Source organism: Ranitomeya imitator, chromosome 2 (assembly GCF_032444005.1).
Source record: "Ranitomeya imitator isolate aRanImi1 chromosome 2, aRanImi1.pri, whole genome shotgun sequence".
In the NCBI taxonomy this organism is placed as follows: Eukaryota; Metazoa; Chordata; class Amphibia; order Anura; family Dendrobatidae; genus Ranitomeya; species Ranitomeya imitator.
This window is the reverse complement of record NC_091283.1, coordinates 277,726,023-278,014,380: the sequence shown is the minus strand read 5'-3', so window position 1 is coordinate 278,014,380 and position 288,358 is coordinate 277,726,023. Positions and strand designations below refer to the sequence as shown.

Genomic DNA, 288,358 nt, shown 5'->3' with positions numbered 1-288,358 from the left:
AAGATGTAAATAACAGGGTATTTGGTTGATACGTTTTTTGCAAAAAATGTATACTAAGCTGCTCTACCAATCTTCACGGTATACCCATATCAGAGCAGTCCTAACTAATGTATGCAATCCCTATCTGATGTATTTAAAAACCTGATCATCTGTATATTACCTGTGTGAACAGGGTTCAGAGAGGAAAAATCCATGTGTGCATACAGGGCAGAACAGCTTTTGTGCAGCTAGCCCAAGAGGAGTGGTGGAACTCCCCAGTCTTGTAGACACAAGAGAACAATCATGGAAACAGGAACACATGGGCTACTTGCACAGTGAACAAGTCTGTAAGAACATGTTCACACACCACCAAGAAACCTGAAGACACAAAAGAGAATGGTAAAACCAAAAACACTCAGTTTGAAAAAATGTTTGCAGTAATCCGCAAGTGCTAGTAAAAGATGTAAATAACAGGGTATTTGGTTGATACGTTTTTTGCAAAAAATGTATACTAAGCTGCTCTACCAATCTTCACGGTATACCCATATCAGAGCAGTCCTAACTAATGTATGCAATCCCTATCTGATGTATTTAAAAACCTGATCATCTGTATATTACCTGTGTGAACAGGGTTCAGAGAGGAAAAATCCATGTGTGCATACAGGGCAGAACAGCTTTTGTGCAGCTAGCCCAAGAGGAGTGGTGGAACTCCCCAGTCTTGTAGACACAAGAGAACAATCATGGAAACAGGAACACATGGGCTACTTGCACAGTGAACAAGTCTGTAAGAACATGTTCACACACCACCAAGAAACCTGAAGACACAAAAGAGAATGGTAAAACCAAAAACACTCAGTTTGAAAAAATGTTTGCAGTAATCCGCAAGTGCTAGTAAAAGATGTAAATAACAGGGTATTTGGTTGATACGTTTTTTGCAAAAAATGTATACTAAGCTGCTCTACCAATCTTCACGGTATACCCATATCAGAGCAGTCCTAACTAATGTATGCAATCCCTATCTGATGTATTTAAAAACCTGATCATCTGTATATTACCTGTGTGAACAGGGTTCAGAGAGGAAAAATCCATGTGTGCATACAGGGCAGAACAGCTTTTGTGCAGCTAGCCCAAGAGGAGTGGTGGAACTCCCCAGTCTTGTAGACACAAGAGAACAATCATGGAAACAGGAACACATGGGCTACTTGCACAGTGAACAAGTCTGTAAGAACATGTTCACACACCACCAAGAAACCTGAAGACACAAAAGAGAATGGTAAAACCAAAAACACTCAGTTTGAAAAAATGTTTGCAGTAATCCGCAAGTGCTAGTAAAAGATGTAAATAACAGGGTATTTGGTTGATACGTTTTTTGCAAAAAATGTATACTAAGCTGCTCTACCAATCTTCACGGTATACCCATATCAGAGCAGTCCTAACTAATGTATGCAATCCCTATCTGATGTATTTAAAAACCTGATCATCTGTATATTACCTGTGTGAACAGGGTTCAGAGAGGAAAAATCCATGTGTGCATACAGGGCAGAACAGCTTTTGTGCAGCTAGCCCAAGAGGAGTGGTGGAACTCCCCAGTCTTGTAGACACAAGAGAACAATCATGGAAACAGGAACACATGGGCTACTTGCACAGTGAACAAGTCTGTAAGAACATGTTCACACACCACCAAGAAACCTGAAGACACAAAAGAGAATGGTAAAACCAAAAACACTCAGTTTGAAAAAATGTTTGCAGTAATCCGCAAGTGCTAGTAAAAGATGTAAATAACAGGGTATTTGGTTGATACGTTTTTTGCAAAAAATGTATACTAAGCTGCTCTACCAATCTTCACGGTATACCCATATCAGAGCAGTCCTAACTAATGTATGCAATCCCTATCTGATGTATTTAAAAACCTGATCATCTGTATATTACCTGTGTGAACAGGGTTCAGAGAGGAAAAATCCATGTGTGCATACAGGGCAGAACAGCTTTTGTGCAGCTAGCCCAAGAGGAGTGGTGGAACTCCCCAGTCTTGTAGACACAAGAGAACAATCATGGAAACAGGAACACATGGGCTACTTGCACAGTGAACAAGTCTGTAAGAACATGTTCACACACCACCAAGAAACCTGAAGACACAAAAGAGAATGGTAAAACCAAAAACACTCAGTTTGAAAAAATGTTTGCAGTAATCCGCAAGTGCTAGTAAAAGATGTAAATAACAGGGTATTTGGTTGATACGTTTAAGCTGTTCTGACTAACACTAACTGAGTGTTTTTGGTTTTACCATTCTCTTTTGTGTCTTCATGGCTAGGAAGGTAATAGCTCGAAATTGGATTAGGGAAGAACCGCCGTCAAGAGGAGAGTTCCTCCAGTATGTGAAGCAGGGCCTGACACTGGAAAAGGGGTTTTATAAAAAGAGGGAAAATCGAAATGTTCAATAAAATGTGGTCTCCGTGGATTGCTATGGGATAGGGGTATTATAGAGGGAGAGTTAATTAAGGTTCCTAATTAATGGTAATGTTAAATGTGGCTTATATTATTGGCCGAGGGATTAGATAGTATATTGGTCTAATGATGGAAGTGCTAAGCAAGGTGAGCCGCTTTGTTGGGTGGGGTTGGGGGGTGGTGGGATTGAAGGGGAATGTTTGAAGGGGGGGAAAAAAAGATTTGTATTGAAAATGAGAATGTAACATGTCATTTATCTTGATATTCTTAATAAAAATTTATTTGAATAAAAAAAAAAAATTCTTCTTATTATTACTTATTTTAGCGCCATTTATTCCATGGCGCTTTACATGTGAGGTGGGGTATACATAATAAAAACAAGTACAATAATCTTAAACAATACAAGTCACAACTGATACAGGAGGAGAGAGGACCCTGCACGCAGAAGGCTCACAATCTACAAGGGATGGGTGAGAATACCGTAGGCGAGGGTAGAGCTGATCGTGCAGCAGTTTGGTCGATCGGTGTTTACTGCAGGTTGTAGGCTTGTCAGAAGAGGTGGGTCTTCAGGCTCTTTTTGAAGGTTTCGATGGTTAGCGAGAGTCTCATATTTTGTGGTAGAGGGTTCCAGAGTAGGGGTGATGTGCGGGAGCAATCTTGTATACGATTATGGGAAGAGGGGAGTAGAGAAGGAGATCTTGTGAGGATCGGAGGTTGCATGCAGGTAAGTACCGGGACACGAGGTCACAAATTTAAGGGAGGAGACAGGTTGTGGATGGCTTTGTACATCATGGTTAGGGTTTTGTACTGAAGTCTCTGGGCAATGGGGAGCCAGTGAAGGGATTGTCAGAGGGGAGAGGCCGGGGAATAGCGGGAGGACAGGTGGATTAGTCGGGCAGCAGAGTTTAGAATAGATTGTAGGGGTGCGAGAGTGTTCGAGAGGAGGCCACAGAGCAGGAGGTTGCAGTAGTCAAGGCAAGAGATGATGAGGGCATGGACTAGGGTTTTTCCAGATTCTTGGTTTAGGAATGTACAGATCCGTGAAATATTTTTGAGTTGAAGGCGGCAGGAAGTGGAAAGGGCTTGGATATGTGGTTTGAAGGAGAGATCAATGTCAAGGATTACCCCAAGGCAGCGAACTTGTGGGACTGGGGAGAGTGGGCAGCCGTTTACTGTAATGGATAGGTTCGTTGGGGGGGGGGTCACGTGAGATGGGGGAAAGATGATGAATTCTGTTTTGTCCATGTAAAGTTTCAGAAATCTAGCGGAGAAGGATGACATAGCAGACAGACATTGAGGGCTTCTGGTTAGTAGGGTGGTGATCTCTGGTCCAGAGATGTAGATCTGTGTGTCGTCGGCATAGATGTGATCCTGAAAGCCGTGATATTCTGTAAGCTGTCCCAGGCCAAAGGTGTAAATGGAGAAGAGCAGGGGCCCAAGGACTGAACCTTGCGGGACATTTGTTGTTTTATTCTATAAACTACTGAAAACATGTCTCTGAAATTCAAAGCTAAAAGTTTTGTATTTATTTGCAGCAAATGATAAATTGTCAAAATAATAAAAAAGAAACAGTGATTTCAGACCTCAAATGATACAAAGAAAACAAGTTCTTATTCATTTAGAAACAACATTACTAATTTTTTACCTCGGGAAGAGTTCAGAAATCAATATTTGGTGGAATAACCATGATTCAATCACAGCTTTCATGCATCTTGGCATGCTTTTCACCAGTCTTTCACACTGCTATTGGATGACCTAATGCCACTCCTGGCACAAAAATGTAAGCAGTTCTAATTGGTTTGATGGCTTGTGACTATCCATCTTCCTCTTGATTACATTCCAGAGGTTCTAAATGGGGTTCAGGTCTGGGGAGCGGGCTGGCCATGACAAGGTCTTGATGTGGTGCTCCTTCATCCACACATTAATTGACCTTGCTGTGTGGCAAGGGGCATTGTCTTGCTGGAAAAAACAGTCCTCAGAGTTGGGAAACATTGCCTGATCTGAAGGAAGCAAGTGTTTTTCAAGGATAACTTTGTATGTGGCTTGAATCATACGTCCTTCGCAAAGATTAACCTGCCTAATTCCAGCCTTGCAGAAGCATCCCCAGATCATCACCGATCCTCCACCAAATGTCACAGAGGGTGCAAGACTCCGTGGCTTGTATGCCTCTCCAGGTCTCCGTCTAACCATTAGACGACCAGGTGTTGGGCAAAGCTGAAAATTAGAATCATCAGAGAAGATTACCTTACTCCAGTCCTCTATGGTCCAATACTTAGGGTCTTTGGCAAACTTCAGCCTGGCTCTCCTTTGCTTCTCATTGATGAAAGGCTTTTTTCTAGCTTTACATGACTCGAGGCCTGCCTTTAGAAGCCTGTTACGAAATTACTTTAGGGCTATTCCAAGCACTTGTTTTGCAGTTCAACTTGTCCTATTGCAAGAGGATTGTGAAGACCACAGCAGGGTTTTTTTTATACTTTCCCTCATTAAATAAGATTTGGTTCAGGTGATCACCTAAACAGAAGCACATTAAGTAGAATGAGATGTACTCTGGTTGGAATTCAACTGACACTGGAATGGAATGGCTGTCAGACATGTAGAGATGGTAATTTTTGGAAAACTGTGCAGTGGTCTCTTAATTTTAGCAGAGCTGTAAAAAATGGAATTAAGGCTAGGGATGAAGAGAGAGTTGCAGGAGCAGGGAGAGTGGCTGAATGCAGTCTGTAGGCAGTGTTTAGGGCTTTGTAGTCAGTTGCTCAGTATATATCTGTGGTAGTTGATTTTTTTTTTTGTTAGAAAAATTGTTATATATGGTGATCCATAGCGTATTACGTGCTTTGTGGTACATTTCTCCTTCGCCTCATTTGGGGACACAGACCGTGGGTGTATGCTGCTGCCACTAGGAGGCTGACACTAAGTGATACAAAGAAAGTTAGCTCCTCCCCTGCAGTATACACCCTCCTGCTGGCTCTCAGCTAACCAGTTCTTGCTTAGTGTCTGTAGGAGGCACGCAGGGTCTGGTTCAGACCCCAACGTTTTTATTTTATTTTTAACTTTTCTGTAAATTTTTATTTTTTAATTTTATGGAGTGAAGGGAGCGACGGTTCCTTTCAAGGTTCCGATCTCCCCCGAATCATCAACAGGCGAGCATGGCGCGTATACCTCCTCGAACCCTCTCCTGCGAAGTGGGAAGCCATGCCTGAGCTATCTTTGGGGCGACTGTTCCCTTCAGGGCGCCGATCTCCCCACACCAGCAACAGACGGAAACACGGAGTGTCGCCTCCATGTACCCCCTTCTGAGCCAGGCTGCAGCCGGACACAGCCCTGTGAAATCCTACGGGAGCGAACCCTTAGGATACACAGAGGTCCCTATGGCGTCCGTGCTGCTCTCGCTGCACCACCACTGATTAAACCGCGGTGCTGCAAGAAGCTGGACGGTCCCTCTCCTCCTCCCTTCTAAAAGGGGATGGTGGATGGAGTGTTCCTGCACCGTCTACAACCCTCACCTGCAAGCAGAGTGCTGGCTCTGCCTTCTCTCCAGCTTCGGGGGTAAGTTTGGGATCCCGGGGGGCTGCTGCAGCGCGATCCTCTGGACTTTCCGGACTGCATCCCTTCCCTGCTGCCATGCTTCTAATTTAATCCCCGGCTTCGGCCCGCGCTAGGCCGCAAGCCGATAACCCCAAAAATTTAGTCCCCAGCCTGCGCTAGGCCGCAAGCCGGTTACTGTTCCGGAAGGGGAACCGCGGTCGCACGCTGGCAATTTTAGCTTGCGGCCTGCGCCAGGCCGCAAGCCGGTATCTCTGCCTGTGTTCCGGCGGCAAAAAACTTTAGCCCCGGGCTTTTGGCCTGCGCTAGGCCCCAAGCCAGTAACTGTTCAAGCAGGCATCGAAAAATTTAGTCCCCGGCTTGTGGCTGTTTAGGCTTCAACCCGGAGGCGCCGCTTACGCTATGGCGCATTCTGGCGGCCCCTTCCACGAGTCTGGCGCTTCTCGTGCAAAACGAGAGGCGCCTTTTGTGTTCTCGGGGGCCATCTTCCTACACCCCCCCCCCCTCTCATTTCCTCCACAAATGGATCCTGTATTTGGGCACTGAGATCAGCAACAGGAACCAATTCAGCTTTGGCCACAGGAGCAGGATCTGGGACATATCTGCTCAGGGTAAGGGACGCAACCCCCCTTCCCTAAGCGGTATCCCCTTCTACCATTTTCTGTAATTAGCCCTGTAAAAGGGCTCAAGAAAGCGTACTTTAGGACTTATAGTATGCAGGCTTCTAAACGGAGAGCTTTAAGTTCAAATCTCAGCAAAGCCTTACAACAACTCTAATATGACTTTTTCAGTCTCTTCTATTTCACCGCATGTAAGTCCTGCCAGCCTGCTTTTATCCCAAAGCTCAGAACTCGACACTCTGCAAGCCGGCGATCTCTAATATGCTCAGGAGCCCCCCACTGTCACAGAGTCCAGGGTACTTAGTCCCTGTTGGACTCTCCAAAGCCATTGGATCCCTCCATGGATCGCTGATCCCATCACTGAGGTGGATGGATCCTCTCATACCAGGGGGCCGTCAGCTAGCAGGGGCCGCATGCATTCCAGATACCTGCAGGCATCTGGAAAGCGGACATGTAGTACGTCTATTAAGCTATCATGTGTCTTGGCATCCGCGACCACCACTCCTCGCTCTAGCGATCAGGATTTACTTATTGAACCCATCTCCCGCACTCCGTAGGTTGACGAGGACTCCGGTTCTGCTCACACTGTTCTTCAAAGGATGCTCTACATAGGTATGCCTGGGCTGATTTTTAGAGGTGACGGGTCCCTAAACGAGCACCGATCTCGCCTCACCACCAATATTCAAGATCATGGAGTTGTGCCCCTGTATCCTCTCCTGCGATGTAGGATGCAATTCCTGGACTATTTTTTAAAGGCAACAGGTCCCTTTAAAGGGCACCGATCTCCTCATACTGGCAACAGACGAGCACATGGAGTGTCACCTCCATGTAGTCTCTTCTGCAGCCAAGCCTAACACAACGAGCCCTGTCCACCCAGAGACCTGAACTCTGTGGATGTACAGAGGAACCCTTTTTGGCATCCGAGCACTCCCCTCTGCATCACCACTATTTATAGCAGAAGGCGGACGATCCCTTTCCACTCCCCTGGATGGATGGTGGATCAGGGGTTCATCATTTCAACTCTGCATGACTTGTCAGTCACCCGCACAGGGGTGTCCGGATAAGTGACCGTCAAAGAGAGCGGCGCTAGCAAGAGACGGCTTTTTTCCTGACCTGCTGGATTCAGCCGTGCATTCTGCCACTTAGCAGATTAACCTGGGTAGAATCTCCTGTGGTTATACCTACCTGTATCCCTGCTCGATGGGTCATCCATTAAAAAGACAACGGACTGTCAGATAGCAATCTGGTTCATTTCCGCCTTGCGGCCTCCGGTTCAGCTCTCTACCCTTCCTTAGCCGCCGCGTGTCTTGCCAGGGCAATGGTTTCCTGATCAGAGGCCTTCAATATTTTCTTTTCCAACAGTAACCTTTTCCCAAAGACGGTACAGCTGGTCAATTGGGCAAGCAGACTAACTGCTTCGCGCCTCTTGGATGCTTCTACTTGCGCAGCGCTGTCAGTAGCAAATGCCATTACACTCAGAAGGACATTAAAGCTCAGAGAATGGAAACGTACGCTGCGTTCAAAAGGCCTCTGACATCACTCCCTTGCCAGAGTGATCGGTTATTCGGTGAGACGTTGGGAGTGTTCCTCATGCAGGAACAAAAGTTTGCATGTTTCCTATAGACCAATCAGCAGTGGATCAGTTGTCCAGGACGGTCTAGATCTAAGGGATCTTGGTTCCAAAAAGGGGACCAATAAGTAAAACCGACCCTGAACCTCAAACTTCTACCAAGCTTGACAAGGTCCTCCTTCTTCGAATGAAGTTCCTCCGCTCAGCCATTACTTCAACGGAAAAATGTGGAGTTACTCACATCCACCGACATTTGGGATGGTTACATTCACATTCCTATGTCTTCCCCTTTTCAAAAATTCCTTCGCTTTCCCTTTCGCGAACAGCATTTTCAAATCCCGTCCTTGTCCTTCGGCCTTGCTACCACACCCAGAGTGTTCGCAAGGGTTATGGTGGCCGTTATGTTCCTCTTGCACCCTAGAGGCGTGGTTGTCCTGCCCTATCTGGTCGACTTTCTAGCCGCTCTTCCAGCCCTGAGTCGTCTATATCCCTTGCAATACCCTCTCTCTCCTGGGCTGGCAGCTAAACATAGACAAGTTTTTCCCTCATTTCCAGCCCAGCAAATATCCTTTTCGAGGATGATCCTGGATCCGGGGCAGCACGGTGGCGCAGTGGTTAGCACAGCAGCCTTGCAGCGCTGGGGTCCTGGGTTCTAATCCCACCCAGGACAACATCTGCAAAGAGTTTGTATGTTCTCTCCGTGTTTGCGTGGGTTTCCTCCGGGCACTCCGGTTTCCTCCCACATTCCAAAGACATACTGATAGGGAATTTAGATTGTGAGCCCCATCGGGGACAGTGATAATAATGTGTGCAAAATGTAAAGCGCTGCGGAATATGTTAGCGCTATATAAAAAAAAAAAATAAAGAAAAGAAAGATCTTCCAGAAGATCGGTGATTCTCCCTTGAGTCAAGGCCGTTGCCCTTCAATAGGGACTCGTACATTTGTCTTCTCTCCCCTCATTCCATTCGCCTTGCTAGGTGGGTTCTGAGGGAAATTGGTGACGACAATCGAAGCGGTTTCCTTTGCTCCTCTCATTTCCTGCAGGTCAATCAGGCTTTCAGGTGGTAGCCTCTGAGCTCCTTCCTCATCCAGGGGAGATACTTTCTCCCGGGTTCAGCGGTTATTAGTGACTACTCATTGTTCTAGGGATCCGAATGATACGGCTAATTCTACAGCAGGTCCACTGCCTTTTGGTGGGTCACCCTATCCGATTCACCCCACTATCCCACGTCTGTGCCATACGTCAATCATCTAGCACATGCCCACGGTTGGGCGTTATGGCTGAGGTACCTCACATTCTCTGTCAGGCCACAATCTATCATTCGGTGATCTCGGCACCAAATATCTCAAGAGTAGAACTCTGGGCAGCAGACTCCGTCAGGGTCCCGCTTCATGTGATTGGGAACTTCACTCGGAAGTCTTCCATCAGATCTGTCTTCTCTAGAGCACTCCAGATGTAGGTCGGATGGTGTCCAGACTGAACGCCAATGTGATCTACGTTCATGGTTCGGCCTCCAGATCTAAAAGCCATCGCAGTACATGCTCTTGTTCTTCCATGGTTCCATTTTCCATAGCCCCTCTTCCACTACTTCCGAGATCTTCTCGGAAGCAGGAAGGGCCCCAGTGATCCTGGGAGATCCTCACTGACCATGTTAGGTTTTCTCGATTGCAGAACTAGCATTTTTCCGTCTTATTGCAACAAACTGCAAATATGGACTTCCTCGCAGGGAGTCTTCACCTGTGGTTCTCCCCTATCACATACCACTAGACCTTTGGGACCTTAATGTTCCTAGGAGTCTTACAGTAGACTACTTTTTAGATCCGAACAGATTTTACTATCAGGAAAGTCGCCCCCTTCTTTTTCTCTGATCTCCTCATCCTGACGAGTATTCGGAGCTAGCCTCTCTGTCCTTTCAGAATTTTTTTCCCTTATTACCTTCAAGGCAAGGTTGCCCTCAGGCTTTCCCCGTCCCTTGTTACCTAGGTGGTATGGTATTCCCACAGTTATGAGGGTATCGTTTTTCCCTCATCTCTTTCCACAGTAGTCCACAAAACGGAATGGGTTCCCCATATCTGGACGTGGTGCGTGCTCTATGTAGGTTTCTTGGTTTCTAGGCACCAGGCGTCAGCAGGGCACGCCCTGCAACCTTGCCGGTTCGTCCTCTCTGCACACATTCCTTAAGCACTATAATTTCCAACCCTCCACATATGTGAGTCTGGGCAGTCGGACTCTGCAAGCCGCGGTGGCGCACTTGTAAGTAGCAGTTTCACAAGGCCTGATCTGATGTTGTTCCCACCCAGGGACTGCCTTGGGACGTCCCACGGTCTGTGTCCCCCAATGAGGCGAAGGAGAAATTGGGATTTTTGTGTACTCACTGTAAAAATCCTTTTCTCCGAGGCATTTATTGGGGGACACAGCTCTCACCCTATTATTAGCTTGTGCTTGTTTTTTTATAATTTGTCATGCTGTACTCTCATATACTCTCATATATAATGTGACATGCGATAAGCTCATGTATTCTTATTGTTATTGATCTCCTACTGCTTTTGCACCGAACTGGTTAGCTAAGAGCCAGCAGGATGGTGTATAGTATAGAAGCGGAGCTAACCTTCTTTGTATCACTTAGTGTCAGCCTCCTAGTGGCAGCAGCATACACCCACGGTCTGTGTCCCCCAATGAATGGCTCGGAGAAAAGGATTTTACAGTGAGTACACAAAATCCCTATTTTGTTGTTATATAACATTCTAAAAAAGTATTGAAATTTTTTTTTGTATTCCCTTACTCATCCATTGAGAATTCCGTGCTCTTGGGCATGTTGCTGTGCTATATAACACTCCAAAAATTGTTCACAAATTTTCCAGATTCAATTAGTCATGAGGGAGTGACCGGAGGAATGTTGGAGCCAGAGAAACTTGCACAACAGCAGTAGTGGCAGGAGACGAATTCTTTCCTGAAATCACCAAGGACTAACCCAGGCTGCACCCTTTACTGGTGAGGTTCTTGTGGACTGAAGTTGGGAGAGTCAGGATCCAGGAAGTGGTGAGCAGACTGTGGGACCTAGGGTGGTCAGAAGAGACAAGGAGGCAAGCCAGGACCAGGGCTGGAGAACTGCTATCGGCCCACTAGCCACAAGGTGCCTACAGTTGGCATGTCGGGTGAGGTCGCTGCGTACAACTGGCAGCGGAGATGGGAGTCCATAGAAGAGTTTAGGAACCATCATCACATCTAATTCAACCAGTGGGCAGTAGAGGAGGAACACTTGCCTTGAAGGCTGCAATCATTTGTCTTGATTCTCAAAATGGAGGGGCAACATCGCTGGTATGCAGTGGGTATGATCTGAGAAGGAAGGGAACAGGATCAACCCTTCTTAAAGAATGAACAAGCCTGGAAAGTCAACATCGCTGGTATGCGGTGGGTGTGATCCCAGAAGGAAAGGAGCATGATGAACCCTTCTTGAGGAATGAACGGGCCTGGGAGAAGCTCCTTGTTGCTGCTCGAGATCACTCCGAAGAGATCATACTGTCCTTGGGGTTCTCCACCTCTTATGCGGGAGCTGGTGCAGGTGACGCAGTTCTGTTGCTTTTTTTCTATATGTCAGGAGCTCCGCCACTGCCCATAAGCAGGTTACTTACAGCCAAGGCACCTGGGAATAGGGCTCAAGGAAATGGGTGGAGGCAATTCCTCAAGCTTCCGGAGGAAGGAGAAGAAGCTCACAGCTGAAGAGGATTACTGCATTACCCTCCTTACAATTTTTTCCTGGCTTTGCACATTTTGCTAAGCCTTTTTTGAGTGTAAGAGTACCACAATACATTTTAAAAATATTTGAATGAGGCTCGCCACTTGTCTTTCAGTGGTCTATGGATTACCTTCCATATGTTTCCTTGCTTTGCACTTTCTGCAAAGCCTTTATGACTGTAGAAGTACATCAACTACACTATCAAAATATTTACTTAAAAAAATAAAAAATAAATTCTGGATTCAATTATTAAAATACATTTGAACGCGGCTTTTATTACATTATGGTGATATATAACTACAGAAAGCGTCGAAAAATATTTCTGAGCAAAAAAAGGGGAGAAGCCAGCGCAGCCTAAGGCTGGGTTCACATTGCGCTAGGTGTGTCCGTCTAACGGACTCGTTTTTAAGTAGTAAAAACGCAATGTAACGCACATACTAACGCGCCCATAGACTTGCATTGTCTGACGCATCGTGACGCATCCCTAAATTGGTATGCGTTTGTCACATAACGTTTTTTTTCTGACGGACCTTCAACGTGGCTTGCAGCGTTTTCGGGTCCGGCCAAGCTAACGCACTACTAACAGAAGCGTTCATTCTGCCATAGAAGGCTATGGCAAACGCAGTCAGACGCAAATCATGAAAAATTTCCAAATAGGACCACACGTTTTAATAGCGTTTGAAGGTGGTCACATGTGGTCATGTGACAGGAAATGTGATTTCGGCCATTAAAATATCCCACTCACACAAAGTCTCCTGCACGTGACAGAGTGTTTTGCCGTAGCTCTTATAAAATGTAAGTACATTTCTATATATTATATATCTCTGTATACATCATGGGAGTCTGTAATGTCCGTCGGATGTGTGTGTACTAAAAATGTATTGTTTTGTTGCACACAGATGTCGGATACAGATGTCCGCAGCAGCAGCAGCGTGTCTGCGATTTTTTCTTCTGAGTCGGTAGGCTTGCACTTTAAAAAACCATGTTGTGTGAAACTCCATTGTATTGAGCTAGGCATAACAATCCTGTTTATTGTTTTATTGTGAATAGGAGTCTTCTGAGCCCGAGGCTGCTAGACCTCCCCCCAAAAAACACGCAAAAACAACAAAGGTACATAGCACACATGTTGAATTTTTCAGGCATAAATTTATTGATCCAATGAATGTTAACATTATTTAATGTTAAAATAATTTTTTTTACATTTTACATACACAATAGGTTGTGGCACAATGAGGACAAAAAAGAAAAAAGGTCCCTAGACGTCTGTCGTCGCCACAACTGCCAGTGGTAAATATAAAACTAGAAATATTCTATCCAATATTTACCAACAATCTATCTATTCACTTTCTATCTACTATATCTATAAACTATCTATCAACTATCTATCGCTCCATCTATTTGTCTATCTATATCTATGTATCTATCTATCAATATCTATGTATCTATCTATCTATCTATCTATATCTATCTATCTATATCTATGTATCTATCTATATATCTATCTATCAATATCTATGTATCTATCTATCTATCTATATATCTATATATCTATCTATCAATATCTATGTATCTATATATCTATCTATCTATCTATATATCTATCTATCAATATCTATGTATCTATCTATCTATCAATCTATATCTATCTATCTACATCTATCTATCTATCTATATATCAATATATTGCTATATCTATGTATCTATCTATCTCTGTATATATGAATATGGCCATCCAGTGAAATTGACACTATCAACATAACGTTTTGTGTTTACATAGTCCAAGTCAGCGACAAAAAAAAAAAGGATTGTCGTTGACGAAGAGCCATTGACTATCCACAATGAGACACTTATTAACCTTGTGGAAGCCAACCCCTCCATATGGGACCAGAGCGACAGCTCCCACCATGACATCGTGAAGAACCGGAAGTTGTGGGATCAAATAATCTGTCACTTTGATCCCCGATACATGGAGAAGTCGACAACCTCAAAGAAAAAAATTGGTAAATATTGGTAACGTAACATCGGAAAATGTTTAAAAAAAAAAAAAAAAAATTTTCTATCCTATCAACCTATCCACTTGTTGTCTGCTATCTATCTCTCAATTATCAATTATCTGTACACTTTATATCTATCTATACACTATTTCTACACTATTTCTTATCTAACAACTATCTATCTACTATTTATATATCAACTATCGTAGCAAACTATGAACAATTTTTCCTATATCTTAACACAATCTACTATTTTTATATATTTTTTTTTTTTAATTTAAAGCCGATGCTGTCCATACTCGTTGGAAGTCCATCCGCGATCGCTTTGTCCGTGACTACCGAAACAGTCAGAATGCACCAAGCGGATCAAGTGGCAAACGGGTGACACCGTATGTGCATTATGACCAACTGCTCTTTCTTCAGAAAACAGTGTCTCAGCAATCGTAAGTACAAGAAGGTCTGTGTGCGAGACTAAATTGTTTAAAGGAAAATAAGTAATTTTTGTTTTTGGGTTACAGCACGATATGCAGTACCGCTGCTCCTAGACCAGCAGAGGAACTTGAGCCTTCTTCAGTGGAACCAACGCAACCTGAAGATGTGTCTGGCATCAGCGAGCCACGATCTGCGGATAGAAGCACTGTTGCTGCAGGTGTGAGTGCCCGGTTGCAATCACAGCGTGGACGCAAGCGAGCATCTCAAAAAGATGAAGCAGATGCAATTATCGTGGATGGACTCCAACGGGTAGAGGACATGTGTCGCAGTGAGCTCAAAGACCTGAGACGAGAAATTACCGAGCTGCAAGCACGCGAGTCTGTCTACTCTGCTAATGAGTGGAAGCTACTTTTATTATCCTATGTGCCTGTAGTACAAAATATCCCGGCACATAGAAACCTTATGTTTCGACAAAGACTTAACGAGCTTGTAGAGGAATTTGTGGGCACCGAGGAACCCGCTCCATCGGGAAGAAGAAGACTGGACATGCCGCCCTACAACCCTCAATATAGAGGCCGGGGTGAAACGAGCGTGGAACCTCAAAGACAATGTAGCAGTCCATCATATAGTTGGGCAGACAATACTCCCGTGCAGTACCAAAGTCTTTAGTACAGTTCACTGTCCACAGCCAGGTGCAATTACCGCGTTGCAATTTTTTTTTGGAGGGGGGGGTTTTGTTGTTAATTTCTATTTTCCTTTTTTTTTTCATCCCTATGGGATATCATATGTTACACCTGTGTACCAACAGTTTGTTGGGAAAATACAAAAACATTTAGTAAACTGTTTCAAATTTCAGATGCTTGTATGACTTTAACTTTAACTTTTTACACGACATAAGGTAACTTTTTACACGACATCAGGTTAAACAACATAACTTTTTACACTACGTAACTTTTTACACGACATCAGGTTAAACAACATAACTTTTTACACTACGTAACTTTTTACACGACATCAGGAAGACTTTAAATTATTTTCACACGTGTCTGTCTTGCCATGGAACCTGGCCTTCATGTGTGAAGTAGTGTGCAAATTGATCACGAATCCTCATTATTTGTGATGCAGAACGAACTGTAGTCGATTCAATGCTACTGAGGTTCAACTCACAATCATTGGGGTCTACCAACTGGGGTTCATGTCTCGCCACAAAATTGTGCAGACAGATGCATGCCTTCACAACACGGTCCACATTGTCTGGTTGCAGTTGCATGCAGGTTAGTAAAATCCGCCATTTTAACGTCAAAATCCCAAAGGCACACTCCACATAACGTCTAGCCCGGCTCAAGCGATAATTAAAAATGCGCCTGCTGGAGTCTAGACTACGGCTTGAGTAGGGCTTGAGGAGATTTTGTCCTAGTTGGAAGGCCTCATCACCAACTAAAACATAGGGCAAACTTGGGCCTTCGGTCCCCGGAAGAGGTCGTGATGACGATATGTTTAAACTTTGGCTGTACAAACATTGGCCCATGTTGGAGTCTCTGAATACTCTGGAATCGTTAGTCCGGCCATAAGCTCCAATATCCACAGCAACAAAACGGTACCTGGCATCCGCAATCGCCATCAATACTATAGAAAAATATTTCTTATAGTTATAGTAGAGGGAACCACTATGTGCAGGTTTCTGAATCCGAATGTGCTTTCCATCCACGGCACCAATACAATTGGGGAAATTAGCCACATCCTCGAACTGTTGGGAAATTGCTAGCCACATTTCTGATGTTGGTGTTGGTAGCACAAGTGGTTGCAAGTTGTTCCAAATGGCATCACAAGTTTCCCGAACCAGTTGACAAATTGTTGACTTCCCAAGTCGAAACTGGTAATGCAGTGACGCAAAAGTTTCTCCGGTAGCCAGATATCTGTTGACATTCAAAAACAAAAAAAAAAAAAAATTAGGATTTTAATGATCATCTAAAGGCTAGTTTACAATATAATATACAATTGCAAAATGAACATTAGGCCACACGATACCGAGATCTAGTCTTTGTCAATAGAATGATAAAAAAAATGTACAATTACCTCACAGTCACTACTAAACGTTGCTCTGCACTGATGCTTTCACGAAAAGTGCTGCGATGATGATGTATCTCATCCTTCACATGTGAGAGCAGAACATCAAAGGTCTCAATGGACATCCGTAGATAGCGTTGGAATTTGAAGGGATGATCCCGAAGCTGCACACACAGGGTGTGAAATGCACCATATGTACTCCGCAAGAAATTCACTTCGTGGATCCAATATCTCCTTTGCGAACTACGCTTTCTCTGCCGAAGTCGCAACCGCATCAAGCGAAATCTGACGAGCTCAGACACAAACATCTTGCTAGCAGAAGTTCACTCAATGCTTTCAAAATGGAGAATGAGTCTGTGCCCACACCCGACAATGACAAAAGGGAGAAAAAAAAAAAAAGAACAACTTTATTGACAGTGACAAACGCAGACAAACGGATACTTCGTAAACGGACATCAAAATGAAAAAACGCGATCACATGCGTTAACGCTAGCGTTACCGTGACGACGAATTTCACATATTTTTGCTCCGTTTCTGTACATGCGTTTAACGCATCCGTTTAACGCCATGTACTTGACGCAATGTGAACCTAGCCTTAGGTTAAGACGCAATACATAAAGTGCAAATGCACATATTAATTTCTAACTGTATTTTCAAAATGAGACATTTAGCAAACAATTGATCAATTCTTTGAGCCACCCCGCCTCTTCACGGCAATCTCATATGGGGGCAGTCCTACACTACGTTTTTTATATTCGCTGTGCCATAAAGGCCTCCTAAATGAACTAAATGCAAGACCACATTAAAAACATGCTGTACCTGGAGCATATACTGAGTCACCCCCATGGCGCCAGAGTAGGCAAGCGAGGACAAAGGTTGACCAGGTCCACACAGACAAAGCCTCAGGCTTTGTTTAATTATGCACCTGTGCCTCAGCCTGTTTCACTCTTCATCTGTGGCTCTGGATGGGCAGTGTGGAGGTTGGATCTGAAATGTCTGTCAGGACCTGGTCAACCTTTATCCTCGCTTGCCTACTCTGGCGCCATGGGGGTGACTCAGTATATCCTCCAGGTACAGCATGTTTTTAATGTGGTCTTGCATTTAGTTCATTTAGGAGGCCTTTATGGCACAGCGAATATAAAAAACGTAGTGTAGGACTGCCCCAATATGAGATTGCCGTGAAGAGGCGGGGTGGCTCAAAGAATTGATCAATTGTTTGCTAAATGTCTCATTTTGAAAATACAGTTAGAAATTAATATGTGCATATGCACTTTATGTATTGCGTCTTAACCTTAGGCTGCGCTGGCTTCTCCCCTTTTTTGCTCTGAAAAATATTTCTATCCATATAGTATTTGGTGACATTTTGGTGATATATACAACTAAAAACGCTCTTTATAATTTGTCCGGATTCAATTAGTCATCCATAAAGCATTAGGTGTTTTCTGTTAAATTTCTATGGTATATAAGACTGCAAAGAAAGTTCCAAAACTTTTTATGGATTCAATGATTCATTTATAAACTGTAAAACGAGGGTCTTGTAACATTATGTTGGTATGTAACGCTCTAATAAAGTGTTCAAAAAAATTTGAGGATTCAGTTAGTCCTCCATACAGTTTAACGTGCTTTGTGTAATATTACCGTGTTTTTAAAATAAAAATAAAGAAAAAAACACTTGGACTGGTGCAATTCCCCAAATATGTTTGCTCCAAAACAGGATTACAAATTTGGTTGTTCCAAAACTGACTATTGTGATATATACTGTAGAATTAGGTTTGTATGAAATTTCCATAGTGATTTGCACTATGTATAACTTTGGTTTCACTCTGCCCTTCAAGTGGCCAGCTTTCAAGATAAGATGAGACCAGGATATCAGTCATACATCAGACAATGGGCCATAAATAATAATAATCTTTATTTATATAGCGCCAACATATTCCGCACCGCTCTACAGTTTAACAGTTTCAAACACAACAGTCATAAGTAACAACGTTAACAATACAAAAAAGTAAAATAAGACGGCCCTGCTCGTGAGAGCTTACAATCTACAATTAGGTGGGGGAGATACAAAGTACAGGTGTGTATTTACAATGATGTATTAACAATGATGGTCCAACCATCTTCAGGGGGTGGGGGGTAGATGGAGATAGTGAATGGGCTACACACACAAACATGAAATTACTTTGATTAGTTAACATGGTAGGCCGCTCTGAACAAATGTGTTTTGAGCGAGCGCCTAAAACTATGGAAGTTGTGGATGGTCCTAATATCTTGGGGTAGAGCATTCCAGAGGATTGGCGCAGCGCGGGAGAAGTCTTGGAGTTGGGAGTGGGAGGTACGGATTAGTGCAGAGGTTAGCCGAAAGTCATTTGCAGAGCGCAGCGGTCGGCTGAGCCGATAGACCGAAATGAGGGAGGAGTCTGGGAGGCTTTTTATAGCCTCACTATGAGGCCAATCTTTGTCGTTTATACTCTGAACCTTGGCTGAGTGCATCTGACTCTGGTGTGTCTCTGCTTTGTGCATGTACTACTGTCTATTTGTTTGGTTTCTGATCTGGTTCTGTCCCTGTTGTGATTCTTGCCTGCCGTTTCTGTACCATCTATTGCCCATTCTGGTTTACTGATCTCTTGCTACATCCTGACTATTCTTCTGACTGCCCCTGTATACTGCGCCGACCTCTCTGTATTTGACTTTGGCTTGTGTGACTACGTGTTTTCCTGTCACCCCTTTTTACATCCCTGGGGTGTCTTCTCCCTTTTGCACTTTTCCCCCGCTGCCACTGCAGCCCCGCGCTGTGGGCTCAAACAGCAGTGCTAGGCTCCGCCCACCCCTCTAACTCACGGTCACGTTACCGCAGGTCCTGTTTGTCTTCTCTTGAGAGTGCCCAGCTCCTACAAGCACCACTGGTACCGCTCTCATGGCTCACCAGGGTCACAGGCTGTCCCCAGCACCAGCTATCCAGGCCAACCGCCTGTTCAGCTGCCAGTGAGTGCCCGTCGGGTCGCTAGTTCTGACAAAGGTCTTGACCACAGGTATCGGCATCAGAATATCGGCATTTTAGGCATGAGAATAATTTTGATAAGATTAACTCGACCCACAACAGACAAATGCAGCTTGGACCAAGCCCCTACCTTAGCCTTAAGAGTTTCCAGTACCGGTGTCAGATTCTTATGCAAATAATTTGTAATTGGCAAAGAGATTAATATCCCCAGATACTTGAATTGGTCTGCTATCTTAAGTCTACCCCCTTCCGTAGAATCACCCAGCTCACCTCCCACATCATCCACCATGAATAAAATTGATTTATTCCAGTTTATTTTTAATCCTGATAGAGAGCGAAATCCCTCGATGAGCCGCATAGCATCGCTCAATGAGTCTTGCGGGTCTCCCAGAAATAGCAGTATATCGTCAGCGTAGAGCGCTATCTTGTCTTCTATCGACCTATATTTAAACCCTAAAACCTCGGTGGACTTGCTGCTGCAACACTGACAGAGCGGTGGTAGCTGTAGGTGCTCTAAGCCTACAGAACTACAGGGAAAGAAGGACTTAAACTCTCAGAGGCAGGAGGTGATGGAATTCGGGTGCATTGCTTGTGCTGGAATTGCTAGTGCTAGCAGAGTTCGCGAGAGAGATGCTCTGCCCATACTGAGAACTAGGGCTAAGGTCAATACCTGGGAGCGCTGAACAGACTGGATGAACTTTTTTTTCTGAACTCCCTTCTGAGATGGAGAGGTATACTAAAATGGTGCTATACCAGAAGTCCAGAAAGAAAAGATGTTGACAAAATTCCCATCAGACGTTAGCAGCAGGGGGCAGCTTGCCCAACCAAGGAGGAAAGGCGAAGGAGACGCACACCAGGTACAGCAGATGCAGGGGCACACTGTCAAAGGCCTGGTCTAATTTCATGACACCCTCCCAGCATCCCAGCATCCAGGCCCTGATGTCTGGGTATTTTTGACAAGGATGAAAAGTTTTCAAATATGGTCACCCCAAAAGTTGTTGCACAATATGTCCTGAGTATGCCGATACCCCATATGTGGGGGTAAAACAATGTTTGGGCGCATGACAGAGCTCGGAAGCGAAGGAGGGCAATTTGACTTTTCAATGCAAAATTGACAGGAATTGAGATGGGACGCCATGTTGCGTTTGGAGAGCCAATGATGTGCCTTAATATTGAAACCCCCCACAAGTGACACCATTTTGGAAAGTAGACCCCCTAAGGAACTTATCTGGATGTGTGGTGAGCACTTTGACCCACCAAGTGCTTCACAGAAGTTTATAATGCAGAACCGTAAAAATAAAAAATCATATTTTTTCACAAAAATTCTTTTCGCCCCAAATTTTTATTTTCCGAAGGGTAAGAGAAGAAATTGGACCCCAAAAGTTGTTGTACAATTTGTCCTGAGTACGCTGATACCCCATATGTGGGGGTAAACCACTGTTTGGGCACATGGTAGAGCTCAGAAGGGAAGGAGCGCCGTTTGACTTTTCAATGCAAAATTGACAGGAATTGAGATGGGACGCCATGTTGCATTTGGAGAGCCACTGATGTGCCTAAACATTGAAACCCCCACAAGTGACACCATTTTGGAAAGTAGACCCCCTAAGGAACTTATCTGGATGTGTGGTAAGCACTTTGACCCACCAAGGGCTTCACAGAGGTTTATAATGCAGAGCCATAAAAATAAAACAAAATTTTTTTCTCACAAAAAATTTTTAGCCCCCAGTTTTGTATTTTCCCTAGGGTAACAGGAGAAATCGGACCCCAAAAGTTGTTGTCCAATTTGTCCTAAGTATGCTGATACCCGATATGTGGGGGGGAACCACCGTTTGGGCGCATGGGAGGGCTCGGAAGGGAAGGAGCATCATTTGGAATGCAGACTTAGATGGATTGGTCTGCAGGCGTCACATTGTGTTTGCAGAGCTCCTAATGTACCTAAACAGTAGAAACCCCCCACAAGTGACCCTGTTGTGAATTCTGTGGCAGAGCTCCCTCCTGTGGTCACAAGTGGTACTTCGGCTGATTCTCTCTGTGAGCTTCCGTTGGTGGAGGGAAGTGGTACTGCGGCTTCGGAGTATCCTCCCTCAGGTGATGTGGTGAGGTCGTTAGGTGCTGCTCTACTTAACTCCACCTAGTGCTTTGATCCTGGCTTCCTGTCAATGTTCCAGTATTGGACTTGTTTTCCTCCTGGATCGTTCCTGTGGCCTGCTGCTCTGCATAGCTAAGTTTTCCTTTGCTATTTTGTTTGCTTTTCTTCTGTCCAGCTTATCTATTTGTTTGCTGGAAGCTCTGGGACGCAGAGGGTGTACCTCCGTGCCGTTAGTTCGGTACGGAGGGTCTTTTTGCCCCCTTTGCGTGGTTTTTAGGGTTTTGTGTTGACCGCAAAGTTACCTTTCCTATCCTCGCTCTGTTCAGAAAGTCGGGCCTCACTTTGCTAAATCTATTTCATCTCTACGTTTGTCTTTTCATCTTAACTCACAGTCACTATATGTGGGGGGCTGCCTTTTCCTTTGGGGTATTTCTCTGAGGCAAGGTAGGCTTATTTTCTATCTTCAGGCTAGCTAGTTTCTCAGGCTGTGCCGAGTTGCATAGGCAGCGTTAGGCGCAATCCACGGCTGCCTCTAGTGTTGTTGGAGAGGATCAGGGATTGCGGTAAACAGAGTTCCCACGTCTCAGAGCTCGTTCTATGTTTTTGGATTATTGTCAGATCACTGTGTGTGCTCTGACCTCTATGTTCACTGTGGTACTGAATTGCCTAATCATAACATGACCCCATATTGGAAAGTAGACCCCTCAAGGAACTTATCTAGATGTGTTGTGAGAACTTTGAACCCCCAAGTATTTCACTACAGTTTATAACGCAGAGCAGTGAAAATAAAAAATCCTTTTTTTTCCCACAAAAATTATTTTTTAGCCCCCAGTTTTCCCAAGGGTAACAGGAGAAATTGGACCCCAAAATTTGTTGTCTAATTTGTACTGAGTACGCTGATACCCGATATGTTGGGGTAAACCTCTGTTTGGGTACACGGGAGAGCTCGGAAGGGAAGGAGCACTGTTTTACTTTTTCAATGCAGAATTGGCTGGAATTGAGATCGGACGCCATGTCGCGTTTGGAGAGCCCCTGATGTGCCTAAACAGTGGAAACCCCCCAATTATAACTGAAACCCTAATGCAAACACACCCCTCAGCCTAATCCCAACGGTAACCCTAACCACACCTCTAACCAAGACACACCCCTAACCCTAATCCCAACCCTATTCCCAACCGTAAATGTAATCCAAACCCTAACTTTAGCCCCAACCCTACCTGTAGCCTTAACCCTAACCCTAGCCCTAGCCCTAACCCTAGCCCTAACCCTAGCCCTAACCCTAGCCCTAATGGGAAAATGGAAATAAATACATTTTTTTAATTTTTCCCTAACTAAGGGGGTGATGAAGGGGGGTTTGATTTACTTTTATAGCGGGTTTTTTAGCGGATTTTTATGATTGGCAGCCGTCACACACTGAAAGACGCTTCTTATTGCAAAAAATTTTTTTGCGTTACCACATTTTGAGAGCTATAATTTTTCCATATTTGTGTCCACAGAGTCATGTGAGGTCTTGTTTTTTGCGGGACGAGTTGACGTTTTTATTGGTAACATTTTCGGGCACGTGACATTTTTTGATCGCTTTTTATTCCGATTTTTGTGAGGCAGAATGGCCGAAAACCAGCTATTCATCAATTTCTTTTGAGGGAGGCGTATATACCGTTCCGCGTTTGGTAAAATGGATAAAGCAGTTTTATTCTTCGGGTCAGTACGATTACAGCGATAACTCATTTATATTATTTTTTTATGTTTTGGCGCTTTTATACGATAAAAACTATTTTATAGAAAAAATAATTATTTTGGCATCGCTTTATTCTGAGGACTATAACTTTTTTATTTTTTTGGTGATCATGCTGTATGGTGGCTCGTTTTTTGCGGGACAAGATGACGTTTTCAGCGGTACCATGGTTATTTATATCTGTCTTTTTGATCGCGTGTTATTCCAATTTTTGTTCGGCGGTATGATAATAAAGCGTTGTTTTTTGCCTCGTTTTTTTTTTCTTTCTTACGGTGTTTACTGAAGGGGTTAAGTGGGCCAGTTTATAGGTTGTGTTCATTCCCCTCCTATAAAGCTCAGGGAATATAATATCCACCTGTTTACATGGGATATGTGTTTATTCCTCTATTATCTACATATATTTCATGTTCATTCCCCACCTATAAAGCTCAGGGAATATAATATTCACCTGTTTATATGGGATATGTGTTCATTCTCCTATTATCTACATATATTTCATGTTCATTCCCCACCTATAAAGCTCAGGAAATATAATATCCACCTGTTTATACGGGATATGTGTTCATTCTCCTATTATCTACATATATTTCATGTTCATTCCCCACCTATAAAGCTCAGGAAATATAATATCCACCTGTTTATATGGGATATGTGTTCATTCTCCTATTATTTACATATATTTAATGTTCATTCCCCACCTATAGAGCTCAGGGATTATAATATCCACCTGTTTATATGGGATATGTGTTCATTCCTCTATTATCTACATATATTCCATGTTCATTCCCCACCTATAAAGCTCAGGGAATATAATATACACCTGTTTATATGGGATATGTGTTCATTCCTCTATTATCTACATATATTCCATGTTCATTCCCCACCTATAAAGCTCAGGGAATATAATATACACCTGTTTATATGGGATATGTGTTCATTCCTCTATTATCTACATATATTCCATCTTCATTCCGCTCCTATTAAGCTCAGGGAATATAATATACACCTGTTTATATGGGATATGTGTTCATTCCTTTATTATCTACATATATTCCATGTTCATTCCCCCCATATAAAGCTCAGTGAATATAATATACACCTGTTTATATGGGATATGTGTTCATTCCTCTATTATCTACATATATTCCATGTTCATTCCCCACCTATAAAGCTCAGCGAATATAATATCCACCTGTTTATATGGGATATGTGTTCATTCCTCTATTATCTACATATATTCCATGTTCATTCCCCCCCTATAAAGCTCAGGGAATATAATATCCACCTGTTTATATGGGATATGTGTTCATTCCTCTATTATCTACATATATTCCATGTTCATTCCCCCCCTATAAAGCTCAGGGAATATAATATACACTTGTTTATATGGTATATGTGTTCATTACTCTATTATCTACATATATTATGTTTATTCCCCCCCTATAAAGCTCAGGGAATATAATATACACCTGTTTATATGGGATATGTGTTCATTCCTCTATTATCTACATATATTCCATGTTCATTCCCCACCTATAAAGCTCAGGGAATATAATATACACCTGTTTATATGGGATATGTGTTCATTCCTCTATTATCTACATATATTCCATGTTCATTCCCCCCCTATAAAGCTCAGGGAATATAATATACACTTGTTTATATGGGATACGTGTTCATTCCTCTATTATCTACATATATTATGTTTATTCCCCCCCTATAAAGCTCCGGGAATATAATATCCACCTGTTTATATGGGATATGTGTTCATTCCTCTATTATCTACATATATTCCATGTTCATTCCCCACCTATAAAGCTCAGGGAATATAATATCCACCTGTTTATATGGGATATGTGTTCATTCCTCTATTATCTACATATATTCCATGTTCATTCCGCTCCTATAAAGCTCGGAATATAATATACACCTGTTTATATTTGATATGTGTTCATTCTCCTATTCTCTACATATATTTCATGTTCATTCCCCCCCTATAAAGCTCAGGGAATATAATATCCACCTGTTTATATGGGATATGTGTTCATTCCTCTATTATCTACATATATTCCATGTTCATTCCCCCCTATAAAGCTCAGGGAATATAATATCCACCTGTTTATATGGGATATGTGTTCATTCTCCTATTATCTACATATATTCCATGTTCATTCCCCCCTATAAAGCTCAGGGAATATAATATCCACCAGTTTATATGGGATATGTGTTCATTCCTCTATTATCTACATATATTCCATGTTCATTCCCCACCTATAAAGCTCAGGGAATATAATATCCACCTGTTTATATGGGATATGTGTTCATTCCCCTATTATCTACATATATTCCATGTTCATTCCCCACCTATAAAGCTCAGGGAATATAATATACACCTGTTTATATGGGATATGTGTTCATTCCTCTATTATCTACATATATTTCATGTTCATTCCCCACCTATAAAGCTCAGGGAATATAATATCCACCTGTTTATATGGGATATGTGTTCATTCCTCTATTATCTACATATATTCCATGTTCATTCCCCACCTATAAAGCTCAGGGAATATAATATACACCTGTTTATATGGGATATGTGTTCATTCCTCTATTATCTACATATATTTCATGTTCATTCCCCACCTATAAAGCTCAGGGAATATAATATCCACCTGTTTATATGGGATATGTGTTCATTCCTCTATTATCTACATATATTTCATGTTTATTCCCCCCCTATAAAGCTCCGGGAATATAATATCCACCTGTTTATATGGGATATGTGTTCATTCCTCTATTATCTACATATATTCCATGTTCATTCCCCACCTATAAAGCTCAGGGAATATAATATCCACCTGTTTATATGGGATATGTGTTCATTCCTCTATTATCTACATATATTCCATGTTCATTCCGCTCCTATAAAGCTCGGAATATAATATACACCTGTTTATATTTGATATGTGTTCATTCTCCTATTCTCTACATATATTTCATGTTCATTCCCCCCCTATAAAGCTCAGGGAATATAATATCCACCTGTTTATATGGGATATGTGTTCATTCCTCTATTATCTACATATATTCCATGTTCATTCCCCCCTATAAAGCTCAGGGAATATAATATCCACCTGTTTATATGGGATATGTGTTCATTCTCCTATTATCTACATATATTCCATGTTCATTCCCCCCTATAAAGCTCAGGGAATATAATATCCACCAGTTTATATGGGATATGTGTTCATTCCTCTATTATCTACATATATTCCATGTTCATTCCCCACCTATAAAGCTCAGGGAATATAATATCCACCTGTTTATATGGGATATGTGTTCATTCCCCTATTATCTACATATATTCCATGTTCATTCCCCACCTATAAAGCTCAGGGAATATGATATACACCTGTTTATATGGGATATGTGTTCATTCCTCTATTATCTACATATATTCAATGTTCATTCCCCACCTATAAAGCTCAGGGAATATAATATACACCTGTTTATATGGAATATGTGTTCATTCCTCTATTATTCACATATGTTTTATGTTCATTCCCCCCTATAAAGCTCAGGGAATATAATATACACCTGTTTATATGGAATATGTGTTCATTCCTCTATTATTCACATATGTTTTATGTTCATTCCCCCCTATAAAGCTCAGGGAATATAATATACACCTGTTTATATTGGATGTGTTCATTCTCCTATTATCTACATATAGTCCATGTTCATTCCCCACCTATAAAGCTCAGGGAATATAATATACACCTGTTTATATGGGATATGTGTTCATTCCTCTATTATCTACATATATTCCATGTTCATTCCCCACCTGTAAAGCTCATGGAATATAATATACACCTGTTTATATGGTATATGTGTTCATTACTCTATTATCTACATATATTCCATGTTCATTCCGCTCCTATAAAGCTCAGGGAATATAATATACACCTGTTTATATGGGATATGTGTTCGTTCCCCTATTATCTACATATATTCCATGTTCTTTCCCCACCTATAAAGCTCAGGGAATATAATATACACCTGTTTATATGGGACATGTGTTCATTCCTCTATTATCTACATATATTCCATGTTCATTCCCCCCCTATAAAGCTCAGGGAATATAATATACACCTGTTTATATGGGATATGTTTTAATTCCCCTATTATCTACATATATTCCATGTTCATTCCCCCCTATAAAGCTCAGGTAATATAATATACACCTGTTTATATGGAACATGTGTTCATTCCTCTATTATCTACATATATTCCATGTTCATTCCCCACCTATAAAGCTCAGGGAATATAATATCCACCTGTTTATATGGGATATGTGTTCATTCCCCTATTATCTACATATATTCCATGTTCTTTCCCCTCCTATAAAGCTCAGGGAATATAATATACACCTGTTTATATGGGACATGTGTTCATTCCTCTATTATCTACATATATTCCATGTTCATTCCCCACCTATAAAGCTCAGGGAATATAATATCCACCTGTTTATATGGGATATGTGTTCATTCCCCTATTATCTACATATATTCCATGTTCTTTCCCCTCCTATAAAGCTCAGGGAATATAATATCCACCTGTTTATATGGGATATGTGTTTATTCCCCTATTATCTACATATATTCCATGCTCATTCCCCTCCTATAAAGCTCAGGGAATATAATATCCACCTGTTTATATGGGATATGTGTTCATTCCTCTATTATCTACATATATTCCATGTTCATTCGCCCCCTATAAAGCTCAGGGAATATAATATACACCTGTTTATATGGGATATGTGGTCATTCCCCTATTATCTACATATATTCCATGTTCATTCCCCTCCTATAAAGCTCCGGGAATATAATATCCACCTGTTTATATGGGATATGTGTTCATTCCTCTAATATCTACATATATTCCATGTTCATTCCCCTCCTATAAAGCTCCGGGAATATAATATCCACCTGTTTATATGGGATATGTGTTCATTCCTCTAATATCTACATATATTCCATGTTCATTCCCTACTATAAAGCTCAGGGAATATAATATACACCTGTTTATATGGGATATGTGTTCATTCCCCTATTTTCAACATATATTCCATGTTCATTCCCCCCCTATAAAGCTCAGGGAATATAATATCCACCTGTTTATATGGGATATGTGATCATTCCTCTATTATCTACATATATTCCATGTTCATTCCCCTCCTATTGAGCTCAGGGAATATAATATCCACCTGTTTATATGGGATATGTGATCATTCCTCTATTATCTACATATATTCCATGTTCATTCCCCTCCTATTGAGCTCAGGGAATATAATATCCACCTGTTTATATGGGACATGTGATCATTCTCCTATTATCTACATATATTTCATGTTCATTCCCCACCTATAAAGCTCAGGGAATATAATATCCACCTGTTTATATGGGATATGTGTTCATTCCTCTATTATCTACATATATTCCATATTCATTCCCCCCTATAAAGCTCAGGGAATATAATATACACCTGTTTATATGGGATATGTGTTGTGAATTCTGTGGTCAAGCTCCCTCCTGTGGTCATGAGTGGTACTTCGGCTGGTTCTGTCCATGAGCTTCCTTTGGTGGATGTGAGTGGGGCTGCGGCTTCTGAGTTTCCTTCCTCAGGTGACGAGGTTAAGTCGTTAGGTGCTGCTCTATTTAACTCCACCTAGTTCTTTGTTCCTGGCCTCCAGTCAATGTTCCAGTATTGGTCTTGCTCTCTCCTGGATCGTTCTTGTGGCCTGTCTGCCCTGCATAAGCTAATTTCTGCTTGTGTTACTTTTGTTTGCTATTTTTTCTGTCCAGCTTGCTATATTGGTTTGTTTTGCTTGCTGGAAGCTCTGGGACGTAGAGGAAGCACCTCCGTACCGTTAGTCGGTGCGGAGGGTCTTTTTGCGCCCTCTGCGTGGTTGTTTGTAGGTTTTTGTGCTGACCGCAAAGCTATCTTTCCTATCCTCGGTCTATTCAGTAAGTCGGGCCTCACTTTGCTAAAATCTATTTCATCTCTGTGTTTGTATTTTCATCTTGACTCACAGTCATTATATGTGGGGGGCTGCCTTTTCCTTTGGGGAATTTCTCTGAGGCAAGGTAGGCTTATTTTTCTACCTTCAGGGCTAGCTAGTTTCTCAGGCTGTGCCCGAGGCGCCTAGGTCTGGTCAGGAGCGCTCCACGGCTACCTTTTAGTGTGGTGTGATAGGATTAGGGATTGCGGTCAGCAGAGTTCCCACGTCTCAGAGCTTGTCCTATGTGATTAGCAACTATCAGGTCATTTTCTGTGCTCGTATTCACCAGGTCCATTGTGGTTCTGAATCACCAGTTCATAACAGATATGTGTTTATTCCTCTATTATCTACATATATTCCATGTTCATTCCCCACCTATAAAGCTCAGGGAATATAATATCCACCTGTTTATATGGGATATGTGTTCATTCCTCTATTATCTACATATATTCCATGCTCATTCCCCCCCTATAAAGCTCAGGGAATATAATATACACTTCTTTATATGGGATATGTGTTCATTCCTCTATTATCTACATATATTATGTTTATTCCCCCCCTATAAAGCTCAGGGAATATAATATCCACCTGTTTATATGGGATATGTGATCATTCCTCTATTTTCTACATATATTTCATGTTCATTCCCCCCTATAAAGCTCAGGGAATATAATATCCACCTGTTTATATGGGATATGTGTTAATTCCTCTGTTATCTACATATATTTCATCTTCATTCCTCCCTATAAAGCTCAGGGAATATAATATACACCTGTTTATAAGGGACATGTGGTCATTCCTCTATTCTCTACATACTTTCCATGTTCATTCGCCCCCTATAAAGCTCATGGAATATAATATCCACCTGTTTATATGGGATATATGTTCATTCCTCTATTATCTACATATATTTCATGTTCATCCCCCCCTATAAAGCTCAGGGAATATAATATCCACCTGTTTATATGGGATATGTGATCATTCCTCTATTTATCTACATATATTCCATGTTCATTCCCCCCCTATAAAGCTCAGGGAATATAATATCCACCTGTTTATATGGGATATGTGTTTATTCCTCTATTATCTACATATATTCCATGTTCATTTTCCCCTATAAAGCTCAGGGAATATAATATACACCTGTTTGTATGGGACATGTGTTCATTCCTCTATTATCTACATATATTCCATGTTCATTCCCCACCTATAAAGCTCAGGGAATATAATATCCACCTGTTTATATGGGATATGTGTTCATTCCCCTATTATCTACATATATTCCATGCTCATTCCCCTCCTATAAAGCTCAGGGAATATAATATCCACCTGTTTATATGGGATATGTGTTCATTCTTTTTTTATTAACTACATATATTCCATGTTCATTCTCCCCCTATAAAGCTCAGGGAATATAATATACACCTGTTTATATGGGATATGTGGTCATTCCCCTATTATCTACATATATTTCATGTTCATTCCCCTCCTATAAAGCTCCGGGAATATAATATACACCTGTTTATATGGGATATGTGTTCATTCCTCTAATATCTACATATATTCCATGTTCATTCCCCCCCTATATAGCTCAGGGAATATAATATCCACCTGTTTATATGGGATATGTGTTCATTCCTCTATTATCTACATATATTCTATGTTCATTCCCCACCGATAAAGCTCAGGGAATATAATATCCACCTGTTTATATGGAATATGTGTTCATTCCTCTATTATCTACATATATTCCATGTTCATTCCCCCCAATAAAGCTCAGGGAATATAATATTCACCTGTTTATATGGGATATGTGTTCATTCCTCTATTATCTACATATATTCCATGTTCATTCCCCACCTATAAAGCTCAGGGAATATAATATACGCCTGTTTATATGGAATATGTGTTCATTCCTCTATTATCTACATATATTTCATGTTCATTCCCCCCTATAAAGCTCAGGGAATATAATATACACCTGTTTATATGGGATATGTGTTCATTCCCCTATTTTCAACATATATTCCATGTTCATTCCCCCCCTATAAAGCTCAGGGAATATAATATCCACCTGTTTATATGGGATATGTGATCATTCCTCTATTATCTACATATATTCCATGTTCATTCCCCTCCTATTGAGCTCAGGGAATATAATATCCACCTGTTTATATGGGATATGTGATCATTCCTCTATTATCTACATATATTCCATGTTCATTCCCCTCCTATTGAGCTCAGGGAATATAATATCCACCTGTTTATATGGGACATGTGATCATTCTCCTATTATCTACATATATTTCATGTTCATTCCCCACCTATAAAGCTCAGGGAATATAATATACACCTGTTTATATGGGATATATGTTCATTCCTCTATTATCTACATATATTCCATGTTCATTCCCCCCTATAAAGCTCAGGGAACATATAATATCCACCTGTTTATATGGGATATGTGTTCATTCCTCTATTATCTACATATATTCCATGTTCATTCGCCCCCTATAAAGCTCCGGGAATATAATATCCACCTGTTTATATGGGATATGTGTTCATTCCTCTATTATCTACATATATTCCATGTTCATTCCCCCCCTATAAAGCTCAGGGAATATAATATCCACCTGTTTATATGGGATATGTGTTCATTCCTCTATTATCTACATATATTCCATGTTCATTCGCCCCCTATAAAGCTCCGGGAATATAATATACACCTGTTTATATGGGATATGTGTTCATTCCTCTATTATCTACATATATTCCATGTTCATTCGCCCCCTATAAAGCTCCGGGAATATAATATCCACCTGTTTATATGGGATATGTGTTCATTCCTCTATTATCTACATATATTCCATGTTCATTCCCCCCCTATAAAGCTCAGGGAATATAATATCCACCTGTTTATATGGGACATGTGATCATTCTCCTATTATCTACATATATTTCATGTTCATTCCCCACCTATAAAGCTCAGGGAATATAATATCCACCTGTTTATATGGGATATGTGTTCATTCCTCTATTATCTACATATATTCCATGTTCATTCGCCCCCTATAAAGCTCCGGGAATATAATATCCACCTGTTTATATGGGATATGTGTTCATTCCTCTATTATCTACATATATTCCATGTTCATTCCCCCCCTATAAAGCTCAGGGAATATAATATACACCTGTTTATATGGGACATGTGATCATTCTCCTATTATCTACATATATTCCATGTTCATTCCCCTCCTATAAAGCTCAGGAAATATAATATACACCTGTTTATATGGGATATGTGTTCATTCCTCTATTATCTACATATATTCCATGTTCATTCGCCCCCTATAAAGCTCCGGGAATATAATATCCACCTGTTTATATGGGATATGTGTTCATTCCTCTATTATCTACATATATTCCATGTTCATTCCCCCCCTATAAAGCTCAGGGAATATAATATCCACCTGTTTATATGGGATATGTGTTCATTCCTCTATTATCTACATATATTCCATGTTCATTCGCCCCCTATAAAGCTCCGGGAATATAATATCCACCTGTTTATATGGGATATGTGTTTATTCCTCTATTATCTACATATATTCCATGTTCATTCCCCACCTATAAAGCTCAGGGAATATAATATACACCTGTTTATATGGGATATGTGTTCATTCCTCTATTATCTACATAGATTCCATGTTCATTCCCCCCCAATAAAGCTCAGGGAATATAATATTCACCTGTTTATATGGGGTATGTGTTCATTCCTCTATTATCTACATATATTCCATGTTCATTCCCCACCTATAAAACTCAGGGAATATAATATATGCCTGTTTATATGGGATATGTGTTCATTCCTCTATTATCTACATATATTTCATGTTCATTCCCCCTTATAAAGCTCAGGGAATATAATATACACCTGTTTATATGGGATATGTGTTCATTTCCCTATTATCTACATATATTCCATGTTCATTCCCCCCCTATAAAACTCAGGGAATATAATATCCACCTGTTTATATGGGATATGTGATCATTCCTCTATTATCTACATATATTCCATGTTCATTCCCCTCCTATTAAGCTCAGGGAATATAATATCCACCTGTTTATATGGGATATGTGTTCATTCCTCTATTATCTACATATATTCCATGTTCATTCCCCACCTATAAAGCTCAGGGAATATAATATACACCTGTTTATATGGGATATGTGTTCATTCCTCTATCATCTACATATATTCCATGTTCATTCCCCCCCCCAATAAAGCTCAGGGAATATAATATCCACCTGTTTATATGGGATATGTGTTCATTTCTCTATTATCTACATATATTCCATGTTCATTCCCTACCTATAAAGCTCAGGGAATATAATATACACTTGTTTATATGGGATATGTGTTCATTCCTCTATTATCTACATATATTCCATGTTCATTCCGCTCCTATAAAGCTCAGGGAATATAATATACACCTGTTTATATGGGATATGTGTTCATTCCTTTATTATCTACATATATTCCATATTCATTCCCCCCTATAAAGCTCAGGGAATATAATATACACCTGTTTATATGGGATATGTGTTGTGAATTCTGTGGTCAAGCTCCCTCCTGTGGTCATGAGTGGTACTTCGGCTGGTTCTGTCCATGAGCTTCCTTTGGTGGATGTGAGTGGGGCTGCGGCTTCTGAGTTTCCTTCCTCAGGTGACGAGGTTAAGTCGTTAGGTGCTGCTCTATTTAACTCCACCTAGTTCTTTGTTCCTGGCCTCCAGTCAATGTTCCAGTATTGGTCTTGCTCTCTCCTGGATCGTTCTTGTGGCCTGTCTGCCCTGCATAAGCTAAGTTCTGCTTGTGTTACTTTTGTTTGCTATTTTTTCTGTCCAGCTTGCTATATTGGTTTGTCTTGCTTGCTGGAAGCTCTGGGACGTAGAGGAAGCACCTCCGTACCGTTAGTCGGTGCGGAGGGTCTTTTTGCGCCCTCTGCGTGGTTGTTTGTAGGTTTTTGTGCTGACCGCAAAGCTATCTTTCCTATCCTCGGTCTATTCAGTAAGTCGGGCCTCACTTTGCTAAAATCTATTTAATCTCTGTGTTTGTATTTTCATCTTTACTCGCAGTCATTATATGTGGGGGGCTGCCTTTTCCTTTGGGGAATTTCTCTGAGGCAAGGTAGGCTTATTTTTCTATCTTCAGGGCTAGCTAGTTTCTCAAGCTGTGCCCGAGGCGCCTAGGTCTGGTCAGGAGCACTCCACGGCTACCTTTTAGTGTGGTGTGATAGGATTAGGGATTGCGGTCAGCAGAGTTCCCACGTCTCAGAGCTTGTCCTATGTGATTAGCAACTATCAGGTCATTTTCTGTGCTCGTATTCACCAGGTCCATTGTGGTTCTGAATCACCAGTTCATAACAGATATGTGTTCATTCCTCTATTATCTACATATATTCCATGTTCATTCCCCACCTATAAAGCTCAGGGAATATAATATCCACCTGTTTATATGGGATATGTGTTCATTCCTCTATTATCTACATATATTCCATGTTCATTCCCCCCCTATAAAGCTCAGGGAATATAATATACACTTCTTTATATGGGATATGTGTTCATTCCTCTATTATCTACATATATTATGTTTATTCCCCCCCTATAAAGCTCAGGGAATATAATATCCACCTTTTTATATAGGGTATGTGATCATTCCTCTATTTTCTACATATATTTCATGTTCATTCCCCCCTATAAAGCTCAGGGAATATAATATCCACCTGTTTATATGGGATATGTGTTCATTCCTCTATTATCTACATATATTTCATGTTCATCCCCCCCCTATAAAGCTCAGGGAATATAATATCCACCTGTTTATATGGGATATGTGATCATTCCTCTATTTATCTACATATATTCCATGTTCATTCCCCCCTATAAAGCTCAGGGAATATAATATACACCTGTTTGTATGGGACATGTGTTCATTCCTCTATTATCTACATATATTCCATGTTCATTCCCCACGTATAAAGCTCAGGGAATATAATATCCACCTGTTTATATGGGATATGTGTTCATTCCCCTATTATCTACATATATTCCATGCTCATTCCCCTCCTATAAAGCTCAGGGAATATAATATCCACCTGTTTGTATGGGATATGTGTTCATTCCTTTTTTATTAACTACATATATTCCATGTTCATTCGCCCCCTATAAAGCTCAGGGAATATAATATACACCTGTTTATATGGGATATGTGGTCATTCCCCTATTATCTACATATATTCCATGTTCATTCCCCTCCTATAAAGCTCCCGGAATATAATATCCACCTGTTTATATGGGATATGTGTTCATTCCTCTAATATCTACATATATTCCATGCTCATTCCCCTCCTATAAAGCTCAGGGAATATAATATCCACCTGTTTATATGGGATATGTGTTCATTCCTTTTTTTATTAACTACATATATTCCATGTTCATTCCCCCCCTATAAAGCTCAGGGAATATAATATCCACCTGTTTATATGGGATATGTGTTCATTCCTCTATTATCTACATATATTCCATGTTTATTCCCCACCGATAAAGCTCAGGGAATATAATATACACCTGTTTATATGGGATATGTGTTCATTCCTCTATTATCTACATATATTCCATGTTCATTCCCCCCAATAAAGCTCAGGGAATATAATATTCACCTGTTTATATGGGATATGTGTTCATTCCTCTATTATCTACATATATTCCATGTTCATTCCCCACCTATAAAGCTCAGGGAATATAATATACGCCTGTTTATATGGAATATGTGTTCATTCCTCTATTATCTACATATATTTCATGTTCATTCCCCCTATAAAGCTCAGGGAATATAATATACACCTGTTTATATGGGATATGTGTTCATTCCCCTATTTTCAACATATATTCCATGTTCATTCCCCCCCTATAAAGCTCAGGGAATATAATATCCACCTGTTTATATGGGATATGTGATCATTCCTCTATTATCTACATATATTCCATGTTCATTCCCCTCCTATTGAGCTCAGGGAATATAATATCCACCTGTTTATATGGGACATTTGATCATTCTCCTATTATCTACATATATTTCATGTTCATTCCCCACCTATAAAGCTCAGGGAATATAATATCCACCTGTTTATATGGGATATGTGTTCATTCCTTTATTATCTACATATATTCCATGTTCATTCCCCCCCTATAAAGCTCAGGGAATATAATATACACCTGTTTATATGGGATATGAGTTCATTACTCTATTATCTACATATATTCCATGTTTATTCCCCACCTATAAAGCTCAGGGAATATAATATCCACCTGTTTATATTGGATGTGTTCATTCTCCTATTATCTACATATAGTCCATGTTCATTCCCCCTCTATAAAGCTCAGGGAATATAATATCCACCTGTTTATATGGGATATGTGTTCATTCCTCTATTATCTACATATATTTCATCTTCATTCCCCCCTATAAAGCTCAGGAAATATAATATACACCTGTTTATATGGGATATGTGTTCATTCCTCTATTATCTACATATATTCCATGTTCATTCCCCCCCTATAAAGCTCAGGGAATATAATATATACCTGTTTATATAGGATATGTGTTTATTCCTCTATTATCTACATATATTCCATGTTCATTCCCCCCTATAAAGCTCAGGGAATATAATATACACCTGTTTATATGGGACATGTGTTCATTCCTCTATTCTCTACATATATTCCATGTTCATTCTCCCCCTATAAAGCTCAGGGAATATAATATACACCTGTTTATATGGGATATGTGATCATTCCTCTATTATCTACATATATTCCATGTTCATTCCGCTCCTATAAAGCTCAGGGAATATAATATCCACCTGTTTATATGGGATATGTGTTCATTCCTCTATTATCTACATATATTCCATGTTCATTCCCCCCTATAAAGCTCAGGGAATATAATATACACCTGTTTTTATGGGATATGTGGACATTCCTCTATTATCTACATATATTCCATGTTCATTCTCCCCCTATAAAGCTCAGGGAATATAATATACACCTGTTTTTATGGGATATGTGGACATTCCTCTATTATCTACATATATTCCATGTTCATTCCCCATCTATAAAGCTCAGGGAATATAATATCCACCTGTTTATATGGGATATGTGTTCATTCCTCTATTATCTACATATATTCCATGTTCATTCCCCCCTATAAAGCTCAGGGAATATAATATACACCTGTTTTTATGGGATATGTGGACATTCCTCTATTATCTACATATATTCCATGTTCATTCTCCCCCTATAAAGCTCAGGGAATATAATATACACCTGTTTTTATGGGATATGTGGACATTCCTCTATTATCTACATATATTCCATGTTCATTCCCCATCTATAAAGCTCAGGGAATATAATATACACCTGTTTATGTGGGATATGTGTTCATTACTCTATTATCTACATATATTCCATGTTCATTCCGCTCCTATAAAGCTCAGGGAATATAATATCCACCTGTTTATATGGGATATGTGTTCATTCCTTTATTATCTACATATATTCCATGTTCATTCCCCCCCTATAAAGCTCAGGGAATATAATATACACCTGTTTATATGGGATATGTTTTAATTCCCCTATTATCTACATATATTCCATGTTCATTCCCCCCCTATAAAGCTCAGGGAATATAATATCCACCTGTTTATATGGGATATGTGTTTATTCCTCTATTATCTACATATATTCCATGTTCATTTTCCCCTATAAAGCTCAGGGAATATAATATACACCTGTTTATATGAGATATGTGTTCATTCCTCTATTATCTACATATATTCCATGTTCATTCCCCACCTATAAAGCTCAGGGAATATAATATCCACCTGTTTATATGGGATATGTGTTCATTCCTCTATTATCTACATATATTCCATGTTCATTCCCCTCCTATAAAGCTCAGGGAATATAATATCCACCTGTTTATATGGGATATGTGTTCATTCCCCTATTATCTACATATATTCCATGTTCATTCCCCTCCTATAAAGCTCAGGGAATATAATATCCACCTGTTTATATGGGATATGTGTTCATTCCTCTATTATCTACATATATTCCATGTTCATTCCCCTCCTATAAAGCTCAGGGAATATAATATACACCTGTTTATAAGGGATATGTGGTCATTCCCCTATTATCTACATATATTTCATGTTCATTCCCCTCCTATAAAGCTCAGGAAATATAATATCCACCTGTTTATATGGGATATGTGTTCATTCCTCTATTATCTACATATATTCCATGTTCATTCCCCACCTATCAGGCTCAGGGAATATAATAAACACCTTTTTATGGGATCTATGTTGATTTCCTAATTTTTTACATATAATTCATGTTCAGTTCATATCCAAGATGCATAAGAAATCTATAATACCTCTCCATCTCTTTGGACCTATAAGTTAATATGTTCATTCTTTTTATTTATTCCTGTTCTTCATTCTTTTTAGTACGTCCCTGCAGCATGGAGCCAGTATGAGGAGACGACCGAGGGGCTGCAGTGTGGAGCCGTGTGAGGAGAGGACTGAGGGGCCGCACTATGGAGCTGTGTGAGGAGAGGACTCGGGTGGCACCATGGAGCCTTGTACAAGGGAATCAGGATGCAGGAATCAGTGTGAGTGCTTCGAGGTTGTAATTTGCTGTGAGAAAGCATGGGGTATGTAGAGGGGCATCCAGGGGGTTGGTGTGATGGGTCTTGTAGAGGGGCATCCAGGGGGCTGTTGTGAGGAGGCATGGGGTATGTAGAGGGGGCATGGGGCATGCAGGGTGCTGTGTGGATGGTGTGAGGGGGCATAGGGTATGTAGAGGGGCATCCAGGGGGCTGGTGTGAGGGGGCATGGGGTATGTAGAGGGGCATCGAGGGGGGCCTTGTGGCTGTTGTTGTGAGGGGGCATGGGATATGTAGAGGGGCATCCAGGGGGCTGGTGTGAGGGGGCATGGGGTATGTAGAGGGGCATCCAGGGTGCCTTGTGGCTGTTGTGAGGAGGCATGGGATATGTAGAGGGGCATCCAGGGGGCTGGTGTGAGGGGGGGGGAATGTAGAGGAGGCATGGGGTATGTAGAGGGGCATCGAGGGGGGCCTTGTGGCTGTTGTTGTGAGGGGGCATGGGATATGTAGAGGGGCATCCAGGGGGCTGGTGTGAGGGGGCATGGGGTATGTAGAGGGGCATCCAGGGTGCCTTGTGGCTGTTGTGAGGAGGCATGGGATATGTAGAGGGGCATCCAGGGGGCTGGTGTGAGGGGGCGGAATGTAGAGGAGGCATGGGGTATGTAGAGGGGCATCGAGGGGGGCCTTGTGGCTGTTGTTGTGAGGGGGCATGGGATATGTAGAGGGGCATCCAGGGGGCTGGTGTGAGGGGGCGTGGGGTATGTAGAGGGGCATCCAGGTTGCCTTGTGGCTGGTGTGAGGGGGCATGGGGCATGTAGAGGAGCATCTAGGGGGATGGTGTGAGGGGGCATGCATCACTGCTCCACCACTGCAACCCCCCTCAGTAATTTTTTTTTTTTTTTTTTAGGTTCAGATTATAAGATGCACCCTGTTTTTTGCACCAATTTTTTTTTTTTTTTTTGGAGAGTGTGCGTTAGGGTATGTGCACACGTTGCAGATCTGCCTGTGGAATTTTCTGTGCAGGTTTTGCATCTCTTGGCAGAAAAATCTGCAGATTTTATGCTAATTTTCATGCGGCTTTGTGTGCGTTTTTGTAAGCTAAATAAAGGTCTATTCTTTAACAAAAAAGAATTCTGATGTCATTTCTTGTTCAACCTTTTCCTTTATATACTCCATTGAAGAATAATGTTTACACACACATAGATAATAGATAAATCTATAGATAGATATATAGATAATACCAAGCCCGGTGTTTAGTAATGAACATAATAAAATGGTACATAGAGAAGTTAATCCGACTTGTGCCAATCCGGCCTGTGACGCCTATGTGGCGTCATGGCAGGATCGCATTCCTGCAGATCGGGTGAAAGGGTTAACTGAAAATTGGTGAAATATTACAATTCAGCCATGGCCGATGCTGCAATATCATCGGCCACGGTTGGAGACCCCGATCTGCCTCCTCCACCGTCTGACGGCGGCGATCTGCCGCCATCAGACTTCTCTCCGCCCGCGCCCTCCCGCTGTCCGATCCCACCCCCCCCCCATACTTGCCAAGTCCCAGTGTCCCTGCGGGTGTCCGTCCGTCTTCTCCATGGGCACCACCATCTTCCAAAAGGGCAGGCACATGTGCAGTGCGCCCACCGAATCGGCCGGCAGATTAATTCCAGGTACATTTTGATCACTGTGATACAACCTATCACAGTGATCAAAATAAAAAAAAATTGTAAATAACCCCACCTTTATCACCCCCATAGGTAGGCAAAATGATAACATAAAGAAAATATATTTTTATTTTTCCACTAGGGTTAGAATTAGGGTTAGGGTCAGAATTGGGCTCTGTGCACACGGTGCGGATTGGCCGCTGCGGATTCGTAGCAGTTTTCCATCACGTTTACAGTACCTTGTAAACCTATGGAAAACCAAATCCACTGTGCCCATGGTGCGGAAAATACAGCGCAGAAACACTGCGTTGTATGTTCCGCAGCATGTCAATTCTTTGTGCGGATTCCGCAGCGTTTTACACCTGTTCCTCAATAGGAATCTGCAGGTGAAAGGCGCACAGAAAACATTGTAAATCCACTAGTAAAATGCAGTGCGTTTTGTCTGCGGATTTTTCAAAAACTGCTGATTTGCAACGTGGGCACTTAGTGTTAGGGTTGGAACTAGAGTTAGGGTTGGAGTTAGGGTTAGGGGTGTGTTGGGGTTAGGGTTATGGTTGGTATTAGGGTTAGGGGTGTGTTAGGTTTGGGATTAGGGTTGGGTGAGTTAGGCTTGTGGTTAGGGTTATAGTTGGTATTAGGGTTAGGGGTGTGTTAGGTTTGGGATTAGGGTTACGTGTGTGTTGGGGTTAGTGTTGGAGTTAGAATTGACGGGTTTCCACTGTTTAGGCACATCAGGGGCTCTCCAGACGTGACATGGCGCCACCATTGATTCCAGCCAATCTTGCATTCAAAAAGTCAAATGGTGCTCCCGCCCTTCCGAGCTCCGATGTGCGCCCAAACAGTGGTTTACCCAAACATGGGGCATAAGTGTACTCAGGAAGAATTGCACAGCAACTTTGGGGGTCTAATTTCTCCTGTTACCCTTGTGAAAAAAAAAAAAGTGGACTAAAATTATTTTTGTGGGGAAAAAATTTATTTTCTATTTTTATGGCTCTGCGTTATAAACTGTAGTGAAACACTTTGGGCTTCATAGTGCTCTCCACACATCTAAATAAGCTCTTTGGGGGTCTACTTTCCAAAATGGGGTCACTTGTGGGGGGTTTCTACTGTTTAGGTACATCAGGAGCTCTGCAATTCTGCATTGAAAAAGTCAAACGGCGCTCCTCTTCCAAGCGATGCCGTGCGCCCAAACAGCGGTTTACCCCCACATATAGGGTATCGACGTACTCAGGAAAAATTGCACAACCACTTTCGTGGTCTAATTTCTCCTGTTACCCTTGTAAAAATAAGAATTTGAGGGAGAAAAGATCATTTTTGTGTAAAAAATACGATTTTTTTATTTTCACGCCTCTGCGTTATAAACTTCTGTGAAGCACTTGGGGGCTCAAAGTGCTCACCACACATCAAGATAAGTTCCATAAGGGGTCTAGTTTCCAAAATGGTGTCACTTGGGGGTTTCCACTAGAGTTGAGCGACTTTTACTTTTTTAGGATCGAGTCGGGTTTTGCGAAACCTTACTTTGTCAAAAGTCGGGTCGGGTGAAATCGGCCGATTATTTCGAAAAGTCGGGGGCCGATCGAAACACGAAACCCAATGCAAGTCAATGGGGAATCAAAGTCGGCAGTGAGTGGAGGACAGGAAAACACCTACAGTGCCCATTTTAATGCCAAAAACATCAATTCTTATTACTGAAGCTTGTCAATCTTAATTTACTTTATAATAATAATTAGGCATTGAAAACGGGGTCATTTGGCTAAAGTTGTGGGGGTAGGGCTGGCTCAAGATTTTCGTGGGCCCAGGAAGCGCGGAATATGTCACGGCGGTGGAGCAGGGAGAGGTAAGTATTTAAACTTTGCAAGTGCTGTAATCCAGAGCAAGCAGGGGGGCCCACTAGTTGGCACTGGCACAGGGCCCCTCATAGTACGGCGGTGTGTTTGATGGTGGGCGGCGCCTCTCACTGCCAGAGACACTTTTGCGTACTATGAGGGGCCAGTGCCAACAAGTATGCCCCCCCACCTGATGAAGGAATCTGCACTTTCATCTGCACCTTCCTCTTTGTCCCCGTGTATGGTGGTATAGTATGCGGGAAGGGGAACCTGACTTTCAGCAGGGTCAGATTCTGGCTGTGTAGAGTGCAAGGGGAATGTTGTGGTCTTTGTCAATGTACCAGCAGACTCATCTAGCAGTGGCTGGCCAATGGGCAGGACGAGGAGGAAACACAGATATAGGCCCAAATAAGAAAGTAGGCTATCCAGTTCAAAATTGGCAACAGGACTAAACAGGCGGCATTGCTTTGCTCAGCGGAGGACAACTGTAATGAGGGCCAGACACAGTTAGGCCCAAAAAAGTAAGTAGGCTAAATGCAGTTCAAAATATGTAACAGGACTAAACAGGCGGCATTGCTTTGTTCAGCGGAGGACAACTGTAATGAGAGGCTGACACAGTTAGTAGGCCAAAATAAGTAAGTAGGCTAAATATAGTTCAAAATAGCTAAAAGGAGTAAATAGGCGACATTGCTTTGTTCAGTGGAGGACAACTGTAATGAGGGCCAGACAGTAGGCCCAAAAAAGTAAGTAGGCTAAATGCAGTTCAAAATTGGTTACAGGAGTACACAGGCGGCATAGCTTAGTTCAGTGGAGGACAACTGTAAGGAGTGGCGCAGACAGACTTAGTAGGCCTTAAATAAAAAAAGGCTAAATGCATTTCAAAATTGGTTACAGGAGTACACAGGCGGCATAGCTTAGTTCAGTGGAGGACAACTGTAAGGAGTGGCGCAGACAGACTTAGTAGGCCTTAAATAAAAAAAGGCTAAATGCAGTTCAAACATGGTAACAGGAGTACACAGGCGGCCTACCTATGTTCAGTGGAGGACAGCTGTATTGAGTGGCGCAGACAGACTTAGTAGGCCTAAAATAAAAAAGGCTAAATGCAGTTCAAAATTGGTTACAGGAGTGCACAGGCAGCATTGGTTTGTTCGGTGGGGGACAACTGTAAGGCTAGGTTCAGATTGCGTTAGAGCAATCCGTTTAGCGCCTAGCACTAGCGGATTGTGCTAACGCAATGTGTTTTAAGGGGTCGCGTTAAACATCCCCGCTAGCGCAAATCTCTGATCGGCAAGAGCGGGGAACGGACCTCGGGCGCGCCTCGGATGCTGCAAGCCGCGTCTGCGGCACGCCACAATACCGGCACATCGCTAGCGCGTGCCGAAAATGGCACGCGCTAGTGATGCACGTTCCCATTGCTGTTAATGGGCGCACTAACGGACGCGTTGCACGGCATTAATTTCACCGTGCAACGCTATCCGTTAGCGCTGTCCCATTAACGCAGTGGGAACTTAGCCTAAGGAGTGGCACAGACAGACACAGGTAGTAGGCCTAAAATAAAAAAGTAGGCAAAATGCAGTTCAAAAATGGTAACAGGAGTACACAGGCGGCATAGCTTTGTTCTGTGGAGGATTGAGTGGCGCAGAAAAAGTAGGCCCAAAATAAAAAAGTAGGCTAAATGCAGTTCAAAATTGGTAACAGGACTAAACAGGCGGCATAGCTAGGTACGGGGGTGGGCTCCTCTGCTGAGTAGCAGACAGTGGTAGTAGGCGCAAAGTATTAACTGGTCTAAATGGAGGCCAGAGCCCCTTTATATTTTAACTATCATCTATCATTTCAACACATTTGTATTGGCAGTGCCATTGAAGGATTTAACAGCACAGACTACACAGTAGTAGAGCAGGGAGAGGTAAGTATTGCAAGTGGTAGAGCACTGTTCGAGCTGGGGGGAACACTCTCTCGTGGGCGGCGGTACTGGCACAGGGCCCCTCATATTACGACGGTGTGTCTGATGTTGGTTGTGCACCACCACCGTCAGAGACACTTCATTGTACTACTATATAGTATTGAGGGACCCTATGCCAGTGCCGTCGCCCAAGAGTGGGCGCACCCACCTGTCCAGGTAAACGGCACTCGCACGGGTGCTTGCGCCAGGTGGTGACCACGGCTCTGTGGGGGGAGTCAGCCCATTTAGGGAGGTATAAAAATGGCTTATGGTGGACTTTCAGCAGCTGCAAATGGAGGAATTGGAGCAGTCAGTAAGAGGAGGCCAAAAGCAAGACATTTTTCAGGCAAGCTACGTGTCAGCAGGAGAAGGTGGGGCAAAATAATTTGAAATCCATGATTGGTTCATTTTTATGAAGGTTAGATTATCAACATTCTGGGTAGCCAGACAAGTCCTTTTTTCGGTCAGTATTGAACCAGCAGCACTGAAGACTCTTTCTGATGGCACACTAGCAGCTGGGCAAGCGAGTTCCTGTAATGCATATTCTGCCAATTCAGGCCAGGTGTCTATTTTAGATGCCCAGTAATCAAAGGGGAAAGACCTGTGAGGGAGAACATCGATAACGGAGGAAAAGTAGTTCGTAACCATACTGGACAAATGCTGTCTCCTGTCACTTTGACTCGATGCAGCGGTACCTGTCGTGTCTGCGGTCATTGCGAAATCACTCCACAACCTGGTCATAAAACCCCTCTGTCCAACGCCACTTCTGATTTGTGCACCTCTAACACCTCTGCCATGTTGCCCCCTACAGCTCGTGTGAGAACCATCACCGCCGCTGTGTGCTGGGAATGCCTGAACTACAAGAGTTGCTTATTTGGTAGCCAATATTTGCTCAAGGTTCACATGTGGCATAATATTTTGTAATTTCCCTTTATAGCGGGGATCCAGGAGGCAGGCCAACCAGTAATTGTCATCGGTCATCATTTTGATAATGCGGGGGTCCCTTTTTAGGATATGCAAGGCATAGTCAGCCATGTGGGCGAATGTTCCAGGTGTCAATTCACTGCTTGTGCTGGGTTGAGGAGCACTTTGGCTACGTTCACATTTGCGTTGTTGGGCGTAGTGTCGACGACACAACCAACAACGCATGTACACAACGCAGCGTTTTGTGACGCATGCATTGTCATAAGATCCTACAGATCAGGAATTTCGGCGCAGGGAAAACGCTACAAGTAGCGTCCTCTGCGCCCTGTCTTGTGCATCTATATGACGCATGCGTCGTAAAATGCAGTACAACGCATACCGGTGCATGTCCATGCGCCCCCCATGTTAAAGATAGGGGCGCATGACGCATGCGTCGGTATGTATCGACGACGCTGCGCCCAACAATGCAAATGTGAGAGAACAAAAACAGAAGGGAGGGCACCATCAACACTAGTAACAAAGACGATAAAGGGGATCTACCCAGAGATATGTCAAATAAGGGTATACAAAGCACAAAAAGAAAAGAGACATACCAAAACCTGGGGACCACCCTAAATATAAATATATGTATAAATTTTATTTATATGAATCCGAACAACACATACCACATAGACAGTAGAAAGAATATAAAACCAAAAGGATTAAAAACACCAATACTAGAGACCATCCCAAAGAGAGAAGGTGAAAATAAGACCCCCTGGACCCCAAACAATGGGTCTAGTATGCACTTGACAAAGAATACATCATATATGAGTAGCTATACAATAAATAGTTGTAGGACATGGGACAAGAAAAAAGGGGGTACTGGTAATGTCAGTATGGACAGAGTATTATGCCCATAAACCTAATGAAAACCAATACAACAAAGTGGTTGGTTGATCAAAGTGCTACAATAACATTTATATGCACATATATGAAAAGCCCACCCAAAAAAAAATAAATAAATGGTAGACCTTATATAACCAGCCAAACTGTACAAAAACATCCAGTACCCAGGTATTGACAACTGAATAAATTGATTCAACTGCTAGAGGACACATACATATATATCCAGCATATAGCTGTAATGCATGAAGAGTGGGGAACTAACCCCATCAGTACAAATAAATGCCAAATATATCTACCACAGTCGGATGCATAGTGTCAAACCACAAAAGACAAAAGGTGTAGTACCCACACAAAACTATCCATGAGGAAAATGCGCTGTAAGGCCAGAATATGTATAACAATAAATAAATAACAGAGTAGATTGCTGTCATCCACAGCGCATATACACATGGAGAGAGAGTGGATACATAACCTATTGAAGCGTGGCAGGGGAGCCCGAGAAGACCAATAACGGCTGCTGATCTAAAAAATCATGCTCCAAGTCCCATGTCCGAACAAAAAGGAAGTGCGAGACCCGAAGGAGGGGTCCGGGGGGGGTTAAACACCCGACGCGTGTCGCCACATCTGTGGCTTCATCAGGGGTAGGAAGTGGTATGAGCCATTGGATTCCGATACAGGTATAAGTACTTTACCCGATACTGAGGGATCCTGAACAGCTGTGAGAAAAGGCGCTAGTCTTATTTATGTGGGCATGTTGGTATCCTTCACTTGTCATAGTGGGGAAGATTCGTACTGCTGTACATGTGTCTTCTGCTAATTGGTACTGATGTAGCATGCATATTTGGACTTAATGCGGTCATCTACTGATTCATGGAGCAGATACCTCCACTATGACAGGAGTTATGGTCTAGATCCATCTGCACAGGTGTGGTACTAGACTAGTGTAGTTTCTCGCATCCAGCTCTGGTCACTCTATATTTGGGTGCCTTGGTGCTGGATGCGAGATTTCTTGTATATATGATTAGGTTGTTTCTATTGTGGGACTCCTTACTGTAATAAGCGCCGCTATCTCCGGTCTGTTCTGGCTCTGTGTATTACGTTACTGCAGGTGGGCGGGCTCCATCTAAGCTGACTGTGATGTTTGCGCACGCGCCCTGTGTCTGCCTATTCGCCATCTTTGTACACCAGTATTATAGCCGCTACACCTGCGTTTATTTCCGGCTTGACATCACTGCGATCTTTGCGCACGCGCATTGTGTCTGCTCGTCCGCCATCTTTGTACACCTGTTTTGTAGCCGCTACACCAGTGTTTATTTCCGGCTTTACATCACTTCCGGCTGTATGCTGCGCCTTTTCTCACAGCTGTTCAGGATCCCTCAGTATCGGGTAAAGTACTTATACCTGTATCGGAATCCAATGGCTCATACCACTTCCTACCCCTGATGAAGCCACAGATGTGGCGACACGCGTCGGGTGTTTAACCCCCCCCGGACCCCTCCTTCGGGTCTCGCACTTCCTTTTTGTTCGGACATGGGACTTGGAGCATGATTTTTTAGATCAGCAGCCGTTATTGGTCTTCTCGGGCTCCCCTGCCACGCTTCAATAGGTTATGTATCCACTCTCTCTCCATGTGTATATGCGCTGTGGATGACAGCAATCTACTCTGTTATTTATTTATTGTTATACATATTCTGGCCTTACAGCGCATTTTCCTCATGGATAGTTTTGTGTGGGTACTACACCTTTTGTCTTTTGTGGTTTGACACTATGCATCCGACTGTGGTAGATATATTTGGCATTTATTTGTACTGATGGGGTTAGTTCCCCACTCTTCATGCATTACAGCTATATGCTGGATATATATGTATGTGTCCTCTAGCAGTTGAATCAATTTATTCAGTTGTCAATACCTGGGTACTGGATGTTTTTGTACAGTTTGGCTGGTTATATAAGGTCTACCATTTATTTATTTTTTTTTGGGTGGGCTTTTCATATATGTGCATATAAATGTTATTGTAGCACTTTGATCAACCAACCACTTTGTTGTATTGGTTTTCATTAGGTTTATGGGCATAATACTCTGTCCATACTGACATTACCAGTACCCCCTTTTTTCTTGTCCCATGTCCTACAACTATTTATTGTATAGCTACTCATATATGATGTATTCTTTGTCAAGTGCATACTAGACCCATTGTTTGGGGTCCAGGGGGTCTTATTTTCACCTTCTCTCTTTGGGATGGTCTCTAGTATTGGTGTTTTTAATCCTTTTGGTTTTATATTCTTTCTACTGTCTATGTGGTATGTGTTGTTCGGATTCATATAAATAAAATTTATACATATATTTATATTTAGGGTGGTCCCCAGGTTTTGGTATGTCTCTTTTCTTTTTGTGCTTTGTACAACAATGCAAATGTGAACGTAGCCTTTCTTGCAAATCAACATCACTTGTCTCCCGCAAAAACCCTGTACCTGACCTTGCAACGCCACCAGTTTCTATTGCCCCCTGAGAAGCATCCTCCTCACATAAATATTCATCCCCATCATCTCCTCCTCCTATTCGTCCGCCACCTCGTCCAGGAGAGTTCCCTGAGCAGACAATGGCTGACATCAAGGCTTCCTTCCTCCTCGGCCGCAGACGCCTGCTCCTTAATGTGCATCAAACTTTGCATCAGCAGACGCATTAGTGGAATTCTCATGCTTATGATGGCGTCGTCTGCACTTACCAGCCATGTGCATTCCTCAAAACACTGAAGGACTTGACAGAGGTCTTGTAGCTTTGACCACTGCACACCAGACAACTCCATGTCTGCCATCCAACTGCCTGCCCGTGTATGTGTATCCTCCCACAAATAAATGACAGCACGCCTCTGTTCGCACAGCCTCTGAAGCATGTGCAGTGTGGAGTTCCACCTTGTTGCAACGTCGATTATTAGGCGGTGCTGGGGAAGATTCAGCGATCGCTGATGGTTGAGCATACGGCTGGAGTGTACGGGCGACTGGCGGATGTGCGAGCAAAGGCTTCGCACCTTCAGGAGCAGGGCTGGTAACTCCGGATAATTTTTCAGGAAGCACTGCACCACGAGGTTCAAGGTGTGAGCCAGGCAAGGTATGTGTTTCAGTTCTGAAATGGCTATGGCAGCCATAAAATTCCTTCCGTTATCACTGACTACCTTGCCTGCCTCAAGATGTACACTGCCCAGCCATGAATGAGTTTCTTGCTGCAAGTACTCGGCCAGTACTTCCGCGGTGTGTCTGTTGTTGCCCAAACACTTCATTTCAAACACAGCCTGCTGACGCTTACCACTAGCTGTTCCATAATGGGACACCTCGTGTGCAACACTGGCAGCTGTGGATGGAGTGGTCGTGTGACTGCGCTCTGTGGAGGTGCTTTCGCTTCTGGAGGAGGAGGAGGGGTGGCGAACGCCTACAACCAACTGTCTCCTAGACCGTGGGCTAGGCCCACTATGGCTGTCCCCTGTAGACCCTTCATCCACCACATTAACCCAGTGTGCCGTGATGGACACGTAACATCCCTGGCCATGCCTACTGGTCCATGCATCTGCTCTGAGGTGCACCTTTCTACTGACTGATTGCCTGAGTGCATGGACAATGTGGTCTTTGACATGCTGGTGGAGGGCTGGGATGGCTTTTCTCGCAAAGAAGTGCCGACTGGGTAGGTCATAGCGTGGTACTGCGTAGGCCATCAGGGCTTTGAAAGCTTCGCTTTCAACCAACCGGTAGGGCATAGTCTCTTAACGAGATTAGTCTAGCAATGTGGGTGTTCAAACCCTGTGTACGCGGATGAGAGGATGAGTACTTCCTTTTCCTAACGAGAGTCTCTTGTAGGGTGAGCTGGACTGGAGAGTTGCATATGGTGGAACTAGCGGGGGTGGTGGTGGACATGGCAGATTGAGAGAGGGTTGGTGATGGTATTCTTGATGTTGGCCTACATACAGTGTTTCCTACTAAGAACCTTGTGATTCCCTGACTGCTTTGGCCTTGCGACGATACCTCCACATTTGCTGCTGCTGGTGGTGTCCTAAGCGGTGGGCTTACAGTGAGGGAAGCAATGTAGCGTTGCTGATTACCTTCATTCTGAGCTGGTGCACCAACGGTACGGGACGTTTGGTAGTTAGTCCAGGCTTGCAAGTACATGCTGGTTAAATGTCTACGCATGCACGTTGTATTTAAATTTTGGATATTCTTCCCTCTGCTAAAGGTCTTTGAGCATTTCTTACAGATGACTTTGCACTGATCATTCGGATCTTGGTTAAAAAATTCCCACACTGCACTCTTCCTAATATCGAATACCTGTTCAGGCATTGCACACTGTGCTACTTTCACCGGATGGCCACGCTGCCCTAAAGTTTTTGGTTTTGTCAAATGTTTTGGGCCAGATACGGGCCTGCCAGATGAAAGCTGTTGCGTTGTAGATGGCTGCTGCGGATCATCCTCCTCTGCTTCAGAGCTACTGCCAGCGGCACCCTGTTCCCCCAATGGCTGCCAATCTGGGTCAACAACTGGGTCATCTATCACCTCCTCTTCAATGTCATGTGCACCTTCCTCTGTGTAAGGTGCTATAGCGTTCGGGACGGGGAACTATAGTCTCATCAGGGTCAGATTCTGGCTCAGTATACTGCGAGGGCAATGTAGTGATCTGAGTCAATGGAACAGCATAATAATCTAGCTGTGGCTGTGCATCTGTGCACTCCACGTCCGATTCATCTTGTAATGGGCTGTTAACAATTTCCCTTTCTAACCCAGGCACGGTATGTGTAAATAGCTCCATGGAGTAAACTGTAGTGTCGCCTGACGCATCCTTCACTTTTGCTTTTGGTGAAGGACACAAGGAAGCGACTTGTTCCTGACCGGGAGCATCCACTGTCGGCTGCTTTTATATTTCGAACTTTCTGAAGAGGAGGCGAAAGAGCTAGAGGCTGAGTCAGCAAGGAAAGCCAAAACTTTTTCCTGCTGCTCCGGTTTTAAAAGCGGTTTTCCTACTCCCAAATAAGGGAGCCTTCGAGGGCTTGTGTAGCCAGACGATGATGCTGGCTCAACACCTCGAGCCTTAGGTGCTATTTTGCTTTTCCTGCTACCACCAGATGATGCTCCACCACCACCATCATTACCAGCTGGCAACGACCGCCCACCGCCTCTTCCACCAGACTTCCTAATTTTTTGGAAAATGTAAGCAAAATAACAACCATTATATGGTACTGTAAAACAAGGTAGAAGGTGTATATAAACTTGTTGAGAATTTAAATCTCCCTTTTTTGAGGGGGAGACTGCACCAAAATTCAGGCCCAGTGTATTACACTACACAATGTAAGTGGCAGAACGTGGCTGGAAGATATACGACAAACAGAACTGACATAGATCCACTTAGTGGCAATGTAAATCTCCCTTTTTTTGGGGGGGAGACTGCACCCAAAACTCAGGCCCAGTGTTTTACACTACACAATGTAAGTGGCAGAACGTGGCTAATGTAAGTGGCAGAACGTGGCTGGAAGATATATAAAAAAATACAAGGACTGTAGTACAGGGTGGAGCGCGGTAATTTGCTTTTTTGCACTGCATGCTGTGGCGGCACTGTCGGTCGAAGAGAGGGGAGAGTGGGTGTGGCTTACAGTGGCTGATGGGAGATTTGTATTCCTCTGCCTTTCAGTTGCCATCATGCAGTGGACACGTGAGGAGAGGTCATTTTGTGTTGAAGCGTATTTTTCAAATGCCCACTCGATCATTGCAGTGCAGCGTGCTTTTCGTTTACAATTCGCTGTTCCTCCACGCGGACGTGTTCCTGGACGGCAATCAATTGTAAATTGGGTGAATGCATTCAGAACAGCAGGGAATGTGTCATGTGTACGAAGGGGACCTGAGAGAAGGATTACAACACCACAAAACATCGAGAGAGTTAGAGCAGCAGTACTGCAATCTCCGAAACGCTCTGCTCGGAAGCAATTATTTGCTCTTGGCATTTCAAGACGTTCTCTCCACCGGATTCTTCATGATGAACTGAATTTTCACCCGTATAAAATGTGCGTGGTCCAACATTTGTCAGCATGGGACTATTTGACACGGCGGACCTCTTGTGAAGACATGTTAGCAACGATACCCCGTGACGCAATTGTGTTTTTTTCTGATGAGGCACATTTTCACCTCAGTGGGTGTGTAAACAAACAAAATATGCGTTACTGGAGTGAAACAAACCCCAGAGAAGTTCACGAGAGACCTCTGCATTCGGACCGCGTCACTGTGTGGTGCGCCATATCACGAGTAGGCATCATTGGTCCTTACTTTTTTCAGGATAATGGTCGTGCCATAACTGTGAACTCCGAACGGTACTTGTCTATGATACAGGATTATTTTCAGCCGGCTCTTGAGGCAATGGAACTAGAGGATACATGGTTCCAACAGGATGGTGCCACTGCACACACAGCGAGGGTTACCATGAATTGTTTGAGGCAAATGTTTCCTGGACGGCTTATCTCTTTGAGGGGAGATGTGAACTGGCCAGCACGCTCACCAGATTTAGCCCCATGCGATTTTTTCCTTTGGGGTTACCTGAAGTCTAAGGTGTATATCAACCGTCCCAACACCTTGGAAGACCTAAGGAACAATATTGAAGCTGAAATTGGCAGAATACGAGTGGACATGCTTGTTAGAGTTCATGAAAACTTCAGAAAACGTATGCAGCAGTGTGTGGATAGCGAAGGTCGACATTTGCCAGATACACTATTTAAAACCATGTAATTTAAAAATTCCATTACTGTTCAGTATAATTAAAATATAAAATAAATTTTTCTAATGATCATAATTTTTTTATTTCATTCCCAAATCAGCAAATTACCGCGCTCCACCCTGTACAATTTCAATCTCCCTACAATGATCTCAGAGTCAGGACAAGTATGGCAGCAATAAAAAGGACTGCTGCACACAAAAGTGTGGACAAAGAAACAAGATACCTGTGCAGAAAGGAGCAACAGGATTTTTGCTTTTAAAAAAGCAGTTGGTTTGCACAGCAGCGTACAAACAGCAATGCAGCTATCAGTGAGCCTTATAAGGCAGCCTAAAAAGCTACAGAGCTGATGCGCAAAAATATAGCCTCCACTGTCCCTGCAAAGAAAAGCTGGTGTTGGACAGTGGAAATCGCTACAGCACAAGCGGTTTGGGGGTTAATCTTCCCTCCCTAACTATATCCCTTCTGATGAAGCTGCAGCAACCTCTCCCTATGCTAAGATCGGCAGAAGTAAGATGGCGGTCGGCGTGCACGCCCCTTTATAGCCCCTGTGACGCCACAGAAAGCAAGCCAATCACTGTTGATATATAGAAGGGTTAATAGTTTGCCTTTAAGTGCCTTTTGCCTTTAATTGTTAGAATTGCTAGAATCTGTTGACGCAGTAGTCTGATGGTCTCCTTTCAAGGAGACTATACTTATCAATGTATGTTCTTAATAGTCACAACATGTTCTGGGTTATGGTAAATAAAGTATGACCCTGGGTGATGGTGGGGGCTACATGACTTACATTGAAATGCATTTGTTGTAAATGGTATAAAATATTGCCTCTTGCTGCATTACATCAGATAAAAGTGACTTGCTCACAGAAATATGTGTGAGGTGTCCTTTGTCTCCAAGCGCGCTTGTAAAATTACAGGCGTAATTCCACAATTTGGTCTCACTGGTGATCTGTCAGCTGATATTTGGGTCAGAACGAAAACAGCTACGACACTGTCATACCCTTCTCTAAGATGGTGGGGACCGAGACCTATGTCATCATGCTGCCCACACTCTGCGTCCTCCTTCATTGTCTGAAAAATGGCGCTGAAAGTGTCATACAAAACGCGACTTTGGCGCGACGATCGCCGACCTCATGGCCGATCAAACACTAGGACTTTATCGAAAGTCGGCGATTTTTGAATTTGACTGATCCGTTTTGCTCAACCCTAGTTTCCACTGTTTAGGCACACCAGGGGCTCTCCAAACGAGACATGGCGTCCAATCTCAATTCCAGCCAATTCTACATTGAAAAAGTCAAATGGTGCTCCTCTTCCAAGCCCTGCCGTGCGCCCAAACAGTGGTTTACCCCCACATATGGGGTATCGGCGTATTCAGGAGAAATTGCACAACAAATTTTGTGGTTCATTTTCTCTTTTTACACTTGTGAAAATAAAAAAAAAATTGGTTCTGAAGTAAAATGTTTGCAAAAAAAAGTTAAATGTTCAATTTTTCCTTCCACATTGTTTCAGTTCCTGTGAGGCACGTAAAGGGTTAATAAACTTCTTGAATGTGGTTTTGAGCACCTTGAGGGGTGTAGTTTTTAGAATGGTGTTAAGTTTGGGTATTTTCTGTCATGTACACCCCTCAAAGTGACTTTAAATGTGAGATGGTTCCTAAAATTTTTTTTAATTTATTAACTATTTTGTGTGACATATCTTTCCGACTTAAGGGCATAAAAATTCAAAGTTTGAAAATTGCAAAATTTTAAAAATTTTATCCATATTTTCATTTTTTTAATTAATAATCGCAAGTAATATCGAAGAAATGTTACCACTATCATGAAGTACAATATGTCACCAAAAAACAGTCTCAGAATCAGCGGGATCCGTTAAAGTGTTCCAGAGTTATAACCTCATAAAGTGACAATGATCAGAATTGTAAAAACTGGCCCGTCATTAAGTACCAAATTGGCTCTGTCACTAAGGCTACTTTCACACTAGCGTTAACTGCAATCCGTCACAATGCGTCGTTTTGCAGAAAAAACGCATCTGCAAAAGTGCTTGCAGGATGCGTTTTTTCCCCATAGACTTGTATTGACGACGCATTGCGACGGATTGCCAAATGTCGCATCCGTCGTGCGACGGATGCGTCGTGCTTTGGTGGACCGTCGGGAGCAAAAAAATGCTACATGTAACGTTTTTTGCTGCCGACGGAACGCTTTTTCCGACGGCGCATGTGCGGCCGGAACTCCAACCCCACCTCCCCGCACCTCACAATGGGGCAGCGGATGCGATGAAAATCTGCATCCGCTGCACCCGTTGTGCGGCGCAAACAACGCTAGCGTCGGTAACCTTGGCCTTAGGGGTTAATTAAACAGTTTGAGAAAAGCTTGTTGGGGCATTAATGACAGGTTACTGGCTGTTTGATCTCTATCAAGGTGTGTTTTCTTGCAAAATCTTTTTTTCAAAATCCAGAAGTATTTACACAAATAGCCACAATAATAGGTCTGCAATAATGTAGATCTTTTTCATCCTGTATGTATGTCATCCTACAGACTATTTTATTAGGTCACAGCTGTGTTTCTATGGCAATCTTGGGGCATCCTACATCATTCCCTGTAGCCCAAATAGCTAATAAAGAATTTCTATTAACCCCCGCTCTTTCATATCCCAACAATGTTGATTACAGTAGCACTATAACACCCTCCTCTGGATGCCTCTCCACATCCTCATCAGAAAGGTCCGACGCGTTGCAAAGTCCCGATTGGCAAAATCAGGCACACAAAAAAATGGCAAAAGTCGCATGCTCCTTCAGAGGTTATCAGCCGGTCTAGCTCCACCCACTCCAGAAATGTCGGAGGTGGGACAGGTTGGAATACAGTAAAGGCCCCTTCACATTAAGCGACGCTGCAGCGATACCGACAACGATCCGGATCGCTGCAGCGTCGCTGTTTGGTCGCTGGAGAGCTGTCACACAGACCGCTCTCCAGCGACCAACGATCCTGAAGTCCCCGGGTAACCAAGGTAAACATCGGGTAACAAAGCGCAGGGCCGCGCTTAGTAACCCGATGTTTACCATGGTTACCAGCGTGAAAGTAAAAAAAACAAACACTACATACTTACCTACCGCTGTCTGTCCTCGGCGCTGTGCTTCTCTGCACTCCTCCTGTTCTGGCTGGGAGCACAGCGGCCGGAAAGCAGAGCGGTTTCCGGCTGACCGACGCTCACAGCCAGTACAGGAGGAGTGCAGAGCACAGCGCCGGGGACAGACAGCGGTAGGTAAGTATGTACTGTTTGTTTTTTTTACTTTTACGCTGGTAACCAGGGTAAACATCGGGTTACTAAGCGCGGCCCTGCGCTTAGTTACCCGATGTTTACCCTGGTTACCAGTGAAGACATCGCTGGATCGGTGTCACACACGCCGATCCAGCAATGTCCACGGGAGATCCAGCGACGAAATAAAGTTCTGGACTTTGTTCAGCGACCAACGATCTCCCAGCAGGGGCCTGATCGTTGGTCGCTGTCACACATAACGATTTCCTTAACGATATTGTTGCAACGTCACAAAAAGCAACGATATCGTTAACGATATCGTTATGTGTGAAGGTACCTTAAAAGTCAAATTCGGCAAAACTGAACAATCAGTGCTGTGTGTAATTATTTTTTTTACAAAAAGTGACAATACATACATGCATACATTTATAATTCCTATGCCACAAGATTGGAATCTAGAAGGAGCTCCTGGAATTGACTCCATTCTGGAAGTTTCAGTCATGAGCTGTCTAGATTAGATTTGATTCTATGAGGACATCACTCCAGCAACTCCATTCTAGTCATGTCAGCAATGAACTGTACAGAATAGAGGCTACAAGGAAAAACTCCGCTCACAGTTTGAAAAACTCAAATCCAGTCGCCTTAGCACCAAACTACAGAATAGAGGCCAGTCTAGACAGTTCATCATGTCCTATCCTGCTCCCACCTTCTAATGCTCGTTCTGCTACTCCTCGTTGCTGGCGACGTATCCCCAAATCCTGGCCCTCCTCAACACATCCCCACACTCATTTTGAACACCCTACCACGATCCTCTACATGTTTTCTCAATGATGATAACCTCATACCCACTCATCCAGACCCCAGTCCTTCGGTCCCCTTAGCTGGCGCTCTATGGAGTGCACGCTCTGTCTGCAACAAACTGCCGTTTATCCATGACCTCTTTATCACCAGCAAACTCTCCTTCATTGCCATCACTGAAACCTGGCTCACTACCTCTAACTCAGCCTCTCCAGCTGCACTTTCCAATGGCGGATTCCACCTCTCACACCCCTCGCCCCAGCAACAAACGCGGTGGAGGACTTGGCTTGCTCCTGTCAGATACCTGCTCCTTTACCCCAATTCCACTACCACCCTCCGCTACTCTTCCCTCATTTGAAGTGCACTCCGTCTGCATCTACTTCCCCTCCAACCTCCAGCTGGCCTTCATATGTCACCCCCCAGAACTAGCCATCTCCACCTTTCTCGACCACTTCACCACCTGGCTATTTCATTTCCTTTCTGCTGACATCCTCACTATCATCATGGTCTACTTCAACATCCCCATTGATGCTTCCACCCCAGCTGCCTCTAAACGTCTATCACTCACTGCCTCCTTTGTCCTCACTCAATGGTCCTCCGCGGCCACTTACAAAGATGCTGGACCTTATCTCCACCCGCCTCTGTTCCCTTACTAATCTCAATCTCACTAACTCACCCCTCCCCCTGTCTGTCCACAACCTACTGACATTCTCTCCTAGTGTGCAACCCCTACTCCACAAACTCACTCACCCTCGCAGAAATCTAACCCCTCAATTTACAATCACTCTGAGTCCCTTCTCCCTCTAACAGACAGCTTCCCTTCATGATACAGATACTGCTATCACTTTTTATAACACCATAATGACATCAACACTTGACTCGGCTGCCCCCTCACACATAGCAAAACTCTTACAATCAACAGGCAGCCCTGGCTGACCAGCCTGACCACAGAACTGAGGCGGGCTTCCAGGGTCACTGAGCAGAAATGGAAACGATCCCCCTCTGCCGAGCACTTCATCGCATACAAGCAGTCCCTTGCCAGCTTTAAGTCCACGCTCACACAAACTTCTCATCTCTCATATTCTCCCTGTCACACAACCTTAAACAGCTCTTCAACACTTTCAATTCTCTACTACGTCCCCCAGCACCTCCCCCCTCTCCTATCATTTCTGCTGAAGACTTTGCCTCTTTAAGCAGAAGATTGATACGATCAGAGAAAGCTTTGGCCCGCAGCCCCCAATACCCCTCTTAGCTGCTCAACACTGTTCCTCCAAAACCAGCTTCTCCATGACAGAAGATGTGCTCTCCACCCTCCTGTCAAGATCGCATCTCAACACTTGCTCGCTTGACCCGCTCCCATCCCACCTCATCCCTAACCTCGCCACAGTCTTCATCCCAATCCTAACACACCTCTTCAATCTCTCAATCAAATTCCCCTCATCCTTCAAGCATGCCTCCATCACACCCATCCTCAAAAAGCCCTCCCTTGACCCATCCTCTGTGTTTAGCTATCACCCAATATCTCTTCTCCCTTATGCCTCAAAAATACTTGAACTGCATCTCCATCTTGAACTGTCCTCCTTCCTCTCCTCCTGCTCCCTCTTTGTCCGGTTACAATCTGGCTTTCAACCGCATCACTCATCTGATACTGCCCTAACTAAAGTCACCAACGACCTACTAACTGCCAAGAGCAAGCGACACTACTCTGTCCTCCTTCTCCTGGACCAGTGTTCTGCCTTCGATACTGTCGACCCTCCTGCTACAGATTCTTTCATCTCTTGGCATTACAGACTTGGCTCTGTCCTGGATCTCGTCATATCTAACAGACCGAACATTCAGTTTCTCCCTCTCCCACACCACCTCCTCACCTCGCCCCCTGTCTGTCAGTGTTCCCCAAGGCTCAGTCCTAGGGCCCCTGCTCTTCTCCATCTACACCTTCGGCCTGGGACAGCTCATAGAATCCCACAGTTTGCAGTATCATCTCTACGCCGATGACACGCAGATCTACCGATCTGGACCCGACCTCACATCGTTACCAAAATCCCACAATGTCTGCTATTTCAGCTTTCTTTTCTTCTTGCTTTCAAAAACTGAACATGGACAAAACAGAATTCATCATCCTTCCCCATCTCAATCTGCCCCTCCTCCTGACCTATCCATCAATGTCAATGGCTGCTCACTTTCCCCAGTCCCGCATGCTCGGTGCCTCGGGGTGATCCTCGACTCTGCCCTCTCTTTCAAGCCTCATATCCAAGCCCTTGCCTCCTCTTTTTGACTTAAACTCAGTAATATTTCCCGAATCCGTGCATTTCTTGACCATGAAATCACAAAAACGCTACTGCACGCCCTTATCATCTCCCGCCTTGATTACTGCAACCTCCTACTCTCTGGCCTCCCCTCTAGGACTCTGGCACCTTTCCAATCCATCCTACACTTTGCTGCCCGACTAATCCACCTGTCTCCCCGTTATTCCCCTGCCTCTCCTGTCTGCCAAGCCCTTCACTGGCTTCCTATTGTCCAGAGGCTTCAATTCAAAACCCTAACTATGACATACAAAGCCATCCACAACCTGTCTCCTCCATACATCTGTGACATGGTCTCCCGGTACTTATCCACACACAACCTTCGATCCTCTCAAGATCTCCTTCTCTACTCCCCTATTATCTGTTCTTCCCACAACTGCATACAAGACTTCTCCTATGACTCCCCATACTCTGGAACTCTCTACCCCAACACATCAGACTCTCGCCTACCACGGAAACCTTCAAAAAGAACCTGAAGACCCACCTCTTCTGACAAGCCTACAACCTGCAGTGATCCTTAGTCTGCTGAACCGCCGCATGACCAGCTCTACCCTCTCCTACTGTATCCTCACTCATCCCCTGTGGACTGTGAGCCCTCGTGGGCAGGGTCCTCCTTCTGTACTTGTGTGTGCCTTGTTTTGCTCATTGTGCTTGTCTATATCTGCCCCTTTCACATGTAAAGCACCGTGGAATAAATGGCGTTATAAAAATGTATTATAATCTACTATATAATTGTCTATGGGTCACTTCCGTCTTTCTGTCTGTCTGTCATGGAGAACCCAAGTCGCTGATTGGTCGCGGCCAAACAGCCACGACCAATCAGCGACGGGCACAGTCCGGCAGCGAAATGGCCGCTCCTTACTCCCCTGCAGTCAGTGCCCCCTCCATACTCCCCTCCAGTCAGCGCTCACACGGAGCGCTTAACGGAGTACATTCCACCGCGGCATAACGCGGTCCGTTAACGCTGCCATTAACCCTTTGCGACAAACTTTTTACTATTGATGCTGCCTATGCAGCATCAATAGTAAAAAGATGTAATGTTAAAAATAATAAAAAAAAAAAATCATTATATTCTCACCTTCCGGTGCCTTTCCCGCTCCTTGCAACGCTCCGGTCCATGCATTGTGGTCTCGTGAGATGATGACGTAGCGGTCTCGAGACCGCTATGTCATCATCTCGCAAGACCGCAGTGCATTCTTGGGACTGGAGCGTCGCGAGGAGCATCGCTGAATGCCTAGGCTGTATCCGGGGGCCGTCGGAGGGTGAGTATATAATGATTTTTTATATTAATTCTTTTTTTAACAGTGATATGGTGCCCACATTGCTATATACTACGTGGGCTGTTATATACTACGTCGGCTGTGCAATATACTGCGTGGCTGTGCAATATACTACGGTGGGCTGTGCAATATACCTACGTGGCTGTGCAACATACTACGTGGCTGTGCAACAAACTACGTGGGCTGTGTTATATACGACGTGGCTGTGGCGGTCCTCAAAATATCCACTACGATCAAATGTTGTAAATAACAAGGACTCTGTTGCTTTGCTCTGTTATGTTTCTCCCTGCGAAGCTCCGTTCACTTTTTGAAAAACTCGATTCCAGTCACCTCAGCACCAAACTGTCACGACTGTAGGCTACAGGGAGGTCCTCAAAAAATCCACTCCGATCTAGACGCTTCATTAATGAATCAGCTAGAATGGAGTTGACAAAATGAGGTCCTCAAAAAATCCACTCCGATCTAGATGGCTCAATGGTAAATCAGCTAGAATGGAGTTGCTAAAATGAGGTCCTCAAAAAATCCACTAGGATCCAATGTTATAAATTATGAGGACTCTGTTGCTGTGCTATGTTATGTTTCTCCCTGTGAAGCTCCGCTCACTCTTTGAAAAACTCGATTCCAGTCACCTCAGCATCAAACTGTACAGATTGGAAGCTACAGGGAGGTCCTCAAAAAATCCACTCCGATCTAGACGGCTTACTAATGAATCAGCTAGAATGGAGTTGCTAAAATGAGGTCCTCAAAAAATCCACTCCGATCTAGACGGCTCAATGGTGAATCAGCTAGAATGGAGTTGCTATAGTGAGGTCCTCAAAAAATCCACTAGGATCCAATGTTATAAAGTATGAGGACTCGGGTGCTGTGCTATGTTATGTTTCTCCCTGTGAAGCTCTGCTCACTCTTTGAAAAACTCGATTCCAGTCACCGCAGCATCAAACTGTACAGATTGGAAGCTACAGGGAGGTCCTCAAAAAATCCACTCCGATTTAGACGGCTTACTAATGAATCAGCTAGAATGGAGTTGCTAAAATGAGGTCCTCAAAAAATCCACTCCGATCTAGACAGTTCACTAATGAATCAGCTAGAATGGAGTTGCTAAAATGAGGTCCTCGAAAAATCCACTCCGATCCAATAATGTAAATTATGAGGACTCTGTTGCTGCGCTATGTTAGGTTTCTCCCTGCGAAGCTCCACTCACTCTTTGAAAAACTCAATTCCAGTCAACTCAGCACCAAACTGTCACGATTGTAGGCTACAGGGAGGTCCTCAAAAAATCCACTCCGATCTAGACGGTTCACTAATGAATCAGCTAGAATGGAGCTGCTAAAATGAGGTCCTCAAAAAATCCACTCCGATCTAGACGGCTCAATGGTGAATCAGCTAGAATGGAGTTGCTAAAATGAGGTCCTCAAAAAATCCACTAGGATCCAATGTTATAAATTATGAGGACTCTGTTGCTGTGCTATGGTATGTTTCTCCCTGTGAAGCTCCGTTCACTCTTTGAAAAACTCGATTCCAGTCACCTCAGCATCAAACTGTACAGATTGGAAGCTACAGGGAGGTCCTCAAAAAAAAACACTCCAATCTAGATGGCTCAGTAACGAATCAGCTAGAATGGAGTTCCTAAAATGAGGTCCTCAAAAAATCCACGGCTCAATGGTGAATCAGCTAGAATGGAGTTGCTAAAATGAGGTCCTCAAAAAATCCACGGCTCAATGGTGAATCAGCTAGAATGGAGTTGCTATAGTGAGGTCCTCAAAAAATCCACTAGGATCCAATGCTATAAATTATGAGGACTCTGGTGCTGCGCTATGTTATGTTTCTCCCTGTGAAGCTCCGTTCACTCTTTGAAAAACTCGATTCCAGTCACCTCAGCATCAAACTGTACAGATTGGAGGCTACAGGGAGGTCCTCACAAAATCCACTCCGATCTAGACGGCTTACTAATGAATCAGCTAGACTGGAGTTGCTAAAATGAGGTCCTCAAAAATATCCACTAGGATCCAATGTTGTAAATTATCAGGACTCTGTTGCTGCGCTCTGTTACATTTTTCCCGGTGAGGCTCCGTCCACTCTTCCAATGTCGATGCTGCGGCCAGGACTGGCAATACAGGAAAAGTAAAATTCAGGCAAAAATCAACAAACCGCGCTATGTGCAATTATTTATAGTATAAAAAGAAATAATAAAATGCAAGTTTGATTAATCATGAAAAAAAAAATTTGCCCTTTGGAAATACATAACAAATATAATAGTTTAAGCAAGTATCTAAAAAATAAAAGTATTATAGTATTACAATTATAAAGCTGACATTTATACACACACACACACACACACACACACACACACACACACACACACACACACACACACACACACACACACACACACACACACACACACACACACACACACACACACACACACAACTATACATTCCAATTCCACTACGTTGCAGTCTATGAGGCTCCTGGAATCAGCTCCATTCTGAACATTGGAGTTGATTTTTTGAGGGACGTCACTGTAGAAACTGAACGGTCTAGAATGGAGAAGCTGCAGAGAGATCATCAAAAAATCCACTCCGATCCAGTGAATTATCTAGAGTGGAGTTGATTTTTTGAGAACCACAAAAAATCAACTCCGAACTAGATGCAACCATACACTGAGGCCCCTCATCATGTGACCCCTGACTCCTCCCCTCCTGTGACCTCATCACAGGTCCTGTGCACACAAAACAGCCATAGTGGAGTGCGACTCTGCGGGTGGAGGTCGGTGCTGGAGGCTCCATTATTCTCTATGTGGAGTGCGACTCTGCGGGTGGAGGTCGGTGCTGGAGGCTCCATTATTCTCTATGTGGAGTGCGGCTCTGCGGGTGGAGGTCGGTGCTGGAGGCTCCATTATTCTCTATGTGGAGTGCGGCTCTGCGGGTGGAGGTCGGTGCTGGAGGCTACATTATTCTCTATGTGGAGTGCGGCTCTGCGGGTGGAGGTCGGTGCTGGAGGCTACATTATTCTCTATGTGGAGTGTGGCTCTGCGGGTGGAGGTCGGTGCTGGATGCTCCATTATTCTCTATGTGGAGTGCGGCTCTGCGGGTGGAGGTCGGTGCTGGAGGCTCCATTATTCTCTATGTGAAGTGCGGCTCTGCTGGTGGAGGTCGGTGCTGGAGGCTCTATTATTCTCTATGTGGAGTGCGGCTCTGCAGGTGGAGGTCGGTGCTGGAGGCCCCATTATTCTCTATGTGAAGTGCGGCTCTGCAGGTGGAGGTCGGTGCTGGAGGCTCCATTATTCTCTATGTGGAGGTCGGTGCTGGAGGCCCCATTATTCTCTATGTGAAGTGCGGCTCTGCAGGTGGAGGTCGGTGCTGGAGGCTCCATTATTCTCTATGTGGAGGTCGGTGCTGGAGGCTCCATTATTCTCTATGTAGAGTGCGGCTCTGCAGGTGGAGGTCGGTGCTGGAGGCTTCATTATTCTCTATGTGGAGTGCGGCTCTGCGGGTGGAGGTAGGTGCTGGAGGCTCCATTATTCTCTATGTGGAGTGCCGCTCTGCGGTGGAGGTCGGTGCTGGAGGCTCCATTATTCTCTATGTGGAGTGCGGCTCTGCGGGTGGAGGTAGGTGCTGGAGGCTCCATTATTCTCTATGTGGAGTGCCGCTCTGCGGTGGAGGTCGGTGCTGGAGGCTCCATTATTCTCTATGTGAAGTGCGGCTCTGCAGGTGGAGGTCGGTGCTGGAGGCTCCATTATTCTCTATGTGGAGGTCGGTGCTGGAGGCTCCATTATTCTCTATGTAGAGTGCGGCTCTGCAGGTGGAGGTCGGTGCTGGAGGCTTCATTATTCTCTATGTGGAGTGCGGCTCTGCGGGTGGAGGTAGGTGCTGGAGGCTCCATTATTCTCTATGTGGAGTGCCGCTCTGCGGTGGAGGTCGGTGCTGGAGGCTCCATTATTCTCTATGTGGAGTGCGGCTCTGCGGGTGGAGGTCGGTGCTGGAGGCTTCATTATTCTCTATGTGGAGTGCGGCTCTGCGGGTGGAGGTAGGTGCTGGAGGCTCCATTATTCTCTATGTGGAGTGCCGCTCTGCGGTGGAGGTCGGTGCTGGAGGCTCCATTATTCTCTATGTGGAGTGCGGCTCTGCGGGTGGAGGTCGGTGCTGGAGGCTCCATTATTCTCTATGTGGAGTGCGGCTCTGCAGGTGGAGGTCGGTGCTGGAGGCCCCATTATTCTCTATGTGGAGTGCGGCTCTGCGGGTGGAGGTCGGTGCTGGAGGCTCTATTATTCTCTATGTGGAGTGCGGCTCTGCGGGTGGAGGTCGGTGCTGGAGGCTCCATTATTCTCTATGTGGAGTGCGACTCTGCGGGTGGAGGTCGGTGCTGGAGGCTCCATTATTCTCTATGTGGAGTGCGACTCTGCGGGTGGAGGTCGGTGCTGGAGGCTCCATTATTCTCTATGTGGAGTGCGGCTCTGCGGGTGGAGGTCGGTGCTGGAGGCTCCATTATTCTCTATGTGGAGTGCGGCTCTGCGGGTGGAGGTCGGTGCTGGAGGCTACATTATTCTCTATGTGGAGTGTGGCTCTGCGGGTGGAGGTCGGTGCTGGATGCTCCATTATTCTCTATGTGGAGTGCGGCTCTGCGGGTGGAGGTCGGTGCTGGAGGCTCCATTATTCTCTATGTGAAGTGCGGCTCTGCTGGTGGAGGTCGGTGCTGGAGGCTCTATTATTCTCTATGTGGAGTGCGGCTCTGCAGGTGGAGGTCGGTGCTGGAGGCCCCATTATTCTCTATGTGAAGTGCGGCTCTGCAGGTGGAGGTCGGTGCTGGAGGCTCCATTATTCTCTATGTGGAGGTCGGTGCTGGAGGCTCCATTATTCTCTATGTGAAGTGCGGCTCTGCAGGTGGAGGTCGGTGCTGGAGGCTCCATTATTCTCTATGTGGAGGTCGGTGCTGGAGGCTCCATTATTCTCTATGTGAAGTGCGGCTCTGCAGGTGGAGGTCGGTGCTGGAGGCTCCATTATTCTCTATGTGGAGGTCGGTGCTGGAGGCTCCATTATTCTCTATGTAGAGTGCGGCTCTGCAGGTGGAGGTCGGTGCTGGAGGCTTCATTATTCTCTATGTGGAGTGCGGCTCTGCGGGTGGAGGTAGGTGCTGGAGGCTCCATTATTCTCTATGTGGAGTGCCGCTCTGCGGTGGAGGTCGGTGCTGGAGGCTCCATTATTCTCTATGTGGAGTGCGGCTCTGCGGGTGGAGGTAGGTGCTGGAGGCTCCATTATTCTCTATGTGGAGTGCCGCTCTGCGGTGGAGGTCGGTGCTGGAGGCTCCATTATTCTCTATGTGAAGTGCGGCTCTGCAGGTGGAGGTCGGTGCTGGAGGCTCCATTATTCTCTATGTGGAGGTCGGTGCTGGAGGCTCCATTATTCTCTATGTAGAGTGCGGCTCTGCAGGTGGAGGTCGGTGCTGGAGGCTTCATTATTCTCTATGTGGAGTGCGGCTCTGCGGGTGGAGGTAGGTGCTGGAGGCTCCATTATTCTCTATGTGGAGTGCCGCTCTGCGGTGGAGGTCGGTGCTGGAGGCTCCATTATTCTCTATGTGGAGTGCGGCTCTGCGGGTGGAGGTCGGTGCTGGAGGCTTCATTATTCTCTATGTGGAGTGCGGCTCTGCGGGTGGAGGTAGGTGCTGGAGGCTCCATTATTCTCTATGTGGAGTGCCGCTCTGCGGTGGAGGTCGGTGCTGGAGGCTCCATTATTCTCTATGTGGAGTGCGGCTCTGCGGGTGGAGGTCGGTGCTGGAGGCTCCATTATTCTCTATGTGGAGTGCGGCTCTGCAGGTGGAGGTCGGTGCTGGAGGCCCCATTATTCTCTATGTGGAGTGCGGCTCTGCGGGTGGAGGTCGGTGCTGGAGGCTCTATTATTCTCTATGTGGAGTGCGGCTCTGCGGGTGGAGGTCGGTGCTGGAGGCTCCATTATTCTCTATGTGGAGTGCGGCTCTGCGGGTGGAGGTTGGTGCTGGAGGCTCCATTATTCTCTATGTGGAGTGCGGCTCTGCGGGTGGAGGTAGGTGCTGGAGGCTCCATTATTTTCTATGTGGAGTGCGACTCTGCGGGTGGAGGTCGGTGCTGGAGGCTCCATTATTTTCTATGTGGAGTGCGACTCTGCGGGTGGAGGTAGGTGCTGGAGGCTCCATTATTTTCTATGTGGAGTGCGACTCTGCGGGTGGAGGTCGGTGCTGGAGGCTCCATTATTCTCTATGTGGAGTGCGGCTCTGCGGGTGGAGGTAGGTGCTGGAGGCTCCATTATTCTCTATGTGAAGTGCGGCTCTGCGGGTGGAGGTCGGTGCTGGAGGCTCTATTATTCTCTATGTGGAGTGCGGCTCTGCAGGTGGAGGTCGGTGCTGGAGGTTCCATTATTCTCTATGTGGAGTGCGGCTCTGCGGGTGGAGGTCGGTGCTGGAGGCTCTATTATTCTCTATGTGGAGTGCGGCTCTGCAGGTGGAGGTCGGTGCTGGAGTCTCCGTTATTCTCTATGTGGAGTGCGGGTGGAGGTCTGTGCTGGAGGCTCCATTATTCTCTATGTGGAGTGTGGCTCTGCGGGTGGAGGTCGGTGCTGGAGGCTCCATTATTCTCTATGTGGAGTGCGGCTCTGCGGGTGGAGGTCGGTGCTGGAGGCTCCATTATTCTCTATGTGGAGTGCGGCTCTGCGGGTGGAGGTCGGTGCTGGAGGCTCCATTATTCTCTATGTGGAGTGCGGCTCTGCGGGTGGAGGTCGGTGCTGGAGGCTCCATTATTCTCTATGTGGAGTGCGGCTCTGCGGGTGGAGGTTGGTGCTGGAGGCTCCATTATTCTCTGTGGAGTGCGGCTCTGCGGGTGGAGGTCGGTGCTGGAGGCTCCATTATTCTCTATGTGGAGTGCGGCTCTGCGGGTGGAGGTCGGTGCTGGAGGCTCCATTATTCTCTATGTGGAGTGCGGCTCTGCGGGTGGAGGTAGGTGCTGGAGGCTCCATTATTCTCTATGTGGAGTGTGGCTCTGCGGGTGGAGGTCAGTGCTGGAGGCTCCATTATTCTCTATGTGGAGTGCGCTCTGCGGGTGGAGGTAGGTGCTGGAGGCTCCATTATTCTCTATGTGGAGTGTGGCTCTGCGGGTGGAGGTCAGTGCTGGAGGCTCCATTATTCTCTATGTGGAGTGCGGCTCTGTGGGTGGAGGTCGGTGTTGGAGGCTCCATTATTCTCTATGTGGAGTGCGACTCTGCAGGTGGAGGTCGGTGCTGGAGTCTCCGTTATTCTCTATGTGGAGTGCGGGTGGAGGTCTGTGCTGGAGGCTCCATTATTCTCTATGTGGAGTGTGGCTCTGCGGGTGGAGGTCGGTGCTGGAGGCTCCATTATTCTCTATGTGGAGTGTGGCTCTGCGGGTGGAGATTGGTGCTGGAGGCTCCATTATTCTCTATGTAGAGTGCGGGTGGAAGTCGGTGCTGGAGGCCCCATTATTCTCTATGTGGAGTGCGGCTCTGCGGATGGAGGTCGGTGCTGAAGGCTCCATTATTCTCTGTGGAGGGCGGCTCTGCGGGTGGAGGTCTGTGCTGGTGGCTCCATTATTCTCTATGTGGAGTGTGGCTCTGCGGGTGGAGGTCGGTGCTGGAGGCTCCATTATTCTCTATGTGGAGTGTGGCTCTGTGGGTGGAGGTTGGTGCTGGAGGCTCCATTATTCTCTATGTGGAGTGCGGCTCTGCGGGTGGAGGTTGGTGCTGGAGGCTCCATTATTCTCTATGTGGAGTGCGGCTCTGCGGGTGGAGGTCGGTGCTGGAGGCTCCATTAATCTCTATGTGGAGTGCGGCTCTGCGGGTGGAGGTCGGTGCTGGAGGCTCCATTATTCTCTATGTGGAGTGCGGCTCTGCGGGTGGAGGTCGGTGCTGGAGGCTCCATTATTCTCTATGTGGAGTGCGGCTCTGCGGGTGGAGGTCGGTGCTGGAGGCTCCATTATTCTCTATGTGGAGTATTGCTCTGCGGGTGGAGGTCGGTGCTGTAGGCTCCATTATTCTCTATGTGAAGTGCGGCTCTGTGGGTGGAGGTCGGTGCTGGAGGCTCCATTATTCTCTATGTGGAGTGCGGCTCTGTGGGTGGAGGTCGGTGCTGGAGGCTCCATTATTCTCTATGTGGAGTGCGGCTCTGTGGGTGGAGGTCGGTGCTGGAGGCTCCATTATTCTCTATGTGGAGTGTGGCTCTGTGGGTGGAGGTCGGTGCTGGAGGCTCCATTATTCTCTATGTGGAGTGCGGCTCTGTGGGTGGAGGTCGGTGCTGGAGGCTCCATTATTCTCTATGTGGAGTGCGGCTCTGTGGGTGGAGGTCGGTGCTGGAGGCTCTATTATTCTCTATGTGGAGTGCGGCTCTGCAGGTGGAGGTCGGTGCTGGAGGCTCCATTATTCTCTATGTGGAGTGCGGCTCTGCGGGTGGAGGTCGGTGCTGGAGGCTCTATTATTCTCTATGTGGAGTGCGGCTCTGCAGGTGGAGGTCGGTGCTGGAGGTTCCATTATTCTCTATGTGGAGTGCGGCTCTGCGGGTGGAGGTCGGTGCTGGAGGCTCTATTATTCTCTATGTGGAGTGCGGCTCTGCAGGTGGTCGGTGCTGGAGGTTCCATTATTCTCTATGTGGAGTGCGGCTCTGCGGGTGGAGGTCGGTGCTGGAGGCTCCATTATTCTCTATGTGGAGTGCGGCTCTGCGGGTGGAGGTCGGTGCTGGATGCTCCATTATTCTCTATGTGGAGTGTGGCTCTGCGGGTGGAGGTCGGTGCTGGAGGCTCCATTATTCTCTATGTGGAGTGCGGCTCTGTGGGTGGAGGTCGGTGCTGGAGGTTCCATTATTCTCTATGTGGAGTGCGGCTCTGCGGGTGGAGGTCGGTGCTGGAGGCTCCATTATTCTCTATGTGGAGTGCGGCTCTGTGGGTGGAGGTCGGTGCTGGAGGTTCCATTATTCTCTATGTGGAGTGCGGCTCTGCGGGTGGAGGTCGGTGCTGGAGGCTCCATTATTCTCTATGTGGAGTGCGGCTCTGCGGGTGGAGGTCGGTGCTGGAGGCTCCATTATTCTCTATGTGGAGTGCGGCTCTGCGGGTGGAGGTCGGTGCTGGAGGCTCCATTATTCTCTATGTGGAGTGCGGCTCTGCGGGTGGAGGTCGGTGCTGGAGGCTCCATTATTCTCTATGTGGAGTGCGGCTCTGCGGGTGGAGGTCGGTGCTGGAGGCTCCATTATTCTCTATGTGGAGTGCGACTCTGCAGGTGGAGGTCGGTGCTGGAGTCTCCGTTATTCTCTATGTGGAGTGCGGGTGGAGGTCTGTGCTGGAGGCTCCATTATTCTCTATGTGGAGTGTGGCTCTGCGGGTGGAGGTCGGTGCTGGAGGCTCCATTATTCTCTATGTGGAGTGTGGCTCTGCGGGTGGAGATTGGTGCTGGAGGCTCCATTATTCTCTATGTAGAGTGCGGGTGGAAGTCGGTGCTGGAGGCCCCATTATTCTCTATGTGGAGTGCGGCTCTGCGGATGGAGGTCGGTGCTGAAGGCTCCATTATTCTCTGTGGAGGGCGGCTCTGCGGGTGGAGGTCTGTGCTGGTGGCTCCATTATTCTCTATGTGGAGTGTGGCTCTGCGGGTGGAGGTCGGTGCTGGAGGCTCCATTATTCTCTATGTGGAGTGTGGCTCTGTGGGTGGAGGTTGGTGCTGGAGGCTCCATTATTCTCTATGTGGAGTGCGGCTCTGCGGGTGGAGGTTGGTGCTGGAGGCTCCATTATTCTCTATGTGGAGTGCGGCTCTGCGGGTGGAGGTCGGTGCTGGAGGCTCCATTAATCTCTATGTGGAGTGCGGCTCTGCGGGTGGAGGTCGGTGCTGGAGGCTCCATTATTCTCTATGTGGAGTGCGGCTCTGCGGGTGGAGGTCGGTGCTGGAGGCTCCATTATTCTCTATGTGGAGTGCGGCTCTGCGGGTGGAGGTCGGTGCTGGAGGCTCCATTATTCTCTATGTGGAGTATTGCTCTGCGGGTGGAGGTCGGTGCTGTAGGCTCCATTATTCTCTATGTGGAGTGCGGCTCTGTGGGTGGAGGTCGGTGCTGGAGGCTCCATTATTCTCTATGTGAAGTGCGGCTCTGTGGGTGGAGGTCGGTGCTGGAGGCTCCATTATTCTCTATGTGGAGTGCGGCTCTGTGGGTGGAGGTCGGTGCTGGAGGCTCCATTATTCTCTATGTGGAGTGCGGCTCTGTGGGTGGAGGTCGGTGCTGGAGGCTCCATTATTCTCTATGTGGAGTGTGGCTCTGTGGGTGGAGGTCGGTGCTGGAGGCTCCATTATTCTCTATGTGGAGTGCGGCTCTGTGGGTGGAGGTCGGTGCTGGAGGCTCCATTATTCTCTATGTGGAGTGCGGCTCTGTGGGTGGAGGTCGGTGCTGGAGGCTCTATTATTCTCTATGTGGAGTGCGGCTCTGCAGGTGGAGGTCGGTGCTGGAGGCTCCATTATTCTCTATGTGGAGTGCGGCTCTGCGGGTGGAGGTCGGTGCTGGAGGCTCTATTATTCTCTATGTGGAGTGCGGCTCTGCAGGTGGAGGTCGGTGCTGGAGGTTCCATTATTCTCTATGTGGAGTGCGGCTCTGCGGGTGGAGGTCGGTGCTGGAGGCTCTATTATTCTCTATGTGGAGTGCGGCTCTGCAGGTGGTCGGTGCTGGAGGTTCCATTATTCTCTATGTGGAGTGCGGCTCTGCGGGTGGAGGTCGGTGCTGGAGGCTCCATTATTCTCTATGTGGAGTGCGGCTCTGCGGGTGGAGGTCGGTGCTGGATGCTCCATTATTCTCTATGTGGAGTGTGGCTCTGCGGGTGGAGGTCGGTGCTGGAGGCTCCATTATTCTCTATGTGGAGTGCGGCTCTGTGGGTGGAGGTCGGTGCTGGAGGTTCCATTATTCTCTATGTGGAGTGCGGCTCTGCGGGTGGAGGTCGGTGCTGGAGGCTCCATTATTCTCTATGTGGAGTGCGGCTCTGTGGGTGGAGGTCGGTGCTGGAGGTTCCATTATTCTCTATGTGGAGTGCGGCTCTGCGGGTGGAGGTCGGTGCTGGAGGCTCCATTATTCTCTATGTGGAGTGCGGCTCTGCGGGTGGAGGTCGGTGCTGGAGGCTCCATTATTCTCTATGTGGAGTGCGGCTCTGCGGGTGGAGGTCGGTGCTGGAGGCTCCATTATTCTCTATGTGGAGTGCGGCTCTGCGGGTGGAGGTCGGTGCTGGAGGCTCCATTATTCTCTATGTGGAGTGCGGCTCTGCGGGTGGAGGTCGGTGCTGGAGGCTCCATTATTCTCTATGTGGAGTGCGGCTCTGCGGGTGGAGGTCGGTGCTGGAGGCTCCATTATTCTCTATGTGGAGTGCGGCTCTGCGGGTGGAGGTCGGTGCTGGATGCTCCATTATTCTCTATGTGGAGGGCGGCTCTGCGGGTGGTGGTCGGTGCTCGAGGCTCCATTATTCTCTATGTGGAGTGCGGCTCTGTGGGTGGAGGTCTGTGCTGGAGGCTCCATTATTCTCTATGTGGAGTGCGGCTCTGCGGGTGGAGGTCGGTGCTGGAGGCTCCATTATTCTCTATGTGGAGTGCGGCTTTGTGGGTGGAGGTCGGTGCTGGAGGCTCCATTATTCTCTATGTGGAGTGCGACTCTGCGGGTGGAGGTCGGTGCTGGAGGCTCCATTATTCTCTATGTGGAGTGCGCTCTGCGGGTGGAGGTAGGTGCTGGAGGCTCCATTATTCTCTATGTGGAGTGTGGCTCTGCGGGTGGAGGTAAGTGCTGGAGGCTCCATTATTCTCTATGTGGAGTGCGGCTCTGCGGGTGGAGGTCGGTGTTGGAGGCTCCATTATTCTCTATGTGGAGTGCGACTCTGCGGGTGGAGGTCGGTGCTGGAGGCTCCATTATTCTCTATGTGGAGTGCGGCTCTGCGGGTGGAGGTCGGTGCTGGAGGCTCCATTATTCTCTATGTGGAGTGCGGCTCTGCGGGTGGAGGTCGGTGCTGGAGGCTCCATTATTCTCTATGTGGAGTGCGGCTCTGCGGGTGGAGGTCGGTGCTGGAGGCTCCATTATTCTCTATGTGGAGTGCGGCTCTGCGGGTGGAGGTCGGTGCTGGATGCTCCATTATTCTCTATGTGGAGGGCGGCTCTGCGGGTGGTGGTCGGTGCTCGAGGCTCCATTATTCTCTATGTGGAGTGCGGCTCTGTGGGTGGAGCTCGGTGCTGGAGGCCCCATTATTCTCTATGTGGAGTGCGGCTCTGCGGGTGGAGGTCGGTGCTGGAGGCTCCATTATTCTCTATGTGGAGTGTGACTCTGCGGGTGGAGGTCGGTGCTGGAGGCTCCATTATTCTCTATGTGGAGTGCGGCTCTGCGGGTGGAGGTCGGTGCTGGATGCTCCATTATTCTCTATGTGGAGGGCGGCTCTGCGGGTGGAGGTCGGTGCTGGAGGCCCCATTATTCTCTATGTGGAGTGCGGCTCTGCGGGTGGAGGTCGGTGCTGGAGGCTCCATTATTCTCTATGTGGAGTGCGGCTCTGCGGGTGGAGGTCGGTGCTGGATGCTCCATTATTCTCTATGTGGAGGGCGGCTCTGCGGGTGGAGGTCGGTGCTGGAGGCTCCATTTTTCTCTATGTGGAGTGCGGCTCTGTGGGTGGAGGTCGGTGCTGGAGGCTCCATTATTCTCTATGTGGAGTGCGACTCTGCGGGTGGAGGTCGGTGCTGGAGGCTCCATTATTTTCTATGTGGAGTGCGACTCTGCGGGTGGAGGTAGGTGCTGGAGGCTCCATTATTTTCTATGTGGAGTGCGACTCTGCGGGTGGAGGTAGGTGCTGGAGGCTCCATTATTCTCTATGTGAAGTGCGGCTCTGCGGGTGGAGGTCGGTGCTGGAGGCTCTATTATTCTCTATGTGGAGTGCGGCTCTGCAGGTGGAGGTCGGTGCTGGAGGTTCCATTATTCTCTATGTGGAGTGCGGCTCTGCGGGTGGAGGTCGGTGCTGGAGGCTCTATTATTCTCTATGTGGAGTGCGGCTCTGCAGGTGGAGGTCGGTGCTGGAGTCTCCGTTATTCTCTATGTGGAGTGCGGGTGGAGGTCTGTGCTGGAGGCTCCATTATTCTCTATGTGGAGTGTGGCTCTGCGGGTGGAGGTCGGTGCTGGAGGCTCCATTATTCTCTATGTGGAGTGTGGCTCTGCGGGTGGAGGTCAGTGCTGGAGGCTCCATTATTCTCTATGTGGAGTGCGGCTCTGTGGGTGGAGGTCGGTGTTGGAGGCTCCATTATTCTCTATGTGGAGTGCGACTCTGCAGGTGGAGGTCGGTGCTGGAGTCTCCGTTATTCTCTATGTGGAGTGCGGGTGGAGGTCTGTGCTGGAGGCTCCATTATTCTCTATGTGGAGTGTGGCTCTGTGGGTGGAGGTCGGTGCTGGAGGCTCCATTATTCTCTATGTGGAGTGCGGCTCTGTGGGTGGAGGTCGGTGCTGGAGGCTCCATTATTCTCTATGTGGAGTGCGGCTCTGTGGGTGGAGGTCGGTGCTGGAGGCTCTATTATTCTCTATGTGGAGTGCGGCTCTGCAGGTGGAGGTCGGTGCTGGAGGCTCCATTATTCTCTATGTGGAGTGCGGCTCTGCGGGTGGAGGTCGGTGCTGGAGGCTCTATTATTCTCTATGTGGAGTGCGGCTCTGCAGGTGGAGGTCGGTGCTGGAGGTTCCATTATTCTCTATGTGGAGTGCGGCTCTGCGGGTGGAGGTCGGTGCTGGAGGCTCTATTATTCTCTATGTGGAGTGCGGCTCTGCAGGTGGTCGGTGCTGGAGGTTCCATTATTCTCTATGTGGAGTGCGGCTCTGCGGGTGGAGGTCGGTGCTGGAGGCTCCATTATTCTCTATGTGGAGTGCGGCTCTGCGGGTGGAGGTCGGTGCTGGATGCTCCATTATTCTCTATGTGGAGTGTGGCTCTGCGGGTGGAGGTCGGTGCTGGAGGCTCCATTATTCTCTATGTGGAGTGCGGCTCTGTGGGTGGAGGTCGGTGCTGGAGGTTCCATTATTCTCTATGTGGAGTGCGGCTCTGCGGGTGGAGGTCGGTGCTGGAGGCTCCATTATTCTCTATGTGGAGTGCGGCTCTGTGGGTGGAGGTCGGTGCTGGAGGTTCCATTATTCTCTATGTGGAGTGCGGCTCTGCGGGTGGAGGTCGGTGCTGGAGGCTCCATTATTCTCTATGTGGAGTGCGGCTCTGCGGGTGGAGGTCGGTGCTGGAGGCTCCATTATTCTCTATGTGGAGTGCGGCTCTGCGGGTGGAGGTCGGTGCTGGAGGCTCCATTATTCTCTATGTGGAGTGCGGCTCTGCGGGTGGAGGTCGGTGCTGGAGGCTCCATTATTCTCTATGTGGAGTGCGGCTCTGCGGGTGGAGGTCGGTGCTGGAGGCTCCATTATTCTCTATGTGGAGTGCGACTCTGCAGGTGGAGGTCGGTGCTGGAGTCTCCGTTATTCTCTATGTGGAGTGCGGGTGGAGGTCTGTGCTGGAGGCTCCATTATTCTCTATGTGGAGTGTGGCTCTGCGGGTGGAGGTCGGTGCTGGAGGCTCCATTATTCTCTATGTGGAGTGTGGCTCTGCGGGTGGAGATTGGTGCTGGAGGCTCCATTATTCTCTATGTAGAGTGCGGGTGGAAGTCGGTGCTGGAGGCCCCATTATTCTCTATGTGGAGTGCGGCTCTGCGGATGGAGGTCGGTGCTGAAGGCTCCATTATTCTCTGTGGAGGGCGGCTCTGCGGGTGGAGGTCTGTGCTGGTGGCTCCATTATTCTCTATGTGGAGTGTGGCTCTGCGGGTGGAGGTCGGTGCTGGAGGCTCCATTATTCTCTATGTGGAGTGTGGCTCTGTGGGTGGAGGTTGGTGCTGGAGGCTCCATTATTCTCTATGTGGAGTGCGGCTCTGCGGGTGGAGGTTGGTGCTGGAGGCTCCATTATTCTCTATGTGGAGTGCGGCTCTGCGGGTGGAGGTCGGTGCTGGAGGCTCCATTAATCTCTATGTGGAGTGCGGCTCTGCGGGTGGAGGTCGGTGCTGGAGGCTCCATTATTCTCTATGTGGAGTGCGGCTCTGCGGGTGGAGGTCGGTGCTGGAGGCTCCATTATTCTCTATGTGGAGTGCGGCTCTGCGGGTGGAGGTCGGTGCTGGAGGCTCCATTATTCTCTATGTGGAGTATTGCTCTGCGGGTGGAGGTCGGTGCTGTAGGCTCCATTATTCTCTATGTGAAGTGCGGCTCTGTGGGTGGAGGTCGGTGCTGGAGGCTCCATTATTCTCTATGTGGAGTGCGGCTCTGTGGGTGGAGGTCGGTGCTGGAGGCTCCATTATTCTCTATGTGGAGTGCGGCTCTGTGGGTGGAGGTCGGTGCTGGAGGCTCCATTATTCTCTATGTGGAGTGTGGCTCTGTGGGTGGAGGTCGGTGCTGGAGGCTCCATTATTCTCTATGTGGAGTGCGGCTCTGTGGGTGGAGGTCGGTGCTGGAGGCTCCATTATTCTCTATGTGGAGTGCGGCTCTGTGGGTGGAGGTCGGTGCTGGAGGCTCTATTATTCTCTATGTGGAGTGCGGCTCTGCAGGTGGAGGTCGGTGCTGGAGGCTCCATTATTCTCTATGTGGAGTGCGGCTCTGCGGGTGGAGGTCGGTGCTGGAGGCTCTATTATTCTCTATGTGGAGTGCGGCTCTGCAGGTGGAGGTCGGTGCTGGAGGTTCCATTATTCTCTATGTGGAGTGCGGCTCTGCGGGTGGAGGTCGGTGCTGGAGGCTCTATTATTCTCTATGTGGAGTGCGGCTCTGCAGGTGGTCGGTGCTGGAGGTTCCATTATTCTCTATGTGGAGTGCGGCTCTGCGGGTGGAGGTCGGTGCTGGAGGCTCCATTATTCTCTATGTGGAGTGCGGCTCTGCGGGTGGAGGTCGGTGCTGGATGCTCCATTATTCTCTATGTGGAGTGTGGCTCTGCGGGTGGAGGTCGGTGCTGGAGGCTCCATTATTCTCTATGTGGAGTGCGGCTCTGTGGGTGGAGGTCGGTGCTGGAGGTTCCATTATTCTCTATGTGGAGTGCGGCTCTGCGGGTGGAGGTCGGTGCTGGAGGCTCCATTATTCTCTATGTGGAGTGCGGCTCTGTGGGTGGAGGTCGGTGCTGGAGGTTCCATTATTCTCTATGTGGAGTGCGGCTCTGCGGGTGGAGGTCGGTGCTGGAGGCTCCATTATTCTCTATGTGGAGTGCGGCTCTGCGGGTGGAGGTCGGTGCTGGAGGCTCCATTATTCTCTATGTGGAGTGCGGCTCTGCGGGTGGAGGTCGGTGCTGGAGGCTCCATTATTCTCTATGTGGAGTGCGGCTCTGCGGGTGGAGGTCGGTGCTGGAGGCTCCATTATTCTCTATGTGGAGTGCGGCTCTGCGGGTGGAGGTCGGTGCTGGAGGCTCCATTATTCTCTATGTGGAGTGCGGCTCTGCGGGTGGAGGTCGGTGCTGGAGGCTCCATTATTCTCTATGTGGAGTGCGGCTCTGCGGGTGGAGGTCGGTGCTGGATGCTCCATTATTCTCTATGTGGAGGGCGGCTCTGCGGGTGGTGGTCGGTGCTCGAGGCTCCATTATTCTCTATGTGGAGTGCGGCTCTGTGGGTGGAGGTCTGTGCTGGAGGCTCCATTATTCTCTATGTGGAGTGCGGCTCTGCGGGTGGAGGTCGGTGCTGGAGGCTCCATTATTCTCTATGTGGAGTGCGGCTTTGTGGGTGGAGGTCGGTGCTGGAGGCTCCATTATTCTCTATGTGGAGTGCGACTCTGCGGGTGGAGGTCGGTGCTGGAGGCTCCATTATTCTCTATGTGGAGTGCGCTCTGCGGGTGGAGGTAGGTGCTGGAGGCTCCATTATTCTCTATGTGGAGTGTGGCTCTGCGGGTGGAGGTCAGTGCTGGAGGCTCCATTATTCTCTATGTGGAGTGCGGCTCTGCGGGTGGAGGTCGGTGTTGGAGGCTCCATTATTCTCTATGTGGAGTGCGACTCTGCGGGTGGAGGTCGGTGCTGGAGGCTCCATTATTCTCTATGTGGAGTGCGGCTCTGCGGGTGGAGGTCGGTGCTGGAGGCTCCATTATTCTCTATGTGGAGTGCGGCTCTGCGGGTGGAGGTCGGTGCTGGAGGCTCCATTATTCTCTATGTGGAGTGCGGCTCTGCGGGTGGAGGTCGGTGCTGGAGGCTCCATTATTCTCTATGTGGAGTGCGGCTCTGCGGGTGGAGGTCGGTGCTGGATGCTCCATTATTCTCTATGTGGAGGGCGGCTCTGCGGGTGGTGGTCGGTGCTCGAGGCTCCATTATTCTCTATGTGGAGTGCGGCTCTGTGGGTGGAGCTCGGTGCTGGAGGCCCCATTATTCTCTATGTGGAGTGCGGCTCTGCGGGTGGAGGTCGGTGCTGGAGGCTCCATTATTCTCTATGTGGAGTGTGACTCTGCGGGTGGAGGTCGGTGCTGGAGGCTCCATTATTCTCTATGTGGAGTGCGGCTCTGCGGGTGGAGGTCGGTGCTGGATGCTCCATTATTCTCTATGTGGAGGGCGGCTCTGCGGGTGGAGGTCGGTGCTGGAGGCCCCATTATTCTCTATGTGGAGTGCGGCTCTGCGGGTGGAGGTCGGTGCTGGAGGCTCCATTATTCTCTATGTGGAGTGCGGCTCTGCGGGTGGAGGTCGGTGCTGGATGCTCCATTATTCTCTATGTGGAGGGCGGCTCTGCGGGTGGAGGTCGGTGCTGGAGGCTCCATTTTTCTCTATGTGGAGTGCGGCTCTGTGGGTGGAGGTCGGTGCTGGAGGCTCCATTATTCTCTATGTGGAGTGCGACTCTGCGGGTGGAGGTCGGTGCTGGAGGCTCCATTATTTTCTATGTGGAGTGCGACTCTGCGGGTGGAGGTAGGTGCTGGAGGCTCCATTATTTTCTATGTGGAGTGCGACTCTGCGGGTGGAGGTAGGTGCTGGAGGCTCCATTATTCTCTATGTGAAGTGCGGCTCTGCGGGTGGAGGTCGGTGCTGGAGGCTCTATTATTCTCTATGTGGAGTGCGGCTCTGCAGGTGGAGGTCGGTGCTGGAGGTTCCATTATTCTCTATGTGGAGTGCGGCTCTGCGGGTGGAGGTCGGTGCTGGAGGCTCTATTATTCTCTATGTGGAGTGCGGCTCTGCAGGTGGAGGTCGGTGCTGGAGTCTCCGTTATTCTCTATGTGGAGTGCGGGTGGAGGTCTGTGCTGGAGGCTCCATTATTCTCTATGTGGAGTGTGGCTCTGCGGGTGGAGGTCGGTGCTGGAGGCTCCATTATTCTCTATGTGGAGTGTGGCTCTGCGGGTGGAGGTCAGTGCTGGAGGCTCCATTATTCTCTATGTGGAGTGCGGCTCTGTGGGTGGAGGTCGGTGTTGGAGGCTCCATTATTCTCTATGTGGAGTGCGACTCTGCAGGTGGAGGTCGGTGCTGGAGTCTCCGTTATTCTCTATGTGGAGTGCGGGTGGAGGTCAGTGCTGGAGGCTCCATTATTCTCTATGTGGAGTGCGACTCTGCAGGTGGAGGTCGGTGCTGGAGTCTCCGTTATTCTCTATGTGGAGTGCGGGTGGAGGTCGGTGCTGGAGGCTCCATTATTCTCTATGTGGAGTGTGGCTCTGCGGGTGGAGGTCGGTGCTGGAGGCTCCATTATTCTCTATGTGGAGTGTGGCTCTGCGGGTGGAGATTGGTGCTGGAGGCTCCATTATTCTCTATGTAGAGTGCGGGTGGAAGTCGGTGCTGGAGGCCCCATTATTCTCTATGTGGAGTGCGGCTCTGCGGATGGAGGTCGGTGCTGAAGGCTCCATTATTCTCTGTGGAGGGCGGCTCTGCGGGTGGAGGTCTGTGCTGGTGGCTCCATTATTCTCTATGTGGAGTGTGGCTCTGCGGGTGGAGGTCGGTGCTGGAGGCTCCATTATTCTCTATGTGGAGTGTGGCTCTGTGGGTGGAGGTTGGTGCTGGAGGCTCCATTATTCTCTATGTGGAGTGCGGCTCTGCGGGTGGAGGTTGGTGCTGGAGGCTCCATTATTCTCTATGTGGAGTGCGGCTCTGCGGGTGGAGGTCGGTGCTGGAGGCTCCATTAATCTCTATGTGGAGTGCGGCTCTGCGGGTGGAGGTCGGTGCTGGAGGCTCCATTATTCTCTATGTGGAGTGCGGCTCTGCGGGTGGAGGTCGGTGCTGGAGGCTCCATTATTCTCTATGTGGAGTGCGGCTCTGCGGGTGGAGGTCGGTGCTGGAGGCTCCATTATTCTCTATGTGGAGTATTGCTCTGCGGGTGGAGGTCGGTGCTGTAGGCTCCATTATTCTCTATGTGAAGTGCGGCTCTGTGGGTGGAGGTCGGTGCTGGAGGCTCCATTATTCTCTATGTGGAGTGCGGCTCTGTGGGTGGAGGTCGGTGCTGGAGGCTCCATTATTCTCTATGTGGAGTGCGGCTCTGTGGGTGGAGGTCGGTGCTGGAGGCTCCATTATTCTCTATGTGGAGTGTGGCTCTGTGGGTGGAGGTCGGTGCTGGAGGCTCCATTATTCTCTATGTGGAGTGCGGCTCTGTGGGTGGAGGTCGGTGCTGGAGGCTCCATTATTCTCTATGTGGAGTGCGGCTCTGTGGGTGGAGGTCGGTGCTGGAGGCTCTATTATTCTCTATGTGGAGTGCGGCTCTGCAGGTGGAGGTCGGTGCTGGAGGCTCCATTATTCTCTATGTGGAGTGCGGCTCTGCGGGTGGAGGTCGGTGCTGGAGGCTCTATTATTCTCTATGTGGAGTGCGGCTCTGCAGGTGGAGGTCGGTGCTGGAGGTTCCATTATTCTCTATGTGGAGTGCGGCTCTGCTGGTGGAGGTCGGTGCTGGAGGCTCTATTATTCTCTATGTGGAGTGCGGCTCTGCAGGTGGTCGGTGCTGGAGGTTCCATTATTCTCTATGTGGAGTGCGGCTCTGCGGGTGGAGGTCGGTGCTGGAGGCTCCATTATTCTCTATGTGGAGTGCGGCTCTGCGGGTGGAGGTCGGTGCTGGATGCTCCATTATTCTCTATGTGGAGTGTGGCTCTGCGGGTGGAGGTCGGTGCTGGAGGCTCCATTATTCTCTATGTGGAGTGCGGCTCTGTGGGTGGAGGTCGGTGCTGGAGGTTCCATTATTCTCTATGTGGAGTGCGGCTCTGCGGGTGGAGGTCGGTGCTGGAGGCTCCATTATTCTCTATGTGGAGTGCGGCTCTGTGGGTGGAGGTCGGTGCTGGAGGTTCCATTATTCTCTATGTGGAGTGCGGCTCTGCGGGTGGAGGTCGGTGCTGGAGGCTCCATTATTCTCTATGTGGAGTGCGGCTCTGCGGGTGGAGGTCGGTGCTGGAGGCTCCATTATTCTCTATGTGGAGTGCGGCTCTGCGGGTGGAGGTCGGTGCTGGAGGCTCCATTATTCTCTATGTGGAGTGCGGCTCTGCGGGTGGAGGTCGGTGCTGGAGGCTCCATTATTCTCTATGTGGAGTGCGGCTCTGCGGGTGGAGGTCGGTGCTGGAGGCTCCATTATTCTCTATGTGGAGTGCGGCTCTGCGGGTGGAGGTCGGTGCTGGAGGCTCCATTATTCTCTATGTGGAGTGCGGCTCTGCGGGTGGAGGTCGGTGCTGGAGGCTCCATTATTCTCTATGTGGAGTGCGGCTCTGTGGGTGGAGGTCGGTGCTGGAGGCTCCATTATTCTCTATGTGGAGTGCGGCTCTGCGGGTGGAGGTCGGTGCTGGATGCTCCATTATTCTCTATGTGGAGGGCGGCTCTGCGGGTGGTGGTCGGTGCTCGAGGCTCCATTATTCTCTATGTGGAGTGCGGCTCTGTGGGTGGAGGTCGGTGCTGGAGGCTCCATTATTCTCTATGTGGAGTGCGGCTCTGCGGGTGGAGGTCGGTGCTGGAGGCTCCATTATTCTCTATGTGGAGTGCGGCTTTGTGGGTGGAGGTCGGTGCTGGAGGCTCCATTATTCTCTATGTGGAGTGCGACTCTGCGGGTGGAGGTCGGTGCTGGAGGCTCCATTATTCTCTATGTGGAGTGCGGGTGGAGGTCGGTGCTGGAGGCTCCATTATTCTCTATGTGGAGTGCGGCTTTGTGGGTGGAGGTCGGTGCTGGAGGCTCCATTATTCTCTATGTGGAGTGCGACTCTGCGGGTGGAGGTCGGTGCTGGAAGCTCCATTATTCTCTATGTGGAGTGCGGCTCTGCGGGTGGAGGTCGGTGCTGGAGGCTCCATTATTCTCTATGTGGAGTGCGGCTCTGCGGGTGGAGGTCGGTGCTGGAGGCTCCATTATTCTCTATGTGGAGTGCGCTCTGCGGGTGGAGGTAGGTGCTGGAGGCTCCATTATTCTCTATGTGGAGTGTGGCTCTGCGGGTGGAGGTCAGTGCTGGAGGCTCCATTATTCTCTATGTGGAGTGCGGCTCTGCGGGTGGAGGTCGGTGTTGGAGGCTCCATTATTCTCTATGTGGAGTGCGACTCTGCGGGTGGAGGTCGGTGCTGGAGGCTCCATTATTCTCTATGTGGAGTGCGGCTCTGCGGGTGGAGGTCGGTGCTGGAGGCTCCATTATTCTCTATGTGGAGTGCGGCTCTGCGGGTGGAGGTCGGTGCTGGAGGCTCCATTATTCTCTATGTGGAGTGCGGCTCTGCGGGTGGAGGTCGGTGCTGGAGGCTCCATTATTCTCTATGTGGAGTGCGGCTCTGCGGGTGGAGGTCGGTGCTGGATGCTCCATTATTCTCTATGTGGAGGGCGGCTCTGCGGGTGGTGGTCGGTGCTCGAGGCTCCATTATTCTCTATGTGGAGTGCGGCTCTGTGGGTGGAGCTCGGTGCTGGAGGCCCCATTATTCTCTATGTGGAGTGCGGCTCTGCGGGTGGAGGTCGGTGCTGGAGGCTCCATTATTCTCTATGTGGAGTGTGACTCTGCGGGTGGAGGTCGGTGCTGGAGGCTCCATTATTCTCTATGTGGAGTGCGGCTCTGCGGGTGGAGGTCGGTGCTGGAGGCTCCATTATTCTCTATGTGGAGGGCGGCTCTGCGGGTGGAGGTCGGTGCTGGATGCTCCATTATTCTCTATGTGGAGGGCGGCTCTGCGGGTGGAGGTCGGTGCTGGAGGCTCCATTATTCTCTATGTTGAGTGCGGCTCTGCGGGTGGAGGTCGGTGCTGGAGGCTCCATTATTCTCTATGTGGAGTGCGGCTCTGCGGGTGGAGGTCGGTGCTGGATGCTCCATTATTCTCTATGTGGAGGGCGGCTCTGCGGGTGGAGGTCGGTGCTGGAGGCCCCATTATTCTCTATGTGGAGTGCGGCTCTGCGGGTGGAGGTCGGTGCTGGAGGCTCCATTATTCTCTATGTGGAGTGCGGCTCTGCGGGTGGAGGTCGGTGCTGGATGCTCCATTATTCTCTATGTGGAGGGCGGCTCTGCGGGTGGAGGTCGGTGCTGGAGGCTCCATTATTCTCTATGTGGAGTGCGGCTCTGTGGGTGGAGGTCGGTGCTGGAGGCTCCATTATTCTCTATGTGGAGTGCGGCTCTGCGGGTGGAGGTCGGTGATGGAGGCTCCATTATTCTCTATGTGGAGTGCGGCTCTGCGGGTGGAGGTCGGTGCTGGAGGCTCCATTATTCTCTATGTGGAGTGCGGCTCTGCGGGTGGAGGTCGGTGCTGGAGGCTCCATTATTCTCTATGTGGAGTGCGGCTCTGCGGGTGGAGGTCGGTGATGGAGGCTCCATTATTCTCTATGTGGAGTGCGGCTCTGCGGGTGGAGGTCGGTGCTGGAGGCTCCATTATTCTCTATGTGGAGTGCGGCTCTGCGGGTGGAGGTCGGTGCTGGAGGCTCCATTATTCTCTATGTGGAGTGTGGCTCTGCGGGTGGAGGTCGGTGCTGGAGGCTCCATTATTCTCTATGTGGAGTGCGGCTCTGCGGGTGGAGGTCGGTGCTGGAGGCTCCATTATTCTCTATGTGGAGTGCGGCTCTGCGGGTGGAGGTCGGTGCTGGATGCTCCATTATTCTCTATGTGGAGGGCGGCTCTGCGGGTGGTGGTCGGTGCTCGAGGCTCCATTATTCTCTATGTGGAGTGCGGCTCTGTGGGTGGAGGTCGGTGCTGGAGGCCCCATTATTCTCTATGTGGAGTGCGGCTCTGCGGGTGGAGGTCGGTGCTGGAGGCTCCATTATTCTCTATGTGGAGTGTGACTCTGCGGGTGGAGGTCGGTGCTGGAGGCTCCATTATTCTCTATGTGGAGTGCGGCTCTGCGGGTGGAGGTCGGTGCTGGATGCTCCATTATTCTCTATGTGGAGGGCGGCTCTGCGGGTGGAGGTCGGTGCTGGAGGCTCCATTATTCTCTATGTGGAGTGCGGCTCTGTGGGTGGAGGTCGGTGCTGGAGGCTCCATTATTCTCTATGTGGAGTGTGGCTCTGTGGGTGGAGGTTGGTGCTGGAGGCTCCATTATTCTCTATGTGGAGTGCGGCTCTGTGGGTGGAGGTTGGTGCTGGAGGCTCCATTATTCTCTATGTGGAGTGCGGCTCTGCGGGTGGAGGTCGGTGCTGGAGGCTCCATTATTCTCTATGTGGAGTGCGGCTCTGCGGGTGGAGGTCGGTGCTGGAGGCTCCATTATTCTCTATGTGGAGTATTGCTCTGCGGGTGGAGGTCGGTGCTGTAGGCTCCATTATTCTCTATGTGAAGTGCGGCTCTGTGGGTGGAGGTCGGTGCTGGAGGCTCCATTATTCTCTATGTGGAGTGCGGCTCTGTGGGTGGAGGTCGGTGCTGGAGGCTCCATTATTCTCTATGTGGAGTGCGGCTCTGTGGGTGGAGGTCGGTGCTGGAGGCTCCATTATTCTCTATGTGGAGTGTGGCTCTGTGGGTGGAGGTCGGTGCTGGAGGCTCCATTATTCTCTATGTGGAGTGCGGCTCTGTGGGTGGAGGTCGGTGCTGGAGGCTCCATTATTCTCTATGTGGAGTGCGGCTCTGCGGGTGGAGTTCGGTGATGGAGGCTCCATTATTCTCTATGTGGAGTGCGGCTCTGCGGGTGGAGGTCGGTGCTGGAGGCTCCATTATTCTCTATGTGGAGTGCGGCTCTGCGGGTGGAGGTCTGTGATGGAGGCTCCATTATTCTCTATGTGGAGTGCGGCTCTGCGGGTGGAGGTCGGTGCTGGAGGCTCCATTATTCTCTATGTGGAGTGCGGCTCTGCGGGTGGAGGTCGGTGCTGGAGGCTCCATTATTCTCTATGTGGAGTGCGGCTCTGCGGGTGGAGGTCGGTGCTGGATGCTCCATTATTCTCTATGTGGAGGGCGGCTCTGCGGGTGGTGGTCGGTGCTCGAGGCTCCATTATTCTCTATGTGGAGTGCGGCTCTGTGGGTGGAGGTCGGTGCTGGAGGCCCCATTATTCTCTATGTGGAGTGCGGCTCTGCGGGTGGAGGTCGGTGCTGGAGGCTCCATTATTCTCTATGTGGAGTGTGGCTCTGCGGGTGGAGGGCGGTGCTGGAGGCTCCATTATTCTCTATGAGGAGTGTGGCTCTGCAGGTGGAGGTCGGTGCTGGAGGCTCCATTATTCTCTATGTGGAGTGCGGCTCTGTGGGTGGAAATATGTGGTAATTCTCCATTACTAGGTGTGGGGGGCATTAACCCCTTCAATACTTAGACTCTTTTGGGGTCTCTGTGATGTGAACAGTGATATAACAGCTGTGGACAGAATGCGGCTTCGCTGGTTCCCAAGTTTACATTAGATCCACTCAGACAACTGCAGGATGAGAGGACAGAAGCCCAAACAAGTTCTCACAGAATGCCATTATTTTTCTCCTTGTTTATTAACCTGCCAAGTTAAATCCGACAGCTGGGGGCTGATATCAGGCTGGCAAGTTCCCTGGATATTGGCCCCTTCCCATCCTACAAATATCAGCTTTCATCCCCCCTAGAAGTGGTGCATTACATTAGATGTGCCAATTCTGCCACTTTGCCTGGCTCTTCTCGGTTGCATTGGTGCGTTGGCAATCGGGGTAATATTTTGGGGAATTTAGGTCAGCTGGCATCAATCCTAGGGGTTAGTGTTGGAGAGACATCTGTCAGACACCCCATTACTAATCCAGTAAGCTGAAAGACAAAAACACTCAGAAAAATATTTCCTTTTTTAAAAAACAACTCCCCCTGCCCCTTAGTTCACCAAATTATTGAAAAAATTTTTTTAAAAATCCATGCTGGTTTTCAGGAGTCCACGAAATCCAACATAGTCTAAAAATGGCAAGCTGAAAAACCTGTAAAGAGAGAATTAAATGAATATAGACAGGAGACAATCTTTCGTTCACCATCATAGTACAACCTATGGAGCCTTGTTCTGAGATCAAAGCATCATGGGTCACAATGGTTCTCACAGTACAGCCATTCCCCCACACACTATAATGTTCCAACAATACCGCCATCCCCCCCCCATACACTGTATATGTGTGACGCTAGTCACTCCTCATGGACAACCTCCAAGGCTGGGTGATCAAAAGGTCCAAGGTCAGGAGAGTACGTCATAGACAGATGATTAAAAAAAATCGTCAGTTCAGTGTCCAGTGGTCAAAATACCAGTAAGATAGCGGATGAAGCAAAGGGTGAAAACGCACAGATTCAGGGCACGGTCATAGGTCAGGCAGCAGTAGAATAGTTACATAGTTATTAAGGTTGAAGGAAGACTTTAAGTCCAACTAGTTCAACCCATAGCCTAACCTAACATGCCCTAACATGTTGATCCAGAGGAAGGCAAAAAAAACCCATGTGGCAAAGAGTAAGCTCCACATTGGGGAAAAAAATTCCTTCCCGACTCCACATACAGCAATCAGACTAGTTCCCTGGATTAACGCCCTATCAAGGAATCTAGTGTATATAGCCTGTAACAATATACTTTTCTAGAAAGGTATCCAGTCCCCTCTTAAATTTAAGTAACGAATCACTCATTACATCATCATACGGCAGAGAGTTCCATAGATAGAATAGAGCACAGTGAAACAAGGCAAACATACACCTGTGAGCAAGAAGCTACAATTTGCACTAGTCTGAGGCAGGGAGCTGGCTAAATATTGGGGTAATTATCTGAGCCACCATCAGTACATGAATACATGAACGGACCCACCATCAGTACTTGACTACACCACTAGAACCATCATCATTAAATTGATACATCACCAGAACCTGAATCAGTACTTGACTACGTCACCAGAACCACCACAGGTTTATGAATACATGACCAGAACCAAGAGTACTTGAATACAAGAACCAAGCTTAGTACAATAATTGTAATATCAATTCAGCCCCATAAACCATTGTATCGCATGAATTTACAGCCCTGAAACTCCCAGTATGTCCTTAAAAATGGTAAGAAGATACATGGAGTTATTAACAGCCATCATCACACTGTGGACCATACAATGATCATTTACAGGTATCTTATGGATTACATCTTCTCTGGTCGTCTTTCTTTCGATCTCCATCTTGTCTAGATGACATGATGACTTTTCACAGCCACAGCTGGTCTCAGCAGACCTCCATCTTCTCCGCTCTTTTGCAGCACATCCTGGTCAGTCCCAACAAACTTATGATTCCTACAGCCAATAAGTTGCTGATGCAATGGCCAACTTACCCAATGATTGGGAGCATGGAGGAGATGTCTTAGTCAGCAATTCAACTTGTGTTCCAGTCCGTATAAGACTAGAGAATACAACATCTACACGTTCTATCTCCTGATATGTTTCACATTGTTGTCATCCTTTATTATGTTACATTGGCTCACTTTCTTCTTATTCATTTCCCTGCAATATCAGATCCTCTCAGTGGACATCTTGTATATTAGGAGAATTTTTCTGAAATAATCATCAAGGATGGATATGGACAGGGACCAGATGGCGGAGAGAATATTACACCTCACCCTAGAGATCCTCTTCCGGCTTACTGGAGAGGTGAGAGATTCTGATGACCTCACATTACATCATTCTTATCTATGGGAATAACGGACAGAACTGGAGAGGTGAGGACTCTGGAAATGTCTGTAGTGAGATTTATTCATGTGTCTCTCCATAACCAGGATTACACAGTAGTGAAGAAGACCTCTAGTGAGCGTTGTCAGGACACTGTGTCTGAGGGATGGGGAAGACCCCTGAGCCCAATCACAGGGCCTCCACCTCACCTGATACATGAGGACATCAATGACCAGAAGATCCTAGAACTCACCTACAAGATGATTGAGCTTCTGACTGGAGAGGTGACACTGCTGGGAATGCTGGGACATTATACAGTAATGCTATGAAGGGATCGGGGGATGACGATATCATTGTATGTGTCAGGTTCCTATAAGGTGTCAGGATGTCTCCATCTATTTCTCCATGGAGGAGTGGGAGTATTTAGAAGGACACAAAGATCTGTACAAGGACGTCATGATGGAGGTTCCCCAGCCCCTCACATCACCAGGTAATAGACAGGACTAAATACACACGGCCTATAATTATCTGTATGTAAAGAATGAATTCACTCCCTGTATGTGTTTCCTCCAGATCTATCCAGTAAGAGGACAACACCAGAGAGATGTCCCCGTCCTCTTCTTCCAGAGGACTGTAAACAGGAAGATCCCAATGTTCCTCAGGATCATCAGGTAGATGGAGAGAAGGTGTCATGAGATCTCCCCTATGATGTGTAGACGGCTGTGAAGGTCTTGTGCTCAGTGTTGTTTTATCCACCAGTATTATATGTTTTATATTTGTGCAATGAGAACGGTGGAGATGGCAGGATTAGAGCTGATCATAGATGTGACTTCTCCATCTGTTTGTGACTTTTACAATATTTGTTTCAGGGTGAAGATCTGACCCATATTAATACTACAGAGACATATGTGAGGGGTGATGAGCGGTGTAAAGAGGAGATTCCTACATATGACTACCCAGGTGAGTAGTGACCACCAAATGCAGAGAAGTCACAGATTCCTCTCAGTCACCGGCTGTGGCTACTTCATCAGTCGTGTAGTTCTTTTAAATCACATTTTCATTTTATAAAAACGGGACCCTTACCCCATAGCCAGCCCCCCCCTCCCCCAATCACTTGCCCGTTATCCAATAAAACCGTCTGACATCACCTCATGAAAAGTGAGACTAAGCTTTACAAAAGCCCACCTATACATGTAGAAGTCCCTCCAGAAGCAACTAAACGACCCCATTCTACTCTGCAATAACTCAGCACACAACACGCCTGGGTAATCCATCCATCCGCCCCACACATTTTCACATTTTGTATTCTGACCTCTCTTGATGTAGATATTCTTTTCCATAAGGACAATAAAATTTATTTTGTTAATAAATTCCTTTTTACCTGGTGGTTTTATCCAACGAAATAAGCTTCCCTGCAGCAAACAACAATCTTGCAATAATCAACCTTCCACATTCATCCGTAGCAACGTCATCCATAGAGCCCAGAAGGCAAGTCAGCGGGTTACGCACCACATCTACCCCTGTCACCTCCTGGATCAAATTAAGCACCTTCACCCAAAAGGGTTGGAGGCGAGAACACGACCACATCATATGTAGCAGATCGGCAGTTTCCTCACTGCACCTTGGGCATTTTGAGTCACCTCTCAGTCCTGCCTTCCTCATCCATACCGGGGTCCTGTACACCAGGTATAACTGCGACACCCTCTTAGCCTCACTCAGGGAAACCCTGGGGATGTACTGTAGTATGGACTCCCACTGGGACTCCGACAAGGAGCCCACGTCCACCACCCATTTTTCCTTTATCCTTAACGGGTGCTTTAATAAAAAGGTATCCATCAAACCCCTGTACATTAAAGTAATAAACCCCCTCGTACTCCTCCGAGGCCCAATAAGATTCAACAAGCTATCGGACTGCATGATCACGCGCAACCCCTTGTTTTGACAATTTAGGGCTTGTCTCACCTGCAGATACTGAAAGAACGACTTCTGAGTTACTTAGTCCTAAGTGTCTCGAATGTTTTAATAACAACTCCATCAAGCAACTGAGACACGAACCAAATGCCAATGCCCCTCCACTGAACCCCCGCAATCTCATGAGCTCTGCCAGCCTAGGATCAAACCAAATTGGCGCATATCTCGTAGATTCCATTACTCCCCTCCGTTGCTTAACTTTCTGCCAGACTTTCCCCATCATAACTATTGTTGGGAATTTTTTTATCTTAATTCGGAATCTGCCCGCTTCCAGACTGGCTAAAAATAGGCCTTCCCCACCGCGTGTTCAATGATTGTCCCTCTGAAGAGCTCTGTTCCAGTTCTCCCCAACCGACCATATGTTGGCATTGAGAGGCTATATAGTAAATCCATGGATTGGGGACCGCCAGACCACCCTCATCCTTCGCAGATGTTCCATTATGATGCGCGCCCGTCCACCCTTCCAAATTAAGTCCCTAAATAGAGTATTGATCCTATAAAATTTACTCTGAGGCAGCCACACTGGAGCATTATGCAATATGTAGAGGAGCTGAGGCATAAGTATCATTTTGATCCGATTTACTCTTCCTTCAACCGACAGAAATAGCTTCTTCCAGGCCCCAATCTTCTGCTAAAACTTCCCAAGCAAAGGAGTCAGGTTGAGCCACACATAGTCCTCTATTTTGTCCGAAACCACGATGCCCAGGTATTTTAAGTCCTGTACCACCCTCAAGGGAACCCCAGGGTCTAGTGTCAGAGGAGCTGCAGCGTCCATGGGCAACAACACAGACTTATCTCAGTTAATAGACCGGAAAGAGACCCAAATTTAGTAATGCTATTCATAACGGCACCCAGAGACTCCTGCTCATCTTCCAAGAACAGTAACACGTCGTCCATATACAGGGCAATCTTTTCTTCATAGTTCCTCTATCGAAATCCCTTTATGTCCCTATCCCTCCGTATCACCGCCACCAAGGGCTCAACAAAAACTGAACTCGGAAACTATAGGCCAGTAAGCTTAACCTCTAATGTGGGAAAAATCCTGGAGGGCATTCTAAGGAATGATATACTGGAGTATCTGAAGAGGAATAACCTCATGACCCAGTATCAGCACGGGTTTACTAGGGACCGTTCATGTCAGACTAATTTAATCAGTTTCTTTGAAGAGGTAAGTTCCGGACTGGACCAAAGGAACCCAGTAGATGTAGTGTATATGGACTTTTCAAAAGCTTTTGATACGGTGCCACACAAAAGGTTGATACATAAAATGAGAATAATGGGGATAAGGGAAAATATGTGTAAGTGGGTTGAGAGCTGGCTCAGGGATAGGAAACAAAGGGTGGTTATTAATGGAGCACACTCGGACTGGGTAGCGGTTAGCAGTGGGGTACCACAGGGGTCAGTATTGGGCCCTCTTTTTAACATATTTATTAATGACCTTGTAGGGGGCATTCAGAGTAGAATTTCAATATTTGCAGATGACACTAAACTCTGCAGGGTAATCAATACAGAGGAGGACAATTTTATATTACAGGATGATTTATGTAAACTAGAAGCTTGGGCTGATAAATGGCAAATGAGCTTTAATGGGGATAAATGTAAGGTCATGCACTTGGGTAGAAGTAATAAGATGTATAATTATGTGCTTAATTCTAAAACTCTGGGCAAAACCGTCAATGAAAAAGACCTGGGTGTATGGGTGGATGACAAACTCATATTTAGTGGCCAGTGTCAGGCAGCTGCTACAAAGGCAAATAAAATAATGGGATGCATTAAAAGAGACTTAGATGCTCATGAGGAGAACATAATTTTACCTCTATACAAGTCACTTGTTCGACCACACTTAGAATACTGTGCACAGTTCTGGTCTCCGGTGTATAAGAAAGACATAGCTGAACTGGAGCGGGTGCAGAGAAGAGCGACCAAGGTTATTAGAGGACTGGGGGATCTGCAATACCGAGATAGGTTATTACACTTGGGGCTATTTAGTTTGGAAAAACGAAGACTAAGGGGTGATCTTATGTTAATGTATAAATATATGAGGGGACAGTACAAAGACCTTTCTGATGATCTTTTTAATCATAGACCTGAAACAGGGACAAGGGGGCATCCTCTACATTTGGAGGAAAAAAGGTTTAAGCATAATAACAGATGCGGATTCTTTACTGTAAGAGCAGTGAGACTATGGAACTCTCTGCCGTATGATGTTGTAATGAGTGATTCATTACTTAAATTTAAGAGGGGACTGGATACATTTCTGGAAAAGTATAATGTTACAGGGTATATACACTAGATTCCTTGATAGGGCGTTGATCCAGGGAACTAGTCTGATTGCCGTATGTGGAGTCGGGAAGGAATTTTTTTCCCCAAGGTGGAGCTTACTCTTTGCCACATGTTTTTTTTTTGCCTTCCTCTGGATCAACATGTTAGGGCAAGTTAGGTTAGGCTATGGGTTGAACTAGATGGACTTAAAGCCTTCCTTCAACCTTAATAACTATGTAACAATAATTGCAAACAGCAGAGGAGACAAAGGGCACCCCTGCCGGGTTCCCCTATATAAATGGAAATCACTTGACAAGAGCCCATTTACCCTTATCCTGGCTCTTGGAGACGCATATAACAATTGCACCCATCTTATAAATGTCTCGCCAAAACCCATAGCCTTCATGACCGCCCACAAATACCGCTACTCCTCACTATCAAATACCTTAGCGGCATCTAAAGACCCCGCCACCCTCTGACCCATATTGTCCGCCTTAACCTGCATATTAAGAAATAATCATCTAAGATTACATGCGGTAGAACTATTGGGCATAAATCCGGATTGGTCCTGGTGTATTAGTGTCGTGTCGTTATCACCTTTTTAAGATGATTAGCCAATATCTTGGCCAAGATTTTAATATCTGTCATTAATAACGAAATTGGGCGGTAAGAAGCCGGATCCGTACCCTGTTTCGGCAACACTACAATTATTGCCTTACGCATGGACCGTGGCAACTCTCCCTCCACCAGACCAGCACCATACACCTCCAACAAGGCGTGAAGCAATACCTCTTTATATTTTATATACACCTCCCCCGGATCCCACCCCTGGGGCTTTATCATTGGGCATAGAGGCCAGTGCGGCGTCAAGCTCCTCACGAAGACCCCGATCTACCTCTGAGAGTCTGGGGAGCTGTACCTCTGCCAAGAAACCATCCACCTCCTCCATTGTTGGCTGTACCCGCGATTTATAAAGATCCGAGTAATACTCCATCGTCATCTCCAAAATTGCTTTGCAACCAGTATGGTCCTTCCCATACCTTCCTTCAAAGCAACTATATGTGTGGAGTCTCTCTGTGCCGCCACTATTCTAGAAAGGAGATGACCTGCCCTGTCCCCCTCCTCAAAATATTTAGCAGTTTGAAATATTCTCCTACGTTTCGACTTTTTTATTGCCATCTGACATACTCTATTCTGCGCTACCTTCAACCTTTACTATGCTTCTGGGGACTGATCGTTGATTAATGCCTCCTCCATCTCCTCCAACTCTCATCATCATCTGATCCTTCCTGCCCGTTTCTACCATGACTCGGGATATCTCTTTAATGCAGAGCCCTCTGAAATAAGCCTTCATAGCCTCCCATACCGTCAATACCGAAAACGTCCCAGTATTAATTTTAAAATATTCCTTAATGTCTCCCACTATATGTCCATCCTAGTCAATAAGATGTAGCCAAAACAGATTCAGCCTTCACATGCAACCCCTAGCAGGCAAGGTTCCCACACCCTCAAGTACTATACTCATGGGGGAATGATCCGATATTGTTCTAGCCATATATGTTACCTCCCCAACAAGGCCCAACATCGGTGTATTGCCCAAGGCCAGACCTATTCTTGACAAAGAAGAGCGGTCTCCCTCAAGACGGCACCGAATGGTGTACAGTTACCACCCGACTTCAGCGTCTCTCGTCTCCCCCTATCCCAGTGTCTGGAATATTGTTAAAGTCTCCTGTTATCAAAAATGGTATCTCCGGTGTTTCCTCCATTATCCCCAGAACTGTCGATCAGCTTTCCACAATATGGTGGTGGAACATAAATTGAAACCAGCCACATCAGAAATCCATACAATTTACAAAGTAAACATATGAATCTACCCGACTGATCTATAATAATTTTGTGATACACAAAAGGAACCCCAGCACAGATGAGGATGCTGACCCCCCTAGAGTATGCAGATTGTTTTTTTGATATCCCACCTGTACCCATCTTTTAGTCAGAAAATGCGTTCTCTCCTTCACCTTGTGAGTCTCCTACAGACAGATCACTGACGTCATTCAGAAATGTAAACACATCTTCCCGCTTCACTCCAGACGCCAAACCCCTAACGTTCCAACTCACAATTCTCATTCTTCCAGACATTTTCCCTCCACAGAACATTTTATGCCGCATTCTTTCATCAAGTTGCAGCTGAAGTCACAACCACAGCCACCATGGTGATGTACATTATTAAAAAATTCCCCACACCCCTCCCTCCCAAACAGCAGAAAAACACCCCCAACAAATCCCGATCCCATCCTTCCATCCCCTCCTAACACGGAGGAGAGCGCACTTTATCCAGAACAGTCTCTTAACCCCTTCAGCAGGCCTGCAACTTTTCCCAAACTATTGGGACTCTCCCATGACTTGTGGATTGCGGCCTATTTAAATTTTCAAAAATTAGTCGTGTAGTTCGGTCGTATCACGATCGTGTGATCACCATTTTGCCTCTAGAGTAGAACCTTCTCCTCTGTCTGAAATGTTGAAATGATTTTGTGAATTTGTGAAAGCCCTTTCCTCTTGAACTTACAACCTGGAGGATCCACCTAGTTCCTGGGATTAGGAGACGTTGACCGTTACCTGCCCAGATCTGTAAACTACAAAGCCAAATAACACTGTACATAGAACGTGCTTACAAGTTAGAAAATCACTTGAAGAAAAATACTATGATGGTCCTCTAAGAGAAAGCGGAGGGTAACGATGCTGTTGGTTTCCTAGAATCCCGATTAGGTATGAGCGAATGTGCTCTATGATACTCAGATATCACTTGATTATCTGGGTGCCCGGATGTGCTCGTTACTCGGCAAACATTAGCCGGTGCTCGATTTCAAACTCTATTCCCCACCCCGCGTGTGTGGCGCCTGTTACACAGCCAAAAAGCATGCGGGGATTGCCTGCGGGTCACTGTAATGCTGTAGCCATCTTGGTAGTGGCATTACTCTCATTCCTTGCTGTGTGACATCATCAGGGGGTTGTTAAAATGGTAGGCGGCGTTAGTTTCGGCACAGTGACGCCATTGCAGAGCTCTGTGACAGTTGTTATTGGAGGGAGAGAGTGCTTGTCCAGGCGTCTGTGTGTGCAGTACAACGTCTGAGTCCTGTAGTGTAGATACTGGTGCTGAAGCTGAACCATCATACTAACAGCCATTCTAATATTGTGCTTTGAAGTTTGTATCAGATACAACTCTGGCAAAAATTAAGAGACCACTTCAAAATTTTCAGCTTGTCTGATTTTTCTCTTTATATGTAAATTTTTGCGTAAAATGTACATTGTTGTTTTATTCTACAAAACAACTGACAACGTGTCTCTGAAATTCAAAGCTAGAAATTTTGTATTTTTTTGCAGCAAATGAGAAATGGTCAAAATAATAAAAGAAAAACCGTGCTTTCAGGCCTCAAATGATACAAAGAAAACAAATTCTTATTCATTTAGAAACAACAATACTCATGTTTTAACTCTGCAAGAGTTCAGAAATCATTATTTGGTGGAATAACCATGATTTTTAATCACAGCTTTCTTGAGTCTTGGCATGCTTTCCACCAGTCTTTCACACTGCTTTTGGATGACCTTATACCACTCCTGGCACAAAAATTTAAGTAGTTGATGGCTTGTGACTATCCATCTTCCTCTTGATTACATTCCAGAGGTTTTCAATGGGGTTCAGGTCTGGAGAGTGGGCTGGCCATGACAGTGTCTTGATGTGATGCTCCTTCATCCACACATTAATTGACCTTGCTGTGTGGCAAGGGGCATTGTTTTGCTGGAAAAAAAGTCCTCAGAGTTGGGAAACATTGCCTGAGCTGAAGAAGGCAAGTGTTTTTCAAGGATAACCTTGTATGCGGCTTGAATCATACGTCCTCTGCAAAGATTAACCTGCCCAATTCCAGTCTTGCAGAAGCATCCCCAGATCATCACCGATCCTCCACCAAATTTCACAGTGGGTGCAAGACTTTGTGGCTTGTACTCCTCTCCAGCTCTCCGTCTAACCATTAGACGACCAGGTGCTGGGCAAAGCTGAAAATTAGACTCATCAGAGAAGATTACCTTACTCCAGTCCTCTATGGTCCAATACTTATGGTCTTTGGCAAACTTCAGCTTGGCTCTCCTTTGCTTCTCATTGATGAAAGGCTTTTTTCTAGATTAACATGACTTGAGGCCTGGCTTTAGGAGCCTGTTACGAAATTACTTTAGGCCATTCCTAGCACTTGTTTTGCAGTTCAACTTGTCCTATTGCAAGAGGATTGTGAAGACCACAGTAGTGTTTTTTTTATACTTTACCTCATTAAATAAGATTTGGTACAGGTGATCACCTAAACAGAAGCACATTAAGTAGAATGAGGTGTACTTTGGTTGGAATTCAACTGACACTGGAATGGAATGGCTGTCAGACATGTAGAGATGCTGGTTTTTAGAAAACTGTGCAGTGGTCTCTTAATTTTTGCATATCTATGGACACAATATATTGTGATCCATAGTGTATTACGTGTTTTGTGGTACATTTTGTTGTTATATAACATTCCAAAACAGTGTTGAAAATTTTTTTTTTTATTCAATTACTCATTCATGGAGAATTCTGTGCTCTTGGGCACTTTGCTCCAAAACACTCCAAAAAAGCATTCAAAAATTTTTCCAGATTCAATTAGTCATGAGGGAGTGACCGGAGGAATGTTGGAGCCAGAGAAAGCTTGCACAACAGTAGTAGTGGCAGGAGCTGAATACTTTCCTGAAACCACCAAGGACTAACCCAGGCTGCACCCTTTACTGGTGAGGTTCTGGTGAGGTTCTTGTGGACTGCGGTCGGGAGAGTCAGGATCGAGGAAGTGGTGAGCGGACTGCGGGACCTAGGGTGGCCAGAAGAGACAATAAGGCGAACTAGGACCAGGGCTGGAGAAATGCTATCTGGCCTACTAGCCACAAGGTACCGATAGTTGGCATCTCGGGTTAGGTCGCTGCTTACAACTGGCAGTGGAGATGGGAGTTCTTAGAAGAGTTTAGGAACCATCATCACATCTAATTCAACCAGTGGGCAGTAGAAGAGGAACACTTGCCTTGAAGGCTGCAACCAGTTGTATTGTTTCTCAAAATGGAGGGGCATCATCTCTGTATACAGTGGGTATGATGTGAGAAGGAAGGGAGCAGGATCAACCTTTCTTAACCCCTTCATGACCCAGCCTATTTTGACCTTAAAGACCTTGCCGTTTTTTGCAATTCTGACCAGTGTCCCTTTATGAGGTAATAACTCAGGAACGCTTCAACGGATCCTAGCGGTTCTGAGATTGTTTTTTCGTGACATATTGGGCTTCATGTTAGTGGTAAATTTAGGTCAATAAATTCTGCGTTTATTTGTGATAAAAGCGGAAATTTGGCGAAAATTTTTAAAATTTCACAATTTTCACATTTTGAATTTTTATTCTGTTAAACCAGAGAGTTATGTGACACAAAATAGTTAATAAATAACATTTCCCACATGTATACTTTACATCAGCACAATTTTGGAAACAAAATTTTTTTTTGCTAGGAAGTTATAAGGGTTAAAATTTGACCAGCGATTTCTCATTTTTACAACGAAATTTACAAAACCATTTTTTTTAGGGACCACCTCACATTTGAAGTCAGTTTGAGGGGTCTATATGGCTGAAAATACCCAAAAGTGACACCATTCTAAAAACTGCACCCCTCAAGGTACTCAAAACCACATTCAAGAAGTTTATTAACCCTTCAGGTGCTTCACAGCAGCAGAAGCAACATGGAAGGAAAAAATGAACATTTAACTTTTTAGTCACAAAAATTATATTTTAGCAACAATTTTTGTATTTTTCCAATGGTAAAAGGAGAAACTGAACCACGGAAGTTGTTGTCCAATTTGTCCTGAGTACGCTGATACCTCATATGTGGGGGTAAACCACTGTTTGGGCGCACGGCAGGGCTTGGAAGGGAAGGAGCGCCATTTGACTTTTTGAATGAAAAATTGGCTCCACTCTTTAGCGGACACCATGTCACGTTTGGAGAGCCCCCGTGTGCCTAAAAATTGGAGCTCCCCCACAAGTGACCCCATTTTGGAAACTAGATCCCCCAAGGAACTTATCTAGATGCATATTGAGCACTGTAAACCCTCAGGTGCTTCACACATTGATCTGTAAAAATGAAAAAGTACTTTTTTTTTCACAAAAAAATTATTTTCGCCTCAATTTTTTCATTTTCACATGGGCAATAGGATAAAATGAATCATAAAATTTGTTGGGCAATTTCTCCCGAGTACGCCGATACCTCATATGTGGGGGTAAACCACTGTTTGGGCACACGGCAGGGCTCGGAAGGGAAGGCGCGCCATTTGACTTTTTGAATGGAAAATTAGCTCCAATTGTTAGCGGACACCATGTCGCGTTTGGAGAGCCCCCTGTGTGCCTAAACATTGGAGCTACCCCACAAGTGACCCCATTTTGGAAACTAGATCCCCCAATGAACTTATCTAGATGCATATTGAGCACTTTAAACCCCCAGGTGCTTCACAGAAGTTTATAACGCAGAGCCATGAAAATAAAAAATAATTTTTCTTTCCTCAAAAATAATTATTTAGCCCAGAATTTTTTATTTTCCCAAGGGTTACAGGAGAAATTGGACCCCAAAAGTTGTTGTCCAGTTTCTCCTGAGTACGCTGATACCCCATGTGTGGGGGTAAACCACTGTTTGGGCACACGTCGGGGCTCAGAAGGGAAGTAGTGACTTTTGAAATGCAGACTTTGATGGAATGGTCTGCGGGCGTCACGTTGCGTTTGCAGAGCCCCTGGTGTGCCTAAACAGTAGAAACCCCCCACAAGTGACCCCATTTTAGAAACTAGACCCCCCAAGGAACTTATCTAGATATGTGGTGAGCACTTTGATCCCCCAAGTGCTTCACAGACGTTTACAACGCAGAGCCGTGAAAATAAAAAATCATTTTTCTTTCCTCAAAAATGATGTTTTAGCAAGCATTTTTTTTATTTTCACAAGGGTAACAGGAGAAATTGGACCCCAGTAATTGTTGCGCAGTTTATCCTGAGTATGCTGGTACCCCATATGTGGGGGTAAACCACTGTTTTGGCACACGTCGGGGCTCGGAAGTGAGGGAGCACCATTTGACTTTTTGAATACGAGATTGGCTGGAATCAATGGTGGTGCCATGTTGCGTTTGGAGACCCCTGATGTGCCTAAACAGTGGAAACCCCTCAATTCTACCTCCAACACTAACCCCAACACACCCCTAACCCTAATCCCAACTGTAGCCATAACCCTAATCACAACCCTAACCACAACCCTAATTCCAACCCTAACCCTAAGGCTATGTGCCCACGTTGCGGATTCGTGTGAGATTTTTCAGCAACATTTTTGAAAAATCCGCGGGTAAAAGGCACTGCGTTTTACCTGCGGATTTTCCGCGGATTTCCAGTGTTTTTTGTGCGGATTTCACCTGCGGATTCCTATTGAGGAACAGGTGTAAAACGCTGCAGAATCCGCACAAAGAATTGACATGCTGCGGAAAATACAATGCAGCGTTTCCGCGCGGTATTTTCCGCACCATGGGCACAGCGGATTTGGTTTTCCATAGGTTTACACGGTACTGTAAACCTGATGGAACACTGCTGCGAATCCGCAGCGGCCAATCCGCACCGTGCGCACATGGCCTAATTCTAAAGGTATGTGCACATGCTGCGGAAAAACTGCACGGAAACGCAGCGGTTTACATTCTGCAGCATGTCACTTCTTTGTGCGGATTCCGCAGCGGTTTACAACTGCTCAAATAGAAAATCGCAGTTGTAAAACCGCAGTGAAATGCGCAGAAAAAACGCGGTAAATCCGCAGCGGTTTAGCACTGCGGATTTATCAAATCCGCAGCGGAAAAATCCAGAGGACCAGAATACGTGTGCACATACCGAAACCCTAACCCTAGCCCTACCCCTACCCCTACCCCTAACCCTACCCATAACCCTAACCCTACCCCTAACCCTATTCTAACATTAGTGGAAAAAAAAAATTCTTTTATTTTTTTTATTGTCCCTACCTATGGAGGTGACAAAGGGGGGGGTCGTCATTTATTATTTTTTTTATTTTGATCACTGAGATGATTATATCTCAGTGATCAAAATGCACTTTGGAACGAATCTGCGCATGCGCCCGCCATTTTGGAAGATGGCGGCGCCCAAGGAGAAGACGGACGGACCCCGGCAGGATCGGTAAGTATGATGGGGTGGGGGGGAGCACGGGGTGGGGGGGAGCACGGGGGGGGGGGATCGGAGCACGGGGGGGTGGAACGGAGCACGGGGGGGTGGAACGGAGCACGGGGGGGTGGATCGGAGTGCAGGGGGGGTGGATCGGAGTGCAGGGGGGGTGATTGGAGCACGGGGGGGTGATTGGAGCACGGGGGTGAGCGGACAAGAGCACGGGGGGTAGCGGAGCACAGGACGGAGGGGAGCCGGAGCAGTGTACCGGACAGATCGGGGGGCTGGGGGGGGCGATCGGTGGGGTGGGGGCACATTAGTGTTTCCAGCCATGGCCGATGATATTGCAGCATCGGCCATGGCTGAATTGTAATATTTCACCAGTTATAATAGGTGAAATATTACAAATCGCTCTGATTGGCAGTTTCACTTTCAACAGCCAATCAGAGCGATCGTAGCCACGGGGGGGTGAAGCCACCCCCCCTGGGCTAAACTACCACTCCCCCTGTCCCTGCAGATCGGGTGAAATGGGAGTTAACCTTTTCACCCGATCTGCAGGGACGCGATCTTTCCATGACGCCACATAGGCGTCATGGGTCGGATTGGCACCGACTTTCATGACGCCTACGTGGCGTCATGGGTCGGGAAGGGGTTAAAGAATGAACGAGCCTAGAAAGTCAACATCACTGGTATGCGGTGGGTGTGATCCCAGAAGGAAGGGAGCATGATGAACCCTTCTTGAGGAATGAACGGGCCTGGGAGAAGCTCCTTGATGCCGCTCGAGATCACTCCCAAGAGATCGTACTGTCCTTGGGGTTCTCCACCTCTTATGCGGGAGCAGGCGCTGGTGCAGGTAACAGAGTTCTGTCGCCCTTTTCTAAATGTCGGGCTCCACCACCAGGTCACTTACAGCCAAGGCACCTGGGAATAGGGCTCCAGGAAATGGGTGGAGGCAGTTCTTCAAGCTTCCTGAGGAAGGAGAAGAAGAAGCTCACACCTGAAGAGGATTACTGCATTACCCTAATTACAATTTTTTCCTGGCTTTGCACATTTTGCCAAGCCTTTTATTGAGTGTAGGAGTACAGCAATACATTTTAAAAAATATTTGAATGAGGCTCGCCACTTGTTGTCTTTCAGTGGTTTATGGATTACCTTCCTTTGTTTTCCTTGCTTTGCACTTTCTGAAAAGCCTTTATGACTGTAGAAGTACATCAACTACTACTAATATAAAATATTTACTTAAAAAAATAAAATTCTGGATTCAATTATTCAAATACAGTGGAACGCGGCTTTTGTTACATTACGGTGGTATATAACTACAAAAAGCGTTGAAAAATATTTCTGGATTTAATTAGTCATCCATATAGTATTTGGTGCATTTTGTGACCTTTTAGTGATATATACAACTCTAAAAACGCTCTTCATAATTTGTCTGGATTCAATTAGTCATCCATAAAGCATTAGGTGTTTTCTGTTAAATTTCTATGGTATATAAGACTGCAAAGAAAGTTCCAAAACTTTCTATGGATTCAATGATTCATTCATAACCTGTAAAACGAGGTTCTTGAAACATTTAGTTGGTATGTAACGCTCTAAAAAATTAATTTGAGGATTCAATTAGTCATCTATACAGTTTATTTATATTTTGAAACACCGTAATATTACAAAAAGCACGTTAAACACTTGGACTGGTACAATTACCCAAATATGTTTGCTCCAAAACAGGTTTACAAATTTGGTTGTTCCAAAACTGACTATTGTCATACTGTATATACTGTAGAACTTGGTTTGTGTGAAATTTCCCTAGTTTGAAATACATTTTTTAAATAATGGCTACTATAGGTGTACACATTTGGTCCTTCGCTGCTCACTCCCCAGCCGCCACTATTTGTACCCCTATTTGGAGTCCGTGTTATACCAGCACGTGTCCACTGTTCTCACCCGTGACCTTATTAACATGGTTACTGTGATTGTCCACTTAGTGACCAACACATGGGCAATTGATTGTGCTCAGGGATGCTACATTTGCCTGACGGCACGCTGAGTGAATATTTTGGAGGCGGAGCCCCAGTCTCACCCTGGCATGGTACATGTGCTACCGATACAGAGGATTGCTGGCCCTACTTCTATCAGGGTTTTGTCCACTTTCTACTTCAGTTCCTGAAGCCCCTACTGCTCATCTATCATCTTTGATTTGCTATCTCAGAGTACGTTCTCCACATCAGCCAGAAGCTGGAAGCTCTGCAGCACTGCCTTAGCAAAGCTGAAACCGACTCCGGTGAAGCTAATTTGTCTAGGAGACAAACCGCACACCGCAGCAGAATTATTGAAAAGAAAAACAGTCCAGACAGATCTGTGGCTTTATCCGCAAACCCTACAACCTGCTATGGTGGTGTATGATAATGGGTGTAACCTGGTGGAGATTCTGAAGGTTGGCAAGCTCACACATGTACCATGCTTGTGTAAGGTGACTGAGTGAGGTAGTTGTGGACAAGTTGCTGCCTATGCACACTCTGGCACCTTACAGACAAACGTGTCCCGGTCCCGGAGTGCTGCTGTGTGTGGGGTGCATCACACTTACAGGTCCTTCTCAAAAAATTAGCATATAGTGTTAAATTTCATTATTTACCATAATGTAATGATTACAATTAAACTTTCATATATTATAGATTCATTATCCACCAACTGAAATCTGTCAGGTCTTTTATTGTTTTAATACTGATGATTTTGGCATACAACTCCTGATAACCCAAAAAACCTGTCTCAATAAATTAGCATATTTCACCCATCCAATCAAATAAGTGTTTTTTTAATAACAAACAAAAAAACCATCAAATAATAATGTTCAGTTATGCACTCAATACTTGGTCGGGAATCCTTTGGCAGAAATGACTGCTTCAATGCGGCGTGGCATGGAGGCAATCAGCCTGTGACACTGCTGAGATGTTATGGAGGCCCAGGATGCTTCAATAGCGGCCTTAAGCTCATCCAGAGTGTTGGGTCTTGCGTCTCTCAACTTTCTCTTCACAATATCCCACAGATTCTCTATGGGGTTCAGGTCAGGAGAGTTGGCAGGCCAATTGAGCACAGTAATACCATGGTCAGTAAACCATTTACCAGTGGTTTTGGCACTGTGAGCAGGTGCCAGGTCGTGCTAAAAAATGAAATCTTCATCTCCATAAAGCATTTCAGCCGATGGAAGCATGAAGTGCTCCAAAATCTCCTGATAGCTAGCTGCATTGACCCTGCCCTTGATGAAACACAGTGGACCAACACCAGCAGCTGACATGGCACCCCACACCATCACTGACTGTGGGTACTTGACACTGGACTTCAGGCATTTTGGCATTTCCTTCTCCCCAGTCTTCCTCCAGACTCTGGCACCTTGATTTCCGAATGACATGCAAAATTTGCTTTCATCAGAAAAAAGTACTTGGGACCACTTAGCAATAGTCCAGTGCTGCTTCTCTGTAGCTCAAAAGTGGCTTTACCTGGGGAATGCGGCACCTGTAGCCCATTTCCTGCACACGCCTGTGAACGGTGGCTCTGGATGTTTCCACACCAGACTCAGTCCACTGCTTTCTCAGGTTCCCCAAGGTCTGGAATCGGTCCTTCTCCACAATCTTCCTCAGGGTCCGGTCTCCTCTTCTCGTTGTACAGCGTTTTCTGCCACATTGTTTCCTTCCAACAGACTTACCATTGAGGTGCCTTGATACAGCACTCTGGGAACAGCCTATTTGTTGAGAAATTTCTTTCTGGGTCTTACCCTCTTGCTTGAGGGTGTCAATGATGGCCTTCTTGACATCTGTCAGGTCGCTAGTCTTACCCATGATGGGGGTTTTGAGTAATGAACCAGGCAGGGAGTTTATAAAAGCCTCAGGTATCTTTTGCATGTGTTTAGAGTTAATTAGTTGATTCAGAAGATTAGGGTAATAGGTCGTTTAGAGAACCTTTTCTTGATATGCTAATTTATTGAGACAGGTTTTTTGGGTTATCAGGAGTTGTATGCCAAAATCATCAGTATTAAAACAATAAAAGACCTGACAAATTTCAGTTGGTGGATAATGAATCTATAATATATGAAAGTTTAATTGTAATCATTACATTATGGTAAATAATGAAATTTAACACTATATGCTAATTTTTTGAGAAGGACCTGTACTTGTGGTCCACAGGCCTCCACTGGCTATATGTTCCTATCTTCCGGAACTTCCGCAGCAAACAATCTAGGGGACACTGAATTTGTTAAATCAGTCAGACTTTTACTTGACATCTTTCGGTCATTACAATTAGGCATACAGGAATGGGCCCAATGGGTTAAGGTTGTCATGGTTTACTGGGTTCTCGTGTCAGGTAGTTGCAGGGTTAACTCGGATGGCATCTTTCTGGGTCTGGTAGGCTTTTTATAGCCTCACTATGAGGACAATCTTTGTCGTTTATACTCTGACCCTTGGCTGACCCTGGGCAGAAAATAATATTCTCAGACATGGGAGGAGAGAGGCTGCACCACCCAGGGGTGGGAGCAGACGTGTGAGGTAGCAGCCTAGGAGATATAATGCAGCCCCTCATTTTGGACAGGGTTTCATGATGGCCGGAGGTTACGTTTGCTGACACAGCCCGGAAAGCCTGTAACTAAGATTTGGACCTATGATCTATCAGCGCCTCCCTGTAGTCACATGCTACATAACACGGTAATAGCAACCTATCTATACCCTATCCTTGTACTACACTCCTGACTGTAAATATTTGCTCTTGTATGTATAGCTGTATTTTCTAGTGCGTCTCTTCGGCGATTTAAATATAAAATTTATCTTGTGCTGCTCTTATCTCGATCCACGAATCCCCACGTCCGCACGCTCCCAGGGTTGGTTCCTGACCCGATCTAAGCCTGCTGTCGGACGGGGCTTATTTTAAATGAGGAACTGGTGGCAGAATACCATATCGTTTTAGTGAGGAACTCTGGCAGTGACGGCCGGGAGGTTTAGATGTATATCCCCAGCCTGAACTGGTGACATATATATTCCCCCTCATTGGGAGCGCCTCACTAACTCGTACCTATAAGGAAAGCCTTTCCCGCGATTATTTTCCCTCGGTGCAGTTCCCTGACTGACCTGAGGCAAGTGGTGGCGCCAGAGAGCCGACCCCTGCTGGGCTCTTCTCTCCTCTCCCTCGAGGTTAGCGAAGGCGACGTCCACTTCCCCTGTGAGATCCCTTACAGTCATCATGTTGGAGACAGGGAAGTGTTGGCTGTAGGGAACTTGGCACATATGGCAGACTTTATGTACCGCTGCCTTTCTGGTGACCCTCATGTTATATTCATTTTGGCCAAAAAAAAGAGTACTGGTTGTACATCCTGCTAGACCCACGCTACAAGGAGAACTTTGCATCTCTCCCTTCTGAGGTGGATAGGTATACTAAAATGGTGCTTTACCAGAAGTCCAGAAGGAAATGATGTTGACAAAATTCCCATCAGACAACGTTAGCAGCAGGGGGCAGCTTGCCCAACCAAGGAGGAAAGGCTAGGGAGACACACACCAGGTACAGCAGATGCAGGGATACACTGTCAAAGGCCTGGTCTAAGCTCATGACACCCTGCCGGCATCCAGGCCCTGATATCTGGGTATTTTTTACAAGAATGGAAAAGTTCTTAAATATGAACAAGCCATAGTTGGCTGACAAAACCAGCATACTCGATAATTCCTCTGTGACCCTCTGATGTCCAGTTTTTTAAATTAAAAAAATCTATTTCGGTTTACTTTAAATTCTAATTTTTTAATAAATACTTTTTACATTTTGCCTTATATACAAGTTATTATACAGTAAATAGTTTCTTTACATTTGTTTCCTTGTCAACTATAATTTTTCTATTCTCGAATGACCTGTTTCAGTCCCTGCGGCCGCATGTTTTGCGACTGTTAGACAGCCACAAAACAGGCGGGAATTACCAAGTCACATACTGTAATTACTCCAGAGAAGTTTCACCATTAATTACTCATGTTTTACTGATGAATACATTTGAGTTTGATAATTTAAGTAGATATTATTGTCTAAACTCCGTTTTTGACTACAGTAGTTATTTCCCCAAATACTCTAAATTTAACCACTTTCAGCAGCCAGTTTTATCTTCCTCATCCGGTCCCATATTTCAAATTTGACGTGTCATTTTATGTAGTGATAACATTGGAATTCAGCAAAAAGTGTAAAAAGAAACAAATAGACCTTGCAAATTATTTTCCCACTTCTCTTGAAACCAACAATACCTATATACGGTTGTATTCCACTGTCTGGGCACATGGCGGGGTTAAAAAGAGAAGGAGCGCCATTTAGCTATTTGAATCTAAATCTTGCTGGAATAATTTGGAGACAAAAAATATATTGGGGTGCTGTTCATGGTCACCTGGCAGCTCGAAAGATGGCTACTACAAACAGGATTGGCGCTATCTACTCCGTTTTCCATATCCCAGGGATTCCCTTGCTCATCATATCCCAGGAATTGCCTTGCTCATCATCCTTTAACCCCTTAACGACCGCCGATACGCCTTTTAACGGCGGCCGCTAAGGGTACTTAAACCACAGCGCCGTTAATTAACGGCGCTGTGGAAAAAGTAAATAGCACCCCCCAGAGTCGGATTTTCTCTGGGGTCTCGGATGCCGGGGGTAGCCGAGACCCCAGAGAACATGATTCGGGGGGTTTTTACCGACCCCGCATTTGCGATCACCGGTAATTAACCGTTTACCGGCGATCGCAAAAAAAAAAAAGCGATTTCTCTTTTAATTTCTCTGTCCTCAGATGTGATCGCACATCAGAGGACAGAGAAATGGGGTCCCCAATAGCCCCCCGATACTTACCTGTCTCCCCCGGTGCTCCTCGTGGCTCCCGATGGGCGCCGCCATGTTTTTCCGGCAAAAAAATGGCGGGCGCATGCGCAGTGCGCCCGCCGGCCGGCACCGGGAGGATCTTTGGGGTCTCGGCTGCCGGGGTTAGCCAAGACCCCAAAGAACATGATCGGGGTCGGTTTTACCGACCCCTGTTTTGCGATCGCCGGTAATTAACTGTTTACCGGCGACCGCAAAAAAAATAAAAAAATCAAAGTGTAATAGGGGGATTCGGGGACCCTGTTATACTTACCGGTGTCCCTGGGTCCTCCTGCTGCTCCTCCTGGCCGCCGGCGTCTTCATGGGAACAGAAAATGGCGGGCGCATGAACAGTGCGCCCGCCATCTGTCGCCATCTGCCGGCCGGCAGGAGAAGAGCAGTTGGGGCTAAAATTAGGGCTAGGGTTGGGGCTAAATTTAGGGTTAGGGCTAGGGTTAGGGTTGGGGCTAAATTTAGGGTTAGGGTTGGGGTTAAATTTAGGGTTTGGGTTCTTTTACACTTACGTCGGTACCGGGCTGTCGCAATGCATCGGCCCGACATACCGACGCAGGTTGTGAAAATTGTGCACAACGTGGGCAGCGGATGTAGTTTTTCAACGAATCCGCTGTCCAATCTATGTCCTGGGGAGGAGGGGGCGGAGTTTCGGCCACAGATGCGTGGTCAGAAATGGCAGACGCGACGTACAAAAAAAGTTACATTGAACGTTTTTTTGTGCCGACGGTCCGCCAAAACACAACTGATCCAGTGCACGACGGACGCAACGTGTGGCCATCCATCGCAATCCGTCGACAATACAAGTCTATGGGCAAAAAACGCATCCTGCGGGCCCATTTGCAGGATCTGTTTTTTGTCCAAAATGACGGATTGCGACGGATGCCAAACGCAAGTGTGAAAGTAGCCTTAGGGTTGGGGCTAAAGTTAGGGCTAGGGTTGCGGCTAAAGTTTAGGGTTAGAGTTGGGATTAGGGTTGGTGTTAGGGTTGGCATTAGGGTTACGCTTGGGATTAGGGTTAGGTTTGGGATTAGGGTTAGGGTTGTGATTAGGGGTGTATTGTGATTAGGGTTAGGTTTGAGGTTAGGGTTGAGATTAGGGTTGTTTTGGGGTAAGGGTTGTGATTATCGTTAGGGTTAGTGATTAGGATTATGGATCGGGTTGGGATTAGGGTTAGGGGTGTTTTGGGGTTTGGGTTGGAGCTAGAATTGGGGGGTTTCCACTGTTTAGGTACATCAGGGGGTCTCCAAACACGACAGCCAATTTTGCGCTCAAAAAGTCAAATGGTGCTCCCTCCCTTCTGAGCTCTGCCGTGCGCCCAAACAGTGGGTTACCCTCACATATGGGCATCAGCGTACTCGGGATAAATTGGACAACAACTTCTGGGGTCCAATTTCTCCTGTTACCCTTGTGAAAATAAAAACTTGGGGGCTACAATATCTTTTTTGTGGAAAAAAAAATATTTTTTATTTTCACGACTCTGCATTCTAAACTTCTGCGAAGCACTTGGGCATTCAAAGTTCTCACCACACATCTAGATAAGTTCCTTTGGGGGTCTAGTTTCCAAAATGGAGTCACTTGTGGAGGGTTTCTACTGTTTAAGTACATCAGGGGCTCTGCAAACGCAACATAACGCCCGCAGACCATTCTATCAAAGTCTGCATTCCAAAATGGTGCTCCTTCCTTCCGAGCTCTGCCGTGCGCCCAAACAGTGGTTTACCCTCACATATGGGGTATCGACGTATTCAGGAGAAATAGCACAACAACTTTTGTGGTCTAATTTCTCCTGTTACCCTTGTGAAAATAAGAATTTGTGGGCGAAAAGATCATTTTTGTGTAAACAAATGCGATTTTTTATTTTCACAGCTCTACTTTATAAACTTCTGTGAAGCTCTTGGGGGTTCAAAGTGCTCACCACACATCTAGATAAGTTCCTTAAGGGGTCTAGTTTACAAAATGGTGTCACTTGTGGGGGGTTTCCACTGTTTAGGCACATCAGGGGCTCTCTAAACGTGACATGGCGTCCGATCTCAATTCCAGCCAATTCTGCATTGAAAAAGTAAAACTGCACTCCTTCACTTCCAAGTTCTGCGGTGCGCCCAAAAAGTGGTTTACCCCCAAATATGGGGTATTGGCGTATTCAGGAGAAATTGCATAACACAATTTATGGTTACATTTCTGTTTTTACACTTGTGAAAATAAAAAAAATGGTTCTGAATAAAAATGTTTGCAAAAAAAAGTTAAATATTCATTTTTTCCTTCCACATTGTTTCAGTTCCTGTGAAGCACGTAAAGGGTTAATAAACCTCTTGAATGTGGTTTTGAGAACCTTGAGGGGTGTAGTTTTTAGAATGGTGTTACACTTCATTATTTTCTATCATATAGACCCCTCAAAATTACTTCAAATGTGATGTGGTGTTGTAAAAAAATGAGAAATTGCTGGTCAACTTTTAACCCTTATAACTCCCTAACAAAAAAAAATTTTGTTTCCAAAATTGTGCTGATGTAAAGTAGACATGTGGGAAATGTTATTTATTAACTATTTTTTGTGACATATCTTTCCGATTTAATGGCATAAAAATACAAAGTTTGAAAATTGCAAAATTTTAAAAAATTTTCGCCATATTTCCATTTTTTTCATAAATAATCGCAAGTAATATCGAAGAAATGTTACCACTTACATGAAGTACAATATGTCACGAAAAAACAATCTCAGAATCAGCGGGATCCGTTGAAGCGTTCCAGAGTTATAACCTCATAAAGTGACAGTGGTCAGAATTGTAAAAATTGGCTCTGTCACTAAGGGGTTAAAGGATATACATGGATTTGGACTTACACAGAGACCCCTAGGCTTGTGCCACGTTGTTACCTGCTGTTCTGTTGCATGAGATGGGAAGAAGAATATTCAGGTTCAGAACCAGGAAGGCAGAGAAAATACCTAATCAGAAGATGCAAGAGTAGTCCGTAAACTGGTCAGGGTTGCAACAAGTAATTAAAACAGAAGCCAGGAGCTGAGCACAGAGGACTGAACCAGAGGAGAACAAGCTTGTATCTGGCACCTTCCAGCAGCGCTAATATTGCTGGATTGGTTTATTGAAGCCATGTTGCTTTTCAAAAGACTTTGAGCCACTAATAATGTGGAAACCTGTTTTTCCACTGACCGATGATGGACCTCAGTGAGGACTTTATTTCAGATGACTAGAGTTTTTATTGGTATTATTTTTGCCTGCAATACAGTTTGGTGACTTTTCATTCGATATTTGGGAAGCAGAGTGAACAAACAATGGAGCACCACGATCTACTCATGCATCTTATGAGGTTTTCTATTAGCCTGTGAGCTGTCATTGTCTTGGTAAATCAATATTTTACATAACTTGCTATTTTACAGACAGTTTAAGTAGAAATGTTCAAAAATATAAGTCAAGGATATTTTATTCCAAATTTGTGTGATTTTATTTTTGGCAGGTTACTGTACCAGGACACCAGAGGGACAGCTGACATCTTCAATTTTTAAATCAGATGATCTAGAGATTCCACAGGATACAATTAAAGTAAATGCCAGAACTCCAGATACACCAACATCCCTTCACAGCGATGATCTCTCATCTGATCCTTTCAAACAGGTCCTGTCTTCTGATTCATTACAGACTACTAAGGAAAATCAAAGTCACAAAATAAGCATTCAAAAACCAACTGGTCGCAAAGCAAAAAAATCATTTTCATGTTTAGAATATGGAGAGAGTTTTCCTTTCAAAAAATCCTTTGTTAAACCTCAAAACATTCACACAGTAGAGAATAACTATTCTTGTTCCACATGTGGGAAATGTTTTAATTGGAAATCCCATCTGGTTCGTCACCAGAGAATTCACACAGGGGAGAAGCCATTTTCATGTTCAGAATGTGGAAAATGTTTTAAGATGAAATCAGATCTTCTCAAACATCATATAATTCACACAGGGGAGAAGCCATTTTCATGTTCAGAATGTGGGAAATTTTTTAACCGTAAATCGATTCTTGATACACACCAAAAAATTCACACTGGGGAGAAGCCATTTTCATGTTCAGAATGTGGAAAATGTTTTATGACGAATTCAGAACTTCTCAAACATCATAGAATTCACACAGGGGAGAAGCCATTTTCATGTTCAGAATGTGGGAAATGTTTTAACCGTAAATCGATTCTTGTTAAACACCAAAAAATTCACACTGGGGAGAAGCCATTTTCATGTTCAGAATGTGGGAAGTGTTTTACAGTGAAATCAGATCTTCGCAGACATCAGAGAATTCACACAGGGGAGAAGCCATTTTCATGTTCAGAATGTGGGACATGTTTTAAAGAGAAATCAGATCTTCGCAAACATCAGAGAATTCACACAGGGGAGAAGCCATTTTCATGTTCAGAATGTGGGACATGTTTTCCAGAGAAATGGCTTCTTCTCAAACATCAGAAAACTCACATAGGGAAGTCTTTTTCATGTTCAGAATGTGGGAAATGATTTTTATAGAAATCATTTCTTCTTGGTCACCAAAGCACCCACACAGGGGAGAAGACTTTTTATGTTCAGAATGTGGGAAATGTTTCTCTCCTTAGTCACAATAAGTCTCTTAAGGGAGAATTCTTTTTTATATTTTTAGGGTATGTTTCCACTGTCAGGAATGGCTCCGTATTTGGTCAGGATTTGAGGCAGGTAAAATATGCACCTGAGGTCACTGGCAGGTCATCTGCGTTTTTACTCGCTTTTTTACATGTGTTTTTGATGCGGTTTTTCATTTGAAATAAAGCTAATTGAAAGTTGGCTTCTGGCAAGGAAAAAAAAGTGATTTCCTGTTTGCAGATATATTGGGATATGTTCCCATGGTCAGTATACGCTGCGGGTTGGACGCTGCATTCATCCGCAATGTCCAACCTGCAGCATCCAGCTGTTACATCATAGTGGATGGGATTTTTAGAAATCCCATGTCCACTATGCGTGCACAGATGCCCACGGCTCACCCGCAGAAATGGACATGCGGCACGTCTTTCCAGACTGCAGCATGTCAATTTATGTAATGGAGACACTCCGTCTCCGCTGGTTAAATTACCCATTCACTATCATTAGATGCGGTAAAACCACAACATCTTCCTAGTCACATGAGTATTAAGTGCGGGAACGCAGTTTACTACACATGTGTACTAATTTACATAATGGTGAATCTTATGACACATCCAGACGTACATGACACAGGAAGTGAAGCAAAGCACAGAGAGGTCCTTGCCTTTTTAAAAAATAATTTTTAAAAAAATTGCCCGGGGTCCCCAAATATTTAACCAGCCAGAGTAAGCAGACTACTAAAAAACTGGTATTTCAGGTTGTCAAGGATCCAATATCCATGAACCTTACCAGCCTGATATTACCAGGCCGCAGCAGTCTGCTTACCTTGGATGGTTAGCACAAATTGTGGGATCCCCTCAAAAAAAACAGCGTGCAGTCCCCCTATTTTTGTTAACCAGCCAAGGAAGAAGCAGACAGCTGTGGCCTGGTATTCTCAGGCTGGCGAGACCCATGGATTTTGACCAAGGCCGGTGTCAGCATCCGGACAAATGCCGGGGCCCTGGCGAGACCGGAGGGCCCATTTAGGGCCGGCGTTAGGGGCAGGCAGCTGCCTTGGGCCCCCACTCCCCCAGGGGCCCTCGGCTAGCGGCACATCACGCTGTCACGCTCACGCTCTGACTGGTGGGCGTGAGCTCGGGGGGTTTGTGGCCCCACTGAGCCACAAAACCAGACTACCCTGGAAGGGGCGTGACTATGACAGCTGCCTGGGTTTTCACTGGAGCCTCTGATGGTAAGGTCAGGCTTGTGCAGCTGCCAGGTGCTACTCCAGGGTGGTGTCTGGCTGTGGCTGCTTATCCCACTTGGGAGACAGGAACACTAGGATTGGTGCGAGCATCAGGCAGGACTAGCAGATGAGCGCAGATGAGATTCAGACGAGTAGGCTGGCACGGCTGAGACACAGAGCTGGCAGACACGGCAGAGAATACAGGGCTGGCAGGCATGGCAAAAAACACGGGGCTGGCAGGAACACGGCAGAGAACACAGGAATGGTGGGGACGGTGTATGAAGGTGTGGTGTATGAAGGAACAGGTAGGAACCTGTTCACACAGGAAAAGAACCGCAAGGCTGCGGACAGGAGCGGTATAGCAGCAAGAGATAGCGCAGCAGTAAAAGCTAAGCAGAGCAGAACCACAAGGAATATGGAGAGGAGCTGCAGCAAGAGATTTCTGCAGCAGCAGAGCAGAGCCACAAGGAATGTGGAGAGGAGCTGCAGCGAGAGATTACTGCAGTCGCAGGAGCTAAGCAGAGCAGAGCCACAAAGAATGTGGAGAGGAGCTGCAGCAAGAGATTTCTGCAGGAGCTAAGCAGAGCAGAGCCACAAGGAATGTGGAGACGAGCTGCAGCAAGAGATTACTGCAGCCGCAGGAGCTAAGCAGAGCCACAAGGAATGTGGAGAGGAGCTGCAGCAAGAGATTACTGCAGCAGCAGAGCGGAACGGAGCAGAACTGCAGGAGTGCGGAGCAGAGGTAAAGCTACAGAGCAGGCAGAGCCGCAAGAGTGCAGAGCAAAAGCAGACTGAGAACACAAGGAAAGACACAGCAGGGAAGGAAGCCACAGACAAGGAGACCGAGATAAGACTAAGTACAGACAAGGCAATGGAACAAGACACAAGGACAAAGACACAGGGACCAGGATATTCATCCTCCTGGAGGGCGGACAACAAGATCAAGGCAAGGCAAGGAGAAAAGCTTCCAGAGATGGAGTAACACAGAGCAAGGCCTGGCAAACTAAAAGCTAAACACAAACTGAACTAACACATTGCAAAGGCCCAGTCCACTGGGTGGAGCTGCACTAAATACTGGAGGCCTCTTGGTAATTGGTCAGGAACAGATTAGACAGATGCACCTGATTCCTATAAGAACCAGAGCGTTCAGGCGCCGTCCCCTTATACACACAGCCAGGAAGCATGCAGAGAGCAGAGACACAGAATATGGAGCTGGCATGAAACAGAAACCACATCATGGCCTGGAGCAGTGGGTAAGATAGTGTGAGAGATGAGAGACCATGCCGTGATGCCAGCAGAGTTGTTACACATGCAGCCGCTATAGGGCCTCTGTGAGGCAGGGGGGCCCGCCTGTCGCCAGCGCCATATCCCCTGCCGCCGCACTGAACTATACTGGCGTCTGCTGGTAAAGTTCAAAGCAAATGATGGAGGAGAGAGCGTCACCTGACGCTCCCTCTCCCATCATTCCCCACTCTGCCTCTGACACTGCTGGTGCGCGATGACATCATCGCACACGCTGTATGTCAGGCAGTGCAGTGGCAGCCGCCGAGACCGGAGCAGCGTGGGCACGTTGAGAGGTGAGGAGTTTTTTTTTTTTTTGTAACTATAACAGTGAGTACTGGACTATGGGTCCATTCTTGGGGTAGGTGGGCCGTGCTGTATACTACATGTCTGTGATATATACTACATGGCTGTGTAATATACTGCATGGGCTGTGCTATATACTATATGGGCTGGTATATGTTGCGTGGGCTGTGCTCTATACTACATGGCTGTTATATATACTATGTGGGCCGTGTTATATACTATTTGGCTGTGCTATATACTATATGGGCTGTTATATGTTACGTGGGTTGTGCTATATACTATATTGGCTGTTATATGCTACGTGGGCTGTGCTATATACTATGTGGCTGTGTTATATGCTATGTGGGCTGTTATATACTACATTGCTGTGTTATATGCTACGTGGCTGTGTTACATACTACGTGGCTGTGTTATATGCGATCATTAATGGTATGTGTTAAAGGGGGGGCCCACTGAGACTCTTTTGCCCGGGGCCCTCAAAAACCTGGAGCCAGCCCTGATTTTGGCCCTCACCAGCCTAAAAATAGCAGCCCGCAGCCGCCCCACAACTGGCACTTTATTCGGCTCTTCCAACTTGTTCTGTAGCAGTAGCAAGTGAGGTAATATTTGTGGGGTTTATGTCACCTTTGTATTCAACCAAATAAACAACTATATGTGTGGTCGTGTATCTGTATAAATATATAACACCTATAGATATGAAACAACAACCAATGATATGAGATTAAAATATAAAATTTATATTTTAATCTCATATCATTGGTTGTTGTTTCATATCTATAGGTGTTATATATCACCTTTGTATTGTCAAGTGACATCATGCCCATGGATTAGTAGTGGAGAAGTGTCTATAAGACACCTATCCATTACTAATCCTATAGTTACATGGGAAATAAAGACACAGCCAGAATAAAATCCTTAATTAATCTTAATTAACCATACTTACTGCATCACCTAATCCCTGAATCCTTCTATCTCCTGCAACAAAAATAAAATACCGTATATACTCGAATATAAGCCGAGATTTTCAGCCCATATTTTTTAGGCTGAAAGTGTCCCTCTCGGCTTATACTCGAGTCATTATCCCTGGGGGGTCGGCTGGGGAGAGGGAGTGGTGGCTGTGACATACTCACCTGCTCCTGGCTTGGTCCCTGCATCTCCGGTCTCCGGGCGCTGACAGCTTCTTCCAGTGTTGAGCGGTCAAATGGTACCACTCATTACAGTAATGAATATGGACCCGACTCCACTCCGATAGCAGTGGAGCCACATATTCATTACGGTAATGAGCGGTAACAGTGACCGCTCAATGCTGGAAGAAGCTGTCAGCGACCGGAGATACAGGGACCGTGCCAGGAGCAGGTGAGTATAATGGGGAGGGGGAGCACTGTGCGATATTCACCACTTTCTCCTTCCACCGCCGGGCTCCGTCTTCCACGTCCTCTGCAGTGACGCCCAGGTCAGAGGGCGCGATGACGTGGTTAGTCCGCGCCCTCTGCCTGAATGTTAGTGCAGAGGATGCGGAAGACACAGCGGCGCCGGAATGAGGACCGGTGAGTATTACAAGTGCCGGGGGCCTGAGCGACGAGAGGTGAGTATGTCATTTTTTTTTTTTTATCGCAGCAACAGCATATGGGGCAAATATCTCTATGGAGCCTCTTATGGGGCCATATTCAACATCTATGCAGTACTGTATGGGGCAAATGTGTCTATGGAGCATCTTATGGGGCCAGTATTAACCTTTGTGCAGCATTATATGGGACATATTTTAATATGGAGCATCTTATGGGGCCCACCAGTAACTGTATGGAGCATTATATGGGGCTCCTGATTCGATATGTATATCCAAAAGCACTTAACCTACTGATGTCTCAATTAATTTTACTTTTATTGGTATCTATTTTTATTTTTGAAATTTACTGGTAGCTGCTGCATTTTCCACCCTAGGCTCATACTCGAGTCATTAAGTTTTCCCAGTTTTTTGTGGCAAAATTAGGGGGGTCGACTTATACTCGGGTCGGCTTATACTCAAGTATATACGATAATAAACTAACACAAATACTTCCTGTCCGCCGTAGTCCATTACCGAGTGTCTCACGATGAGTCCAGCTCAGCTACATCTGGATGCCTGAATGGTGAATGGTGACATTATGCCACCATCCAGCCTGACATCCAGACACAGCGGAGCTTGTAGATGACCACCGGGGATAACTCGGTCTACGGCGGTAACCTGCAAGGCATTTCTCGCGGTCAGCTGAGCTCATCGCGAGAACTGCAGTGGATGCGATCTTCCGGCTGAAGCAAGGTAAGACATTATTTATATTAGTACACATGCGTAGTAAGCTGCGTTTCCACACTTACTACGCATGTGACTATAAAGATAATGCAGTATTACCGCATGTAATGATAGTCTATGGGAAATTTATGCTGCGGAGACTGAGCATCTCTGCAACATAAATGGACATGCTGCGGTTTGGAAAGACCCTCCGCATGTTCGCTTACACAGGGCTGCTGCAGGTGTCTCTGAACGCATAGTGGAGATGGGATTTCTTGAAATCCCACCCATTATGCTGTAACATCTGGACGCTGCGGATGAACGCATCGTCAAACCCGCAGCGTTTACTGACCGTGGAAACATACCCTCAATGTTGTACATATTTTGCTTGAAAATCAACTCTTAACCCCTTCATGACCTTGGGATTTTTCGTTTTTCCGTGTTCGTTTTTCACTCCCCTCCTTCCCAGAGCCATAACTTTTTTATTTTTCCGTCAATTTAGCCATGTGAGGGCTTATTTTTTGCGGGACGAGTTGTCCTTTTGAACGACATCATTGGTTTTAGCATATCGTGTACTAGAAAAAGGGAAAAAAATTCCAAGTGCGGTGAAATTGCAAAAAAAGTGCAATCCCACACTTGTTTTTTGTTTGGCTTTTTTGCTAGGTTCACTAAATGCTAAAACTGACCTGACATTATGATTCTCCAGGTCAGTACGAGTTCATAGACGCCTAACATGTCTAGGTTATTTTTTACATAAGTGGTGAAAAAAAATTCCAAACTTTGCTAAAAAAATAAATAAAATTGCGCCATTTTCCGATACTCTTAGCGTCTCCATTTTTCATGATCTGGGGTCGGTTGAGCGCTTATTTTTTGCGTGCCGAGATGACGTTTTTAATGATAGCATTTTGGTGCAGATACGTTATTTTGATTACCCGTTAAATGTCGCGGCGACCAAAAAAACGTAATTCTGGCATTAAGCATTATTTTCTCGCTATGCCGTTTAGTGATGAGGTTAATGCTTTTTTTTAATTGATAGATCGGGCCATTCTGAGCGCGGCGATACCAAATATGTGTAGATTTGATTTTTTTTTTTAATTCATTTATTTTGTGCGGGGCGAAAGGGGGGTCATTTAAACTTTTATTTTTTTTAATTTTTTTCACTTTTTTTTTTTAACTTTTTCCATGCTTCAATAGCCTCCATGGGAGGCTAGAAGCAGGCACAGCACGATCGCCTCTGCTACATAGCAGCGATCTGCTGTTCGCTGCTATGTAGCTGAAAATCAGGTGTGCTGTGAGCGCCGACCACAGGGTGGCGCTCACAGCTGCCGGGGATCAGTAACCATAGAGGTCTCAAGGACCTCTATGGTTACTATTCTGAAGCATCGCCGACCTCCGATCATGTGACGGGGGTCGGCGATGCGATCATTTCCGGCCGCCCGGGCGGAAGTGGTAGTTAAATGCCGCTGTCTGCGTTTGACAGCGGCATTTAACTAGTTAATAGGCACGGGCAGATCGCGATTCTGCCCGCGCCTATTACGGGCACATGTCAGCTGTTCAAAACAGCTGACATGTCCCGGCTTTGATGCGGGCTCACCACGGAGCCCTGCATCAAAGCAGGGGATCTGACCTTGGACGTACTATCCCGTCCAAGGTCAGAAAGGGGTAAACTTCAGAGCAGTCACAGAAGGGAGAAGCTTTTTTTATGTTCAGATGTTGGAAGTGATTTAACTGACAACAACCCCTTGTCATTTCTCATGTTTGGCCTCATTAAAAACACTCATCTCTTCTGTGCCGGCGCCGTTCCAGCGGTGTCAGGACCCACATTCCCGAGGCTCACTGAGGGTGTTACATCACACGAGCCCTGCTCCCAATCACTGCCGGCTGTACTGTCCCCGCCTTTGGATGTATTGAATATCAACCGGCAGCCAGGGCGGCGGCTGCTCTCTGACTTCCTCCTGATGTTTGATTTGTCCGAAGGTGGGGGATGGTGACGCCAGTGCTGATTGGGGGCAGGTTTCACATGATGTAACAACCTCACATGAACCCCGGGAACGCAAGCGCCGACACTGCTGGAAAATGCCACACAGAGAGAATCCATTACCATACCTGGAGTGTGAAAAATGAATTACTGGAAAATCATATTATATGTTATTGACAAATTGTACAAAAGATATAACAGACAGTCGTATAATTGAATGAGAATGGGAGATTACTTTACAACTTACCATAGGTTTTTGACTATAAGACTCTGTTATAGAAAACATTAAACTCCATACAGTAATACCTGCCTATAAGCCCCAAATCCGTAGTGATCAGATCGCTGACTCCAGCCATGTCATGATCACTATCTATATGGGAAGGTAAAATCGCGATAAAAAACATAGCGGCGATCTTGATCTTCTGTGGTCTGCAGGAGTGAAGCTTTTATTAATGTTGGTAATTTTATAAAATCCTGAAGGGCTGAGAACATCCCACCACCCGGCCCACGTGAGGCCATCAAGGAGGGGTGTCTGGGTGTAACTTACGTGCTGATAAAAGGTCAAGGCTAATTATGATCTGGGTTCATGCAGAAAGATATATATCAGTGTATGTACGATCCCGTTCACTGGACGTTCCCAATCGCAGTGCTCTCCTTCGCTAAGCCAAATCATCGCTGTGATCACCATAGTAAGTCTCCTGTGTTAATCTTGTTTATTTCATGCTCTGCATATGATGTATTGTTTAACCTCTTTGTAAAATCTTTTTTTATAAATCAGATAAATTTTTCTTGAATTTTTCTACATACAACAAAAGACAACACCCATCCAAACCCCTCCCCCTCCTTGTTCCGGACCACATAGCAATTAGCAAGTATCTTATTATATTAATCAACATATTTAATCTGAATACGGCAATCTGTGCACTCATGTGAAAATAAACATTATGAAAGATAAGTCCCAAGTCTCCAAGTTCTTTAGTTTTCACCTGAAACAGGAAGGACATTATGGGAACAGATTTTATATTCTTCACTCCAAAGACGTTAATCGGACATATCTCTCTCGATACAAGTAATAATATTACCCAGCTATCGCCAAATAAGGACATAATACACCTTGGTGAATTTTCCAATCCTCCCAAATTTTACAGAATTCATGCAGGGCTCTCCTCTTTTTATATACTCCTTCCAGACGTAGCAGTGAATTCATTTTTTTCCATAAATCCCGTAAACGTAGGTGGCGCCCTGTCCTAGTGTGCTGCTATAATTTTCTGGCTTGATAGAACGTTTTTTAAGTGCCAACTTTGTTTGCATCTTCAGCAACCACATCCACAAAAACCAAGACACAAACCAGAGGATGTGTAGGAATCACAACCCTTAAAGGGACACTGTCACCTGAATTTGGAGGGAACAATCTTCAGCCATGGAGGCGGGGTTTTGGGGTGTTTGATTCACCCTTTCCTTACCCGCTGGCTGCAATATTGGCTTGAAGTTCATTCTCTGTCCTCCGTAGTACATGCAATCTTGCCTTGCGCGGGCGTGTACTATGGAGGACAGAGAATGAACTTCAATCCAATATTGCAGCCAGTATGCAGCCAGCGGGTAAGGAAAGGGTGACTCAAACACCCAAAAACCCCGCCTCTATGGCTGAAGATTGTTCCCTCCAAATTCAGGTGACAGTGTCCCTTTAATACCGAGTATGTCGTCTATGACTTGGGTCCAGAAATTCCAGATGGCAAACCAGCAGGGCCCGAACCGCATCTCATGCAAAAGTCATCTTTTCTTACCCCAATTTTATGCAGGAATTTGGGAATCCTGTGTACCCGATGCAGCACGTACATCTGTGACAGCCTTTGTGCCTCACTTGTGGACAGCTGGGGAATCGAGGATAATATGTCATCCCACTGCTCATTGTCAATTACCCCTTAACGACTGCCGATACGCCTTTTCACGGTGGCAATTAAGGGTACTTAGACCACAGCGCTGCTTTTTAACGGCACCTAGGAAAAAGTATATAGTGCCCCCCACAGTCGGAATTTTTCCAGGGTCTTGGTTGCCGAGAGTACCCGAGACCCCAGAGAATATGATTAGGGTCGGTTTTTACAGACCCCGGGGTTGCGATTGCCATTATTTACCATATAATGGCAACCGCAAAAAAAGTCAGATTTGCCATTTAATTTCTCTCTCCTCTGATGTGATCAGCTCAGATCGCTCCTATTTAGCTGAATCACAGCAATCTGGCATCAACAACCATAGAGGTCTAAAGGAGACCTCTGATTCTCATGCTGACGCATCTCCGACCCCTGATCACGTGATGGGGCACAGCGATGCACGCATTTCCATCCCGATGGCTGAAAGGGCTAGTTAAATGCCACTGTCAAGAGTTTGACAGCGACATTTAACTAGTTAATAGGCGCGTGCGGATCACGATTCCGCCCGCTCCTACTGCGGGCACATGTCAGCTGTTCAAAACAGCTGACATGTCCCAGCTTTGATGTGGGCTCACCACCGGAGCCCGCATCAAAGCGGGGGTTCTGTCCTCCGATGTACTATTCCATCTGATGAGAGAAAGGGGTTAAGGGCATAAAAATTAAAATTTTGAAAATTGTGAAATTTAAAACATTTTCACCATATTTCCATTTTTTTAATGAATAAACGCAAGTTATATCGAAGAAATTTTACCACTAACATGAAGTACAATATGTTATGAAAAAACATTCTCAGAATCATCAGGATCAGTTAGTGTTCCGTAGTTAGGCCTCTTTCACACTTCCGTTGTTACAATCTGCATAGGATCCGTCAAAATGTTGAAAAGACGGATCCTGTGCTAATTGTAAAAAACTGATGCACTGGAGTCAGTTTTTTGACGGTTCCAGTGCATCCTAGAAGGCTATGTGCACACGTTGTGTATGCGTCTTCGCCGCGGTTTTTCGCGGTGAAAACGCATACACAACAACCCATGATAAAAATAATTTAAAAAAATGAAAAAAATCGTGATATTCTTACCTTCCGGCGTCTCGCGTAGCCTTCCCGATGCTCGCAATGCTCCGTTCTCCGTGATGCATAGTGAGAAAATGACCTGTGATGACGTCACGTCATCGGGTCATTTCGCTATGCATCACTGGGAACCGGAGATGCCGGCAGCTTAGCGAGCATCGGGAGGCCGCAGGAAGGCTGTGGGTGCCGCGCGGGACGCCGGAAGGTAAGAATATCACGATTTTTTATTTTTTTTAATTATTTTTAACATATCATTTTACTATTGATGCTGCCTATGAGAGAGAGAATTTCCCTGATGGGAAATTCTTCCGTGCATGCTCAGTTTGAAAAGACGGCATCCGTCGCTGGATTCCTGCTTTTCACAGTCAGCGACGGATCCTGCGCCCATAGGCTTCCATTATAGCCAACGACGGGCAGCACAGGATCGATTTTCCGACGTGCAGTAAAAACGTTCCTCTGTGCGTTGTCTCTGCCCGACAGACAGTAATTTTACGACGGATCCAGTGCACGATGGATGAAATGGAAGGCCATCCGTCACAATCCGTCGCTAATACAAGTCTATGAGAAAAAAACGCATCCTGCGGGCAAAATCGCAGGATCTGTTTTTTTTCACAAAACAATGCATTATGACGGGAGATGAAAGAAGGAAGTGTGAAAGAGGCCTTATTACCTAATAAATAAGTGCTCAACGCAGCGTGCAGGATAAATGTGCTCCAACCCTTACTGTGATCTTTGGGAGGCAGAATGAAAAAATCAACAGCATGTGAAGGATTGGTTTTATTTATTTTTAAGCCGTTCCTCGTGCAGTATAAGTGATTTGGTGACTTTATTCTTCGGGTCGGTGCTTATTACAGCGATACTAGGTTTATATCAGGTTTTTATGTTTGGCTGCTGTCACACAGTAAAAGACGCATTTCATTGTGAAAACTAGATTTTGCATCACCATATTTAGAGATCTATAATTTTCCATATTTTGGCCCACAGAGTCATGTGAGGTCTTGTTTTGTGCAGGACGAGCTGATGTTTTTATTGGTACCATTTTTGGGAACATGACATTTTTGATCGCTTTCTATTCAGATTTTTGGGAGACAGAATGAACAAAAACCAGCAATTAATGAATTCCTTTTTTTTCTTCCGCATGTGGGAAAATTGATAAGAACAGTTAATTCTTTGGGTCAGTACGATTACAGCAATACCTCATTTATATTTTTTTTTATGTTTTGGCACTTTTACACAGTAAAAACTATTTTTATAGAAAACATAATTATTTTTGCATTGCTTTATTCTGAGAGCTATAACTTTTTTATTTTTTTGCTGATGGAGCTGTATGGTGGCTTGTTTTTTGCAGGATAAGATGATGTTTTCAGCAGTACAATTTTTATTTACATCTGTCTTTTTGATTGTGTTTTATTCCACTTTTTGTACGGCGGTATGATGACAAAGCATTGTTTTTTGCCTCGTTTTTTTATTTTTTTTACGTTGTTTACTACAGGGGTTAACTAATGGGACAGTTTTATAGGTCAGGTCCTTACGGCGATACCAAATATGTACTTTTATTGTTTTGGGTTTTTTCATTTACATAATTTTATTAATTGTAAAAATGTTTGTTTTCTTTATTTAGGAATTAAAAAAAAATACTTTTACACTTTCTAATATTTTTTTAAACTTTTTTTTACATTGTCCCAGGATGGAACATCACTATATAATGTTAGATCGCTGATCTGATACTCTGCACTGCAGAGTATCAGATCAGCGATCTGACAGGCAGAGAAGGAGGTATGACAGCACCTGTTCTCAGCAGGCGCTCACAAGCCACCTCCCTGCAGGATCCGGAAGGACCCCGCGGCCATCTTGGGTCTCCATGGAGAACATCAGGCCAACGTGATCGCATTGCGTTCTGATGGAAGCACGCAGGGAGCCCCTTCCCTGTGTGATGCTTCTCTATGCCGCTGTCATTGGCATCAGATGGGTTAAATGCCCAAGAGCGGTGCTAGTACCAATCGTGGGCATTGCTGCGGGGGTCAGCTGTCAACCGTCGCAGCACTCAGCGTGAGGCCACAGGATCGGTGCGCCGTACTAGTACTGTGGTTTGCGGGAACTGCTGAAAACTTATAAAGATTCCAACCAATTGAAGTTGATCTATAAATAGGATCCCTGCTCATCGGCAGGGGCTAAAGCCCTCTAATCTGAATATTTCTGGCAAATTTGGGTTTTACCATATAGGAGTAACTGGAGCAAACCCATCAATATTAAGGAGCTGCTTAATTTTTTCCTGGTTTTAATCATAAGGACTAGAGTAGGGAGCTTCATCTTATTTTCCCCCAAATGACCTGCTCCCAAAAATGAGATAATTGGGTTTTCCCCATATACTCCCAGCCGCAAAAAACTTCTCGGATCGCCATTTTTCTGGTCGTGGAGAAAAAAAAAAAGGAAATAGTTAAAAAACAAACAAAAAAAAAACAAAGTATCCGCCAGTGCCATAAATCACAAATGTCACATAGCAACACATTGCATTTTACATATGGGTTCCATATTTCTAAACCCGTCACAGACCAGCCACATGATCCCAATAAAGGCAATCTCACAAAGTGATAATGTGTGCAAACTGTAAAAGCGCTGCGGAATATGTTAGCGCTATATAAAAAAAAAAAAGATTATTAAGAAGAAAGAAGAAGTTAGGTTTATAACTTTATTTTGTTAAAGGTTTTTTTGGTTAAAAAAAATTAATGCACATCACATTTTTGGAAAATACAAAAATAGAAAAAATTTATACATGTTTAAAAAAAATTAAATTGTGGAGATCTGCAAGGGACCAATTCAAGCGGGAACTAAAGGCAAAAGCAGAGAGAGAGAGATCTGGAGAGGCTGGTGGAAAAGAAGCCCTACAGCTTCACCAAACAGCTTCAATTTCTTATTCCTGTCCTAGGCATGCACAAGTAAGTATATATACATATATCTGTAGCCTTCATGTTGATGTTTGTTGTCTAGCTTCTATCATTGTCTGTTCTCATTTGCATAACTGAAGGAAGGCTTCCAGTGGAGTCCAGACACTGTCAGCAGCAGTCAAGCGGCAGTGGTACAAGTACATCATTTGATTCCAGGGAAGCAAGCATAGTTTTAGAAGAGAGCTCGGAATGTACTGCAGAAAAGGTTGTCACTGAAGACATAACGACGCAGCCAAGCACCAGTAGAGAGAGCTGTGCCAAGCGGAGAGCTGCTGCTGCTGCAGCGCTTGAAGTTATGCCACCGTCTGAAAAATATTTAGAATTGAGAGTCCTCAGTGGTTGATACCTTTTAATGTACAGGAAAGAAATATATCTTGGTACCGTGTCAGCCAGTAGATACTAGATTTATCAACCACTGAGGACTCTCAATTCTAAATATTTTTCTATCTACTGGCTAACACAGTACCAAGATATATTTTTTTTCACCACCGTCTGAAACATCCCAGGAAATAATTGAGTTTTTGCGCAAAAAAAAGCAGAAGGCCCAGAGGAGGAGTTATTACGAAGCTTGAGCCCATATTTCCGCGCAGTGCTCCCGGAAAACAAGCAGAGCTGCATTAGTATGATAAATAGTATCCTTTATATATGTACTTACGAACCCCATCCAATCAATTTGGAGGAGGCTATTAATGGGTTTAAGCAGGCAACGAGGCGATCAAAGTCTGTTTCTTGAAAATAAGTTGTATCCTTCTAGCCTTGTATTCCAAGGGTTTAAGCAGGCAACGAGCCACAGAGAATAAGATTCTTTTATGCAGCGTCAGTCTAGTGCGAATCAGCCACATTCTTCGGGGGGCACAGTGCAGTTTCCAAGTTCATCTAATCTATTCAGCACTCCTCAATCTTCTGACCATTCTCGGATGGGGATGCTGGACCACGATATCCAGAACTTTCTAATAAACATGTGCCTGCCAGCAGTTTGGGATGAGGGAGGGATTAGGCCACATCCTCGCTGGCCCGCTCTTTCATAACACGGGCGTGATAAACTCTCACACCTGGAATCCAAACGGTACTGAAAGAAAATGACTCTCCGCCACCACTCTTTTGCACTCTCCACCACCATCCCATCTCTGTCTGGCACCAGTCCCACCAAAAGACCGGTACAGGGAGCAGGTGAGGGCTCTTCACCCATGGTCCCCAATACACCTGGAGCCTCCACTACACTCCTTTACTCCGAATGGGGGGCTAGGGGGGCTTTTCAGCACCACTACATACCTGAACTTGAACGATGATTCTCTCCAGGCCCACCTCGTGTATCTGCAGGCCCAGAATTTATAAGCAGGAAGTTCATGGGAGTATCCTTGTAATAATATGGCATTCCGGAAATACGATTCTCACAGTGTATCACAAGATCAACACATTGGGCAAGCTTCCGTTTTTGCGGCTCCATTGATTTTCAATGGGGTCCGTGTCCATAAGCTGTGAAAAATATCGAGCAAGCTCGATATTTTTCACTGACATAAATACTGCCAAACAGCGTAAGGCGCTCCTACGATTTATCGCAGCCCATTTTTGCGGCCCCATACACATCTCTTTGGGCCGCAAAAACACAGCAAGTGTAAAAGCAGCTTTAGGGGCGGCCATTCCTCCCGCCTCCTTCCCTCTCTGTAATGTGTCATATTTAATTTGAGCTGTGCCTTTTTTCAAAATTAATTCTCTGAACATAGCTTGAAATTTGTAAAAGTGTTTCACAGGAATCCACCCCGGGGCGTTATGGATGACCTATAACAGCTGGGGCATGAGAATCATTTTAACCATATATGTGTGACCCACTACTGATAATGGTAATTGACACCAGGTGTTGATTTTTGCTTGGAATTTCATGTATAGCGGATCCAAATTGTGGTATAAACGATCTAACGTTTGTTGAAACTTGAATGCCCAAATATTACACTGCAGTGGGTACAGAAAGGATTCCGACCCCTTTAAATGTTTCACTCTTTGTTTAATTTTAGACATTTGGTAAATTCAAAAAAGATCTTTTTTTCCTCATTAACCCCTTAATCCCATATGACGTACTATCCCGTCAAGGTGACCTGGGACTTAATTCCCAGTGACGGGATAGTACGTCATATGCGATCGGCCGCGCTCACGGGGAAAGCGCGGCCGGTTGTCAGCTGACTATCGCAGCTGACATCCGGCACTATGTGCCAGGAGCGGTCACGGACCACTCCTGGCACATTAACACCCGGCACACTGCAATCAAGCATGATCGCAGTGTGCCGGCGGTACAGGGAAGCATCGCGCAGGGAGGGGGCTCCATGCGGGCTTCCCTGAGACCCCGGAGCAACGCGATGTGATTTCGTTGCTGCGAGGGTCTCTTGCCTCTCCTTCCTGCAGCAGGCCTGGATCCAAAATGGCCGCGGCATCCGGGTCCTGCAGGGAGGGAGGTGGCTTACCAAGTGCCTGCTCAGAGCAGGCGCTTGGTAAGCCTGCAGTGCTGTGCAACCTGTCAGATCAGCGATCTGTGATGTCCCCCCCGGGACAAAGTAAAAAAGTTAAAAAAAAAAAAATCCTAAATAAAAACAAATTATATATATTATTCCCATAAATACATTTCTTTATCTAAATAAAAAAAACAAACAATAAAAGTACACTTATTTAGTATCGCCGCGTCCGTAACGACCCAACCTATAAAACTCTCCCACTAGTTAACCCCTTCAGTAAACACTGTAAGAAAAAAAAAAAGAGGCAAAAAGGCACGGTGGCGCAGTGGTTAGCACTGCAGCCTTGCAGCGCTGGAGTCCTGGGTTCAAACCCCACCAATGACAACATCTGCAAAGAGTTTGTATGTTCTCTCTGTGTTTGCGTGGGTTTCCTCCGGGTACTCCGGTTTCCTCCCACATTCCAAAGACATACTGATAGGGAATTTAGATTGTGAGCCCCATCGGGGACAGTGATGATAATGTGTGCAACCTGTAAAGCGCTGCGGAATATGTTAGCGCTATATAAAAATAAAGATTATTATTATTATAAACAACACTTTATTATCATACCGCCGAACAAAAAGTGGAATAACACGCAATCAAAAAGACAGATATAAATAGCCATGATACCGCTGAAAACATCATCTTTTCCCGCAAAAAACGAGCCACAAGTCAGCATCATCAGCAAAAAAATAAAGTTATAGTCCTCAGAATAAAGCGATGCAAAAATAATTATTTTTTCTATAAAATAGTTTTTATCGTATAAAAGCGCCAAAACATAAAAAAATGATATAAATGAGATATTTCTGTAATTGTACTGACCCGAAGAATAAAGCTGCTTTATCCATTTTACCAAACGCGGAACGGTATAAACGCCTCCCCCCAAAAAAATTCATGAATAGCTGCTTTTTGGTCATTCTGCCTCACAACAATCGGAATAAAAAGCGATCAAAAACTGTTACGTGTCAGAAAAAGTTACCAATAAAAACTCGTCCCGCAAAAAACAAGACCTCACATGACTCTGTGGACCAAAATATGGAAAAATTATAGGTCTCAAAATGTGGAGACGCAAAAACTTTTTTGCTATGAAAAACGTCTTTTAGTGTGTGCTGCCAATCATAAAAATCCGCTATAAAAGAAAATCAAACCCCCCTTTCATCACCCCTTTAGTTAGGGAAAAATAATAAAATAAAAAAAATGTATGTATTGGTTTTTGGTCATTCTGCCTCACAACAATCGGAATAAAAAGCGATAAAAAACTGTTACGTGTCAGAAAAAGTTACCAATAAAAACTCGTCCCGCAAAAAACAAGACCTCACATGACTCTGTGGACCAAAATATGGAAAAATTATAGGTCTCAAAATGTGGAGACGCAAAAACTTTTTTGCTATAAACGTCTTTTAGTGTGTTGTTATGAACTGGTGATTCAGAAACACAATGGACCTGGTGGTTAAGAGCACACAAAGTGACCTGATAGTTACTAATAACATAGGACGAGCTCTGAGACGTGGGAACTCTGCTGACCGCAATCCCTAATCCTATCACACCACACTAGAGGTAGCCGTGGAGCGCTCCTGATCAGACCTAGGCGCCTCGGGCACAGCCTGAGAAACTAGCTAGCCCTGAAGATAGAAAAATAAGCCTACCTTGCCTCAGAGAAATTCCCCAAAGGAAAAGGCAGCCCCCCACATATAATGACTGTGAGTAAAGATGAAAATACAAACACAGAGATGAAATAGGTTTTAGCAAAGTGAGGCCCGACTTACTGAATAGACCGAGGATAGTAAAGATAGCTTTGCGGTCAGCACAAAAACCTACAAACAACCACGCAGAGGGCGCAAAAAGACCCTCCGTACCGACTAACGGCACGGAGGTGCTCCCTCTGCGTCCCAGAGCTTCCAGCAAGCAAGAAAAACCAATATAGCAAGCTGGACAGAAAAAATAGCAAACAAAAGTAACACAAGCAGAACTTAGCTTATGCAGGGCAGACAGGCCACAAGACGATCCAGGAGAGAGCAAGACCAATACTGGAACATTGACTGGAGGCCAGGAACAAAGAACTAGGTGGAGTTAAATAGAGCAGCACCTAACGACTTGACCTCGTCACCTGAGGAAGGAAACTCAGAAGCCGCAGCCCCACTCACATCCACCAGAGGAAGCTCATAGACAGAACCAGCCGAAGTACCACTCATGACCACAGGAGGGAGCTTGACCACAGAATTTACAACAGTACCCCCCCTTGAGGAGGGGTCACCGAACCCTCACCAGAGCCCCCAGGCCGACCAGGATGAGCCAAATGAAAGGCACGAACCAGATCGGCAGCATGAACATCAGAGGCAAAGACCCAGGAATTATCTTCCTGACCATAACCCTTCCACTTAACCAGGTACTGGAGTTTCCGTCTCGAAATACGAGAATCCAAAATCTTCTCCACTATATACTCCAACTCCCCCTCAACCAAAACCGGGGCAGGAGGATCAACGGATGGAACCACAGGTGCCACGTATCTCCGCAACAATGACCTATGGAATACATTATGGATGGAAAAAGAAGCTGGAAGGGCCAAACGAAAAGACACAGGATTAACAACCTCAGAAATCCTATACGGACCAATGAAACGAGGCTTAAACTTAGGAGAGGAAACTTTCATAGGAATATAACGAGACGACAACCAAACCAAATCCCCAACACGAAGTCGGGGACCCACACAGCGCCTACGGTTAGCGAAACGTTGAGCCTTTTCCTGGGACAATGTCAAATTGTCCACTACATGAATCCAAATCTGCTGCAACCTATCCACCACAGTATCCACACCAGGACAGTCCGAAGACTCAACCTGCCCTGAAGAGAAACGAGGATGGAAACCAGAATTGCAGAAAAATGGCGAAACCAAAGTAGCCGAGCTGGCCCGATTTATTAAGGGCGAACTCAGCCAAAGGCAAAAAGGACACCCAATCATCCTGATCAGCAGAAACAAAACATCTCAGATATGTTTCCAAGGTCTGATTGGTTCGTTCAGTTTGGCCATTTGTCTGAGGATGGAAAGCCGAGGAAAAAGACAAATCAATGCCCATCCTAGCACAAAAGGCTCGCCAAAACCTCGAAACAAACTGGGAACCTCTGTCAGAAACGATGTTCTCCGGAATGCCATGTAAACGAACCACATGCTGGAAAAACAATGGCACCAAATCTGAGGAGGAAGGCAATTTAGACAAGGGTACCAAATGGACCATCTTAGAGAAGCGATCACAAACCACCCAAATGACCGACATCTTTTGAGAGACGGGGAGATCCGAAATAAAATCCATAGAGATATGTGTCCAGGGCCTCTTCGGGACTGGCAAGGGCAAAAGCAACCCACTGGCACAAGAACAGCAGGGCGTAGCCCGAGAACAAATCCCACAGGACTGCACAAACGAACGTACATCCCGCGACAGAGACGGCCACCAAAAGGATCTAGCCACCAAATCTCTGGTACCAAAGATTCCAGGATGACCAGCCAACACCGAACAATGAACCTCAGAGATAACTCTACTCGTCCATTTATCAGGGACAAACAGTTTCTCCGCTGGGCAACGGTCAGGTCTATTAGACTGAAATTTTTGCAGCACCCGCCGCAAATCAGGGGAGATGGCAGACAAAATTACCCCCTCTTTGAGAATACCCTCCGGCTCAGGCAAACCCGGAGAGTCGGGCACAAAACTCCTAGACAGGGCATCCGCCTTCACATTCTTAGAGCCCGGAAGGTACGAAACCACAAAGTCAAAACGGGAGAAAAACAGCGACCAACGAGCCTGTCTAGGATTCAACCGTTTGGCAGACTCGAGATAAGTCAAGTTCTTGTGATCAGTCAAGACCACCACGCGATGCTTAGCTCCTTCAAGCCAATGACGCCACTCCTCGAATGCCCACTTCATGGCCAACAACTCTCGATTGCCAACATCATAATTACGCTCAGCAGGCGAAAACTTCCTGGAAAAGAAGGCACATGGTTTCATCACCGAACCATCAGAACTTCTTTGCGACAAAACAGCCCCTGCTCCAATCTCAGAAGCATCAACCTCGACCTGGAACGGGAGCGAAACATCTGGCTGGCATAACACAGGGGCAGAAGAAAAACGACGCTTCAACTCCTGAAAAGCTTCTACAGCAGCAGAAGACCAATTGACCACATCAGCACCCTTCTTGGTTAAATCAGTCAACGGTTTAGCAATACTAGAAAAATTATTGATGAAGCGACGATAAAAATTAGCAAAGCCCAGGAACTTTTGCAGACTCTTCAGAGATGTCGGCTGAGTCCAATCATAAATGGCCTGAACTTTTACAGGGTCCATCTCGATAGTAGAAGGGGAAAAAATGAAACCCAAAAATGAAACCTTCTGAACACCAAATGGACACTTTGACCCCTTCACAAACAAAGAATTCGCACGCAGGACCTGGAACACCATTCTAACCTGCTTCACGTGAGACTCCCAATCATCCGAGAAGACCAAAATATCATCCAAGTATACAATCAGGAATTTATCCAGGTACTCTCGGAAGATGTCATGCATAAAGGACTGAAATACTGATGGAGCATTGGAAAGCCCGAATGGCATAACCAGGTACTCAAAATGGCCCTCGGTCGTATTAAATGCTATTTTCCATTCATCGCCCTGTTTAATACGCACAAGATTATACGCACCACGAAGATCTATCTTGGTGAACCAACTAGCCCCCTTAATCCGAGCAAACAAATCAGACAGCAGCGGCAAGGGGTACTGAAATTTGACTGTGATTTTATTTAGAAGGCGGTAATCAATACAAGGTCTCAACGAACCATCCTTCTTGGCCACAAAAAAGAACCCTGCTCCCAATGGCGACGACGACGGGCGAATATGACCCTTCTCCAAGGATTCCTTTATGTAACTCCGCATAGCGGCGTGCTCAGGCACAGACAAATTAAACAGTCGACCCTTAGGGAACTTACTACTAGGAATCAAATCGATAGCACAATCGCAATCCCTATGCGGAGGTAGGGCACTGGACTTGGGCTCATCAAATACATCCCGGTAATCCGACAAGAACTCTGGGACCTCAGAAGGGGTGGATGATGAAATAGACAGAACTGGAACATCACCATGTACCCCCTGACAACCCCAGCTGGACACAGACATAGATTTCCAATCCAATACTGGGTTATGGACTTGTAGCCATGGTAACCCCAACACGACCACATCATGCAGATTATGCAACACCAAAAAGCGAATGTCCTCCTGATGCGCAGGAGCCATGCACATGGTCAGTTGGGTCCAGTACTGAGGCTTATTCTTGGCCAAAGGCGTAGCATCAATTCCTCTCATACCAGGGATTCAAGCTTTAGGAGGCTAATTTGCATATTCCAGGTGCCTTCTGGGAGAAGCGAAGTCTCCCTAAGCTAGAAGATCGTTGGGTACAGCCGGGACCAGCTGCTTCGAAAGCATCACCAAACCAGGGATTCAAGCTTTAGGAGGCTAATTTGCATATTCCAGGTGCCTTCTGGGAGAAGCGAAGTCTCCCTAAGCTAGAAGATCGTTGGGTACAGCTGGGACCAGCTGCTTCGAAAGCATCACCAAACCAGGGATTCAAGCTTTAGGAGGCTAATTTGCATATTCCAGGTGCCTTCTGGGAGAAGCGAAGTCTCCCTAAGCTAGAAGATCGTTGGGTACAGCCGGGACCAGCTGCTTCGAAAGCATCACCAAACCAGGGATTCAAGCTTTAGGAGGCTAATTTGCATATTCCAGGTGCCTTCTGGGAGAAGCGAAGTCTCCCTAAGCTAGAAGATCGTTGGGTACAGCCGGGACCAGCTGCTTCGAAAGCATCACCAAACCAGGGATTCAAGCTTTAGGAGGCTAATTTGCATATTCCAGGTGCCTTCTGGGAGAAGCGAAGTCTCCCTAAGCTAGAAGATCGTTGGGTACAGCCGGGACCAGCTGCTTCGAAAGCATCACCAAACCAGGGATTCAAGCTTTAGGAGGCTAATTTGCATATTCCAGGTGCCTTCTGGGAGAAGCGAAGTCTCCCTAAGCTAGAAGATCGTTGGGTACAGCCGGGACCAGCTGCTTCGAAAGCATCACCAAACCAGGGATTCAAGCTTTAGGAGGCTAATTTGCATATTCCAGGTGCCTTCTGGGAGAAGCGAAGTCTCCCTAAGCTAGAAGATCGTTGGGTACAGCCGGGACCAGCTGCTTCGAAAGCATCACCAAACCAGGGATTCAAGCTTTAGGAGGCTAATTTGCATATTCCAGGTGCCTTCTGGGAGAAGCGAAGTCTCCCTAAGCTAGAAGATCGTTGGGTACAGCCGGGACCAGCTGCTTCGAAAGCATCACCAAACCAGGGATTCAAGCTTTAGGAGGATAATTTGCATATTCCAGGTGCCTTCTGGGAGAAGCGAAGTCTCCCTAAGCTAGAAGATCGTTGGGTACAGCCGGGACCAGCTGCTTCGAAAGCATCACCAAACCAGGGATTCAAGCTTTAGGAGGCTAATTTGCATATTCCAGGTGCCTTCTGGGAGAAGCGAAGTCTCCCTAAGCTAGAAGATCGTTGGGTACAGCCGGGACCAGCTGCTTCGAAAGCATCACCAAACCAGGGATTCAAGCTTTAGGAGGCTAATTTGCATATTCCAGGTGCCTTCTGGGAGAAGCGAAGTCTCCCTAAGCTAGAAGATCGTTGGGTACAGCCGGGACCAGCTGCTTCGAAAGCATCACCAAACCAGGGATTCAAGCTTTAGGAGGCTAATTTGCATATTCCAGGTGCCTTCTGGGAGAAGCGAAGTCTCCCTAAGCTAGAAGATCGTTGGGTACAGCCGGGACCAGCTGCTTCGAAAGCATCACCAAACCAGGGATTCAAGCTTTAGGAGGCTAATTTGCATATTCCAGGTGCCTTCTGGGAGAAGCGAAGAGTCTCCCTAAGCTAGAAGATCGTTGGGTACAGCCGGGACCAGCTGCTTGGAAAGAATCACCAAACTTTTTGCCTGTAGGACATTATTGCAAGAGAGCTTGGCTGAGTAGATTACACAAGAAGGAAAACACACAGCAAGTCAGCAGGATCTAGGAGCAACATGGCAGATGTGACAACCTACATGGTGAGCTGCAGCATGTGCTACATGTTCACAGATCGACCAGAAGAAGAATTAAATTTCACCTGTCAGAAGTGTAGACTAGTGGCCCTTTTAGAAGAAAAGGTGCGGGGTCTGGAAGAAAGAATAGCAACTTTGAAACTCATCAAAGAGAATGAAGACTTTCTAGACAGAACAGAAGCATCTCTACTGGTCACAGAAGGTGAAAAAAGTGTCAGACAACCTCCAAAAGCATGTGACCAAAAGAAGCAAGAAGACCATGGAGAAATCACCAACCACACAACTGAAGAACCGATATCAAATCTTTGTAGAGGATGAAGATGGCACACCTAAGAATGAAGCAATACCAGCAAGCAAAAAAGAAAAGGGCACACAGCAACAAGTGACAGCAAAAAGTACAGCCAAGAAGCAACGAAGAGTGGTGGTGGTGGGAGACTCACTACTGAGAGGCACAGAAGCAGCCATCTGCAGACCGGACATAACTGCAAGAGAAGTATGCTGCCTTCCAGGTGCGATGATCAAGGATGTGACCGATAGGATACCAAAGCTCTTCAGCTCCAAGGACGTCCACCCATTTCTTCTGATACATGTTGGCACCAATGACACGGCAAGGAAGGACCTACCGACAATCTGCAAGGACTTTGAAGAGTTGGGGAAGAAAGTAAAGGAACTGGATGCACAGGTAGTTTTTTCTTCTATCCTTCCAGTAGACGGGCATGGCACCAGGAGATGGAACAGGATCCTTGATGCAAACAACTGGCTAAGACGATGGTGCAGACAACAAGGATTTGGATTCCTGGACCACGGTGTGAATTACTGGTATGATGGACTCCTCGCCAGAGACGGACTACACCTCAACAAACCTGGGAAACACACATTCGCCAGAAGACTCGCTACACTCATCAGGAGGGCGTTAAACTAGAAGAAGAGGGGACGGGAAGAAAAACATTAGACTCGAACAAAGACGACCCAGGAAAACATACTCAGAAGGGAGGTAAGAACATTTCTAAAACAATCCACAGTGAGGAGATTGGAACAAAACAAAATCCTCTAAACTGCATGCTCGCAAACGCCAGAAGCCTGACAAACCAGATGGAAGAACTAGAAGCAGAAATATCTACAGGTAACTTTGACATAGTGGGAATAACCGAGACATGGTTAGATGAAAGCTATGACTGGGCAGTTAACTTACAGGGTTACAGTCTGTTTAGAAAGGATCGTAAAAATCGGAGAGGAGGAGGGGTTTGTCTCTATGTAAAGTCTTGTCTAAAGTCCACTTTAAGGGAGGATATTAGCGAAGGGAATGAGGATGTCGAGTCCATATGGGTTGAAATTCATGGAGGGAAAAATGGTAACAAAATTCTCATTGGGGTCTGTTACAAACCCCCAAATATAACAGAAACCATGGAAAGTCTACTTCTAAAGCAGATAGATGAAGCTGCAACCCATAATGAGGTCCTGGTTATGGGGGACTTTAACTACCCGGATATTAACTGGGAAACAGAAACCTGTGAAACCCATAAAGGCAACAGGTTTCTGCTAATAACCAAGAAAAATTATCTTTCACAATTGGTGCAGAATCCAACCAGAGGAGCAGCACTTTTAGACCTAATACTATCTAATAGACCTGACAGAATAACAAATCTGCAGGTGGTTGGGCATTTAGGAAATAGCGACCACAATATTGTGCAGTTTCACCTGTCTTTCACTAGGGGGACTTGTCAGGGAGTCACAAAAACATTGAACTTTAGGAAGGCAAAGTTTGACCAGCTTAGAGATGCCCTTAATCTGGTAGACTGGGACAATATCCTCAGAAATAAGAATACAGATAATAAATGGGAAATGTTTAAGAACATCCTAAATAGGCAGTGTAAGCGGTTTATACCTTGTGGGAATAAAAGGACTAGAAATAGGAAAAACCCAATGTGGCTAAACAAAGAAGTAAGACAGGCAATTAACAGTAAAAAGAAAGCATTTGCACTACTAAAGCAGGATGGCACCATTGAAGCTCTAAAAAACTATAGGGAGAAAAATACTTTATCTAAAAAACTAATTAAAGCTGCCAAAAAGGAAACAGAGAAGCACATTGCTAAGGAGAGTAAAACTAATCCCAAACTGTTCTTCAACTATATCAATAGTAAAAGAATAAAAACTGAAAATGTAGGCCCCTTAAAAAATAGTGAGGAAAGAATGGTTGTAGATGACGAGGAAAAAGCTAACATATTAAACACCTTCTTCTCCACGGTATTCACGGTGGAAAATGAAATGCTAGGTGAAATCCCAAGAAACAATGGAAACCCTATATTAAGGGTCACCAATCTAACCCAAGAAGAGGTGCGAAACCGGCTAAATAAGATTAAAATAGATAAATCTCCGGGTCCGGATGGCATACACCCACGAGTACTAAGAGAACTAAGTAATGTAATAGATAAACCATTATTTCTTATTTTTAGTGACTATAGCGACAGGGTCTGTTCCGCAGGACTGGCGCATAGCAAATGTGGTGCCAATATTCAAAAAGGGCTCTAAAAGTGAACCTGGAAATTATAGGCCAGTAAGTCTAACCTCTATTGTTGGTAAAATATTTGAAGGGTTTCTGAGGGATGTTATTCTGGATTATCTCAATGAGAATAACTGTTTAACTCCATATCAGCATGGGTTTATGAGAAATCGCTCCTGTCAAACCAATCTAATCAGTTTTTATGAAGAGGTAAGCTATAGGCTGGACCACGGTGAGTCATTGGACGTGGTATATCTCGATTTTTCCAAAGCGTTTGATACCGTGCCGCACAAGAGGTTGGTACACAAAATGAGAATGCTTGGTCTGGGGGAAAATGTGTGTAAATGGGTTAGTAACTGGCTTAGTGATAGAAAGCAGAGGGTGGTTATAAATGGTATAGTCTCTAACTGGGTCGCTGTGACCAGTGGGGTACCGCAGGGGTCAGTATTGGGACCTGTTCTCTTCAACATATTCATTAATGATCTGGTAGAAGGTTTACACAGTAAAATATCGATATTTGCAGATGATACAAAACTATGTAAAGCAGTTAATACAAGAGAAGATAGTATTCTGCTACAGATGGATCTGGATAAGTTGGAAACTTGGGCTGAAAGGTGGCAGATGAGGTTTAACAATGATAAATGTAAGGTTATACACATGGGAAGAGGGAATCAATATCACCATTACACACTGAACGGGAAACCACTGGGTAAATCTGACAGGGAGAAGGACTTGGGGATCCTAGTTAATGATAAACTTACCTGGAGCAGCCAGTGCCAGGCAGCAGCTGCCAAGGCAAACAGGATCATGGGGTGCATTAAAAGAGGTCTGGATACACATGATGAGAGCATTATACTGCCTCTGTACAAATCCCTAGTTAGACCGCACATGGAGTACTGTGTCCAGTTTTGGGCACCGGTGCTCAGAAAGGATATAATGGAACTAGAGAGAGTACAAAGGAGGGCAACAAAATTAATAAAGGGGATGGGAGAACTACAATACCCAGATAGATTAGCGAAATTAGGATTATTTAGTCTAGAAAAAAGACGACTGAGGGGCGATCTAATAACCATGTATAAGTATATAAGGGGACAATACAAATATCTCGCTGAGGATCTGTTTATACCAAGGAAGGTGACGGGCACAAGGGGGCATTCTTTGCGTCTGGAGGAGAGAAGGTTTTTCCACCAACATAGAAGAGGATTCTTTACTGTTAGGGCAGTGAGAATCTGGAATTGCTTGCCTGAGGAGGTGGTGATGGCGAACTCAGTCGAGGGGTTCAAGAGAGGCCTGGATGTCTTCCTGGAGCAGAACAATATTGTATCATACAATTATTAGGTTCTGTAGAAGGACGTAGATCTGGGTATTTATTATGATGGAATATAGGCTGAACTGGATGGACAAATGTCTTTTTTCGGCCTTACTAACTATGTTACTATATGTTACTATGTTACCTGGGGCATCGGGTAGGCGGGAACACCCTGAAGCCAGAGCCGGAGAAAGTGGGCGCGATCGTGAACTGGCCCACTCCTGTGACCAAGAAACAGGTGATGTCCTTCCTGGGCACTGCAGGGTACTATAGGCGCTTCGTACAGCACTATAGTAGCCTGGCAAAACCTTTGACGGACCTCACCAGGAAGAAACTACCCCACATTGTCAACTGGACAGATGGCTGTGAGGGGGCCTTCCGGGCATTGAAAACTGCACTGTGCAACGCCCCTGTGTTGAAAGCAGTCGACAGCAGTCGACCGTTCTTGGTGCAGACCGACACCAGCGAGTTTGGCCTTGGTGCTGTGCTCAGCCAGGTTGACTCGGAGGACCAAGAGCACCCCGTGTTATACCTGAGCCAGAAACTTTTTCCGAGGGAAGTGGCCTACTCCACCATCGAGAAGGAGTGCCTGGCCATAGTCTGGGCCCTGCAGCGCTTGCAGCCCTACTTGTACGGTCGCCCCTTCACTGTGGTGACCGACCACGACCCTCTGCGCTGGCTAAACGCCATGTGTGGAACCAATGGCAGGTTGCTATGCTGGAGCCTTGCCCTTCAGCAGTTTGACTTCACCATTAAACACAAAACGGGCAAAGAGCATGGGAATGCAGATGGACTCTCCCGCCAGGGTGAACCTACTGAGGTGCCCATGGAGGCATACCGTGGGGTACTGCCTCCCTAGCGCACACCAAAAGGGGGAGGTGTCATGATATGGTATGAAATATCATAAGTAGCTCTCTTGCTCAAGGCTGTGGGCTAACAAGCCCCCCTTCCCTTTCACTCAGCCTAGAGCTGCTTTGCCAATGTACTGGGGGGAGTTTTATGGCCAAAAGGTATTTACGACCAGCATTTCCTGCCGTGTAAGCTCTTGTCCAGCTAAAAGTGAACTAGAAACTTCTAGGATTCATGAAAGTCTTTGTTCTGGTTTTTTAAGATATTACACAACCCGTTTACGCAAAGAGCACGAAAATATATATTCTTTACACCCCTCGGTGGATCTATTCACCACGTAAAACCTGAGCTTCTAGCTCCATCTGGTAAAGAAGTAGGTATTTCTCTGTAAATATGTATCACAGATAGGACATATTTGATCTCATTAGAATGCCCACGTTAATCCGAGATGGATGATGGGTTTGTTATGACTATGACATGTTTTGTAGCGAAGTTATAGCAAGTAGATAAATTTAAGATTTAAGTACTCAGAATGTAGAGAGAGGAGGGTCTGGATAAGCCAGCCTTTCTGTGATGTCACAGCCTTAAGGTTTTAAGTTTGTGGCAGGCTCCCCAGCTCAGTCTTCTGCTTGATTCCTTCTTCTTGACTTCTTGTCTTCTCCTGAAGCCAGCAGCACGTCCATGAACTGGGACGTATGGAAAACTGCACTAGCCTGGTTGCCTGCCATGCTTTGAACATGTGAGTGTTACCTTTTCTCATTTAATCCCTGTTTATTTCATAATTACCCTTGTACATATTTGCAATTGTCTCATTTGTAACATCTTTATAAAATATTTTTTTGATAAAGCACTGCCTAATTTTTTTATGGGATATAATATTTAATATTAGTTCAATCTCCATGCTCTAAAAACAGTACCTTGTCTCTGGAAGAGAATTACGCTACTGTGTTGGGTTAGCTTCGGACCCGTTTAATCGAAGCTGGTGGCAGTGATACCGTGTGCAGACTTTTGGGGTGATGTTGCAGCGACTGCGGGGTTGATAATTATTGTTCCTGCCTGAGTGGGAGTAGTTTATCGCGTCGCTGCAGCGTGCCCAATAGCCAGTACATAGCAGGCAGCCTGTCTGGCGACTAATTACCCAGGGTGCAGTACCTAATCTGACCTGAGAGTAAGGGGGGCGCCAGAGAGCTGCAAGTGTTAAGTGGAACTGTAAGCGGGATATACATAAATCCCTGCAGTTTGTGGTATATTGAAAGTAGTGGGATACCTAGAATAAGCCCCTGCTGTAAACTAAGAGGTCAATAGCCTTGTGTGTGTTTTCTCATCACATTGTTAGCAGTGGAGGGATAACTAAGATAAGCCCCCCTGCACATGTGATAGCCGTCTGTTGGCCTAAAGTCACCCCAACCCGTGACGTAGGGGTGACGGTCACGGTGTGAATCGTGACAAATTGGTGGCAGCGGTCAGGGGAATCCTAACACCCTCATGGCGTCATCGGATTGGTGCGGTCACATGAGCGCAGGACCCGATACAGACGCCGATGAACAACGCACAGCCCCATGATGGAGAACCCGCACGCGCACAGAAGGAGACCATCCACGGAGCAAGCCACCATATATATTATCGGTATAAATTTATGTACTTCAATCCCGAGCATTAGATACTAAAATCAGATAAAGAGAAAAGCGACTACTAATAATATTATACATATCAGAAACTGTGCATTTTACAACATACTAAATATGTATGGAGGCTCATAACGCACAATATTGCAGTGCAAACGTGAACCCCCACATTTATTATAATATGCACAGACTAAACTAATAACACTATAAAAGATGTGCTCTCCATGACATATATAAAAATGCTCACTAGAGCACAAAAGTGCAGTGCAAACACCTAACACATTTATTAGAGTACAAAAATAAATAATATCACTATACAAATATATAAATAGTAAAGTGCTGAATTGTTGACAGACCAAAAAATTTTTTACAACATACATTATTATATTCAATTAAATAAACACATATATGTGTTGTGCTGTGTATAAGGTGCTTGTGGCCGAAGAGGTGCATTCAGTAGAGAGTTCTTCCCTTACTCATCCGACTATATTCATCACTCATGGAGAAGAAAACTAAAAAACAATATGGAGGCTGAAAACAGAATCAAGATGCGTTAAAATCAAAATAAAAAAAACAATAATCATAAAATCCAATGAAACACACAAACTAAAAAGCAACCATATCAAAGAAAAGGGGCAAAGCTCAGGGTCTCATTCAAACCATCCGGTTTCAACGTACGGAGTTCCCAAATCCAACAGGATTCTTTTTGAGCTAAAATTTTGCTCACGTTACCCCCCCCCCCCCCCCCCCCCCCCCGTGGATTTGAGGGGATACAATCAATCCCTTTAACCCACAAAAAAGAGGGATCACTTGCATGAAATTGCTTAAAGTGCCTCGGAATGCTTTTTAACACATCCAAGTTTTCCTCATCCTTACCAGCAAGGATATCTCTCACATGTTCTCTGATTCATATCTTCATGGCTCTTGTGGTCAAGCCCACGTAAATTTTGGTACACGTACAATACGCATAATAAATTACTGCAGTGGTGGTACATGTTATAGTATGCGTGATTTTAAAATTGCGTCCATCTGAAGATACGAAATCAGTCGCTGTATCCATGTTGGGACACGCCACACACTTCCCACATGGTTTGCACCCCCATGGAGACCTCAGCTGTTGCTTCTGGGACGCAAATAGTGAGCGCTCTTATAGGACGTATAGACTCTTAACTAGCATATCCCTTAAACTCTTGGATCTTCGTGCAGTAAGTGAGGGTTTCTGCAACAAATATTGTTTGAGCACTGGATCTGCCAACAAAACCGGCCAGTGCTTTGCCACACTTTCAACCAATTTACCCCACTGGGAGTTATAAGTTGTCACCAGCCTTACCTGATTAGTTGCAACTTTTTTAGCAGGTGAATAAAGAAGTTGGTGGCGATCCATGTTTCTAGCACGATTGTATGCTCTTTTTATACTTCTTCGGCTGTAACCCCTTTCCAGGAATCTTGCCTTCATTTCCAGTGCACGATCTTCAAAATCCTCCACAGTGGAGCAAATTCTTCTGATCCGAAGAAACTGGCCATATGGTACTGCATTGATTACATGAGATGGATGAGAGGAGCTGGCGTGTAAAACTGCATTTACAGCAGTATCCTTACAGAAGGCATCGGAGATTAAGAGACCACTAGGGTCCCTTTTGACCAAAACATCAAGGAATTCAATCTGCTCAAAACTATATTTGTACGTTAAATGAATGTTATAATCGTTATTCTTCAAACACTGATAAAAAGTATCAAAATCAGATGGTGAGCCACGCCAGATCAAGAATATGTCATCGATGTAGCAGGTGCAAAAAATGACCCACTCCATCGATGTACCCTGATCTGACATGAATAGATCCCTCTCCCACAGCCCCAGGAACACATTTGCATACGAAGGCGCACAAGCCGCCCCCATCGCAGTGCCCTGGACCTGCATGTAGAGGGATCCATTAAAAATTAAAAAAATTATGAGTCAAGAGGAATTGTAGTAAATTCACCAAAAAATCAATTTCCTCCCTTGTGAAATTGGTCATAGCTAGAAAAGTAGATACTGCCCTCAAGCCGTCCTGATGGCGAATGTTTGTATATAGCGACTCAACGTCGCAAGTCACCAATAGCATATCCTCCTCTATATGCAATGAATCTATTTTTCTCAGAAAATCAGATGTATCCTGAGTGAAAGAGGGGATTGCTTCCGCCAACGGCTTGAGGAACATATCTATGTATCTCCCGATGCCCTCCGTAAGGCTGCCTATCCCGGAGATAATGGGCCTCCCCGGGGGATTTGTCTTATTTTTATGCACCTTTGGCAATAAATATAGAGTCGGGATACGTGGATCCTTGACCAAAAGGTTTTCCCTCACCTCCATGGTAATAATCCCCCTCTCTTCCGCCCTAAACAAAATTTTTCATAACTCCTCTTTATACGAGACAAGGGGGTTGAACGTTAATTTTTTGTAACAAACCGGGTTCCTCAACATCCGGTATGCCTCTGTCTCGTATAAATTGGTGGGCCAGATCACAACATTCCCCCCCTTGTCCGCAGGCTTTATTACAATGTCCCTAAGGTTACTCAAACCTTTTAAGGACTGATGTTCTTCTTTAGTTAGATTGTCCTGCCAAACTATTGGTGGCATTTCCTCTAGTTCTTTTGTTACTAATTGGATAAAGATCTCAAGATTCGGACACAATGACAAGGGGGGGAATTTTTTAGATTTGGGGCGAAGAGAGGGTGGTACCTTACCAAGAGATGGGTTGACATGCTCCTCCGCCAGCTCCTCCAAAGTTCTCAATAAAGCTTGCTCCTCCGGTAAAGGAAATAATTTCTGAATCTCTTCACTATGGTACCATTTTTTGAATAACAGCGATCTCCCGAACACATGCAAGTCCTTTATCACTGTGAAGGTGTCAAGCCGTGTACTGGGTGAAAAAGTCAAACCCTTAGATAAAACAGATAGTTCTTCATTACTACGCTCATAATTAGATAAATTTATTACCTTTAAGGCATCATTTCTGGAGGTAGAAGTCTGTGGGCGTTTATTGGTATCCGCTTTTTATTCTTTTTTCCTTTTATTATTCCCAAACCTCGTTAGAATCGAGTATTGGGTTGTCTCTGATCTACCAGAAGATGCTAAAGATGACACCGAAGAAGTTCTTCTAATGCAGTTCCCAACGCCTTTTCGTCTCCATCTATACATCATGCCTTGCTGGAAATCTGCATTATCACGGGACACTTTCTTGGCCTGTACTGTTTTTATTTGTGTTTCCCACTCATCCGAATTTTTATCCATGCTTAGGTTAAAACTGGACAGAGATTCTATAGATATTAATTTCTTCAAATTGCTATAAGATTCGTCAATCTCCTCCTCTATATTAGATACAGACTTTTTATTAAATTCAATAAGTAATTCCATAAACTGATAGGATGATCTCATAGAGATATCATCCCATTTCGTAATGAAATTTTCATCTTGCACTGGAAATGAATTCTTAATCCCCTTGGGATCAATTTCTTTCTCAAATAGTAACATAGTAACATAGTAACATAGTTAGTAAGGCCGAAAAAAGACATTTGTCCATCCAGTTCAGCCTATATTTTCCATCATAATAAATTCCCAGATCTACGTCCTTCTACAGAACCTAATTGTATGATACAATATTGTTCTGCTCCAGGAAGACATCCAGGCCTCTCTTGAACCCCTCGACTGAGTTCGCCATCACCACCTCCTCAGGCAAGCAATTCCAGATTCTCACTGCCCTAACAGTAAAGAATCCTCTTCTATGTTGGTGGAAAAACCTTCTCTCCTCCAGACGCAAAGAATGCCCCCTTGTGCCCGTCACCTTCCTTGGTATAAACAGATCCTCAGCGAGATATTTGTATTGTCCCCTTATATACTTATACATGGTTATTAGATCGCCCCTCAGTCGTCTTTTTTCTAGACTAAATAATCCTAATTTCGCTAATCTATCTGGGTATTGTAGTTCTCCCATCCCCTTTATTAATTTTGTTGCCCTCCTTTGTACTCTCTCTAGTTCCATTATATCCTTCCTGAGCACCGGTGCCCAAAACTGGACACAGTACTCCATGTGCGGTCTAACTAGGGATTTGTACAGAGGCAGTATAATGCTCTCATCATGTGTATCCAGACCTCTTTTAATGCACCCCATGATCCTGTTTGCCTTGGCAGCTGCTGCCTGGCACTGGCTGCTCCAGGTAAGTTTATCATTAACTAGGATCCCCAAGTCCTTCTCCCTGTCAGATTTACCCAGTGGTTTCCCATTCAGTGTGTAATGGTGACATTGATTCCTTCTTCCCATGTGTATAACCTTACATTTATCATTGTTAAACCTCATCTGCCACCTTTCAGCCCAAGTTTCCAACTTATCCAGATCCATCTGTAGCAGAATACTATCTTCTCTTGTATTAACTGCTTTACATAGTTTTGTATCATCTGCAAATATCGATATTTTACTGTGTAAACCTTCTACCAGATCATTAATGAATATGTTGAAGAGAACAGGTCCCAATACTGACCCCTGCGGTACCCCACTGGTCACAGCGACCCAGTTAGAGACTATACCATTTATAACCACCCTCTGCTTTCTATCACTAAGCCAGTTACTAACCCATTTACACACAATTTCCCCCAGACCAAGCATTCTCATTTTGTGTACCAATCTCTTGTGCGGCACGGTATCAAACGCTTTGGAAAAATCGAGATATACCACGTCCAATGACTCACCGTGGTCCAGCCTATAGCTTACCTCTTCATAAAAACTGATTAGATTGGTTTGACAGGAGCGATTTCTCATAAACCCATGCTGATATGGAGTTAAACAGTTATTCTCATTGAGATAATCCAGAATAACATCCCTCAGAAACTCTTCAAATATTTTACCAACAATAGAGGTTAGACTTACTGGCCTATAATTTCCAGGTTCACTTTTAGAGCCCTTTTTGAATATTGGCACCACATTTGCTATGCGCCAATCCTGCGGAACAGACCCTGTCGCTATAGAGTCCCTAAAAATAAGAAATAATGGTTTATCTATTACATTACTTAGTTCTCTTAGTACTCGTGGGTGTATGCCATCCGGACCCGGAGATTTATCTATTTTAATCTTATTTAGCCGGTTTCGCACCTCTTCTTGGGTTAGATTGGTGACCCTTAATATAGGGTTTTCATTGTTTCTTGGGATTTCACCTAGCATTTCATTTTCCACCGTGAATACCGTGGAGAAGAAGGTGTTTAATATGTTAGCTTTTTCCTCGTCATCTACAACCATTCTTTCCTCACTATTTTTTAAGGGGCCTACATTTTCAGTTTTTATTCTTTTACTATTGATATAGTTGAAGAACAGTTTGGGATTAGTTTTACTCTCCTTAGCAATGTGCTTCTCTGTTTCCTTTTTGGCAGCTTTAATTAGTTTTTTAGATAAAGTATTTTTCTCCCTATAGTTTTTTAGAGCTTCAATGGTGCCATCCTGCTTTAGTAGTGCAAATGCTTTCTTTTTACTGTTAATTGCCTGTCTTACTTCTTTGTTTAGCCACATTGGGTTTTTCCTATTTCTAGTCCTTTTATTCCCACAAGGTATAAACCGCTTACACTGCCTATTTAGGATGTTCTTAAACATTTCCCATTTATTATCTGTATTCTTATTTCTGAGGATATTGTCCCAGTCTACCAGATTAAGGGCATCTCTAAGCTGGTCAAACTTTGCCTTCCTAAAGTTCAGTGTTTTTGTGACTCCCTGACAAGTCCCCCTAGTGAAAGACAGGTGAAACTGTACAATATTGTGGTCGCTATTTCCTAGATGCCCAACCACCTGCAGATTTGTTATTCTGTCAGGTCTATTAGATAGTATTAGGTCTAAAAGTGCTGCTCCTCTGGTTGGATTCTGCACCAATTGTGAAAGATAATTTTTCTTGGTTATTAGCAGAAACCTGTTGCCTTTATGGGTTTCACAGGTTTCTGTTTCCCAGTTAATATCCGGGTAGTTAAAGTCCCCCATAACCAGGACCTCATTATGGGTTGCAGCTTCATCTATCTGCTTTAGAAGTAGACTTTCCATGGTTTCTGTTATATTTGGGGGTTTGTAACAGACCCCAATGAGAATTTTGTTACCATTTTTCCCTCCATGAATTTCGACCCATATGGACTCGACATCCTCATTTCCTTCGCTAATATCCTCCCTTAAAGTGGACTTTAGACAAGACTTTACATAGAGACAAACCCCTCCTCCTCTCCGATTTTTACGATCCTTTCTAAACAGACTGTAACCCTGTAAGTTAACTGCCCAGTCATAGCTTTCATCTAACCATGTCTCGGTTATTCCCACTATGTCAAAGTTACCTGTAGATATTTCTGCTTCTAGTTCTTCCATCTTGTTTGTCAGGCTTCTGGCGTTTGCAAGCATGCAGTTTAGAGGATTTTGTTTTGTTCCAATCTCCTCGCTGTGGATTGTTTTAGAAATGTTCTTACCGCCCTTCTGAGTATGTTTTCCTGGATCTTCTTTTTTCAAGTCTAATGTTTTTCTTCCCATCCCCTCTTCTTCTAGTTTAACGCCCTCCTGATGAGTGTAGCGAGTCTTCTGGCGAATGTGTGTTTCCCAGGTTTGTTGAGGTGTAGTCCGTCTCTGGCGAGGAGTCCATCGTACAAGTAATTCACACCGTGGTCCAGGAATCCGAATCCTTGTTGTCTGCACCATCGTCTTAGCCAGTTGTTTGCATCAAGGATCCTGTTCCATCTCCTGGTGCCATGCCCGTCTACTGGAAGGATAGAAGAAAAAACTACCTGTGCATCCAGTTCCTTTACTTTCTTCCCCAACTCTTCAAAGTCTTTGCAGATTGTCGGTAGGTCCTTCCTTGCCGTGTCATTGGTGCCAACATGTATCAGAAGAAATGGGTGGACGTCCTTGGAGTTGAAGAGCTTTGGTATCCTATCGGTCACATCCTTGATCATCGCACCTGGAAGGCAGCATACTTCTCTTGCAGTTATGTCCGGTCTGCAGATGGCTGCTTCTGTGCCTCTCAGTAGTGAGTCTCCCACCACCACCACTCTTCGTTGCTTCTTGGCTGTACTTTTTGCTGTCACTTGTTGCTGTGTGCCCTTTTCTTTTTTGCTTGCTGGTATTGCTTCATCCTTAGGTGTGCCATCTTCATCCTCTACAAAGATTTGATATCGGTTCTTCAGTTGTGTGGTTGGTGATTTCTCCATGGTCTTCTTGCTTCTTTTGGTCACATGCTTTTGGAGGTTGTCTGACACTTTTTTCACCTTCTGTGACCAGTAGAGATGCTTCTGTTCTGTCTAGAAAGTCTTAATTCTCTTTGATGAGTTTCAAAGTTGCTATTCTTTCTTCCAGACCCCGCACCTTTTCTTCTAAAAGGGCCACTAGTCTACACTTCTGACAGGTGAAATTTAATTCTTCTTCTGGTCGATCTGTGAACATGTAGCACATGCTGCAGCTCACCATGTAGGTTGTCACATCTGCCATGTTGCTCCTAGATCCTGCTGACTTGCTGTGTGTTTTCCTTCTTGTGTAATCTACTCAGCCAAGCTCTCTTGCAATAATGTCCTACAGGCAAAAAGTTTGGTGATTCTTTCCAAGCAGCTGGTCCCGGCTGTACCCAACGATCTTCTAGCTTAGGGAGACTCTTCGCTTTCCCAGAAGGCACCTGGAATATGCAAATTAGCCTCCTCAAGCTTGAATCCCTGGTTTGGTGATTCTTTCCAAGCAGCTGGTCCCGGCTGTACCCAACGATCTTCTAGCTTAGGGAGACTCTTCGCTTTCCCAGAAGGCACCTGGAATATGCAAATTAGCCTCCTCAAGCTTGAATCCCTGGTTTGGTGGTTCTTTCCAAGCAGCTGGTCCCGGCTGTACCCAACGATCTTCTAGCTTAGGGAGACTCTTCGCTTTCCCAGAAGGCACCTGGAATATGCAAATTAGCCTCCTCAAGCTTGAATCCCTGGTTTGGTGATTCTTTCCAAGCAGCTGGTCCCGGCTGTACCCAACGATCTTCTAGCTTAGGAAGACTCTTCGCTTTCCCAGAAGGCACCTGGAATATGCAAATTAGCCTCCTCAAGCTTGAATCCCTGGTTTGGTGATTCTTTCCAAGCAGCTGGTCCCGGCTGTACCCAACGATCTTCTAGCTTAGGGAGACTCTTCGCTTTCCCAGAAGGCACCTGGAATATGCAAATTAGCCTCCTCAAGCTTGAATCCCTGGTTTGGTGATTCTTTCCAAGCAGCTGGTCCCGGCTGTACCCAACGATCTTCTAGCTTAGTTCTCAAGGAACGCTCTATTCCACCATAATTTGGTACGCTTATGTACCAGACGTTTCAACTGAGCTTGCAAGTTTTTAACCTCTTCATTACTATTGGTTGCTACACTGGCACCCTCACCATCAAAGACCGAAGCAGCTTGTGCCTGCCAGGTCATGTCTCTATTTTTTATAATTCATTGCCTGTCAAGAAAAAACTGTGAAAAAAACACAGCAGGAATACAATTTACCAAAGAATGACAAACACTACACAGGGTAAATACAAATTACACCCTGTGACGATCAAAGGACAATGAAATCCTACCGGTCCCGTACAAAAACGAACTATAAACCTATAAAAATTTGCACGAGTCGAACCTCAAGGTACAATATAGTAACAAACTTTATTAGCGTTAAAATATAACAAAAGACAATGATGATGGTGATAAATACCAGTGAACAGACACCATAGACCTGAGGCACATTAATAATAACTCACTTCACTGCCACATAATATAGATCTCCCGTACGTCAACAGTCCATTACGCCCAATGGCATTGTAATCTTGTATCCCCTACTTAGATATCACAAGTGTGGCATGAAAAGACATTCATAGTAGATCACACCTTACATTACCTCAGGTCTGATGGTGCCAGAGCCCCTACGCGCGTTTCGGCCGCGTGTGCCTTAATGTTGATCCAGAGGAAGGCAAAAAAAAACCATGTGGCAAAGTGTAAGCTCCGCATTGGGGAAAAAAATTCCTTCCCAACTCCACATACGGCAGTCAGACTAGTTCCCTGGATCAACGCTCTATCAAGGAATCTAGTGTATATAACCTGTAACATTATACTTTTCCAGAAAGGTATCCAGTCCCCTCTTAAATTTAAGTAATGAATCACTCATTACAACATCATACGGCAGAGTGTTCCATAGTCTCACTGCTCTTACAGTAAAGAATCCACGTCTGTTATTATGCTTAAACCTTTTTTCCTCCAAATGCAGAGGATGCCCCCTTGTCCCTGTTTCAGGTCTATGATTAAAAAGATCATCAGAAAGGTCTTTGTACTGTCCCCTCATATATTTATACATTAAAATAAGATCACCCCTTAGTCTTCGTTTTTCCAATTTAAATAGCCCCAAGTGTAATAACCTATCGAGGTATTGCAGACCCCCCAGTCCTCTAATAACCTTGGTCGCTCTTCTCTGCACCTGCTCCAGTTCAGCTATGTCTTTCTTATACACCGGAGACCAGAACTGTGCACAGTATTCTAAGTGTGGTCGAACTAGTGACTTGTATAGAGGTAAAATTATGTTCTCCTCATGAGCATCTATGCCTCTTTTAATGCATCCCATTATTTTATTTGCCTTTGTAGCAGCTGCCTGACACTGGCCACTGAATATGAATTTGTCATCCACCCATACACCCAGGTCTTTTTCATTGACGGTTTTGCCCAGAGTTTTAGAATTAAGCACATAATTATACATCTTATTACTTCTACTCAAGTGCATGACCTTACATGTATCCCCATTAAAGCTCATTTGCCATTTATCAGCCCAAGCTTCTAGTTTACATAAATCATCCTGTAATAGGGTTGGGTTGGGGCTAAAGTTAGGGTTGGAGCTAAAGTTAGGGTTGGGGCTAAAGTTAGGGTTAGGGCTAAGGTTATGGTTAGGGTTGGGGCTAAAGTTAGGGTTAGGGTTTGGATTACATTTACGGTTGGGATTAGGGTTTGGGTTAGAGTTAGGGGTGTGTCAGGGTTAGGGGTGTGGTTAGGGTTACTGTTGGGATTAGGGTTAGGGGTATGTTTGGATTAGGGTTTCAGTTAGAATTGGGGGTTTCCACTGTTTAGGAAATCAGGGCCTCTCCAAACGCGACATGGCGTCCGATCTCAATTCCAGCAAATTCTGCGTTGAAAAAGTAAAACCGTGCTCCTTCCCTTCCAAGCTCTCCCGTGCGCCCAAACAGGGGTTTACCCCAACATATGGGGTATCAGCGTACTCGGGACAAATAGCACAACAACTTTTGTGGTCTAATTTCTTCTTTTACTCTTGGGAAAATAAAAAATTGGGGCGAAAGATCATTTTTGTGAAAAAATATGATTTTTTATTTTTACGGCTCTGCATTATAAACTTCTGTGAAGCACTGGTTGGGTGAAAGTGCTCACCACACATCTAGATAAGTTCCTTAAGGGGTCTACTTTCCAAAATGGTGTCACTTGTGCGGGGTTTCAATGTTTAGGCACATCAGGGGCTCTCCAAATGCAACATGGCGTCCAATCTCAATTCCAGTCAATTTTGCATTGAAAGTCAAATGGCGCTCCTTCCCTTCCGAGCTCTGCCATGCGCCCAAACAGTGGTTTACCCCCACATATGGGGTATCAGCGTACTCAGGACAAATTGGACAACAATTTTTGGGGTCCAAGTTCTCTTGTTACCCTTGGGAAAATAAATATTTGGGGGGCTAAAAATCATTTTTGTGGGAAAAAAAGATTTTTTATTTTCACGTCTCTGTGTTGTAAACTGTAGTGAAACACTTCGGGGTTCAAAGTTCTCACAACACATCTAGATAAGTTCCTTGGAAGGTCTAGTTTCCAATATGGGGTCACTTGTGGGGGTTTCTACTGATTGGGTACATCAGGGGCTCTGCAAATGCAACGTGATGCCTGCAGACCAATCCATCTAAGTCTGCATTCCAAATGGCGTCTATTCCCTTCTGAGCTCTGCCATGTGCCCAAACAGTGGTTCCTCCCACATATGGGGTATCAGCGTACTCAGGACAAATTGTACAACAACTTTTGGGGTCCAATTTATCCTGTTACCTTTGTGAAAATACAAAACTGGGGGCTAAAAATCATTTTTGTGAAAAAAAAAAGAATTTTTATTTTCACGGCTCTGCGTTATAAGCTGTAGTGAAACACTTGGGGGTTCAAAGCTCTCAAAACACATCTAGATAAGTTCCTTAGGGGGTCTACTTTCCAAAATGGTGTCCCTTGTGTTTTTTTTAAATGTTTAGGCACATCAGGGGCTCTCCAAACGCGACATGGTGTCCCATCTCAATTCCAGTAAATTTTGCATTGAAAAGTCAAACGGCGCTCCTTCCCTTCCGAGCTCTGCCATGCGCCCAAACAGTCGTTTAATCCCACATAAAAGGTATCAGCGTACTCAGGACAAATTGCACAACAACTGTTGGGGTCCAATTTCTTCTCTTACCCTTGGGAAAATAAAAAATTCGGGGCAAAGAATCATTTTTGTGAAAAAATATGATTTTTTTATTTTTACGGCTCTGCATTATAAACTTCTGTGAAGCACTTATTGGGTCAAAGTGCTCACCACACATCTAGATAAGTTCCTTAAGGGGTCTACTTTCCAAAAGGTGTCACTTGTGGGGGGTTTCAATGTTTAGGCACATCAGGGGCTCTCCAAACCCAACATGGCGTCCCATCTTAATTCCAGTTAATTTTGCATTGAAAAGTCAAATGGCGCTCCTTCACTTCCGAGCTCTGCTATGCACCCAAACAGTGGTTTACCCCCACATATGGGGTATCAGCGTACTCAGGACAAATAGCACAACAACGTTTGTGGTCTAATTTCTTCTTTTACCCTTGGAAAAATAAAAAATTGGGGGCGAAAGATCATTTTTGTGAAAAAATATGATTTTTTATTTTTACGGCTCTGCATTATAAACTTCTGTGAAGCACTGGTTTGGTGAAAGTGCTCACCACACATCTAGATAAGTTCCTTAAGGGGTCTACTTTCCAAAATGGTGTCACTTGTGCAGGGTTTCAATGTTTAGGCACATCAGGGGCTCTCCAAACCCAACATGGCGTCCAATCTCAATTCCAGTCAATTTTGCATTGAAAGTCAAATGGCGCTCCTTCCCTTCCGAGCTCTGCCATGTGCCCAAACAGTGGTTTACCCCCACATATGGGGTATCAGCGTACTCAGGACAAATTGGACAACAATTTTTGGGGTCCAAGTTCTCTTGTTACCCTTGGGAAAATAAATATTTGGGGGGCTAAAAATCATTTTTGTGGGAAAAAAAGATTTTTTATTTTCACGTCTCTGTGTTGTAAACTGTAGTGAAACACTTCGGGGTTCAAAGTTCTCACAACACATCTAGATAAGTTCCTTGGAAGGTCTAGTTTCCAATATGGGGTCACTTGTGGGGGTTTCTACTGATTGGGTACATCAGGGGCTCTGCAAATGCAACGTGATGCCTGCAGACCAATCCATCTAAGTCTGCATTCCAAATGGCGTCCATTCCCTTCTGAGCTCTGCCATGTGCCCAAACAGTGGTTCCTCCCACATATGGGGTATCAGCGTACTCAGGACAAATTGTACAACAACTTTTGGGGTCCAATTTATCCTGTTACCTTTGTGAAAATACAAAACTGGGGGCTAAAAATCATTTTTGTGAAAAAAAAAAGAATTTTTATTTTCACGGCTCTGCGTTATAAGCTGTAGTGAAACACTTGGGGGTTCAAAGCTCTCAAAACACATCTAGATAAGTTCCTTAGGGGGTCTACTTTCCAAAATGGTGTCCCTTGTGTTTTTTTTAAATGTTTAGGCACATCAGGGGCTCTCCAAACGCGACATGGTGTCCCATCTCAATTCCAGTAAATTTTGCATTGAAAAGTCAAACGGCGCTCCTTCCCTTCCGAGCTCTGCCATGCGCCCAAACAGTCGTTTACCCCCACATAAAAGGTATCAGCGTACTCAGGACAAATTGCACAACAACTGTTGGGGTCCAATTTCTTCTCTTACCCTTGGGAAAATAAAAAATTCGGGGCAAAGAATCATTTTTGTGAAAAAATATGATTTTTTTATTTTTACGGCTCTGCATTATAAACTTCTGTGAAGCACTTATTGGGTCAAAGTGCTCACCACACATCTAGATAAGTTCCTTAAGGGGTCTACTTTCCAAAAGGTGTCACTTGTGGGGGGTTTCAATGTTTAGGCACATCAGGGGCTCTCCAAACCCAACATGGCGTCCCATCTTAATTCCAGTTAATTTTGCATTGAAAAGTCAAATGGCGCTCCTTCACTTCCGAGCTCTGCTATGCACCCAAACAGTGGTTTACCCCCACATATGGGGTATCAGCGTACTCAGGACAAATAGCACAACAACGTTTGTGGTCTAATTTCTTCTTTTACCCTTGGAAAAATAAAAAATTGGGGGCGAAAGATCATTTTTGTGAAAAAATATGATTTTTTATTTTTACGGCTCTGCATTATAAACTTCTGTGAAGCACTGGTTTGGTGAAAGTGCTCACCACACATCTAGATAAGTTCCTTAAGGGGTCTACTTTCCAAAATGGTGTCACTTGTGCAGGGTTTCAATGTTTAGGCACATCAGGGGCTCTCCAAACCCAACATGGCGTCCAATCTCAATTCCAGTCAATTTTGCATTGAAAGTCAAATGGCGCTCCTTCCCTTCCGAGCTCTGCCATGTGCCCAAACAGTGGTTTACCCCCACATATGGGGTATCAGCGTACTCAGGACAAATTGTACAACAACTTTTGGGGTCTATTTTCTCCTTGGTAAAATAAAACAAATTGGAGCTGAAGTAAATTTTTTGTGAAAAAAAGTTAAATGTTCATTTTTATTTAAACATTCCAAAAATTCCTGTAAAATACCTGAAGGGTTAATAAACTTCTTGAATTTGGTTTTGAGCTCCTTAAGGGGTGCAGTTTTTAGAATGGTGTCTCACTTGGATATTTTCTATCATATAGACCCCTCAAAATGTGATGTGGTCCCTAAAAAATATTGGTGTTGTAAAAATGAGAAATTGCTGGTCAACTTTTAATCCTTATAACTCCCTAACAAAAAAAAAATTTGGTTCCAAAATTGTGCTGATGTAAAGTAGACATGTGGGAAATGTTACCTATTAATTATTTTGTGTGACATATCTCTGTGATTTAAGGGCATAAAAATTCAAAGTTGGAAAATTGCGAAATTTTCAAAACCTTCGCCAAATTTCCGTTTTTTTCACAAATAAACGCACGTTATATCGAAGAGATTTTACCACTATCATGAAGGACAATATATCACGAGAAAATATTGTCAGCATCGCCAATATCCATTGAAGCGTTCCAGAGTTATAGCCTCATAAAGGGACAGTGGTCAGAATTGTAAAAATTGGCCCGGTCATTAATGTGCAAACCACACTCAGGGCTTAAGGGGTTAATGTACACTCTGTACCCCATCTAAACTGAAAAAAACAAAAATGTAGAAATCTTAGGAAATTTAATAAAAAATAAATACTGAAATATCCCATCGTCATAAGTATTCAGACACTCATATTTAAGTCACATGCTGTCCATTTCCTTGTGAACCTCCTTAAGATGGTTCAACTCCTTCACTGGAGTCCAGCTGTGTTTAATTAAACTGATAGGACTTGATTTGGAAAGGCGCACACCTGACTATATAAGACCTCACAGCTCACAGTGCATGTCAGACCAAATGAGAATCATGAGGTCAAAGGAACTGGCCATGGAGCTCAGAGACAGAATTGTGGCAAGCCACAGATCTGGCCAAGGTTACAACAGAATTTCTGTAGTACTCAAAGTTCCTAAAAGCACAGTGGCCTCCATAATCCTTAACTGGAAGAAGTTTAGGACCACCAGAAGTCTTCCTAGACCTGGCCGTCCAGCCAAACTGAGCAATCGTGGGAGAAGAGTCTTGGTGAGAGAGGTAAAGAGCCCCAAAATCACTGTGGCTGAGCTCCAGAGTTGCATCTGGGAAATGGGAGAAAGTTCTACAAAGTCAACTATCATCGCTGGCTACATAAAGCGTATCACTCTACTTTCTCTACGTACTCAAGGGGAGTGTCAGTACTGATTCCTGCAGGGGTGCGATTTGAGGAGATGAAGGTGCATGTTGATGCGGATGGTCAATATGTGGTGAAATGTAAATTGCTTGGGGTGCTGCTATGTGTAGTGGCAATGAATATTCCACCTCCCTATTCCAGCAAGAAAATTAGAGAAGTGTGGGAGCTTGTGGGGCGAGGAGACCCGATACCACTTCTAATTATTGGAGACCTCAATAATATATGTGATGACTTCAGGGATAGGAATAAAAACTTACAGAATAGGTCTGAAGGTCATACTACTGCATTTGGTACATATGTTCAGGAAATTGGCATGATTGATCTGTGGAGGGTGCGACATGTTGGGGAGAGGGGGTATTCTTGCTACTCACTGGCCCATGATACCTTATCTAGAATAGATATGGCTTTTGGAAATGAAATGTTAGATACAATGGTGGGAGAAGTGAGATACCTTTCACAGGCATTTTCGGATCATAATCCGATTGAGGTGCAGCTGCGGCCGATGGGGACACGGGCCGGGTGCAGGGAAGAGTGGAAAATTCACCCTAACTGGTTGTGCAGTATTGATATAGACAACATACAGCGGGAGATAGAGGAGTTTTTTGAGTTTAATGATGGGAGTGCTGATATACCCACTATTTGGGAGACTATGAAAGCATATCTGAGGGGATTGCTGTTTAGAGATATTAGTAGATGTAAGCGGCGGACAAAACAGGCGGATAGAATGGCAAGTGAGAGGCTGAGAGTAGCGGAGAATGAAATGATAGCTCTGGGTACCCCTGAGGCTGGGAAACAGTTAAAAGAAGCTTAGAATAAAATGGAGAAAATTCTTTTGGAGAGGGTGGAGAGAAAGAAAGAGTTTGAGACTAGATTTTTCTCAGGAGGGGGAGGCGGCGAGTCAGATGCTGTCGCTGGTGGCCTCTGCTCAGAGGAGTTCATCATTTGTGCATTCATTGGTTTCAGCAAATGGTGCGAAGGTGTTGGAGACTTCTGAGATATTAGAGGTCTTTACAGACTTCTATGCGGATTTGTACTCCTCGCGGGTGGATGCATCGATGGGGGACTTGAATTGCCTAAGCTGAGTGAGGATGACAGGCAAAGTTTCGAGGCACCTATTACGGATGAGGAATTGAGCCGGGTATTAAGGTCAATGGCAAGAGGTATGGTGCCAGGAGCAGATGGACTACCAGCCGAAATTTACAAAGATATGGAAGAAGTGTTGATGCCCAGATTAAGAGTGGTCTTGGAAGAGGCTAAGAGTAGGGGAATCCTGCCAGCCTCCATGAGAGAAGCCATAATAGTGGTAATCCCGAAGGAGGATAAAGATTTACGATATTCTGAGTCATACCGACCAATTTCTTTGCTTACAACGGATGTCACGCTTCTGGCTGGGGTGTTGGCAACCAGACTGTCAGGTGTTGTCTCTAAATTAATACATCCGGATCAGTCCGGCTTTATGCCCGACAGGTCTACGGCAATTAACTTAAGAAGGTTTTTTCTTAATGTACATCTGGATGCTGATAACTGTGGCCGGAGAGTTATTGCATCCTTAGACGCCCATAAGACATTCGACAGTGTAGAATGGGCTTATTTGTGGCAGGTGTTACACTGTATGGGTTTTGGTCCACAATTTGTGTCCTGGGTCAAACTGCTGTATGCGCAACCAGTGGCTAGAGTTAAGGTGAATGGAGAGTTTTCTCGTACGATTAAGTTACATAGAGGGATGAGACAGGGTTTCCACTGTCCCCTCTCCTGTTTGCTTTGGCTGTTGAGCCATTGGCTGCCAAGATTAGGCAGTCTGCTGAAGTATCCGGGTTTAAGTATGGGTCAATTGAAGAAAAGATGGCGTTATACGCGGTCGACAAACTGCTGTTCTTGAGCAATCCACATATCTCATTGGGAAATGCTATTAGGCTTATCGAAAGATTTGGAGCATTGTCGGGGTTGAGAATCTATTGGAATAAATCAACTCTGTTTAAGGTAGATGATTATTAAAATGATTCTCATGCCTAAGATAATGTATGTTCTCCATAACTGACCTATTTGGATACCACATGGGAAATTTAAGCTGATTAACCCCTTATTTAGGAATTTGGTGTGGGGGAAGCAGCATCCCCGTATTAGGCTAGAGACGCTTCAGAGACCTAAGGATGAGGGAGGTTTGGCTTTGCCTAACTCTGAAATATACTTCCTGGCAGCTCAGTGCCAGCTCTTAAAGAGATGGGATCGTGAGGCGTCTTCCAGTGTGGTACAACAGCTGATAGAGAGGGTGACGACAAGATGTCCTGCGGTATAGTGCTTGGAAGATGGGGCACTTGGGAAAATCTATCCTACGCTATTCCTGATATATAAATTATGGGGAAGAGTCAGACAAATTTGTGGAGTCACCTGTCTTACTAGGTTCTCCCTGCTGTGGTTTAATAACAATTTACTGGAGTTTATGGCAATGGGATGTTTACCAGAATGGCAGGCCAGGGGGATACGATATGTCTATCAGGTTCTAGAGCGGCGAGAGCTGAAATCTTTTTCCCAGCTACAATCGGAGTTTGGTATTAGGGCTTCTGGGGGATATCAATATGCAGAGGTGAGACATGTGTTTAATGCCCAGAACAGGGAAGACTGTTTTAAAATGCAAGGCGATTTAGTGTTGGAGTATGTGTCTGGAGAGGGGCAACGAGAAGGGTTATTTCCACCTTATACTGAGACCTACTACATACTCATTTACTAGGTTTCCCAATTGGCGCTAGAACTAAATGGGAAAGAGAATTGGGCCATTTAGAGGATGAAACATGGATGTCTGTGTTAGAATGGATACCAAAACTGTCACTGAATGAACCATATAGACTGTCTCAGCTTTATATCATACATAGAGTGTATAGATCTCCAGATGTTTTGTATAAGGTCTGACTCGGAGTGCCCTAGGTGCAGGAATGACAATGCTCACTGCTTCACATGCTCTCGACGTGTCCGAGGTTGGCTGCTTTCTGGTTGGTGATTATCAGTGGAATCGAGGGGGCTTATAGATGTGTGGTTCCAAGGGAACCGATGGTGTGTTTGTTGGGATATGTAGAGGAGATAAGAGTAGATAACAGTTTGAAGATAAAAATTGCCAGACTATTGTACATGGCTCGGAAGGTCATAGCAAGAAACTGGATAAAAGAGGATCCACCTTCGAGAGGAGAATACCTTCAATATGTGAAACATGTTATTACTCTAGAAAAGGGAGTTTACCAGACAAGAGGGGAAGTGGAGTTTTATGATAAACTGTGGACGCCTTGGCTGGAATTGGGGTAGGGGAGGGATGAGGGAAGAATGTTTTTTCCTGTTGGGATGTTTGTTTATGAGGGGACAGTAGGAGTCATCACATAATACTAAAGTGTATGCCGGTATACAATGTGCTAAGGGAAGAGCATGAGCTGTCTAAATGGGGAGAAAGGAGGGGGTTTGGTAATGTTGGGATATATTGCGGGGAGGAAGAATTCTTTTCAAAATCCCTGTATTGTTGTAAAATGTTTATTGTGATTTTATACTTAATAAAAATCTATTTGAGTTAAAAAAAAAAAAAAGTCAACTATAGTAACATAGTAACATAGTAACATAGTTAGTAAGGCCGAAAAAAGACATTTGTCCATCCAGTTCAGCCTATATTCCATCATAATAAATACCCAGATCTACGTCCTTCTACAGAACCTAATAATTGTATGATACAATATTGTTCTGCTCCAGGAAGACATCCAGGCCTCTCTTGAACCCCTCGACTGAGTTCGCCATCACCACCTCCTCAGGCAAGCAATTCCAGATTCTCACTGCCCTAACAGTAAAGAATCCTCTTCTATGTTGGTGGAAAAACCTTCTCTCCTCCAGACGCAAAGAATGCCCCCTTGTGCCCGTCACCTTCCTTGGTATAAACAGATCCTCAGCGAGATATTTGTATTGTCCCCTTATATACTTATACATGGTTATTAGATCGCCCCTCAGTCGTCTTTTTTCTAGACTAAATAATCCTAATTTCGCTAATCTATCTGGGTATTGTAGTTCTCCCATCCCCTTTATTAATTTTGTTGCCCTCCTTTGTACTCTCTCTAGTTCCATTATATCCTTCCTGAGCACCGGTGCCCAAAACTGGACACAGTACTCCATGTGCGGTCTAACTAGGGATTTGTACAGAGGCAGTATAATGCTCTCATCATGTGTATCCAGACCTCTTTTAATGCACCCCATGATCCTGTTTGCCTTGGCAGCTGCTGCCTGGCACTGGCTGCTCCAGGTAAGTTTATCATTAACTAGGATCCCCAAGTCCTTCTCCCTGTCAGATTTACCCAGTGGTTTCCCGTTCAGTGTGTAATGGTGATATTGATTCCCTCTTCCCATGTGTATAACCTTACATTTATCATTGTTAAACCTCATCTGCCACCTTTCAGCCCAAGTTTCCAACTTATCCAGATCCATCTGTAGCAGAATACTATCTTCTCTTGTATTAACTGCTTTACATAGTTTTGTATCATCTGCAAATATCGATATTTTACTGTGTAAACCTTCTACCAGATCATTAATGAATATGTTGAAGAGAACAGGTCCCAATACTGACCCCTGCGGTACCCCACTGGTCACAGCGACCCAGTTAGAGACTATACCATTTATAACCACCCTCTGCTTTCTATCACTAAGCCAGTTACTAACCCATTTACACACATTTTCCCCCAGACCAAGCATTCTCATTTTGTGTACCAACCTCTTGTGCGGCAAGGTATCAAACGCTTTGGAAAAATCGAGATATACCACGTCCAATGACTCACCGTGGTCCAGTCTATAGCTTACCTCTTCATAAAAACTGATTAGATTGGTTTGACAGGAGCGATTTCTCATAAACCCATGCTGATATGGAGTTAAACAGTTATTCTCATTGAGATAATCCAGAATAACATCCCTCAGAAACCCTTCAAATATTTTACCAACAATAGAGGTTAGACTTACTGGCCTATAATTTCCAGGTTCACTTTTAGAGCCCTTTTTGAATATTGGCACCACATTTGCTATGCGCCAGTCCTGCGGAACAGACCCTGTCGCTATAGAGTCACTAAAAATAAGAAATAATGGTTTATCTATTACATTACTTAGTTCTCTTAGTACTCGTGGGTGTATGCCATCCGGACCCGGAGATTTATCTATTTTAATCTTATTTAGCCGGTTTCGCACCTCTTCTTGGGTTAGATTGGTGACCCTTAATATAGGGTTTTCATTGTTTCTTGGGATTTCACCTAGCATTTCATTTTCCACCGTGAATACTGTGGAGAAGAAGGTGTTTAATATGTTAGCTTTTTCCTCGTCATCTACAACCATTCTTTCCTCACTATTTTTTAAGGGGCCTACATTTTCAGTTTTTATTCTTTTACTATTGATATAGTTGAAGAACAGTTTGGGATTAGTTTTACTCTCCTTAGCAATGTGCTTCTCTGTTTCCTTTTTGGCAGCTTTAATTAGTTTTTTAGATAAAGTATTTTTCTCCCTATAGTTTTTTAGAGCTTCAATGGTGCCATCCTGCTTTAGTAGTGCAAATGCTTTCTTTTTACTGTTAATTGCCTGTCTTACTTCTTTGTTTAGCCACATTGGGTTTTTCCTATTTCTAGTCCTTTTATTCCCACAAGGTATAAACCGCTTACACTGCCTATTTAGGATGTTCTTAAACATTTCCCATTTATTATCTGTATTCTCATTTCTGAGGATATTGTCCCAGTCTACCAGATTAAGGGCATCTCTAAGCTGTTCAAACTTTGCCTTCCTAAAGTTCAATGTTTTTGTGACTCCCTGACAAGTCCCCCTAGTGAAAGACAGGTGAAACTGCACAATATTGTGGTCGCTATTTCCTAAATGCCCAACCACCTGCAGATTTGTTATTCTGTCAGGTCTATTAGATAGTATTAGGTCTAAAAGTGCTGCTCCTCTGGTTGGATTCTGCACCAATTGTGAAAGATAATTTTTCTTGGTTATTAGCAGAAACCTGTTGCCTTTATGGGTTTCACAGGTTTCTGTTTCCCAGTTAATATCCGGGTAGTTAAAGTCCCCCATAACCAGGACCTCATTATGGGTTGCAGCTTCATCTATCTGCTTTAGAAGTAGACTTTCCATGCTTTCTGTTATATTTGGGGGTTTGTAACAGACCCCAATGAGAATTTTGTTACCATTTTTCCCTCCATGAATTTCAACCCATATGGACTCGACATCCTCATTCCCTTCGCTAATATCCTCCCTTAAAGTGGACTTTAGACAAGACTTTACATAGTATCACTTTTTTACATAGTATCACAGTATTACATAACTATCACTTCAGGCCTCCACCAGTCAGGCCTTTATGGCAGAGTGGCCAGACGGAAGCCTCTCCTCAGTGTAAGAAATATGAAAGCTTGTATAGAGTTGCTAAAAAAAATATGAAGAACTCCCAGACGGAGAAATAAGATTCTCTGGTCTGATGAGGCGAAGATGCACCTTTTTGGTGATAATTCTAAGTGGTATGTGTGGAGAAAACCAGGCACTGCTCATCACCTGCCCAATACAATCCCAAGAGTGAAACATGGTGGTGGCAGCATCATGCTGTGGGGGTGTTTTTCAGCTACAGGGACAGGAGAACTGGTTGCCATTGAAGGAAACATGAATGCGGCCAAGTACAGAGATATCCTGGATGAAAACCTCTTCCAGAGTGCTCTGGACCTCAGACTTGGCCAACGGTTCACCTTCCAACAAGACAATGACCCTAAGCTCACAGCTAAAATAACAAAGGAGTGGCTTCAGAACAACTCTGTGACAATTCTTGACTGGCCCAGTCAGAGCCCTGACCTAAAGCCAATTGAGCATCTCTGGAGAGATCTGAAAATGGCGTCCACCAACGTTCACCATCCAACCTGACGGAACTGGAGAGGATCTGCAAGGAAGAGTGGCCGAGGATCCCCAAATCCAGGAGTGAAAAACTTGTTGCATCATTCCCAAGAAGACTCATGGCTGTACTAGCTCAAAAGGTGCTTCTACACAATACTGAGCAAAGGGTCTGAACACTTAAGACCATGTGATATTTCAGATTATCTTTTTTAATAAATTTGCAAAAATTTGTACATTTCTGGGTTTTTTTCAGTCAAGATTGGTGCAGAGTGTACATTAATGAGAAAAAAAATAACTTTTTTACATTTACCAAATGGCTGCAATGAAATAAAGAGTGAAACATTTAAAGGGGTCTGAATACTTTCCGTACCCAATGTAACAGCTGGGGCATGAGAATCATTTTAACCATATTTGTGCGACCCACTACTGATAATGCTAATTGACACCAGGTGTTGATTTTTGGTTGGAATTTCATGTATAGCGGATCCAAATTCCGTGGTATAAACGTTCTAACATTTGTTGAAACTTGAATGACCAAATATTTAACCCCTTTCCCACTTTCAGTCTCGTTTGACTCACTTTGGATGCTTGAGAAAGTTCATCCACTGGCATCAACATAGATTTCTCCCAATTAATACGAAGCCCCGAAAAATCCCCAAACTGGTTAATCATAGATATAGCGTTTATCAATGACTCCTCTGTATCCTCAAGAAATCCCAACAGGTCATCTGCATCCAATGCCACCCTTCCTTCCACAGAGCGATGCACAAAGACCTTTATCTCCCCACTAGTCCGGAGTTTAATAGCCAGGGTTCTATCACCAATGCGAGCAGGACAGGGGGCAGCCCGGCCTAGTTCCCCTATACAGCGCAAAAGCCGCTGACCTACAACCATTTATTTTAATTCTGGCATATGGATTGCAGTATAAAAGCTTCACCCAAGACAGGAATACGGGACTGAAAGCCAAGACCCTCATGACCGACCACAAGTACTCCCACTCGAGGTTATCAAAAGGTTTCACCGCATCGAGCGAGAGATCTGCCCTCCCCCTACATTGTGCGACTGTGCCTGTAGATTAATAGAGATGTCGCAAATTTACACTTTGTACACACACGGCTCCGCTCCGTACACCTAGTACACACACGGTTCCGCTCCGTACACCCTATATACACATGGCTCTCCTCCGTACATGAGTCACCCCCCCTGGGCCGTGGGGCACTCGGTACCGGGTCCGGTCTTAAAGGGGATGTCACGGTGGCTGCGACCCGGTCCCTGGCCCTGGGCACCCAATTAAAGGGGAAAGGTCGGGGGCGTGTCCTAGCTGGCCATGTGAGTGGAAGCAGGGAAGAGTGCTCCTGCTGCCATAAGGACAAAAATCCTGCTTTAACCCCGATTTTCGGGTAAACTCACCTAAATCCGGCTGGCTGAAGGTCCGGAGAGTGCAGCGGTGCGGAGCAGCAGGTCCGGAGTCGGCAGCGATGACCAAGAGGCGGCAGAAAGACGCTGGCACCAGCGATGCAGGAGCCAGCCAAGATGGCTCCGATGCTAGGGAGGACGCCGAGAAGGAGAACGCCGCATGTCAGCGGCGCATGGAGGTGGCCGCAAAGCTGCAGCAGTATGCCAGAGTGGAGGCTGCTGAGGAGGCAGAACCAGGATCTGGAGCTGGAGCTGACCAGGAGGAGGAGGAAGCAAGCACAGCCGAGCAGCATGAGGTACAGAGGGGGAAGGAGAGGCAGCATGGCTGGGGCTAGTGGGGGACCTGGAGGCATATCACAGGGAGAGGAGCCGACTCTTAGAGATGTTATCACACTGATCTCTTCATGTCAGCAATCCCTGAACTCCTTGGCCCAGCAGATGCAGGAAGTTAAAGGGGACACGGCACAGATTAATGCGGCTCTGCAGAAAATGGACAAACGTATAGGAGTGGTGGAGGAGAGGGTGAGCACGGCAGAAGATCACATAGTTAAGCTCCAAAAAGCTGAAAAGAAGTTCGCCCAAGCAATAGCCGAGCTCGCTGCCAAAAATGAGGATCTGGAAAATAGATCCAGAAGAAATAATATACGTATAGTGGGGCTGCCTGAAAAGACTGAGGGGAGAAATCCCACTGAGTTTGTGGAGAACTGGCTGCTGGAGAAGATTGGGAGCACAGTGTTGACAAAAGTCTTTGCTGTTGAACGGGCTCATAGGGTCCCGCCGCAGCTCCCTGCCCCAGGAGCGAATCCCCGTACCATGCTTGCTAAAATACTGAACTACAGGGACAGAGACATTATCCTTAGAAAGGCTAGAGAGATGGAGGATCTGACGGCTGGAGGTCAGAAAATCGCCATTTATCCGGATTATTCCGCTGCGGTTCAGAAACAGCGGATGAAGTTTACTGGAGTCAAGCGGCGACTGAGGGAGCTGGGAGTGCAGTACTCAGTGATGTTTCCCGCCAAGCTGAGACTGGTGGCTTTTAATAAGACCCACTTTTTCTTGACACCGGAGGACGCTACCCAGTGGCTTGATACTCATGAGAAAAAACTTAAGGGAATGGGCGACTGACATTTCGGCGAGATCCAGTTGGGATTTGTTTTCTCTGTCGATGGAGGAGAGTTCTGCGCTCGCTAGCAATGGTTAAAGAGTTGAGCAACTGTTGGGGGTTTTGCTGGGCCATATTGAAGGAATGGCCGGAGGGGACAGTACCAACTACTAAGTACAGGGAAGGAGGGTTATGCTGGGTACTGTGAACTGGTTTGGTACTTTTTCTATATGTTAATATAAGTTGAAATGTTAAGATACAATAAAGTGAAAGTTGGGGGGGAAATTGTGATTGCTATGGCAGCGGGACGCGAATGGAGAGGGTTAAGTAAGGGAGAGTGTTCGCAGTGGGCAGTGGAGCCCCACTCTTGATGAGAGGAAGAATGCGTAATATTGGGGGGGTTAGGGGGGCAGGTTGGGAGGGGGCAGAGGGGGTGGGAGGGTTGGGGCAGCTCATACTTGGGAAATTGGATACTTTAAGAAATGATGAGCCACATGATGGGAGATTGTATTAAAATATTGAGTTGGAATGTGAGAGGTCTGGCGGATAAAACACGGCGGGCGGCAAGTCTGCAGTATGTCCGAGAACAGAAGGTCTCAATGATATGCCTGTTGGAGACACATTTAGTGCGGGAGAGGGTGAACATATTGAATAGGCGCTGGATACAGAGGGCGTATCATTCTACTTTCTCGACGTATTCTAGGGGTGTGTCTGTGTTAATACCTGCGGGGGTGCAGTATGAGGAGGTAATGGTAAAAGAGGATGTGGATGGTCAGTATGTGGTGGTGAAATGTAAAATGAATGGAGTATTGATGTGTATAGTGGCAATGTATATTCCGCCCCCATACTCAAGCAAGAAGATAAGAGAGGTGCTGGAGAGGGTAGAGCGCTGGGGACCGTTACCATTACTAATTATCGGCGACCTTAATAATATATGTGATGACTTTTGGGATAAGAACAAAAACCCCCAGAATAGGACGGCGGGACATACCACTACGTTTGGGACTTATGTCGGGGAAGTGGGCATGGTTGATTTATGGAGAGTTAGGCATATCGGGGAAAGGGCGTATTCATGCTACTCACCAGCTCATGGTACGCTGTCTAGGATTGATCTGGCACTGGGTAACCGATTACTAGATACGATGGTAAGGGACGTGAGATATTTACCTAGGGCTCTCTCAGACCATAGTCCAGTTGAAGTGGAATTTTGATCAGTGGGGACACGGAACGGGAGCAGAAGGGAGTGGAAAATTCACCCTAATTGGCTACACAGTATAGACTTGGAGAAGATTAAGAAGGAATTGGTGGAATTTTTTGAGATAAATGAGGGTAGCGTAGATGTGCTTACTGTGTGGGAAGCCATGAAAGCGTACTTGAGAAGGCTGTTGTTTAGGGATATTAGCAGGTGTAAGCGGAAATCGAGAGAGGCAGAGAGGCTGGCGATAGATGGGCTGAGGGTGGCTGAAGATGAGATGGCAATAATGAGTACTTTGGAGGCTGGGAGGAGGTTAAAGGCAGCTCAAAGCCAGCTAGAGGCGGTCTTGCTGAGTAAGGCTGAAAGGAAGAGGGAATTCATGAATTTGGCCTATTACCAGGAGGGTGAATCAGTGGGTCATTTGCTGTCGCTGGTGGCATCTGCCCAGAGAAATACTTCCTTTGTTCACTCTTTGGTGACTGGGAGTGGTGTTGCTGTTTCTGAGACTTCAGAGATTTTGGAGACTTTTGCAGATTTTTACGCAGACTTATACTCCTCTCGGGTAGATGGGTCAATGGAGGACACGGTGGCGTTCCTTGAGGAGTTGGAGCTCCCGAGGCTGAGTGACACAGCTAGGGAGGATTTGGAGGCTCCCATTACGGAGGAGGAACTGGGACGGGCATTGCAGTCGATGGCTAATGGGAAGGCGCCTGGTATAGACGGATTTCCTGCCGAAATTTATAAAAGCTTGGGGGAAGTGTTGATCCCTAAATTGAAGGCGGTCTTGGAAGAGGCTACGAATGGTGGAAGGCTACCGGCATCTATGCGGGAGGCCACAATAGTGGTGATTCCAAAGGAGGGGAAAGACCCGACACAGCCGGATTCATATCGGCCAATTTCTTTGCTTACTATCGACGTTAAACTCCTGGCTAAGGTGTTGGCGATGAGGTTGGCAAGTGTTATTTCTGGCCTGATACACTCAGACCAGTCTGGCTTTATGCCTGATAGGTCAACTGCGATTAATCTACGAAGGCTGTATATGAACTTGCAACTCAAAGCCGATAACTGTGGCCAGAGAGTTATTGCATCTTTAGACGCTCACAAGGCGTTCGATAGTGTGGAGTGGGGGTATCTCTGGCAGGTGTTGCGAAGAATGGGGTTTGGACCGCAGTTCATATCATGGATTCAATTAATGTACTCGATGCCGACGGCCAGGGTTAGGGTAAACGGGGAGTTGTCACGGACCATACAATTGGCTAGAGGGACGAGACAGGGGTGTCCGCTTTCCCCTCTTTTGTTTGCTCTGGCGGTGGAACCACTGGCCGCTACGCTTCGACAGTCTGATGAGATGACGGGGTTTAAATATGGGGTGATTGAAGAAAGGGTGGCGTTGTATGCGGATGATATTTTGTTGTTTCTGGCTGACCCGGTTGCATCCTTGGAGGGAGCCATTGGGATTATTGAACGATTCGGATCAGTGTCGGGACTTAGGATAAATTGGAGTAAGTCTATCTTGTTTAAGGTGGACGATGTGGATGGGGAGCCATTGGAGGACGGGCGACTGGAGGTGACGAGTAAATTTAAGTACCTGGGAATATGGGTATCTATGCCGGTCACTGACTATATACATGAGAATCTGACTCCAATCTTGGGTGCCCTCAAGGCAAAAGCGGATGCATGGCTTAAGCTACATTTGTCTGTGGTAGGCAGGGTGAATCTTATCAAAATGATTCTGATGCCGAAAATACTGTATATTCTTCACAATGCGCCGGTTTGGATACCACGTGGGAAATTTAGACAGATCAACTCTCTGTTTAGGAATCTGATTTGGGGGAGGCAGCATCCGCGTATCAAACTGGAGACACTTCAGCGACCCAAGGATGATGGGGGTCTGGCATTGCCTAACCCTGAGTTGTACTTTCTTGCAGCCCAGAGTCAGCATTTAAGGGGCTGGGCGCATGAGGGGTCATCTGGGGCAGTACAGCGGTTGATGGAGGTGGTGACAAAAAGAAGGCCAGTGGTGCAATGTTTGGAGGATGGATCCTTGGAGAGTTTGGGGAAGCTATATCCGACTTTGCTGTTGATACGCAAGCTGTGGAGTAGATTGAGGCACATACGTGGGATCACGGACTTGACTAGATATGATAAGAAAGAGAGGGGGCACCACAGATTCCAAGGGATCCAACCAGGTCTATATAATATGAACCATTTCAAAAAAGAAGAGAAAGAAATAGACCAAAAATCGGGGATCACCGGAGGCACGGATCAAGTAAAAAAAGGCAAATTTTATTCAAAAGTGTATAAACGGACACAGAAAACCACATAGAGCACACATTAAAAACATTTAAAACATTGGTCATCCATGTGACCTATACATGGTACACTTAGGCCCAAAATAGAGCCATCCCCCTGTATGAACCAACTCCCCAGTATCAATAGATGACAAATATAAAGAAAATCCTAACTATTACCGAGTGTGATGTCTATGTGAACAGCACCTTATTTTATCATACAAAAAATATATTGAAAAAGAGAGCTAAATGGCAAGTACACAAATAGTCATATAGCTACCACATTCAGCATGTGTCACAATGACTTGTAAGGAGATCCACAATGCCTAGATGCACCATGTTATAGTGAAGGCAGTATCCATGGTGCAAACACATAAAAAAAAAAAAAAGTCATCTAGACATGAACCCCAATTGCCATAGAAATGAATAAAGATACATATGGAGGTGCAGATAACCAGCCCAGCTGAGGGCACAATCAGGTTCAAAGACTAATAAATCTATTAGCAGAGTAAGTACGAGACTCAATGTGCCAAAGCTGCAGAGACTCCTATGCTGAAGAGGCATACACACAGTTACCAAAGCCTCTGGGGCTAGATGACCAAAGCTCAATCACGGCATATAAAGTAAAGCCAAGGGCTGCTGGACACACTCAGGACCACCTGGGGAGTGGAGACAGGGGGTACGCTGACCCGACGCGTGTCGCCACACTCAGTGGCTTCGTCAGGGGTAACTCCTGTCAGTGTACTGCGTCCTAATATACTAATTAATCACTTAGGAAATAGCTGCAGCTGTGCTGCTTACCAGAGAAGCATGTAGTCAGGAAACATGGAGGTGCCTCCCCCAGTGTCCAGGGAGAGCTGCCAGCACCTGCGCACACAGGCGTCTCTCCTGTGTAATGTCTCGTCACACCAGGTTGTCAAGGGTGCCTGGCAACACCCCGCCCACCCCACATCATCGGATCTCCAACACAATTGCAATGGGAGCACAGACGCTTGGGCTGGTATATCCCTGCGCCCCCTGGTGGAGTATTGCAAATACTTATGAATGTTTCAGTTCTAAATGCACAAAAACATAGCAAAAGGACAGTGGTGCGCATAACTATGAGGTGGCCTGTGATACCACACAAGATTGTATCCCCACAGAGTAAATTGAGCTCGCTGCATACATGAGCTCCATCCATGACATGTTATTGCACCCAAGCAGCAAGAATTCTGTGCCTGTAGTGTATCACCATACTTTGTATACAGGGTGCCGACAGACACCTTTAACCCCATGCGTGCCACCGCGCAGGGGAGCAGAAAAGTGGCACAAAAATGTACATAGCAAATGCCACACTTAGATCAAGATGCCAGAGGGGCCCAGCAACATTCCCCCCATACCACATCATCAGGTCTCAGGCAGAGTTGTCATGAGCGCATGGACACTTGAGCTGATGTGCGTCTTCGTGCCCCATGTTGGTGCACTACAGGCTCTTATGAGCATTGGATTGCAAGTGCCCAGAACCACCGTAAGCCTACAGATATACAAATACCAGTGAGGCAACATATAGTCTCGTATAGGATAACGATATCTCATTAGATAAGCCTCGGCACATTCAAAGTAAGTTATCATAGCTGCGTGCAGGGGCTTCACCTGTCACATTCCATTGCACCTAGGCAGCAGTTATGTAGCTGCATAGATGCCACACCTGTAGTATTTAGGACATACCCAGACATCCAACCCCACGCGTGTCATCGTGCAGGGGGGCAAACAGGTGTAAAAAATGTGCATTGCCAGTGCCCCATACATTGCCACATCGGGTAGAACCATAACTTTGTTAGAATGGAGCACGTAGTATAAAGCATGCTCTTCCAGTGCCCCAATCAGGACTATTACAAGACTTAAAGACTCCATACCTTATGTGCAATATCATATCATAGACACTCAAGTCATGCTATAACTCAGCCAGCATTGGCCCTATATGGGATTGCTGGGATTCCCCAGTTACACTTTGTCCAACCCCAAAAGTCTTAATCAGGGTGCAAATGTGGGCTCCCATCACGCTCCAGGCAAAATTGCCCGGGGCACGTGGAAACCTATGCTCACTGTATGTCAACACCAAATACGTCATTACAAACCAGTAATGGTAGACTTAAAATGGCTGGAAAGCATGACAAAAATAAATATTTACATGTAAAATTGCTGGTTTAATAAAGCAACCTAAAGCCTCTTTCAAGGGCAGAATAATATTATATATATATACATATTCCATGTAAACTCAAAGTGGGCCACAGATGGAATGTGGCACTACTACAAAAAGACAAAATCACTGCAGAAGCACCAATTATCAAAAGATATTTGGACATGCAGGTCAAGGGCATACGGTCTGGTGTTGTTGACAAAGACATCACATATAGAACCAGCAGGAGTGATACTAGTATGAAAGGTGCTTATATTAAATTAGAGTCCTAGTAGTGCTGTTCACACAGAGAACCAAATTCTACCTAGGCTACTGCAAGTTATTGCTAAACAGAAGACCTAGTTCAAAATATAAAAGTGATGAATGATGATAACAAAACCAGAAACATATAAAGCGTTCCTAGACATAAAGAGGCAACAAAGCAACGCACCAATAGTGGGCATGAACGAGTCTTTCAGGATTGCTTATAGAACCCTGTAAATAAAAGGTCCTCATTAAGGCCAAACGGAGCTTTACAGTTCAAATTGAAGATCCATTTGGACTCGCGTCTTAGCAATTCCAACGTGATGTCTCCCCCTCTGATGTCTGATTGGACCAACTCCAGGCCCATAATTCGTGTTCCCCTATGTTGGGAGTTGTGTACAGATAAATAATGCGAGGCCACCGAGGACAAGGTTTTCCCCCTTTCCAAGTCTTTCTTTGCTGTGGTGATGCTTGAGAAGTGCTGCTGTATTCTCTTTTTCAGTACTTGAGTCGTCTGACCAACATACGTTTTTGGACACGGACAGATAAGAGCATAAATCAGATTCCGAGTTTTACAGTTGAAGTAGGTTTTTGTCACCACCTGAAATGAAGAAGGGGATGGAATGAGAGTCACATCATTGTTGATAAATGGGCAAATGTTGCAGCTGCCACATGGAAATGTCCCAACGAGTTTAGTCCCTATGTTTAGCCGAGTTGTTGGGCGTTTAAAGTGGCTATGGCTCAGAGAGTCCTTAAGGTTTTTTGGTCTTCTGGCTATCAAGGTTGGCTGTGTGGAGATGTGTGATTTAAGTTTGGGTTCGCTACGTAAAATCCCCCAATATTTAGTGAGTATCTCTCGAACCTCCCGCCACTGGTTATTATAAGTTGTAATAACACCCAGAGGTTTAGAAGGTCCCTTCACACGGGGCTGCAATAAATCCCCTCTGCCCGCATCTCTCGCTGCAGTGTAGGCACGTGCAATTACCTTTTTTTGGATAGCCTCTATCCTTGAACCGGTGGGTAAGATCCTGTGAGTGCATCCGAAAATCTTCTTGGGTACTGCAATTTCGTTTTATGCGATAAAATTGCCCTTTTGGAATCCCTTTTCTTAGATGCTGTGGGTGAAAACTTGAAAATTGTAAAAGGCTATTGGTAGCCGTCGGTTTACGATACAGAGTGGTATACACGCACCCATCCTTAGGGTAAAGCTTGAGATCCAAGAATTCCACTTCTCTCTGTGACAGGTGTGAGGTCAGCCGTATATTCAGGGGTTCAGAGTCATAATGAATTGATGACATTCTTCCAGGGTGCCTGTCCAGAGAAACAAGATATCATCAATATAACGATACCATTTGATGACATGCATGGAAAAAGCCTCCAGACAGTACACCCTGGTTGACTCCCACCACCCCAAAAAGAGGTTTGCGTACGAGGGCGCACATCCGTGCCTCCGGTGATCCCCGATTTTTGGTCTATTTCTTTCTCTTCTTTTTTGAAATGGTTCATATTATATAGACCTGGTTGGATCCCTTGGAATCTGTGGTGCCCCCTCTCTTTCTTATCAAGCCTTCAGTTTGTATGCGGCTGTCTGTTTTTCTCCCGCATTTTCTGGGCGTGGCACGCTGATAGTCTTCTATAACTGATTGACTTATTTTTTGGATAGATATTGTATATTATTGTAGCAATTTTTGGCATGGATCTGGCAGCTAGGGAAGCAGCATGGAATAGTCAAATGGGTAATATCTTTGAGGATACCCCCCTCAATGTGGCCATTAGTGGTAATGAGGATCTGGATTTTCATGGAGTATCTAGTGAATTAATTGGATTGCATAAGTCACTCACCAAAACATGGTGGAACATAAAAACGTTGGAGGAGTACAGAAAGGTGGGCCTGGTGCCCAGAGGACTTAGAGTCCAAATTTTTCCGGCCTGGGAAGCAGATGCCAACTTCCAAAATACGTGGGAGAACGGCTTATTGAAGTGCTCAAATATCCTCATAGAGATGCTTATTGAACATGATCGGGTAATTTTGTCTGCTATTAAAGAGAAAATAAAGACTAGTGAAATTAAGTTGGAAAAGTTTGACAAAAAAACCTTAGTTGAGCCATTTCAGGGCCAGCTGAAGGATATAATTGATAAATTTGAAAAAGACATTATAGGGGGTAAGAAGCAAAAATTTAAAAGAGATCAGTTGGATTTTAAAAATGGGCGAGCATATAGATGGACACATAAGGGCAACAAGAGAGGTACGAACCTCAATGTGCCAATGGATAAAAGTATAGCGAACCTTCATGAACTTACATCAAGCGATTTTTTATCGTCCGAACAAAGCGAGGCCGAAGGCATAACCGGAGGGGCCGAAGGAGGAGACACGGCCAAAAGAAAACGGAACAAGAACTACAGGGTCTGGTCCCCCAAATACAGACGGGAGACACGACAGAACAGGAAACGATAGATGTGCCCACAATGCCGGCTGGTCCAGTACAATCTGGTAAGCTCTCCATTATTAATTTGTCCTCCTATATTTTGTCTGATGTAGAGATCTCAGTATTGGAGAGGGGACTCTCCTTTTGCCCTACCAACATTATGGACAAATTTACTGTCATGAAGGATGTCTATCTCTTCTGCAGACAGTTGGCGTTCAAACTGCTATATCATCAACCATCCATTTTGGATGATTTACCCATGGGAGAGCGACAAGTTTTTAGGGACCTCTTGGACCTATTGGAGGAAAATGAAGGAGGACATCAAAAGAAGAAAAAGTTCCCTGGTAGGTTACCTTCACAGGCTACACCTTCCTTGTCTTTTTTTCCAGCCATCCAGAGCTTTTTTAATGCAGTATGTGATGAGATACAGGGCCTAAAACCAGACCCTAATAAAGGGAGAAATCTTAATAAGGCCGAAGAAAAAGCTATTGCGAAACTTGGTTCAAATCGAGACTTTGTCATCCGCGAGGCTGATAAAGGTGGTAACTTGGTTTTATGGCCTATTGAATTGTATCTGGATGAAGCTAGACGCCAACTGTCAGATTCCGATTGTTATCAGGTCCTTCCTTCGGACCCCTCTGATGTATTTAAAGCCAAATTGGATCGCCTTCTGGATTCGGCATTCACCATGAGTATTATAAACAAGCGCGAGAGAGATTTTATGACTAATCACCATCCGAGAGTACCAACCTTCTATCTACTTCCAAAGGTCCATAAATCCGTACAGACACCACCAGGTAGACCTATTGTGTCCGGGATAGGGGGACTTTTGGAGCGTCCTTGTACTTACATTGATTTTTTCTTACAGCCTCTTGTTGCCTCCTTGGACTCCTTCGTTAGGGATTCCACTTTTTTGATCCAACAGCTACAGGACCTGAGTGTTCCACCTGATGTGTACCTCGTCACACTGGACGTTGAGTCCCTATATACTTGCATACGGCATGATCTGGGGATTCAGGCGGTTGCCTTCTTTTTGGACCAGAACACAACAGGTGACAGGTTACATGATTCCTTTTTGCTTGATCTACTGTCATTTGTACTCGATAAAAACTATTTTGTGTTCGACCGGGTTTTCTATAGGCAAGCCAGAGGTACTGCGATGGGCGCACGTTGTGTGCCCTCGTACGCAAACCTCTTTTTGGGGTGGTGGGAGTCAACCAGGGTGTACTGTCTGGAGGCTTTTTCCATGCATGTCATCAAATGGTATCGTTATATTGATGATATCTTGTTTCTCTGGACAGGCACCCTGGAAGAATGTCATCAATTCATTATGACTCTGAACCAAAACCCCTGGAATATACGGCTGACCTCACACCTGTCACAGAGAGAAGTGGAATTCTTGGATCTCAAGCTTTACCCTAAGGATGGGTGCGTGTATACCACTCTGTATCGTAAACCGACGGCTACCAATAGCCTTTTACAATTTTCAAGTTTTCACCCACAGCATCTAAGAAAAGGGATTCCAAAAGGGCAATTTTATCGCATAAAACGAAATTGCAGTACCCAAGAAGATTTTCGGATGCACTCACAGGATCTTACCCACCGGTTCAAGGATAGAGGCTATCCAAAAAAAGGTAATTGCACGTGCCTACACTGCAGCGAGAGATGCGGGCAGAGGGGATTTATTGCAGCCCCGTGTGAAGGGACCTTCTAAACCTCTGGGTGTTATTACAACTTATAATAACCAGTGGCGGGAGGTTCGAGAGATACTCACTAAATATTGGGGGATTTTACGTAGCGAACCCAAACTTAAATCACACATCTCCACACAGCCAACCTTGATAGCCAGAAGACCAAAAAACCTTAAGGACTCTCTGAGCCATAGCCACTTTAAACGCCCAACAACTCGGCTAAACAGAGGGACTAAACTCGTTGGGACATTTCCATGTGGCAGCTGCAACATTTGCCCATTTATCAACAATGATGTGACTCTCATTCCATCCCCTTCTTCATTTCAGGTGGTGACAAAAACCTACTTCAACTGTAAAACTCGGAATCTGATTTATGCTCTTATCTGTCCGTGTCCAAAAACGTATGTTGGTCAGACGACTCAAGTACTGAAAAAGAGAATACAGCAGCACTTCTCAAGCATCACCACAGCAAAGAAAGACTTGGAAAGGGGGAAAACCTTGTCCTCGGTGGCCTCGCATTATTTATCTGTACACAACTCCCAACATAGGGGAACACGAATTATGGGCCTGGAGTTGGTCCAATCAGACATCAGAGGGGGAGACATCACGTTGGAATTGCTAAGACGCGAGTCCAAATGGATCTTCAATTTGAACTGTAAAGCTCCGTTTGGCCTTAATGAGGACCTTTTATTTACAGGGTTCTATAAGCAATCCTGAAAGACTCGTTCATGCCCACTATTGGTGCGTTGCTTTGTTGCCTCTTTATGTCTAGGAACGCTTTATATGTTTCTGGTTTTGTTATCATCATTCATCACTTTTATATTTTGAACTAGGTCTTCTGTTTAGCAATAACTTGCAGTAGCCTAGGTAGAATTTGGTTCTCTATGTGAACAGCACTACTAGGACTCTAATTTAATATAAGCACCTTTCATACTAGTATCACTCCTGCTGGTTCTATATGTGATGTCTTTGTCAACAACACCAGACCGTATGCCCTTGACCTGCATGTCCAAATATCTTTTGATAATTGGTGCTTCTGCAGTGATTTTGTCTTTTTGTAGTAGTGCCACATTCCATCTGTGGCCCACTTTGAGTTTACATGGAATATGTATATATATATAATATTATTCTGCCCTTGAAAGAGGCTTTAGGTTGCTTTATTAAACCAGCAATTTTACATGTAAATATTTATTTTTGTCATGCTTTCCAGCCATTTTAAGTCTACCATTACTGGTTTGTAATGACGTATTTGGTGTTGACATACAGTGAGCATAGGTTTCCACGTGCCCCGGGCAATTTTGCCTGGAGCGTGATGGGAGCCCACATTTGCACCCTGATTAAGACTTTTGGGGTTGGACAAAGTGTAACTGGGGAATCCCAGCAATCCCATATAGGGCCAATGCTGGCTGAGTTATAGCATGACTTGAGTGTCTATGATATGATATTGCACATAAGGTATGGAGTCTTTAAGTCTTGTAATAGTCCTGATTGGGGCACTGGAAGAGCATGCTTTATACTACGTGCTCCATTCTAACAAAGTTATGGTTCTACCCGATGTGGCAATGTATGGGGCACTGGCAATGCACATTTTTTACACCTGTTTGCCCCCCTGCACGATGACACGCGTGGGGTTGGATGTCTGGGTATGTCCTAAATACTACAGGTGTGGCATCTATGCATCTATGCAGCTACATAACTGCTGCCTAGGTGCAATGGAATGTGACAGGTGAAGCCCCTGCACGCAGCTATGATAACTTACTTTGAATGTGCCGAGGCTTATCTAATGAGATATCGTTATCCTATACGAGACTATATGTTGCCTCACTGGTATTTGTATATCTGTAGGCTTACGGTGGTTCTGGGCACTTGCAATCCAATGCTCATAAGAGCCTGTAGTGCACCAACATGGGGCACGAAGACGCACATCAGCTCAAGTGTCCATGCGCTCATGACAACTCTGCCTGAGACCTGATGATGTGGTATGGGGGGAATGTTGCTGGGCCCCTCTGGCATCTTGATCTAAATGTGGCATTTGCTATGTACATTTTTGTGCCACTTTTCTGCTCCCCTGCGCGGTGGCACGCATGGGGTTAAAGGTGTCTGTCGGCACCCTGTATACAAAGTATGGTGATACACTACAGGCACAGAATTCTTGCTGCTTGGGTGCAATAACATGTCATGGATGGAGCTCATGTATGCAGCGAGCTCAATTTACTCTGTGGGGATACAATCTTGTGTGGTATCACAGGCCACCTCATAGTTATGCGCACCACTGTCCTTTTGCTATGTTTTTGTGCATTTAGAACTGAAACATTCATAAGTATTTGCAATACTCCACCAGGGGGCGCAGGGATATACCAGCCCAAGCGTCCGTGCTCCCATTGCAACTGTGTTGGAGATCCGATGATGTGGGGTGGGCGGGGTGTTGCCAGGCACCCTTGACAACCTGGTGTGACGAGACATTACACAGGAGAGACGCCTGTGTGCGCAGGTGCTGGCAGCTCTCCCTGGACGCTGGGGGAGGCACCTCCATGTTTCCTGACTACATGCTTCTCTGGTAAGCAGCACAGCTGCAGCTATTTCCTAAGTGATTAATTAGTATATTAGGACGCAGTACACTGACAGGAGTTACCCCTGACGAAGCCACTGAGTGTGGCGACACGCGTCGGGTCAGCGTACCCCCTGTCTCCACTCCCCAGGTGGTCCCGTGTGTGTCCAGCAGCCCTTGGCTTTACTTTATATGCCGTGATTGAGCTTTGGTCATCTAGCCCCAGAGGCTTTGGTAACTGTGTGCATGCCTCTTCAGCATAGGAGTCTCTGCAGCTTTGGCACATTGAGTCTCGTACTTACTCTGCTAATAGATTTATTAGTCTTTGAACCTGATTGTGCCCTCAGCTGGGCTGGTTATCTGCACCTCCATATGTATCTTTATTCATTTCTATGGCAATTGGGGTTCATGTCTAGATGACTCTTTTTTTTTTTTTTTTTTTATGTGTTTGCACCATGGATACTGCCTTCACTATAACATGGTGCATCTAGGCATTGTGGATCTCCTTACAAGTCATTGTGACATATGCTGAATGTGCTAGCTATATGACTATTTGTGTACTTGCCATTTAGCTCTCTTTTTCAATATATTTTTTGTATGATAAAATAAGGTGCTGTTCACATAGACATCACACTCGGTAATAGTTAGGATTTTCTTTATATTTGTCATCTATTGATACTGGGGAGTTGGTTCATACAGGGGGATGGCTCTATTTTGGGCCTAAGTGTACCATGTATAGGTCACATGGATGACCAATGTTTTAAATGTTTTTAATGTGTGCTCTATGTGGTTTTCTGTGTCCGTTTATACACTTTTGAATAAAATTTGCCTTTTTTTACTTGATCCGTGCCTCCGGTGATCCCCGATTTTTGGTCTATTTCTTTCTCTTCTTTTTTGAAATGGACTTGACTAGATACTCGCCGCTATGGCATAATAACAATCTGAAAGAATTTGAGGCATTGGGGGTACTGATAGAGTGGTTGGGCAAAGGGATTCAGTATGTGTATCAAATAATTAAACAAGGTGAACTGAAATCATTTTCCCAATTGCAGGCGGAATTTGGTCTTGGGTCTGCAGGGGAGTATCAATATTTGCGGATGAGGCATGCCTTTGGAGCTCAGAGTAGGAACGGAGGTATTAGGATTCAAAGGGATATAGTTCTGGAGTATGTGTGTAATGATGGGACGACTGGAGGAGTCATATCCACTCTGTACAGGGATCTGTTGCACACTTTTCTATTGGGGTTTCCAATAATGGCAAGAGCTAAATGGGAAAGGGATTTGGGCCCAATAGATAACGAGACTTGGGAGTCGGTGTTGGAATGGATCCCAAGACTGTCGCTGAGTGAACCGTATAGACTGTCACAGCTCTATGTGATACACAGAGTTTATAGGTCTCCGATGGTGCTATATAAGGCAGGATTGCGTAATGACTCTGAATGTCCGAGGTGTAAGTCTATGGATGCAGACATTTTCCATATGATGTGGACATGTCCGAGGTTGGCTGCCTTCTGGGTGGTAGTTTTGAGTCGTATGGAAGGTGCGTATGGATGCACGGTGCCAAGGGATCCAGTTGTCTGTTTGTTGGGATGCGTGGATGAGATTGGAGTGGATAAACACCTAAAGATAGCTATAGCCAGATTGTTGTATATGGCTAGGAAGGTGCTAGCTAGAAACTGGATTAGGGAAGAGCCGCCGTCAAGAGGAGAGTTCCTCCAGTATGTGAAACAGGGCCTGACACAAGAAAAAGGGATTTATAAGAAGAAAGGGAAAACTGAAACGTTCAATAAAATGTGGTCTCCATGGATTGCTATGGGATAGTAATGTGAAGTGTGGCTTATACGAATGGTTGAGGGATTAGATACTCTATTGTTTTAATGATGGTAGTAATTAACAAGATGAGCTGCTTTGTGGGGTGGGGGTGGGGGGCTTTGGGATCGAAGGGGGCTGTTTGAAGGGGGAGGGGGGGGAAATACTCTATATTGAAAATGTAAATGTAACATGTTAATTGCCTTGTTATTCTTAATAAAAATTTATTTGAATAAAAAAAAAGGGGAAAGGTCTTTTATGGGGAATTGTGGATAAAGTCTATTCTTCGTGAAGCCACATGTGGTTCTCGGTCAATAGAGACTGACGCTACTTAAAGGGGTCCTCTGGGGTGATTTTGTTGCAGCAAGATGGTAACGCTTCCCACAGGTGAAGCGGGGTCTCCAGGGCTCCCAAGGTGTGTGGCAAGGATGGTGTATGCTGACGAATAAGTGGAAGACACAGAAATGTAAAGTCTTTACCTGGTTTACTGGTGGTAGCAGGCCACAGTCCAGGGTACCAGCTACAGGTACAAAAGGAGTCCAGGCATGCATCCCAAAAACAAGTGGTAATCCCCTTGGCAGGGCAGGTTGGGATCCCTCCACTATGTGCTGGGTTTCTCGTACCTTGCTACCTGTGGTTTGCTGGCAAAGTAACATAGTAACATAGTAACATAGTAAGTAAGGCCGAAAAAAGACATTTGTCCATCCAGTTCAGCCTATATTCCATCATAATAAATCCCCAGATCTACGTCCTTCTACAGAACCTAATTGTATGATACAATATTGTTCTGCTCCAGAAAGACATCCAGGCCTCTCTTGAACCCCTCGACTGAGTTCGCCATCACCACCTCCTCAGGCAAGCAATTCCAGATTCTCACTGCCCTAACAGTAAAGAATCCTCTTCTATGTTGGTGGAAAAACCTTCTCTCCTCCAGACGCAAAGAATGCCCCCTTGTGCCCGTCACCTTCCTTGGTATAAACAGATCCTCAGCGAGATATTTGTATTGTCCCCTTATATACTTATACATGGTTATTAGATCGCCCCTCAGTCGTCTTTTTTCTAGACTAAATAATCCTAATTTCTCTAATCTATCTGGGTATTGTAGTTCTCCCATCCCCTTTATTAATTTTGTTGCCCTCCTTTGTACTCTCTCTAGTTCCATTATATCCTTCCTGAGCACCGGTGCCCAAAACTGGACACAGTACTCCATGTGCGGTCTAACTAGGGATTTGTACAGAGGCAGTATAATGCTCTCATCATGTGTATCCAGACCTCTTTTAATGCACCCCATGATCCTGTTTGCCTTGGCAGCTGCTGCCTGGCACTGGCTGCTCCAGGTAAGTTTATCATTAACTAGGATCTCTAAGTACTCCTTTCTCTTTCCAGTCCTGGGACAGAACCTGCATGGCAGGCAGCTTGAGCTGTACTCTTGGGGGTCTCTTACACAGTGACTCCAGGCTCTATCTGCTGCTGTGCCTCAGGTATGGTATAGACAGTATACTTGTAGTCCTATGCCCTCTGGCTCTGCTGTGGACCTTACAGCTATCCACAACCTCCGGCTCCTGGTGTCCGGTTTCTGCGCTCCGGCTCTTTGAGGCCTAATCGTCGCCTCCTGGAGCCCTCAATTTCTCCTCTGCTCCTTTGCTGTCTGCTCCAGACTGAACTGATCTCACTGGTCTCCTGGGACCAACTGTCTAGCTCCTCATCCAGACCAGGATCTTTATCCAGGGAAGCTGCCCTGAAGCTGGGTTTAGAGCTCCCCCTCCTGGCCTGGATTCAGAAGGTGTTGGGCGTGTGGTTTACCTGCCAAAGGAATTCCTCATGTTTCCAGGCATAGCACTACCCTCCCCGAGAGGAAGGCAGCGATTGAGGTCTTCACTAAATGCGTGAGTGAGGACTTCAAGAAACTTTCAACAAGAAGACGCTATGACAATTTGACACATAAGGAGCGTTTGGCCCTATCTGAACTACAATCTTTACCTGATGTCATCTTCAAGCCAGCAGACAAGGGGGGGAACATCGTGATCTGGCCTGAGGATAAGTATGAACGTGAGGCCCTCAGACAGCTGAGGGACTCTAAGACCTACTCCAGACTGTCGTACAATCCTCTGGTTTCTTTCTCGGTCTCCAGGGTATTCTGGTCCGGGCTTTGGACAATAATATTATTACCAAACAGGTACTGGATGGTTTAACGGTGAAATATCCGAAGGTTCCAACTTTCTACCTCCTTCCTAAAATCCACAAAGATGCCCTCAACCCCCCCGGGGCGTCCCATTGTGTCGGGGATTGGGGGTCTCTGTAACCCCGTATGTCAATTTATTGACTTTTATCTTAAACCCCTCATGGAATCACTACCGTCCTATGTACGTGACACAACGGATGCCCTGGCGAGGGTTGACTGCATCTTTGTGGACCATGATACCCTGATGGTGACCGCCGACGTGGAGAGCCTCTACACCTGCATTGATCACCAACATGGCATCGACGCGGTCCGCCTCTTCCTGGGAGCCTCCGACCGTGACGGCCCCCTTTGTGATTTTATCCTCGAGCTGCTGCACTATGTCCTCACCCACAACTTTTTTGTCTATAAAGACCAATTCTATCTACAGAGGCGTGGCACAGCCATGGGCGCGGCCTGTGCGCCCTCGTACGCAAATCTCTTCCTAGGTTCTTGGGAGAGATCCATTTTTTGCGACGAGGGCCCGCGGGCTGCCTCCCATGTGCTGTGCTGGCATAGATACATAGACGACATTTTCTTTTTGTGGGATGGGACCGTGCAGCAGCTCGGGGAGTTTATGGAGACGCTGAATCAGAATTCTCTGAACATCTTTCTTACCTATACTTATGACACCAAGAAAGTTAATTTTTTGGATGTCACTTTTGAGGTGGACAGTGATAGATCCATCCAAACAGATGTATATCGTAAGCCTACATCTGTGAACTCTTTGATTCATGCGTCTTCAGCACACATTAGATCTACGATTAGGGCCGTCCCGGTCGGACAGTTCCTTAGGATGAGGCGGATCTGCTCGTCGGATGCCAAATTTGAGGCACAGGCCTCTGATTTGAGATCTAGATTTAATGCACGCGGCTACTCTAACCGGTGCATTAAATATGGATATCGCAGGGCGAGGGCTACTCCGCGCGGTGATCTCCTCAGAGGTACCCGAGCCCGTACACCTTCCTCTAACGACGGACCTATTCGGTTTATATCGACATTCAATCATGAATGGGAGGACATGCGGCAGATCCTTTCCAAACACTGGTCAATACTAGGTACTGAGCCCTCCTTGGGGATGTCGGTGGGTGAATACCCCCTTATGACTGCACGGAGGTCCAAAAATCTGAAGGACCTCCTAGTTAGCAGTCATTATGTGCCCACCCCGAGGCATCCATTTGGGTCTAAGGGCCCTACTCCAGGATTTATACCTTGCGGGCGCTGTCTTGCCTGCGCAAATGTCCTGCGCAGCTCCACCTTCTGTAGCTCTGATGGTAGCAAAACTTTTGAAATCAGGCACAGGATTTCCTGCAACAGTACAAACTTGATATACTATGCCACCTGTGGGTGCCCTAAATTTTATGTAGGACTCACGTCGAGGGAGCTCAGAGTTAGGGTTCGGGAGCATGTGCGGGACATTTGCGCGGCCAAGACAGCGCCCGATATTTTCCTCCTCAAAACCGTCCCCCGTCATTTTAGACAACATCACAACAGTGACCCATCTTCTTTTAAGGTGAGGGGGATTGATGTTATCCATTTGGGTATAAGAGGGGGTAATTACAAGAAGATATTAGCGCAGGTAGAAACAAAATGGATCACAACACTAGATACTCTGACCCCTAAGGGTCTTAATGAATCATTGTCCTTTTCCTCCTTTTTGGGACCTTGATGAGTTATGTAATTGTTATCATATGCTGATGCAGATTCATATCTGCTATCCACGTACATCTACATAGGGTGTTTTTATGTTCTTGTTTTTATTATTTTTATGTTCTTCTGTATATTGATTACTTTATTCACATCTTTCAGTAGGACCTGCAATAGATGGGTCTGGTTCGGGAAATTATTCCATACCGATGGTGCCACTCAGAGTGTGTTGTTTTTTTTGTGGAGGACATGGCCGAGGACTTGGAGATGTTTGACGGAGATGGAATTCTTCAGAACCACATATGAATAACCTCTATGCGATATACCATATATTTACATACTTATGTGTGATTTCCATCTCTGTGTTTGTATTGACCTGTACCTTTGTATATTTTCCTTGTGCCACAAACCTTCTGATTGGCCCTTACTTGTGACCGGTGTCTGTGACCCACTTGGGTTTACATTTATATTGGTGATGCAGTGGTTGTGCGCATGCGCGCCGCGGCCCGGGATACCTGGGGTGCAGCGGCGTGTCTCTCTGCCTTGCTCGCACGCGCGGGGAATCTGTGTACTCCCCGCACGTGCGCAGTAATGCGTGACGCTCCTCTGGACATCCAGGACCTGCGGTGTGCGGTGCGCATGCGCCGCTTCATAACCGCGATGATTGGCCCGGTCTCCCCATGTGACACATCCTTTGACCCTCAAAGGTCCTGCTGTCTGGCACTTTGAGCACTTCCCTTGAAAAAGCGGGCAGTAGGGCACGCGAAACGCACGTCAGGAGGCTTTTTCCACACACCCAGCCCAGGACCCGTCCACCCCAGCCAACGGTAAGCATCTGCCGACCCCCTGACATCATTACTACCCCACTATGGGGATGTACCTATAGTTTCTTTGGGGAGGGTTGCTCCATACTTTACCCGGCAGGTACACTTACTAGTGTCCCATTATCCTTTTGCACATGCACCTTAGGAGCTGATTACTGTGGGGCACATATGGACCAAGGTTTTGACGGGTCCTGTTGACCCTGGTGTGTTATCCTCTGCACATGTGTTGTTTTTATATGCTCTTCCTACATTATTATATGTATATTTTGTATATTTCCAAATAAACTTTGTTATATTTTATATATATACCCAGTAGAGCTCGTATCTTTCTCCTGTGAGTATGTGACTTTGAGTGGGTATACTCTTGGTGCTTTTTGGGCGATTTTGTGCCCTCCCTACTGACGGGAATATGTCAGTGAGGTTCTTGTGGCTAGCACTACTGTGGTACCTGAACTCCTGGGGTGCCACATTCCCCCCGTTAAATCCAGTACTCCCGGACTGAGAAAAGGAAACACAAACAACAGGTTAAACTATGCAAACATTTTGAACATTTGAACAAGTACAAATTTATAAATGTACATCTGGTCTTATACCAGGATGTCCTTGTTTATAAATAAAAGTACCAATGCGAGGGACCCATCATAAATCCCCAACGTAGGACTTTGGCAGGCTACAGTCATGGACAAAAATTTTGAGAATGAGACAAATATTAATTTTTCCAAAGTCTACTGCTTCATTTTTTCTAATGGCAATTTGCATATACTCCTGAATGTCAGAGTGATCAGCTTAACAGCAATTACTGTACTTGCAAAGTCAATATTTGCCCAGAAAATGAACTTTAACCCCCAAAACACATTTCAACATCATTGCAGTCCTGCCTTAAAAGGAGCAGCTAACATCGTTTTAGTGATTGATCCATTAACACAGGTGTGGGTGTTGATGAGGACAGGGCTGGCGATCAATCAGTCATGATTAAGTAAGAATGACATCACTGGACACTTTAAAAGGAGGCTGGTGCTTGGTATCATTGTTTCTCTTCAGTTAACCATGGTTATCTCTAAAGAAACACGTGCAGCCATCATTGCACTGCACAAAAATGGCCTAACAGGGAAGAGTATCGCAGCTACAAAGATTGCACCTCAGTCAACAATCTATCGTATCATCAAGAACTTCAAGGAGAGAGCTTCCATTGTTGTCAAAAAGGCTCCAGGGTGCCCAAGAAAGACCAGCAAGCGCCAGGACCGTATCTTAAAACTGTTTCAGCTGCGGGATTGGACTACCAGCAGTGCCGAGCTTGCTCAGGAATGGCAGCAGGCTGGTGTGAGTGCTTCTGCATGCACTGTGAGGCCGAGACTCTTTGAGCAAGGCCTGGTTTCAAGGAGGGCAGCAAAGAAGCCACTTCTCTCCAAAAAAAACATCAGGGACCGACTGATATTCTGCAAAAGGTACAGGGAGTGGACTGCTGAGGACTGGGGCAAAGTCATTTTCTCTGATGAATCCCCTTTTCAATTGTTTGGGACATCTGGAAAACAGCTTATTCGGAGAAGAAGAGGTGAGCGCTACCACCAGTCTTGTCTCATGCCAACTGTAAAGCATCCTGAAACCATCATGTGTGGGGTTGCTTCTCAGCCAAGGGAATCGGCTCACTTACAGTCTTGCCAAAGAACACAGCCATGAATAAAGAATGGTACCAGAATGTCCTCCAAGAGCAACTTCTCCCAACCGTCCAAGAGCAGTTTGGCGCCCAACAATGCCTTTTCCAGCATGATGGAGCACCTTGCCATAAAGCAAAGGTGATAACTAAATAGCTCATGGAACAAAACATAGAGATTTTGGGTCCATGGCCTGGAAACTCCCCAGATCTTAATCCCATTGAGAACTTGTGGTCAATCATCAAGAGACGGGTGGACAAACAAAAACCAACAAATTCTGGCAAAATGCAAGCATTGATTATGTAAGAATGGACTGCTATCAGTCAGGATTTGGTCCAGAAGTTGATTGAGATCATGCCAGGAAGAATTGCAGAGGTCTTGAAGAAGAAGGGTCAACACTGTAAATATTGACTTGCTGCATTAACTCATTCTAACTGTCAATATAACCTATTGGTACTCATAATATGATTGCAATTATATTTCTGTATGTGATATAAACATCAGACAAACACTAATAAAAACCAGAGGGCAGCAAATCATGTGAAAATATAATTTTGGTGTCATTCTCAAAAATTTTGGCCATGACTGTACAAGACGTATCCAGACCCAGGGTTCACCACGCCAGGTGGTTTTGCTCCGGGTCTGTGAAGAAACAAGGCCCTACCCACGCCAGCAAAGTGGGTAGAACCAAGGTGCACCTTGAGGATGCCAACTATGTACAAAGACAGTTTAGGGGTAATTCACTGTCCATGACCCCATTGTCCATTTTAAACCTGTAATATATTTAAGCAAATCAAACAGGTAACAGTAATTATTGACATTATTAGTGTTAGGGGTCAAGTTTCTGCCTCTGCACAGGGGGAATTTCGGGCCATCTCCGCTGCGGTCTCCCATTCTTCTCCTGCCGCAGTGGAGCTTGCTCAGCAGAGTCATCAATCCCAGCGTCTCGCTCAGTCTGACTCTGTGCTAAGAGTTACTGCTGGATTTCCTGCTTCTGCCTTTGAAGTCAGTGCTGGGCAGCGGCGAGCAGAGGCTTCTGGGGCTAAGTCCTGCTTTTCACATTCTGAGCATGCCCAGAGTAAGATCTCTCAGTGGAGATCGAGGGTCACATGATCAGATACTGCAGCTAAGGTCCTTGTAGGTGTTAGGACTAAATCCTGCTTTGCACTCTGAGCATGCCCAGGGCAAGATCTCTCAGTGGAGATCTAGGGTCACATGCTCAGGTACTGCAGCACTCCATTGGTCCTTCTTTGAAAGGTCCTAAACGTGCTGCAACTATTTAAGGCTCGCATGGCCGCACGGCCATGCGCTAGTATCAACTCTAATATGTGCTTTGCGCCAGTGTGGTTATGCATGTATGTGTTTAGGGACCCGGCTGAAATAAGCCCCTAGAATGCTGGCACCTCCGGCGAGGAGATTGTGTGAACGTGATTCAGGGACCCGGCTGAAATAAGCCCCTAGAATACCGGCACCTCCAGTGAGGAGATTGCGTGTGTGCATAACCACTGACTTCTATCAGTTCAGCAGTAAGCTTGTGCTCCTGTGAGGCTAATAGGGCGCAGTGCTTTCCTCTCACGGCTGCTCTGTGAGGTAACAGAGCTAGTCTATACCGCCAAACAGTGCTACCATTCACTAGCAGCAGGTTCTCCTGCACGGTGGACTCCGGGCTGCGAACGCACCATTTATAATAAACATCCGCTAGCCCTAACAATTAGTCCCTGTACCTGATTTGGATTTGACTTTTGGTACTACGATTAGACCTACACAGTTCCTGGTCTAACATGTCTGCTGTTACTGTTGTGGACCCACTAGTGTCTGTGCTACTGTGCTGAATTGTGTTGGTATGCTAGGAAACTGTCTGCGACTTTTTAGATTCACCATAGTTCTGACAGATTCACAGATAGCAGAGGGTAGATTCTCTGGTTCCACTGCTGGGGTGACGTTATCTGCTTGAGCCTCCTGGTGTAAAGTCTCTTCTGATTCAGGATGGTTCTGAGTCACTTCTGCTTCTGGTATTTCCAGCTGGGGAAAAGTCAAGACAGGTATCACTATGGCCTGATGTACTTGAGTCCAAGACTGGGGAAAATCTCCAAGAACGGTATGGATTTTCTTTTCCTCTTCTACCATGGGTTGAGTAGTACTTGGATCTTTTTCTTTGTCTCTAAATTTGTCAAGGCATACTTTAAGATGATCTCTGGATACTGCAGTTGAAGTTTCTCCTCCATCTTTGCTGATAAGACACCCTTTAGTATTGTCAAAATTGGGTGTTAAGATGGTATATGGTTCTGCTTCCCACTGGTCATCAAGTTTGTGCATTCTCCTTTTACACTTTAACACTTGTTCACCTGGTGACAAGGGAATTGCAGGGGCATGATGATTGTAGTTTCTTGTTTTTGTCTTGCCTGGGACAAGCTTCTTTCTACACACTCTTGTACTTGGCGGTATTTCTGTTGTCGCTCGATATCCCAATCTGCATCTGGTGAGGTTGTTTCTGGTGTTAAGACTCCCATGTCTAGATCAACAGGTAATTTGCTTGATCTTCCTCTCATCAGGTATGCTGGAGTGCAGTTGGTGGAATTCACTGGGATGTGATTGTACAAATCTACCAAATCTGGCAACTTCTCTGGCCATAAGTTTATTTTGTGTAGAGGCAAGGTCTTTAACAGGTTGATTACCACTTTGACGGGCACAAGGGGGCATTCTTTGCGTCTGGAGGAGAGAAGGTTTTTCCACCAACATAGAAGAGGATTCTTTACTGTTAGGGCAGTGAGAATCTGGAATTGCTTGCCTGAGGAGGTGGTGATGGCGAACTCAGTCGAGGGGTTCAAGAGAGGCCTGGATGTCTTCCTGGAGCAGAACAATATTGTATCATACAATTATTAGGTTCTGTAGAAGGACGTAGATCTGGGGATTTATTATGATGGAATATAGGCTGAACTGGATGGACAAATGTCTTTTTTCGGCCTTACTAACTATGTTACTATGTTACTATGTTACTTGGTTCATCTTTTCACACATACCGTTGGTTTGTGGATGGTAAGGCATTGTTCTGATCTTCTTACATCCGTATAAGTTGCAGAACTCTTGAAACACTTCTGCTTCAAAGGCTGGTCCTTGGTCGGTAAGTACATTCTCTGGGTATCCTTGTCGTCGGTAAAAGTGCTACTGGAAGGCTTTGGCTGCTGTCTTCGCTCTCTGGTCCTTGACAGGCACGACTACCAGGAATCTGGAGTAATGGTTCACAGTGGTCAGAGCATAGACATAGCCTGACCGGCTTGGAGTTAACTTCACATGATCTAGCGCGACTAATTAAAGTGGCTGTTTGGTGACTATGGGCTGTAGGGGAGCCCTCTGGCTGTCTCGGTTCTTTCTGCGCAGATTGCATGGACCACACTCTCAGCACCATTTTTCAATGGATTTTCTCATGCCAATCCAGTAGAACCTTCCACGAAGTAGGATCTCTAACTTCTTCCATCTGACAAGCCCTGCTACATCGTGGTACGCTTCCAGAACCATTGGCGCATCTTGTCTTGTCTGGACCAAGGTATGAATTGGCTGGCGTCAGCAACTCCTTGACCAGACGGACTGCTGGGTCACTATCTTGCGTCTCTGCCCATCCATGATGAGGCAATGGGTTCAGCGTAGCTTTTTGCTTGTCATAACGCCTGTTCCTCACATAATGGGAATACTGAGTTGCCCTGGGGCGATGGAGAGCTGGTAACTCTATCTCTTTGAGTTCTTCTGAATCTTCTCCCATCTCTGGTAAGTGGGGCATCCGGGACAACACATTGGCATTCTTATGCACTGAACGGTACTTGATGGTGAACTCATAATTGGACAACCGTGCCATGCATCGCTGCTCCAAAGCTCCTAGTTTTGCTGTCTCCTGGTGGGTCAGCGGGTTGTTGTCCGTGAAGACCGTGAATGTTACTGAGGCCCATCTTAAAGGAACTGTAGTTCTCGGGGTTCCTTTCAGTGGAACCAAGTTTCCTGCTGGTGTAGGCAATTACCCTTTCGTTGCCTTTCTGTACCTGGGACAACACGGCTCCCAGTCCCACTTTGCTGGCGTCCGTGTACACCACAAAAGGTTGGTCATATTCAGGGTAGGCCAGTACCTCATCTTCCATGAGAGCCAACTTCAACCGAGCGAAGGATCCCTCCAGCCTGTCGTTCAAGTCAAACGGGGTATTCTTACCCTTGGTTTTCTAGAATTGGCCCACTAACAGGTCTTGCAGTGGTGTGGCTATCTTAGTGAAGTCTTTGATAAATCTTCTGTAGTAGCCTACCAACCCGAGGAACTGCCGGACTTCAGGGATGTTGCTGGGCTTCGGCCAGTCCCTGATCACAGTGACCTTGTCAGGATCTAGTGCCACTCTTTCGGCGCTTACCACATGGCCCAGGTACTGCACTTTGGGCTTTAACAGGTGGCATTCGGATGATTTTACCTTCAAGCCAAAGTTGGACAGAGCTTCAAACACCTAGGCCAGGTGCTTCAGGTGGTCCTCATATGTCTTGGAGAAGACGATGACATCGTCCAGGTACAGCAAGACTGTTTTGACATTTTTGTGCCCGAGACAGCACTCCATCATCGTCTGAAATGTTCCCAGTGCGTTGCACAGTCCAAATGGCATGTAGTAAAATTCAGAGAGACCCATCGGTGTTGTGAAGGCTGTCTTTTCCTTATCCGCCTCTGCCACGGGAACCTGCCAGAACCCACTGGAGAGATCCAAGGTGGAAAAGTAGTTAGCAGATTTTACAGCAGCTAATGACTCTTCTATTCTGGGCAATGAGTATGCATCTTTGTGTGTAATGTGGTTTATCTGCCTGTAATCAACACACATTCTCATTGTGCCATCCTTTTTCTTGACGAGGACTAATGGAGCTGCCCAGGGGCTACAACTATCTCTGATTACCCCAGCCTCCTTCATCTCTCGTAACATACTTTTGGCACACTGGTAGTGAGCTGGAGGTACAGGCCGGTACCTCTCCTTAATGGGTGGAGGACTTCCCGTGGGGATATGATGTTGAACCCCTTTTACTTGCCCAAAATCTAGTGGGTGTTTGCTGAATACCCGCTTATACTACTGGACCACCCGGTAAGCCCCATGGTTCTGGTGTGATGGGGTACAATCTGTGCCCACGTGTAAGTTCTGGCACCAATCCACCTTAATGGTGACCTCTTTGTACCCCACCTGTGGCAAAGGCTGACCATTACTGGCAACTATTGTTAAACCACTATCTGGGCCACGGGTAATGTTTGTGTCAGCCCAGTATCGTTTATATAGGATGTAAGGCATAGTTGTCACCTGAAAACCAGTGTCTAATAAAGCGTTCATCGGGATACAGTCAATCACAATAGGGAGGACTGGTTGTCCTCCGACGTACTTGGCTCGCCAATATTGTGGGCCTGGTTGTCCAACTCCTGGGGGTTGGCCCTCTGCCCCAGGGGTCGCTCGTTTATGTGACAGTACCTTGCAATGTGTCCTGACTGGTTGCAGCGGCGGCAGATGGGTCGTTCGTCCTGATGATAGCGATCGTCGTCTCTTCTTCCGGTTGGCGGGATCCTCTTTTGTCGTCGCCATGTGACGTCCTCTGGTCTGGAAGCCAGCTTGATCTTCAGAGATACCTGCAGGGACTGCATGGTCTCAGCTAGTGCAGCTATGCTTTTAGTCAGTTCCTGGAGGCGCAGTCCTGCTGAGGGATCATCATCCAGGATCTGTGCGTCGGCCTCTACTGGGACCTGGTGGAAGGGTTCCACCTCTTGGTGGTACATGAGGGCTGGACACCTAGAGGGCACTGTGTGGATGGTCTAAGGTTCATGCAGCACCCGGATGGCCCTGTCCTTAAATTGCGCAAAGCGCAGGTCAGGGTTTTGTAAGGCCAGGATGCGCAGCTGTATCCTGTGAGTGCTGGACAGGAGACCCTCAATGAACTGTTCCTTTAGGAGTTTATCCCCGTTCTATATACTGTTAGGGTCAACCTGTTTGATGGCTCATAGTGCCTCTTGCAGAAGAAGGGAATAGTGCCGTATACTATCCAGTGCTGTTTGCTTGCACCAAAAAAATTTCATTTTGATTTCTGCAGTGGTACAGGTGTCAAAGGTGGTTGTAAGTCTGGCAAATATCTGCTGCACAGTTCCTTTTTCCATATTTGGCCAGGATTTCACTTCTCTTAGGGCTGCGCCTATCAATTGTCCAGTAAGAATGTTGATCTTCTGATGCTCGGTCAGGGGATATACCTCAAATAGGCTGCAGAGCCTTTCCTTAACCCCTTCCCGACCTTTGACGCACCGTATGCATCATGAAAACCCGTGTCAATCCGACCTGTGACGCAGCATATGCGTCATGGCCGGATTGGGCTCCTGCAGGCCGGGTGAAAGGGTTAACTCCAATTTCAGCCGGCCTGTAGGGACAGGAGGAGTTGTACTTTAGCCCAGGGGGGTGGCTTCACCCCCCCCCCCCCCCGTGGCTACGATCGCTCTGATTGGCTGTTGAAAGTGAAACTGCCAATCAGAGCGATTTGTAATATTTCACCTAAAAAACTGGTGAAATATTACGATCCAGCCATGGCCGATGCTGCAATATCATCGGCCATGGCTGGAAATACTAATGTGCCCCCACCCCACCGATCGCCCCCCCAGCCCTCCGATCTGTGGCCCGCTCCCCTCCGTCCTGTGCTCCGCCCCCCCGTGCTCCAATCCGACCCCCCCGTGCTCCAATCCCACCCCCTGCAGTCCGATCCACCCCGCTGCACTCCGATCCACCCCGCTGCACTCCGATCCACCCCCCTGCAGTCCGATCCACCCCCCTGCAGTCCGATCCACCCCCCCGCACTGCGATCCACCCCCCCGCACTGCGATCCACCCCCCGTGCTCCGATCCACCCCCCCCCCGTGCTCCCCACCACCCCATCATACTTACCGAGCCTCCCGGGGTCCGTCCGTCTTCTTTCCTGGGCGCCGCCATCTTCCAAAATGGCGGGCGTATGTGCAGTGCGCCTGCCGAATTTGCCAGCCGGCAGATTCGATTCAAGTGCATTTTGATCACTGTGATAAATCTCACAGTGATCAAAATAAAAAAAATACTAAATGACCCCCCCCCCTTTGTCACCCCCATAGGTAGGGACAATAATAAAATAAAGAAATTTTTTTTTTCTTCCACTAAGGTTGGGATTAGGGTTAGGGCTAGGGTTAGGTGTTGTGAATTCTGTGGCAGAGCTCCCTCCTGTGGTCACAAGTGGTACTTCGGCTGATTCTCTCTGTGAGCTTCCGTTGGTGGAGGAAAGTGGTACTGCGGCTTCTGAGTTTCCTTCCTCAGGTGATGTGGTGAAGTCGTTAGGTGCTGCTCTATTTAAATCCACCTAGTGCTTTGATCCTGGCCTCCAGTCAATGTTCTAGTATTGGACCTGTTTCCTCCTGGATCGTTCCTGTGGCCTGCTGCTCTGCATAGCTAAGTTCTGCTTTGCTATTTTGTTTGCTGTTTTTTTCTGTCCAGCTTGTCTATTTGTTTTTTCCTGCTTGCTGGAAGCTCTGGGACGCAGAGGGTGTACCTCCGTGCCGTTAGTTCGGTACGGAGGGTCTTTTTGCCCCCTTTGCGTAGTTTTGTAGGGTTTTGTGTTGACCGCAAAGTTACCTTTCCTATCCTCGCTCTGTTCAGAAAGTCGGGCCTCACTTTGCTAAATCTATTTCATCTCTACGTTTGTCTTTTCATCTTAACTCACAGTCATTATATGTGGGGGCTGCCTTTTCCTTTGGGGTATTTCTCTGAGGCAAGGTAGGCTTATTTTCTATCTTCAGGCTAGCTAGTTTCTCAGGCTGTGCCGAGTTGCATAGGGAGCGTTAGGCGCAATCCACGGCTGCCTCTAGTGTGGTTGGAGAGGATTAGGGATTGCGGTCAGCAGAGTTCCCACGTCTCAGAGCTCGTTCTATGTTTTTGGGTTATTGTCAGGTCACTGTATGTGCTCTGACCTCTATGTCCATTGTGGTACTGAATTACCTTATCATAACAGTACTGGAGGCCCAAAGTACTAATGATTCTCAATAGAGGGAAAAAAGAAGTTCTGAGACCATTTTTTTTTCTCTGCACTGTGTTTTGCCGTTTTTTTCCCCTAGACATTTGGGTGGTTCAGGACACAGGTGTAGCGATGGACATTAAAGGTCTGTCTTCATGTGTGGATCAGCTCACGGCAAGAGTACAAAATATTCAAGACTTTGTGGTTCAGAATTCTATGTTAGAACCGAGAATTCCTATTCCTGATTTGTTTTTTGGAGATAGAACTAAATTTCTGAGTTTCAAAAATAATTGTAAACTATTTCTGGCTTTGAAACCTCGCTCCTCTGGTGACCCAGTTCAACAAGTTAGGATCATTATTTATTTTTTACGTGGCGACCCTCAGGACTGGGCATTTTCTCTTGCGTCAGGAGATCCTGCATTAAGTAATATCGATGCGTTTTTCCTGGCTCTCGGATTGCTGTACGATGAACCTAATTCAGTGGATCAGGCAGAGAAAAATTTGCTGGCTCTGTGTCAGGGTCAGGATGAGATAGAGGTATATTGTCAGAAATTTGGAAAGTGGTCCGTACTCAATGGAATGCTATTTTCAGAAAGGGTCTCTTTGAAGCCCTTAAGGATGTCATGGTGGGATTTCCTATGCCTTGCTATGCCTGCTGGTCTGAATGAGTCTATGTCTTTGGCCATTCAGATCGGTCGACGCTTGCGTGAGCGTAAATCTGTGCACCATTTGGCGGTATTACCTGAGCTTAAATCTGAGCCTATGCAGTGCGATAGGACTTTGACCAGAGTTGAACGGCAAGAACACAGACGTCTGAATGGGCTGTGTTTCTACTGTGGTGATTCCACTCATGCTATCTCTGATTGTCCTAAGCGCACCATTGGTACGGTACAGTCAAAATTTCTTCTGTCCGTTACTTTGATCTGCTCTTTGTCATCGTATTCTGTCATGGCATTTGTGGATTCAGGCGCTGCCCTGAATTTGATGGACTTGGAGTATGCTAGGCGTTGTGGGTTTTTCTTGGAGCCCTTGCAGTGTCCTATTCCATTGAGAGGAATTGATGCTACGCCTTTGGCCAAGAATAAGCCTCAGTACTGGACCCAGCTGACCATGTGCATGGCTCCTGCACATCAGGAGGTTATTCGCTTTCTGGTGTTGCATAATCTGCATGATGTGGTCGTGTTGGGGTTGCCATGGCTACAAGTCCATAATCCAGTATTAGATTGGAAATCCATGTCTGTGTCCAGCTGGGGTTGTCAGGGGGTACATGGTGATGTCCCATTTCTGACTATTTCGTCATCCACCCCTTCTGAGGTTCCAGAGTTCTTGTCTGATTACCGGGATGTATTTGATGAGCCCAAGTCCGATACCCTACCTCCGCATAGGGATTGTGATTGTGCTATCGATTTGATTCCTGGTAGTAAATTCCCAAAAGGTCGACTGTTTAATTTATCTGTGCCTGAGCACGCCGCTATGCGGAGTTATGTGAAGGAGTCCTTGGAGAAGGGGCATATTCGCCCGTCATCGTCGCCATTAGGAGCAGGGTTCTTTTTTGTAGCCAAGAAGGATGGTTCGCTGAGACCTTGTATAGATTACCGCCTTCTAAATAAGATCATGGTTAAATTTCAGTACCCCTTGTCGTTGTTATCTGATTTGTTTGCTCGGATTAAGGGGGCTAGTTGGTTCACCAAGATAGATCTTCGTGGTGCGTATAATCTTGTGCGTATTAAGCGAGGCGATGAATGGAAAACTGCATTTAATACGCCCGAGGGCCATTTTGAGTATCTAGTAATGCCATTCGGACTTGCCAATGCTCCATCAGTGTTTCAGTCCTTTATGCATGACATCTTCCGAGAGTACCTGGATAAATTCCTGATTGTGTACTTGGATGACATTTTGATCTTCTCGGATGATTGGGAGTCTCATGTGAAGCAGGTCAGAACGGTGTTTCAGGTCCTGCGTGCTAATTCTTTGTTTGTGAAGGGATCATAGTGTCTCTTTGGTGTTCAGAAGGTTTCATTTTTGGGGTTCATCTTTTCCCCTTCTACTATCGAGATGGACCCTGTTAAGGTCCAAGCCATCCATGATTGGACTCAGCCGACATCTCTGAAAAGTCTGCAAAAGTTCATGGGCTTTGCTAATTTTTATCGTCGCTTCATCTGCAATTTTTCTAGTATTGCTAAACCATTGACCGATTTGACCAAGAAGGGTGCTGATGTGGTCAATTGGTCTTCTGCTGCTGTGGAAGCTTTTCAAGAGTTGAAGCATCGTTTTTCTTCTGCCCCTGTGTTGTGTCAACCAGATGTTTCGCTTCCATTCCAGGTCGAGGTTGATGCTTCTGAGATTGGAGCAGGGGCTGTTTTGTCGCAGAGAAGTTCTGATTGCTCGGTGATGAAACCATGCGCCTTCTTTTCCAGGAAGTTTTCGCCTGCTGAGCGAAATTATGATGTTGGCAATCGAGAGTTGCTGGCCATGAAGTGGGCATTCGAGGAGTGGCGTCATTGGCTTGAAGGAGCTAAGCATCGCGTGGTGGTCTTGACTGATCATAAGAACTTGACTTATCTCGAGTCTGCCAAGCGGTTGAATCCTAGACAGGCTCATTGGTCGCTGTTTTTTGCCCGTTTTGACTTTGTGATTTCGTACCTTCCGGGCTCTAAAAATGTGAAGGCGGATGCTCTGTCTAGGAGTTTTGTGCCCGCCTCTCCGGGTTTATCTGAGCCGGCGGGTATCCTCAAAGAGGGAGTAATTGTGTCTGCCATCTCCCCTGATTTGCGGCGGGTGCTGCAAAAATTTCAGGCTAATAAACCTGATCGTTGCCCAGCGGAGAAACTGTTTGTCCCTGATAGGTGGACGAATAAAGTTATCTCTGAGGTTCATTGTTCGGTGTTGGCTGGTCATCCTGGAATCTTTGGTACCAGAGAGTTAGTGGCTAGATCCTTTTGGTGGCCATCTCTGTCGCAGGATGTGCGTTCTTTTGTGCAGTCCTGTGGGATTTGTGCTCGGGCTAAGCCCTGCTGTTCTCGTGCCAGTGGGTTGCTTTTGCCCTTGCCGGTCCCGAAGAGGCCTTGGACACATATCTCTATGGATTTTATTTCAGATCTTCCCGTCTCTCAAAAGATGTCAGTCATTTGGGTGGTCTGTGATCGCTTCTCTAAGATGGTCCATTTGGTACCCTTGTCTAAATTACCTTCCTCCTCTGATTTGGTGCCATTGTTCTTCCAGCATGTGGTTCGTTTACATGGCATTCCAGAGAATATCGTTTCTGACAGAGGTTCCCAGTTTGTTTCGAGGTTTTGGCGAGCCTTTTGTGGTAGGATGGGCATTGACTTGTCTTTTTCCTCGGCTTTCCATCCTCAGACTAATGGCCAGACCGAACGAACCAATCAGACCTTGGAAACATATCTGAGATGCTTTGTTTCTGCTGATCAGGATGACTGGGTGTCCTTTTTGCCTTTGGCTGAGTTCGCCCTTAATAATCGGGCCAGCTCGGCTACCTTGGTTTCGCCGTTTTTCTGCAACTCTGGGTTCCATCCTCGTTTCTCTTCAGGGCAGGTTGAGTCTTCGGACTGTCCTGGTGTGGATACTGTGGTGGACAGGTTGCAGCAGATTTGGACTCATGTAGTGGACAATTTGACCTTGTCCCAGGAGAAGGCTCAACGTTTCGCTAATCGCAGACGCTGTGTGGGTCCCCGACTTCATGTTGGGGATTTGGTTTGGTTATCTTCTCGTCATATTCCTATGAAGGTTTCCTCTCCTAAGTTTAAACCTCGTTTCATTGGTCCGTATAGGATTTCTGAGGTTCTTAATCCTGTGTCTTTTCGTCTGACCCTTCCAGATTCTTTTTCCATACATAACGTATTCCATAGGTCATTGTTGCGGAGATACGTGGCACCTATGGTTCCATCTGTTGATCCTCCTGCCCCGGTTTTGGTGGAGGGGGAGTTGGAGTATATTGTGGAGAAGATTTTGGATTCTCGTGTTTCAAGACGGAAACTCCAGTATCTGGTTAAGTGGAAGGGTTATGCTCAGGAAGATAATTCCTGGGTCTTTGCCTCTGATGTCCATGCTCCCGATCTTGTTCGTGCCTTTCATATGGCTCATCCTGGTCGTCCTGGGGGCTCTGGTGAGGGTTCGATGACCCCTCCTCAAGGGGGGGGGTACTGTTGTGAATTCTGTGGCAGAGCTCCCTCCTGTGGTCACAAGTGATACTTCGGCTGATTCTCTCTGTGAGCTTCCGTTGGTGGAGGAAAGTGGTACTGCGGCTTCTGAGTTTCCTTCCTCAGGTGATGTGGTGAAGTCGTTAGGTGCTGCTCTATTTAACTCCACCTAGTGCTTTGATCCTGGCCTCCAGTCAATGTTCTAGTATTGGACCTGTTTCCTCCTGGATCATTCCTGTGGCCTGCTGCTCTGCATAGCTAAGTTCTGCTTTGCTATTTTGTTTGCTGTTTATTTATTTCCAGCTTGTCTATTTCTTTTTTCCTGCTTGCTGGAAGCTCTGGGACGCAGAGGGTGTACCTCCGTGCCGTTAGTTCGGTACGGAGGGTCTTTTTGCCCCCTTTGCGTGGTTTTTGTAGGGTTTTGTGTTGACCGCAAAGTTACCTTTCCTATCCTCGCTCTGTTCAGAAAGTCGGGCCTCACTTTGCTAAATCTATTTCATCTCTACGTTTGTCTTTTCATCTTAACTCACAGTCATTATATGTGGGGGCTGCCTTTTCCTTTGGGGTATTTCTCTGAGGCAAGGTAGGCTTATTTTCTATCTTCAGGCTAGCTAGTTTCTCAGGCTGTGCCGAGTTGCATAGGGAGCGTTAGGCGCAATCCACGGCTGCCTCTAGTGTGGTTGGAGAGGATTAGGGATTGCGGTCAGCAGAGTTCCCACGTCTCAGAGCTCGTTCTATGTTTTTGGGTTATTGTCAGGTCACTGTATGTGCTCTGACCTCTATGTCCATTGTGGTACTGAATTACCTTATCATAACAGTTAGGGCTAGGGTTAGGGTTTCGGTATGTGCACACGTATTCTGGTCCTCTGTGGATTTTTCCGCAGCGGATTTGATAAATCCGCAGTGCTAAACCGCTGCAGATTTATCGCGGATTTACAGCGGTTTTTCTGCGCATTTCACTGCTGTTTTACAACTGCGGTTTACTATTGGAGCAGTTGTAAAACCGCTGCGGAATCCGCAGAAAGAAGTGACATGCTGCGGAATGTAAATCCCTGCGTTTCTGTGCAGTTTTTCTGCAGCATGTATACAGCGATTTTTGTTTCCCACAGGTTTACATTGAACTGTAAACTCATGGGAAACTGCTGCGGATCCGCAGCATTTTCCGCAGCGTGTGCACATACCTTTAGAATTAGTCTATGTGCACACGGTGTGGATTGGCCGCTGCGGATTCGCTTCAGAGTTCCATCAGGTTTACAGTACCAAGTAAACCTATGGAAAACCAAATCCGCTGTGCCCATGGTGCGGAAAATACAGCGCGGAAACGCTGCGTTGTATTTTCCGCAGCATATCAATTCTTTGTGCGGATTCCACAGCGTTTTACACCTGTTCCTCAATAGGAATCCGCAGGTGAAATCCGCACAAAAAAACACTGGAAATCCACGGTAAATCCGCAGGTAAAACGCAGTGCCTTTTACCCACGGATTTTTTAAAAATGGTGCGGAAAAATCTCACACGAATCCGCAACGTGGGCACATAGCCTTAGGGTTAGGGTTGGAATTAGGGTTGTGGTTAGGGTTGTGATTAGGGTTATGGCTACAGTTGGGATTAGGGTTAGGGGTGTGTTGGGGTTAGTGTTGGAGGTAGAATTGAGGGGTTTCCACTGTTTAGTCACATCAGGGGTCTCCAAACGCAACATGGCGCCACCATTGATTCTAGCCAATCTTGTATTCAAAAAGTCAAATGGTGCTCCCTCACTTCCGAGCCCCGACGTGTGCCCAAACAGTGGTTTACCCCCACATATGGGGTACCAGCATACTCAGGATAAACTGCGCAACAATTATTGGGGTCCAATTTCTCCTGTTACCCTTGTGAAAATAAAAAATTGCTTGCTAAAACATCATTTTTGAGGAAAGAAAAATGATTTTTTATTTTCACGGCTCTGCGTTGTAAACGTCTGTGAAGCACTTGGGGGTTCAAAGTGCTCACCACATATCTAGATAAGTTCCTTGGGGGGTCTAGTTTCCAAAAATGGGGTCACTTGTGGGGGTTTCTACTGTTTAGGCACACCAGGGGCTCTGCAAACGCAACGTGACGCCCGCAGACCATTCCATCAAAGTCTGCATTTCAAAAGTCACTACTTCCCTTCTGAGCCCCAACGTGTGCCCAAACAGTGGTTTACCCCCACACATGGGGTATCAGCGTACTCAGGAGAAACTGGACAACAACTTTTGGGGTCCAATTTCTCCTGTAACCCTTGGGAAAATAAAAAATTCTGGGCTAAAAAATTATTTTTGAGGAAAGAAAACGTATTTATTATTTTCACGGCTCTGCGTTATAAACTTCTGTGAAGCACTTGGGGGTTCAAAGTGCTCACCACACATCTAGATAAGTTCCATTCGGGGTCTAGTTTCTAAAATGGGGTCAATTGTAGGGGGTTTCTACTGTTTAGCCACATCAGGGGCTCTGCAAACGCAACGTGACGCCCACAGAGCATTCCATCAAAGTCTGCATTTCAAAACGTCACTACTTCACTTCCGAGCCCCGGCATGTGCCCAAACAGTGGTTTACCCCCACATATGGGGTATCACTGTACTCAGAAGAAACTGGACAACAACTATTGGGGTAAAATTTCTCCTGTTACCCTTGGGAAAATAAAAAATTCTGGGTTAAAAAATTATTTTTGAGGAAAGAAAACGTATTTGTTATTGTCACTGCTCTGCGTTATAAACTTCTGTGAAGCACTTGGGGGTTCAAAGTGTTCACCACACATCTAGATAAGTTCCTTTGGGGGTCTAGTTTCCAAAATGGGCTCACTTGTGGGAGGTTTCTACTGTTTAGCCACATCAGGGGCTCTGCAAACGCAGCGTGACGCCCGCAGAGCATTCCATCAAAGTCTGCATTTCAAAACGTCACTACTTCACTTCCGAGCCCCGGCATGTGCCCAAACAGTGGTTTACCCCCACATATGGGGTATTACCGTACTCAGGAGAAACTGGACAACAACTTTTGGGGTCAAATTTCTCCTGTTACCCTTGGGAAAATAAAAAATTGCGGGCTAAAAAATCATTTTTGAGAAAAGAAATTTTTTATTTTATTTTCATGGTTCTGCGTTATAAACTTCTGTGAAGCACTTGGGGGTTCAAAGTGCTCACCACACATCTAGATTTGTTCCTTTGGGGGTCTAGTTTCCAAAATGGGGTCATTTGTGGGGGATATGCAATGTTTAGGCACACAGGGGCTCTCCAAACGCGACATGGTGTCCGCTAATGATTGGAGCTAATTTTCCATTTAAAAAGCCAAATGGCGTGCCTTCCCTTACGAGCCCTGCCGTGCGCCAAAACAGTGGTTTACCCCCACATATGGGGTATCAGCGTACTCAGGACAAACTGGACAACAACATTTGGGGTCCAATTTCTACTATTACCCTTGGCAAAATAGGAAATTCCAGGCTTAAAAATAATTTTTGAGGAAAGAAAAAATATTTTTTATTTTCATGGCTCTGCGTTATAAACTTCTGTGAAGCACCTGGGGGTTTAAAGTGCTCAGTATGCATCTAGATAAGTTCCTTGGGGGGTCCAGTTTCCAAAATGGGGTCACTTGTGGGGGAGCTCCAATGTTTAGGCACAAAGGGGCTCTCCAAACGTGACATGGTGTCCGCTAACGATGGAGATAATTTTTCATTCAAAAAGTCAAATGGCGCTCCTTCCCTTCGGAACCTTACCATGTGCCCAAACAGTGGTTTACCCCCACATGTGAGGTATTGGTGTACTCAGGAGAAATTGCCCAACAAATTTTAGGATCCATTTTATCCTGTTGCCCATGTGAAAATGAAAAAATTGAGGCCAAAATAATTTTTTTGTGAAAAAAAAGTACTTTTTCATTTTTACGGATCAATTTGTGAAGCACCTGAGGGTTTAAAGTGCTCACTATGCATCTAGATAAGATCATTGGGGCATCTAGTTTCCAAAATGGGGTCATTTGTGGGGGAGCTCCAATTTTTAGGCACACGGGGGCTCTCCAAACACGACATGGTGTCCGCTAAAGAGTGCAGCCAATTTTTCATTCAAAAAGTCAAATGGCGCTCCTTCCCTTCCAAGCCCTGCCGTGCGCCCAAACAGTGGTTTACCCCCACATATGAGGTATCAGCGTACTCAGGACAAATTGGACAACAACTTTCGTGGTTCAGTTTCTCCTTTTACAGTAGTGTATAATCGGGTCCTTTCGTCAAACTCAATCTGACAGGTGCCCCGCCCCTATCAAAGTGTATCAAAGTGTGTAACCCCTCCCCTCTCCTTGTCTGACGGCTGGTATCCAGCTGTCCCTCCTTGTTTGATTTCCCCTTTTGATATAGTTTGATATTATTCTCGTATTTGTTTTATATTAGATTTTATACGTAGCTCGAGTTTGATTCTGTAAGCTGTGTTTTATTCACAGTGTACAGATATAGTGCAGAACTTTGTTTTATAACACAACCAGCTGTTTATTTGTGTTTCTACTGACCATTAACTAAATGCTTATTTTCACAAACAGAAGAGACAGATTTTCTGTTTGTACCTGTATTGTACCTGTAGGGTTATCTGCGGGTCATTTGCCCGGGCAGTGTGTTTTATTTATGTTTTTATAACGCACCATGTTTGATATTTGCTTTCTCTTTTTTGTGTCTGTAGATGTCATCTGAGAAGTTATTTGTGTTTCTACTGACCATTAACTAAATGCTTATTTACACAAACAGAAAAGACAGATTTTCTGTTTGTACCTGTAGGGTTATCTGCGGGTCAGTGGTTTATAACACCTAGGTCATTTGTTTTTTGTTCTGTAAGCTGTGTTTATTCACAGTGTACCAGATTTTCTCTTTTGTGCCTATATAAATATATATATATATATATAATATGCCCCAATGTTACAACACAAGCAAGTAAGAAGCGGTGTGTTTTATACGAATATAAATTTTATTTCTCACAATAAAACAGCATCTCAAAGACATTTCAATACTATAAAAATTCTTACAGAATATAAAAAGTAAAAAATTCTTACAGAATATAAAAAGTAAAAAATTCTTACAGAATATAAAAAGTAAAAACATTAATACATCTCAAAGACATTTCAATACTATAAAAATTCTTACAGAATATAAAAAGTAAAAACATTAAATAGTACAATGAACATACATCATTACACTTCTTACAAAATAATTAATATAGCGTTACAAGGCGTGTACAGCATTTATCCAGTACATTCTTTACATCGTGAGCCACATGGTTTGTAGCATCGGTAGAGACCTTTTTTTAGGTAGCAGAGTTCCGCGTGCGGTACCTAATGACGGGGAATGTAAAGATTGAATTGTACGGGGCGCCGTAGCTAACTTCAGCGGTGTAGATACAGAGCGTGTCTCACTGTTGGTAATTTTTAATTCATCTAAAAGCTTCCTAGTAGCGGGGTTGCCCACAACTGTAGACGGCATATTTAGCTCGGCCATATCCTGCATAAATGAATCCCAACCCGGCGGTAAAGTTCTACTGTTCAGAGCATGGCTCTGCGTTGTACTACGTACCAAATCCAGTAAGTTAGACCCTGGTATTACGGATCCTTTGAAAATAAATTCAGCATTATTATTCCATGCTGTAACATTTTTATTCTGCAGCAGCCTGTTTAGTAAAAATTCAGCATTCTTTTTATATCTTTGGTTTATATGGCCGACAATTTCCGCGATCTCATGATTTTTATCAGAGTCGGTATTTGGCAATTGTTGCTGACCAGGATCAGGAGTGCTAATGAGATTTAAAGCCGTTACTTCTTTTGAGCTGTGTCGCGTATGTACCAAGTAGCGTTGTAGCACAGAGCTATACATTTTAATTTTCACATCATCGGGAATGTCACGACGCTGTAAAATGTCAGTTATCTGCGGGTCATAGCAAGTGGTAATGCCAAATTCTGAAAATAGCCATTTTATATTGAATTACTAACATTTTTACATTTTAGCGCTGCCACATCCACATATATTATTCCAGCTTTCTTTAATTCTGCATTATTTTATCACATGATGAAAATAGCCATTTTATATTGAATTACTGCAGATCGCTGAGCGTTACCACCGGACTAGTTTCTCAATTAATTTCCCAGCTGGTGGCGCTATCTATAATTATGCTTATACCTTAGGCGTGTATTTACATGGCACTGTAATTCGCACTTTTACACACTATATGTGGATTACAGCCGGTATACAGTAACAGTCGGCATGACTGAGTGTAATATTGCACTCAATACTGTGCAAAGGGTCTGAATACTTATGTCCGTGTGATATTTCAGTTTTTCTTTTTAATAAATTCGCAAAAAAAAAATCTACATTTCTGTTTTGTTCAGGCATGATGGAGTGCAGAGTGTACATTAATATATATATCTCAGAATGCAGCTGAATAGTATTGCTAATTAGTCCATATAAATAGAAAATTATGTAGAAACCCAAAGTTTTGATAAGTGTATGAAAATACACCAATATTAACTATTTGTGCTATTTTAGGCGCAAATTTGGTCTATATGTATAACAGTCAGGAGTTGGGGCGGTGAAATATGTGTTACAAGCGTAGTGAATTGCAGATATATTCTGCAGTGTATGTCATTTTGAGAAATGTGTAGCATGACCAATTACCTATCACGGCCACTAGATGGCAGAATATCATATTAATTATACATTGGGGTTTACTTTTGGAAACTTACAAATTCATTGGAAAATTTTTAAGCCATTATTGCTTAGGCAAATTCATTGGAAATTATAAATTTATTGTACTAACTACATGCACTCATATTGATAAAACTTTACCTCAGCCTCTATGATTGTTACTTTTGCACATGTATTACTGTTTTTCTTATTTTTTGTGTAAAATCTCGGTCAGGCAGGCACGAACACACACAACAAACACACATAACATACAAAACACACACAACACATACAACACACACGCCAAACATACACACACAACATACAGAACACATACAACACATGCGACACACACACAACGCACACACAACAAACACAGAACACACACACAAGAAATAGGCATTTAGGACTTATTTATGTTATTATGTTTATGCACTTTGCCTGTGCTGTCTATAATTTGACTCCTTTTTATTCAAAGACAGTTAACATATGCAGACTTTTAAAGCTTTTTTACATTTCTATTGGTGTTACATTTCTATTGGTGTTACTTTTGCACATGTATTACTGGATTCTTTAAAAATATGAATATTATCTAGTTTACTTATGTTGCGGTATTTTATTTTCCTCGTGTTACTTTTGCACACGTATTACTGTTTTTCTTGTTTTTTGTGTAAAATCTCGGTCAGGCAGGCACGAACACACACACACACAACACACAGAACCCACACACAACAAACACACATAACATACAAAACACACAACACATACAACACACACGACAAACATACACACACAACATACAGAACACATACAACACATGCGGCACACACAACACACACAACAAATACACAGAACACACACACACAAGAAATAGACATTTAGGACTTATTTATGTTATTATGTTTTTGTTTTTATATGAAGTTGTTATGTGTTTACTGCAGTTATCAGAGCAATGTATTTATTTTACACAACAGTCACACAGGCCATAATGAAAGTGTATCTGCAGCATGTTATTTAGTGTGTTTTATTCATGTTTTTATAACACACCATGTTTGATATTGTTAATTTGATTCTGGGATAACATTTCTCTTTGTGCATTTCTATCATATCAATTAGATACTCATTTTTATATGAAGTTGTTATGAGTTTACTGCAGTTATCAGAGCAATGTATTTATTTTACACAACAGTCACACAGGCCATAATGATAGTGTATCTGCAGCATGTTATTTAGTGTGTTTTATTCATGTCTTTATAACACACCATTTTTGATATTGTTAATTTGATTCTGTGTCCCGCCTTGTTTGATTTCCCCTTTTGATATAGTTTGATGGCTTACAAGGACATGTCAATAATATAATTGCTATCAGATGCTAGCTATAAGTGTGAAACTGACAGACAAGCACAGCTGTGTCTCTACAGGACATGCTGGTCACTAGACTGCCAGAGTTTCTGTGGGGGAGATATACTAACAGTCAGAGTTTCAGAGGACCGAAGTTTATAACTCCAGTCTCATTGTATTTTATCCCCAATGATCACATAGAGTGCAAAATTGTGTTTATACCAACAGTCAGAGTTTCTGTTGACCCAAAAACCGGTGTAGAACGTACACAGAGAGCAACTTACAATATTTACTAAGGTGGCTGAAATGAGTTTACTGTAGTTATCAGAGCATTGTATTTTACAAAGACATTTCAATACTATAAAAATTCTTACAGAATATAAAAATGGTTTACTGACAGTACTATACTGCTACTGGCTTATTTCTGTACAAATCCAGGCTGTCTGGTGACCCCCCTTTTTTTGGCATGGCCGCTGCTTTTTCTTGTTTTTTGTGTAAAATCTCGGTCAGGCAGGCACAGCTGTATCTCTACAAGACATGCTGGGCACACCAGAGACATTGGAAATTGGATTTATAATGACGAATTCAGAAAATAACCATTTTATATTGAATGACTAATGATTTCTATAGGCATACTTTACTATGAAATTATGCATAAAAAGCTTCTTGGTTAGCCCAAAACCCGTAAGAAACAATCGTATAATTTTTAGCTCGAGCACATCAGCATATCCCAAAGTTTTGATAAGTGTATGAAAATACACCAATATTAACTATTTGTGCTATTTTAGGCTCAAATTTGGTCTATATGCATAACAGTCAGTAGTTGGGGCGAAGAAATATGTGTTACATGTGTGATGAATTGCAAATATATTCTGAAGTGTATGGCATTTTGAGAAATGTGTAGCATAACCAATTACCTATCACGGCCACTAGATGGCTGAATATCATATTAATTATGCATTGGGCTTTACTTTTGGAAACTTACAAAGGTGGTGTGTATGTGCACAGGTATGACTTATTTTGTTTTTATAATCACTAGTATTCATATTAATAGTTACTTTTAACCATCCTTTTAGAGTGTCTAGTAGTTTTATATTCTTTGTCTGATATATTTCTACACAAAGCTTCAAAACTATTTTGTGCTTTATAATGTATCACAGTAGTTTCATGTGAAGTTACATCTTAGGCGCTGTTCAGACTATTGTAATATCTGTAGCTTAAAATAGAGCCAAATAGCTACTTTCAAATCCGGACATACACCATTGATTTTCTTCACAAATGGATCCAATATACACTATATCTCCTTCCTCTATATATATAGTTTGTAACATTCTGGCTCAAATACAGACGGCAGGCAGCCTATTTACACTGCACTTTATAAAATCTTTCGTTTGAAAGGTTATTCTGTATTTCTAAAGCGCAACTCTGGCTCGATAAGCGAGTAATTCTAAAAGCACAGTCAAACATATGTATCACAGTTTGTTTTTCTGCATTATGGTTTAAAGTTATAAGCATTTAAATATTAATTTTCTCATTAGATATGTGACTTGCGCTATTTATTTGCTTAGGCTAGATCATTTACAGTTTAACAATACATTTTATCACAAAAAATGACCTTATCTGGGTACCTAGAAATAACCTAGCAGCATTAGTAAGCCACTTTCTTTTTGCATTATCAAGAACCCTTGGGTTAAGATAACGTAAGTTTATATGCATAAATCATTTAATATAGCGCACCAAACATGATATGGTTTTTGATTTCTCTGAACTGCCGCAAACAAAACATATAAGGTTAAAAATATGAATATTATTGAATATAATGTTTTACTTTTGTTTACAGTATTTTATTTTCCGGGGGCTACTTTTGTTCATGTACTACTGGCTTCTTCTTCAGTTGTGATTTTTACCTTTTCTATATAAATATGGGTAAATGAATTGGCCATTATAGAACCATTTTGAATCCGTGCTTTGGAGGCCTTAAACATTTTGTATAACAGATGTGTTTCTCCTGATTTTTCTTGGTTAAAGGATCACTGATGTTTTAATAAACTTTGAATAAATAACTAGGCATACATAAGAAACCTTGCAATATATCTTTATAGAAATAATACTTCTGCACTCATGGCCGCTTCTCCGTCACCTTTGTCTCCTGAACTCATCATTCACTGTGAAATAATGCAAAAATTCATCTTTGTATTTCTTGTGTGTGTGTTGTGTGTGTGTTTGTTGTGTGTGTGTGTATGTTTGTCGTGTGTGCTGTATGTGCTGTGTGTGTTTTGTATGTTATGTGTGTCTGTTGTGTGTGGGTTCTGTGTTGTGTGTGTGTGTTCTGTGTGTTTGTTGTGTGTGTTCTGTATGTTGTGTGTGTATGTTTGTTGTATGTGTTGTGTGTGTTCTGTATGTTATGTGTGTGTGTGTTCTGTGTGTTTGTTGTGTTTGTTGTGTGTGTGTGTGTGTGTGTGTGTTTGTTGTGTGTGTGTGTATGTTTGTCGTGTGTGCTGTATGTGTTGTGTGTGTTCTGTATGTTATGTGTGTGTGTTCTGTGTGTTTGTTGTGTGTGTGTTTGTTGTGTGTGTGTGTGTGTGTGTGTGTATGTCGTGTGTGCTGTATGTGCTGTGTGTGTTTTGTATGTTATGTGTCTCTGTTGTGTGTGGGTTCTGTGTTGTGTGTGTGTGTTCTGTGTGTTTGTTGTGTTTGTTGTGTGTGTGTGTGTGTGTTTGTTGTGTGTGTGTGTGTATGTTTGTCGTGTGTGCTGTATGTGCTGTGTGTGTTTTGTATGTTATGTGTGTCTGTTGTGTGTGGGTTCTGTGTTGTGTGTGTGTGTTCTGTGTGTTTGTTGTGTGTGTTCTGTATGTTGTGTGTGTATGTTTGTTGTATGTGTTGTGTGTGTTCTGTATGTTATGTGTGTGTGTTCTGTGTGTTTGTTGTGTGTGTTGTGTGTGCTGAAGTATTATTTCTATAAAGATATATTGCAAGGTTTCTTATGTATGCCCAGTTATTTATTCAAAGTTTATTAAAACATCAGTGATCCTTTAACCAAGAAAAATCAGGAGAAACACATCTGTTATACAAAATGTTTAAGGCCTCCAAAGCACGGATTCAAAATGGTTCTATAATGGCCAATTCATTTACCCATATTTATATAGAAAAGGTAAAAATCACAACTGAAGAAGAAGCCAGTAGTACATGAACAAAAGTAGCCCCCGGAAAATAAAATACTGTAAACAAAAGTAAAACATTATATTCAATAATATTCATATTTTTAACCTTATATGTTTTGTTTGCGGCAGTTCAGAGAAATCAAAAACCATATCATGTTTGGTGCGCTATATTAAATGATTTATGCATATAAACTTACGTTATCTTAACCCAAGAGTTCTTGATAATGCAAAAAGAAAGTGGCTTACTAATGCTGCTAGGTTATTTCTAGGTACCCAGATAAGGTCATTTTTTGTGATAAAATGTATTGTTAAACTGTAAATGATCTAGCCTAAGCAAATAAATAGCGCAAGTCACATATCTAATGAGAAAATTAATATTTAAATGCTTATAACTTTAAACCATAATGCAGAAAAACAAACTGTGATACATATGTTTGACTGTGCTTTTAGAATTACTCGCTTATCGAGCCAGAGTTGCGCTTTAGAAATACAGAATAACCTTTCAAACGAAAGATTTTATAAAGTGCAGTGTAAATAGGCTGCCTGCCGTCTGTATTTGAGCCAGAATGTTACAAACTATATATATATAGAGGAAGGAGATATAGTGTATATTGGATCCATTTGTGAAGAAAATCAATGGTGTATGTCCGGATTTGAAAGTAGCTATTTGGCTCTATTTTAAGCTACAGATATTACAATAGTCTGAACAGCGCCTAAGATGTAACTTCACATGAAACTACTGTGATACATTATAAAGCACAAAATAGTTTTGAAGCTTTGTGTAGAAATATATCAGACAAAGAATATAAAACTACTAGACACTCTAAAAGGATGGTTAAAAGTAACTATTAATATGAATACTAGTGATTATAAAAACAAAATAAGTCATACCTGTGCACATACACACCACCTTTGTAAGTTTCCAAAAGTAAAGGCCAATGCATAATTAATATGATATTCAGCCATCTAGTGGCCGTGATAGGTAATTAGTTATGCTACACATTTCTCAAAATGCCATACACTTCAGAATATATTTGCAATTCATCACACATGTAACACATATTTCTTCGCCCCAACTACTGACTGTTATGCATATAGACCAAATTTGAGCCTAAAATAGCACAAATAGTTAATATTGGTGTATTTTCATACACTTATCAAAACTTTGGGATATGCTGATGTGCTCGAGCTAAAAATTATACGATTGTTTCTTACGGGTTTTGGGCTAACCAAGAAGCTTTTTATGCATAATTTCATAGTAAAGTATGCCTATAGAAATCATTAGTCATTCAATATAAAATGGTTATTTTCTGAATTCGTCGTTATAAATCCAATTTCCAATGTCTCTGGTGTGCCCAGCATGTCTTGTAGAGATACAGCTGTGCCTGCCTGACCGAGATTTTACACAAAAAACAAGAAAAAGCAGCGGCCATGCCAAAAAAAGGGGGGTCACCAGACAGCCTGGATTTGTACAGAAATAAGCCAGTAGCAGTATAGTACTGTCAGTAAACCATTTTTATATTCTGTAAGAATTTTTATAGTATTGAAATGTCTTTGTAAAATACAATGCTCTGATAACTACAGTAAACTCATTTCAGCCACCTTAGTAAATATTGTAAGTTGCTCTCTGTGTACGTTCTACACCGGTTTTTGGGTCAACAGAAACTCTGACTGTTGGTATAAACACAATTTTGCACTCTATGTGATCATTGGGGATAAAATACAATGAGACTGGAGTTATAAACTTCGGTCCTCTGAAACTCTGACTGTTAGTATATCTCCCCCACAGAAACTCTGGCAGTCTAGTGACCAGCATGTCCTGTAGAGACACAGCTGTGCTTGTCTGTCAGTTTCACACTTATAGCTAGCATCTGATAGCAATTATATTATTGAAATGTCTTTGTAAGCCATCAAACTATATCAAAAGGGGAAATCAAACAAGGCGGGACACAGAATCAAATTAACAATATCAAAAATGGTGTGTTATAAAAACATGAATAAAACACACTAAATAACATGCTGCAGATACACTATCATTATGGCCTGTGTGACTGTTGTGTAAAATAAATACATTGCTCTGATAACTGCAGTAAACACATAACAACTTCATATAAAAACAAAAACATAATAACATAAATAAGTCCTAAATGTCTATTTCTTGTGTGTGTGTGTGTTCTGTGTATTTGTTGTGTGTGTGTGTGTTGTGTGTGCCGCATGTGTTGTATGTGTTCTGTATGTTGTGTGTATGTTTGTCGTGTGTGTTGTATGTGTTGTGTGTTTTGTATGTTATGTGTGTTTGTTGTGTGTGGGTTCTGTGTGTTGTGTGTGTGTGTGTTCGTGCCTGCCTGACCGAGATTTTACACAAAAAACAAGAACAGTAATACGTGTGCAAAAGTAACACGAGGAAAATAAAATACCGCAACATAAGTAAACTAGATAATATTCATATTTTTAAAGAATCCAGTAATACATGTGCAAAAGTAACACCAATAGAAATGTAACACCAATAGAAATGTAAAAAAGCTTTAAAAGTCTGCATATGTTAACTGTCTTTGAATAAAAAGGAGTCAAATTATAGACAGCACAGGCAAAGTGCATAAACATAATAACATAAATAAGTCCTAAATGCCTATTTCTTGTGTGTGTGTGTTCTGTGTGTTTGTTGTGTGTGCGTTGTGTGTGTGTCGCATGTGTTGTATGTGTTCTGTATGTTGTGTGTGTATGTTTGGCGTGTGTGTTGTATGTGTTGTGTGTGTTTTGTATGTTATGTGTGTTTGTTGTGTGTGTTCGTGCCTGCCTGACCGAGATTTTACACAAAAAATAAGAAAAACAGTAATACATGTGCAAAAGTAACAATCATAGAGGCTGAGGTAAAGTTTTATCAATATGAGTGCATGTAGTTAGTACAATAAATTTATAATTTCCAATGAATTTGCCTAAGCAATAATGGCTTAAATATTTTCCAATGAATTTGTAAGTTTCCAAAAGTAAACCCCAATGTATAATTAATATGATATTCTGCCATCTAGTGGCCGTGATAGGTAATTGGTCATGCTACACATTTCTCAAAATGACATACACTGCAGAATATATCTGCAATTCACTACGCTTGTAACACATATTTCACCGCCCCAACTCCTGACTGTTATACATATAGACCAAATTTGCGCCTAAAATAGCACAAATAGTTAATATTGGTGTATTTTCATACACTTATCAAAACTTTGGGTTTCTACATAATTTTCTATTTATATGGACTAATTAGCAATACTATTCAGCTGCATTCTGAGATATATATATTAATGTACACTCTGCACTCCATCATGCCTGAACAAAACAGAAATGTAGATTTTTTTTTTGCGAATTTATTAAAAAGAAAAACTGAAATATCACACGGACATAAGTATTCAGACCCTTTGCACAGTATTGAGTGCAATATTACACTCAGTCATGCCGACTGTTACTGTATACCGGCTGTAATCCACATATAGTGTGTAAAAGTGCGAATTACAGTGCCATGTAAATACACGCCTAAGGTATAAGCATAATTATAGATAGCGCCGCCAGCTGGGAAATTAATTGAGAAACGAGTCCGGTGGTAACGCTCAGCGATCTGCAGTAATTCAATATAAAATGGCTATTTTCATCATGTGATAAAATAATGCAGAATTAAAGAAAGCTGGAATAATATATGTGGATGTGGCAGCGCTAAAATAGAAAAATGTTAGTAATTCAATATAAAATGGCTATTTTCAGAATTTGGCCTTACCACTTGCTATGACCCGCAGATAACTGACATTTTACAGCGTCGTGACATTCCCGATGATGTGAAAATTAAAATGTATAGCTCTGTGCTACAACGCTACTTAGTACATACGCGACACAGCTCAAAAGAAGTAACGGCTTTAAATCTCATTAGCACTCCTGATCCTGGTCAGCAACAATTGCCAAATACCGACTCTGATAAAAATCATGAGATCGCGGAAATTGTCGGCCATATAAACCAAAGATATAAAAAGAATGCTGAATTTTTACTAAACAGGCTGCTGCAGAATAAAAATGTTACAGCATGGAATAATAATGCTGAATTTATTTTCAAAGGATCCGTAATACCAGGGTCTAACTTACTGGATTTGGTACGTAGTACAACGCAGAGCCATGCTCTGAACAGTAGAACTTTACCGCCGGGTTGGGATTCATTTATGCAGGCTATGGCCGAGCTAAATATGCCGTCTACAGTTGTGGGCAACCCCGCTACTAGGAAGCTTTTAGATGAATTAAAAATTACCAACAGTGAGACACGCTCTGTATCTACACCTCTGAAGTTAGCTACGGCGCCCCGTACAATTCAATCTTTACATTCCCCGTCATTAGGTACCGCACGCGGAACTCTGCTACCTAAAAAAAGGTCTCTACCGATGCTACAAACCATGTGGCTCACGATGTAAAGAATGTACTGGATAAATGCTGTACACGCCTTGTAACGCTATATTAATTATTTTGTAAGAAGTGTAATGATGTATGTTCATTGTACTATTTAATGTTTTTACTTTTTATATTCTGTAAGAATTTTTATAGTATTGAAATGTCTTTGAGATGTATTAATGTTTTTACTTTTTATATTCTGTAAGAATTTTTTACTTTTTATATTCTGTAAGAATTTTTTACTTTTTATATTCTGTAAGAATTTTTATAGTATTGAAATGTCTTTGAGATGCTGTTTTTTTGTGAGAAATAAAATTTATATTCGTATAAAACACACCGCTTTTTACTTGCTTGTGTTGTAACATTGGGGCATATTATATATATATATATATATATATATATATATAGGCACAAAAGAGAAAATCTGGTACACTGTGAATAAACACAGCTTACAGAACAAAAAACAAATGACCTAGGTGTCATAATCCACTGACCCGCAGATAACCCTACAGGTACAAACAGAAAATCTGTCTTTTCTGTTTGTGTAAATAAGCATTTAGTTAATGGTCAGTAGAAACACAAATAACTTCTCAGATGACATCTACAGACACAAAAAAGAGAAAGCAAATATCAAACATGGTGCGTTATAAAAACATAAATAAAACACACTGCCCGGGCAAATGACCCGCAGATAACCCTACATAACCCTACAGGTACAATACAGGTACAAACAGAAAATCTGTCTCTTCTGTTTGTGAAAATAAACATTTAGTTAATGGTCAGTAGAAACACAAATAAACAGCTGGTTGTGTTATAAAACAAAGTTCTGCACTATATCTGTACACTGTGAATAAAACACAGCTTACAGAATCAAACTCGAGCTACGTATAAAATCTAATATAAAACAAATACGAGAATAATATCAAACTATATCAAAAGGGGAAATCAAACAAGGAGGGACAGCTGGATACCAGCCGTCAGACAAGGAGAGAGGAGGGGTTACACACTTTGATACACTTTGATAGGGGCGGGGCACCTGTCAGATTGAGTTTGACGAAAGGACCCGATTATACACTACTTTTTACCATTGGGAAAATAAAAAAATTGTTGCTAAAAGATCATTTTTGTGACTAAAAAGTTAAATGTTCATTTTTTCCTTCCATGTTGCTTCTGCTGCTGTGAAGCACCTGAAGGGTTAATAAACTTCTTGATTGTGGTTTTGTGCACCTTGAGGGGTGCAGTTTTTAGAATGGTGTCATTTTTGGGTATTTTCAGCCATATAGACCCCTCAAACTGACTTCAAATGTGAGGTGGTCCCTAAAAAAATGGTTTTGTAAATTTTGTTGTAAAAATGAGAAATCGCTGGTCAAATTGTAACCCTTATAACTTCCTAGCAAAAAAAAATGTTGTTTCCAAAATTGTGCTGATGTAAAGTAGACATGTGGGAAATGTTATTTATTAACTATTTTGTGTCACATAACTCTCTGATTTAACAGAATAAAAATTCAAAATGTGAAAATTGTGAAATTTTAAAAATTTTCGCCAAATTTCCGTTTTTATCACAAATAAACGCAGAATTTATTGACCTAAATTTACCACTAACATGAAGCCCAATATGTCATGAAAAAACAATCTCAGAACCGCTAGGATCCGTTGAAGCGTTCCTGAGTTATTACCTCATAAAGGGACACTGGTCAGAATTGCAAAAAACGGCAAGGTCTTTAAGGTCAAAATAGGCTGGGTCATGAAGGGGTTAAAGTCACTTAATGTATGGGACTCCCTGGAATATTGTGGAAGGCAGGCTGCTCCAGGAATATAGGGCATGGACAGCGGCATGATGGGCGCTGTAGCTGCAGTGGGGTCCAGCCTGCTGGTAGAAGCTGCAGGGCCTGGTGGCAGTATTGGGCCTGCAGGTGCGCCTGCGGCGGGGCCCGGGGGTACCATGGGGCTGGCGGCTGCATCCACCCCGAGGTCTTGGGGCATCTCCGGGCCTGTGACCGCGTCCACTGCCAATTCCCCTCCTGGGTCAGAGATAGCTTCTCCCTCATGCCTACCTTGTAGAGGCCCGGCATCTCTCTTGCACGATGTCCTCAACGGTTCCTCCTCTGCACAGTCGGGCGCCTCTTCTGGTCTTCCATCCAGGGCTTTGTGGCACGACGTCCGCACTCACGGCTCCGCTGCCTGACGTCCTCACTTGCGGTGTTGCTGCCCGCTATCTCCACTTCCGGCTCTGCTGTACCGTGTCCTCAGTTGCGGCTCTTCTCACAGCGCGGCACCAGCTTCCTCTTCGCTCTCTTTTTGATCACTCCACCCACGAATGTATGCCCGTCGTTCTCGCGCTCCACGCGGCGTGGCAATGGCGATTTTGGTGCAATGTCTCAGTCCAATAGTCTCACAATAGATCACAGTCTCTTAGGCACACATGACCCAGTTCACTAGGTCGGCAGATCCTGTGTCATGATCCCAATGGCAGGGGATCACTAAAGGACAAGCACAGATACAAACAAGCTCTAGGGCGATGGAACCTGAGCTGACCGCGACCCTGAACCTAACACACAAATAAAAGTAGCCAGGGAACGTGCCTACGATGATCCTAGACGTCTCGCTCCAGCCGAAGATCTAACTTCCCCTATTAGAAGAAACACAGACCTCTCTTGCCTCCAGAGAAATACCCCACAGAAATAGCAGCCCCCCACATATAATGACGGTGAAATGAGAGGAAAGCACATACGCAGTATGAAAACAGTTTCAGCAAAATGAGGCCCGCTAAAGCTAGATAGCAGAGGATACAAAAGTGAACTGCGCGGTCAGCGAAAAACCCTTCAAAAAACCATCCTGAAATTACTTGAACTCATGTGCCAACTCATGGTACATGAGGAGCAATTTCAGCCCACTAGAGCAACCAGCAGCAAAGAATCACATATCTGCAGGCTGGACTAAAAAACCAAATAAAGCAAAACACCAAAACAGGAAAATCCAAACTTAGCTTGACCAGAAGGTTCTAGGAGCAGGGAGCAGAGGTAACAAGACACACTGGATACATTGATAACCGGCGAGGAAATGCCAGCAAAGCCAGGTTAAATAGGAAACTCCCGTATCCTGATGGAACAGGTGGAACCCAGAGACCCAGGAAAGACAAGTCACCCAGTACCATCAGTAACCACCAGAGGGAGCCCAAAAACAGAACTCACAACAGTACCCCCCCCTTGAGGAGGGGTCACCGAACCCTCACGAGAACCACCAGGGCGACCAGGATGAGCCCTATGAAAAGCGCGAACCAAATCATCAGCATGAACATCCGAGGCAACCACCCAAGAATTATCCTTACCATAACCCTTCCACTTGACCAAATACTGGAGTTTCCGTCTGGAAACACGAGAATCCAAGATCTTCTCCACAACATACTCCAATTCTCCCTCCACCAGCACCGGAGCAGGAGGCTCAAGCGAAGGAACAACAGGTACCTCATACTTCCGCAACAACGACCGATGGAACACATTATGAATAGCAAACGATGCCGGGAGATCCAAACGAAACGACACAGGGTTAAGAATTTCCAAGATCCTATAGGGACCGATGAACCGAGGCTTGAACTTAGGAGAAGAGACCTTCATAGGAACAAAACGAGAAGACAACCACACCAAGTCCCCAACAAGAAGTCGAGGACCCACGCGGCGACGGCGATTAGCAAACTGCTGAGCCTTCTCCTGGGACAACTTCAAATTGTCCACCACATGACTCCAAATCCAATGCAACCTATCCACCACCATGTCCACTCCAGGACAATCAGAAGGTTCCACCTGACCAGAGGAAAAACGAGGATGAAACCCCGAATTACAAAAGAAAGGAGAAACCAAGGTAGCAGAACTAGCCCGATTATTAAGGGCAAACTCGGCCAGCGGCAAAAAGGTAACCCAGTCATCCTGATCAGCAGAAACAAAACACCTTAAATAAGTTTCCAAGGTCTGATTAGTTCGTTCAGTCTGGCCATTCGTCTGAGGATGGAATGCAGACGAAAAGGACAAATCAATGCCCATCTTAGCACAGAACGTCCGCCAAAATCTAGACACAAACTGGGATCCCCTGTCAGAAACGATGTTCTCAGGAATCCCATGCAAACAAACCACATTCTGAAAAAACAGAGGGACCAACTCAGAGGAGGAAGGTAACTTAGGCAAGGGTACCAGATGAATCATTTTAGAAAAGCGATCACACACAACCCAGATGACGGACATTTTTTGAGAGACAGGGAGATCCGAAATAAAGTCCATGGAAATGTGCGTCCAAGGCCTCTTCGGGATAGGCAAAGGTGACAACAATCCACTGGCCCGAGAACAGCAAGGCTTAGCCCGAGCACAAACCTCACAAGACTGCACAAAAGAACGCACATCCCTCGACAAGGAAGGCCACCAAAAAGACCTGGCCACCAAGTCTCTAGTACCAAATATTCCAGGATGACCTGCCAACGCAGAAGAATGGACCTCGGAGATGACTCTACTGGTCCAATTATCCGGAACAAACAGTCTCTCAGGCGGACAACGATCAGGTTTACCCGCCTGAAACTCCTGCAAAGCACGTCGCAAGTCTGGGGAGACAGCAGACAAAATCACCCCATCCCTAAGGATACCAGAGGGCTCAGAATTTCCAAGGGAGTCAGGCACAAAACTCCTAGAAAGAGCATCCGCCTTCACATTCTTTGAACCTGGCAGGTATGAAACCACAAAATTGAAACGAGAGAAAAACAGTGACCAATGAGCCTGTCTAGGATTCAGACGCCTGGCAGACTCAAGGTAAATCAAATTTTTGTGATCAGTCAAGACCACCACACGATGTCTAGCACCCTCTAGCCAATGACGCCACTCCTCAAATGCCCACTTCATGGCCAAAAGTTCCCGATTACCAACATCATAATTCCGCTCAGCCGGCGAAAACTTTCTAGAAAAAAACGCGCATGGCTTCATCACTGAGCCATCGGAGCTTCTCTGTGACAAAACCGCCCCCGCTCCAATCTCGGAAGCATCAACCTCAACCTGAAAAGGGAGCAAAACATCTGGCTGACGCAACACAGGAGCAGAAGAAAACCGGCGCTTAAGTTCCTGAAAGGCCTCCACAGCCGCAGGAGACCAATTAGCAACATCAGCACCCTTCTTAGTCAAATCCGTCAAAGGCTTAACAACACTAGAAAAATTAGTTATAAAACGACGATAGAAATTAGCAAAGCCCAAGAACTTCTGTAGACTCTTAAGAGATGTAGGCTGCGTCCAGTCACAAATAGCCTGAACCTTGACGGGATCCATCTCAATAGTAGAAGGGGAAAAAATATACCCCAAGAAAGAAATCTTCTGGACTCCAAAGAGACACTTTGAGCCTTTTACAAACAAGGAATTGGCCCGCAGGACCTGAAACACCTTCCTGACCTGCTGAACATGAGACTCCCAGTCATCAGAAAAAACCAAAATATCATCCAAATACACAATCATAAATTTATCCAGATATTCACGGAAAATATCGTGCATAAAGGACTGGAAGACTGAAGGAGCATTAGAAAGTCCGAAAGGCATTACCAAATACTCAAAATGGCCCTCAGGCGTATTAAATGCGGTTTTCCACTCATCACCTTGCTTTATTCGTATAAGATTATACGCACCCCGAAGATCAATCTTAGTGAACCATTTAGCCCCCTTAATGCGAGCAAACAAATCAGTCAACAATGGCAAAGGATACTGATATTTTACGGTAATCTTATTCAAAAGACGATAATCTATACAAGGCCTCAAGGAACCATCTTTTTTGGCCACGAAAAAAAAACCTGCTCCCAAAGGGGACAAAGATGGACGGATATGTCCCTTTTCCAAGGACTCCTTAACATAATCCCGCATAGCAGTATGCTCTGGCACTGACAGATTGAACAAACGACCTTTAGGAAATTTACTGCCTGGAATTAAATTTATAGCACAATCGCAATCCCTGTGAGGAGGAAGCGAACTGAGCTTAGGCTCCTCAAAAACATCCCGATAGTCAGACAAAAACACAGGAATCTCAGAAGGAGTAGATGAAGCGATAGAAATCGGAGGTGCATCATCATGAACCCCCTGACAACCCCAGCTTAACACAGACATCGATTTCCAGTCAAGGACTGGATTATGAGTTTGTAACCATGGCAGACCAAGCACTAGGACATCATGCAAATTATTCAGTACCAGGAAGCGAATCACCTCCTGATGAACGGGAGTCATACGCATGGTCACGTGTGTCCAGTACTGAGGTTTATTCATAGCCAAAGGTGTAGAGTCAATTCCCTTCAAAGGAATAGGGACTTCCAGAGTTTCCAGACTAAACCCACAGCGATTGGCAAATGACCAATCCATAAGACTCAGGGCAGCGCCTGAATCCACATAGGCATCGACGGAAATGGATGATAATGAACAAATCAGAGTCACAGACAGAATGAACTTAGACTGTAAAGTACTAATGGCAACAGACTTATCAACCTTTTTTGTGCGTTTAGAGCATGCTGATATAACATGAGCTGAATCACCACAATAAAAGCACAACCTTTTTTTTCCGCCTATAATTTTGCCGTTCACTTCTGGACTGAATTCTATCACATTGCATTATCTCAGGTGACGGTTCAGACGACACCGCCAAATGATGCACAGGTTTGCGCTCCCGTAAACGCCGATCAATCTGAATAGCCATAGTCATAGACTCATTCAGACGAGTAGGCGCAGGGAACCCCACCATAACATCTTTAATGGCCTCAGAAAGGCCATCTCTGAACTTTGCAGCCAGGGCGCACTCATTCCACTGAGTAAGCACCGACCACTTCCGAAATTTTTGACAATAAATTTCTGCTTCATCTTGCCCCTGAGAGAGGGCCAACAAAGCTTTTTCAGCCTGAATCTCTTGGTTAGGTTCCTCATAGAGCAAACCCAATGCCAGAAAAAACGCATCCGCATTAAGCAACGCAGGGTCCCCTGGTGCCAATGCAAATGCCCAATCCTGAGGGTCACCCCGCAGGAAAGATATAATAATCTTGACTTGCTGAGCAGGGTCTCCAGAGGAGCGAGATTTCAAAGAAAGAAACAACTTGCAATTGTTCCTAAAATTCAGAAAATGAGATCTATCTCCAGAAAAAAACTCTGGGACAGGAATTCTAGGTTCAGACATAGGAGCATGTACAACAAAATCCTGTATATTTTGAACCTTAGCGGCAAGATTATTCAGGCTGGAAGCCAAACTCTGGACGTCCATGATAAACAGCTGGGATCAGAGCCATTCAAAGATTAAGAGGAGGAGGAAGTAGCCAGGCTGCAATAAGGCTAGGCAGCAAACTCTGAGGGAAAGAGAAAAAAAAAAAACTTCCTCAGACTACTTATCCTCCTACTTCAGCCAATACAATTAACACTTTGTGGGCCGGTTATACTGTCATGATCCCAATGGCAGGGGATCACTAAAGGACAAGCACAGATACAAACAAGCTCTAGGGCGATGGAACCTGAGCTGACCGCGACCCTGAACCTAACACACAAATAAAAGTAGCCGGGGAACGTGCCTACGATGATCCTAGACGTCTCGCTCCAGCCGAAGATCTAACTTCCCCTATTAGAAGAAACACAGACCTCTCTTGCCTCCAGAGAAATACCCCACAGAAATAGCAGCCCCCCACATATAATGACGGTGAAATGAGAGGAAAGCACATACGCAGTATGAAAACAGTTTCAGCAAAATGAGGCCCGCTAAAGCTAGATAGCAGAGGATACAAAAGTGAACTGCGCGGTCAGCGAAAAACCCTTCAAAAAACTATCCTGAAATTACTTGAACTCATGTGCCAACTCATGGTACATGAGGAGCAATTTCAGCCCACTAGAGCAACCAGCAGCAAAGAATCACATATCTGCAGGCTGGACTAAAAAAACAAATAAAGCAAAACACCAAAACAGGAAAATCCAAACTTAGCTTGACCAGAAGGTTCTAGGAGCAGGGAGCAGAGGTAACAAGACACACTGGATACATTGATAACCGGCGAGGAAATGCCAGCAAAGCCATGTTAAATAGGAAACTCCCATATCCTGATGGAACAGGTGGAACCCAGAGACCCAGGAAAGACAAGTCACCCAGTACCATCAGTAACCACCAGAGGGAGCCCAAAAACAGTACTCACAACAATCCTGTTTGTGACGTCAAGTTGAGTCGCCCGCCTTGGCCGTGGGGTACTCGATACCGGGGATGTCACTGTGGCTGTGACCCAGTCCGTGGCTTTGGGCGCCCAATTAAAGGGGAAAGGTCTTTTAAGGGGAATTGTGGATAAAGTCTATTGTTCGTGATGCCACCTGTGGCTCTTCGTCAATAGGGACTGACGCTGCTTAAAGGAGTCCTCTGGGGTGATGTTGTTACAGCAAGATGGTAACGCTTCCCACAGGTGAAGCGGGGTCCCCAGGTGTGTGGCAAGGATGGTGTATGCTGACGAATAAGTGGAGGACACAGATTTGCAAAGTCTTTACCTGGTTTACTGGGGGTAGCAGGCCACAGTCCAGGGTACCAGCCACAGGTACAAAAGGTCCAGGCATCCCCAAAATCAAGTGGAAATCCCCATGGCAGGTCAATTTGGGAGCCTTCCAGTATGTGCTGGGTTTTTCGTACGTGTGGTTTGCTGGTAAAGTACTCCTTTCTCTCTCCTGTCCTGGGACAGAACCTGCATGGCAGGCAGCTTGAGCTGTACTCTTCGGGGTCTCTGACACAGTGACTCCAGGCTCTATCTGCTGCTATGCCTCAGGTATGGTATGGGCAGTATAACTATAGTCCTCTGCCCTCCGGCTCTGCTGTGAATCTTACAACTATCCACAACCTCGGGCAGCCGGTGCCCGGTTTCTGCGCTCCGGTTCTTAGAGCCCTCAATTTCTCCTCTGCTCCTTTCCTGTCTGCTCCAGAATGAACTGGTCTCCTGGGACCAACTGTCTAGCTCCTCCTCCAGACCAGGATCTTTATCCAGGGAAGCTGCCCTGAAGCTGGGTTTAGAGCCCCCCCTCCTGGCCTGGATTCAGAAGGTGTTGGGCGTGTGGTTTACCTGTCAAAGGAATTCCTTTTGTTTCCAGGCATAGGACTACCCTCCCCGAGAGGAAGGCAGCACTACTGTGGTACCCCAACTCCTGGGGTGCCACATACACCTCATACACACACGGCTCCGCTCCGTACACCTGGTACATATACTGCTCAGCTCCGTACACCCCATACACACACGGCTCTGCTACATACACACTATAAACCCCTCCTGACCCCACACATAAACTTCCCCTCATCCAGCACCATGACAACCAGCACAGCAGAGTCCTGCATACACTGAGGCCCCTGATCATGTGACCCCTGACTCCTCCCCTCCTGTGACCTCATCACAGGTCCTGTGCACACAAAACAGCCATAGTGGAGTGCTGCGAGGGCGGTGCTGGAGGCTCCATTATTCTCTATGTGGAGTGCGGCTCTGCGGGTGGAGGTCGGTGCTGGAGGCTCCATTATTCTCTATGTGGAGTGCGGCTCTGTGGGTGGAGGTCGGTGCTGGAGGCTCCATTATTCTCTATGTGGAGTGGGGCTCTGCTGGTGGAGGTCGGTGCTGGAGGCTCCATTATTCTCTGTGGAGTGCGGCTCTGCGGGTGGAGGTCGGTGCTGGAGGCTCCATTATTCTCTATGTGGAGTGGGGCTCTGCGGGTGGAGGTCGGTGCTGGAGGCTCCATTATTCTCTATGTGGAGTGCGGCTCTGCGGGTGGAGGTCAGTGCTGGAGGCCCCATTATTCTCTATGTGGAGTGCGGCTCTGCGGGTGGAGGTCGGTGCTGGAGGCTCCATTATTCTCTATGTGGAGTGCGGCTCTGCAGGTGGAGGTCGGTGCTGGAGGCTCCATTATTCTCTATGTGGAGTGCGGCTCTGTGGCTGGAGGTCGGTGCTGGAGGCTCCATTATTCTCTATGTGGAGTGCGGCTCTGCGGGTGGAGGTCGGTGCTGGAGGCTCCATTATTCTCTATGTGGAGTGTGGCTCTGTGGGTGGAGGTCGGTGCTGGAGACTCCATTATTCTCTGTGGAGTGCGGCTCTGCGGGTGGAGGTCGGTGCTGGAGGCTCCATTATTCTCTATGTGGAGTGTGGCTCTGCGGATGGAGGTCGGTGCTGGAGACTCTATTATTCTCTGTGGAGTGCGGCTCTGCGGGTGGAGGTCGGTGCTGGAGGCTCCATTATTCTCTGTGGAGTGTGGCTCTGAGGGTGGAGGTCGGTGCTGGAGACTCCATTATTCTCTGTGGAGTGTGGCTCTGCGGGTGGAGGTCGGTGCTGGAGACTCCATTATTCTCTGTGGAGTGCGGCTCTGCAGGTAGAGGTCGGTGCTGGAGGCTCCATTATTCTCTATGTGGAGGTCGGTGCTGGAGGCCCCATTATTCTCTGTGGAGTGCGGCTCTGCAGGTGGAGGTCGGTGCTGGAGGCTCCATTATTCTCTATGTGGAGTGCGGCTCTGCGGGTGGAGGTTGGTGCTGGAGTCTCCATTATTCTCTATGTGGAGTGTGGCTCTGCGGGTGGAGGTCGGTGCTGGAGGCCCCATTATTCTCTATGTGGAGTGCGGCTCTGTGGGTGGAGGTCGGTGCTGGAGGCTCCATTATTCTCTGTGTGGAGTGCGGCTCTGCGGGTGGAGGTCGGTGCTGGAGGCTCCATTATTCTCTATGTGGGGTGCGGCTCTGCGGGTGGAAATATGTGTTGATTCTCAATTTTTGGGTGAGGGGGACATTAACCCCTTCAACACTTAGACTCTTTTGGGGTTTCTGTGGTGTGAACAGTGATGTAACAGCTGTGGACAGAATGCGGCTTTGCTGGTTCCACATTAGATCCATTCAGACAACTGCAGGATGTGAGGACAGAAGCCCAAACAAGTTCTCACAGAATGCCATTATTTTTCTCCCTGTTTAATAACCTGCCAAGTTAAATCTGAGAGCTGGGGGCTGATATCAGGCTGGCAAGGTCCTTGGATATTGGCCCCTTCCCATCCTACAAATATCAGCTTTCATCCCCCCTAGAAGTGGTGCATTACATTAGATGCGCCAATTCTGCCACTTTGCCTGGCTCTTTTCGATTGCATTGGTGCGTTGGCAATCGGGGTAATATTTTGGGGAATTTAGTTCAGCTGGCATCAATCCTAGGGGTTAGTGTTGGAGAGACATCTGTCCCCCATTACTAATCCAGTAAGGTGAACGAAAAAAACACTCAGAAAAATATTTCATTTTTCAAAAAATTACTCCCCTACCCCCTAGTTCACCAAATTATTGAAAACATTTTTTTAAAAGCCATGCTGGTTTTCAGGAGTCCACGAAATCCAACATAGTCCAAAAATGGCAAGCTGAAAAACCTGAAAAGAGAGAATTAAATGAATATAGACAAGAGACAATCTTTCGTTCACCATCATAGTACAACCTATGGAGCCTTGTTCTGAGATCAAAGCATCATAGGTGGGGGCGTGGTTTGCACGGGAGCAGGAGCAGACCTACTTTACAGGAGCTCCTGTAATTTCCCAGATCCAAGCTACTAAAAAGCTACAAAAAGTGGATTATTTGGGTCCTAAAGCTCTATCAACATGCCTGGAACTGACTCCAAGAAGAATGGACCCAGTCCTGTGAAGAGAAAACCTTTTCCAGGACAGAAACATAGCCGTGGCTCTGGAGGAGTGCTGTCCCTGCATGGAGGAAAGCATGGAGGATCTGCACAGCTGAAGCCGACACCCTGTCAGACCCCAGCTAAACCAAGGACTCCTGGAGTAAAGCTGATCTCCGGGGTGCAGACCAGCAAGAAAGCTCCCCTTCCAGCGGTGCTGTCACTGGTGAGTGGCAGCAGAAAGAAACAGGGAGCTGTGGTGGAACTGGGCGCCGGGATGAAGCAAGCAGCAGCTGAGAACAAAGAGATGACCCATCCTTTACAGGCGCCCGGCAAGCTGCAGCTGCCCAGCCAATCACGGAGGAGCAGCCTAAACCACAGGGCACAGGAGTTTGTGCTGAAGACACTGACAGCTGCCGGGACCCGGAGTGAGACTGCGACTCTGACTGCTGAACAGGGGTCACAGAAAGGAATGCCGCTCTATGCAGAGAAAGCGGTAACGGGATCGCCCCAGGGGAGTTTCACACTGGAATTACAAGAGGGAGCACTGCTGCATATGGAAAGGAGCGACAGGTTGCTGAACAAAGGGAACCTGGATAAAGAAGATTGCGCTACTACTACAGGAGTGGATTATAAAACACACGGAATTGAGAATGGAGAGGATCAAGGGACTTCTGTGTGGGTAAGCAATGTGCTGCACTACCCCATTTTAAATGAACAGTCATCTCCTTACAATAGCACTGCAGGGGGCTTAGCTGGGTTTACCAGCATTAAGGGGAAACATGACACTACTGAAGTACAATTACAGCACAGCCCTACTGTTGTAAGCCCCCCCTGCCATAACATCTTAGAGCTGCAGAGAGAGAATCCCAATGAAACACCACTAGGGGAAATATCTAGTAGTCAAAAAACTATAATGGATGATCTTGGGTTTAATTCTGAGTTTTATGAGTCCCTAATTACTTACTTTAATAGAAACGGAGCTACAGGAAGAAAGCAGGAGGGGGAAGGGGAAGAAGTAGAAGATGTAATGACTAATATATCTAACAGCTGTAATGGATCCTTAGAGGGATCAGAGCGTTCAATATCAAACGAGTCATCTGTGAATAGTGAAAGCTTTAATTTCTCTGACTATGAAACGGATAATTATTCCGGATATTCTACATCAAGTGAGGCTCCCTGTGAGTCATCTAAATTGCCTAAAAAGCGCAGCTTTGCAAACTCTTCCCCTGCTTTATTAACATTGGAAGGGATCCCAGCATCTGATGACTATCCAACTGAGGGTTTTATGGTGTATCTCCTCAAATCATTTTTGACCACTATGAATATTTGTGGTAAAGATGTCATCCCTGATCCTAAACAATCATTTAATTCAAAGGCTTCCCAAGCTTTTATAAAAAAAGCTTTTCCAAGAGATAATAAAATCTGTAAACTCTGTCACTGAGTCAATCCCCCCTAGCATAGCTACTGGAACTTCACTTGCTCAAGAATCATTTGCATATAAAAACAAACTTGAAAAAAACGAACAAAACTTATCTCAAGCAACCTCTAAGCCTTCAGAATTATTGGAGGTGATTCAGAAAAAAATGGATCTTCTAAAAGCCAATTTAAACAACTTTGAGGATTTTAGAAGGAAGAATAACGTTAAGATCAGGGGTATACCAGATTCAATTCAGGCTTCCCAGTTGGAGAGTTATGTATCATCAATGATCTCTAACTTATTTCCTAACTCTACCGAAGGCCCTCTGATAGAAAAGGTTGTCAGAATACGCAGACCACCCACGCTTCCCAGGGATTTATCATGTGACGTCATTGTTACTTTTTACCCAAATTGGGTCAGGAACGCGCTCTTAGGTATCTCGAAAAATCTGAGATTTCTCTCTTCCCCTTACAAGCAACTAGTTTTTTATAAGGATTTGTCTAAAGTCACACTCCAAAACAGGAGAGTTTTTTCGCATACCACAAGAGAACTACTGCGTGCAGGTCTCTCTTACTCCTGGACAAGATCATCAACCCTCCGGGTGAGACTTCCGTCAGGTTTATTTCATGTTGCCTCTCCGGACGAGGGTATTGAATTTTTAAAACGCATTGGAATCAACTCCTCTGAAGCCACATCCAGTTCCCTACCAACAACTTGAAGGGTAACTGTTCTGGTTGAACAATCTACAAAGATCTGTTATTTGACTAGCTGTAACAACTTAATTCCACTTTTAAAGTTTTTATTTTATATTTTTTTCGTTACTTGTTTGTTTCTTGGATCAAAACCGAACTTTCCTCCACTAGGTCTTAGGGGTGCCATGTGCACTCTGGGACTTGGGCAGGCATTATATCACACATTATGCGACCTTTAATCTACTTTTATCTCACAGGCTATAAAAAACGTGTATACTAATATTACTGAGCATCATATAATATTGACTTTTCAGCGACGTTATCTGATATTCCACTTATTGTGTTTATAAATAGGCATCATATTCATACAGTATATCTCTATACTTAGGCTACTTTGAATCCGACATGTATATTGTTGTTTTCTTTTTTAGGCCCAGCTATTAAGCAACATTTTTCTTTACTGTAAATGCTTATTATTATTCTACTTCATCGCACAGGCTACTTTAATTCTGACTTGTATACTTTTGTCTATTCTCTTGGGCCTAGTTATTAAGCAACATTTTTCTTTACTGCTAATGCTTATTTTTACTATACTGCATCGCAAGACTAATTTATTTTCGTCCCTTTGTTAGTGACATATATATGTAGTATATTTAAGCTACCATTTTATGGTCTGTTTTCTAATGCCTGATATTTCATTCCCCATTTCACTTGGGGATTCCTTTCCTTTTCCCTACCCTATGTTTATTTCCTACCCCTTTCTCTCATTTCTACCTGTTTAAAATTGAAAATACCAATAAAAACGTTTGAAAACAAAGCATCATAGGTCACTATGGTTCTCACAGTACAGCCATTCCCCCACACAGTATAATGTTCCAACAATACCTCCATCCCCCATACACTGTATATGTGTGACGCTAGTCACTCCTCATGGACAACCCGCAAGGCTGGGTAATCAAAAGGTCTGAGGTCAGGATAGTACGTCATAGACAGATGATTAAAACAAATTGTCAGTTCAGTGTCCAGTGGTCAAAATACCAGTAAGATAGCGGATGAAGCAAAGGGTGAAAACGCACAGATTCAGAGCACGGTCATAGGTCAGGCAGCAGTAGAATAGAGCACAGTGAAACAAGGCAAACATACACCAGTGAGCAAGAAGCTACAATTTGCACTAGTCTGAGGCAGAGAGCTGGCTAAATATCGAGGTAATTATCTGAACCACCATCAGTACATGAATACATGAACAGACCCACCATCAGTACTTGACTACACCACCACAACCATCATCATTAAATTGATACATCACCATAACCTCAATCAGTAATTGACTACATCACCAGAACCACCACAGGTTTATGAATACATGACCAGAACCAAGAGTACTTGAATACGAGAACCAAGCTTAGTACAACAAATAATTGTAATATCAATTCAGCCCCATAAACCATTGTATCGCATGAATTTACAACCCTACAACTCCCAGTATGTCCTTAAAAATGGTAAGAAGATACATGGAGTTGTTATTAACAGCCATCATCACACTGTGGACCATACAATGATCATTTACATCCAGGTATCTTATGGATTACATCTTCTCTGGTCGCCTTTCTTTCCATCTCCATCTTGTTTAGATGACATGATGACTTTTCATAGCCACAGCTGATCTCTGCAGACCTCCATCTTCTCCAGTCTTTTGCAGCACATCCTGCTCAGTCCCAACAAACTTGTGATTCCTACAGCCAATAAGTTGCTGATGCAGTGGCCAACTTAGCCAGTGATTGGGAGCATGGAGGACATGTCTTAGTCAGTAATACAACTTGTGTTCCAGTCCGTACAAGACTAGAGAATACAACATCTACAAGTTCTATCTCCTGATATGTTTCACATTGTTGTCATCCTTTATGATGTTACATTGGCTCACTTCTCACTTTCTTCCTATTCATTTCCCTACAATATCAGATCCTCTCAGTGGACATCTTGTATACTGAGACAATTTTTCTGACTTAATCATCAAGGATGGATATGGACAGGGACCAGATGGCGGAGAGGATATTACAACTCACCCTAGAGATCCTCTTCCGGATTACTGGAGAGGTGAGAGATTCTGATGACGTCACATTACATCATTCTTATCTATGGGAATAACAGATGGACAGAACTGGAGAGGTGAGGACTCTGGAAATGTCTGTAGTGACATTTATTAATGTCTCTCCATAACCAGGATTACACGGTAGTGAAGAAGACCTCTAGTGAGGGCTGTCAGGACCCTGTGTCTGAGGGATGGGGAAGACCCCTGAGCCCAATCACAGAGCCTCCACCTCACCTGATACATGAGGACATCAATGACCAGAAGATCCTAGAACTCAAATACAAGATGGTTGAGCTGCTGACTGGAGAGGTGACACTGCTGGGAATGCTGGGACATTACACAGTAACGCTATGAAGGAAGCAGGGGATGACGGTATCATTGTATGTGTCAGGTTCCTATAAGGTGTCAGGATGTCGCTGTCTATTTCTCCATGGAGGAGTGGGAGTATTTAGTAGGACACAGAGACCTGTACAAGGACGTCATGATGGAGGTTCCCCAGCCCCTCACATCACCAGGTAATAGACAGGACTAAATACACATGACCTGTAATTATCTGTATGTAAAGAATGAATTCAGTCCCTGTATGTGTTTCCTCCAGATCTATCCAGTAAGAGGACAACACCAGAGAGATGTCCTCACCCTTTTCTTCCAGAGGAATGTAAACAGGAAGATCCCAATGTTCCTCAGGATCATCAAGTAGATGGAGAGGGGTCATGAGATCTCCCCATGATGTGTAGACGGCTGTGAAAGTCTTGTGCTCAGTCTTGTTTTATCCACCAGTATTATATGTTTTATACTTGTGTAATGAGAACGGTGGAGATGTCAAGATTAGAACTGATCATAGATGTGACTTCTCCGTCTGTCTCTACCATTTACAGTATTTGTTTCAGGGTGAAGATCTGACCCATATTAATACTACGGAGATATATGTGAGGGGTGATGAGCGGTGTAAAGAGGAGATTCCTACATATGGCTACCCAGGTGAGTAATAACCACTAAATGCAGAGAAGTCACAGATTCTTCTCAGTCACCGACTGTGGCTACTTTATCAGTCGTGTAATTCTTTTAAATCACATAGTTTTTATTAAAGCATATGACACGCCAGTAACAGTCTGACACAATTTCCAGACAGGTACAATGAATAAAAAACTAATTAATACATTTTCATTTTATGAAAACGGGACACTTATATGTAGATATTCCTTTCCATAAGGACAATAAAATTTATTTTGTTAACAAATTCCTTTTTGCCTGGTGGTTTCATCTGTCATGATTCCAATGGCAGGGAATCACAAAAGGACAAGCACCAACGAGCTCTAGGGTGATGGAACCTGAGCTGACCGCGACCCTAAACCTGAACACACAAATAACAATAGCCGGGGAACGTGCCTACGTTGATCCTAGACGTCTCGCACCAGCCGAAGATCTAACTTCCCCTATTAGAAGAAACACAGACCTCTCTTGCCTCCAGAGAAATACCCCACAGAAATAGCAGCCCCCCACATATAATGACGGTGAAATGAGAGGAAGGCACATACACAGTATGAAATCAGATTCAGCAAAATGAGGCCCGCTAAAACTAGATAGCAGAGGATACAAAAGTAAACTGCGCGGTCAGCAAAAAACCCTTCAAAAAAACATCCTGTAATTACTTGAACTCATGTTCCAACTCATGGAACATGAGGAGCAATTACAGCCCGCTAGAGCAACCAGCAGCAAAGAAACAAATATATGCAAGCTGGACAAGACAAAAATAAATCAAAACGTGGAACAAGAAAATCAAAAACTTAGCTTGTCCTGAAGATTACTGAAGCCAGAAGCTGAGGTAACAAAACACTCTGATAACCTTGATAGCCGGCGGGGAAATGACAAGAAAGCCCGGTTAAATAGGAAACTCCCAAATCCTAATAGAACAGGTGGACACCAGAGACAGCAGAACACAAATCACCCAGTACCATCAGTAACCACCAGAGGGAGCCCAAAAACAGAACTCACAACATTCATCCAACCAATGTATCACAATAAGCTTCCCTGCAGCATACAACAATCTTGCAATAGTCAACCTTCCACTTTCATCCGTAGCAACGTCATCCATAGATCCCAGAAGGCAAGTCAGCGGGTTGCACACCACATCTACCCCTGTCACCTCCTGAATCAAATTAAGCACCTTCACCCAAAAGGGTTGGAGGCGAGCACATGGCCACATCATATGTAGCAGATCTGCACTTTCCTCACCGCACCTTGGGCATTGAGTCACCTCTCAGTCCTGCCTTCCTCATCCGTACCAGGGTCCTGTACACCCTATACACCAGGTATAACTGCGACACCCTCTTATCCTCACTCAGGGAAACCATGGGGATGTACTGTAGTATGGACTCCCACTGGGACTCCGACAAGGAGCCCACGTCCACCACCCATTTTTCCTTTATCTTTAACGGGTGCTTCAATAAAAAGGTATCCAGCAGGCCCCTGTACATTAAAGTAATAAACCCCCTCGTACTCCTCCAAGGCCCAATAAGATTCAACAAGCTATCGGACTGCAGAATCACGCGCAACCCCTTGTTTTGACAATTTAGGGCTTGTCTCACCTGCAGATACTGAAAGAACGACTTCTGAGTTACTTAGTCCTAAGTGTCTTGAATGTTTTAATAACATCCCCATCAAGCAACTGAGACACGAACCAAATGCCAATGCGCCTCCACTGACCGAACCCCCGCAATCTCATGAGCTCTGCCAACCTAGGATCAAACCAAATTGGCGCATATCTCGTAAATTCCGTTACTCCCCTCCATTGCTTAATTTTCTGCCAGACTTTCCCCATCATAACTATTGTTAGGATTTTTTTATTTTAATTCGGAATCTGCCCGCTTCCAGACTGGCTAAAAATAGGCCTTCCCCACCGCGTGTTCAATGATTGTCCCTCTGAAGAGCTCTGTTCCAGTTCTCCCCAACCGACCATATGTTGGCGTTGAGAGGCTATATAGTAAATCTATGTTCCAATTTAATGCGTGCCCGTCCACCCTTCCAAATTAAGTCCCTAAATAGGGTATTGATCCTATAAAATTTACTCTGAGGCAGCCACACTGGAGCATTATGCAATATGTAGAGGGGCTGAGGCATAAGTATCATTTTGATCAGATTTACTCTTCCTTCAACCGACAGAAATAGCTTCTTCCAGGCCCCAATCTTCTGCTGAAACTTCCCAAGCAAAGGAGTCAGGTTGAGCCGCACATAGTCCTCTATTTTTCCGAAACCACGATGCCCTGGTATTTAAACTCGGGTACCACCCTCAAGGGAACCCCAGGGTCTAGTGTCAGAGGAGCTGCAGCGTCCATGGGCAACAACTTACACTTATCTCAGTTAATAGATAGACCGCAAAGAGCCCCAAATTTAGTAATACTGTTCATAACGGCCCCCAGAGACTCCTGCTCATCTTCCAAGAACAGTAACACGTCTGTTGTGAATTCTGTTGTCGGGCTCCCTCCTGTGGTCATGAATGGTACTTCGGCTGGTTCTGTCCATGGACTTCCTCTGGTGGCTGTGGGTGTTTCTGAGTTTCCTTCCACAGGTGACGAGGCTAAGTCGTTAGTGGGCTGCTCTATTTAACTCCACTTAGATCTTTGCCCCATGCCAGCTGTCAATGTTGTACTATTGGTTTAGTTCGCTCCTGGATCGTTCTGGTTACCTGTTTACTCCAGCAGAAGCTAAGTTCCTCTTACTATTTTCTTGTTTGCTATTTTTTCTGTCCAGCTTGCTATTGTGAATATTGCCTTGCTTGCTGGAAGCTCTGGGACGCAGAGGGGCGCCTCCGCACCGTGAGTCGGTGCGGAAGGTTTTTTCCCTGCACTCTCTGCGTGGCTTTTTGTAGGTTTTTGTGCTGACCGCAAAGTTACCTTTCCTATCCTCTGTCTGTTCAGTAAGTCGGGCCTCTCTTTGCTAAATCTATTTCATCTCTGTGTTTGTGATTTCATCTTACTCACAGTCAATATATGTGGGGGCTGCCTTTTCCTTTGGGGAATTTCTCTGAGGCAAGGTAGGCTTAATTTTCCTATCTTTAGGGCTAGCTAGTTCTGAGGCTGTGACGAGTTGCATAGGGAGCGTTAGGAGCAATCCACGGCTATTTCTAGTGTGTGATAGGATTAGGGATTGCGGTCAGCATAGTTCCCACTTCCCAGAGCTTGTCCTGTATTTTGTAGCTATCAGGTCTTTCCGGGTGCTCTTGACCATCAGGTCCATTCTTGTCCTAACCACCAGGTCATAACACACGTCGTCCATATACAGGGCAATCTTTTCTTCATAATTTCTGTATCGAAATCCCTTTACGTCCCTATTCCTCCGTATCACCACCACCAAGGGCTCAACAGCAATTGCAAACAGCAGAGGAGACAAAGGGCACCCCTGCCGGGTTCCCCTATATAAAAGGAAATCCCCTGACAAGAGCCCATTTACCCGTATCCTGGCTCTTGGAGACGCATATAACAATTGCACCCTTTTTATAAATCTCTCGCCAAAACCCATAGCCTTCATGACCGCCCACAAATATTGCCACTCCACACTATCAAATACCTTAGCGGCATCTATCTAAACAACCCACCACCCTCCGACCCATATTGTCTGACTTTACCTGCATATTAAGAAATAATCGTCTAAGATTACATGCTGTAGAACTATTGGGCATAAATCCGGATTGGTCCCGATGTATGTGTGTCGTTATCACCTTGTTAAGACAATTAGCCAATATCTTGGCCAAGATTTTAATATCTGTCGTTAATAACGAAATTGGGCGAAAAGAAGCCGGATCCTTACCCTGTTTCGGCAACTCTACAATTATTGCTTCACGCATGGACCGCGGCAACTCCCCCTCCACCAGACCAGCACCATACACCTCCAACAAGGCGTAAAGCAATACCTCTTTATATTTTTTATACACCTCCCCCGGAATCCCATCCACCCCTGGGGCTTTATCATTGGGCATGGAGGTCAGTGCAGCGTCAAGCTCCTCAAGAAGACCCCGATCTGCCTCTGAGAGTCTGGGGAGCTGTACCTCTGCCAAAAAACCATCCACCTCCTCCATCGCGATTTATAAAGATCTGAGTAATACTCCGTCGTCATTGCTTTGCAACCAGTATGGTCCTTCCCATACCTTCCCTTCAAAGCAACTATATGTGTGGAGTCTCTCTGAGCCGACACTATTCTAGAAAGGAGATGGCCCGCCTTGTCCCCCTCCTCAAAATATTTAGCAGTTTGAAACATTCTCCTACGTTCCGCCTTTTTCGTTGGCATCTGACATACTCTATTCTGCGCTACCTTCAACCTTCCCTGTGCTTCTGGGGACTGATCGTTGATTAATGCCTCCTCCACCTCTCTATCAACATTTGATCCTTCCTGCCTGTTTTTACCTTGACTCGGATATCTCTTTAATGCAGAGCCCTCTGAAATAAGCCTTTATAGCCTCCTATACCGTCAATACCGAAGCCGACCCAGCATTAATTGTAAAATATTCCTTAATGTCTCCCACTATATGTCCATCCAAGTCAATAAGATGTAGCCAAAACAGATTCAGCCTTCACATGCACCCCCTAGCAGGCAAGGTTCCCACACCCTCAAGTGTCACACTCATGGGGGAATGATCCGATATTGTTCTAGCCATATATGTTACCTCCCCAACAAGGCCCAACATCGGCGTATTGCACAAGGCCAGACCTATTCTTTATAAAGAAGCGAAGGAGGACGAAAAACAGGAATATTTGTACACTCCAGGATGAGAAATCCTCCATAAATCATGCAGAGCGGTCTCCCTCAAGACGGCACCGAATGGTGTACAGTTACCACCCGACTTCAGCGTCTCTCGTCTCCCCCTATCCCAATGTGTGTCCGGAATATTGTTAAAGTCCCCTATTATCAAAAACGGTATCCCCGGTGTCTCCTCCATTATCTCCAGAACTGTCAATCACCTTTCCACAATATGGTGGTGGAACATAGATTGAAACCAACCACATCAGACATCCATACAATTTACAAAGTAAACATATGAATCTACCCGACTGATCTATAACCACTTTGTGGTACACAAAAGGAACCCCAGCACAGATGAGGATGCTGACCCCCCTAGAGTATGCTGAATATGTGGCATGGTATCCAACCTGCACCCATCTTTTAGTCAGAAAATACGTTCTCTCCTTCACCTTATGAGTCTCCTACAGACAGATCACTGACGTCTTAGCATCATTCAGAAATTTAAACACATCTTGCTGCTTCACTCTGGACGCCAAACCCCTAACGTTCCAACTCACAACTCTCATTCTTCCAGACATTTTCCCTCCACAGAACATTTTATGCTGCATTTTTTCATCCAGTTGCAGCTGAAGTCACAACCACAGTAACCAGGGTGTGGTGATGACTATTATTCAAAAATTTTCCCCCCAACCCCACACCCCTCCCCCCAAACAGAAAAACAAACCTAACAGATCCCCATCCCATCCTTCCATCCCCTCCTAACACGGAGGAGAGCGCACTTTATCCGGAACAGTCTGTTAACCCCATCCAACAGTCCCTAAACTTGTCCCAAACTATTGGGACTCTCCCATGACTTGTGGATTGCGGCCTATTTACATTTTCAAAAAGTAGTCGTGTAGTTCTGTCGTATCACGATCATGTGATCACCATTTTACCTCTAGAGTAGAACCTTCTCCTCCGTCTGAAATGTTGAAATGATTTTGTGAATTTGTGAAAGCCCTTTCCTATTGAACTTACAACCTGGAGGATCCACCTACTTCCTGGGATTAGGAGACGTTGACCGTTACCTGCCCAGATCTGTAAACTACACAGCCAAATAACAGTGTACGTAGAACGTGCTGACAAGTTAGAAAATCAGTTGAAGAAAAGTATTATGCTGGTCCTCTAAGACAGAGGTCCCCAACTCCAGTCCTCAAGGCCCACCAACAGGTCATGTTTTCAGGATTTCCTTAGTCTTGCCCAGGTAATAATTGCATCACCTGTGCAATGCAAAGGAAATCCTGAAAACATGACCTGTTGGTGGGCCTTGAGGACTGGAGTTGGGGACCTCTGCTCTAAGAGAAAGCAGAGGGTAATGATGCTGTTGGCTTCCTAGAATCCCAATTAGGGATGAGCGAATGTGCTCTATGATACTCGGATATCACTTAATTATCTGGGTGCTCGGATGTGGTCGTTACTTGACAAACATTAGCCGATGCTTGATTTCAAACTCTATTCCCCACCCCGCGTGTGTGGTGCCTGTTACACAGCCAAAAAGCATGCTGGTATTGTCTGCGGGTCACTGTAATGCTGCAGCCATCTTAGTAGTGGCACTTACTCTCATTTCTGGCTGTGTGACATCATCAGGGGGTTGTTAAAATGGTAGGCGGCGTTAGTTTCGGCACAGTGATGCCATCGCAGAGCTCTGTGACAGTTGTTATTGGAGGGAGAGAGTGCTTGTCCAGGCGTGTGTGTGTGTGCAGTACAACGTCTCAGAGTCCTGTAGTGTTGATACTGGTGCTGAAGCTGAACCATCATACTAACAGCCCTTCTAAGGGTTAATCTTGTGCTTTGAAGTTTGTATCGGATACAGCTCTGGCAAAGATTAAGAGACCACTTCAAAATTTTCAGCTTGTCTGATTTTTCTCTTTATAGGTATAGTTTTGAGTAAATTGTACATTGTTGTTTTATTCTCTAAACTACTGACAACGTGTCTCTGAAATTCAAAGCTAAAAATGTTATATTTATTTTCAGCAAATGAGAAATCGTCAAAATAATTAAAAATAAACAGTGCTTTCAGTCCTCAAATGATGCAAAGAAAACAAGTTCTTATTCATTTAGAAACAACAATACTAATGTTTTAACTCGGGAAGAGTTCAGAAATCATTATTTGGTGGAATAACCATGATTTTTAAATCACAGCTTTCATGCGTCTTGGCATGCTTTCCACCAGTCTTTCACACTGCTTTTGGATGACGTTATGCCACTCCTGGCACAAAAATTAGTTGATGGCTTGTAACTATCCATCTTCCTCTTGATTACATTCCAGAGGTTTTCAATGAGGTTCAGGTCTGGAGAGTGGGCTGGCCATGACAGGGTCTTGATGTAGTGCTCCTTCATCTACACATTAATTGACCTTGCTGTGTGGCAAAGGGCATTGTTTTGCTGGAAAAACCAGTCCTCAGAGTTGGGAAAGATTGCCTGAGCTGAAGGAAGCAAGTGTTTTCCAAGGATAACCTTGTATGCGGCTTGAATCATATGTCCTTCGCAAAGATTAACCTGCCCAATTCCAGCCTTGCAGAAGCATCTCCAGATCATCACCGATCTTCCACCAAATTTCACAGTGGGTGCAAGACTCTGTGGCTTGTATGCCTCTCCAGGTCTCCGTCTAACCATTGGACGACCAGGTGTTGGGCAAAGCTGAAATTTAGACTCATCAGAGAAGATTACCTTACTCCAGTCCTCTATGGTCCAATACTTATGGTCTTTGGCAAACTTCAGCTTGGCTCTCCTTTGCTTCTCATTGATGAAAGGCTTTTTTCTAGATTTACATGACTTGAGGCCTGCCATTAGAAGCCTGTTCCGAAATTACTTTAGGGCTATTCCTAGCACTAACTTGTCCTATTGCAAGAGGATTGTGAATACCACAGCAGTGTTTTTTTTTTATACTTTCTCTCGTTAAATAAGATTTAGTTCAGGTGATCACCTAATCAGATGCACATTAAGTAGAATGAGGTGTACTTTGGTTGGAATTCAACTGACACTGGAATGGAATGGCTGTCAGACATGTAGAGATGGTAATTTTTAGAAAACTGTGCAGTGGTTTCTTAATTTTTGCAGAGCTGTACAAATTGCATTTAGGCTAGGGATGAAGAGAGAGTTGCAGGAGCAGAGAGAGTGGCTGAATGCAGTCTGTAGGTAGTGTTTAGGGCTTTGCAGTCAGTTGCTCAATATATACCGTAGCTGTGGTAGTTGATTTTTTTTTTGTTAGAAAATTTTTTTATATATTGTGATCCATAGTATATTACGTGTTTTGTGGTACATTTTGTCATATAACATTCCAAAAAAGTGTTGAAATTTTTTTTTTTTATTCACTTATTCATGGAGAATTCCGTGCTCTTGGGCACTTTGCTCCAAACACTCCAAAAAAGCGTTCAAAAATTTTTCCAGATTCAATTAGCCATGAGGGAGTGACCGGGGGAATGTTGGAGCCAGAGAAAGCATGCACAACAGTAGTAGTGGCAGGAGCTGAATACTTTCCTGAAACCACCAAGGACTAACCCAGGCTGCACCCTTTACTGGTGAGGTTCTTGTGGACTGCGGTTGGGAGAGTCAGGATCAAGGAAGTGGTGAGCGGTCTGCGGGACCTAGGGTGGTCAAAAGAGACAATAAGGCGAGCCAGGGCTGGAGAAATGCTATCTGGCCCACTAGCCACAAGGTACCGATAGTTGGCATCTCGGGTGAGGTCGCTATGTACAACTGGCAGTGGAGATGGGAGTTCTTAGAAGAGTTTAGGAACCATCATCACATCTAATTCAACCAGTGGGCAGTAGAGGAGGAACACTTGCCTCGAAGGCTGCAACCAGTTGTCTTGTTTCTCAAAATGGAGGGGCATCATCGCTTGCATGCAGTGGGTCTGATCTGAGAAGGAAGGTAGCAGGATCAACCCTTTTTAAAGAAAGAACGAGCCTGGAAAGTCAACATCACTGGTATGCGGTGGGTGTGATCCCAGAAGGAAGGGAGCATGATGAACCTTTCTTGAGGAATGAACGGGCCTGGGAGAAGCTCCTTGAGGGCATGTGCACACGTCCGGATTTTTAGCGTTTTTTTTGTGGAATTTCCCGATAAAAACATTATAAATTCGCTAAAAAAACGCAAACATTATGCATCCTATCATTTAGAATGCATTCCGCATTTTTTGTGCATGTTTGCGGAAAAAAACACATTCTGCAAAACAAACGAGCATGTTCATTATTTTTGCGGATTTCCCATTAAATTGGAGTGTCCGGAAAAAACGCAAAAAATCCGCAAAAATTCCGCACAAAAAACTCATCAAAAACGCGCAAAATCCGCGCAAAAAAAGCATGCGGATTTCTGGCAGAAATCTCAGGATTTTGTCAGGAAAAAATCCTGACGTGTGCACATAGCCTGATGCCGCTCGAGATCACTCCCAAGAGATCGTACTGTCCTTGGGGTTCTCCACCTCTTATGCGGGAGCAGGTGCAGGTGACAGAGTTCTCAAGCTTCCTGAGGAAGGAAAAGAAGCTCACACCTGAAGAGGATTACTGCATTACCCTCCTTACAATTTTTTTGCTGGCTTTGCACATTTTGCCAAGCCTTTTATTGAGTGTAGGAGTACAGCAATACATTTTAAAAATTTTTGAATGATTCTCACCACTTGTTGTCTCTCAGTGGTTTATGGATTACCTTATGTTTTCCTTGCTTTGCACTTTCTGCAAAAGCCTTTATGACTGTAGAAGTACATCAACTACTACTACAAAATACTAAAAAAAAAATAAAAAAATTCTGCATTCAATTATTCAAATACAGTGGAACGCGTCTTTTGTTACATTACGGTGGTATATAACTACAAAAAGCGTTGAAAAATATTTCTGGATTTAATTAGTCATCCATATAGTATTTGGTACATTTTGTGACATTTTATTGTGATGTAAAAACGCTCTTCATAATTTGTCCGGATTCAATTAGTCATCCATAAAGCATTAGGTTTTTTCTGTTAAGTTTCTATGGTATATAAGACTGCAAAGAAAGTTCCAAAACTTTCTATGGATTCAATGATTCATTCATAACCTGTAAAAAGAGGTTCTTGTAACATTATGTTGGGATGTAACGCTCTAAAAAAGAAATTTGCTGATTCAATTAGTCGTCTATACAGTTTAACGTGCTTGTTGTAATAGTATGGTGTTTTAAAATAAAAAATAAACACTTGGACTGGTACAATTGCCCAAATATGTTTGCTCCAAAACAGTTTAAAAATTTGGTTGTTCCAAAACTAACTATTGTCATATTCACTGTAGAACTTGGTTTGTGTGAAATTTCCTTAGTTAGAAATACATTTTTTTTAATAAGGGCATGCTATAGGTGTACACATTTGGTCCTTCGCTGCTCACTCCCCAGCCGCCACTATTTGTACACCTATTTGGAGTCCCCGTGTTATATCAGCACATGTCCACTATCTCACCCGTGACCTAATTAACATGGTTACTGTGATTGTCCACTTAATGACCAACACATGGACAATTGGTTGTGCTCAGGGATGCTACATTTGCCTGACGGCACTCTGAGTGAATATTTTGGAGGCTGAGCCCGAGTCCCACCCTGACATGGTACATGTGCTACTGATACGGAGGATTGTTGGCCCTACTTCTATCAGGGTTTTGTCCACTTCCTACTTCAGTTCTTGCAGCCCCTACTGCTCATCTATCATCTTTGATTTGCTATCTCAGAGTACTTTCTCCAAATCAGCCAGAAGCTGGAAGCTCTACAGCATTACCTTAGCAAAGCAGAAACCGACTCCGCTGAAGCTAATTTGTCTAGGAGACAGAATTATTGAAAAGAAAAACAGACCATACAGATCTGTGGCTCTATCCGCAGACCCTACAACCTGCTATGGTGGTGTGTGATAATGGGTGTAACCTGGTGGAGATTCTGAAGGTTGGTAAGCTCACACATGTACCATGCTTGTGTAAGGTGACTGAGTGAGGTAGTTGTGGGCAAGTTGCTGCCTATGCACACTCTGGCACCTCCCAGTACCGGAGTGCTGCTGTGTGTGGGGTGCATCACACTTACTTGTGGCCCATAGGCCTCCACTGGCTATATGTTCCTATCTTCCAGAAATTCCGCAGCAAACAATCCAGGGGACACTGAATTTGTTAAATGTCATGGTTTACTGGGTTCTCGGGTCAGGTAGTTGCAGGGTTAACTCGGATGGCATCTTTCTGGGTCTGCTACGCTTTTTATAGCCTCACTATGAGGCAATCTTTGTCATTTATACTCTGACCCCTGGCTGACCCTGGGCAGAAAATAATATTCTCAAACATGGGAGGAGAGAGGCTGCACCACCCAGGGGTGGGAGCAGATGTTTGAGGTAGCAGCCTAGGAGATATAAGGCAGCCCCTCATTTTGGACAGGGATTCCTGATGGCCGGAGGTTACCTTTGCTGACACAGCCCGGAAAGCCTGTTACTAAGATTTGGACCTGTGATCCATCAGCACCTCCCTGTAGTCACATGCTAAATAGCACGGTAATAGCAACCTATCTATACCCTATCCTTGTACTACACTCCTGACTGTAAATATTTGCTCTTGTATGTATAGCTGTATTTTCTAGTGCGCTTCTTCGGCGAGTAAATATAAAATTAATCTTGGGCTGCTCTTTTATCTCGATCCCCACATCCGCACGCTCCATTGGTTTTATTATACGCTACCCCAGAGTTGGCTCCTGACCCGATCTAAGCCTGCTGTCGGATGGGGCTTATTTTAAATGAGAAACTGGTCGCAGATTACCGTATTGTGTTAGTGAGGAACTCTGGCAGTGATGGCAGGGAAGTTTAGACATATATCCCCAGCCTGAACTGGTGATTATATATATTCCCCCTCATTGGGAGCGCTTCACTAAGTCGTACCTATAAGGGAAGCCTTTCCGGTGACTATTTGCCCTCGGTGCAGTTCCCTGACTGACCTGAGGCAAGTGGTGGCACCAGAGAGCCGACCCCTGCTGGGCCCTTCTTTCCCCTCCCTCGATATAGATTGGGGGCTCTGTTCATGGTCACCTGGCAGCTCAAAAGATGGCTACTACAAACAGGATTGGTGTCATCTACTCAGTTTTCCATATCCCAGGGATTCCCTTGCTCATCATATCCCAGGAAATTGCCTTGCTCATCATCCTTTAAAGGCTATATATGGATTTGGACTTACACAGAGACCCCTAGGCTTGTGCCACGTTGTTACCTGCTGTTCTGTTGCATGAGATGGGAAGAAGAATATTCAGGTTGCCGGGTCAGAACCAGGAAGGCAGAGAAAATACCTAATCAGAAGATACAAGAGTAGTCCGTAAACGGGTCAGGGTCACAACAGGTAATTAATACAGAAGCCAGGAGCTGAGCACAGAGGACTGAACCAGAGGAGAATAAGCTTGTATCTGGCACCTTCCAGCATAGCTGATATTGCTGGATTGGTTTATTGAAGCCATGTTGCTTTTCAAAAGACTTTGAGCCACTAATAATGTGGAAACCTGTTTTCCACTGACCGATGATGGACCTCAGTGAGGACTTTATTTCAGATGACTAGAGTTTTTATTGGTATTATTTTTGCCTGCAATACAGTTTGGTGGCTTTTTATTCGATATTTGGGAAGCAGACTGAACAAACAGTGGAGCACCACGATCTACTCGTGCATCTTATGAGGTTTTTGTATTAGCCTGTGAGCTGTCATTGTCTTGGTAAATCAATATTTTACATAACTTGCTATTTTACAGACACTATAACTCTAAATGCTGAAAAATATAAGTCAAGGATAATTTATTCAAAATTTGTTTGATTTTATTCTTGGCAGATGACTGTACCAGGAGACCAGAGGGACAGCTGACATCTTCAATTTTTAAATCAGATGATCAAGAGATTCCACAGGATACAATTAAAGTAAATGCCATTACTCCAGATATACCATCATCCCTTCACAGCGATGATCTCTCATCTGATCCTTTCAAACAGGTCCTGTCTTCTGATTCATTACAGACTACTAAGGAAAATCAAAGTCACAAAATAAGCATTCAAAAACCAACTGGTCATAAAGCAAAAAAATCATTTTCAAGTTTTGAATATGGAGAGAGTTTTCCTTTCAAAAAATCTTTTGTTAAACAACAACAATTTCACACAGTAGAGAATAACTATTCTTGTTCCAAGTGTGGGAAATGTTTTAATAAGAAATCACATCTGGTTTGTCGCCAGAGAACGCACACAGGGGAGAAGCCATTTTCATGTTCAGAATGTGGGAAATGTTTTAAAACTACAACACATCTTATCACACATCAGCTAACTCACACAGGGGAGAAGCCTTTTACATGTTCAGAATGTGGGAAATGTTTTAACTCTAAATCGATTCTTGATAGACACCAAAGAATTCAAACAGGGGAGAAGCCTTTTTCATGCTCAGAATGTGGGAAATGTTTTACAGAGAAATCAAGTCTTCTCAAACATCAGCGAGCTCATACAGGGGAGAAGCCTTTTACATGTTCAGAATGTGGGAAATGTTTTAACCGTAAATCACATCTTGATAGACACCAAAGAATTCACACAGGGGAGAAGCCTTTTTCATGCTCAGAATGTGGGAAATGTTTTAACCTTAAAACGATTCTTGATGGACACCAAAGAACTCACACGGGGGAAAAGCCATTTTCATGTTCAGAATGTGGGAAATGTTTTACAGAGAAATCAAGTCTTCTCAAACATCAGCGAGCTCATACAGGGGAGAAGCCTTTTACATGTTCAGAATGTGGGAAATGTTTTAACCGTAAATCACATCTTGATAGACACCAAAGAATTCACACAGGGGAGAAGCCTTTTTCATGCTCAGAATGTGGGAAATGTTTTAACCTTAAAACGATTCTTGATGGACACCAAAGAACTCACACGGGGGAAAAGCCATTTTCATGTTCAGAATGTGGGAAATGTTTTACAGAGAAATCAAGTCTTCTCAAACATCAGCGAACTCATACAGGGGAGAAGCCTTTTTCATGTTCAGAATGTGGGAAATGTTTTAACTCTAAATCGATTCTTGATAGACACCAAAGAATTCACACAGGCGAGAAGCCTTTTTCATGTTCAGAATGTGGGAATTGTTTTAAAACTACAACACATCTTATCACACATCAGCTAACTCACACAGGGGAGAAGCCTTTTACATGTTCAGAATATGGGAAATGTTTTAACCGTAAATCACATCTTGATAGACACCAAAGAATTCACACAGGGGAGAAGCCTTTTTCATGTTCAGAATGTGGGAAATGTTTTAACTGTAAATCGATTCTTGATGGACACCAAAGAACTCACACAGGGGAGAAGCCTTTTTCATGTTCAGAATGTGGGAAATGTTTTAACCGTAAATCGCATCTTGATGGACACCAAAAAACTCACACAGGGGAGAAGCCTTTTTCATGTTCAGAATGTGGGAAATGTTTTCCAGATAAATCACGTCTTCTCAAACATCAGAAATCTCACACAGGGAAGAAGTCTTTTTCAGGTTCAGAATGTGGGAAATGTTTTGTGAAGAAATCATTTCTTCTTGGTCACCAAAGCACCCACACAGAGGAGAAGACTTTTTGTGTTCAGAATGTGGTTAATGTTTTGTGAAGAAAATATCTCTTCTTAGTCAAAAATAAAAGCCTCATAGGGAAGAATCCTTTTTAATATCTCCTTCTCGTGAATGGCTCCGTATTTGCTCAGTATTTGAAGCAGGTAAAATCTGCACCTGGGTCACTGGCTGGTCACCTGCATTTTTTACCTGCGTTTTTACATGTGTTTTTCATGCATTTTTTTCATTGCATGCGTTTTTTTTGAGTCACTTGGAATAAAGCTAATTGAAAGTTGGCTTCTAGGATGGAAAAATAAGTGATTTCCTGTTTGCAGATATATTGGGATACGCTGCGGGTTGGAACCTACATCATCCGCAGTGTCCAACCTGCAGCATCCAGCTGTAACAGCATAGTGGATGGGATTTCAAGAAATCCCATGTATACTATGTGTGCACCGACGCCCACGGCTCACCCGCAGAGACGGACATGCAGCACGTCTTTCCAGACCGCAGCATGTCAATTTATGTACTGGAGACGCTCCTTCTCCGCTAGGTAAACTACACATTTACTGTCATCAGATGTGGTAAATCCACAACATCTTCCTAGTCACATATGTATTACGGTAAGTGCGTGAACGCAGCTGAGGCAACTTTCACACTTCCTTTTATTTATATCAGTCACAATGCATCGTTTTGGGAAAATAACGCATCCTGCAAATTTGCCCGCAGGATGCGTTTTTTTCCCATAAACTTGTATTGCCGACGGATCGTGACGCATGGCCACACGTTGCGTCCGTCGTGCATTGGATGCATCGGTTTTGGCGGCCTGTCGTCTCGGAAAAACATTCAAGGGAACGTTTTTCTGTACGTCACATCCAGTTTTCCCGTCTGCGCATGCCCGGCAGGAAATGTCGCTCTCTGACTCTTTCCTGCCCGGCAACGCAGACTGAAATGTGAAAGCAAACACTTCCGTCAGTACGTTGCGCCGACGCTTCGTGACCGCCCTGTAACGATGGAATTGTGAAAGAAGCCTTACTACGCATGTGTACTAATTTACATAATGGTGAATCTTATGACACAGCCAGAAGTACATGACACAGGAAGTGAAGCAAAGTACAGAGAGGTCCTTTCCTTTTTAATAAATAAATAATTTAAAAATGGCCTGGGGTCCCCCATATTTGTTAACAGCCAGAGTAAAGCAGACTACTGGGACTGATATTTCAGACTGGTAAGGATCCAATATCCATGAACCTTACCAGCTTAATATTATCAGGCTGTAGCAGTCTGCTTGTCACGGGGCTACTGCGACAGAGAGGTTCCAGAGAATCGCAGCGCTCTGGGCCTCGTTTACACACAGTGAACAGAAGCTCTTCACCTGTTTTCTGACGTGGCTGCTTTGTGCCAGCAGTGCAGGAGTTAACCCTTATTTCTAGTTGCTGAGAGCTGGGTCTCTCAGCTGTATTGGATCTTGTAATCTGATCCTCTATATAGACCCAGTCCTGACTTCAGTTAGTGTCAGTGATCAGTTCTTCTGCCTGGCTGGAGGTTGTTGGAGAGAGGAGTTGGTGTTGGAGGTTTACATACAGAGATTGGTGTCTGCTGTTTTTGGTTGCGTGTTTAACCTGTTTTCCTTCCTAAGTTTATTCCTTCTCTTCCCTTCTCTGTTACCTCTGTGGTTGTGTGAGTATTTGGTGAGTTTGTATCTTTTAGTTACCTTGTCTGTATACCCTGTTATTTGTTGTATTATTATACGGGTGCACTCCACCTCCTTTGGGGGTTAGGGGGTCACTCTTAGGGCCTGCACAGGAGACAGGGATACGCTGGCGGCTCGGGCCTCCTAACCTTCATAGGTACCCCCGAGATAAGGGAAAGCCAGGGCCCCTTTTAAGTGGTAGGGTCAGGTGCGGGTTCCAGTACGCCATCCTGCCCCTTTGACGCCGTGACACTGCTTACCTTGGATGGTTAGCACAAATAATGGGATCCCCTCCAAAAGTTAAAAACGGCGTGGGGTCCCCCTATTTTTGTTAACAAGGCAAGGAAAAAGCAGCTGCGACCTGGTATTCTCAGACTTGTGAGGCCCATGGATTTTGGCCTTCACCAGCCTAAAAATAGCAGCCCGCAGCTGCCCCACAACTGGCACATCCAAAGATGCGCTAATTGTGGCACTTTACCCGGCTCTTCCCACTTGCCCTGTAGCGGTGGCAAGTGGGGTAATATTTGTGGGGTTTATGTCACTTTTGTATTGTCAGGTGACATCAAAGCCCATGGATTAGTAATGGAGAAGTGTCTATAAGACACCTATCCATTGCTAATCCTATAGTTACATGGTAAATAAAGACACAGCCAGAATAAAATCCTTTATTAATCTTAATTACCCATACTTACTGCATCACCTAATCCCCGAATCCCTCAATCTGCAACAAAAATAAAATAATAAACCAACCAACCTCTTGCCACATTTATGCAGTCCTTGAGCAGCCGATCGAGGGTGCATACTGCTGTGCGAGATGTGAGCACATTGTGCATTTGGAAACCCAGATTCTGACTAAATGTGCAGCTGGCAACACTGAGATCCATAGACAATATGGAGAGGAGTCTTCTGCTCACGGAGCAGACGCTCAATGGGACAGATGAGGGGGGGGATGGTGGGATGGAGCTGCAGAATGGTGAAGTAGCAAGCTGGGTGACAGTTAGGAAGCGGGGTAGAGGGAAGAGTGCTAGGGAGGCTAGTCCTGATCTGGAACACCCCAATAAGTTTGCTAAGTTGGCAGATGAGGGGGGTGACAGTACAGGGGCAGCACTGCTGCAGCCAGGCATGTCCTCTGAAAGCCGGAGGAGTGACTGCTCCAGTAAGGAGGGAAATAGGAGAGCAGGGCAGGTCACAGACAGGTGCTGGTAGTGGGTGACTCAATTATTAGGGGAACAGATAGGGCAATCTGTCACAAAGACAGGGATCGTCGAACGGTGTGACGCCTACCTGGCGCTCGAGTCCGACACATCGCTGATCGGGTGGACAGATTACTGGGAGGGGCTGGTGAGGACCCAGCGGTCATGGTGCACATTGGCACAAATGACAAAGTTAGAGGTAGGTGGAAGGTCCTTAAAGATGATTTCAGGGATTTAGGCCGCAAGCTTAAAGCAAGGACCTCCAACGTGGTATTTTCCGAAATACTGCCTGTACCACGTACCACGCCAGAGAGGCAACGGGGAGATTAGGGAGGTTAATAAGTGGCTCAAGAATTGGTGTAGGAAGGAGGGGTTTGGGTTCCTGCAGAAGTGGGCCGACTTCTCAGTTGGCTACAGGCTCTACGCTAGGGACGGGCTGCACCTCAATGGGGAGGGTGCAGCTGTGCTGGGGGAGAAAATGGCTAGAAGGTTGGAGGAGTGTTTAAACTAGGAATTGGGGGGGAGGGTATTCAATTTATAGGAGGGGAAGATAGTGCAGACAGAGACCTGGGCACAAATAAGGAAGTTGGGGGTGGCGGTGGCATGGGGGTGGGGTTAGAACAGTTAATAATTTAAGAAAGAATAGAGGTACAGAGAGGAACATCAAGTGCATGTATACTAATGCCAGAAGCCTCGCCAACAAAATGGACGAATTAGAACTAATGTTGTTGGAGCATAATTATGACATGGTGGGGATATCCGAAACGTGGCTGGATGAGAGCCATGACTGGGCTGTTAACTTGCAGGGCTATAGCCTGTTCAGAAATGACTGTACAGATAAGCGAGGGGGTGGGGTGTGTCTATATGTAAAATCATCCTTAACCCCTTCCCGACCTTTGACGCCACGTAGGCGTCATGAAAGTCGGTGCCATTCCGACCCATGACGCCTATGCGGCGTCATGGAAAGATCGCGTCCCTGCAGATCGGGTGAAAGGGTTAACTCCCATTTCACCCGATCTGCAGGGACAGGGGGAGTGGTAGTTTAGCCCAGGGGGGGTGGCTTCACCCCCTCGTGGCTACGATCGCTCTGATTGGCTGTTGAAAGTGAAACTGCCAATCAGAGCGATTTGTAATATTTCACCCATTATAACGGGTGAAATATTACAATCCAGCCATGGCCGATGCTGAAATATCATCGGCCATGGCTGGAAATACTAGTGTGCCCCCACCCCACCCCTCCGATCGCCCCCCCACCCCCCCGATCTGGCCAGTACACTGCTCCGGCTCCCCTCCGTCCAGTGCTCCGCTCCCCCCCGTGCTCGTGTCCGCTCCCCCCGTGCTCCAATCACCCCCCCTGCACTCCGATCCACCCCCCCCGTTCTCCGTTCCACCCCCCCGTGCTCCATTCCAGCCCCCCGTGCTCCGTTCCACGCCCCCCGCGCTCCGTTCCACCCCTCCCGCGCTCCGATTCCCCCCCCGTGCTCCGATCCCCCCCCCCCGTGGTCCCCCCCACCCTATCATACTTACCGATCCAGCCGTGGTCCCGTCCGTCTTCTCCCGGGCGCCGCCATCTTCCAAAATGGCGGGCGCATGCGCAGTGCGCCCGCCGAATCTGCCGGCCGGCAGATTCGTTCCAAAGTGCATTTTGATCACTGAGATATAATCTATCTCAGTGATCAAAATGAAAAAAAATAATAAATGACCCCCCCCCCCTTTGTCACCCCCATAGGTAGGGACAATAAAAAAATAAAGAAATTTTTTTTTTTCCACTAATGTTAGAATAGGGTTAGGGTTAGGGGTAGGGTTAGGGTTAAGGTTAGGGCTAGGGGTAGGGGTAGGGTTAGGGGTAGGGGTAGGGCTAGGGTTAGGGCTAGGGCTAGGGTTAGGGTTAGGAATGTGCACACGTATTCTGGTCCTCTGCGGATTTTTCCGCTGCGGATTTGATAAATCCGCAGTGCTAAACCGCTGCGGATTTATGGCGGATTTACCGCGTTTTTTTCTGCACATTTCACTGCGGTTTTACAATTGCGATTTTCTATTGGAGCAGTTGTAAAACCGCTGCGGAATCCGCACAAAGAAGTGACATGCTGCGGAATGTAAACCGCTGCGTTTCCGTGCAGTTTTTCCGCAGCATGTGTACAGCGATTTTTGTTTCCCATAGGTTTACATTGAACTGTACACTCATGGGAAACTGCTGCGGATCCGCAGCGTGTGCACATACCTTTAGAATTAGGCTATGTGCACACGGTGCGGATTTGGCTGCGGATTCGCAGCAGTGTTCCATCAGGTTTACAGTACCATGTAAACATATGAAAAACCAAATCCGCTGTGCCCATGGTGCGGAAAATACCGCGCGGGAACGCTGCGTTGTATTTTCCGCAGCATGTCAATTCTTTGTGCGGATTCCGCAGCGTTTTACACCTGTTCCTCAATAGGAATCCGCAGGTGAAATCCGCACAAAAAACACTGGAAATCCGCGGAAAATCCGCAGGTAAAACACAGTGCCTTTTACCCGCAGATTTTTCAAAAATGGTGCGGAAATATCTCACACGAATCCGCAACGTGGGCACATAGCCTTAGGGTTAGGGTTGGAATTAGGGTTGTGGTTAGGGTTAGTGGTGTGTTGGGGTTAGTGTTGTGGTTAGGGGTGTGTTGGGGTTAGGGTTGTGATTAGGATTATGGCTACAGTTGGGATTAGGGTTAGGGGTGTGTTGGGGTTAGTGTTGGAGTTAGAATTGAGGGGTTACCACTGTTTAGGCACATCAGGGGTCTCCAAACGCAACATGGCGCCACCATTGATTCCAGCCAATCTCGTATTCAAAAAGTCAAATGGTGCTCCCTCACTTCCGAGCCCTGACGTGTGCCCAAACAGTGGTTTACCCCCACATATGGGGTACCAGCATACTCAGGACAAACTGCGCAACAATTACTGGGGTCCAATTTCTCCTGTTACCCTTGTGAATCTAAAAAAATGCTTGCTAAAACATAATTTTTGAGGAAAGAAAAATGATTTTTTATTTTCACGGCTCTGCGTTATAAACTTCTGTGAAGCACTTGGGGGTTCAAAGTCCTCACCACACATCTAGATTAGTTCCTTTGGGGGTCTAGTTTCCAAAATGGTGTCATTTCTGGGGGATCTCCAATGTTTAAGCACACAGGGGCTCTCCAAACGTGACATGGTGTCCGCTAATGATTGGAGCTAATTTTCCATTTAAAAAGCCAAATGGCGTGCCATCCCTTCCGAGCCCTGCCGTGCGCCCAAACAGTGGTTTACCCCCACATATGGGGTATCAGCGTACTCAGGACAAACTGGACAACAATATTTGGGGTCCAATTTCTCCCATTATCCTTGGCAAAATAGGAAATTCCAGGCTAAAAAATCATTTTTGAGGAAAGAAAAATTATTTTTTATTTTCATGGCTCTGCGTTATAAACTTCTGTGAAGCACCTGGGGGTTTAAAGTGCTCAATATGCATCTAGATAAGTTCCTTGGGGGGTCTAGTTTCCAAAATGGGGTCACTTGTGGGGGAGCTCCAATGTTTAGGCACACAGGGGGCTCTCCAAACGCGACATGGTGTCCGCTAACAATTGGAGCTAATTTTCCATTCAAAAAGTCAAATGGCGCGCCTTCCCTTCCGAGCCCTGCCGTGTGCCCAAACAGTGGTTTACCCCCACATATGAGGTATCGGCGTACTCGGGAGAAATTGCCCAACAAATTTTATGATCCATTTTATCCTACTGCCCATGTGAAAATGAAAAAATTGAGGCGAAAATAATTTTTTTGTGAAAAAAAAGTACTTTTTCATTTTTACAGATCAATTTGTGAAGCACCTGAGGGTTTAAAGTGCTCACTAGGCATCTAGATAAGTTCCTTGGGGGGTCTAGTTTCCAAAATGGGGTCACTTGTGGGGGAGCGCCAATGTTTAGGCACACAGGAGCTATCCAAACGCGACATGGTGTCCGCTAACGATGGAAATAATTTTTCATTCAAAAAGTCAAATGGCGCTCCTTCCCTTCCGAGCCTTACCATGTGCCCAAACAGTGGTTTACCCCCACATGTGAGGTATTGGTGTACTCAGGAGAAATTGCCAACACATTTTAGGATCCATTTTATCCTGTTGCCCATGTGAAAATGAAAAAATTGAGGCTAAAAGAATTTTTTTGTGAAAAAAAAGTACTTTTTCATTTTTACGGATCAATTTGTGAAGCACCTGGGGGTTCAAAGTGCTCACTATGCATCTAGATAAGTTCCTTGGGGCGTCTAGTTTCCAAAATGGGGTCACTTGTGGGGGAGCTCCAATTTTTAGGCACACGGGGGCTCTCCAAACGTGACATGGTGTCCGCTAAAGAGTGGAGCCAATTTTTGATTCAAAAAGTCAAATGGCGCTCCTTCCCTTCCAAGCCCTGCCGTGCGCCCAAACAGTGGTTTACCCCCACATATGAGGTATCAGCGTACTCAGGACAAATTGGACAACAACTTTCGTGGTTCAGTTTCTCCTTTTACCATTGGGAAAATAAAAAAATTGTTGCTAAAAGATAATTTTTGTGACTAAAAAGTTAAATGTTCATTTTTTCCTTCCATGTTGCTTCTGCTGCTGTGAAGCACCTGAAGGGTTAATAAACTTCTTGAATGTGGTTTTGAGTACCTTGAGGAGTGCAGTTTTTAGAATGGTGTCACTTTTGGGTATTTTCAGCCATATAGACCCCTCAAACTGACTTCAAATGTGAGGTGGTCCCTAAAAAAATGGTTTTGTAAATTTCGTTGTAAAAATGACAAATCGCTGGTCAAATTTTAACCCTTATAACTTCCTAACAAAAAAAAATTTTGTTTCCAAAATTGTGCTGATGTAAAGTAAACATGTGGGAAATGTTATTTATTAACTATTTTGTGTCACATATCTCTCTGGTTTAACAGAATAAAAATTCAAAATGTGAAAATTGCGAAATTTTCAAAATTTTCGCCAAATTTCCGTGTTTATCACAAATAAATGCAGAATTTATTGACCTAAATTTACCACTAACATGAAGCCCAATATGTCACGAAAAAACAATCTCAGAACCGCTAGGATCCGTTGAAGCGTTCCTGAGTTATTACCTCATAAAGGGACACTGGTCAGAATTGCAAAAAACGGCAAGGTCTTTAAGGTCAAAATAGGCTGGGTCTTGAAGGGGTTAAAATCCATCCTGCGTGATAATATAGGTGAATTTAATGAAAATATAGAATCCCTGTGGGTGGAGATAAGGGGAGGGGGAAAAAATAATAAATTATTGATAGGGGTTTGTTATAAATCTCCAAAAATAATGGAAGCAATGGAGAATATCCTCGTAAAGCAAATAGATGAAGCTGCGACTCAAGGAGAAGTCATTATTATGGGGGACTTCAACTACCCTGAAATAGATTGGGGAACAGAAACCTGCAGTTCCAGCAAAGGTAATTGGTTTTTGACAACTATGAGAGACAATTACCTTTCACAACTGGTTCAGGACCCAACAAGAAGGGGGGCACTGCTAGACCTAATATTAACCAACAGGCTAGACCGCATAGCAAATATAAGGGTTGGGGGTCACTTGGGAAATAGCGATCACAAAATAATAAGTTTTCATGTATCCTTTAATAAGATTTGTAGTAGAGGGGTTACAAGGACACTAAACTTCAGGAGGGCAAATTTCCAACGGATGAGAGAGGATCTTGGTGCAATTAACTGGGACGATATCCTGAGACATAAAAATACACAAAGAAAATGTGAGACGTTTATTAGCATCCTGGAAAGGACCTGTGCACAGTATATACCGTATGGGAATAAACATATTAGAAATAGGAGGAAACCAATATGGCTAAATAGAGCTGTAAGGGGCGCAATAAGTGACAAAAAGAAAGCATTTGGAGAATTAAAGGAAGTTGGTAGTGATGAGGCATTAAATAAATACAAAAATTCTGTAAAAAGCAAATCAAGGCAGCAAAGATTGAGACAGAGAGACTCATTGCCAGAGAGAGTAAAAATAATCCTAAAATATTCTTTAACTACATAAATAGTAAGAAACTAAAAAATGATAGTGTTGGCCCCCTTAAAAATAGTCTGGGTGAAATGGTGGATGAGGAAAAGGCCAATATGATAAATGACTTTTTTTTTCATCAGTATTTACACAAGAAAATCCCATGGCAGACAAAATGACTAGTGATAAAAATTCCCAATTAAATGTCACCGGCTTAACCCAGCAGGAAGTGCGGCGGCGTCTAAAAATCACTAAAATTGACAAATCTCCGGGCCCGGATGGGATACACCCTCGAGTACTGCAGGAATTAAGTACAGTCATCGATAGACCATTATTTTTAATCTTTAGAGACTCCATAATAACAGGGTCTGTACCACAGGACTGGCGTATAGCAAATGTGGTGCCAATATTCAAAAAGGGGACAAAAACTGAACTCGGAAATTATCGGCCAGTAAGCTTAACCTCTACTGTGGGTAAAATACTGGAGGGCATTCTAAGGGATGCTATACTAGAGTATCTGAAGAAGAATAACCTCATGACCCAGTATCAGCACGGGTTTACTAGGGACCGTTCATGTCAGACTAATTTGATCAGTTTCTATGAAGAGGTAAGTTCCGGATTGGACCAAGGGAACCCAGTGGATGTAGTGTATATGGACTTTTCAAAAGCTTTTGATACGGTGCCACACAAAAGGTTGATACATAAAATGAGAATAATGGGGATAGGGGAAAATATGTGCAAGTGGGTTGAGAGCTGGCTCAGGGATAGGAAGCAAAGGGTGGTTATTAATGGAGCATACTCGGACTGGGTAGCGGTTAGCAGTGGGGTACCACAGGGGTCAGTATTGGGCCCTCTTCTTTTTAACATATTTATTAATGACCTTGTAGGGGGCATTCAGAGTAGAATTTCAATATTTGCAGATGACACTAAACTCTGCAGGGTAATTAATACAGAGGACGACAATTTTATATTACAGGATGATTTATGTAAACTAGAAGCTTGGGCTGATAAATGGCAAATGAGCTTAAATGGGGATAAATGTAAGGTCATGCACTTGGGTAGAAGTAATAAGATGTATAATTATGTGCTTAATTCTAAAACTCTGGGCAAAACAGTCAATGAAAAAGACCTGGGTGGATGACAAACTCATATTCAGTGGCCAGTGTCAGGCAGCTGCTACAAAGGCAAATAAAATAATGGGATGCATTAAAAGAGGCATAGATGCTCATGAGGAGAACATAATTTTACCTCTATACAAGTCACTAGTTCGACCACACTTAGAATACTGTGCAAAGTTCTGGTCTCCGGTGTATAAGAAAGACATAGCTGAACTAGAGCGGGTGCAGAGAAGAGCGACCAAGGTTATTAGAGGACCGGGGGGTCTACAATACCAAGATAGGTTATTACATTTGGGGCTATTTAGTTTGAAAAAACGAAGACTAAGGGGTGATCTTATTTTAATGTATAAATATGAGGGGACAATACAAAGACCTTTCTGATGATCTTTTAAATCATAGACCTGAAACAGGGACAAGGGGGCATCCTCTGCGTTTGGAGGAAAAAAGGTTTAAGCATAATAACAGACGCGGATTCTTTACTGTAAGAGCAGCGAGACTATGGAACTCTCTGCCGTATGATGTTGTAATGAGTGATTCATTACTTACATTTAAGAGGGGACTGGATACCTTTCTGGAAAAGTATAATGTTACAGGGTATATACTAGATTCCTTGATAGGGCGTTGATCCAGGGAACTAGTCTGATTGCCGTATGTGGAGTCGGGAAGGAATTTTTTTCCCCAATGTGGAGCTTACTTTTTGCCACATGTTTTTTTTTGCCTTCCTCTGGATCAACATGTTAGGGCATGTTAGGCTAGGCTATGGGTTGAACTAGATGGACTTAAAGTCTGCCTTCAACCTTAATAACTATGTATATGTATCTACTATGTAACACAAATACTTCCTGTCCGCCGTAGTCAATTACCGAGTGTCTCACGACGAGTCCAGCTCTGCTACATTTGGATGCCTTTGGCTGAATGGTGACATTATGCCACCATCCAGCCTGACATCCAGACACAGCGGAGCTTGTAGATGACCACCGGGGATAACTCTGTCTACGGCAGTAACGTACAAGGCATTTCTCGCGGTCAGCTGAGCTCATTGCGAGAATTGCAGTGGATGGATCTTCCGGCTGAAGCAAGGTAAGACATTATTTATATTAGTACACATGCGTAGTAAGCTGCGTTTCCACACTTACTACGCATGTGACTATAAAGATAATGCAGTATTATTGCATGTAATGATAGTGTATAGGAAATTAATGCTGCGGAGACTGAGCATCTCCGCTACATAAATGGACATGCTGCGGTTTTGAAAGACCCTCCGCATGTTCGCTTACACAGGGCTGCCGCAGGCGTCTCTGAACGCATAGTAGAGATGGGATTTCTTGAAATTCCACCCACTATGCTGTAACATCTGGACGCTGCGGATGAACGCATCATCAAACCCGCAGCGTTTACTGACCGTGGAAACATACCCTCAGTGTTGTAAATATTTTGCTTGAAAATCAACTCTAAGGCTACGTTCACACTAGCGTTGTGCGCCGCTGCGTCGGCGACGCAACGCACAACGCACACAAAAACGCGGCAAAACACACGCAAAAACGCTGCGTTTTGCGACGCATGCGTCGTTTTTTGCCGAAAATCGGACGCAAGAAAAATGCAACTTGTTGCGTTTTCTTGGTCCGATGCTTGCGGCAAAAAAGACGCATGCGTCGCACAACGCAACAAACAAAAACGCATGCGTCCCCCATGTTAAGTATAGGGGTGCATGACGCGTGCGTCGCCGCTGCGTCGCCCGACGCTAACCCGACGCACACTAGCATAACGCTAGTGTGAACGTAGCCTTAATAAACTTCAGAGCAGTCACACAGGGGAGAAGCTTTTTTTATGTTCAGAATGTTGGAAATGGTTTAACCTCTTTCTGACCTTGGACTGGATAGTACGTCGAAGGTCAGATCCCCTGCTTTGATGTGGGCTCTGGCGGTGAGCCCGCTTCAAAGCCAGGACATGTCAGCTGTTTTGAACAGCTGACATGTGCCCGCAATTGTGACGGGTGGAATCACGATCCACCCGCTGCTATTAATTAGTTATATGCCACTGTCAAACGCTGAGATCGGCATTTAACTGGCGCTTCCAGCCATTGGGCCGGAAATGAGTGCATCGCCAACCCCCGTCACATGATCCGGCGTCAGCGATGTGTCGGCATAGTAACCAGATGTCTCCCTGAGACCTCTATGGTTGCTGGTGCCGGCTTGCTGTGAGCACCACCCTGTGGTCGGCGCTCATAGCAAGCCTGTAATTCAGCTACATAGGAGTGATCTGATGATCGTTCCCATGTAGCTGAGCCGATCGAGTTGTGCCAGCTTCTATCCTCACATGCAGGCTATTGAAGCATGGCAAAAGTAAAAAAAATAGTGAAAAAAAATCTAAAAGTTTAAATCGCCTCTCTTTTGCACCATTGAAAAGAAAAAAAAAAAATCAAACCTACAGATATTTGATATCGCTGAGTAAAGAATCGCCCAATCTGTCAATAAAAAAAGGATTAACCTGATCGCTAAACGGCGTAGCAAGAAAAATATTAGAAACACCAGAATTACGTTTTTTTGTTGCCGCGACCTTAAATTAAAATGTAATAACGGGCGATCAAAAGAACGTATTTGCACCAAAATGGTATCATTAAAAATGTCAGCTCGGCGCTCAAAAAATAAGCATTCAACCGACCCCAGATCACGAAAAATGGAGACGCTATGGGTATCGGAAAATGGCGCAATTTTTTAAAATTATTTTAGCAAAGTTTGGAATTTGTTTTCACCACTTAGATAAAAGAGAACCTAGACATGTTTGGTGTCTATGAACTCGTAATGACCTGGAGAATCTTAATAGCAGGTCAGTTTTAGCATTTAATGAACCTAGTAAAAAAGCCAAACAAAAAACAAGTGTGGCATTGCACTTTTTTTTTCAATTTCACCGCACTTGGAATTTGTTTACCATTTCCTAGTACACGACATGGTAAAACCAATGATTTTGTTCAAAAATACAACTCGTCTCGCAAAAAAATAAGCCCTCATATCGCCATATTGATGGAAAAATAAAAAAGTTATGGCTCTGGGAAGGAGGGGAGCGGAAAACGAACACGGAAAATCACAAAGTCATGAAGGGGTTAACCCCCAACAACCCCTTGTCATTCCTCATGTTTGGCCTCATTAAAATAAAAACACTCCTCTCTTCTGTGCCGGTGCCGTTCCAGCGGTGTCAGGACCCACATTCCCGAGGCTCACTGAGGGTGTTACATCACACGAGCCCTGCTCCCAATCACTGCCGGCTGTACTGTCCCCGCCTTTGGATGTATTGAATATCAACTGGCAGCCAGGGTGGCGGCTGCTCTCTGACTTCCTCCTGATGTTTGATTTGTCCGAAGGTGGGGGATGGTGACGCCAGTGCTGATTGGGGGCAGGTTTCACATGATGTAACAACCTCACATGAACCCCGGGAACGCAAGTACCGACACTGCTGGAAAATGCCACACAGAGAGAATCCATTACCATACCCGGAGTGTGAAAAATGAATTACTGGAAAATCATATTATATGTTATTGACAAATTGTACAAAAAGATATAACAGACAGCCGTATAATTAAATGAGAAAGGGAAATTACTTTACATCTTACCATAGGTTTTTGACTATAAGACACTGTTATAGGAAACATTAAAATCCATACAGCAATACCTGCCTATAAGCCCCAAATCAGTAGTGGTCAGATCGCTGACTCCAGCCATGTCATGTTTTCTATCTATATGGAAAGGTAAAATCGCGATAAAAAACATAGCGCTGATCTTGAACTTCTGTGGTCTCCAGGAGTGAAGATATTAATAATGTTGGGAATTTTATAAAATCCTGGAGGGTTGAGAACATTCCACCACCCGGCCCACGTGAGGTCATCAAGGAGGGGTGTGTGGGTGTCACTTAGAAAAATATTTAGCATTGAGAGTCCTCAGTGGTTGATTCCTTTTAATGGCTAACTGAAAAGATGGTAAATTGCAAGCTTTCGAGACTACACAGGTCTCTTCATCAGCTATTTTACTTCCCATTGCTGTACCAGTCTCCTGTAGATATATCTTGTTGTCAAATTCAAAGTAATTGTGGGTGAGGATGAATTTTATTAGTTTCACCACAGAATCCGCATCAGTCCCTGTGTTTTCCAGGAAGAATTTGCAGGCGTTTAATCCATCCTGGTGTGGGATATTAGAGCACAAATATTCCACATCCATGGTGGCCAGGATGGTTCCTTCTGGTAGAGGCCATGTGGGGTCAACACAACAGAACCGGACCCCAATCAGATGACAATAAAACATTTCTTATCTAAGAACTGGTCCAATATTTATGGACATAACTGTTTATCCCTCATGGTAATTCTGCTGCATGTCACCTGTCTTATCCATGTTTTTCTGTGTTTTTTTTTTCTGTGATGTGTTGTGCATAAATATATGATTCTTCAGAATTTTTTTTAGTCTATGCCTGATGAAGAGACCTGAGTAGTCTCGAAAGCTTGCAATTTGTTACCATCTTTTCAGTTAGCTATTAAAAGGTATCAACCACTGAAGACTGTCAATTCAAAATATTTTTCTATCCACTGGCTAACACGGTACCAAGATATATATCTTTCCTGTATCAACATGGGTGTAACTTAGGTCCTGATAAAAGGTTGAGGCTAATTATGATCTGGGTTCATGCAGAAAGATATACATCAGTGTATGTACGATCCCGTTCACTGGATGTTCCCAATCGCAGTCCTCTCCTTCGCTAAGACAAATCATTTCTGTCATCACCATAGTAAAATTCCTGTTTTAATCTTGTTTATTTCATGCACTGCATTTGAGGTATTGTTTGTCCCCTTTGTAAAATCTTTTTTATAAATCAGATAAATTTTTCTTGAATTTTTCAACATACAACAAAAGACAACACCCATCCAAACCCCTCCCCCCTCCTTGTTCCGGACCACATAGCAATTAGCAAGTATCTTATTAAATTAATCAACATATTTAAGCTGAACGGCAATTTGTGCACTCATGTGAAAATAAACATTATGAAAGATAAGTCCCAAGTCTCCAAGTTCTTTAGATTTCTCCTGAAACAGGAAGGATATTATGGGAACAGATTTTATATGCATCACCCAGCATGTCCCCACGTAAGGACATAGTATCCATGCCTTGGTGACTTTTCCAATCCTCCCATATTTTACAGAATTTATGCATTATCCATTCCTTCTGCTCTGGTCCCACTGCTTGCCACCAGTTTGTGACGGGGTGTACGGCAGAGCAAGAAGGGACAATAGGCCAAGGGATGATTCCACAGATTTATTATCAAGAACGCTGGAACAGCACATGCAGGTAGATCTACAGAGTCCACAATTAGTCCAATGGAACAGGACTTCCAAAGCGATCTGCCTCTCCAGCAATGCCATCTCCTGAGCTCTGTGAATGGCCTCCCTCTTATCGTCCATGGTGGCCTCTTCTCCCAGCAATGCCAACTCCTCCTCGTACCACAGAACCCACTGACTTTTTTGGGTATTTACCTCCGGCTGCAGTCTTTCCTCCATTTGCTGTGAGGGTCCTTCCTCAGCGTCATCTTGCAGGCGAACTCCTTCCAAAGCCTCAATAAGATGCTCCTTGGAGAGTCCCTTAAAACAGACTCCTACTTCACGGGCCTTTGATTGTAGGCTCTCCAAAGTCCAGTTCTTGTACTCTGCAGTGTTGGTTCCCGATGTTGGGCCATTGTCCTCCATTCCTTCTGCTCTGGTCCCACTGCTTGCCACCAGTTTGTGACGGGGTGTACGGCAGAGCAAGAAGGGACAATAGGCCAAGGGATGATTCCACAGATTTATTATCAAGAACGCTGGAACAGCACATGCAGGTAGATCTACAGAGTCCACAATTAGTCCAATGGAACAGGTTCAGGGGCACCTCCCGATAATCCTTGTGCCAGGTAACAAAGCAATAGTCCACAATTAGTCCAATGGATCCCAAAACAATCTCACGAACGACGAGATATGTCCTCAGCTCAAGTCTCGCCCTGTTCGCTTGCACAGTCACAGCTGGACGTGGGGTCTTGCCTCAGCTAAGAATCCCCACTCCTTCTCCTTCAAGGATCAACTCACATCTGATCTCAAAATAAGAATGGATTGTCTGAGCTTCTGGGATCCGCCCATGAAGGGGTAGGGGTTACACCTTCTATTCAATGGTTGGGTCCACCAGAAGATTCTAGACTGGTGGGCTCCAGGCAGTCTATGTAATATGTACATTTGACTAGCCACCTGCTGTGAGGAAGAATGGCTATTCCTCCACTAGTGATGTTGACAAAGCTTAATTACATTATAGCTTAGGGCTGCAAGTATTGGGGGAAGGAGACATATTACAGTTGAACTCCCAGCCAAGAAAATACATAAATTACAGCTAGAAACCAGAGAACAGTTACATACATCAAATGGCATATTATTCAAATACAGGACAGGGCAAAAGTACATATCATGACAATCCCTTCCCCTCCCAATTTGTGTACGTACCAGGGACCTCTACAGGTCGCTGGTTAAGTACACACAGGCAGAGCGTAACTTACATGTGGCTTCATGCAGCCACGAATTGGCATCGTAGCTCTCCCACATCATTGCCCAGGAGAACATCTGCAGGCAGACCACCCATCACCCCAACCACACATCGCCTGACCCCAAAACCAAAGTTCAGATCCACAGTGGCTGTGGGAATAGTCCTCCATTGTCCACCAGCCAGTTCAATGACAATCCCAGGTCCTCGATGGATTGCCTCAGGCCGAACCACTCGGGGATCAGCCAGTGTGAGGAAAGCCCCTGAGTCACAAAATCCAATAAGTCTCTGTCCATCCAGCACGACCTCCTGCAAGTGCTTACCTTGATGAGCAGAAGTCGTCATAGCTGCGGGTCGCACACCATAAACTCCTAGTGGTGCAACATGGGTGGGTGAGGCACTAGGCCAGTCCTCACGTAGTGGTGACACGTCGTCCTCCATGGCACTTGGGTGTACATAATTAATAAAACGACTGGGTACAGGATTAATCCTCATTTGAACAGCTGGGCAGGAGGCTTGCAGATGCCCCGGCTGTCCACATCGATAGCATCTCTGCTGGGTCTCACTCCATCCAAGGCGTCCTCTTGGGCAAGGGGTAAGGGAACCTGGAGGCCGGCTCCCACCTGAAGGTGCTGTAGGGGTTTGAGGACGACTTCTCCATGAGCTGGCTGGGCATGAGGCCTGCAGATGCCCCAGATGCCCACAACCATAACACCTGCGCTCTGCTACTTCCTCTCCTCGTCGTATACCAGAAAACGCAGTAGAAGCAACTGGAGGCACATTTACACGGGTATCAGCATGAGGTGGTGGCTTAGAGGAACGGGGAACAATGGGGACAGAAGAACAGGGGGCCACCGGTGTTGTGGAGCTGGTAGGCCTCTCTCCATCCTCCAACAGAACCCTCCACTGAGGCTTGATGGTGAGAGCCTCATCAGCTAGAGCTGCAGCTACCTCCACAGTGGCTGGTCTCCTCTCACGCACCCATTCCCGGATCTCAGCAGGGCACTTGAAGTAAAACTGCTCTTTTAAGATAATCTGGAGGAAGGTCTCCCAGGTTAAGGCCTCCTCTGCCTCCAGCCAGCGATTATTATTATTATTATTTATTTATATAGCACCATTGATTCCATGGTGCTGTACATGAGAAGGGGTTACATACAAGTTACAAATATCACATACAGTAAACAAACTAACAATGACGGACTGATACAGAGGGGCGAGGACCCTGCCCTTGCGGGCTTACATTCTACAGGCGATGACATATTTGTTTGAGTCTGTGGGCATACATCTTGAAAGACACTTCCTCATCACAGGCTAAAGTACGGAACTGAGTCCTGTAAGTGTCTGGGGTAACAGCATAATGTTCTAGAATAGTCCGTTTAATCTCTGCATACTCACAGTTTCCCTGAGGGTCCATAGCTCTATAGGCTGCGGCAGCTCTACCCTCTAAGAGCCCTACCAGATGTCGGACTCGGTCCCTTTCCGGGACTTCCATTAATCGACACTGATGCTCAAAGTCCTGGAAGAAGCCCTCAATGTCGCCTGCAGCCTCATTAAAGGGCTTGAAGTCTTTGCGGGACACTCTGGGGAGTTCCCTCATGGTGGGTACTGGGGTTACAGTCTGTCTGGAGCTTCTAGCTGCTTCCAAAGCGATCTGCCTCTCCAGCAATGCCATCTCCTGAGCTCTGTGAATGGCCTCCCTCTTATCGTCCATGGTGGCCTCTTCTCCCAGCAATGCCAACTCCTCCTCGTACCACACAACCCACTGACTTTTTTGGGTATTTACCTCCGGCTGCAGTCTTTCCTCCATTTGCTGTGAGGGTCCTTCCTCAGCGTCATCTTGCAGGCGAACTCCTTCCAAAGCCTCAATAAGATGCTCCTTGGAGAGTCCCTTGAAACAGACTCCTACTTCACGGGCCTTTGATTGTAGGCTCTCCAAAGTCCAGTTCTTGTACTCTGCGGTGTTGGTTCCCGATGTTGGGCCATTGTCCTCCATTCCTTCTGCTCTGGTCCCACTGCTTGCCACCAGTTTGTGACGGGGTGTACGGCAGAGCAAGAAGGGACAATAGGCCAAGGGATGATTCCACAGATTTATTATCAAGAACGCTGGAACAGCACATGCAGGTAGATCTACAGAGTCCACAATTAGTCCAATGGAACAGGTTCAGGGGCACCTCCCGATAATCCTTGTGCCAGGTAACAAAGCAATAGTCCACAATTAGTCCAATGGATCCCAAAACAATCTCACGAACGACGAGATATGTCCTCAGCTCAAGTCTCGCCCTGTTCGCTTCCACAGTCACAGCTGGACGTGGGGTCTTGCCTCAGCTAAGAATCCCCACTCCTTCTCCTTCAAGGATCAACTCACATCTGATCTCAAAATAAGAATGGATTGTCTGAGCTTCTGGGATCCGCCCATGAAGGGGTAGGGGTTACACCTTCTATTCAATGGTTGGGTCCACCAGAAGATTCTAGACTGGTGGGCTCCAGGCAGTCTATGTAATATGTACATTTGACTAGCCACCTGCTGTGAGGAAGAATGGCTATTCCTCCACTAGTGATGTTGACAAAGCTTAATTACATTATAGCTTAGGGCTGCAAGTATTGGGGGAAGGAGACATATTACAGTTGAACTCCCAGCCAAGAAAATACATAAATTACAGCTAATAGAAACCAGAGAACAGTTACATACATCAAATGGCATATTATTCAAATACAGGACAGGGCAAAAGTACAAAACCAGGGATTCAAGCTTCAGGAGGCTAATTTGCATATTCCAGGTGCCTTCTGGGAGAAGCGAAGTCTCCCTAAGCTAGAAGATCGTTGGGTACAGCCGGGACCAGCTGCTTCGAAAGCATCACCAAACCAGGGATTCAAGCTTCAGGAGGCTAATTTGCATATTCCAGGTGCCTTCTGGGAGAAGCGAAGTCTCCCTAAGCTAGAAGATCGTTGGGTACAGCCGGGACCAGCTGCTTCGAAAGCATCACCAAACCAGGGATTCAAGCTTCAGGAGGCTAATTTGCATATTCCAGGTGCCTTCTGGGAGAAGCGAAGTCTCCCTAAGCTAGAAGATCGTTGGGTACAGCCGGGACCAGCTGCTTCGAAAGCATCACCAAACCGCGCGCCTTACGGCGCGCAAATTTTTGCCTGTAGGACATTATTGCAAGAGAGCTTGGCTGAGTAGATTACACAAGAAGGAAAACACACAGCAAGTCAGCAGGATCTAGGAGCAACATGGCAGATGTGACAACCTACATGGTGAGCTGCAGCATGTGCTACATGTTCACAGATCGACCAGAAGAAGAATCCAATTTCACCTGTCAGAAGTGTAGACTAGTGGCCCTTTTAGAAGAAAAGGTGCGGGGTCTGGAAGAAAGAATAGCAACTTTGAAACTCATCAAAGAGAATGAAGACTTTCTAGATAGAACAGAAGCATCTCTACTGGTCACAGAAGGTGCAAAAAGTGTCAGAGAACCTCCAAAAGCAGATGAGTGGAAGCATGTGACCAAAAGAAGCAAGAAGACCATGGAGAAATCACCAACCACACAACTGAAGAACCGATATCAAATCTTTGTAGAGGATGAAGATGGCACACCTATGAATGAAGCAATACCAGCAAGCAAAAAAGAAAAGGGCACACAGCAACAAGTGACAGCAAAAAGTACAGCCAAGAAGCAACGAAGAGTGGTGGTGGTGGGAGACTCACTACTGAGAGGCACAGAAGCAGCCATCTGCAGACCGGACATAACTGCAAGAGAAGTATGCTGCCTTCCAGGTGCGATGATCAAGGATGTGACCGATAGGATACCAAAGCTCTTCAGCTCCAAGGACGTCCACCCATTTCTTCTAATACATGTTGGCACCAATGACACGGCAAGGAAGGACCTACCGACAATCTGCAAGGACTTTGAAGAGTTGGGGAAGAAAGTAAAGGAACTGGATGCACAGGTAGTTTTTTCTTCTATCCTTCCAGTAGATGGGCATGGCACCAGGAGATGGAACAGGATCCTTGATGCAAACAACTGGCTAAGACGATGGTGCAGACAACAAGGATTTGGATTCCTGGACCACGGTGTGAATTACTGGTATGATGGACTCCTCGCCAGAGACGGACTACACCTCAACAAACCTGGGAAACACACATTCGCCAGAAGACTTGCTACACTCATCAGGAGGGCGTTAAACTAGAAGAAGAGGGGACGGGAAGAAAAACATTAGACTCGAACAAAGACGACCCAGGAAAACATACTCAGAAGGGAGGTAAGAACATTTCTAAAACAATCCACAGTGAGGAGATTGGAACAAAACAAAATCCTCTAAACTGCATGCTCGCAAACGCCAGAAGCCTGACAAACAAGATGGAAGAACTAGAAGCAGAAATATCTACAGGTAACTTTGACATAGTGGGAATAACCGAGACATGGTTAGATGAAAGCTATGACTGGGCAGTTAACTTACAGGGTTACAGTCTGTTTAGAAAGGATCGTAAAAATCGGAGAGGAGGAGGGGTTTGTCTCTATGTAAAGACTTGTCTAAAGTCCACTTTAAGGGAGGATATTAGCGAAGGGAATGAGGATGTCGAGTCCATATGGGTCGAAATTCATGGAGGGAAAAATGGTAACAAAATTCTCATTGGGGTCTGTTACAAACCCCCAAATATAACAGAAACCATGGAAAGTCTACTTCTAAAGCAGATAGATGAAGCTGCAACCCATAATGAGGTCCTGGTTATGGGGGACTTTAACTACCCGGATATTAACTGGGAAACAGAAACCTGTGAAACCCATAAAGGCAACAGGTTTCTGCTAATAACCAAGAAAAATTATCTTTCACAATTGGTGCAGAATCCAACCAGAGGAGCAGCACTTTTAGACCTAATACTATCTAATAGACCTGACAGAATAACAAATCTGCAGGTGGTTGGGCATTTAGGAAATAGCGACCACAATATTGTGCAGTTTCACCTGTCTTTCACTAGGGGGACTTGTCAGGGAGTCACAAAAACACTGAACTTTAGGAAGGCAAAGTTTGAACAGCTTAGAGATGCCCTTAATCTGGTAGACTGGGACAATATCCTCAGAAATGAGAATACAGATAATAAATGGGAAATGTTTAAGAACATCCTAAATAGGCAGTGTAAGCGGTTTATACCTTGTGGGAATAAAAGGACTAGAAATAGGAAAAACCCAATGTGGCTAAACAAAGAAGTAAGACAGGCAATTAACAGTAAAAAGAAAGCATTTGCACTACTAAAGCAGGATGGCACCATTGAAGCTCTAAAAAACTATAGGGAGAAAAATACTTTATCTAAAAAACTAATTAAAGCTGCCAAAAAGGAAACAGAGAAGCACATTGCTAAGGAGAGTAAAACTAATCCCAAACTGTTCTTCAACTATATCAATAGTAAAAGAATAAAAACTGAAAATGTAGGCCCCTTAAAAAATAGTGAGGAAAGAATGGTTGTAGATGACGAGGAAAAAGCTAACATATTAAACACCTTCTTCTCCACGGTATTCACGGTGGAAAATGAAATGCTAGGTGAAATCCCAAGAAACAATGAAAACCCTATATTAAGGGTCACCAATCTAACCCAAGAAGAGGTGCGAAACCGGCTAAATAAGATTAAAATAGATAAATCTCCGGGTCCGGATGGCATACACCCACGAGTACTAAGAGAACTAAGTAATGTAATAGATAAACCATTATTTCTTATTTTTAGTGACTCTATAGCGACAGGGTCTGTTCCGCAGGACTGGCGCATAGCAAATGTGGTGCCAATATTCAAAAAGGGCTCTAAAAGTGAACCTGGAAATTATAGGCCAGTAAGTCTAACCTCTATTGTTGGTAAAATATTTGAAGGGTTTCTGAGGGATGTTATTCTGGATTATCTCAATGAGAATAACTGTTTAACTCCATATCAGCATGGGTTTATGAGAAATCGCTCCTGTCAAACCAATCTAATCAGTTTTTATGAAGAGGTAAGCTATAGACTGGACCACGGTGAGTCATTGGACGTGGTATATCTCGATTTTTCCAAAGCGTTTGATACCGTGCCGCACAAGAGGTTGGTACACAAAATGAGAATGCTTGGTCTGGGGGAAAATGTGTGTAAATGGGTTAGTAACTGGCTTAGTGATAGAAAGCAGAGGGTGGTTATAAATGGTATAGTCTCTAACTGGGTCGCTGTGACCAGTGGGGTACCGCAGGGGTCAGTATTGGGACCTGTTCTCTTCAACATATTCATTAATGATCTGGTAGAAGGTTTACACAGTAAAATATCGATATTTGCAGATGATACAAAACTATGTAAAGCAGTTAATACAAGAGAAGATAGTATTCTGCTACAGATGGATCTGGATAAGTTGGAAACTTGGGCTGAAAGGTGGCAGATGAGGTTTAACAATGATAAATGTAAGGTTATACACATGGGAAGAGGGAATCAATATCACCATTACACACTGAACGGGAAACCACTGGGTAAATCTGACAGGGAGAAGGACTTGGGGATCCTAGTTAATGATAAACTTACCTGGAGCAGCCAGTGCCAGGCAGCAGCTGCCAAGGCAAACAGGATCATGGGGTGCATTAAAAGAGGTCTGGATACACATGATGAGAGCATTATACTGCCTCTGTACAAATCCCTAGTTAGACCGCACATGGAGTACTGTGTCCAGTTTTGGGCACCGGTGCTCAGGAAGGATATAATGGAACTAGAGAGAGTACAAAGGAGGGCAACAAAATTAATAAAGGGGATGGGAGAACTACAATACCCAGATAGATTAGCGAAATTAGGATTATTTAGTCTAGAAAAAAGACGACTGAGGGGCGATCTAATAACCATGTATAAGTATATAAGGGGACAATACAAATATCTCGCTGAGGATCTGTTTATACCAAGGAAGGTGACGGGCACAAGGGGGCATTCTTTGCGTCTGGAGGAGAGAAGGTTTTTCCACCAACATAGAAGAGGATTCTTTACTGTTAGGGCAGTGAGAATCTGGAATTGCTTGCCTGAGGAGGTGGTGATGGCGAACTCAGTCGAGGGGTTCAAGAGAGGCCTGGATGTCTTCCTGGAGCAGAACAATATTGTATCATACAATTATTAGGTTCTGTAGAAGGACGTAGATCTGGGTATTTATTATGATGGAATATAGGCTGAACTGGATGGACAAATGTCTTTTTTTGGCCTTACTAACTATGTTACTATGTTACATATCATGACACTCTCCTCTTTTGATATTCTCCTTCCAGACATAGCAGTTGATTATGGAAAAAAACTAATTCCCTCAACGTAGGTGGCGCCCTGTCCAACTAGTGTGCTGCTATAATTTTCCTGGCTTGATATATAACATTCTTTTCTCAGTCTCCCATGTCAGCACCATGGAGAGATGGGATCCGCTCTTCAGGGACCGGGAACCTACAAATAAAATGGCGGTACCTGTCCCTTGCATCAGTTGGTTTCCTGTCCCTGACGGATGAACCTTCAGTATTGCGGTACCTGGAAGAGCAGGAGCAGAAGACTCGGGGCCGGCCAGTCCGGGTATTGGCAGCGGGGAGGCCCCTGCCACCGCTGCTGCGGTGCCCAAAGCCGGGACCGATGTGTCCGCTGGGTGAGCGGAGCTGCCGCTCCAGCGAGGAGGCAGGGGCTACCGGGGTCCGGCAGGGGCACACAAGGACAGTGCCTGAGGACGAAGGTGGAGCAAGATGGCTGCCGCTCTGGAAATGGAGTACACAACAAATTATTTGTGAGGAAATAAAATAATACAATATGGTGGCGCAAAGTGTCAGTAATGCTCTCTCTTTGCAGCGAAACCAACAATTTTCCACAAAAGAATTGTCCAAAAACAATATAAATATATAGTATATACGTATGTATGTACAGGTTCGCGCTGAGTAGTAGCCGATAGAAGTGTCCTATGCAGTAACCACAATAAAGTATCCTGTGCAAAACCCGCAATAAAAACAATTGTCCTGATAATATTCGATAAAAACAATAAGGGTTCTGAAAGAGTCACAGATTACATGGAGGTAGGTGGCATTTTTCTTACCCTCACTTATGAAGCTCTTGAAGACTTGAAGACCAGCAGACAAAGGGGGGGGGGGGGTTGTAATATTGGATTAAGAAACTTACCAAAAGGAAGTCCTTTGCCTGCTTAGTGATTCTCGATCCTACAAGAAATGAAAAAGAAATCCGACGGATGAATATATCAAGGAAATGAAGATTCTAGCAAATAAGGGTCTTGATATGGGGTTCATTGATAAACAGGAGTTTGAATTTATAAATGATGGACCTCCAAGATTAGCAGTATTTTATTATCTACCGAAAATACATAAGGATATTATAAATCCACCGGGTAGACCTATTGTATCCGGTATTCAGTGTTTAACAGCTAATATGTCTAAATTGGTTGATTCCCACTTACGAAAGATTATTCCACTTCTGCCATCATATTTAAAAGATAGTTCACATATTTTACAAGTCCTACAAAAGGTGGAGTGGGGGAAGGAACACATACTGGGTACTTTAGATATTACTTCTTTACATACAGTTATTAATCATAATATAGGATGCGAGGCCGCTAAGTATTTTTTAACTAAGTTTTCTGAGGTTCCTTTTGAACAAATTGAATTTTTAGGTGAACTTATGCAATTTATTTTAACACACAATTATTTTTTGTATAAGGAGAACTACTACTCCCAGCAGTGGGGTACTGATATGGGGACTAGGTTCGCGCCCAGCTATCCCAACCTTTATGTAGGTAGGTGGGAGGAGCTAGCCATCTACCCGGGGGGGCTGCCTGCGCTCAGGTCTGGTCCTCTGGCAACGTTTTATAGATGATATTGTTTTTATTTGGTCTGGTGGGTGGGATACTCTTAATCAGTTTTTAACCCCTTCCCGACCTTTGACGCATACGCTGCGTCATGAAAGTCGGTGCCATTCCGACCCATGACGCAGCATATGCGTCATGGAAAGATCGCGTCCCTGCAGGCCGGGTGAAAGGGTTAACTCCCATTTCACCCGATCTGCAGGGACAGGGGGAGTGGTAGTTTAGCCCAGGGGGGGTGGCTTCACCCCCTCGTGGCTACGATCGCTCTGATTGGCTGTTGAAAGTGAAACTGCCAATCAGAGCGATTTGTAATATTTCACCTAAAAAACTGGTGAAATATTACAATCCAGCCATGGCCGATGCTGCAATATCATCGGCCATGGCTGGAAATACTAATGTGCCCCCACCCCACTCCTCCGATCGCCCCCCCAGCCCCCCGATCTGTGGTCCGCTCCCCTCCGTCCTGTGCTCCGCTCCCCCGTCCTCCTGTCCGCTTCCCCGTGCACCAATCACACCCCCCGCGCTCCAATCAAACCCCCCCGCACTCCGATCCCCCCCCCGCACACAGCGACCCCCCGTGCTCCGATCCACCCCCCCCGCACAGCGATCCCTCACCCCGTGCTCCAATCCTTCCCCGTGCTCCAATCCTCCCTCCCGTGTTCCGATCCACCCCCCCATGATCCGATCCACCCCCCCGTGCTCCGACGCCCCCCCCGTGCCCTGATCTCCCCCCCCTTATACTTACCTGGCCGCCCGAGGTCCGTCCGTCTTCTTTCCTGGGCGCCGCCATCTTCCAAAATGGCGGGCGCATGTGCAGTGCGCCCGCCGAATCTGCCGGCCGGCAGATTCGTTCCAGAGTGAATTTTGATCACTGAGATATAACCTATCTCAGTGATCAAAATAAAAAAATAGTAAATGACCCCCCCCCTTTGTCACCCCCATAGATAGGGACAATAAAAAAAATAAAGAATTTTTTTTTTTTTCACTAAGGTTGGGGTAAGAACTAGGGTTAGGGTTAGGGGTAGGGTTAGGGCTAGGGGTAGGGTTAGGGGTAGGGTTAGGGGTAGGGTTAGGGCTAGGGTTAGGGGTAGGGTTAGGGGTAGGGTTAGGGCTAGGGTTAGGGTTTCGGTATGTGCACACGTATTCTGGTCCTATGCGGATTTTTCCGCAGCGGATTTGAAAAATCCACAGTGCTAAACCGCTGCCGATTTATCGTGGATTTACCGCGGTTTTTCTGCGCATTTCACTGCGGTTTTACAACTGCGATTTTCTATTGGAGCAGTTGTAAAACCGCTGCGGAATCCGCAGAAAGAAGTGACATGCTGCGGAATGTAAACCGCTGCGTTTCCGTGCAGTTTTTCCGCAGCATGTGTACAGCGATTTTTGGTTCCCATAGGTTCACATTGAACTGTAAACTCATGGGAAACTGCTGCGGATCCGCAGCGTTTTCCGCAGCGTGTGCACATACCTTTAGAATTAGGCTATGTGCACACGGTGCGGATTGGCCGCTGCGGATCCGCAGCAGTGTTCCATCAGGTTTACAGTACCATGTAAACATATGGAAAACCAAATCCGCTGTGCCCATGGTGCAGAAAATACCGCGCGGGAACGCTGCGTTGTATTTTCCGCAGCATGCCAATTCTTTGTGCGGATTCCGCAGCGTTTTACACCTGTTCCTCAATAGGAATCCACAGGTGAAATCCGCACAAAAAACACTGGAAATCCACGGTAAATCCACAGGTAAAACGCAGTGCCTTTTACCCGCGGATTTTTCAAAAATGATGCTGAAAAATCTCATACGAATCCGCAACGTTGGCACATAGCCTTAGAGTTGGGTTGGAATTAGGGTTGTGGTTAGGGTTAGGGGTGTGTTGGGGTTAGGGTTGTGGTTAGGGGTGTGTTGGGGTTAGGGTTGTGATTAGGGTTACGGCTACAGTTGGGATAAGGGTTAGGGGTGTGTTGGAGGTAGAATTGAGGGGTTTCCACTGTTTAGGCACTTCAGGGGGTCTCCAAACGCAACATGGCGCCACCATTGATTCCAGCCAATCTTGTATTCAAAAATTCAAATGGTGCTCCCTCACTTCCGAACCCCGACGTGTGCCCAAACAGTGGTTTACCCCCACATATGGGGTACCAGCATACTCAGGACAAACTGCACAACAATTACTGGGGTCCAATTTCTCCTGTTACCCTTGAGAAAATAAAAAATTGCTTGCTAAAACATCATTTTTGAGGAAAGAAAAATGATTTTTTATTTTCACGGCTCTGCGTTGTAAACGTCTGTGAAGCACTTGGGGGTTCAAAGTGCTCACCACATATCTAGATAAGTTCCTTGGGGGGTCTAGTTTCCAAAATGGGGTCACTTGTGGGGGGTTTCTACTGTTTAGGCACACCAGGGGCTCTGCAAACGCAACGTGACGCCCGCAGACCATTCCATCAAAGTCTGCATTTCAAAAGTCACTACTTCCCTTCTGAGCCCCCACGTGTGCCCAAACAGTGGGTTACCTCCACACATGGGGTATCAGCGTACTCAGGAGAAACTGGACAACAACTTTTGTGGTCCAATTTCTCCTGTAACCCTTGGGAAAATAAAAAATTCTGGGCTAAAAAATTATTTTTGAGGAAAGAAAACGTATTTATTATTTTCACGGCTCTGCGTTATAAACTTCTGTAAAGCACTTGGGGGTTGAAAGTGCTCACCACACATCTAGATAAGTTCCTTTGGGGGTCTAGTTTCCAAAATGGGGTCACTTGTGGGGGGTTTCTACTGTTTAGGCACACCAGGGGCTCTGCAAACGCAATGTGACGCCCGCAGACCATTCCATCAAAGTCTGCATTTCAAAAGTCACTACTTCCCTTCTGAGCCCCCACGTGTGCCCAAACAGTGGTTTACCCCCACACATGGGGTATCAGCGTACTCAGGAGAAACTGGACAACAACTTTTGTGGTCCAATTTCTCCTGTAACCCTTGGGAAAATAAAAAATTCTGGGCTAAAAAATTATTTTTGAGGAAAGAAAACGTATTTATTATTTTCACTGCTCTGTGTTATGAACTTCTGTGAAGCACTTGGGGGTTCAAAGTGCTCACCTCACATCTAGATAAGTTCCTTTCGGGGTCTAGTTTCCAAAATGGGGTCACTTGTGTGGGGTTTCCACTGTTTAGCCACATCAGGGGCTCTGCAAACGCAACGTGACGCCCACAGAGCATTCCATCAAAGTCTGCATTTCAAAACGTCACTACTTCACTTCCGAGCCCCAGCATGTGCCTAAACAGTGGTTTACCCCCACATATGGGGTATCAGCGTACTCAGGAGAAACTGGACAACAACTTTTGGGGTCAAATTTCTCCTGTTACCCTTGGGAAAATAAAAAATTGCGGGCTAAAATTCATTTTTGAGAAAATAATTTTTTTTTTTTATTTTCATGGCTCTGCGTTATAAACTTCTGTGAAGCACTTGAGGGTTCAAAGTGCTCACTACACATCTAGATTAGTTCCTTTGGGGGTCTAGTTTCCAAAATGGGGTAATTTGTGGGGGATCTCCAATGTTTAGGCACACAGGGGCTCTCCAAACGCGACATGGTGTCCGCTAATGATTGGAGATAATTTTCCATTTAAAAAGCCAAATGGCGTGCCTTCCCTTCTGAGCCCTGCCATGCGCCCAAACAGTGGTTTACCCCCACATATGGGGTATCTGCATACTCAGGACAAACTGGACAACAACATTTGTGGTCCAATTTCTCCTATTACCATTGGCAAAATAGGAAATTCCAGGCTAAAAAATCATTTTTGAGAAAAGAAAAAATATTTTTTATTTTCATGGCTCTGCATTATAAACTTCTGTGAAGCACCTGGGGGTTTAAAGTGCTCAGTATGCATCTAGATAAGTTCCTTGGGGGGTCTAGTTTCCAAAATGGGGTCACTTGTGGGGGAGCTCCATTGCATAGGCACACAGGGGCTCTCCAAATGCGACATGGTGTCCGCTAACAATTGGAGCTAATTTTCCATTCAAAAAGTTAAAAGGCGCGCCTTCCCTTCCGAGCCCTGCCGTGTGCCCAAACAGTGGTTTACCCCCACATATGAGGTATCGGCGTACTCGGGAGAAATTGCTCAACAAATTTTAGGATCCATTTTATCCTATTGCCCATGTGAAAATGAAAAAATTGAGGCGAAAATAAATTTTTTGTGAAAAAAAAGTACTTTTTCATTTTTACGGATCAATTTGTGAAGCACCTGAGGGTTTAAAGTGCTCACTAGGCATCTAGATAAGTTCCTTGGGGGGTCCAGTTTCCAAAATGGGGTCACTTGTGGGGAGCTCCAATGTTTAAGCACACAGGGTCTCTCCAAACGCGACATGGTGTCCGCTAACGATGGAGATAATTTTTCATTCAAAAAGTCAAATGGCGCTCCTTCCCTTCCGAGCCTTACCATGTGCCCAAACAGTGGTTTACCCCCACATGTGAAGTATCGGTGTACTCAGGAGAAATTGCCAAACAAATTTTAGGATCCATTTTATCCTGTTGTCCATGTGAAAATGAAAAAATTGAGGCTAAAAGAATTTTTTTGTGAAAAAAAAGTACTTTTTCATTTTTACGGATCAATTTGTGAAGCACCTGGGGGTTTAAAGAGCTCACTATGCATCTAGATAAGTTCCTTGGGGCGTCTAGTTTCCAAAATGGGGTCACTTGTGGGGGAGCTCCAATTTTTAGGCACACGGGGGCTCTCCAAATGTGACATGGTGTCCGCTAAAGAGTGCAGCCAATTTTTCATTCAAAAAGTCAAATGGCGCTCCTTCCCTTCCAAGCCCTGCCGTGCGCCCAAACAGTGGTTTACCCCCACATATGAGGTATCAGCGTACTCAGGACAAATTGGACAATAACGTACGTGGTTCAGTTTCTCCTTTTACCATTGGGAAAATAAAAAAATTGTTGCTGAAAAATCATTTTTGTGACTAAAAAGTTAAATGTTCATTTTTTCCTTCCATGTTGCTTCTGCTGCTGTGAAGCACCTGAAGGGTTAATAAACTTCTTGAATGTGGTTTTGTGCACCTTGAGGGGTGCAGTTTTTAGAATGGTGTCACTTTTGGGTATTTTCAGCCATATAGACCCCTCAAACTGACTTCAAATGTGAGGTGGTCCCTAAAAAAAATGGTTTTGTAAATTTCGTTGTAAAAATGAGAAATCGCTGGTCAAATTTTAACCCTTATAACTTCCTAGCAAAAAAAAATTTTGTTTCCAAAATTGTGCTGATGTAAAGTAGACGTGTGGGAAATGTTATTTATTAACTATTTTGTGTCACATAACTCTCTGGTTTAACAGAATAAAAATTCAAAATGTGAAAATTGCGAAATTTTCAAAATTTTCGCCAAATTTCCGTTTTTATCACAAATAAACACAGAATTTATTGACCTAAATTTACCACTAACATGAAGCCCAATATGTCACGAAAAAACAATCTCAGAACCGCTAGGATCCATTGAAGCGTTCCTGAGTTATTACCTCATGAAGGGACACTGGTCAGAATTGCAAAAAACGGCAAGGTCTTTAAGGTCAAAATAGGCTGGGTCATGAAGGGGTTAATGGACATTAAACAAAAATCTGTATTTTTTTAAGTTTACATCCACCCCCAGTACCACTGAAATCAACTTTTTAGATTTAAAAATATTTATTGAGGATTCTAAAATCCAAACGTGTACTTTTAATAAACCAACTGATACGAACAGCTACATCCCCTTAGATAGCTGTCATCTTCCGAGCTGGTTGTTAAACATCCCAAAAAGTCAGTTTATGAGGATCCACCGAAATTGTTCGAGGCCTCAAGACTTTGATGCGGGGGCAAAAATACTCACTGATAAATTCCTGGAGAAAGGATATAATGCAAAAATGCCCTGGTTAAATCCAGACAGGAGCTTATTAATCCGGTTTCTATACCTGAAGATAATTTGAATTTTATTCCCATAATAACACAATATAACGCTAATTCGAACTTCCTGAGCAAAATAGTCAACAAACACTGGCATATCTTGAAAAATGATAAAACATTGGGTGAAAAAATCTCCAACAAGCCCCGCTTTGTGTATAAAAAATCCCACAATTTGGGAAATCCGATTGCCCCTACGGTCATAAATAATAAAAAAAATTCTTCTTAAACAGTCTTCTATTTTTCAGGGTAAACTAAAAGGGTTCTTCCCATGTAAAAAATACAAGATGTATAAACGGACCACAATGCATAAATGCACTAAAATTGAAAAAGGAGACAAAAAAATTCAAATTTAGGATTTTATCACATGTTCCACCACAGGGGTAATATATAATATACAATGCCCCTGTGGAAAAATGTACACTGTGTTCCAAATTATTATGCAAATTGGATTTTTAAGTGTCATAAAGATTTAATTGTTTTGTTTTTCAAATAAACTCGTGGATGGTGTTGTGTCTCAGGGCTCAATGGATCACTGAAATCAATCTTAAACACGTGATAATTAGTTTTCCAGGTGATTCTAATTTAAGGAAAACTACTTAAAAATGATGTTCCACATTATGAAGCAGGCCACAGGTTTCAAGCAATATGGGAAATAAAAAGGATCTCTCTGCTGCTGAAAAGCGTTAAATAGTGCAATGCCTTGGACAAGGTATGAAAACATTAGATATTTCACGAAAACTTAAGAGTGATCATCTTACTGTGTAGAGATTTGTGACTGAAACAGAGCACAGGCAGAGTTCATGCAGATCTAGGCATAATGAGGAAGGTTTCTGCCAGGCAAATTCATTGGATTAAGAGAGCAGTTGTCAAAATACATTACAAAGCAGCAACAGTTATTAGAAGCTGCTGGTGCCTCTGGAGTCCCTCGAACCTCAAGCTGTAGGATCCTTCAAAGGCTTGCTGTGGTGCATAAACCTACTATACGGCCACCTCTAAACAGTGTTCACAAGCAGAAATGGTTGCAGTGGGCCCAGACATACATGAAGACTAATTTTCAAACAGTTTTGTTTACTGATGAGTGTCGAGCAATCCTGGATGGTCCAGTTGGATGGAGTAGTGGATGGTTGGTGGATCAACGCCATGTCCCATCAAGGCTGCAACGTCAGCAAGGAGGTGGAGGAATCATGTTTTGGGCCAGAATCATGGGGAAACAGCTGGTAGGGCCATTTGAGGTTCCTGAAGGTAGGAAAATTACCTCTGCAAAGTATATAGAGTTTCTGACTGACAACTTTCTTCCATGGTTTAAAAAGCAGAAACGTGCCTGCAGGAGCAAAATCATCTTCATGCATGACAATGCACCATCTCATGCTGCAAAGAATTACCTCTGAGTCATTGGCTGCTATGGGCATAAAAGGAGATAAACTCATGGTGTGGCCACCATCTTCCCCTGACCTCAACCCTATAGAGAACCTTTGGAGTATCATCAAGCAAAAGATCTATGAGAGTGGGAGGCAGTTCACATCAAAACAGCAACTTAGGGAGGCTATTCTGACTTCATGCAAAGAAACACTCAAATGCAAAGAAATCTCACAAGTTCAATGGATGCAAGAATTCCCGGATCCAAAATGGCCGCGGCATCCGGGTCCTGCAGGGAGGGAAGTGGCTTACCAAGTGCCTGCTCAGAGCAGGCGCTTGGTAAGCCTGCAGCACTGCAAGTCAGATCGTTGATCTGACAGAGTGCTGTGCAAACTGTCAGATCAATGATCTGTGATGTCCTCCCTGGGACAAAGTAAAAAAGTTTAAAAAAAAAAAAATTCCACATGTGTAAAAAAAAAAAATAGAAAAAAAAAAAATCCTAAATAAAGAAAAAAAAAATTATTCCCATAAATACATTTCTTTATCTAAATAAAAAAAACAACAATAAAAGTACACATATTTAGTATCGCCGCGTCCGTAACGACCCCACCTATAAAACTGTCTCACTAGTTAACCCCTTCAGTAAACACCGTAAGAAAAAAAAAAAAAAAAACGAGGCAAAAAACAACGCTTTATAATCAAGTGGAATAATACGCGATCAAAAAGACGGATATAAATAACCATGGTACCGCTGAAAACGTCATCTTGTCCCGCAAAAAACGAGCTGCCATACAGCATTATCAGCAAAAAAATAAAAAAAGTTATAGTTCTGAGAATAAAGCGATGCCAAATAATTATTTTTTCTATAAAAGTTTTTATCGTATAAAAGCGCCAAAACATAAAAAAAATGATATAAATGAGGTATCGCTGTAATCGTACTGACCCAAAGAATTAAACTGCTTTATCAATTTTACCAAATGCGGAACGGTATAAACGCCTCCCCCAAAAGAAATTCATGAATAGCTGGTTTTTGGTCATTCTGCCTCACAAAAATCGGAATAAAAAGCGATCAAAAAATGTCACGTGTCAGAAAATGTTACCAATAAAAACATCAACTCGTCCCGCAAAAAAATAAGACCTCACAGGACTCTGTGGACCAAAATATGGAAAAATTATAGGTCTCAAAATGTGGAGACGCAAAAACTTTTTTGCTATAAAAAGCGTCTTTTAGTGTGTGACAGCTGCCAATCATAAAAATCCGCTATAAAAAACGCTATAAAAGTAAATCAAACCCCCCCACATATCCCCCTTAGTTAGGGAAAAATTATAAAATTAAAAAAAAAATTATTTATTTCCATTTTCCCAATAGGGCTAGGGTTGGGTTGGAGCTAAAGTCAGGGTTAGGGTTGGGGCTAAAGTTAGGGTTAGGGTTGGGGCTAAAGTTAGGGTTAGGGTTGGGGCTAAAGTTAGGGCTGGGGCTAAAGTTAGGGTTAAGGTTGGGGCTATAATTAGGGTTAGGGCTAAAGTTAAGGGTTGGGGCTAAAGTTAGGGTTTGGATTACATTTACGGTTGGTATTAGGGTTTGGATTAGAGTTAGGGGTGTGTCAGGGTTAGGGGTGTGGTTAGGGTTACTGTTGGGATTAGGGTTAGGGGTGTGTTTGGATTAGGGTTTCAGTTAGAATTGGGGGTTTCCATTGTTTAGGCACATCAGGGGCTCTCCAAACGCGACATGGCGTCTGATCTCAATTCCAGCCAATTCTGCGTTGAAAAAGTAAAACAGTGCTACTTCCTTTCCGAGCTCTCCTGTGCACCCAAACAGGGGTTTACCCCAACATATGGGGTATCAGAGTACTCGGACAAATTGGACAACAACTTTTGGGGTCCAATTTATTCTGTTACCCTTGCGAAAATACAAAACTGGGGGCTAAAAAATCATTTTTGTGAAAAAAAAATGTTTTTTATTTTCACGGCTCTGCGTTATAAACTGTAGTGAAACACTTGGGGGTTCAAAGTTCTCAGAACACATCAAGATAAGTTCCATGGGAGGTCTAGTTTCCAATATGGGGTCACTTGTGGGGTGTTTCTACTGTTTGGGTACATCAGGGGCTCTGCAAATGCAACGTGACGCCTGCAGACCAATCCATCTAAGTCTGCATTCCAAATGGCGCTCCTTCCCTTCCGAGCTCTGCCATGCGCCCAAACAGTGGTTCCCCCCCGACATATGGGGTATCAGCGTACTCAGGACAAATTGGACAACAACTTTTGGGGTCCAATTTATCCTGTTACCCTTGTGAAAATACAAAACTGGGGGCTAAAAAATCATTTTTGTGAAAAAAAAAAATTATTTTCACGGCTCTGCGTTATAAACTGTAGTGAAACACTTGGGGGTTCAAAGTTCTCACAACACATCTAGATAAGTTCCTTGGGGGGTCTACTATACAAAATGGTGTCACTTGTGGGGGGTTTCAATGTTTAGGCACATCAGAGGCTCTCCAAACGCAACATGGCATCCCATCTCAATTCCAGTCAATTTTGCATTGAAAAGTCAAACGGTGCTCCTTCCCTTCCCAGCTCTGTCATGCGCCCAAACAGTCGTTTACCCGCACATATCGGGTATCAGCTTACTCAGGACAAATTGCACAACAACTTTTGTGGTCTAATTTCTTCTCTTACCCTTGTGAAAATAAAAAATTGGGGGCGAAAGATCATTTTTATGAAAAAATATGATTTTTTATTTTTACGGCTCTGCATTATAAACTTCTGTGAAGCACTGGTTGGGTGAAAGGGCTCACCAGACATCTAGATAAGTTCCTTAAGGGGTCTACTTTCCAAAATGGTGTCACTTGTGGGGGGTTTCAATGTTTAGGCACATCAGGGGCTCTCCAAACGCGACATGGCGTCCCATCTCAATTCCAGTCAATTTTGCATTGAAAAGTCAAATGCCGCTCCTTACCTTCCGAGCTCTCCCATGCGCCCAAACAGTGGTTTACCCCCACATATGGGGTATCAGCATACTCAGGACAAATTGTACAACAACCTTTGGAGTCCATTTTCTCCTGTTACCCTTGGTAAAATAAAACATTGAAGCTGAAGTAAATTTTTTGTGAAAAAAAGTTAAATGTTCATATTTATTTAAGCATTCCAAAAATTCCTGTAAAACACCTGAAGGGTTAATAAACTTCTTGAATGTGGTTTTGAGCACCTTGAGGGGTGCAGTTTTTAGAATGGTGTCACACTTGGTTATTTTCTATAATACAGACCCCTCAAAATGACTTCAAATGTGATGTGGTCCCTAAAAAATATTGGTGTTGTAAAAATGAGAAATTGCTGGTCAACTTTTAACCCTTATAACTCCCTAACAAAAAAAATGTTGGTTCCAAAATTGTGGTGATGTAAAGTAGATATGTGGGAAATGTTACTTATTAATTATTTTGTGTGACATATCTCTGTGATTTAAGGGCATAAAAATTCAAAGCTGGAAAATTGAAAAATTTTCACCAAATTTCCATTTTTTCACAAATAAACGCACGTTATATCGAATAAATTTTACCACTATCATGAAGTACAGTATATCACGAGAAAACCATGTCAGAATCGCCAAGATCCGTTGAAGCGTTCCAGAGTTATAACCTCATAAAGGGACAGTGGTCAGAATTGTAAAAATTGGCCCGGTCATTAATGTGCAAACCACCCTCGGGGCTTAAGGGGTTAAAGATGACACATTTCCTTTGTAGTTTAGGAATATATATATATTGTATTTTTTACATTTTAAAAAGTACAAAAAGGAAAATGGGCCGATGCAGATGTTTGGGCACCCTGCATGGTTAGTACCTAGTAGCTCCCGCTTTTGAAAGTATCACAGCTTGTGAATTCTTCTTGTAGCTAGCCAAGTGTGTGTCAATTCTTGTTTGAGGGATTTTCATCCATTCTTACTTGGGAAATTCTTCCAGTTCTGTGATATTCTTGGGTCATCTTACATGCACTGCTATTTTGAGGTCTAGCCACAAATTTTCAATGATGTTCAGGTCAGGGGACTGTGAGGATTATTGTAAAACCTTCACCTTGCACCATTTGAGGTAGTCTATTGTGGATTTTGACATTTGTAGAAGCCATCATCTTTTCAACTTCAGCTTTTTTACAGATTGTGTTATGTTTGCATCAAGAATTTGTTGAAATTTCATTGAATCCATTCTTCCCTCTAACCGTGAAATGTTCTCCGTGCCATTAGCTACAGAACAACCCCAAAGCATGATTGAACCACCCTCAAGCTTAATGGTTAGAGATATATTTTCCTGAAATTCAGTGTTTTTTTTACTCCACACAAACCTTTGATCATTGTAGCCAAAGAGTACTATTTTAACCTCATCGGTCCACAGGATTTGTTTTCAAAATGCATCAGGTTTGTTTAGATGTTCTTTTGCATACTTCTGATGCTGAATTTTATAGTGAGGATGCAGGAGAGGTTTTCTTCTGAAGGCCATATTTGTACAGGTGTCTCTGAAAAGTAGAACAATATACCACAACTCCAGAGTCTAGTCAGAATCTTTCTGAGGGTTTTTTGCAGTCAAGAAGGGGTTCTGATTTGCCTCTCTAGCAATCCTACGACCAGCTCTCACTGAAATTTTGCTTGCTTTTCCAGACCTTATCTGGACCTCCACTGTTCCTGATAACTGACATTTCTTAATTTCATTTCAAACTGAGAAAAGAGCAACTTGAAAAAGCTTTACTATCTTATAGCCTTCTGCTGCTTTGTGGACCACCACCATTTTCATTTTTAGAGTGCAAGGCACCTGCTTAGAATAACCCATGACTGTTGTATTTTGGCACAAGGTTAGAGGTGGCTATGTTTTTATAAAGCTGGAAAATTTGCATCAACTGCCCTTTCCTAATGATGATAGTAAACAAGCCATAACTCTAACAAGCTAATTAAGGTCTGAAACCTTGGTCAAAATTACTTTAGCACAGAAATAACCAAGGGTGCCCAAACCTTTGCATAGGCCCATTTTCCTTTTTGTAATTTTTAAAATGTAAAAAATGACAATATATTTTATTTTTTTGCCTAAAATACAAAGGAAATGTGTCATCTTCACCTTTACGCCTTTTAGAGATCATTTAATCTTCAACTTGCTTAACTGTTCACAAAAACAGTAATTTTGACCATGGGTGCCCAAACTTTTACATGCCACTGTAGCCCTTCCGCGTATTCACAAAATTAATAGCGGAAATGATGACGCATCTAAGGGAGCGGGACATTTTCATAATTCCCTATTTGGACAACTTTCTAATAGTGAGCAACTCGGCCCAACACTGCAGAGAGAAGAGGGACAGAGTAATGAGAACTCTAGTGCACATGGGCTGGCTTTTAAATCTGAAAAAGTCAAGGCTAGAGGCCAGCACTCAGCGGACACATCGGTCCCAGCTTCGGGCACAACAGCAGCGGTGGCAGGGGCCTCCTGCTGCCAATACCCAGACTGGCCGGCCCCGGATCTTCTGCTCCTGCTCTTCTTCCAGGTACCACAATACTGAAGGTTCACCGGTCAGGGACAGGAAACCAACTGATGCAAGGGACAGGTACCGCCCTTTTATCTGTAGGTTCCCTGTCCCTGAAGGGCGGATCCCATCTCTCCGTGGTGCTGAAATGGGAGACTGAGAATAAAACGTTATATATCAAGCCAGGAAAATTATAGCAGCACACTAGTTGGGCAGGGCGCCACCTACGTTGAGGGAATTTATGGAAAAAATTAATCAACTGCAATGTCTGGAAGGAGTATATCAAAAAAGGAGAGCCCTGCATAAATTCTGTAAAATATGGGAGGACTGGAAAAGTCACCAAGGCATGGATACTATGTCCTTACGTGGGGACATGCTGGGTAATATTATTACTTGTGTCGAGCGAGATATTGTTAATTAAACCTCATTGGATTGATGCATATAAAATCTGTTCCCATAATGTCCTTCCCGTTTCAGGAGAAATCTAAAGAACTTGGAGACTTGGGACTTATCTTTCATAATGTTTATTTGCACATGAGAATACAGATTGCTGTATTCAGCTTAAATATGTTGATTAATATAATAAGATACTTGCTAATTGCTATGTGGTCCGGAACAAGGAGGGGGGAGGGGTTTGGATGGGTGTTGTCTTTTGTTGCATGTTGAAAAATTCAAGAAAAATTTATCCGATTTATAAAAAAGATTTTACAAAGGGGACAAACAATACCTCAAATGCAGTGCATGAAAATAAACAAGATTAAAACAGGAATTTTACTATGGTGATGACAGAAATGATTTGTCTTAGCGAAGGAGAGGACTGCGATTGGGAACATCCAGTGAACGGGATCGTACATACACTGATATATATCTTTCTGCATGAACCCAGATCATAATTAGCCTTGACCTTTTTTTCAGCACCTAAGTTACACCCATGTTGATACAGGAAAGATATATATCTTGGTACCGTGTTAGCCAGTGGATAGAAAAATATTTAGAATTGAGAGTCCTGCGATTGGGAACATCCAGTGAACGGGATCGTACATACACTGATATATATCTTTCTGCATGAACCCAGATCATAATTAGCCTTGACCTTTTTTTCAGCACCTAAGTTACACCCATGTTGATACAGGAAAGATATATATCTTGGTACCGTGTTAGCCAGTGGATAGAAAAATATTTAGAATTGAGAGTCCTCATTGGTTGATACCTTTTAATGGCTAACTGAAAAGATGGTAACAAATTGCAAGCTTTCGAGACTACACAGGTCTCTTCATAAGGCAAAGACTAAAAGAAATTCTGGAGAATCACATATTTATGCACAACACATCACAGAAAAAAAACAACAAAAAAAACATGGATAAGACAGGTGACATGAAGCAGAATTACCATGAGGGATAAACAGTTAGGTCCATAAATATTGGACCAGTTCTTAGATAAGGAATGTTTTATTGTCCTCTGATTGGGGTCTGGTTCTGTTGTAATGACCCCACATGGTCTGAGGGGCAAATTCCTTAGTTTCTTAGTTGATGTAAAAAGACATAAATCCGTGCGACAAATTCATTCCTGCACTAAGAGTGTCAAAGGTCATCATCAGTTTATATTCCCACATTCTTCTGTATTTGAGATTTGAAGTTTCCTTTTAATACAAGTAATTTCATGTCCATAATGTTATGATCCGGTAGACAGAAATGTTTGGCCACAGGTAGATCCATTCTTTTTTCTCTTATTGTATGGCGGTGAGAATTTTTCCTTGTTCTCAGTTTTTGCCCTGTCTCCCCCACATACAGACCCCCAGTTGGACATTTAGTACATATAATTAGGTACACCACATTAGAAGTGACGCAGCTGAAAGTACCTGGGATCTTGTAGTCCTGATGTGAATTGGGGATCTTTATCTTGTCCGTGGTCATTATAAATGGACAGCTTTTACATTTTTTTTCTGGTTGCAAGGAAAGGTTCCTAGAGCTGTTTGAGAGGTCAGACAATAATGCTTCTCACATGTGGGGGCTGCCTAAAACCCAGTAGTGGGGGGTCTGGAAAAATGGATTGTAAGCTGCATCTTTTTGTAGTAAAGGTTGTAATTTCCGTGCAGCTCGCCTTAGCACCTCCAGATTTGAATTGGAGGTAACTACTTGAGGTACCCAGTTATTTTCTGCCTTAGCTTTGTAATGTAGCAGGTGGTTCCTTGATATTCTGGAGGCTCTTGTAATCTGGTTTTGAATTGTTCTTGGATGGTAGCCCTGATTCAAAAAGGTCTTTCTAAGGCGACCAAGGTGTTCATCTCTATCCATGGGGTTGGAACATATACGATTGCATCTGATGGCTTGGCTGTAGACAGAGTTTTTTGTGTTTTGGATGGAAACTGTGATCGCATTGCTCTGAGGGTCTCCTACCTTCTTCCTCCCTGCAGGCCCGGATCCAAAATGGCCGCGGGGATGCATCTAGGTCCTGCAGGGAGGTGGCTTATCAAGCGCCTGCTCAGAGCAGGCACTGGTAAGCCTGCAGCAGTGCATGTCAGATCGCTGATCTGACGCAGTGCTCTGCAAAGTGTCAGATCAGCGATCTGTAACCATAACATGATGCCCCCCCTGGGGCAATGTTATAGTGTAAAAAAAAAAAATTCCTAAATAAAAGAAAAAATATATATATTGTTCCCATAAATACATTCCTTCATCTAAATAAAAAAAAACAACAACAATAAAAGTACACATATTTAGTATCGCCCGCATCCTTAACGACCCGATCTATAAAACTGTCTCGCTAGTTAACCCCTTCAGTGAACACCGTAAAAAAAAAAAAAAAACGAGGCAAAAAACAACCCTTTATTATCATACCGCCGCACAAAAAGTGGAATAGCACGCGATCAAAAAGACAGATATAAATAACCATGGTACCGCTGAAAACGTCATCTTGTCCCGCAAAAAACGAGCCACCATACAGCATCATCAGCAGAAAAATAAAAGATATAGTCCTCAGAATAAAGCGATGCAAAAAGTAATTATTTTTTCTATAAAGTAGTTTGTATCTTATAAAAGCGCCAAAACATTAAAAAAATGATATAAATGAGGTATTGCTGTAATCGTACTGACCCGAAGAATAAAACTGCTTTATCCATTTTACCAAACGCGGAATGGTATAAGCGCACCCACCCCCCAAAAGAAATTCATTAAAAGCTGGTTTTTGGTCATACTGCCTCACAAAAATCGGAATAAAAAGCGATCAAAAAATGTCACGTGCCCGAAAATGTTACCAATAAAACGTCAACTCGTCCCGTAAAAAACAAGACCTCAATGGCTCTGTGGACCAAAATATGGAAAAATTATAGCTCTCAAAATGTGATAACGCAAAAAAATATTTTTTGCAATAAAAAGCGCCTTTTAGTGTGTGACGGCTGCCAATCATAAAAATCCGCTAACAAATCCACTATAAAAGTAAATCAAACCCCCTTCATCACCCCCTTTGGGAAAAATAAAAAAAAAATTAAAAAATCTATTTATTTCCATTTTCCCATTAGGGTTAGGGTTAGTGTTAGGGTTGGGGCTAGAATTAGGGTTGGGGCTAAAGTTAGGGTTTGGATTACATTTACGGTTGGTAATAGGGTTAGGTGTGTATCAGGGTTAGAGGTGTGGTTAGGGTTATGGTTGGGATTAGGGTTAGGGGCGTGGTTGGGATTTGGGTTTCAGTTAGAATTGGGGGTTTCCACTGTTTAGGCACATCAGGGCTCTCCAAACACGACATGGCGTCCGATCTCAATTCCAGCCAATTCTACGTTGAAAAAGTAAAACAGTGCTCCTTCCCTTCTGAGCTCTCCCGTGCACCCAAATTAGGTTTACCCCAATATATGGGGTATCAGAGTACGCAGCACAAATTGGACAACAACTTCTGGGTCCAATTTTTCTTGTTACCCTAAGAAAAATAAAACTTTGGGGGGCTAAAAAAACATTTTTGTGGGACAAAAATGATTTTTATTTTCACGGCTCTGCATTATAAACTGTAGTGAAATACTTGGGGGATCAAGGTTCACACAACACATCTAGATAAGCTCCTTTGGGGGTCTAAGTTCCAATATTGGGTCACTTGTGGGGGGTTTCTATTGTTTAGGTACATCAGGGGCTCTGCAAATGCAACGTGACGCCTGCAGACCAATCCATGTAAGTCTGCATTCCAAATGGCGCTCCTTCCCTTCCGAGCTCTGCCATGCGCCCAAACAGTGGTTCCCCCCAACATATGGGGTATCAGCATACTCAGGACAAATTGGACAACAACCTTTGGGGTACAATTTCTCCTGCTACCCTTGGGGAAAATACAAAACTGGGTGTTAAAGATAATTTTTGTGGAAAAAAAATTATTTTTTATTTTCACGGCTCTGCGTTATTAACAGTAGTGAAACACTTGGGGGTTCAAAGTTCTCACAATACATCTAGATAAGATCCTTAGGGGGTCTACTTTCCAAAATGGTGTCACTTGTGGTGGGTTTCAATGTTTAGGCACATCAGGGGCTCTCCAAACGCGACATGGCGTCCCATCTCAATTCCAGCCAATTTTGCATTGAAAAGTCAAATGGCGCTCCTTACCTTCCGAGCTCTGCCATGCACCCAACCAGTGGTTTACCCCCACATATGGGGCATCTGCATACTCAGGTCAAATTGCACAACAACTTTTGGGGTACAATTTCTTCTGGTATCCTTAGGAAAATAAAACAAATTGGAGCTGAAGTAAATTTTTTATGAAAAAAAAATTAAATGTTCATTTTTTTAAACATTCCAAAAATTCCTGTGAAACACCTGAAGGGTTAATAAACTTCTTGAATGTGGTTTTAAGCACCTTGAGGGGTGCAGTATTTAGAATGGTGCCACGGTATTTTTTATCATATAGACTTAAAAAATGACTTCAAATATTACGTGGTCCCTAAAAAAAATGGTGTAAAAATTAGAAATTGCTGGTCAACTTATAACCCTTATAACTCCCTAACTAAAAAAAAATTGTTTCCAAAATTGTGCTGACGTAAAGTAGACATGTGGGAAATGTTACTTATTAAGTATTTTGTGTGACATATCTCTGTGATTTAAGGGCATAAAAATTAAAAGTTGGAAAATTGCTAAATTTTCGTCACATTTCCATTTTTTTCACAAATAAGTGCAGGTAATATCAAATAAATGTTACCACTATCATGAAGTGCAATATGTCTCGAGAAAACTGTGTCAGATTCACCAGGATCCGTTGAAGCGTTCCAGAGCTATAACCTCATAAAGGGACAGTGGTCAGAATTGTAAAAATTGGCACGGTCATTAACGTGCAAACCACCCTCGGGGCTTAAGGGGTTAATAAAATGTCGCGGCGACAGAAAAAAGTAATTCTGGTGTTTCTAATATTTTTCTCGCTATGCCGTTTAGCGATCAGGTTAATCCTTTTTTTATTGATAGATCGGGCGATTCTGAACTCTGCGATACCAAATATGTGTAGGTTTGATATTTTTTTGTTTTATTTGAATGGCGCAAAAGGGGGGCAATTTAAACTTTTAGATTTTTCTTTTATTTTTTCTCACTATTTTTTTTAACTTTTGCCATGCTTCAATAGCCTGCATGGGAGGCTAGAAGCTGGCACAACTCGATCGGCTCAGCTACATGGGAACGATCATCAGATCGCTCCTATGTAGCTAAATAACAGGCTTGCTATGAGCGCCGTCCACAGGATAGGTCTCAAGAAGACTTCTGGTTACTATGCCGACACATCGCTGACGCCGGATCATGTGACGGGCTCGGCGATGCACTCATTTCCAGCCCAATGGCCGGAAGTCCCGGTTAAATGCCGCTGTCAATGTTTGACAGCGGCATATAACTAATTAATAGCGGTGGGTGGATCGCGATTCCACCTGTC

At 44.7% G+C, this 288,358-nt stretch overlaps 3 protein-coding genes across 4 annotated transcripts; all 3 read left to right on the top strand.

Moving 5' to 3' along the window:
* Positions 1-86,877: 86,877 nt before the first annotated feature.
* LOC138666918 (zinc finger protein 665-like) lies at positions 86,878-244,474 on the top strand. The gene is made up of 6 exons (XM_069755105.1): positions 86,878-87,502; positions 87,628-87,804; positions 87,887-88,010; positions 88,094-88,191; positions 88,390-88,480; positions 242,617-244,474. The coding sequence occupies exons 1-6, from the start codon at positions 87,425-87,427 to the stop codon at positions 244,410-244,412; spliced, it is 2,364 nt and encodes a 787-aa protein (XP_069611206.1). The 5' UTR covers positions 86,878-87,424; the 3' UTR covers positions 244,413-244,474.
* LOC138666933 (uncharacterized) lies at positions 172,896-174,719 on the top strand. Of its 2 annotated transcripts, none has more exons than XR_011318576.1 (4): positions 172,896-173,159; positions 173,299-173,633; positions 173,714-174,146; positions 174,396-174,710. XR_011318576.1 is itself a non-coding variant. In XM_069755127.1 (4 exons), the coding sequence occupies exons 2-4, from the start codon at positions 173,354-173,356 to the stop codon at positions 174,603-174,605; spliced, it is 927 nt and encodes a 308-aa protein (XP_069611228.1). In that variant the 5' UTR covers positions 172,896-173,159; positions 173,299-173,353; the 3' UTR covers positions 174,606-174,719. The 2 variants fall into 2 exon arrangements, 1 of the variants encoding a protein (XP_069611228.1); XM_069755127.1 differs by having other exon boundaries at positions 173,299-174,146; positions 174,396-174,522; positions 174,599-174,719.
* On the top strand, positions 227,327-229,916 carry LOC138666934 (gastrula zinc finger protein XlCGF66.1-like). The gene is made up of 4 exons (XM_069755128.1): positions 227,327-229,053; positions 229,181-229,357; positions 229,440-229,563; positions 229,647-229,916. Exons 1-4 carry the CDS (start codon positions 228,976-228,978, stop codon positions 229,763-229,765), a joined length of 498 nt encoding a protein of 165 aa, XP_069611229.1. The 5' UTR covers positions 227,327-228,975; the 3' UTR covers positions 229,766-229,916.
* Positions 244,475-288,358: the final 43,884 nt, after the last annotated feature.

What these genes read in the sequence shown, in the direction of transcription:
- LOC138666918 (XM_069755105.1), top strand. Translation starts at nt 87,425, where the DNA reads ATGGATATGGACAGGGACCAGATGGCGGAGAGAATATTACACCTCACC. An exon ending in CCAGCCCCTCACATCACCAG is followed by an intron (nt 88,011 to 88,093) that starts GTAATAGACAGG and finishes TGTTTCCTCCAG; the next exon opens with ATCTATCCAGTAAGAGGACA. An exon ending in TCCTACATATGACTACCCAG is followed by an intron (nt 88,481 to 242,616) that starts GTGAGTAGTGAC and finishes TATTCTTGGCAG; the next exon opens with ATGACTGTACCAGGAGACCA.
- LOC138666933 (XM_069755127.1), top strand. Translation starts at nt 173,354, where the DNA reads ATGGGAGAGCGACAAGTTTTTAGGGACCTCTTGGACCTATTGGAGGAA. An exon ending in TTTGGACCAGAACACAACAG is followed by an intron (nt 174,147 to 174,395) that starts GTGACAGGTTAC and finishes TTCTCTGGACAG; the next exon opens with GCACCCTGGAAGAATGTCAT.
- LOC138666934 (XM_069755128.1), top strand. Translation starts at nt 228,976, where the DNA reads ATGGATATGGACAGGGACCAGATGGCGGAGAGGATATTACAACTCACC. An exon ending in TTGAGCTGCTGACTGGAGAG is followed by an intron (nt 229,358 to 229,439) that starts GTGACACTGCTG and finishes TGTATGTGTCAG; the next exon opens with GTTCCTATAAGGTGTCAGGA. An exon ending in CCAGCCCCTCACATCACCAG is followed by an intron (nt 229,564 to 229,646) that starts GTAATAGACAGG and finishes TGTTTCCTCCAG; the next exon opens with ATCTATCCAGTAAGAGGACA.